Below are 260,686 nucleotides of genomic sequence, written 5' to 3'. Positions count from 1 at the left end.
CGTTAATGATATTAAACCGTTGCAAGTATAGTCTTATATGTTCTGTCAGTACTTGCGTCAGTTTGTAGTTAATTTTAAAATATTCAATTTTTACCTGTCTTGTTCTGTGGGTATGAACTTGTGTTTCTCCCAACCCTTTGCCGTCTTCGCCCAGTCTTCCTCCCATTTCTACACACAGTTAGTTAGTTTTTAATTTGTTTTTTTAGAAGGTTTTGCGTGTGCGTGTTTGTATATTTACTATTCTGGTGTGCAGCTGTCTCTTTTTACATTCTAATTGTAACTGCCAAATTCGAAATAAGCAAAAAACGTTTTAGTTGTACACCACTAGATCTCATTACAAGTCCTACATGTGTTGTTAAAAAATAAATGAAATTTGTAAGGAAAGTTTAACACCGCAGTTCTCTAAAAGATTCTAAAAATAATTTTTACCAAAATATTAGCCATGATAACAAAAAAAAAATTAAACTCATATTGCAGAAAAATTGAAATCAAACTTATTTATTAATAAAGTGCTTGTTCAGTTGCTCTCGCCTCTCCAGAGGTAGCACTGTCGGCAGCCTCATCTTAACCCTAGTGTCTGAATGGGATACTAACTGTTTAATTAAGACCCCTTAAAAGATTTAATGTTTTTGAGGCCCTGTCTCATTTTTAGTGCTCAGCAAGACTCAGTTACAGTTAAGAACTTTTAAACTGGATACTCTAGGTTATCTTATATTGATGTTTGCACCTGCTAAATACACCTGGACATAGGACATGCCCCATACATCGCCTTGTCATTTATTACCATTTATTACGCCATTATTTAGCGCCATTTATTACCTCTATTACCTATCGCTGTTTAAAAAATAGGGATGTAATGTCGAAAAAGTAATATATTAATTGATATATAATAATTAATATATTAATTGAGGGTCGTTTGAAAAGTCTGTGCAAAAATAAAAACTACTTAATTTTTTGGGGTAAACCTTTTTTATTTTTCAACATAGTCTCCTTTTAGGCTTATACACTTCGTCCAACGCTGCTCTAGTTTGTTGATCCCTTCCGAATAATAGGATTTGTCCAAGTCTGAAAAATAGCCATTCGTTTCTGCAATCACCTCCTCGTTTGAATAAAATCTTTTTCCCGCCAGCCATTTCTTCATATTGGGGAACAAATAGTAGTCCGAGGGAGCCAAGTGTGGAGAATAGGGGGGATGTGAACCGAGTTGGAACCCTATTTCCATTAATTTTGCGACCACAACTGCTGAGGTGTGAGCTGGTGCGTTGTCGTGATGGAAAAGGACTTTTTTGTGGGCCAATCGTGGGCGTTTTTCTTGCAGCTCGGTTTTCAAACGGTCCAATAACGATGAATAATATGCACCTGTAATAGTTTTACCCTTTTCCAGATAGTCGATGAGGATTATTCCTTGCGAATCCCAAAAGACAGTCGCCATAATCTTTCCGGCCGAAGGAACGGTCTTCGCCTTTTTTGGCGCAGATTCCCCCTTGGTAACCCATTGTTTAGATTGTTCTTTGGTCTCAGGAGTGTAGTGATGTATCCATGTTTCATCCATAGTGACGAAACGACGCTTAAAGTCCTGCGGATTCTTCTAGAACAGCTGCAAACCGTCCTTGCAACACTTCACACGATTTCGTTTTTGGTCAAGCGTGAGCAATCGCGGCACCCATCTTGCGGATAGCTTTGTCATGTCCAAATGTTGATGCAAAATATTATGTACCCGTTCATTCGAGTTGCCCACAGCACTAGCAATATCACGCACCTTCACTCTTCTGTCATCCATCACCATATCATGGATTTTATCAAAGATTTCTGGAGTAGTAACTTCAACAGAGCGTCCAGAACGTTCAGCGTCACTTGTGCCCATATGGCCACTCTGAAAATTTTGAAACCACTTATAAACTGTTCTAATCGAAGGTGCAGAGTCACCATAATGTTTATCAAGCTTCTCTTTAGTCTCCTGAGGCGTTTTGCCTTTCATAAAGTAGTGTTTAATCAACACACGAAATTCTTTTTCGTCCATTTTTTGAAAATCACTCGACTTCCTCGATTCAAACGAATGCCAAACACAAAGAAATAGACCGATCTGGCTGTAACTTGGTGTGTGTTCTTTCAAGAGATGCTACTAACTAAACATAACCTCGATACGCGCCAGTAATGCTATCTCTCTGACTTTCAAAAGAACCCTCGTATAATTAATTAATAGAAAATGAACAAATATATGAGTTCAAAAACTTACTTGTGTCACTGATGTGTACTTAATCTATTCACATGTGTGCATGTTAATCTCTGTGATCACTTTAACTTAATGTACTACACTATGCAGTTCTAAATAAATAAAATGAAGAGAAGGTAAACTGCATGCAATAAAGGAAAAAGTAGGTGATGTTCCCTCATAGGAGGGTATAGGAGCTTACTAAAATATCTCAAACCGAAATAAGCCTTGATCTTGCCAAGGGTAAGCTACCCATCTTGAAAATTATTTGAAATAAAAACTATTAAAAAAATGACTTGAATTTGGACTAAATTATTTATTAAGGATTGGGTAATAAAATAATTAGACCTGCGAAGCTAATATGTATTGTGGTACTGGGTTCGATTCCCGGTCTTAGGCCTTGGATTTTATTTAATGGTTAATAAAAGAAATTTACAGTAAAGTATGTTTGCTAGTCGCCTCCGTCCACGACACCTAATTGGTAGTTGGACGTAAAGCCCGCCTGCAAAAATAGGCATTACTAGGGTAATAAAATATTAATTAAGATGATGATAATAGAAAAAAGATAAAATTAATTATGCCGTTTATTTCAAAGGAGACTCTGTTAATTCACAGGCTTCCAAATGGAGATCCCGAATTCAAATCGAGCTTATTATCCTGATTTTCTCACTTCTTAAAAGCTTCGGTAAATCTTTACAATAGCTCCCCAGAGGCGTGGCCTAATTCGAAGTGATTCTGATTCGCTGTTACTATAGAACCCGCCATATTCAAATATAAATATAAAACTATTTATTTATTTTATATTCACACTTAAATCTAGCGGGTTATATGGTAGCACCGAATCAGAATAACTTCGAATTCTTTATTTATTTCTTAATGGGGGCTTCGCCCCCACACCCCCTGATTTTTTCATCCCCCCATACCCCCTCCTAACCTACCTAATCACCCTCAATTTTTTAATTTTTGTCACAACATTCATTACAATAATTACACAGAACAACACAAAAGAAACTACCTTATTCTGTGGAGTCCTTTTCCTGAGGAGGGTATACTTGTCGAACTCCATTCTTACTCACACTACAATCATGCTTTAATTTAAAAAAACCCGCAAATTTAAAACGCTCATACTCATAAAGTTACAAAAAAACGGCACCTCCGGTCACATACAGAACACTCGCGGGAACTATTAATACATTAATCAGGAAGCAGTTGCTATGCAGTATGTGTACTGCGCATGCGCGCTAAACATAAGCGCTACGAAATTCGCACCATCCGCACATTGACGGGAAGTAGTTTTTATTTTCCCCGGTAGGTGCTCTGCACTACCCACACCCTAAAAAAACAGGCCACGCCTCTTGGGAGCTATTGTAAAGATTAGCCAAAAGCTTCTTATAGCTTACTTGGTATCTTGACCCAAGAAGAGCCCTAAATTTAAGCTAAAAGAACAGGCAATTATTACCATTTTTTAAAATTAGTAACTATTAAACCAAACTGTGCTATAACAGCTGTAAATTTGCTGTGGAAACGATTTAAAAAAAATAATAAAAAATTGTCATCCGTATTATGCAGCGAATATTATTAATTTCTAGTTATACTTTCATTCAGTTATGAAAAAATTGGATATCACGAATGACATAACTTTAGTAATTGAAATTAAATTGGGCATTTATTTTTATCTCTAACTAAAGTAGTTACTGAAATTACATTAACTGAAACGATTTTTTTTTACAACTTATAAAATATTAAGGTAATCCTCTTAAGAATCAAATGATTTCTGATACAAAACACAAAATGGCATGTAAAATTTAGAATATTTATTGACATCAAATTGAAGATTTCAACTCACTATTTTTTTGGATTTCAGAAATTAAACTACTGGCACGATGCTGCTGGTTGTAATTGGTTGGCTTATCAGCATCGCTGCTCCACTTTGCTGCCAGTATCCGTAAGTATCGTTTATTGTCATTGTCTTTCTAATTTTTTTTTTTTTTTTACTTTTATAAAGTAGTTTTTGTGAGGGAACAAATATTAGATAAAAATTCGGTTTTTAAAACTTCCATCATATGCTGATATGCCATCATAACAAAATAAAATGTATTTTTAATTTATGGTGCTAATGGTGCGCACTGTTGGCTTCCAGATGGTTGATTTTCAGATCTTTTTGCTTCTTCCATGGCAAAAAAAAAGGTCCTATAATTTGCAATTTTGCAATTAAAGCAGGCCACGTGTCATTCAGGGTTAAACACGGTTTGGGCACCTTTCACTATTTGGGCATCGTTATGTTACAAAAAAAAATGTAACAAACAAAAAATAATAATACTCAGGGATTAGTTAGCTAATCCACTTTAGAGTGGTTCGCGTAAACTGGATTCGTTCACTTTAAAGTCCAACTACCATAATTAGGTGCTTTATTATAAACAATTTTTTCTAACATGTAAAAAGTAGTCATACGCAGGATTTGAACCGGGTACCTCCCAATTACAAAGCCACTCTCTTGTCCACTAGACCAACACCAGCTCCAATTCGTTAGAATACATTATTATTACATTATTAATTAAATGTTTTAAGCAGTTATTTTATTGATTTTTTTTCCTCTGTTTTTCTTTAATTTAATTTTTCCCTTTCATAGAGTGAAGTTGCAAAGAGTAAACGTAGGAATACGTAATTTTAGTGACTACATTCAAGAAGTAAGCATTTATAAAGATTGCTTAATGAACTACATTTCAAAAATGAAATCTGGACGACTGTATTTAAGCAATAATCTGAATGTAAGTGCAACATTATCACCATATTTTGTTTTTTTTGTTTACGTCGCCAAAAATTAATTAATATTAGTAAACACGAGTTTTTTTTAGCTGACTCTAGTCCTTCATTCTTTTACAATCAGTTGAAGAAGTTCATCAAATGCTAAAGATTGCTACTCACTCATAAATAAATCGCTAAACCTTCCCTAATTACTTTGTAGCTGCGACTTAAAGATGTGTATTCTACTAAAGTTACCAATTAGAAGCTGCCGTCAAGATGACGAATGCAGTGAAAATAACTAGGCAACTATGATGAGTTCACCAATGGATGTACTCGCATAGGAGATAAAAAAGCTCTTTAAATGATCCCTAATCGTTGCTATTATACTGGTGAGCTGCTGCAGGTTGTGTTAACACTAGGTTGGGCTGAAAAATAGTTTTATTAAGTATTTCTCTAATATGGTGTTTGCTACAAAGTTGTTTTTATGGCGGGCGCCGCATTCCTTTGGGTCGGCGGCGACGATTACGTGCGGGGGAAGGAGCACGTAATTTCTCTTTTTAATCAACATTTTAATTTATTTAATTACATCTGTTTCAACCGTAAAGGTATACAGAACCAAACGTAAATAAGTTTCCAAAAAAATGAAATTAATTATAAAAAATAAATAAATAATAATAATAATAATGGCTTCACATAGAAAACAAATTAAAAAATAATTATAATAAACATTTAAAAAATAAAATAAATAAAATAGAACAATTCTTTTTCAACTACATATTTTCAGGAAGACAATAAAAATATCTATTTTAGTCATACTTTTGGATCACTAACAGTGAGCAACTGAATATAGATTTCATTACTGCTATATTACATAGCCTATAAATTGCAATAACATAGCAGTCGTAGGGCTGAGGCCTTTCTACAGGAACTTAATGTTTGTTAAAACCAGACATATTCCAAAACAAACACTTCATTTTAGGAACAGTAACACACTTAGAAGAGACATGAGAAGTATTTATTTGGTCTTTCTGACTAAAAAACTAGCTATAGCCGGCTGAATAGGTTTGTTTTCCTTCCTTTTCCTTTTAGACCCCATAGACACAAAAGAGGTATCAGTATCATAAAGTTCCTGGTCATCATCATCTGTCGTATGTGCTGCGGTGTCTGGATTTTGGCTGTTATAGTTTGAAAGTAAGGCGCCACGGTAGCCGAGCGGTTAAGAGGCGAGACCTGCAAAGCTAATATGCATTGTGGTATTGGGTTCGATTCCCGGTCTAGAGGCCTTGGATTTTATTTAAAGGTTAAATGAGAAATAGTAAAGTACGTTTGCTAGTCGCCTCCGTCCACGACACCTAGTAAATAGTAGTTGGACGTTAAGCCCTGCCTGAAAAAATAGGTGATTACTTTACTGATAGTTTGAAAGTATAGAGAAATTACTGGCGTTCTAGGTGAGCAAATTGTTCTCTTTTCCGCTTGCACTCCAAACTATACCAAATGTTTAGAAACTCATAGCATCCATTTTATCTCAGGTTATGTTGTAAATAGATATTTGACGGTGTTAAAACAATCCCTTATCTCGGAAAGTGATCAAAAGGAAGGCCACTTTCTTCTGTTTGCGTGTGGCTGCATTCAGTTCAGAAATATGCGCTCTAATGTCCAGCATGTAAATGATTCAGCACCGGCCATTAAATCCATTCTAGAATTAAGATATGTGTAATTTATGTTGTGTCACCTTGCTTGCTCAGCGCGACAACTGATAGAAATCTGATGAGAGGATACCAACCAGCGCTGGCACTCTCTAGGTTAAAGGAAGTGTTCGGGAAACAAGAAGATCGTGGGGCCAACATCGTTTTAAACCACGTAAATGATTATCAGGATGGGAGTGTGTGGATCCCTTACTAAGTATTCTGATAATTAACATATCCTAATTCAGGGGAGGAACTAAGCTCTCCTCTGAACTGTGCTCTGTATATATTAAAGACATTTTCGAATTGCCAGTAGTTTTCTAGGCAGTTTAGAAAGGGGTTTCTTTTGAAATAAAACGTAATGAGTTAGAACTATCTGTCACCTGGATTTAAAATCTTTTATCAGTGCAAAGCTGTTTTATTGTGGTACTGAGTAGCTGTGTTGTAATGCTTTATTCTACATTATCCTTTAATTATTAGTGAACATTTATAATGTTAAAGTCAGTTAAAGTTTAGTTAAAATCTAAGTATATATTGTTGTGAATATTGCAGTAAGATAGAGGACTTCTACAATGTGTTCTTATTTTACTTATAATGTCAATAAAATATTCAAATTTCTACATTAACCAATGAATTCTGTTTGCTAGAGGCTAGAGGTAATCTTTACCTAAGTTATCAATTTATGAGTTTGGCCGTTCTACTGTTTCAGTAATCCTCCTACTATGGAGTGCCTAAGTACTTAATTTGCCGAACCAGAGAATCGAAATACTCGTAGAGCTTTAAATCCCGCAAACCGGTGCGCTAGTGGTCAGAATTGTACATTAACGTGTAAAGCATTTGTTTTTGTTAAATTAAATTTATCTAATTCTTGTCACTAAGAGAATTAATTGGAGAAAAAAATCGATTGTAGAAAATTAATTTTACAAACAAAAATGTTTTTGTAGGCAGGATAAGGTCTGCAAAATAGTTACCTTTGTTGATACTTAATTTTGAAAATTCTATGCGATCTCTATTTCTTTTTTCCCTATAAAATCAACTGGCTTATAATTATAATAATAATAATTTATTATTATTTATTTATTAATAACTGTTTAGATAGAAATGTATACAACAGTGAAATTTGACCCAGTAAACCAAAAAATATAAAATAAAACTGTATGGATTATTTATTACTAATAAAGAATAAGCACATAACTTTGTAAAAACCAAATAGAAAATTCCATATAAGAATAATAGTAATAATAAGAATAATAATAATACTGTATGTCTAATATGAATAGTGAAAATACTTGTGAATTTAAAATTGTTAGTATCGAATTTATTTATTCTTCTTATTTGGGAAATTATGTGTCGTTTTTAAATTGCTTGCCCTAAAGGTAAAGCTTATTTACTCCATTAAACTGCTAATTCACAGTCTCCTTTGTAGTTTACCTTTCATATTTATTAAGTTTTCGCCCATCTTGCCTTTTTCCTATAAATTAACTTCATTCCTTCATTAAATACCTGTTTAGTGCAGCTTGATCTTGTAAAATTACAACGAAAATATTTGGTAGAAAAGTGTATTATGTTGTTGGAATCCGGTAACACGGTGATTTATCAGTAAATTCTTCAAATTGTTTCATTAACTTAAATGATAACCATGCTTTAATAAATTCTCTAAAACAAAGCGTTTTTAAAGTAAATAAAAATGGCTTCCAGGCTGAATATTTTGGAACCATTGGTCTTGGTACACCTGTCCAAGAATTTGCTGTAATTTTTGACACAGGTTCTTCAGTTTTATGGGTCCCATCGAAAGAATGTCAATCACAAAGTTGCAGTAAGTCAATTAAACATTATTTATGTAAATTCCTGTAATTTTTAATATTTAAATTAAATGTATCTTTTAACATTTTGTAGAAAAACATAATAGATATGAGAGTACAAAATCATCTACATATACATCTCTGGCAAAAAATATATTCATTGAATATGGAACAGGACGCATTACAGGGAAAATAGTCAAGGATACTCTTACGGTAAGTACGAGGGTCGTTTAAAAAGTCAGTGCAAAGTCAGAGAGATAGCACCACTGGCGCGTATCGAGGTTATGTTTAGTTAGTAGCATCTCTTGGAAGAACACACACCAAGTTTCAGCCAGATCGGTCTATTTCTTTGTGTTTGGCATTCGTTTGAATCGAGGAAGTCAAATGATTTTCAAAAAATGGACGAAAAAGAATTTCGTGTGTTGATTAAACACTACTTTATGAAAGGTAAAACGCCTCAGGAGACTAAAGAGAAGCTTGATAAACATTATGGTGACTCTGCACCTTCGATTAGAACAGTTTATAAGTGGTTTCAAAATTTTCGGAGTGGCCATATGGGCACAAGTGACGCTGAACATTTTGGACGCCCTGTTGAGGTTACTACTCCAGAAATCATTGATAAAATCCATGATATGGTGATGGATGACAGAAGTGTGAAGGTACGTGAGATTGCTAGTGCTGTGAGCATCTCGAATGAACGGGTACATAATATTTTGCATCAACATTTGGACATGACAAAGCTATCCGCAAGATGGGTGCCGCGATTGCTCACGCTTGACCAAAAACGAAATCGTGTGAAGTGTTGCAAGGACGGTTTGCAGCTGTTCCAGAAGAATCCGCAAGACTTTAAGCGTCGTTTCGTCACTGTGGATGAAACATGGATAAATCACTACACTCCTGAGACCAAAGAACAATCTAAACAATGGGTTACCAAGGGGGAATCTGCGCCAAAAAAGGCGAAGACCGTTCCTTCGGCCGGAAAGATTATGGCGACTGTCTTTTGGGATTCGCTAGGAATAATCCTCATCGACTATCTGGAAAAGGGTAAAACTATTACAGGTGCATATTATTCATCGTTATTGGACCGTTTGAAAACCGAGCTGCAAGAAAAACGCCCACGATTGGCCCACAAAAAAGTCCTTTTCCATCACGACAACGCACCAGCTCACACCTCAGCAGTTGTGGTCGCAAAATTAATGGAAATAGGGTTCCAACTCGTTTCACATCCCCCCCTATTCTCCAGACTTGGCTCCCTCGGGCTACTAGTTGTTCCCCAATATGAAGAAATGGCTGGCGGGAAAAAGATTTTATTCAAACGAGGAGGTGATTGCAGAAACAAATGGCTATTTTTCAGACTTGTACAAATCCTATTATTCGGAAGGGATCAACAAACTAGAGCAGCGTTGGACAAAGTGTATAAGCCTAAAAGGAGACTATGTTGAAAAATAAAAAAGGTTTACCCCAAAAAATTAAGTAGTTTTTATTTTTGCACGGACTTTTCAAACGACCCTCGTATTCGCGTTCTCAGATTTTGTTCTGTTTTGTTTACATTATTGTTTTAATATTTCTTATTTATGCTCAGTTCACCCACCTCTGTACTTTCACAGTTTACCTAATCGTGAACTTAATTTTTTTTTTTCTATTGTAACTCAGAGGATCGAAATGTGTTAAAACTATTTAAAACTTAATTTCGAAAATTTGGAACGAACGTCTTGCTTAGAGTAAAAATGTAAGAGATCATATCTAGCAATGTCTTGCAAGAAAACAATTCTCCTAACATAAGATGGACAATAGAGGCCATGTTTTCTTGATATTCCTGAAGAACCAATTCGGTTTCGCGTATCCCACTTCTTATAAAACAGACAAGAAGTATATTTGCCATTATTACAGAGCTCTGCTTGCGAAGCTCTTTGTGAAGGAACCATAGTTGTTATTGAATCGTACGTTCTTATTTTCCAAAATTATTCAGGCGCATGGGTGGCGCAAAACCTTGAATGAATCGTCGGGAATCCAAAACATATGAAAGCGGCCAAAATGGCGAGAATACGTACTTTTAATTTCTTTAAAAATGGGAAAAAATTATATGTACATCATTTCATTGTCAAAATTGTGGCAACTCAATATGAAAAGAGCAAAACATAGGATTTCTTCGGACAAGTCTAATCTCAAAGCATTGTAGAGTGTAAGTGCATTTATTTGTGTAAAATTGCTTTAAAAAATTGTATCATGCTAAAGAAAAGTTCAATCAAATACCTTCAAGCATGATGAGTATTGCACCAACTTCCAAAATTTATACTCTCACATCAAAATTGATGAATTGTGCCCGCTACTGAGTCCAAATGAGATCTTCAAATTCCAATGTATATATCATTTTTTTTTTGTAAGAAAATAGAAAAATATTACTTTCAAGACTTTTCGCACACAGTGAATTGCTTCATGGATGAATTTTCTCTCAATTTTGTCCTTGAAGTTTTAATATTTATCATTGAAGAAAAACCATCCAAGTGCTTCGTTCTATTAATCGTTTTATCGCATTCCGATGAAGTAATTACTGCGACCTCTCCTTGTAAGTTCCTAAAAAGCCAGGGACCCAGTGTTGACAAACATCCAAGTATGAAGCCAGCAATCAGCAGGCAGCAGGGTTTACAGCTCTTGTTTTTATTTTTGGCAATAAACTTCTTTAGTGAAGATCGAAATGAAGTTCATAGTACATTATTGCGTGAAGGGCGTCGTTCTTTTTCTAAGTTTTCGGGATAATATAAATTTATTTATTAAACCGCTGATTCATCGATTCTGCCATACCTTATCTCTTTAGATATTATTATTTTTATCGTTTCAGATCGGAGAACTGGTAGTAAAGAATCAAGAATTTGCAGAAGCAGTTTCACAATCAAGTTATCCATTTATGATTTCTAAATTGGATGGAATATTAGGACTTTCATTTCCAGAAAATTCTGTGTATAAGAATACAGTACTGAACAATTTATTAAGTCAGCAATTATTGACAGAACCAATATTCTCCATTTATATTAACGGGTAACGTAGGTAAATTTTATTTCATTGTTAATAATTTATTGCAATAAATTGTTAATATGAAATTATTTTATGGAATTAGGTATATGATATTATTATTTTTAATTAATAATATGAATTTAGTAACAATATATTGTTAATTTTATCTATGATTCTTCATTTATTATAAATGCTATAATAATGGTTATTGATTAAACTTTCAGAAACCCAAATGATGATTTTGGTGGCGAGATCATATTTGGTGGTAGTAATGCAAAACTTTTTCAAATTGAAACTTTGCAGACAAACTCTATTGAACCTGGAATGTTTTGGGTTATCAAAGTAGAAAGGTAAACTACCTCAAAAATATTGAGTTATTTCATTTACCTTTTTTTTTTTTTTTTTTTGTATAAGTTGAATAAGTAGCACTTAAATTACATTTAACAGTATAGTCTTAATGGTTTATAAAAACTCACTTATAACAACTTTCCAAGATCCAGATTGTGGTATAATAATAAAAATAAAATATTTAATTATTATTTAAATTTCATTTTATGTTTTTGTTTTTTATTTTTTGCGCGTGAACATTTGAAGCCATTGGCCCAGAGTGTTGTTCATTCACTGGGCAGTGAGTTGTTAAATGCTTCTAGGGAGGAAAAATTATTAGGTAGGCTGCTTTAGAACGTTAATCTCCTCTCTAGAATACAAAACATTAATCACTGAACCAAGATCTTCCTTATCCAAGTATTTGGCTTTTAATATTCCTCGCATGTATGTATTTGAGTTATATGTTCTAACAGACAGTCGGCTATAACTTGACGGTTTAGTGACAAGCAAGTTCCTAATAAAACAAACTGTATCTAGACAATGGCATCGTTTGATGGTGTAAACTCGAAGTTACAAGAAAACCTATGTGTTGTAGCTTTGAAAGAGACAATCTTGTCAAAATCAGCATGAATGAAAACCAGGACTTCCGCGCATAAGTCCAGTAAGTTAAACACTCAATTCCACCCAACGTTATCGCAAAATTATTGCCTTTGACTCTAAACCGTTAAACAAGCAGACCTCAATAGAATCATTGGGTTTGCGGTGACTATGGATCAATTTATCTGGAAGGCGGGTATGGTATAATGGTAATGTAAACGTGGTTAGTACATATGAGATTCCCAGATAGAATATGGTGTAACTACCTTTAATTTGTTGGAACAATGTTAATAGTTAATAATGACCCCTCGCCTAGCCGCTAAGCTCCTCCTGAAAAGATATGAGATTACTTATTTAATTTTACACAGACAATTCTTTATCAGCATTGTTTTTATTTTTATCCTTATTTTTTTATATAAATATCATATTGTGCTTTAGATTAATTTTAATAATGACTGTAATAATAAATTTTTTTAAAAATATATATTCCAGTATTTCTACTTCACAACAATCCACCAACTGGTGTCAGAATGGATGTAAAGCCCTCGTAGATACCGGCACTTCTTTGATTGTTGGTCCACGTTATGTAGTAAATAATATCCTAAAATCTATAGGAGCAAAATTGCTATATGGACTAGGATTTGTAAGTATCTACATAAAAATAAAATATTTTTTCTTTATTATTTATTAAATTTTATTCTTTGGAAATTTAAAAACAATTAGTCATTATTTATTTTTATCCATTAACTATTTTGTAATTCCAAACGATATTTTTTCCCCCCTAAAGCTAATTGTTCACACTAATTTATCTTAAATCTTTTGTGGAAGTAAACTTCTCCTGTCTTCAAATTTTTCTCTAAATTTACAAGGTTTTTAATACCTTTTGTTTAATTTTCTAAAGACAGAAAAATAGTTTTCTTTCTCTCTTTTAGACAAATGTTATAATTCCAAAGTGTATTTGCCATTACATATGTAGTTGTACAAAATAACTAGAGAATAATACTGCAAGAGCAGAATAAGAGTCATTGAATTCACTTATAAAATATACAAATATTTTAATATTAATAATATTTTTAGTAATATTTTTTTTAACAAATATTTTAAAAGCAATAACGAAATAATATTTTTTAATTATTATTTAGGTTGACTGTAATTATATTAATAGCTTACCTTCTGTTACTTTCGCTATTAATGGTAAGGATTACATTCTTAAAGGAGAGAATTATGTTAACAAGGTATGATATTACTTTATTTTACTTTAGGTCTAGATGGGTTTTAGAAAGGAATTAGATTTGTTTGGTAGAATTAAATAAATAAATAAGCTATTTATTGAGCTATGCAACAAACTCATAAATCAATATTAAGTTTGACAGGATTAACCATTCTGATCATAAAAGCTATTTACTTTAGTCACTGAGGACGATAGAATTTATAGTTTTAGTGAAAATTTTTTTAAATTAATATAGTCCTTATTTGAATAGATTTTTTGTACATTCTAATAGAAACTAAATTCACAGGTTACAGAAAACGGACAAGAATTTTGTATTGTTGGGTTCACGTATGTAAACAATATACCTGACGGATTTTGGATTTTTGGAGATATATTTCTTAGAAATGTGTATACAATTTTCAATGTTCAGGAAAAAACTGTTACTTTTGCTGAATTAAGAAAATAAAATATCTACAAATTTCACAGAAACGCTAAAATTTTATATACCTAAATATTTATTTATTTTTTTAATTTACAACTTCTAGAACGCATTCTGTAACTCATTCGGGATTGCTAGATTTCTAGTCTTTCTACGACTGCGTTGGTGCAGTACTTAAGTGACAAGTCCTGGTTGATTGCATATAAAGCTGCTCCTCTTCTCTATGCTTTGAATAATATCAGATTTTTTATTTGGACCACTTTCGTCGTGTGCATCAGTTGTTTTATCAGTATGGAAACGATTCTTCGGAGAGTTCTTTGTTTTGGAACAACTAATAAGAAAGTGCTCACCTGATGTATCTCGTACCAGCTGAAAATTCTGCTCTTGCCTAGTCTGTTTCTTGAAGTTAATCATTATTACAGCTTGTCTTCGTCTGTATATGAGATCGCTAACAACGAATTAGCCTTCTACGATCAGCTACTTAACTTTCTGAAAAGAACAATTCTAATCCTCTACATTGGAACATTTTATTTTATTTATTTATTTATTTTTGTGGAAAAATTATTATTTTTTATGACTAGGCAATTTCCTTGGACGCCTTGTGCTCGTGTCCATCAATCTATCATGTCGTTTTTTTGCAAGGAAGCATTCTCATTATTAAATTATTTATGGCTAAGAAGCTGAAGACAGCGAGAAAATCGGTTCGTTCACATTAACTACTGACTATCTATTGGTTATCTATTAGATATTCCAGAACATATCGAGTTATTTATTTTTACTGGCTATGATTGTCTCTTTTTTGAAAAGCCAAGCATTGGATAACGACTCGTATATAGCCAATATATTCCTCCATCCCACAATACAAGTGAAGGCTTCCAAAATTGCGTGCAGCCTGATTGTTGGAGCAATGTTGATAAATTAGGATTTGGTTGTGATGCATGCAAGATTAACATAAGGTAAAATTGTAAGAAATGAGGATACAGTTTTCTGTGTTCCACTAATGATCTTCAACTCTTTGAAGATATGATTATAATCATATCGTAGATTATGTTTTGTTTATTTCCAAAACATATTTTTTAATTTTTTACTCGGAAGCCCATTACCATAGTTATTTAAACAATCTAATAGCATTTAGTAGTAATATTCAAACTTTTTGTTTAATTACAACTGAAGAATTCGCTTTTATATGGCTGGTCGAGATCAAGCTAACACTGGCCGAAAGTTGACTGGTTATCCTGTTGGTGGTTTCCAAGAGAAGGTAACGAAACGTTGGCCATTCGCCGAAGCAATAGAGAGAAAGAAATCTCTGTTCAGAGGTAAAGGAAAACCACCGCAAACTGGGCCGGCAGCCACACCGAGTTTAGCTGCGTTTGCTGAACCCAAGCCGGAATCTAAACCCGTGCCAGAAGTTAAATTAGAGTCACATCATAAACAAGAGCCGGAACACGGACTACAGAAGGAAGATTCGCGACCACCTGTACAGAATCCAAAGTTTTTAACTGTACCATCAAGAGAGGCTTTAAAAAGAGCAACGCTTCCATCAAATCCGGAAGCAAGTTTAGAAAATCAAAGGCATCCCGAAGAAAGTAAGACTTCTATTACTTTATTTACTAAATAATTGTTGGATAAGATGCTGAGTAGCAGCCTTAACCCTCTTTTGCATGTTCCTCTTTCTTGGAACGGTGAAATGTTGGAATAATCTTATAACTAGTGACTAAGTGCTACAAAGATATTGCTATTGTTCTCATCGGCTGTCAAGAATTGTCAATTGATGTGTTAAATGAACGAAATAATAGATATTACAACGTATAAGATCAAAATTAAAATAAAGTTTGACTTTTTCACAGAATTATACAATATTTAAATTGATTATTCTGCGAAAAACAATTAAGTTAGTGCGTGAAACTATTTGCTATTCCACTTTAAATACATTTCTATTCTTTGGCAGTTACAGCCGTTTATATCTGGTACTTCTTCAACTTCTAATCTTTCTTTTCTCCGTTCTTTATGCAATAACTTTTCAACATCAAGCACACTTCCGAATTCACTCTTCACGTCATGATACAAAATGAATACTGTTTACTTTTTACAATGGAGATATCACAACGGCATTTTGTAAACATTGCAATAATGGCCACTTATTTCTGATCCTTAATAAATCTCTTTCACCAACTTCTCTCAAGTTATCTTTGTCAATTTATAAAATCAATTTATATCCTATTTCGGTGATTTATTACAAAATCCTTCAAATCCACATTGTATTTAACAAAACTTAGGACGTCTACTACAGTTCATTGGATTGTTTACATTAAATTAATTTAAATGCACCATTGACTACTTATTTCTAAAAATATGTTTAATAACATGGCAACGATGAGCGTTATTGTGTACCTTAATCGCAATCTTGAAGCCTAGAATCAAAATCATTTAGAATTCTTTCTATTGGCTTCAGTAAATTTGTAGAAAAATTAAAAATAGTTCTAAGTGATTTGTCAGTGCACTAAACTTGGGTATTTGGGAATCAACAATATTTTACAAATATTTTTTCCAAAGGGCCAGAATTTTTTTCCACCTGATGTAGTTAATAATATTAATAATAATAATAATAATAATAATAATAATAAACTCTAATCAGGGAAGGGGTTAGCTATGAGGTTAGCATACTGGACTCCCACGCGGAGGTCCCGGGTTCGAATCCAGCAGCTGACCCTTAGATTTTCTCTTCCTAGGAGCTTCTTACAGCTCACTATCCGGTGATGGACAGTGTTGTCTGTAACGAGAGAACACTGTCCGGAGGCCGGCAGTGCACTGGAAAAAGCTCCGGGCGCTAATAACCTCAGCTGTTGATGCGCAAAAAAAAAAATAAACTCTAATTGAACCTAATCACATAAAATTCTTAATAATTAAACTCTGAAACTAAAAAATGTTTGAATATACATTAACATGTTGCGTTAACATATTTACATAATAAAGCCTTGTTTATTATTCCTGTCTTATCATTACAGAATTGTAAATTTCTTAATTTTATTTTATACATTGTTTAAGTAATCGAAATAAACTTTGTTTTGTGATTGTTTGTTATTCTAGATGATCCAAGAATTGTTGGCCAACCTCACAATAGATTATCACTCCCGGCGCACCAAACCGCTCGTCATCCAAGTATATCGCCGCATATTCATTCTGTTACTGGCGGATTTATGAAATCTGGCGACAGCAGTATTATTGTGAGTAATTTATAATAAATATATTTTATATAAAAATAATAATAGTAGATTTAATCCGTGGTAGTGTGCGTGTTTTTTGACTTGTATCTAACTGGTTATTTATTTTCATTTATCATCAGTGGTTGATTAAGTTTGCTGTGGAGAATTTTATTTCTTTTATTCTTCTGTTTCACACTAATTGGCTAAATATGTGGATGAAAGACCAGTCAGGTATTCAAAAAAACTCTCTGGTTACGACGGAAAATACCAACGTTATTTATCCACCACTGCGTACCTAAACCAGATCGTCAAAGTGAATTATTTTTGTACATTCCTGAGTCTAACCAGTATGTTACTTTTATGATTATTTAAGACCATATTAAGATCATTATTGACCGAAATAAGAATCTTGCTTTTCCGATGCCGATAATTTTAAATGAATATTTGTAAGATGAGTGTACCAATACTTCAGCGAATTCTTGACAATTAGGACAACGAAAAAAGAACAGGAACAAATTTAAAAAAGAGTAAAATATAATCTCATAATCAGATCTGCATCAAAAATGAAGATGGAAACCTTAATTAAAAACAAACCAGCTCTAACAAGTATCATATTCCATTCAGTCGCTCACCTCTGTACCATATTAATCACTGACGTGAACACACTTTCGTACCGAAACGTTTTGCTTGTAGAGAAAGGATGTATTTTTCAAGGCCTACCTCAAAAAAACTAACTCTATTTTTAAAACATAAAGGAAGGACGAAAAAATGTTCAACAAATAAGCAATAAACATCAAATGAAACTTTAATTTCTATAAAGATTTGGTTTTTACAGCTTTTGATATAATTTGTATTTAGTGGATAGACTACAGATGTTTGTTGTGATGAAAAAACAAGTACCTAATGTCCGTTATCAGTGGATATCTACATATATTCGTATTAAAGCATATGATGATAAATATCTCTTAGAAATTCAAGGATAAATTTAAGCCAATATCTAGGACGTTGCTTAAGGTCAATTTATCCGAGAATTTTTTTCACATAGATCTGAAAGCGGTCCACATCGTCTAGGCGATAAATGAATTTAAGATAATGATATTTATGATCATTATTATACTTCAAAAGAAGTATTGTCTCAAATGAAAAGTGAATTTAAATATATCAATTTTAATCAAATAAATGTAAATAAACCACTTTAGTTTTTAACACAGTGTATCTAGTGGAGTTCCAATCTTAAGATTTAAGGCGGAGTTTAAGGGTTTAGAAAAAGAGGAAGATGTAAATTCAAGTAAGCGCTCTGGTAATTACGATGGTCAAATTAATGGATTAATGAACTTTGTTATCACTTTATTAACATAATGTGTAATTTTTTATTTATTGATTTATTTTTTTAAAGAGTATGAAAAGGCCGTCTGTTGTGTTACCTTCTCTAATGGAAGATGAAAAATATTTTCATGATTTAGTTAAATTTGGGGACCTTCAAGAAGTTAAAGAATTTTTAAAACAAAGACCAGAATTCAATATAAACTGCACAAATTTTCAGGTATGTTTCATATTGCAAGTAAATACTTGGGAAAATTTTAATAGAATTTATCTAATTAAGGGCCTTTTTTTTTAACTACAGAAGTTGAATTCAAGAACATAAACCCATCGTCATGTGTTAATGTTAGCAAAGAGAATGTTATAACAATCTTTAGATATTTATTGAATGCTTTTATGCATCTTTGTCCTTCACATAATCAGCGGTTACTTATTTTAATTACAGATTATTTTGACATACTGATCATTTAACGTTATATTGGGTAAAACACAGTAATAACTGTAGACTTCATCCTTATGGCATTTATTTAAAAAGCCTTTTCTTATAGATCATCGTGAAAACGTTTGCCACCTTTTAAAACAAGATCTATTCTAAATGCACTACTAGAAAGACCCAAGCATTTACTCGCGAAATCCTAACACGGATGTAGTGGTGTTCAATGGTTGGATTGTAGTCAAACGTCATCAATTGAGAAGAGCTCAATTTGACAATAAAGTTTATTTGGGCGATTTTGGAAACTTTGAAAGCGAAATTTATCAAAAAAGAAAGTATCTTGATGGTCATTGTGTGTAGATTTCCATCTTTGTTGGCAACAACTTAAAGGTTTAAATGTCCCAATGCCATCTTTTGGGGGGGGGGGGAAGTTGCTTTCCCATTTAAAATTATAAGACTGATTAGAATGACCTTAAGTCACACAGTTGCTAAGGTGATGGTGCAAGGGGAGCTGTCATGTTCCTTCCCTATAAGCCAGGGCCTAAGGCAGGGTGACCCAATGTCGCCTGTGCTGTTTAATTTAGTACTGGAAATGGCCGTACGTAACAACAGCACCACGAGTACAAGTGGATCTATCTATAATAGAACGGTCCAATATCTGGCATATGCGGATGACGTGGCTATCATCGCAAGGTCTGCTGGAGCTCTAAAGGATGCATTCGCCGAATTGGAAAGTGGTGCTGCACCGTTTGGTCTAAAGGTAAATGAGCTCAAGACGAAGTACTTAGTAACCACAAGAAGGGCAAGAAGGTATGGCAACCTGCAGGCTTCACAGCACAGTTTTGAGGGGGTGAAAAGTTTTAAGTATTTAGGAGCTACGCTAACGTCCAAAAATGAAATAAGAGAAGACATTATAAATAGAATTGCTGCAGCAAACAGATGTCTGTGGGCGTTGAGCGCAACCCTCCGAAATAGAAATGTGTCCCGAAAGGCCAAGATAGTGATATACAAGACCATCATAAAACCTGTGCTCCTTTATGGCTCAGAAACATGGACTCTTACGGCAGCTGATGAACGTGCTCTCCGATGCTGGGAAAGGAAAGTATTAAGAATAATTTATGGCCCAGTAGTGGAGAATGGCACGTACAGAAGTAGAAAAAATGCAGAGTTGATGGCATTGTACGAGGAGGCAGAAGTGGTCAAAGGTATAAAGATCGGAAGACTACGTTGGCTGGGACACCTACACCGGATGGAGGAAGGAAGAGCTCCGCGAAAGGCCTATGAGGGTCATCCCGGTGGGCGTAGACCTAGAGGGAGGCCGAGATTGAAATGGCTGGAGAAAGTGGAGGAGGACTTGGATAAGCTACGCGTCAGACAGTGGCGAAGGAAAGCAATGGATAGATCCGACTGGGATAAAGTGTTGAGTGAGGCCAAGGCCCTACAAGGGCTGTAGCGCCGAAGAGTGAGTGAGTGAGAAGTTGCTTTCTTTCTTTGCTGGAGAAATAGAAATCAAAGTTGAAGAAGAAGTTAAGAATCTCTGATTCCAATTCCAGTTGGTATCCTCGAAGGATATAACAGCTGATAAAAAAATGATTTACAAAAGTCAACAACAATGGAAACAACTTATGTTTTCGTAGAATGCTTTTAAGCTCATACTTATTTATTAATTTTTTCAACTTAAAGGAAAAAAAATTGGTTCTCACAAGTAAAACATTCATTTTTGCTTATAGAATTCTAGCCTCATTATATGATAATTTTATTTAATTATTTTTTATCATGTCCTAGGGTGTAACTGCTCTACATATAGCAGTCAAATCAGGAAACGAAGAATTAGTACATTACCTATTGGAACATCCTCTTATAGACATTGGTGATGCAGCACTGCATGCTGTTAAAGATAATAATATTGATATATTAAAAATGATTTTGGAAAAACAGAGATCAATATCTCCATCTGCAGAATTTCTAGCCTGTCCAGATTCAGCAGAATTCCCAGACAGCTTAACACCTCTCATTTTAGCGGCAATTTGTGGTCATTATGAGATGATTACAATACTACTGGATAGAGGACATAGTATACCTAGGCCACATAAACCTCGTTGTTTTTGCAAAGAAGAATGCCTGTAAGATCAATCTTTTTATTGATATATTTCTATAAAACTTAATAATTCTAAATGTGAGCTACCAAGCATTCCAGTTTTGTTTTTAAACTCTTTGATTAAATACAAACATAGACTGTACCGATTTCTAAATGTCGTGAGAATCGATAGTTAATTTTCTTTGTTATCTAGAGGAAAAAATAGTAACAAATGTTTTCTCATTGCAACTGTTTAAGGTATTATCGACATAAAAATTGCTGCTTATCCAACTTGATCCCGGCTAATCTTTAGAATAGCGCCCCAGAGGCGTGGCCTGTTTATTTTTAGGGGGTGGGAAGTACAGCGCACCTACCGGGGAAAATTAAAACTACCTCCCGCCAATGTGCGGATGGTGCGAATTTCGTAGCGCTTATGTTTAGCGCGCATGCGCAGTACACATACTGCATAGCAACTGCTTCCTGTTTAATGTATTAATAGTTCCCGCGAGTGTTCTGTATGTGACCGGAGGTGCCGTTTTTTTGTAACTTTATGAGTATGAGCGTTTAAAATTTGCGGGTTGTTTTAAATTAAAGCATGATTGTAGTGTGAGTAAGAATGGAGTTCGACAAGTATACCCTCCTCAGGAAAAGGACTCCACAGAATAAGGTAGTTTCTTTTTTGTTGTTCTGTGTAATTATTGTAATGAATGGTGTGACACAAATTAAAAAATTGAGGGTGATTAGGTAGGTTAGGAGGGGGGTATGGGAGGCGAAGCCCCCCAAAAAGAAAAAATCAGGGGGTGTGGGGGGCGAAGCCCCCCATTAAGAAATAAATAAAGAAGTCGAAGTTATTCTGATTCGCTGTTACCATATAACCCGCTAGATTTAAGTGTAAATATAAAATAAAGAAATAGTTTTATATTTATATTTGAATATGGCGGGTTCTATAGTAACAGCGAATCAGAATCACTTCGAATTAGGCCACGCCTCTGGGGAGCTATTCTAAAGATTTACCTTGATCCCTTTAATATTTAATAGTCTTTTAACTAAGTTCTCAAACAATACCTCAAAAAGAAACCCCTTACTTAGCGAGCCATGAACTGTTTTTTACAACATATGTAGGTTTACCAAGTCTTGTTTCTTATTTCTCATAAAGCGAAGTTAGAATTAATCCTTATTTAGTAAATGTTGCCAATGATCTATTATTTAGCAACTGAAAGAAATAATTCAGGTAATCAATGTTTTCTGTTACCAGAATGTGCCTGAAAAATAAGCGAATACTTATCGAACGGAATTGATTATTAGTTGATAACTTCAAAACTTTATTTTGGTGGCTACATTTTTCTGTAATTCTTATTCTCTTTCTCTATAAAATTGACCACTTGTCGTTTCCCCTATTTACTTATTTTACTACTTATTTTTTTAAATTAATATTTGGAAAGAACATTCGATGAAGCAGAACCTAGTTCAGTCTTCAATATTATAAATATTATAGAAAAATAAGCAAATTATATAAAGCTGTAAGTTTGGGGTTGGAAAGAATCTGATAAGGTTTATAAATTTGAACGTTTTTTTCAAAAAAAAGTATTTAGTTTGCCTCAGAATACCCCAACCTACATATTGGGCTTAGAAATAGATTCCGAATCTCCATTTTTACACAGAGACTGCATTTTAAATATATTAGGAAAATAGCAACAATGGAAAATGGTAGATATCCCAAAATACTGTCGAATGAGTTGATTAAAAGAAACTTGTCTTGGGTTAAAAATTTGAAAATACTTTTCCAGAAATATGATCCCAATTTTAATTTTGATAATTTTGATTTAGAATGTTTAATTAATTTGAATTGTAGATTTCAAAAAATTTGTGACAAATTGCAGTATAACTTTAAGCAGAATTTTGTAATTAATGCTAGAAACTCCTCTTCTGGTAGACTGTACAAGGAACTGAGCTATGATCTAGGAGAAAATAAGTTTATAAACAATGAGTACTCTCTAGATCAGATCTCCTGGATTATAAAAGCGAGAGGCGAACTTATGTACCTTAATTATAGATTTTTTTAGAGATGATGAAGGTTCCCTCTGTTCTTTGTGCGATATGTCCTTGCCAGAGAATACTTTTCATTTTCTTGCTGAATGTCCGGCACTTAAACAGTTCGCATTCGCTTTTTTGAAAAGGAGAGTCTCACAAAAGAGCAGCTAATAACATATCTAAATGGTTATCGCAAATGGCATCCAATTATAAATTTTTGTAAGCAAGCCTGGAATTTCCGTCATAATTACCTTAATTCAATCAGAAAATAAATAATGGTATAACGCAATGTATTCTGTAATACTTTATTCTGTTAATGTTTATTAATTTTTATTCTGTATTATTATAATGAAAGTTTAAAGCAATTTTTGAAATGTTTAACTATATTACTGTAGGCAACAATTCCACGGATGGTCCTTTGGACCCAGTGCATGTCTTTTATTTATTATGTTTAGAATGAAATTACTTTTGTATTTATTGCTTTTTTTTCTAAAAATTTATTATTATTAAAGCTGTAAGTGTCTGAAGAATGTTGAAACTTCTATAATCCATTAAATAAAAGAATTATTGTGAAATTAAAGAAATGTTTGGGCTGTAATCTCAAAAATCATAAATTTATCCAGATAGAAGTGAATTACATTTATTATATTTGTTATATGTGTTAAAGTTATGTCATATACATAAAACATGCACTGCCCAAGTAGTTAATAAAATAGATTGCTTTAATGTATTCCAGACGTATACTTCAAACACATGATTCACTATCAGTTTCTTCTGGTAAGCTTCAAATTTATAAAGCACTGTGTAATCCAGCATATATCTGCAATACAACTGATGATCCAATTTTGGCCGCATTTAAATTATCAAAGGAGCTTAAAATTGCTGGAGCGGTGGATTCACTTTTCAGAAAGGAGTATTATGAATTATCTGAACAGACAAGAATATTTACAGCTGACCTAATGAGTAAGTATTTTTGTTATGTTTTCTATTTAGAAAATTTTATTATAACCTTCATAGGAGAATATTTCGAAAAAATTGGGTTTAATGCAAGTGAGTCGATAATATCGTTCGTTTTTTTTTTGTTCCTTCACACCACGCTTTTGTTCTTTCATTTTAACCAGTTTCATTTTTCATTCATTATCACAGATTCCTTTATCAGTTTGTTGTTCATAATATGACTTTTATAAACAAACTCTGTCAGGTTCTATTACTTGTTGAGTTTGACGTGGCAACAGAATCTTCAATAGTGGAAGTAAAATAATTGAATTCTCTACATCAAACTGATCAACGGATGAAAAACCGAAACCCTATCAACAATAAAGAATATCATGTGCTGCGACGGTTGAAATCATTATGCAAAGTACTAGGCCTTCTGCAAAGGTATTCCTCCTTATTTACACTACATTTGCGATCATGAAACGGATTGACTATCCCCTGATTGATGGGATACCATTTACGAGTTCTTGGTGGTATGGGCACAGGAACAAATTACACATCAGCCATCTTGCTTCTTCTTTTTTGGGCATAGGTAACAGATTTATTTTTGTTTTTAGTGGGTATAATTTCTTTATTGAAGAAGTTTTAAAATCAGTTCGCATCGTGTTTGAACATACTATGTGCTAGATACAGGTTTCGAGTACAGGTACGAGTTTAATCTGTTACAAATTTTCGGCTGAAGTTTCTTAAACAATGATACTTAATTAGAATAATGATAGTTTTCTTCTTGAATAAGAAGCCTACTATTTATTTTTTATCAGCATAACATCGCTGATGTTTCCAGCCTAACCTATCCCAATGTTGGGACAAACTTTTACAGTTAACACCTGCAGATGTTATTTGATGTTAATACATACATATGTATCTGTTATTTGATGTGTGAAAATACTGGGTTGATTTTAGCGTACACAATCTCTTGGTTCTATTTAGCTCAGTCGTGTTTATTTACTTAAATATTCAACGCGAATTAACTGATGTTATTATATACTTTTAATAAGTGCTGAGGAAAGTTTAATAACAAATTTAACTCTTTAAAAAATAGTTTAAAAGTAGAACAATATAAAAATGTAGGGTTTTAGAACTAGATAGAAAAGCTTTAATCTTACGAAGGTAAATAAAATTCATAGGGCAAGGTCGCAAAGCGGACACACAAAGAATGCAATAAAAGTAGATAGATAATTGAGTGGTAGATAGGCTGTGGAGCTCGATAAGAGCCTGCCTTTGTATCAAAGGAATGAAGGAATTGGGTTAGAAAAGAAAGGAATTTAATGGATGAATTTACTATCACGTCTTTATACATGTATATTTGCCTTTACACCATCTTTAAATAATATTTTATTTATAAAATCAAAAGCTTTTAATAAGAATTGCACCATTTCGCTACGAAGACATAATATTCTTCACCAACATATAGTATGTGCTTAAGTCTGTAGCAGAGCTAGCAATGTGAATGTATTTAAAAGTTATAGAATGAATGCAAGAAAACGATTACAGAAGGATTACGTGATTTTAATTTAGGTTAAGCTATAAGGATGGCAGGAATATAGAGTACTGATCCATCCATTAGTTGTAAGTTTGTATGTAAATAGTTGTATATAGTGGAGGGATGAATGTGTGAAGCGAATGTATTTATAAGTAAGAATGGAAAGTGAGTAGATATTCTAGTGATATGCACCTAGACGATGCTGGCTGTATGGCGAAAGCCAATGCCAAAAAAAGAAGAATTGATGATTAGGCCATGGTCCTTTTAATTTATTTTTTTGACATACACAACTGTTTCATTTTACAAAAATATGTCAAATATATTCATTGTTTATGTGCTTTGGTTTATACCGATATTTTTTTAAACTATATTTTCAATCAACTTTTTAATAGAAGTCCGAAATGTTTATGCATTCCTCTTAAGAACATACATGTATTATATTGTTCTGTCTGATTCTCTATCTATTCTAAATAGCCGAAATCATGTTAATTTTAATTTCGAACGATTTTAAAGTTCAACCCTACATGAAGATTTATTCATTCTTTCACGTTTTCAGTTTTGAGTTTCTTCAGAGAATATTTGTTTTGAGAAGCCTTATTTTTGAAAAAGTGGTGTTTACAAATGGAATGCTGATCAGCTAATTAACATAACAGAGAGAGAGATGTTCAATCTCTCTCACACACGCACCCAAATGCATTATCATAAATGTATGTACGCACTTATCTTACATACAGCACGCGTTCTAAACTGGCATGCAAAAAGAGCACACGTATGTGTTATACAAAGAACTCAGGCGTTACAAAAGAATAGTAATCCTGAGGCAACAATGCAACAGAAAAAGGCTCTGGTGCACAGAATTTAAGACATGCTTATAAACTTTAAATAACCAGTTAGTTAGTTAGATTTGCAATGTCTTTTGGTTACTTCAAAGTGGTTGTACTCTGGTAGATAAAGAAATTCTCCTTCTTTGTTTTATTAAGGTAAAATTACCAATTCTCGTTCCAATCCTCTTCGCAAATTGCTTACTAATTTATTGACTTAGATATTTTTTAAGGTGACCGCAGGCTCTCTTCGATTAGATCGTCAGGCTCTTCTAAAACAACAGACAGAATTAGGTATTTTTTTTAAGATGTCCCAGGTGGTAAGAAATCTGTATACGGATACTATTGCTACAGTTTGGAGTCAAAAAAGGTTGTCTAGTAGCATTGAAACTGAAATGGGCGTAAAATAGTGATAAAATTAAATAAAACTGTATTCAAATTCTGGCATTTACGGATGATTTGCTTCAGATAAAAAAATAAATAAATAAATTAATCTTTCTCTACCTCCCTCTAAAATATATTACTCCTCGGCACATTAATTACATTTCAATTCATCAACGTTGCTCTATTATTAAGTAAGTTTGTGAATGTTTATATTTCAGTTTTAAAGTTAAAGTCGCTATTAAAGTTCCGATCTCTGTCATCCTTTCACCCCTCAAGAAATCCGATCAGCACTAAATCGGTTCAAAGTATAGACATAAAGCCAAAAGCTTGCTTGAGGTTGCCATAGCACCTTGGAAAATATAGACTAACATTCAAAATCAACAAAACGTAGTTTATAATTTAAATTTTTGAACCCACAGAAATGCCAGCATGAAATATTTACTCTCCGGCGGGGCTCCTGTCTAGCTGTCCTCTTCAACAGCAATCCTCTTCCTTGTACAGATCTGGTGCGCTACCTTGGGCTCTTTATAGACAAAAGACTCACGTGGAACCCACATACTAGACCTTAAAAGACTAGCAATGACTAAACGTGCAAAACTGCTTTACAGACTTCTTGAACGACGCTCCAAATTACCCATTGAACTCAAACGATTAATGTACAGTACTATTCTCAAACCTATTGTGGACTTATGGACTAGAGCTGTGGGGTTCTGCCAAACCTATAAACGTACGGACTTTACAGAAATTTCAATCAAAACTACTTCGACAGATAGCTGACGCTCCTTTCTACGGTGACTAACCTCACTCTTCATAACGACCTCAACATCTCATTCGTACACCAACTCGCCAAGACTAAATATCAAAAATTCCATACTACTCTCTCTACTTGCTCAAATCCTCTTGTACAGTCTCTCGCCTCCTCTGACATCCCTAATACTCCTCGCCGACTAAATCGCCAGTGGCCCCGCGACTTCCTTACAGTGTGAAGAACTAAACGCAAATACTCTCCTTATCTCTCCTCTCTCCTCCTCACATTCCCCTCTCTCCTATAGAGAGTGCTACCGCTGGGTAGCTTCTCTCCTCCTGCTCTTCCCGTACCAGTTTATCTCATTCACCTCCTATTTACTTATTGTATATACTTAAACAGATTGTAAATTACAAAATAAATTAAAAAAAAAAAAAGAAGAAAAAAAAGGTATTTATTATTATTATTATTTAGTACGTTCTGTTCTATACATTTGGTATGTATTTAAAGACATGACATACACCCTTTCCGATAGTAAAAGTGAGAATTGTAGGTCTCTGAAAAAACAGGTATCATTTTGTGTAACTATTTATCTTTCAATTTTGCAGATGAATGTCGCAGCTCCGAAGAAGTTGACCTTATTCTCTCTGAGGTGCCATCTAGTAAAATTTCTGCATCTTATACATTTCCCAGATTGATTCTAGCTATGGATTATAAACAAAAAGAATTTGTTTCAAGTTCAAATGTGCAACAGGTATAAAAATTATTTAAATTTTATTAAAACGTTCCTGTAAATTCAAAACAAAAAACCTGGAAATTAAACCCATGATTAATATTTTGTTTTTGTTTTTTGTTTTTTTAATTGAAGGTGCTAGAAATGACCTGGGTTGGGAACTGGTATGCTTGGAAAGGTTTCAGGAAATGTATAAAAGCACTTTATGTAATACCTAGACTTTTAATGCTACCATTCATTTTGGTTGTACTTATAGTAATTCCTCAATCCAATTTGGCCAAATTCTATGCCTTGCCAATTAACAAACTTCTGAGCTCAGTGGCATCGTACGGAGTATTTTTACTACTGATTTACATACAGTCCAATGTAGATAAAGCTCATCAGACAAAAGAAAGCCAACCGACGGGTAAGTTTCATCATTATTTTAACTCTTAAAAACTGGAAAAATTACTTATATTGTCCATCTAATTGACAATATTCATTGTTTATACACAATTAAGTATGTTTAAACGCAGTGAAGGCGTACCATTTTCCGTTCCCGTAACGGTCATTTTCAAATTATACGTTCAAAAATGTTGGCATTTCAGAGAAAGTAAAAGTGAAAGAAATCGTTTAAACAATTTTCAAGTAATAAAATTTTCATTTAATCAAGTCAGAATATAGAATATAATCAGATTGATCTAGTTCGAAACATATTAAATTTTTAAACGTCTTCTGCAGAATAAAAAAGATGCCCTTACTTATTTGGAATATATTTATTATTTCATACATCGGATTAAAAAGACAAAGCAAAAATAAAAAAACCCTACTTATTTTTGGATGGTATTCTGTTGAATGACTCCAAAACATGGACAATCTCAAAAAATTTATTATGTATTTAAATCCATTATAATTATTGTAATATTTAATTTAAATGAATTATTGGAATTATTGGATGATTGGAAAGGGGAACGTGTACAAAAAAGTATACTGAAAGAAATGGCGTAAACTTAAAATATTAACTAGGCAATCGTGGCAATGAAGCTGAGATTGTTTGTATGTGGGAAGAACTTTTGTCTTGAGGTTATAGTAGCAGAAGTTTCAGAAGATATAGATCCCAAATAGCATTATTTAATTGATGTTATTGTAGTCTAACAAACGAAGAAAAGTGCAAAGACATGATTGTAGAATTGATAGGAAACGTGCATCTAAATTGAGAAATTAAGGTAATGTGTACTAAGCATCTGGACATTTTGCGGATACATTTTTAACTAAACAAATGAAATAAACATGGGAAAGTAATCAAAAATACCATCATATACTTTAATTTTAAGCAATAATTCTCTTTAAAAATTAATTTAATTGACAAATTTTGTAGGTGTTGAGATATTTATAGTTATATATGTTGTATCATATACTTGGAACAGCATAAGAAGTATTTACTTTCAAGGACTTAGAAGATTTTTTAAATTTGGATGGAATATGTAAGTGTTGGTTTCTGAATGTAAATTAGAACTAAGGGTAACGAAGGACACTGTTAGGAGTGCGATGAACTAGAATGATTTTCTTATCTTAGTCGTCACTAGTGTTCACTTCGTGTTGACGGATATGTGTATGACTCTAATCTTTTAACATCTTTGCTGAAGCGTCAGAGGGCCCCGACATTTCCTATGAACTTGATTGAAATTAGAATAGAATAGAAAAGAAATTTATTATTCTGGGACAATTGTCCCCTAAGAATAAATACAGGTACAAATAGAGGCCTTAATAGTTTGGCCTGTGATTAAACAGAAAATATATGTAAGTACTTACAAAAAGTGAAAATAAAAATAACAATAGAAATTAAGGAAATAAATTAAAACAATTAAAGTTTCGGAGGAAGCTGGATAGAAAGGAGATAACTGAATAGAAGGGATTTAAAGATTGATAGGGTAGGAGCATGGCGGACAGATGATGGCAAGGAGTTCCAGAGAGAGGTAGCACGTACAAGGAAGGATTTGTCAAAGGATAAGGTACGGTGGAACGAGCTCTAGTATTACGGGAATGGATCGAGGATTTAAACTTAAAGAGTTGAAAAATATAGGAAGGCCTTTTTAGACTGGATGACTTGAAAAAGGAAAGAAGCCAAAAAAATATTGGCGGCGATAGACAGGAAAAAGCCACTTCAACTCATCGTAGCAGTGCGAAATGCGAGAGTCTCTGGGGAATGCTGAAAATAAATCTTATGAAGCAGTTCATGAGAGGCGCTTGAGCTTAGCTTCAATATCACCAGAAAGACCGCCAAATAATAAGCAACCATAGTCGAAATTAGTGAAATCTAGAGCTAGATTTAGGTAGCATCTCATCTTTTGCAACTCATAACATCAGATATACTTATTAATTTGAAATGCCTAAATAAACAAAAAAAGAATAAGATACAAATAAGATGTTAGCTTTGGTCTCTCTATCGGATCTAACAATAAGTTTTTAGATAAAATTAGACCATTGGTAGTACCACTTTACTCATTAGATTTTTAGGTGGATCCCAGTATTAACACAGCACAGGAAGCAGTCATTACAACTATCCCTTCATTCATACTACCTATTCTTAATTTTTAATATTATTCTAAAGTTGAACGTGGACAAAAAATGAGTTAAGCCTGTAAAGTATTTTGGACTGAAACTATTTCTCAGAGAATATATGAGAAAACTTTGACATGTCATTCCCATCCACAGAAATGTTTTATTTCATTGAAAATTATAATATTGAAGTCAAATATTATTTATTGTAAATATTTTTAGTTTTAAGTTCAAGCTTAAATTTATAAGAACTAATTTACACCAGATTTTTCTTTCTGTTTTGGTTTTGATTTGTTTTTTGTTTTCTTCCTAAAAAAATTAGTCGTTTTTAACCAGTTGTTTTCTCTTATACCTACCAATCAGTTTTTCTTAAAATGGTTAAATCTTAAATATATTATTTTTATTCTTCAAATTTAAATAACATATTTATTTTTTTTTAATCTTTCATGGATGGGGTATTTTCCTTTCTCAAGCAGCGCTGTATTTTGTCACTTTTTTTTTGGTATTTTTTAAAAATGTATTAATATAATTTTGAAGTTACCAGGTTACAATGGAATTATTATTTTTTGCAACATTTATAAGCTGGTTGACTGCTACAATGCAAGCTATAGATGCTGGCACAACTACCCTGGAAAGAAAATTCTGGAAGTCTTGGGATCCTGAACTAATAGCTGAAGGATTGTTCGTTGCCGCAAGTATCATGGCTTATCTAAGAGTAATGATGATTCTGCAAATTAATTACGAATTGGGACCATTACAGGTAAAAATTAATTCAAAAAAAAAAAATTAAATAAATACGAGGTGTGTTCAATAAATAAGGTGAATTTTCAAATTTCGCGGGCTACGTACATTCGAATTACGAATGTTTTTTTTTTTTATGTTGGTACACTTGTCTCGAACATATTTTCAAAGTTGTAGCTATATAGCATGTTTAGTTTGTATGTTAGAGGCATAAATAAGACAAGTGTTTTGCGAGTTCGGCGATTTTCTTCTGTCGAAAAAAATGGATCAACGAATTTGCATCAAATTTTGTGTAAAAAATGGAATTAAGTGCTCAAAAACACTTGAAATGTTGACAGTGGCGTACGGTGAGAGTACTCTGGGTCAAAAAAAGGTTTACAAGTGTTACAAGCTTTTCACAGAAGGTCGAGAAGATGCGAATGACGACGCTCGCCCTGGACGCCCCAGTACATCAACAACCGATGAAAATGTTAAGAAAGTAAAGAAAATTGTTATGAAGACTCGTCGAATCACAATTAGAGAAGTTGCTGAGGATGTCGGCATATCGGTTGGCACATGTCCTGCAATTTTTTTCTGAAATTTTGGGCATGAAGCGTGTGGCAGCGAAGTTCGTTCCAAAATTGCTGAATTTTGATAAAAAAAAAAAAAACCGTCGCACGAGCATCACTCAGGAATTGTTGAATGACATTATCATGCCTCAGCCACCGTATTCACCAGATTTGGCGCCCTGTGACTTTTTCCTGTTCCCATGATTGAAGAGACCCATGAAAGGACGGCGTTTTGCGACGACTGAGGAGATAAAAACCGAATCGCTGAGAGAGCTCAAGGACATACCAAAAAGTGCATATCAGAACTGTTTCGAGGATTGGAAAAAACGCTGGCACAAATGTATTATATCTGAGGGGGACTACTTTGAAGGAGACCAAATAAAAATCGATGAATAAATAAATATTTTTTGAGAAAAATGAAAATTCACCTTATTTTTTGAACACACCTCGTAAACATTATCCAGTACTACTTATTTGTTCAGTGCTGTATTGTGGTTTAGGTTGCAATTGGAAAAATGACTACAGATTTTGCAAAGTACTCGGTTTTGATGACAGTAATATTGATATCATTTACAGCTGGTAATTAGCATTAAATTAATACTTTAATTATATGTTAGCGCTTAATTAGTATGTTTATTAAACCGAAAATTAAATTTCAGGTAAACATAACCCGGATTCCGGGGTTTTAATTAGAGATTGTTTAATAAATCAGGACCATTCCTAGAGTTTTTTAGACAAAAGTAATTGTCAGTTACTCAATTTTGCTCAAGGACAGAATTTTAGTGGTTCTTTTAAGGCTCGATAAAGTGTAAATTCTACTAAATGACACTTTTAAAATAATCCTAATCACTCCCTTCCCTAAAAGCGCTCTTCAAGGAATTTTTTCTGAAAAGTTTTTGTTTTAAAATTAAAAATTGTAGTACTATGAGTATGTAATATCATTGAATCCATTTTCAAGAAACAGGGATTTCCATCGCTACTCAGTAACTCAGATTCCAAGGAGGTACGCAAACGAAATAGAAAGTTGAAATACTAGCGTTTTTTTGTTTTGAGTTCAACAAACTTCTTTTTATTTTTACTCAGAAAACCACGCAACGTGTATTTTCTAGGAAAAATCTAGATATCTGAAACTAGACACGATCTCATATTTTCCACCACATTGATAAAGAAACAAAAAATACAAAAAGGAAAACTGATACACCGACCAGCCACAACAGTTTGATCCTGGTAAACAGGTATTTTCAGTTGAACAACTTTAAATTCGATTTTAGCAGCACATTTAACCGCCCCTTAAAAAGTAGAACTGTGCGTGCTTATCATTAAAAAAAAAAAGAGGGAGTGAAAAAGATACAAAAAATAATAACAATGGTATATAAAATGCTCATATCGAAGAAACTATTAAAATTGTTCTGTAATTTATGGTAAAATATTACCTTACTTACTTACTATAGGGCGCTACGGTCCTGTAAGGACCTTGGCCTCCTTCAGCACAGCATTCCACTCGTCCCTATCCAAAGCACGGAGTCTCCATCTTCTGACTCCTAGCCTTCTGATGTCGGTTTCGACATCGTCCAGCCATCTTAAGCGAGGACGTGCTCTTTTTCTTCTGCCCCCTGGATTACCATATAACAATTTTTTGGGCATTCTTGTTTCGGGCATCCCTTCTACGTGCCCTAACCATCTTAATCTGGCGGCTGTAATGTAACAAACCAGATCTGGTTCGCCATATATGTCACGAAGCTCATTGTTAGACCTGATCTTCCAAATATTATTTACTTTTACGGGACCAAATATTCTTCTTAAAATCTTCCTTTCCCAAATATTTAGAAGACGCTCATTATCCTTGGTCAATACCCATGCTTCACAGCCATAGGTAACTACCGGTCGGATAATGGTCTTGTAAACTAGCAATTTAGCTCTTCGTGACATCATTTTGGACAAGATGGTTTTCCGTAGGGAGAAATAACACCTATTTCCTGCAGCAATTCTAGCCTTTATATCTTGTTCTATTTCATTTTTCTCAGTCAAAATGGTTCACAAATATTTGAACTGAGTTGCTGCTCTAAAGGAATAATCTCCCAGTTGGATATTCTCCCTATTGAATGGGGATCTAGACGACTTCATATACAAAGTTTATTCGAAATTAATTCGAAGTCCCAGTTTTTTGACTGCTCTTTCAAATTCCTGAAAGGATCCTGCTAGCGCCGCTTTATTCCTTGCTGAGGACACAACATCATCCGCGTAGGCTAAATGTTGTGTCAATCTATTTAGAATCGTACCATTCGGATTGGTACGAATGGCTCTTACCGCAGTCTCCAATACAAGATTGAAAAGTATAGGTGACAGTGGATCTCCTTGTCTTAGGCCACTATCAACAGCGAACTTCTCAGACAGCCTCCCTTGTATCTTAACTTTGCACTGACTATTATTTAGCGTCACCCTTATAAGTCGTACTAACTTTTTAGGAATACCCAGATTAACCAGAACTTTCATTAGTTCATTCCTATCGACCGAGTCGTATGCCTGCTTAATATCTATGAAGAGATGATGTAGGTCTATATCATATTCATACGTTTTTTCTAGGGTTTGCCTCAAGGAGAAAATGTGATCAATAGTTGACCGATTACTCCGGAAACCACATTGATATTCGCCCAATATCTCCTCAGACCACAATGATAGTCTACGACTCAGCAGTACTGTTAGTACCTTATACACAGATCCCAATAGGGCAATACCTCTATAATTGTTACATTCCAGCTTATCTCCTTTCTTATAAATTGGGCAAATGGCTGCTGTGGCCCAGTCTTCTGGCATTTCTTCTTTCAACCAAATGTGCCATATGAGTTTATAGATTTCTTCTGCCAGCTCATCCCCTGCGTTTTTAAGCATTTCAGCATTTAACCGCCCCTTAATTAAGAAGTAGAACTGTGCGTGCTTATCATTAAAAAAAAAAAGAGGCAGTGAAAAAGATACCAAAAATAATAACAATGGTATATAAAATGCTCATATCGAAGAAACTATTAAAATTGTTCTGTAATTTATGGTAAAATATTACAAAGTAAAAAGTAAACAAGAGAATGATTGACAAATAATGATATTTAATAAAATCTTCATCATAATCATAAACGTCTATCATTGATGAAATAATAACTTTAATCCGGTCTCTAATATAAAAGAGTAATTTGCTTGTTAAAATTATCATAATATTAAATATTATTAAGCCATAAGTTCTATAGATTGATATTACAAAATATTTAAAATCTTTGGTGTAAAAATGTTTTACTTCTTAAGTTTCAATCACTAAAAGACCTTTCATTTATTTTTATTCAGGCTTGTGGCTGAGTTAGTTAACAGAATATCCGAGAGAATGCGTACGCTTGTCTAACTTAGCTTCTCTCTGTATACTTTTGTTCAGAACACTACGAATTTTAATAGCTTTAGACTTCTTCTGAAGTACTTAGCAAGAGCACAGTTATTCTAGCTTGAGTTATGTGTTTTGGGTTAAAGGCTAAAAAACAAACTGCCATTTTTTGTTTTATCAACACCACCTACATAATCTTAAATACTACTTAATCTTCGTGTAGGGAAGTACAGAATTTTTAAATAATTTTAATCAGGCTTTTAAAGAGTTAGTGTAAAATTAAAAATACTCGCTATAATATGCAAATTTTCTCTTTCTACTCTATATAATCCATTTCGATTCATTAATTTTTTATTCTAAGATATTATAACATAGACTTATATTTAATTTAAAAATTAATTAGTTTTGGATGATAAACTAACTTGTTTGGAATAATAGTGTATTTTTGTTAAATCTACTCTAGAAGGAACTAATTCGCTTCCTAACATAATTCAAGCTTTTATTTTAAAACATTAAAAGTTTAGCAATTTATTTTTGTTCTATTCTTTGTAGCATTGTGTAAATTTTACTCATACTATACTGGAATGGTTCAAAAAGATCCTGAAACTGGGACAGAATCGAAACAAGAAGATTCTTTTACAAGTACTCTAGAAACATTTAAGGTAATATGTTTCTCTTCTTTTATTGTTTTTGTTAATCTGAATTTAATTAGAATGTTTCTGAAAATGTGATTATTTTTCAAGTTCTTAAATATCTTTCGTTGTATATTTATGTTATAATTTGGATTTCACTAATAATATTCTATTGTTAATGCTTGACTTAACAGGAAAGAATATCATTTACCTTTAAATTAGCCAGTTTCTTTTAAAATATAACATAAAATAATCTGTACTGACCAAACCGTGACCTTGATTTACTCTCTTCATGTAGACACAAAAAAGATACTTTGCCACTCCTCTTCGAAAGTAAGTAGTAGAGATTTTGGCTTGTAAATCATATTCAGGATTCTAATTGTGGCTGCGGTGCGTGGGGTATAGATCCCGTCCCACTTTTCTTATGTGGACAAATAAAAAAAAACAATTTTTAAAGACTTTCTCAAGTCCGAGTTCAAAATATATACGTATAAATCTACTGATAGACTTTTTTTTTTTTTTTATGTACAAATATTTTTAATAAATAATTTTAGAATATTGCAGACACTATTTTGGGGTGCATTCCAAATGTACGGACCTGAAGTTGCCGATGTTGTAATAGAAAATCTACCAGACGAAAGTGGCAAACTAACTGTAATTAATGAACATCATTTTACAGAAGCCGTCGGATATATCACATTTTCTGGTAAAGTCTTAGAAAATATAAAAGTTTTTAGAAGATAATTATGATTTATTTTCAGTATCTTCAAGATTTAAATGATGGTCAGATATTATATTGCTAGGGTAAAATAAAATGGATACCTTCGATAAACTACAACATTTGGAATCAAGTTGATAATTTTTTTTGTGGCTTCTACCATTAATTACTTTGTGCCAGTGCCACGATGGTCGTTGGCTTTAATTGATTTTGAAAAGAGCATTTCCTACGTCTTCCACCTTGTGAAATCGAAATTACACTTAATACTCCGGAGAGATATGAATTTGATCCTAAGATATATTCAAGTTTTTACAGCAAATCCACCATTTTTTATTTTTTTCAAACGAAAAATGAGAAGTCAGTTTGCTTTAAGGTAGTAAAAAAAAAAAGAAAAGTTGGTTATTTTTTTGTAGATAAATATTATATTTAATTGCACTTATTTTTTTTTGTTTCAGTGTATACTGTACTGATGGTTATAGTGGTATTAAATATGCTTATCGCTACATTGTCAAACACTTTTCAAAGAATTGTGGACAATGTTGACTCTGAATGGGTGTTTGGAAAAACAGAGGTATCGATTGTGCTTTAATTTAGCCTGAATTCTAATTTATTATTTTTAAATTTGTTTTTTGTTGTTATTTGCAAGCATTAATTTTTGTTGCACTTTACACTCAAAGGTATTTCTATTTTTTGCTTGGTCCTTGTATGATTTTTGAAATAGTTTAATCGTCTTTAGGAACCTTTTTTTTAAAAAAATTATTATTTACGTTTTACGGAGTTTTCCCTTCTCTGTCCAATATATATTGACGCAATATCCCAGGAAGCTCAAAAAAACTATATTACTGACAAGACAACACCATTATGATAGTTAGGAGAAAAATTACCTTAAATTAATATTATAATCGAAATATTACAATAATAGTATACATACTGTATTACTATACAGTTCACAATAGTTAGGTGATCACCCATATGATTACTCTTACGCTTCAGTAATTTCTCGCATTTTTAATTAGATAGTTTGCTTCTCTTGAAGGGACTAGAAGGTTGATTTCCCCCTGTCTACATGGGAAACCATTGCCACAGTCATCATACAAAGTCACTCAGCAGAAAGTGGTCCCACATCTGTATTCTAGGTTCGTCTCCAAATGCATCAGTTACGCGGCCGCGTAAAGTGTTCTGTTAAGCATTTTTCATGTACACTTTGAAAGGTTGGCCTTCACAACTTCTACGAGAAGTGGAGAAGTGATAATTGCGATTAGGTTCGGTCTAGCGGTAGACCCTACAGAAAACATATTGCAAAATAGTATTATTTTTATTTTTTAATTTATGATTATTATTATTTTTTAAATGATTTAAGGCGCGTCAATATCTAAGGTTATTGGTGCCCGGAGCTTTTTTCAGTGCACTGCCGGCCTCCGGACAGTGTCTCTCGTTACCAGACAACACTGTCCATCACCGGACAGTGAGCTGTAAGAAGCTCTTAGGAAGAGAAAATCTAAGGGTCAACAGCTGGATTCGAACCCGGGACCTCCGCGTGGGAGTCCAGTATGCTAACCTCATTGCTAATCCCTTCCCTTATATTATTACTATTATTATTATTATTATTATTATTATTATTATTATTCTTGGTAGGATATGCAGATGACATCGCTGCTGTTATCTTCGCACGCGATACTGAAGATGCTCAGATTAGGCTGAACCAAGTGATGAGGCGTGCGACCTCTTGGCTGGAGGACCACGGTCTTAGTCTGGCAACTGAGAAGACAGAAATAGTTCTACTTACAAGGCGACATATTCCCACGAGAGTGCATGTTTGCGTAGCTGACGAAACGATCGTCACCAGCAGCGCAGTCAAGTATCTGGGGGTTCGCCTGGATACTAAACTCTCGTCTTGGGAACAGATTAGGCACTCTTCGGAGAAAGCTGCGAAGGTGACATCGGCTCTGAGTGGGCTTATGTCCAATGTTGGGGGACCGACGTCGAGTAAACGGCGACTTTTGCTGTTGATAACAAACGCCATACTTCTGTACGGGTGTGAAGTTTGGGCCGACGCGCTTAAAAAGGAAAAGTACCGAAAGCAGATGGCTTCGGTACAAAGAAGAGGAGCGTTCAGGATCGCCTCATCCTACAGAACGGTCTTGGAGCCTGCGGCACTGGTGGTGGCTAGAGTCATCCCCATCGATTTGTTGGCCCAGGAACGATGGCTTACGATTTAAAGGAAGTCCTCGGAAGATCGGAGGCGAAGGTGGTGGCCAGGGATCACTCTATTCAGTCCTGGCATGAGAGATGGAAGGACGGACACCCGAGGCAGATGGACTGCACGGCTCATTGGCAACCCTTCTGTGTGGGCCGGAAGAGAGCATGGCGAGGTCGACTACTACCTCACCCAGTTTCTTACGGGGCACGGGTACTTCACCTCGTACCTGTATAGGATAGGTAAAGTTGGAGACCTGTCATGCATCTTCGGAGACTCTGACCTCGATGACGCCCATCACACATTCTTTATGTGTGATAGATGGGTGCCGGAGAGGGAGAGCTTGGAGCAAGAGATCGGGAGAATCGCGCCCGAGAACATAGTAGCGATTATGCTCTCCCATAGAGATTGTTGGGACCGGGTGGTTACCTTTGTCAAGGTAATATTAAAAAGAAAGAAACAGGAGCTGGACTTCCGTCTGCTCCTGTCATAATACTGAATCGAATGAAGGCCGGTAGGAGCTCGTATGAGCTATTGTGAGGCACCACCCTGAAGTAATGCGTAAGTAGTTCCAGGGTGGGTTTCTCTGCCTGTTGGGGAGGTGGTTTTTTAGTGGGTGAGGTTCCCACATACCGTGGGCATTTCTCCCGCGACGATGCATTATGCATTTTCCCCCTCCATAAAAAAAAATATATATATATTATTTGTATTTATGCTGCAAGTATCTAGCCGCCTGTCTCGCCTAACTGGGTAGGAACTTGAGAGTTGGAATTTCAGACAACCAGTCGGCTGAATAAGACTAAAATAAAGAATGTGAACAACAAGGGGCCTAATCCATAGATTTCTTCCCACAGCTGAAAGAAAAAAAAAATCCAATAAGTTCAAGGCTAGGAATCCATAGCCTTTAAACTTTATAATTTCTCTTAATGACTCCTACTTTTAAATTTAGAATACTAGCTGCAATAAAAATGCATATATATTCGAAACTTTTTCTCTTTCGAATGGATTTTAAGGGCAACTGGATACTTACGACCTTAGATAATTCTTATAAGAAACAAAGCGTTTCACTCTTTGAAATTGTAATCAGTTTTAAGTATTTTAATATTTTATTTAATCTCGCTGATACTAAATTACATCTACGTATTTCTTGATCGATATCTATGTATATGCATAGTGTACCGAAAAATTGAAATGCTTTCCAACAGTAAAGCAACTAACTTACTGTATTTTCGCAGGTTTATTTACAATACATAAACTATCCAGTTTTACCTCCACCTTTCAATCTCATTCCGACGACCTATGGCATCAAAAATTGTTTCTCTAAATCTAAAAAAACGTATGAAGAGTTACAGGTATATTTCATTTATGAGTGGTTAACTGGCATATTTTAATTTGGAAAACAAATTCTTTGCACGTTGTTGTTAAAATTATTTGTAGGACCTTGAGAAAGGTGCAATAAAAGAGGAAAAAACTACGGAAGATTTTCATGTGTTAATGGCGCAATTAGTTCAAAGATATTTTAATAGAAGAAAGGACGAAGAAGGTTCGTAAAAAATTGAGAAACTAACTCATAGTGGAAAGTGTCCTTTTACACCATATTTTCATTGTAATCAACAAAAATTACTGTACTACGAATCAATTTGCATTTCTTAATAAACAATACAAAAGTGAAATTTTCATTTTTGAAATCGTTAAGTAGATAATTTAATACTTTTCCCATAAATTGTTGGATAAATTGTCAGAGTTTTCTAGCTAGTCTTATATTCAAGGTACCGCAAATTATTGAACATTGGAGGGTAATGAGGTCGTTTCTTTTGCCTCTTGTTCAACTTTGGACAAGGTTCTAAGTTAACTAGTCCCACTTTGTTTAAATGTTTTCTGTACTTACCGTAACAGTAAAACGGTACAGTACTTTGGATAAGGTTCTTCGTACTGCAGTGCTAATAGGATAGACTTGTACGCCACACGCTAACGCTAAGTAAATACCTCTCCGCTTCAAAAGCTTCAAGAGTTTAGATGGCAGAGGTGATAGCAGAAAAAAAACACCTCTCCTCGTTCTCTGCTATTGCGAGAGTGTGGCAACAGCGATAATCCTCCCTCTGGGTCTTGAAACGCCTGCGAGGATGAGTTATACCGGTTTGCTACACAAGCAGCACAGAACTTGGGCTCTGAATCATCAGGTTTCGCAAGAGTTCTTTGAAAGTTGCTTAGCCTACTCCCAATTTCATTTATTCTGATCTATTTCTGTTCCCAGGATTTTACCTCGGAAGATCGGTTTCACTTCGGGATTAGAAGTTTGAAGGAAAGTTTTTATTTTAAAGATGTTTCCGCGTTTAAAAACTTTGGATCGTCTGCTGACCAGAGGAAGGTGGTTTCAGAAGCATAGTGATGACATTTTTTTGCAGGCGGACTGTATATCCTACTATCACATCAGTTACCGTGGACGGAAGCGAATAGCAAACGTAATTTTGTATTAATTTCTCATATTAATCGTTGAATAAAATCCAGTGCTCGACCCCAGTACCACCTTTCACTGTAGCTTTGCGTGGAACAGCATCTAACCGCTAAGCAATCGTAGCACCATAGAATTAAGGCAGTGGAAGTGAATGACAAGCGACAGAAATACCTGGAAAGAAATCATGAAGAAGGCGCCGTAGAGTGTTAGTATTTAATTTTCTAAGATTTTTTAGTTCGTAACACCGTTTGATTCATTGAAGTGTCAGATGGGAGCCAAAACGTACCCATCCTCTGTAAACAAACAGCCGCCCTAAAAACTAAATCCAAATAATAGCGGGCTGCACGCGGCGATTGGCTGTATTGATCTGCTTAATGGGCAGCACTCAGAAACTTTCGGACGATACGGACCGTATCTAGAAGGACTGCCTTCTGCGCCTCTACAACCAGATCAGTGGATAGGCCCAACTCATTGACAGCAGTCACCGTTGTTCTGGGCACGAGGCCACTCGTGGAAAGTATTATAGGCGCAATCGTCGTTTCGTCCCTGCTTTTCTGTATGTTATCATCATTGGGTATGGCGATATCGACGATATGTGCCACTCTACCCTTCCTATCCATAACTAGTATGTCCGCCTTGTTGTTAGCAACACTCCTATCCGTTACTATCTGAGTGTCCCAATATACTTACTTTTATGTGCGCATTCTGCAGCAGCGTTGGCGGGTTATATTTATAATATGGCACTTCTGTCTTCAGCAGCCCAAACTTTGAGCAAAGTGCTTTATGGATAACTTTAGCCACATTATTGTGCCTGAAAAGGTACTCCTTCGGCGCAAGTACTGAACATCCTGAAACTATGTGCTGTATGCTTTCCGAAGTGGAGTTGCACATTCTGCAATTATCGTGCACTAGACTTTCCCCTAGAACCCATCTTCGGTACGCCTTTGTAGCTATCACCTGGTCATGCATCGCCATTACGAACCCTTCCGTCTCAGGGAATAGACGGCCTTTTGTGAGCCATTGGCACGAGGCTAAGCTATCAGTTCCTTCCATTATTATTATTATTATTTTATCAATAATGTCAAAGGAAATAGATTCCACTGGTTTAAATGACAGTCTGCGTATAAGTTTTTTTCGTAAGCATCATACCCCAGATTTTCTTTTGTAAATTAAAAATCGTCATTTAAATCTTTGGGGGCCAGCAATCTTATCGTAGCATTATATTGCCAGCCAGCTATTTGACAGTTTTTTTTTTTTTCCCAGACAATACTGTTGACCGACTATGAGCAGGTACTCCTAGTTATTTAGAAGGGAATATATAATCGTAATTGAAGCTTCGTCCTTTGTCTGAACTTGTACCCTGGACCTATTGCGTATTGAAAGTATGGAGGAAAAGCTTTCCGTCCTTGAAAAACGGTTTCTCCGTGTTTTATATTGACGTCAATAGTTCAAATATTGTACATAAACTATCAATATTATCTACTAAAGTAAACAATGCTGTTTGCTAAAAGTTATTAGTTTCCGTCTGCATAATTATTTTGAAAATATTTTATTTTTGTATAGAACAGGGTCAAAGAGAAAGAGCGAGACGTTTAAATAGACGGGCCGTTAAATTGTAGGGTAAGTATTCCAAACACGAAAAGCTTATTAAAAATGTAACGTTTATTTACAAAAAAAAAAAAAATATATATGTGTAACGAATACTGGCACCAATAAATCTATGTGTCAGTTGTTTAATGGCACATAAAATCGGCGGATGAATAACTGTACTTACTTTTATTAGATTCTACAATTTCTACAATGTTAAATTTATGGGCAAGACTAGATCGTTATTTGGAAAGTTTTGATAGTGTACATGGAGAGCAATTGGAGCGTCTATTTATGGATTTATATTGGCATCTATATAAACTGACCGGTTTTGTGGCTGACTTAAGACCCATTCACAAATTGATTCTCACTTTGTTCAGACATGCAGTATTAGTTGGCACCTTTGTATGGCACATAATATTATTTATGTTCACCATACCTCTTATTGCAGAAGAATCTTTATTGATTAGAAATGTACACTTTCTTATGTTCATTGCATTTTCTTTGACTTTATTCGTTTGGTTTACCTCTAAAAGGAAAAGAATTATAAACACTCATAGATTGATTGCCGAAGGATTCCATTTGTATGGCGCTGAAGGCGAGATTATCACTGCTCGCTTGGTCAAGAACTTTCGTAGAACTTATATTGTCTCATTATCAATACCAACAGTTGCAATCTGTTCTTCTGCTTTCTTCATGTTCTTCGCTTCAACAATAGACGAATTAACTGGTTCACCGCCTCGAACTGATCCAGAAAATGGTGTTGATATTTCTCTACCAGTGAAATTTTGGTACCCATGGGATATAAAAAAATGGTATTATTTTCAATTGATACATGAACTTATGCTAGCTGCCTATGTTGGTATTATTATTTCTACGTCGGATTTAATATACGTCAACATCACATATAACATTTGCCTTCAATTACAACTACTTCTAGAAACTTTGGGAAATTTGGAAAAGAGAGCTTATAAAGAGTTTCATGAACTATATCCAGATCAGTGTCCTGTCAAAAAATACAAGGATCCAAAATTTCTGAATTGTTACGAGAGCTGTTTAAAACAAAATGTATTACACCATCAATTTATACACAGGTAACCAAAATATATTGTGTTGTTAAAATAATGCTCTGTTTAATCACTCTGGGAAATTGCCGGCAGATGATGAGTTGATTTCTTAATCAACTTTTTCACGTCTTTGGCATGTTTTTTTCAAATCAATTTTTCTATTCGTTATTTTTTTCTACATCATTTCTCAATCCTCAGCTCTGGTGGCATTATTTTAATCTATAATATAAAGTGTTGAATGTTGAGCGAAGAAAATCTAAGTAAAACAAGATTTTGTTTCAAATGAATAATAATTAATCAATATAGTTTTTGTTTTTAATAAAAAAATTGATCAAAAAGTCTGTGAGTCTCTAGAATACTTATTTAATGATCCATTGGAAGTTTGTAAAAAGCACATCCTTGTTTCAGATTATTTATTGAAGCGATACCACTGGCTACTATACCAATATTTTTCGCTTTTGTGATGGAGGCTATAGCGTTGGGTATATCTGGTCTGGATTTAGTAACTGGTGGAGAAAGAATCGGTGACATGATATTAACCCTTTTGCTTTGTTTAGCCGAACTATCCAATATGGCAATACTTTGTTGGTACGGGCAACAAATTATCAATCTGGTTAGTTAATTTTCCTTTTTCCTTTGCTAGGTTAATAATGCATTTTGTTAGTTTAATTAATAAACTTTGGCCTTACAACTACATTCAACTTATTGAAATGGCTTTGGATTCACGAAATCTGCTAGAATTCTAAGAAGCGGAGTTCTGTCTAGCTTATTCAACCAGAGTACCCGTAGACGAACTTATTATGGTGGAGATGACAAACGCTAACTTTAAGGCTGGATACCACAGAAGCGGATCATTCTAGTTTCATTTCAACAAAGAACAAACATTCTAGCTAATCAAGCACAATAGTTTGAGGCAGCATTCAATTTTACCTAACAGATTTATGCTATTTTAAAAATTCTACAGAAGTTTAAAAAATTTAGAAATCATCATAAATTGTTCCTTAATTTAATCTTAATTTTTAATATACCCTTAATATCTAATAGGTATCTAGGGAAAGCGATTTAGCACAGCGGTTAGAACACTGGTTATATCCACGCCAGTTCGATCTAGCTGCTTACACACAGATTATTTGTTCCTAAGAGTCTTTTACAGATCATCGCCTGGTAATGGGAAGTTGTGGCCTGTCACGAAAGAACATTATCCGAAAAGTTTACTGAAAAAGGCCAAGGGATCATGACTTTTACACGTTACAATTTGAAATTAATTTACTATCAATCAATCAATTACAAATTATAACAATAAATGCAAAATATTCCCTAATTTAGACGTTTCAGTAACCAAAATTATTTGTTTTTTTCAGTTCTGTACGAAACACATAAAAAATGAAGTGATTTTAACGTTAATTAATCGAAATTTTTCAAAAAAGTATATTTTGCTTAATATATATTTTTTTTTTTAATACAGCTTCTTTAAATATTCATAACTTTGAAAATAAAAAGGCCATCAAAATGATTCCAACTGCATTGTCTTTATAGCAAATTATATTTAAATAAACTTTGTTCAATTACATGTTTTGCTAATAATTTTAAAAGATACAAAACATTTAATAAGGATTTTTTATAAAAAAAAGAAAGCAAAACAAAAATTTTTTGATCGATGGTAGCGACCTCTAAATATTAATCGATTTTGCTCTATTTCGAACGAAACTTTTTGTTTTTAAATGAACTTTGATTTTCCGCCCGGCGCTCTTTAAAATTTAAAAGTTATCATTTTTTGAAACACCCTAATATATATTATATCGGTGGAACCCAAAAATTTGAAGCAATCATAGTGCTTCTTTTGCTAACCAAAAATAAGTAAAAATTATAATGGAAATAGTATTAATTTTACAAAAAACGTTTTAGAGTGAACAAGTGCATGATGCTATGTACAATACAAAATGGTATTTGTGCAATCGCCAAGTGACCAGTATGTTAAAGGTAGTGCAGTGTAGAACTAAAAAACCAATGACTGTGATGGCACTAATCTGGCCATGTGATCTGGCAACATTCCAATCGGTGAGTATGGCAGAAAAAGTACCATTGTATTTCAGATCCTAAAATTGGCATTTACTTTATTGGCCAAATTTTACTTTATTACTTAATTAATTAATTTTACTTTATTAAAATAATTCTTACATCTTATTATTCTCATGTCAGAGAAAGTAGGGATAATTAGTATCAAACATGGAGGGTAATTTGGTCTTAGTTTCTTCATTTATTTATGTATTTTTATATATTTATATTCTCAAATTGCTCGATGGAAAAATATTTTTTTCTTGCTGAAACCAATTTATTCTGTTTTCAGGTGATGAATTCTGCATATTCTTATTTTAATCTATTAGTGGCATTCAGAGAAAAATGAATTTAATTTTAGTCAAATTGCATTAAAAGTTAATCATAGTATGACCGTAAGCAATAATATGACCGAGAATTGATGTGAGGCAGTTCTCCCTCTCTTTAAGACAGCTTTATAAACTATGTAAATTGTAATTTTCAGAATATTTGATAGTTGTGTAAACAATATTAAATACACATTTGCACGTATTGCTCTGTTATCTGTAAAACAAAAATCTTCAAAATTTTAACCTTTATATGTAGTAAATTTTAAGATATTTTTTGGACATCTTCTAAATGAATGATTTGAAGTACGAATTAAGAAATAGGCGATGTTTTGCTCATCTTGACACGAAAGAAAGCTTTGCATTTCATTGCTAACAGTGCACAAGTACATCGAATTTCAAACAAGAATCCTCTAGAAAGATAAAGGAAGACTGGACTATTGTTTTCAAAATGGTTTCTCAGTCATTGCGACAACTCTATTAATTAAAGGACGACCATCTTGCCTAAAAAAGGCAGCCAATTACCCCATTCTTACTGAAGCTATATTGGCTATATTTATAAAGTCCTGTTACAAAATGTGAAATAAGAAAACGTAGCCGGGAAGCCTCACAAGAAAGCTATCGAATGCTAACTTCAGGCTCTCTGATGGGGGTATGATTTTCTCCATGTTCGCATTCTTAATAATAAGAGTAATTAAGTTGATCTAAATAGGTATAATAATTGATGTACATATATTTTTATGTTGCTTTTACGTTGCTCAGATTTAACCAAAATTTGGCGTAGATATTCTTGAGGAAAGGAATGTAAGATTAGCAATTACTGCCTCTAAAGATGTAAAATGGGGAAAACAATTTATTTGGCGTTATGATGTACTAATTAAATGCACCTCACTTATGTTATGCAATTAAACTCTTCATTATCATTAATAATTTTGCCTAAGAGATTTTATTTTACGTTGAATTTGATCAAATTTAGAAATATGTTCTTGCTGGCTATTGCCTTTCTTCAGCTTTCTTTCATTTAAGGGAAATACACGAATAGTGGGCTATATTTGGCTTGTACTTAGTCAGAACAGAAGACACACCAACCTTAGATGTAAAATTTAAAAAATACAACTGTCAATTGCGTAAGCTGTGAAGATGACCTAGTCTATAGTTCGAAAGCTTGGCTACAAGTAAAAAACTTAAGACTGAAATTGGCAATATTCCTTTTAAATTTAAGTAGATAAATTGTCTGAAAAATTATAAAAAATAAAATAAATCCAGGCAGCGTTCACTTTGGTTAATTTCATTGATCAACAAAACCTAAAATAGTAACAATAATAAATACTAAGAACAATCAACTATTCTTATCAATTGCTGAGAGTAAGAAAATTAACTGAAAATTAAAGATGTGTAAAGCTAATTGAGAAATCATAAAAGTGAGGGTGACTGAAATGTAATAAATATGGGGTTCCTCTAATTTAATACACAGAAAAGCCCTTCCATAATAAGATACCAAAATAAATATAAAAACATTCATTTCCCATATATAAAATTTGCTTTACTTTTCGCTTTGAGGTAAATAAAATATTAATTATTTTATTTTCTCAGATTGAACTATAAAAATACTAAACTTTTCGTTCTATGTAGTAATAAATAATTGAGATATTAAATTACAGGTTAGATAAAGAATAATACTGCTGGAATATTAAAGTTGAAAAACTAACATGTTCGTGTCGTCATAAGTGATGATAGGGTATTTTTACATTTATATATAAATACTGAACATTATCAGATATTATCAAAAATATCTTGGGCCTATTAATATTTCTCGACACTACTTAATACTTGTGTTCGAAGACTTCTGTTCATTAGAAAGCCATTCTCATGAAAAAAAGTTACAAATAGGCTGTATAAAACAAACACAAAACAAAAAAAAAAACGCTTTTGGTATTTCGCAAAATTTAAAATGTTAATGCAATTTTTTTTAATATAGCAATACTGAAGAGATGTAGAGGTTTGGAATTTAAACGAATCTATATTTCATTAACTCATATTACTAAAACACTACAATTTATACCAGTTATAGAGCTAACTTTTCTCTACAATTTCGTAAAGAAATAATTAAAATCTGAACAATAGTAAGAGAGATACGTACAACGGTTTGGAATTTAAGGAATTTAAAAACCTCCAAAATTTAACCTTTATCTAATTACCTATTATAACTAGAATATTGCAATTTATACGTTATAGAGCTAATTTTTCTCTATAGTTTTTCTATTTAGCAATAATGTTCTTTCAATATTTCTGCAGTTGAAGAAGTTGTCGGTATATTCAATACAATGTAGGATTGTAGTCTTTTAAACAACGGTGAGGTGCTATTCAATAGAAGTCTATCTACATATTTCGGGGGAAATTGGAGTAATGACGTTCACTATTGTCGAAGTGAGGAGTCTTATCGCTATCAAACAAGTAAATGGACTAATAAATAATAAAGCATTGAAACATAAAATTTAAAAAAAAAACAGTAAAAAAAAATCCAAAGTTACTAAAAGCAATTTTCGAGGTGAACCAAAAAAAATTGCATGGCGTAATAGATAAAAACTAAAAGCTATTAACTACAAATTTAAATAGATTATTTTATGTACTGTATTGACAATATAGTTGCTTAACAACGTAAGTAAGTGCAGTAACCAGAAGATTAACAGTGTAGGGACAGGGGGCACATTTGAACAGAATTTACATTCTCTGTTACAGAGTGCACAGAATCGAATTATTGAACCTTTTTATTTTGTTGCCTACAACTTTCAAGTCTTCTTAACAGATCTACATCAATAAACAGTCGGTACTTTACATACATATCTATATTTTCTTAATTTAAACGTTTTGTGTCAAATGCTATTATCTGCCCCACTGGTGGGGTAGCTTTGAACACAATATAAAATAGAAAGAAATGATATTACTTTACTCTGAATCTACCTTCTATTCAGTTATCTCTCTCACTACTACATTACTTTCTCTTTTAAACCACTGAAATCTAGTTCAAAAATCAAGAATTACTCAGTTCGGGATGTTGTACCCGAAGTGATGGGTTTAGGAAGTTTGTACAAATGATTTAAGGCGCGTCAACATCTAAGGTTATTGACGCCCGGAGCTTTTTTCAGTGCACTGCCGGCCTCCGGACAGTGTTCTCTCACAGACAACACTGTCCATCACCGGACAGTGAGCTGTAAGAAGCTCCTAGGAAAAGAAAATCTAAGGGTCAGCAGCTGGATTCGAACCCGGGACCTCCGCGTGGGAGTCCAGTATGCTAACCTCATAGCTAATCCGTTCCCTTCATATTCGGTTTGTTGCGCTTCTTAATGTAGGTTCGGACCCACTTTCCCCTTCTCTGCGAATAAACAAAAAAAAAGTCACAAACTTGCAGGTCGGTAGGGCACATTTTAACTGTGATGTTGAAATGTGCCCTCTCTCCTTCCATAAAAGAAAATATAATCTCCAACACTTTTTGCAAGCAAATAGTCTTTTGTAAATACAAGGTTTAAAAATACGAATTCCAAATGTTAATATGGGCTAACAATACTTACACCTTATCCACTACAATCTTCACAATACACTTCCAAAGCTACAACAAAAATTTTACTTCCATCTTAAAAAATATAACATTCCTCAATTCTGACTTTACCTGCAATGAAAACGAATAGAATCTCTGTAAATTATAAAACAGATCTACCTCAATATATGGAGAAAATTACCAATCATCATAGATGTTTTAAACATTTGACGAGGAATTAAAACTGTTCAAATGTGCCCCCTCACCACTACTCTTCTATAAAATTAGTAAAGCACTTTTTAGCTAGAGTTACTCCTAGACTTTACTGGAAAAAGTTAATGAAAGTCGATTTCTAAATTTGTCTTGTCTTTATCTATTCACATATTAATTGCTAGAAGTCTTTAGGAAACTACCAAGTATAAACTGGAAATCTAATCAGTTTACAAGGAGTTTACAAACTTAGTAAATGATAAATGATGTCTTTGAATAACAAGACAGTGTCTATATTATTAAAGTTTCTTAATAACTTCTCCTACTTAGCAAAGCACTAGAGGAATGCTATCTAAGTTGCAATGTTTAAAATCACACTAACTATATGTGTGATCTAAATACTCTTTTTTTAAAAGAAATTTCATAGAATGATGATTTTATTCTGGTTAAAATGTAGCCTGCAAAGAAGTGTACACTCAGTATACATTATAATTTCTCAGATGTTTGAGAACATTATTTTACTGGTGAAAATCAATGAAAGAAAATGACACAATTTGTTCAGTTGGTGATAAATGTGATGCCAGATTCCACTTTATTGAAGGAAGGCTGTAATCTCTAATAATTAAAATTCCACTAAAATGTTCTGTACAGCCAATCATTTTTTAAAACATTGTAGTGAGACAGATAATGAGGCAAGAAATAGGTGGATAATTATTACTAAGGTTACCTGTCTAGATCACTAATATTGTTTAATATTATAAAATATCTATATTAATTAGTTAAATCTTAATTAAGTGAACGAAGTTGGTACTGTTTACAGTAACTTTATGACAAAAACGAATTACATACTTTGCAAACATAACAAAGTTAATAAATTGGTATTTAATATATAAAACCATTCTTAACCAAAATTCACAACTTTTGTGCTTAATCATTGTTCGCTGGAGGATCTCTAAACAAGTAGCAAATTATAGACATAAAGGTTTTTAATCCTTGTAAAAATACTGCCTTAATTTTGAGATTTTACAAACGTTTGCACATGGTACTACAATCCAACTGTTAGAGATCCATGTATGCGAGCAACGTTGTTTCTTCTATTTATCTATTATATAAACCTACAAACAATATTTCTAGGTTATTCTAGAATAATTATGTGAAGCGATTTGACCTTTATTTAAGTAAAATCATTACTTAACCTTTTTCTTTCCTTTAGTGTAAAATTCACAATTTTGACTAGCCTTATTTAGAAATTCTACATTCTTAAGCATCTATTTTACTACATAGATAAAGCTATACGTTAAACAGGGCATTAAAATATTAAGAAATTTGTTTCTAAATCTGTTGACATCAGAAACAGTGCACATTCCATTATTAAAAAGGAAATCATTTAGTCACATCAGCCAGTTGTAACTAACAAGCTGCTCATATTTAATGATGCTGGGAACATGGTTTACAACTACTTTAATGTCCACGACGGCTTCATGTAAATCACAATTCGTTTATCTTAACACACAATCCAAATAGTTTTTCTTCCTTAAATATGTATTTATTTAGTTAGGTTAATTGATTTTTGTCTTTGTTTTCATTTATATACAACCATTAGCGATTAAAAATTATTTTTTGGAATTAAATTTCAACAAAATGTAAATTATTTTCCAGTAATGAGTTGCTTACTTCTTTTTTTATGCTTTGAAATGTGTTATATTGGGTGTAAGCCTGAAAACTTGATTTTTTTTTCTCATTCCCTGTATGCCAAACGTTTAAGAAGGGTTGTATGTCCTCAACAGTGGCTGTTACGATGCGGAGGATACAGAGTGAAAAGTTCATAATAAGAATAAAGGCCATATTCCTCAATCGTAACAACTCCATATCATAATCAGCATCTGATAAGGGTGCACATTGCTGCAGTAAATAACTTTTGGCAGGCAGAGAACAATTTATTGATTTGGTTTTATTTATTTATAATTTGTGAAGCCTTATAAATGGGTTACAAAGTGATAAAGAAAAGTATAATAAGATAATAAGTAAGTTTTAAGTAAGTAAGATAATAAGTTAAAAAGTTTTCAATAAACAAAATAATAAACGTTTTAACAGACTAATAAATGGTAATAAACTTCTTAAAGAATTAAATAAAATCAAACACAAGAACACAAGTTTAAACTAAACTAAACTCAAAACAGGCAACAATTCTAAAGATAACTTTACTACCTAAATTTTTTGAAAACCATACCATCAATTTGGAATTCTGCAGTTCTACCACAATTTACCATTGCCACTGAAAATTAGATCTGATTGTTTCTCTAGAGGAAAAACAGTTTTATTAAGTTTGGCATTCAGATTGGCTGTGGAATCACATCAAATAATATTTCATCTACTTAAGTTCTAACTATTTTTCAACTTACCCTACAACTAGGTATTTCTGTGTGAATCAAGAGGCCACACATTTTTTTCCATTTATTCTGCTGAGGCCGGTATTCCCAAGGGCGTCATTCTTGCTCTGATATTCTTCTCTCTCATATACGAGGTGTGTTCAAAAAGTAACGGGAATTTTTAAATTTCGCGGGTTTGGAGAGTCTGATTGTAAAATTTTTTTTTTTTATTATGTTGGTACACATGCCCCTGAAGTACGATAAAATTTTCAGTAATATTCATTGTTTACTTCTTAAGTGGCAGCCGTTAAGGTTAGACGTGTTTTTCGAGCTTGGCGATTTTTGTTTGTTAAAAAAAATGGATCAAAGAATTTGTATTAAATTTTGCGTAAAAAATGAAATAAAGTGTGTGAAATGTTAATAAAGGCATATGGTGAGTCTGCTATGAGTAAAACAAGGATTTACGAGTGGTATAAGCGTTTCCAAGATGGCCGCGAAAACGTTGAAGATGACGAACGACCTGGACGTCCAAGCACATCAACAACCGATGAAAACGTGAAAAAAGTGAAAGAAATGGTTATGAACGATCGCCGAATCACAATCAGAGAAGTCGCTGATGATGTTGCCATATCAATTGGCTCATGCCATGAAATTTTTTCGGATGTTTTGGGTATGAAACGTGTGGCAGCAAAATTTGTTCCAAAATTGTTGAATTTCGAACAAAAACAGCGGAGAATGGAAGTTGCTCAAGAGTCACTCAATGAAGTCGACAACGATGCGGATCTACTGAAACGTGTTATAACAGGTGACGAAACATGGGTTTACGGATATGATGTCGAAACTAAGGCTCAATCGTCCCAGTGGAGGCATTCTGGATCGCCAAGACCGAAAAAGGCTCGACAAGTGCGGTCGAATGTGAAGGTTATGCTCACTGTGTTCTTCGATTTTAATGGCATAGTGCATCATGAATTCTTGCCACAAGGTCAAACAATCAATAAGGAGTACTACCTACAAGTTCAACGCCGTTTGCGTGAAGCAATCCGAAAAAAACGCCCGGATTTGTGGCAAAACAATTCATGGATTTTGCACCACGATAATGCACCTGCTCACACTTCATTGCTTGTTCGTGAATTTTTGGCCAAAAACAAAACTTTAACGATGCCCCAGCCTCCATATTCGCCAGACATGGCTCCATGTGACTTTTTTCTATTTCCAAACATAAAGAGAACATTAAAAGGCCGTCGTTTTACAAGCATAGATGACATTAAAAGCGAATCGCTGAAAGAGCTGAAAGCTATCACAAAGATCGAGTTTCAGAAGTGTTTCGAGGATTGGAAAAAGCGCTGGCACAAGTGTATTGTATGCGAAGGGGACTACTTTGAAGGCGACAATATTAATGTAGATGAATAAATAAATATTTTTTTCAAAAAACGAAAATTCCCGTTACTTTTTGAACACACCTCGTATGCTGTCCACGAGGGAAGCTTATTTACACTGCGATGTATGAATGTGGGTGACCAGACCAGAGGTCTACATCACTAAAAGGTTTCCTTTTTTTTAATTAGTTTCTGGGTTACTGGCTTTACACTTTAGTGACGAATCATTCGTTCTAAGAGTATTATTGATTGAAATTATAATATCAGCATTACAGAGCTAACCACATTTTTAACATATTCTGTTTGAAGTGATTACTCGAAATACAGGTGGCTTGAACGGAATACCAAGTAAGATAAGTTTCTGTCCCCACATTTAATTAATTTCTAACTCTGATGATGAAGGTAAAAGAAATGGAATTAACTGTATCGATAGAGAACTTTTCCCTTTACTTTGACCAGATTTAAGAATATGATCATTCAAGAATATTCCGACTTTATAAAGCTTAATTTTTGGACAACATATTCGAAGTTGGTGAATCCAACTATTCCTCTTCAAATGGCTGAAATCCATAGAAAACTCTTTGAAAGCCTGGTAACATTGAGTGAGGATCACAGCTTGAACCACAACAATTATACGTTATGACTATTTTTTTTTCAGCCGAACTTTACGTCCAACCACACGATTAGGTATCGTGGGCGGAGGAGACAACAGCAAAACATATTTTACCATAAATATATCATATAAACCTTTAAATAAAACCCAAGACCTAAACTAGTACCACAACACATGGTAGCTTTAACCTTTAACCACTAGGGCTACTTCGGCGCCTCATAGCAGTTATTTAATCTTAATTAACTTGATTTTGTTTTTCCATTTCTTTTTCAGGAGAAAATTTCCAGTCGTTCAATGACAAAAAAACACAATTACTGCGCCATTCTCCATAATTTGAATACTTTTTGTTTTTTTGTTCAAAATTTGTTTTTCAATTTTTTATCTCTTTCTCTTTTTCACAGAAGTAACACCGTCAATGAGCTGAATTAATCAGAGTAAATTACTAGTAACACGATTTGTGCTCGCACACAAGGCAAATGTTAGATCATTGTGTCTAACTCTTTCCGGTCACCACAGTGGGGATAACAAGGATCTTGTTTGTATCACAGTGCAGTGGACGATCGTCATCTACATATATGTCTCTTATCACTTGTTTCTGTCAAAATACCATTTTTTTAAGGTACCTTTCTCTTTATTTAATTGTTGAATATAAAAATTGATTTTTGTTTAATTTAATACCAAATTTTGCAAAGAAAATTTTAACTAAATTTACACGATGAAATTTGTTAAAAAAAGAAGAATTACAAAATAAGGTTTAGATTCGATTGTGGAGTACGTAGCGATTTAAGAAATCAATTATTTATTTACAAAAATTAGAGGGTAAAATATTTGGAATTGATTGATACCTCTTTTAAAAAGATTTAACACCAAGTAGTACTACGCATCTGTTTCTCCCCCAGTCAAAACAAACTAAATTGTCAAATTAAACTCAAATAGTCAAAGTTGAGTTTTCTTCCCAATAACATGTTTTGAGCCCTATAATATCTAAAAAAAAAAATTTCTTGTTAAAAAATACTCTTAAAACGAGAAGAGAAAGTTTTAAGTAATTAAGATTTATTGTTGTTCGTTTTCTTCCCATATCCTTGAACACATTAGGGAAGCTCTGAGTTGGATTGTTGTTGAAGTGCACGCAACTTACATTCAGATTGAAATGGGCAACTGGCCTGTACCGAATAAAATCTCATAATTTAAGATCTGACAATTCATTCAGTTGTTTGTTGTGAATTACTGTATTTGTTTTATTTATTTATGTAAATGGGCGTGTGTATGTGCCATTTGTTTGTTCAGTTTGTTGTTAATCATGATTATACCTTAACCCTAATATTTTTCCAAAATGTTTAGACGTACAACTCCTTTTTCCACATATTTTCTTAAAAAATTCTTTCTTTCTGGCAGAATTATTAAGAAAATAGCTCTAAAAATTATCAATAAAAAACACCTGGTTCGGTTACAAGCAATTATTTAATTGTTGAATATAAAAAGAAAGCGTTGGCTTTCTTTGGTGAGGTCTTCCTCCTGCTAGTCCATCTTCCAAATTGGCGTATTCACGCACTTTTCACATGTTTCCACGATTAGTGAATCTCTCTCTCGAACAGTCAGGCCAGCTGAACCTTTTCTATTACAAAATCTCTAATTGAGAGAACATAAACATTGCTTTACCCTCTATCGTTATGAATAAAATGGAACTTCTCCGAATTATGCTGTTCTTTTTAAGCTCTTAGAGGAACTTATTTGCTTAAACCTTGTACTCTGGTTAGATAGAAGAAGAAAAATAATAAAAACATAGTAATGATATATCATTTTGGGGGGGGTATGTCCTCTTCAGCGGAGTCTAGGCTGATTTCATTCCGCCTTTCCAACATTTCTCTCCGCCAGGAAGGAGATATTGGGTTTTGCGTGGTCAGGTCTGCCCTCGGCCACTTTTACGCAGTGTAAGTCATGACTGGAAGGTCAAGTATTACTTCCGAAATTTAATTCTAACTATAAATGGTTAGATAATTCTAGTTTATTTATTTACTTTTAATTTATTTAGAAATGATATATTATTCTATTTTCTCTTTCATTTTCTGTTCTCTCTCACTACTATTACGTATGTTCTGTTATGTTATGTTATGTGTTATGTGTGGTAGTTATGTTTTTGTTTACTTTATAGCTTGAATTTTAATTAAATTTAATAGAATTTAAATTTGTAATTATTTTCGTCCGTTATTTTCGTCGCCTAATTTTTTTTCTAGGCTTCTTACATTTCATAATTTAACCAATAAAGTATACCACTGATACGATTGACTGCTGGAACAATTTGGCCGTCATATACATCTCATTATCTTATTGAAACTCTCTTACCATATTCTCTAATAGCAATTTATTTGTTTGTCATTGACCGAAGGTCCAATTACAATTATAAATTACTGGCAACTATTCTAAAATTACAAAAAAATTTAAACTTAAGTAAACCATATGTGCAGGGCGATAGTACGTATTAACGTTTCTGATGAAGAATAAATATTTATTATAAAAAATATATACAATACATAAAATAAATAAAGAAGTATAACTGTATAAAAAAACATTTCAACCTTCTTAGCTAAGTAAATAAGAGAAAAGTTAGGTGAGGAGGATTGGAATGCAGGAAAAAAGGAGAGGAAAAACCTGCAGCTATTGTAGAAAGTTAGAGTAGGATATGTTTTAGACTTCTGTGTCTGTATGTTGTAGAAGGTTCTGTAGGAGGCTATATCGCGGCAGAGTGGATTAGGATGGCAGTCTGATTAACGTTTCTGGTTTGTATAGGAATTTAAATAAAGTAAAAGCCTAATTAGGCAGGCTTCAAGCTACCAAATTAGGTTTAGCGCATTAAAATCAATTAAACGTGTCCTAAACATTATTCCTTTTAACATTTTAATAAAATCTGAGACCAATAACGGAAACCGAACTCAGTATAGCAATAATTCTTACGTTTACGGTCTTCATCTGTTTTAAAAGTTTGCTGGCTAGCTAGCTTTTCCAAACAGGAGAACCGTCCCTAGGGAATCGCAATCGGGGTAGCAGATTTTATCAGAAATATATTTTTTGAGTGCAAATATGCACAAAATTATAAATATTTAGGTCGGTACCCTTATTAGGCCTTGAAATTTAGCAAGGAACGTTAATAGATAATCGACGCAGTAAGTACTTTCAGGGAAATTCGTTTGCGTGAAATAACTAATTCACTGCAATAAATAAATACTTTTTTTTCCTGTTAAAAGTTAAAAAAATAAAAAAATATATATCAATAGTTTTGTAATCTCTATTAAAATAACTTTTTTCCTCCATAGTAGTGACGCTTCTTGGTAGGGACAATGAGAGTTGGATCAAGAAGGCCTTAAATGCTTTGCCAAAACAGTTTCTTCTCATTTCCTCAGGGAAACTTTTCTTTCGTGATTACAATTCTTTGAGGATTAGTGATAGAGATGATTCAGGTTGTAATTGCGTAGCTCTATTATACACCAAACCATCTTAATTTTCGTTACACTATATTTTTTTTTTTACTCGGCTCTACAGCCCATCAATGGGCCTTGGCCTTCTCGATCCACTTCTGCCAGTCCTCTTTATTCAGCTTTCCAATTGCGGGTGTTCAGCAAGTTCTTGGCGTCCTCGCTGACACCATCAACCCATCGTAACCTAGGGCGTCCAACTCTTCTTGTGAGCTGCCATTTTCTTCCATTATTTTTCTGGACATTTCATTATCTGCCATTCTAATTATATATGGCCTGCCCATCGCAACCTACTTAATTTAACCACCTTAACAATGTCCGTGGGCCTGGAATAGGTGTATCAGCTCCGCGTTAGAGCGCCTTCTCCAGGTTTTCCCCCTCTCTAATAAGTCTATATATTCGCCGAAGAATCTTTCTTTCAAACCTTAATAACAGTTTTTCATCGGCTTTTATTATTACCCAGGCTTCTGATCCGCATGTGAGAACAGAGCCGGATGAGCGTCTTGTAGAGGGTTACTTTCGTATTCCAAGATACAAGTTTGCTCTTTACGTGTCGGCCGATTCTGAAGGAACATTTCTTCGCCTAGGCCACACTCTTCTTGACCTCTACGAATACATCGTTATCTATTGTAACGATGGTGCCTAAGTAGGAAAAGGAGTTCACTTTTTCAATACTAAAGCCTCCTATATCCAAACGATCAGTAAGCTCTTATGGTCCTCCTGCATGCATATATTTAGTTTTGGCCTCATTACCTTTCAATTCCACCTTCTCAGCAACTCTGACCAGATTAAGGAATTCGGTTTCCATTTCTCTGAAGGACCTGCCTATGATATAGACATCATCTGCATAGGCCAAAATCTTCGTCGACTTGTGAAATATTGTGCCTGATCGCATGAATTCCGGCTTTGCGTATCAGATGCTCCAGAATTAGGTGGAAAAGTTGGCAAGATAGTGCATCTCCTTGCCTCAAACACTTGTTGGCACTAAATTCCGTGGCCAACGGCCGTACCATGTTTAATACAACGGTTCTCGTCCGTTACTCTATATCCCTCTGCAAAGCTACCTCCTTTACATTAGTGATATTAGTGATCTCATCTGGCAGAACTTACTGCGACCGTCTAGGCAATTACCATTAGTTTCTTTGTGTCGGTTATTATTCTGTTGAAAGTAGGTGACAATAGTATTTATAAAATTAAAATAGTGGAAAAAAGCTGGAGGATGCGTTAAATAATTATGAAAGAGAAGAGTAGAGACGTAAGAAAGTTTGGAAAAGGCAATTTCTTTTATTTAAAGGTGTTGCATCCACTCTTTAATGGAATACAGTTGTTGTTACGGGTGGACCTTCGACCTCTCTCAATTAAAACTGTGTAATTTATAGATTTTCGCAATAATTTTATTCGTTCAGTAATTTAATCATTAATTTTATTTCTTATTTAAGTAAGGCAAATAGCACAAACACAAAATCCATATTACTGATAATAAACATCGCTAATTGTAAGAGTACCACTTATTTTTAAATAAATAAAATGTTCCTCTCCATTTAATGGATTGAGTAAAGTCGGTATTTTATAAACATTTCAAACGTTAATCCTAACATTAAGGATTCAATTAGCGAGGAATCGGTCCAGAACAAAAAGCACACCGTCTTTTACCAACGGCCAAACGTTTTTTCGGTTAATTTATCGCCTTCTTCAGGGCGTGGCTATGCGGGTTGGTTGAGTTATAGAAAACTGTAAATATTAACTTAATATCATTCACCGCTTAAACGAATTCATGGGTCAATAATGTAATGGAAGGAACAATTTCGTATTTTATTTACTCATTACTCTAGTTACACCAATTTTTAATCTACTTCAAATGAAATATAAATATGAGAAAAAGTACTTTTGCTTTGCTCTGATCACGAAGTTGTTGCCTACTTCATAACTTTAAGAAGTTTGAGTATATTAATTTTTCATCTAAATTATTGAAAAAGACCTAAAAAATTTGAAATTGTATAATCTTTAATTATAAGTTTAGGCGCCACGGTAGCCGATTGGATTTAGAGGCGATACATGTAAAGTATGTATTGTGTGGAACTGGGTTCGATTCCCCGTTCTAGAGGCCTTAGATTTTATTTAATGGTTAATAAAAGAAATTTACAGTAAAGTCTGTTTGCTAGTCGCCTCCGCACACGTCACCAAATTTGTGGACGTAAAGCTCGTCTGAAAAAAAAAAAAATGGCGTTACTTTACTAATTACAAGTTTACCGTACGTCCCGTTTTTAAGATAAGAAGGTCCCGGCGTCGAAAATAAACAAAAGTCCAAACATATGTGCTGAAGGTTATAAGCAAAATTTGATCAACAAAAATTATAGAATACATTTTCACCTTCTATGCAGGATAAATCTGAACCCTTTGAAAGAATATTCTCAATAATCGTAAGATATTTTATTGTCTGAAGAAACTAGAATGGCTGAATCACAGTCTTGGTAGCACTGTAAAGCAAATTAAGTTAATTAAGCAATTAAGTTTTACTCAATTTTTTAAGATAATTAAAAAATATGTTTATAAAAGTTATCAACAACGTTCTAAAATAATAAACATTTTTTTAATGTCCAGTTAAGTGTAACTTATTTTTTTTAAGAAGAAAAATATCAATTTTTTTCTGACTTGAAAAAATGTACCAAAATGCAAACTTAATATTATCTTAGATGTTTGTGAAATTAGAAAGTGTCTCCTATTGTTTATTGCACTTATTGTTTCCATGTACTGTAAGTTCGTAGATTCTCTAGCTATGTGTGTACTATCCTGACTCTGAAGTCTTTCTTCGTGGAATCTTCCAGCTTCCTGAGGCTTTTATATATTCTATTTGAATAATGGGACTTCCAAAACAATATGTAGCAAATATTGTTTGGACATAACGTTGCAGCTTTTACAATCTACTTGTACCGACTAGGCTCATCCATACGGCGCAAGCTTAAATCAGTCATGGCCTTATGTATTAGAAGTATGTATAAGAAAAGCCTAGAGCACTGATGTTTTAGAGACCGTTGGAGGGCCGGACTATAAAACAAAACTATTTTAAAGTAAAAAAAAAACAAAACGGGAACTAATAGAATGTTTAAAATAATGAACAAGTAAATTTAAATCACCAAACTGCCCAATATTTCTGTGGGAATTATGGACCTGCTTTTGGCTAATGAGATGGTCAATGTCTGGTTTAGTTACAGTGCTTTGCTTTTTCTTCCTACTTCTGCTGTTATTTTTCGGAGCCATGATACGTGCATCCCGCATCATCGGAAGTACGAGGGTCGTTTGAAAAGTCCGTGCAAAAATAAAAACTACTTAATTTTTTGGGGTAAACCTTTTTTATTTTTCAACATAGTCTCCTTTTAGGCTTATACACTTCGTCCAACGCTGCTCTAGTTTGTTGATCCCTTCCGAATAATAGGATTTGTCCAAGTCTGAAAAATAGCCATTCGTTTCTGCAATCACCTCCTCGTTTAAATAAAATCTTTTTCCCGCCAGCCATTTCTTCATATTGGGGAACAAATAGTAGTCCGAGGGAGCCAAGTCTGGAGAATAGGGGGGATGTGAAACGAGTTGGAAGCCTATTTCCATTAATTTTGCGACCACAACTGCTGAGGTGTGAGCTGGTGCGTTGTCGTGATGGAAAAGGACTTTTTTGTGGGCCAATCGTGGGCGTTTTTCTTGCAGCTCGGTTTTCAAACGGTCCAATAACGATGAATAATATGCATCTGTAATAGTTTTACCCTTTTCCAGATAGTCGATGAGGATTATTCCTTGCGAATCCCAAAAGACAGTCGCCATAATCTTTCCGGCCGAAGGAACGGTCTTCGCCTTTTTTTGGCGCAGATTCCCCCTTGGTAACCCATTGTTTAGATTGTTCTTTGGTCTCAGGAGTGTAGTGATGTATCCATGTTTCATCCACAGTGACGAAACGACGCTTAAAGTCCTGCGGATTCTTCTGGAACAGCTGCAAACCGTCCTTGCAACACTTCACACGATTTCGTTTTTGGTCAAGCGTGAGAAAATCACTCGACTTCCTCGATTCAAACGAATGCCAAACACAAAGAAATAGACCGATCTGGCTGAAACTTGGTGTGTGTTCTTCCAAGTAATGCTACTAACTAAACATAACCTCGATATGCGCCAGTAGTGCTATCTCTCTGACTTTGCACGGACTTTTCAAACGACCCTCGTAGTACTGTACATGAGCGTCGCAGCGCTTTACGGCACTGCCACATATAGTGCTTCTCTCACTGACCACCAATGAAAGTGATGCCCCTTCCAGAAGTTCGGCGGAGGCCGGATAAATGTCCACAGGAGGCTGCATGTGGCCCGCGGGCCTTTGGAACCCCTTTTTTTTTAGAGGAACATAGAGGAAAGAGCTATTTTGGGAATTTGGTAGGCCTGTTTTAGTTTCTGTGTAGTGCATGAATCTCCAGATTAGTGTTGTGTCGCGTTTAAGAGTTACTAAAAATTATTACTATTAAATATTGTAGGAAATTAAAAGAAAAAATATTATGCTGTCTACTTAATATAAAGCAATATTATTATTTATCAGTTATTTCAAATCTTTTATTTACGAAGTTAAAAAAAAAACGGATAGAGAAAATGTTTTAGTATTTAGTTTGTTAAACAAAGTTAGAGGCCATAAGTCCGGAGGGATGATTACACTTTTAATAAGTTAATACGTGAAGCAATTAAAGCTATTAAATAACTACCAGCACCAGTTAATAATACTTTATTTGTTAATTAAATACTAATACAAATAATAATTAACTATTATTTTTAATTTTCAATTGAGTTTCCTTCTGATTTTATTATATAAGTTACACCTCAAACTAGGGTCCATGGCCTTGCGCTGGCAGGGGCCCGCGCTATTAACCCCTGTTTTATATTATGTATATATACTTATATATATATATATATATATATATATATATATATATATATATATATATATGCGCGAATGTGAGTGCCAATTAGTTCATTACTGTGTTCATATCGGCTCTTTAAAAAGTTTTCATTTTAAATTCTTATTTTTTAATTTTTTTTTGCACCATTGAACTATTCTAATGTTTGTGAAGTTATTGTGAAATTAGTAAGAATTACATGCTGTGTGATTGCCGTAGAAAATAATAGCAATTTTTTTGTCTAATTGTTGAATAGTTGACAGTGTTTAATTTTGGAATTAAAATAATTGAAAGGTAAACATTATATGCATTTTGGTTTACAGTAGATTAGTTAATTAGTGATTCATTTAAACTATTGGGTTAGATGTAACTAAAGCCCATTTCTATACTCATTTATGTCTGCTGCCCCAAAATAAGAGCAGGTAGTTTTTTTAACCTTTTATTAACCGGCTTTTTCACTTCTTAATTGAATGTTTTCTGTCTAGAAACAAGCAACTCTATTGATTTTATTATTTTACGAAATAATTTTCTTAAATAATGTTTGGACACCAAAGTATTTTTTGCCACAGCATTAATTTTATTCAAATTCCAAGTAGAAGCGAATGCCTAGATAGATTACCTCTTGATCTCTCTCTCTGAACCAATTGAAATGTTTTGTTTTGTAATAAAAACATCTAAGGATATGGGCATCAGGAGCTTTTTTGGGTCAAACAGAAGTAGCAAAGAGTCTGTAGATAAACGAAATTACCATTTTCTCACTCATTGTTTCAAGTAAACTGACTAGAAACTGGTGTCTAATAATAAAGATAAGAAGTATGAGAAAAAGACACGCATTAATTACTTGAAAGATGTTTAACCAGATGTAGTCAGAGAATTGTGATATCTGTAAAGTTTTGAATCTTCAGAGATCAGAATATTGCTTTGCAAGAATTATGAACTGACCAGGCAGTGCTATTTACTAAACATTCACGACCTTCAGATATAATTACTACAAAAAAAACAAAACTTGAAAATACATATCTCTAGCTTATTGTAAATTGATAATTTAAAATCCACTTAAAAGGTTAATTAAATAAGATTATAAAGTATCTCTAAATAAACATTTAATCAAGTAGGCAATTGTGAAAATGGAATATCTATTACATTAAGACGGTACCCCTGAAAAAATGGGCTGTTAAAATTACAAAGATAATAATAATATTCTAGGACAGAATTAGCTCAGTGTTTTAGAGTACTTGATTCCCAGGCGGATATCGTCGGTTCAAATCCAGCTGCTGACCCTTATAACCTTTCTAGGACAGTTAGTAACGAGAGAACACTGTCTGGAGGTCGGCAGAGTATAGAAAAACCTCCAGGTGCCAATGACCTTACAAATGGAATGACCTTAAATTTAAAAAAATGAATAGATGAACAAGAATAATAATTCTCACTATTAATGTTACATTGATAATGCCACAATATCCATTAGAATGAAACATTAGAGGGAAACCCACTGCGACCAAAAGATTTGTAGTGACACCCTCAAGATAGGTCACCTCTTTGGTATTCTGTTTGGATAGACACACGTAAGAGTTGGGTAAGAAACTTCCTGGATACGGCTTAAAGGAATAGTTTGTAGTACCCAACTCTCAGCCATCTTTGCCCTTTACACTGACTGGTAAAATCAGGTACTAAAAATCTTTTCTTTGTCAAATCTTCGAACGCTATCTGCTTATAGGCCCATGCATGAGTTTATTCAGTTAGCCACGAGTATGACCCTTCAAGAAGCCTTGATCTTTCCGAATGGCCTTTCGGCTTTGTTGGAGCAACGCCGCAGGCAACTTTGGCTAATATTTAATTTTTTTTTTGGTTCTGGCTGTCTTTAATAGTTGCTTAATAAAACATTTTCTTAGACATAAAATGGCGACGTTCCTTTGATGGTACCATGAAGAGGCTTCTCCATGACCAGACAAGCTACCAACTTGTTACGCTTTTCTTCTTCTAACTTGGTCACCCTGACAATAATTATCAGAAAGACCAGCCAGGCAGTCTGGGTGTCATTGACGCTCGGACCTTTTTTTTTTCAGAGCACTGCCAGCCTCCGGACAGTGTTTTCTCCTGACTATTAAAGTAAAGTAATCGCCTATTTTTTCAGGCGGGTTTAACCTCCAACTACCAATTAGGTGACGTGGACGGAGGCGACTAGCAAACTTACTTTACTGTAAATTTCTTTTATTAACCATTAAATCAAACCCAAGGCCTAAGACCGGGAATCGAACCCAGTACCACAATACATTTTAGCTTTACAGGTCTCGCCACTATCCGTTCGGCTACCGTGGCGCCTTTCTCCTGTCTACTATTGGACAGTAAACTCTAAGAAACTCCTAAGAAGAGAAAAATTTCAGCTGCTAGTTTCGAACCAGTACTTTAAACTCTGAGCTAATCCCTTTTCATTGAATTAAAGTCTCTTGTAATGTCAGCAGCCCAAATTATTATTATTATTTATTTTTTTTTTTTTTGGCGCATCAACAGCTGAGGTCATTAGCGCCCGGAGCTTTTTCCAGTGCACTGCCGGCCTCCGGACAGTGTTCTCTCGTTACAGACAACACTGTCCATCACCGGACAGTGAGCTGTAAGAAGCTCCTAGGAAGAGAAAATCTAAGGGTCAGCTGCTGGATTCGAACCCGGGACCTCCGCGTGGGAGTCCAGTATGCTAACCTCATAGCTAATCCCTTCCCTCCCAAATTATTATTATTATTTTTTTTTTTTTTTTTTTGTTGGCGCATCAACATCTGAGGTTATTAGCGCCCGGAGCTTTTTCCAGTGCACTGCCGGCCTCCGAACAGTGTTCTCTCGTTACAGACAACACTGTCCATCACCGGACAGTGAGCTGTAAGAAGCTCCTAGGAAGAGAAAATCTAAGGGTCAGCTGCTGGATTCGAACCCGGGACCTCCGCGTGGGAGTCCAGTATGCTAACCTCATAGCTAATCCCTTCCCTCCCAAATTATTATTATTATTATTATTTTTATTTGAGGCGCATCAACATCTAAGGTTATTGGCGCCCGGAGCTTTTTTCAGTGCACTACCGGCCTCCGGACAGTGTCCTCTCGTTACAGACAATACTTTCCATCACCGGACAGTGAGCTGTAAAAAGCTCTTAGGAAGAGAAAATCTAAGGGTCAGCAGCTGGGTTTCGAACCCGGGACCTCCGCGTGGGGGGATTCCAGTACGCTAACCGCATAGCTAATCCCTTCCCTAGCCCACATTATTGTTACTGATTCTTTTTAAAATCTAGTTTTCCTTGATTTACTGATATTATCACATAGGATTAGCGTTGGACATCCCTGCTATGTCTTAGAACTGTTCAAGAACCGCAAAAGTTTTAAGTAATTACAAACTATGACTCAGTTATTGATGACTGTAAATTATTAATGTTATTGTTTATTGCTTAAAGAGATCATGTTGCCTAAATTATTTTTTAACATATTCTCAGTAATAACCTCATTAAGAGAGTGATTATGTTGTAACTAAGTTATAAAATGGATTTATTTCACAAATCATCCCTCCTCATGTAAAAACATATTTTGGGTGAGCCCCTCTTTGGTACTTCAGAAAAAAGAAGCGTAACCATCTCTTTTCTAGAAGTGTCCTTAATGGGATTTGTTTCCAGAAAAAAAAAGTTGGTCTACAAAGGAGCTATTTTAGTAAAAGAAAAATGTTTACCCATTTGTAGCTATTTGTTTGATAAAATCTAAACAGAAAGTAAAATCCTTTCATTTAAGTGGTATACCCGCTTGATCTACATTATATTTTGTCTTAAAACTATTGCCGTGTCTCGTTAACTAGCACCTAATCTACAAAAAATTGAACTTGCTGCAATTTCTTTATTTTTGAGTAATAGTGGTCATACTTACTAACACAATTCAGTATATAAAATCCACTTTTACGTTCACAAATGACTTCAAAAGAGAATTTCTGGCTGACACTAGATTAATCAACTATCCGCACAATTGCAGTACATTTTCTTAAGAGAAGTTAGTTTATTTACTGATAAAATAAAAAATAAAATGAAGCATGAGGGCGTGGTGGTAATTTCTTAATAGAGATAAATACTAATTTAATAAAATTTCTAAATTTGATTGCAATTTATTGGAAGTTAAAACATCCATTATTAAGCTTTTGTTTTTAAATACTGTCAGCAAATTTTTTAAAAAAAATTCCACACCTTTAACATGAGAACTCACTTCAAAATCATAGCCACTCCTTAACAGTTGCTCTCAACTTTTTTTGTTACTTAAATGGGAATTTTTTGTTTAGTTTTTATATCACATTCAGGTTACAAACAATTTTTTTCCATTTTTTTTATTTTTTTTTTGAAGGGCAATGGATATATTGTTTATTGGTATTTAATTGCGCAGTTTTGCAACTTTGTTTGGAACTTCTTGAATCGATTATTAAATGAAACATAAATATACACGAATTTTTAAACAATATCCTTTTTATTCCAAAATAATGCGGCACCGAAGGTACAGCAAATTTGAGAAAGATAAGGAGAGCTATTTTGAATGTTATTGAGAAGAGAGATTCACCGTAAGCCCAATTTAGAAAGCTACTTATCTCTCAACAAATTGTCCTAGAATCCTGATAAACAGTCACAGTTTATCAGGATTCTAGGAAGGCCGTGAAATTATCTAGCTTAATGTTGAATAAGGAAAACTAACTCCTATTAAGGTGTTTTTTTTCGTTTTGTTCTCTTTTTTGTAAAACTGGTTATTTGCTGATGGACGAGCTCAATTACGTTATAATGTTTTCCTCTTCTCCTTCTAATCTACTTATTTCGTCGCTGCTTTATCCAGTTTAGGAATATTTAATAAGAAATTGAAAGTTTCTGCAGCAGGGAATCTAAAATTATGAGCAGACATGCCATTTAAGTGTGTACACTGAACAATTTATTAATTATGTAGAGAATTAAAATTGTATGAAGTTATGAAGTCAGTATATGTAATTAAACTTCTAAATTTACTTCGTACTTGAAATAACATTCAAGAAGTTCATACAATATTGAATTTGCGACTTTCTAACAGCAGAATTTACTCATTGCTCAAAAAAAAAAAAATCGATCAGAGAATAAAATTTAAAATAATACAGTACAATATGGCAACCTTAAAGTTTAGCATTTTAATATTCTTATTTTTAAACTGGAAATGATTCTGCTTTCACATAATTATCCCCCCCCAAAAAAAATTGTTTTGAGAATATATTTTGAGAAATTTGTAAAAACAAGACAAGGAACTTGATTTTGTCACGTTTCTGGCTGTCCTATTTTCACCATAACCTTCGTATCAGAAGCAACGGAATATCAGAGTTGAGATACTCTGTGATATGCCGCTTATAAGATATTGAATATTATCCACAAGGAAAGAGCCAGAAAGTCCGATTTCGGCTTCGAAACTTTGAAAAAAGGGCAGCTTAAGGGTTTGGGCACATACGCTGAATGGCTGAAATCAGAGCATTCCGTAGGGCAGCAATGAAGACAAAAATTGGACAGATGACTGAGTGGAAGAAGAAAGAATAACCTGAGAGGCACACCTGAAAAAGATTAAAAATTATTACGAAGTAAGCTGAAAGAAGGACTAATGGCAGAACAAAGGTCTAGCTTAGTGAAGAGTGGTAGTCTTTCTGGAAATCCCCTACAATTCCGAATAGAAGTAAAAAAAGAAGACAATGGTTATATATATATATACGAGGGTCGTTTGAAAAGTCCGTGCAAAAATAAAAACTACTTAATTTTTTGGGGTAAACCTTTTTTATTTTTCAACATAGTCTCCTTTTAGGCTTATACACTTCGTCCAACGCTGCTCTAGTTTGTTGATCCCTTCCGAATAATAGGATTTGTCCAAGTCTGAAAAATAGCCATTCGTTTCTGCAATCACCTCCTCGTTTGAATAAAATCTCTTTCCCGCCAGCCATTTCTTCATATTGGGGAACAAATAGTAGTCCGAGGGAGCCAAGTCTGGAGAATAGGGGGGATGTGAAACGAGTTGGAACCCTATTTTCATTAATTTTGCGACCACAACTGCTGAGGTGTGAGCTGGTGCGTTGTCGTGATGGAAAAGGACTTTTTTGTGGGCCAGTCGTGGGCGTTTTTCTTGCAGCTCGGTTTTCAAACGGTCCAATAACGATTAATAATATGCACCTGTAATACGATAGTTTTACCCTTTTCCAGATAGTCGATGAGGATTATTCCTTGCGAATCCCAAAAGACAGTCGCCATAATCTTTCCGGCCGAAGGAACGGTCTTCGCCTTTTTTGGCGCAGATTCCCCCTTGGTAACCCATTGTTTAGATTGTTCTTTGGTCTCAGAAGTGTAGTGATGTATCCATGTTTCATCCACAGTGACGAAACGACGCTTCAAGTCCTGCGGATTCTTCTGGAACAGCTGCAAACCGTCCTTGCAACACTTCACACGATTTCGTTTTTGGTCAAGCGTGAGCAATCGCGGCACCCATCTTGCGGATAGCTTTGTCATGTCCAAATGTTGATGCAAAATATTATGTACCCGTTCATTCGAGATGCCCACAGCACTAGCAATCTCACGCACCTTCACTCTTCTGTCATCCATCACCATATCATGGATTTAACAATGATTTCTGGAGTAGTAACCTCAACAGGGCGTCCAGAACGTTCAGCGTCACTTGTGCCCATATGGCCACTCCGAAAATTTTGAAACCACTTATGAACTGTTCTAATCGAAGGTGCAGAGTCACCATAATGTTTATCAAGCTTCTCTTTAGTCTCCTGAGGCGTTTTGCCTTTCATAAAGTAGTGTTTAATCAATACACGAAATTCTTTTTCGTCCATTTTTTGAAAATCACTCGACTTCCTCGATTCAAACGAATGCCAAACACAAAGAAATAGACCGATCTGGCTGAAACTTGGTGTGTGTTCTTCCAAGAGATGCTACTAACTAAACATAACCTCGATACGCGCCAGTAGTGCTACCTCTTTGACTTTGCACGGACTTTTCAAACGACCCTCATTTAGGTTTGTGTGTATATAGAACTAAAAACTCTGCGTAATATGTATCGACTTCGTTAATTTTATGTTTGAAAAATCTAACTCTTTTCCGGGTAGGTAAAAGATATTTTCATTCTGAAATATAGAAATATTTCAAATTCCTTTGTTGAGGTGGAAAAAGTGATTTCGGTTTTTCTCTGGTTTTGAGAAAAACCGATCCCAAACCTGTTCTCAACAGTTTATCATAGCATCGTGCTTGTTTACTTCTACAATTTTTGTTTTATTTAATTAATAGAAATTTATTTTTAATTTACCTTGTACATTAGGCTTTTACTAGCTAATTAATGCGATAAAAATCAAAATGGCGGTCAGTGGCTTACTTATTTAATTTCGTTATCAAATAATTATTCAAAAAAAAAAAAAAAAGAACTCTAAAACAATTACCCCACTAACTTAAATTAGTTTGTTAAATGTCTGTGCTCTCGTTTTTATATTTATTTCAAAAATGGTTTTTGCAATATTTTATTTTGTATTTTCCTCTATTTTTAATATTTCTAGCAGTTTTTATTAATTTGAATATGAACGGTAATAATTACGCTGAATCTGTCAAATTGGCTTTCTGCAATGGCTCAGTTACTAGGTATGTCTAAAGTGAATTATTCAATTTCTGTGAATCCATTCCTTCTTCCCAAGACTGGACAATATTTGTTTCATATTTCTTAAGTTTCAAGTAATGTGTAAGAGGGTAATTCTTTAGATGTTTGTCTTCAGTTTGTCCTGGGCTTACAGTAAACATTTAATTCTGAAATCATTGAACTATTACTTTCTGAAATATGACTGGAAATTACACAATGGACCTATGGCAACTTTGGTCAATATATTCAAAATGAAAACTCTCTCTCCAAATTTACATTATCATCCAATTTCCATTTGTTTTAAGGTAATATCTGTTCATAAGTTCATAGTTTAATAAATATATTAGGTGTTTGAAATACCAGAAACTAGCCAGCCTAGATTGAATTATAATAGCAGGAACGGGCTTATTTACTCATTAAAATCATTATTTTCAATCTAGTATCCCCCAGCTGTGAATCGTATCCGTGCATAATTTAGGCTTCCAAAAATAATTAATTTCTTGCTGACTTTTACAAATAAAACCTAGTCTTTTTTACCTTTTTACATCTACTTATTTCAAACTCTTTTCAACCACATAGCCGCAGAAAGAGGCACCTATCAGTGGAGCGGACGAAAGGAAATCTTCGTCTTAATCAATTTTGATTAGCGGCTGGAATAAAAAGAATGAATTAATTCTAAGCAAAGAGAACACCTTAACAAAGACTTCGATCTCATTTCAAAACAATTTCAATGTCACAAAACAACTTAAAAAATTTCCTAAAATATGTTGGAGAGATATTTACTGCTTGACAGTGAATAAACGCCACATTATCAAACTGAATGAAATGTAGTTAAAATAGTTAATTCTCAGGTAATGAACCTTTTAAGAAAATTAAAGAAATTAGTTCTATAACAAATGAGCGTGCTGCCTATTTCGCTGTATTTCACTCTAAGATAGTGTTTAGAGATATAATGTTAGAAGCATCTTCAGTTTCAGTATGTAAAAAACAATTCATTCGGATTATGCGTGGCAAAGGAAATCGTGAACGTTGTTTTTTATCAGCGAGGATATGACTGTTACGTTTCTATTTATTTACAGATCGAATGAAAACCAATTAGAAATTTGAGGAAAGCAGAATAACTACCGTATTAGGAGTAAGGAAATATTAGCTTACCTAATAAAGAATCCAATTTTTTACTTCAAGATATAATGGCTAGTAAAACTTCGGCATTAATCAGGATCTTAAAAGTTACTCTTTACCTGGTTACGAAATAGTGAAAAACTTCGTTAATTCCAGAACGTAGATAATTTTTTAGATAATTTTGAAATGTTGCTGCTCTCACTGATTTTACATTGTGATCTTATCCACAAATTCCAGTGTTGAATCGATAACCTTATATTTGCATTTATTTATTTATTTTGTAAGGGTGCTATTGAATCAAGGATTCAGTTAAGAGCTGTTCTTCAGAGGCACGATTTGTCCAGAAAGAATAAATGATATAATCATACACGCGCCACATATCTTATGTAAGCCAAAGTATGTCACGAAAAACAAACAAATTATGTAGTGACATAAAAACATGACGTTTATTCTCAATAAAACTATTATTCAGAATTCATTAAATTGTATTTGATAGTTACGTCTGCACATATCAGTTTTGTTATAAAAAAAAACAAAAACAAAAAATTAAAATAAAAAACTTACCGAATGACAAGAACGACTATCAGAATTTTTTTACTTTATCACTTTTACGTTTACTTAAATTATTAGGTTTCATCGGGAAACCAAAACAAAAAGTGCTTGAGCGTGTCTCTAAACTAACATTTAAACATATTGTATATTGAAGTTGACATTATGGTATGAAACATAAAGCACATCTTTCCTCGTGATTGCGACTTTTCTTAACTATTGTTGTTAACTATAAATTAAAAAGTATTATTCTTTTAGGTACAGCTGAAACGTGGTGGAGAAAGTGAAATGGTACTCAAGATAACTGTGGAAGATCCACAAACTGTGACCAATGAGAAAACACTATTAGGTGAGCCAAACAGGTAATATCACAGCAACTGACTGCACTGCTTATATTTATTTGTCATCCTAAATATATTGAACAAAGAAAGTTTTAAAGAGGATTAATAATAAATTATATTTAATTTATAAATCAGAAGATTGAAATGGTTCATATTTAAGTAAGAATATATTTTATATTTAAACCCAAGTAAGAATAGTGGTGAACATGCTGATCCTACAACAAATTTACAATATCTCAGTTCATTTGTTCAACATATTTACATTTTAGAATCTCTTATTGGAGTCATTTTTGTCACAACTAACAAATTAGTACGTATGCTTTCTGAGTTAAGATTTAACATGAACAGGGCTGACCCTAAGTTTGGGCCAACGAAGCTATCTTTGGCCTCAAGCCTCTCGCTTAAAAGAGATTTCATAATTTAATTGAAAAAATGGAATTTAATCTGTTTCGTTTCTAATGTAACAGCGTTAGAATTAAAAGGGAAACAATATATTTTGATAGCTTAATGCGGATTTGAATCTGACACTGATATCTGGGGAAAATCAGACTTTAAAATAATTTATTTGTATGATGAAATACAAAATATTTTGTGATTTATGTTGTCCAGAACATTGTTAAAACTATATGATTAGAATTCTTTTATTTGAGCCATAGAATTTCTTAATACACTTGCAAACTATATTATTCGTTGCTGCGATAAATAATAAATACGTAGAAGGATAAATTGATTCAACTTATCTGTAGACATTAATTTCCCAAGTTAGACGATCTAATTTAACAAAGTTGTCAAAAATCAGAAACTGTGCGAAAATTGGCTTTCATCACTTCGCTGGAAAAAAAGAAAAGAAAAATAAATAAAATTTTAATAAATAAATTAATAAATGTTTAATTAGTGTTAATTGAGGATCATGATTTATGTAATTCTTGTTTTCTTTTTTCCTTTATCATTTCATTCTTTGTTTCAAACAAGAATTTGAATTACTAATTTAATAACTGTAAGACATAAAAAGCGTTCGTTATGTGTTTTTCTTGGCAACCAAATAACCATTGTAGGCTTAAGACTATACGTAGATTCTATACTCCCTCAATTTCGTTATTGCAACGCGAAATCATTTCTTCACCCTTACAAAATCGACTGTTGCTAATTTATTTTTTATTGAAGGAGTGTGAAGTTTTCAGGTCATTCTTACCTGGTACCTTTCGGCTCCCGGACAGTAGTTTCTCGTTTCAGGCAATACAGACAGTAGGCTGAAAGAGACTGCTACGTACAGGAAATGTAAAGGGAGGCAATCGTACCCAGGTTTTTCTTCGTGAGAGTCCAGTAAAATAACTACTGAGCTAGTCTTTTTTCTGGTACATTCTATCGTATTGCATTGAAGGCAGGCACTTTGTTTTGTTAGCAATATATTTTTAATAAGATGAACCCTTTTTAATGGAATACGATGGCACATATCAATCACATATTTCCTTCAGTTGTTCCTTTTCTAGCCAAGACTGCTGGAAACTGGAACTTAGACTCACAGCAATACGCACACTATTCACGTTCAGCTTACCTTTTCGGTTTTACATTTAAATAGTTTCTTGCACTGTGATTATTAAAAGTCCTATTTTGTAGGAAACTTATTTCTCATTCATCAAATTGCCATATTTCACCCTCACGGTCTGTACGATTCGTGCTAAGTATTGTTTAATAAAATCAAATCGGTGCGGCAGTTCAAACAGCCAGTAGTACAAAATATTTAAAAAAAATTTCATTTATTTAATAGCCAGCTAACGAAATATTCTCAAATTATGGTGCCATCTTCAGGGACTTTTTTTAAGCCTCCTTAACATCTGATGTCTTACTTGCCTAGAGCATTTTTCAGATCATATTTTTCAGAAAAAAAAAATCATTGTAAAGTTGTCATACTTAATTGCTTATTTTTTCTTAAATATTCTTCATGAGCACAAACGTTTGTACGTGCTCTTATTTTTAACAACTCTGAAGGTATAGTTCTCTTAAAGCGCGGCCAATTAATAAATGTAAATACAATAAATTGGACTTTTAGTTTAAAAAAACCATCATAACTCGAAAAATAACTGTTTAAATAGTTAATTATTACAATTATCTGTCTCAGTATTACTGAATGAAATGTTTGCAATAATTATAGATTAATTTCATTAAAAGTTGCATTTGATATTTATTTCTTTAATCTTTTATTTACAGAACTAAATTGTTTAAATGGAAAGAAACCGGCTAATGAAGTTGATGGTAAGTTATTTTTTATTCATAAAAATATAATATATATTTTAATTTATAATATATGTACATAATAATTTAAAGGAAAAAAAATTAAAGGCTTTTATTATCCTGGAAAAGAAATTTAATTTTTTGCGTTTGGAATTTGCATTGCATATTCTGCAGCTGTAAAAGAACTATAGTTTTTAATAAAACTTTTCAGAAACTCTATTTCTTTTTCATATAATAGAATAATAATATAGAAAAATTAAACTTATTGCACCAAAATTATTTCTTGACTTATTACATAACTTTTCTGAATGACAACTGAATAGTTTTCCTAATTAAAAATAAGAACCCTAATGTAAAAGTTTAAAACGTTCTTTTGCTGCACATTGAATGTAAATTATAGGTTTCCCTAATTATCTAGAAACAATTTTAACGATAATAATAGTCCTTCTAATCAACTGATAACGATGAAAACATTGAGTGCACATTAAGTTGAAACTATGTGGTACACTATAAAAAATGAAATTGTTTTTTATGCTGATATTCCTTCAATATTGCATCTGATGTTTAATTTGCAGCTGTGTCCAGCAGTCCAGAACTGGAGTACAATGCAGCTGATTTTGAGCAAGCAATCGAACTTACAGGTATGTTGTAAATAAAATTGAATTTTCCGAATTTTCAATTTAATTACAAAGTGTGACATAAAAAAAAATGCATAGTAATTTACTTCATTGGTTTAACTATCTCATGAAGCTTATAAAATTAGAGATAAAGAACCATTCCCCAATTCAAACTTTATGAATCAATTAGCTATCTTTTTAGTTTTGTAAAATTGTGTTGTCCCCATCTGACAGTTGGACGGTAAGTACCCCTGAAAAAAATAAGGTGATTGTTTTACTTTTTTTACTAATTATGTTGTCTATTATGTAATTTTTATTCTGGCAATTTTTTCCGGATTGCATCTTCTAAGATAAAGATTATCAGAAACGTTTTAGAGAATTTTATTTTCACTTATGAAGTTACTAATGTACCGAGTACTTAAGTTACTGAAGCTATTTGAAGAAAAATTATGTTTCAGGTTACGGCAAGTTTCATTATTTTCTTTTATTTGTCTGTGGTTTTGTGAGTACGTCCGAAGAAATGGATGTAATATCGATGTCTTTCATACTTCCTTCAGCACAGTGTGATCTAGAACTAAGTACACATGCCAAGGGCTGGTTAAACAGTATTATCTTTATAGGCAAGTATTATTAATTTTGTTAACAATCTTAAACGGCTTTTAATTTGAGGCATGTTTCAGTAATTCGATGATAGGTTCAGGCACTTCATTGTGATATATTTATTTCTTGATTAAAAATATTTTATGTATACAAATTTAATTTACATTTTTATTTTAGGAATGATGGTTGGCGCTTATGTTTGGGGTTCAATAGCTGACTCTCTAGGACGTAGACGAGTTCTAATTGTCATATCATTTATGAATGCTCTGTGCATTGTCGCGTCCAGTTTCAGCCAGTCATACTGGCTGTTCATGCTGCTGCGGTTCATGAATGGTGCTGCGTGGGTATCAACTTTTAACCTGTTAAATTAAAAAGAAAGGCTTAAACTTTTCAAAATCAAAGAAATTAACAATCATTCTTTGCTTTACAGACTGGGTGGCAGTGGACCTGTAGTTTGGTCCTACTTCGCCGAATTTCAACCAAAAAAGAAAAGAGGTTCTATGCTAAGTTTAATGGCTGCCTTTTGGACTCTTGGAAATCTTTTTGTAGCAAGTAAGATATATAAATCATCTATCTATATAAAAGCATAATACGTGCAAATCAAAATATGCCTATGTTGAGTTTATGATTAAGTCAGTCCTTATTAAATCCCTCATTAAGCGAACATAAACAGCTTTTCCGAAAAAAATAAATCTGTTAAAAAGAAAACTACATAGTTACAGAACAATCTGCAGCTAATTTGTTGAGAACAAAATTGGTTCCCTCAAAGTATTCATTCCTCAGTATTCAATTGTGAACTTAGCACTTAGATCTGAATAGTTTAAAATGAATAAAATTAGTTTATCAATATTATTGGAATTAAGAACAATTTTATGGTGTACAACTAAACGTCTACTGTTTCAGGCTTGGCTTGGTGGATTATACCCAGTATGTTAACATTAAGTTTGCCAGGGTTTTTATTTAATTCTTGGCGGATATTTCTGATGGTCTGTTCTCTACCTAGTTTCATTGTGGCTGGTCTTCTCTTCTTCTTACCAGAAAGTCCGAAATTCTTATTATCAAATGGACGTCACGATGAAGCAATGCATGTATTCAGACATATTTATTCTAGCAATACTGGGAAAGAGAAGAAAACATATATGGTAAGTTCTAATTTTTTAAAAGTATTATTTTTTAGAATGTGTTTGATGTACAAATTACAAAATGATAATGAATATGCTACTACAATGTGATAAAATAAAACGAATTGATCAATTTGTTAATAAATATCAAGAGCCTCGTGTGATCTAAATTTAATTTAAAGATTTAAATGAATTAAACTTGTGTAGACAGTCACTACATTACACTAAAAAAAGTCTATTTACAAGAATTTATTGCTTCTTTCATACAAATTATTTTTGTTCCCTAGCATAAAGAATTAATTTTATTTTTCTATTGATATTTCGCATATAATATATAATATTATATTGTTGGTTAAGGTAACCGAAGTGAAGCAGAGTCAAATGGTAAAAAATGTTAAAGGCGAGAAAACAATCTGTCAGAAATTAATTCAAGATGTAATGACAAACAATAAAAATCTTTTCTTGCCTCCGATACTAAGATTTACGTTGATCTCTATTACCATAAACTTCACTTTCCATATTGGGTAAGTTAGTAATATTATTGGGGCATAATTAATATGATATTTCACTAAAAATGATGGACAATTTCATTACTTAGAACTTTTTGCCCTAGCGGCTGGATCAAAGTTTAAGAATCTGCATAAATTTAAAAAAAAAAAATATTAATTTAAGAAAAAATTTAAATTTGCAATTAGGAAAACCTTTATTTTTTATAGAAGTTAATATATTAGATAAAATGAACTACATAATTACTGACCTAAAAGTAAAATACTACTTCTTTTACAGATTCAACACTTTTTAAAATCATAGTTCAGTTCAACAATCATTAAAACTACTTTAATGTGAGCCTTTCTATTTTTCTCAGGTACTATGGTCTGATGATGTGGTTTCCAGAAATGTTCAATCGTTTTGATGAATTCTCTCGAGCACATCCAAACGGAACTGTTAGCGCTACATTCTGCCAAGTGACAGATTTCGTAGTAAATACCGGATCACATTCAACGGCTGATCTTTGCTCAGACAAAATGGATAGCGGTGTTTTCTTGGAAAGTTTTATAACAGTGGCAGCAGCAATTCCAAGCAATATTCTGGCAGTATTATGTATGGACAAGTTAGGGCGTAAATTTTTTCTAGGTAATGTTTGCATTTTTGTGATGCTTATAGATGATTATTATCAAAGATTAGTTTACAATTAGTAAATAAAACCGTGTAACTCAATAGTCTAAACTAAAGGATGTTTCCCACAGTATTCAGCACCCTGACCTCAGGTATCTGTGCTGTGTGCATGTTTTTCGTCCATACCAAATCTCAAAACTTAATAGTGTCAGCGGTGTTCAGTGGAGTTATTAGCTGTGGAAATGCAGCACTTGACTGTCTCATCACTGAAATATTTCCAACCAATCTAAGGTGAGCTTTACTGAGATATCTAGATAACTTGAATAATATTAATAAAATGATTTTATAAAAGTATTTACCCTTTAAGTTAAACCATGACTCAGAAATTACACTTCTGTTTTATGTGTAAAATACATTGTTTCTGCTTCAGTCAATTTTAGAGTAAAATATGATAAAAAATAGGCATAAACTCAATGAAGAGGCAAACAATTTCTTTGCTCTCTAGGCTCTAGGATACACTAGTATGAATTAGTTTTTGCTTCTGTATGTGTGATACGCTGAGTTAGCCTGTGGATTTGCTAAACCCAAAACGTTGCACTTAACTGTATGGATCTTCAAGTCAAATGTTGGGGTATCAGTTAAAGAAGTTGGGTAAGGTTGGGGGTTCGCGGGGACACCAAAATCCCTGAAAAAATAGCTAATCAATTCTAAAAAAAAAAAAAATATATACTTCATATATTTTTCAGAGCTACCGGAGTAGCAATATCTATGGCTGCTGCAAGATTTGGAGGAATAGTTGGAAATGTAGTGATTGCCTCCCTGATAGATATGTACTGCCCTGCTCCAACATTTATAGTTGCCTCTTTATTAATTGGTAATTGAATTCTCATATAAACATTTAGAGTAGAGCTTAAATTAACTTTCTTAATTAAATTATCTCCAAATTTTGTTATTAATCAGGTGGAGGACTTCTATGCCTTCTTCTTCCGAATACAACCAGAGTACCTCTGCTGTGAGTGAGAATTCTCGCAAAATTAAAAATGAAAGCACTTTATTTATCCTATTTCGCAGTTTATTAAGACAAAATAGAAAATAAGTAAGTACTTAGCATTTATCAATGAACAAAAAAATAACTTCTCTAAAAATACCGAAGTTACGCTTTTGTGGAAAATGTTTAAAATGCCACGAAGTTATTTCTCATATTAGCAGTTTGTATTTATTTTTCCACTCTTCCTAACAATGTTGTAATATTAAAAGTTTTATTTTTATGATACGTTTTGTAGAATAATTAAGTAATGTATTTTTTTAAAACAATAAGTATTTCTCATCGAATTTATTTTTACAAATAAATGATTATTTAAATAGTTTTGATAATTTTGTTCAAATGTTCACTTGTATATAGTTTGCAAAAATTTTAATCGTATGGCATACTGCAAAAATTTTAAGCTTTAGATTGTTTGATCAACAAACATCATGACAATTTATTTTTATAAAAATATAGTATGAACTATGAAGTTTCCAAAGCATTTTTCTCTTGACTTCCATTGGATGTTCAAGTGAGCAAAAAATAAAATAAAATAAAAATGGAGTTCCTTTGTGTAGTAGCTTATTTCTTCTTAGAATAACAATTTTTAAAATAATTTTTTTTTTCTAATTTTTATAAATTAAGAGATATTTGCATTTTAAAATTACAATTTACGCATAAACTTGATATATAGCAATTTTAACAAGATAAAATCCTATTTGGTTACTTTTCAGAGAATTGTCAATACTTAAATGAGGTATCTAGGACTTCTAGGACTAGAACTTCCGGGGTATTTCCTTTTTCCTTTCCGAGGGAGGGTACGTAACAATTCCCAACAGTAACCAATGAGAAAAAAAAGAAGAAAAAAATGACTCTTGCACATACTCGCGAAATTCTCCTGATTTGGATTCTATAATTTTTGCAGAACCTCTTCCAAGATTGAATACTAAATATTAGTTTTCTTATATGGCAAAAAATATTTTACAAAGACTAGAAAAGAGTTTGAAGTGGTTACGAAATGCATAGCGTCCACTCAGTGATATGACTAGGAGGAACTTTGAAAAATTTTCATATTTATCCACCCTCTAAACACCAGAGATTTAAAGAATGATCAGCAGGTACACAAGAAATGGGAAGCGATTACAGTTGTTGTTGGCGCAATTTAGAAAATTCTTGAAGAGGATTTTTGAAAAGTTGGCTATGATTGTTTGTCGAATGGTCCCGAGTGGGCATCAACCATTGTGATAATCCTGGCTGAAGCAGTGTTTTCGACTTTTTGGGATTAATTCACCATTACATTTATAGACTAACCTGTAATAGTAAAAGTACAGTCTTCGATGAGTTTAGGAGAATGACAAAATTGTCCTTTTAAGACAATTAGTTTTCTTACTGGGAGGTGAAGTTGATCGTCTGCTCGTGGTGTCCCCTGCGAAATCTAAACGGTCAACAGTGCACCACCCTGAATGGGTCTGACCATCAGACCGTCACAGGTAGTAGCACTTAAACCGCGTACAAAAATCTGAAGGTGCTCCAGGGCAAGTGTAGAGGCCTAAATGAAGGTTATCCATCCATCACAGTGTAGGGGACTGTGGGCCAATCACCCCCACATCTCCGAAATCAAACAGATAAGAAACAGGGGGGGGGAAACCGTACTCTCTTTTGTGGCAGCGACTTGGCTAGGAAATGAGAAAAAATGATTACCTCTACACCGTACGGTAGATGAAGTGGGGGCTAAGTATAATACTTAATGTTGCTTGGCACCTACGTATCAAGACTAATTAGGAAACCGGATCTAAAAGAACCTTGAATGCGGTTTTGAAATTTCGTTCAAGCGGTTCAAGCTTGTTTTAGTTTTAGGACAACAGGCATAAACTCTTATTTAAAATTTGATAAATTGGAAAACAAGCTATACTTATCCAGCTCTCGATAAAGTTTTTTTTCTTATAATTATTAATTAAATAATTATCCAGTGTATCAAAGAATAATTACTAAATGACACCAATACCAAATGACATGAGTTAGGTCTCTTCAGCAGATTGAAAAAATTAGATGAAGACTAAAAATAAAATATCAAAAACAGAAACGACTAAATAGCTTCTCCCTATGAGTACCATTTGACTTCCAAGCAAAGTCGCAGAGCATTTTCATGCTACACAAATGGTTCCATAGTACACATTTTAAGAAATAGTTATATCTCATGCTTGAGATTTTTTGTGGCATATTGTTTTTTTAAATATTCAAACTTGTTTTAGTTTTAGGACAACAGGCAAAAACTCTTAACGCTTTCATATTAAAATATTGCGAGAAAAAATATAAGAAATCTTATTACTTCTTCAATTCCCAGCTGATAAACTTCTTTCAAACCTACAATTACTGATTTTTATATTGTAAAAGTGCAAAATATGCTGTTTTTATTATTAAAGAAAAATCTAAAGGTTTCCACATTAAAATCATTAAAAAAATGTACAAGAAACCTGACAGAACACTTCAGTCTTTTTCCATTAAAATATGAAAAAAGGCCTTTCAATTTATGCAGAAGATGAACTGCATATAAAGCTCTTTAACCTTTCATGTTACAAATTACATCTTGATCTTCTATGCTAATTAAATAGCGTCAATTATAGGGAAGAAATCAGAAAAATCAACGGAGAATGGTTAAAAATGAACAATCAAATAAAAATGTAAATACATTTATTGATTGATTTACAAACGTATATTAATCTATTCTCTCATCATCTTCTCTTTCTGTCTGGCCAACTTCTTCTTAGATACCTTCTTCTTCAGAGGTTCCTCATCAGTTGGTTTAGCCACAACTTGTTCTTTTTCAGTTAGTACCACTTCAATGTGGCAAGGAGAACTCATGTAAGCTGTAAAACAATTAATGTAAGTGTTTAAGACATTAGAATTAACATCATGGCAACCCAGGGAAGGTTGCTGCGGCCTCTTTAGATAAAAACTGATAGTGTGTTACTTTGGGCTTATTTTATACTATTGGAAACCTTTATTACATTCATGTTGTCATATCCAAACTACAAGGGTCGATTGGCTACACCATGCATCTGGCTAAAAACCGTTGAAGTAAAAAGCGATTATTTTAAAAATAAAATAAGTTAATGAAGATTTTAAAAGTTACTAATTTAAAGTTGGTAGGCGACAGAGAATGTATAGCACTTTTATTTACAAGGTATGCTTATATTTCTGGTAAGGTATCTGGTGCATTGTAATTATCAATTGATAGGGTGACTTCTACATACTCGTATTTGCTTGGCACAACACAATTCAGCAGACAAATTCTGCTCTAAGGTTTACTAAAGACGTTGCTATAAATTTCTTCTTAGACATTAGTCCGAGAATTTTTCACAAAAATTTGATAGGGTGAATGATAAAAACACTCAAGAAATTCCAAAATAACGAAAATCAGTCATATTAGATTCATGTTATTTATCAGCCCAAATAAATATGTATTCAAAAAAACATTTAAACTAAAAGGTGTATTTTTCACTTGTGCAACATCGACTTTTATATGTGATTAGTTTAGGAAGTTTAATAAAATCAGCTTGAGTTTTAGTAGAGAAAAAAGCTTAAAAATGAACATCCTTACAAAACAATATTTTCGCTGAAAAACTAAAAATTGAAAAACTACGTGAATGCAATACGTACACCAAACTTTCACGAGGTAAGAGAATGTAGCAACGACTTAGGGAGTAGTCAGACAATTTGAATATTAGTTTGAAGAATTTTGAAGCTTAGAGAAGAAGGAAATCGTTAGAGCAAATTTTTTATTCGTAACAGATCTTAGAGCTACATGAAACGTTGCACTTAAAATAACTTTTTCTTTCTTTTTTCATATATTTTCAAAATAAAAATTCTTTCATCTCAAATAACACAGATGAATATTCATAAAACACTTTTATTATTTCGCAATTAGTTCAAAAATTTGCGCGACCATCCTAACATGCAGTAATGAGAAGTAACGATCTAACAACAGAACGTAACAATCAAGTCTTGCATGCACACAATCATCAAATTCTTTTTTATAAAATTTACTCTATAGGGGCGGCCCACATGATAATTATTTAACTAAAAACTAACAATGTACAACTAATACGGGACACGAAACCATAAGCACGAAAAACAGTAACGGATTTTTACAATTAAAAAATAAATTTATCGTCATCTATTAATTTTATATAAAATATAATCCACTTAAATACATTTACCAGTAAATGTGATATATGTAGTACAAATTAACGTTCTAAATTTAGAGCAATATTTTCCATAAGGGATATATAGTTCTTTATAGCCTGACCTAGCTGTTGCAACATGAATTAACCTTTAATAAAGGCAGGTACTTCAATAGTGCAGATTTACAATTTTGACTATTCATCGAGAAAATACGTTACGAGGCCGCTTATCGAAAAAGAACTTTAAGAAATTAAACAAACTCAAAACCCTACAATGAGACAAAGCATTAACATCAAAAAACACCAAATTCAAAAAACTGAAATTAAAATATGAAGCTTATAACTTACGATTAATGCGACCATGAGCACGGTACGTTCGCCTCCTTAGGCAAGGAGCTCTATTTACTTGAATATGCTCAATCGCAAGCCTGTCTACATCCAAATTCTTGTAATCAGCATTTGATTCGGCATTTTTCAAAAGTTGCAACAAGAATTCAGCAGACTTCTTTGGCCATCTACCTTGTGTTACACCCCATTGCTTAGCCTAGAAACATTTTGATAATGAATAATCAATTTCAAACAAAAATATACAATCTAAAAGTTAAAATTAAAATAAAATTGATTATTTGACACGAAAATACCAGTGGTTTGAAGATTTTAGAGAAGAAAATACCAAAGTGTTTACTAACCAAAAAGACTTATTTTTAAAAAAGAAAAATGTACTTACTTGAGCACATCTACCAACTCCACCGTTAAATCTACGGAATGGTACACATTCTTTCTTTTCAATTACATTTTTAAGGTAGCGAACAGCTCTCCTCAAAGGCATTCCTCTTATTGTTTTGGCTGTTTCCCTAGTATTCTATAAGCAACAAGTAAACAATGCATTCGAGAATTTCCAGTAAACAAAGAATATAAAATATACGGACAATTAAGTACCTTAAAATGAACACGTAGATTTGAGCCTCTTGCTTTACACGACTTGGTCGCGTTGTCCGGTTCATGAGAATACTTTGCCATTGCTTAAAAAAAAAATAAATAAATGAAAAAATACACTACCAAAATAAAAGAAACATCAAATATTTAACTTTATCCTTTTCACGAGCTTAAGTTGAAAACACAATACACTACCGTATATATATATAATGCTTAAAAGTGAGAAGTTATAACCTAAAAATGGACAATACTTAAATCTTACAAATTTACAACTTTAATTATCTTTTGGCATAAACAAGAAATATTTAAAAATATTCTTGAACATTTCAAGCTCGAAAATTAATCACAAACTCAGATGAATTTAGATACAACAGTAAGAAATTCCAACCTTATGTATCCTCTGTACGCACCATAAAGGATCCAACCAGTGCTTCCCCAGTGAAACTAACCTCGTGGCTTTACATCGAATAAAATTGAATGATGTTATAGCATAATTAAAATCAAAATCATTAATAGATTTTTAAACTAATTAATTTTAATATTAATGTTATGTTTGATTAATTTAGGAGATTATAAAAGCTTAATTCTAAAAACGAAATAGCAAATATACATAGGTTAAAAATGTTTTTAAGTGAGGGGGCATTCCAAAATCATAGTTCTATTGAGACAAGGCAATAAGGTTCTCCGCTTCATATTTAAGAGCTGGCTGCATGTTTATATTATTTGAATAGTGAAAAGAATTTACATGTAATTCATTATATTGTACAAGATCTTACTTAGAAAATAATGCTAACACTATAAATAAAGGAAACATGACTTTTTAAAAATAAATTACATACATACTACTTGGTGCAACAGTCCTTAAAGTAGGACCTGGACCTCCTCAACAAGTTTACCCCATCCGTTACGGGGTCTGCGGCCTTAAGACACCATCTTCTCACTTCAACCCGAAGGAGGATTTCCTACATCATCCAGCCATCTAATTCGAGGGCGCCCTCGAATTTTTTTGCTTCCTGGGTATTCGGAGTAATAGTTTTAGGGGCACCTTTCCTTAGGCAACTGCTCCACGTGTCCCAACCATCTCAATCTCCCCTTTTTAATTTGGGCGACTGTCTTCTTATTATTCTTTCATCTTTTTATCATTATTCTTTCTTATTTTCCAGTCGCTATTCACGCATTTTGGGCTAAATATCTTTCTGAATATTTTTCTTTCGCAAACCCCAAGGATCTTTTCGTTTTCTATGCTAAGCACCCACGTTTCGCTGGCGTATGTGACGATGGGTTTAATGTGGTTTTTAGGCTATTAGCGTTATAAATTGCATATAGAAAGAAATTTATACAGGAAGATTTGTATTTATTTATTTAAAGAGCTGAATTTCCTCGTAGTGTTTATTACGTCTTCCAAATTTATTCTATTGTTATTTTAAAAAGTTTGTTAGAAGCAGTCACTGGTCAATTCAAAGGACCACACCATTTGATTTCGGGTTTCAGTCACTTTGGAAGTCCCATTTACAGCTAAGAGCATTCTCTTTCCAAAAAGTTGCGTGGTGCATGAATGGATAGGAAAGATGTGCTAAAAGCATTACATTTAAGCCCATCTATTCAAGATATCTGGCAAGATTATGGAAAATATGCCTCTAAGTCGCTTCTAAGAGCCGTTCGAATACCTGTCAGGTGTCAAGATTATAACTTTATTTGAATGAAGTAGAAAATAAAAGATTGTGGTAGTGGTTTTAAGATTTGAAAACATTTTGTTTAGTGTTCATTTAGATACCAAATAATAAAAACCGGAATATACCTACAAACTATAATAATTCAACCTACTATAATTTTCTTACTATCATATATAAATGGAAAAGAAATGAAGTACAATCAAATTATTAGCGTGTTTAAATTATAATGTTTAATGTCCTTTATCTTTTTCGCCAAACAGAAGCATATGGGCATGACCTAAATATAAAAGTGGTATATAAGCATGCAATTTTGCCTCTCGCTGACTTGTGCTGATTCTCTGTTTATTCGAATCTCTTCCATAGTGAACTGTAAGTAAATTAGTTCAAGAGAAGAAATTATTGATTACTTTTTGTAATATTTACATGTATATTATGTATACACTAAAATCTGAAGTCTTTTGTACTCGGAGTCATATAATCGGTTGCTCAGTTATCTTATACTTCTCTTTAATACCTGAGATACTAAAATGAATTAGTACTCCAGACTTTAAACTTCTATTTATAGACATATAACTTGTCAAATCCACAAATTGCTTTCTTAGTCTTTGTTTAACTACCTGTGCATTGATCCGTTTTTTTTCAATGTGGTTCGTCAATTTTAAAATAGGTCCGGAGAGAAATAATTTATTTTCTTTTTTTTAGAGGAATAAACTGCCAAAATTTAAATGCCTCAATTTACAATTCTCAAGAAAACTTTCATTTATTCTAAGTAACTTAACATAATAATAATAATATAATTTTTGTTTTTTATATTTAAGAAGCAACTATGTATGCAAAGAAAGGAGCATTCTTCTACTTACTATGGTTTGCCTTCGTTACTGCAAGTCCTCACCATTGGCGTAAGGGATATTATGCTGATAGACTTACTGTATTGTGAAAAAGTTTATTATTATTCTTTCATAGTCACATTTATATATTTATTTATTTTTTGAGGTAAATCGTAAGCTAAAGTTTTTTTTTTAATTTTTATGAAAATGTCCTCCTTTATAAAAATAACTTTAAATTTATGTATTTATTTATTTGATTAATCTTAAAATCTAAACTTACATTTACTGATCTGAGGAAAATACAACAGCTTCTAACTGTACATAAAAAAACAATTAAAAAAAAAATCAACTTAAAAACAGAATCCCTAGAATGACTTTTACAGGCAGTAGTTCATTTAAAAAAGAAAAAATTATGCTTCTGAATTGTAATTTTTCTCTTTGAAGTAAATATTGACAAAATGTATAAATTTTATATTTTTATTCTCAGCCATCAGGTTTTGCAACAAAAATGATCCCAAAATAAACGATTGTTTATTAAAGACTGCTAAAGAGAGTTTGCCAGTTGTTTCTAAAGGTAAGAAATATTCTATTAAACAGCAACGTTTGATTAGTGATTTTTGTTAGAATGGAAGTTTGTAAAATAATAGTAATAATAATTTTTTTTATATATATATATAATAAAAAGGAATTCGTAAAATGGGACTTGCACGTTTGGATCCATGGAAGCTGGGCTTGCGTTCACTTTCAGCTTCTGGAGGTCCCGTTACTCTTGGAGTTTCAGTTGATGAAGGTGTTATTCGTGGGCTAGGGAACGCAACTTTAACTAGTGCTAGGTATGCTGAAACTGAAATTAATTTTTTAACTATATGCTGGGTAATGTTAATGATTTTTTTTCCAAGATTAGCTTTGTTAACAAAAGTGGGTAACAATCCTTACAATGGAACACAAATTCATTTACAATTTTATTTCCTGGAATAGTTTTATGAATTCAGTTATTAATAAAAATTGATGCTGCAGTTGATGCACACAAAATCTTAAAATTGACAAAACAAAACAAAAATCATTGCTGAATTGTGAAGAAATTAAGTCCTAACTTAGAAAAACAACATCAAATGTATTTCTGTTGCAGATTAAACAAAAAAGGTAACAAATTAATTATAGAAAGTCTTCATAAAAAATTAATATTCAGTGGCAAACAAGATTTAACGGGAACTTTTCTCTTATATCCATTGAATAGTAATGGTGTATTCCATGGACAAGTCGGTTAGTATTTAACAGTTTCTTTAACATTATGCATAATTTCATAAGATTTAATCTCTAAAATAATGTCTTACTCTCAATTATAATGAACAGATTCTAAAATACAATTTTTTTGTTTACCTCTTTAACCATGCATCTTGGACTAATTACAAAATTTATTTTGTCAGATAATATGAGGGTAACTTACACTGTGCATTTAAATTCTACTCCAGCAGTGATTGATATGCACATGAAATCAGTGGAGTTCATTCAAATCGAGCTTACAGACAATACTTTGGGATATTGGGGCAGTAAGTAGTTTTAAGACATTGTTTTAATCCATAGAAAGTACTTTATAATTAAGCAGAAAGTGGGAGATGTAGAACAGACTTCAGTTTAACAGAAACTTCAAGATTTACCAGGTTCAAGGCTCTGTTTTGAAGTATTTTAGGGACTTTCCTCTACTGGTCTTTTCCTAATCTTGCTTGCCTCTCACCTGGGACAGTGCTCTATTGATCTCTTTTTCGGTCAAAGTTCTTATAGGATTAATATCATTTTTCGCTGGAAATGGGTCCGATCCAATAAAAGGAATTTATTGTTTTGCCTAAGTCAATATGACTGCAGAGGACTTACTATTACTTATTATTATCTAGCAATGCTCTATTCTTCAAAAAGCTACTTAGAACAGTGGTTTTCTTTCCGAAAGGCATCTTCAGATAGCGTTTTGATTCTAAAAGTGAAATCAAAGAAAGGTTCTTGTCAAAATTTTGTTAAAATCAAGTATTTAGCTATTGCTCTTATACAGCAAGCTAATTATGTGTTAGAATTTTAGATTGCTAAATGAACAGAAGGTATTTTATAATTTATTTTCATCTTAATTTTCAAAAATAAAAAAAAATTAAAGCGCGCCAGCACCTGCGGTCGTTGTTATTCAGTTTTCTCAATGGTCTGCCGGCTTTCAGAATGTGTTCTCTCGTTAAGAACTGAAAACATCTCAGTTAACTTCGAAAAAGGATATCTAAGGTCAATAAGTTGGGTCCTATCCACTTCTGAGTGGTATTTGCTTTTCGTTCTTGTATAAATAGTTTCATTTTCACTTTTATTCATTTTTAAGTAGGTGCTGTGTACCCTTCCACATCTCATTTTGGGTCGCATTTATATTACAGGGTGTATCAAAGGTATTAAACATATTTTCTTAGTTCTTGGTTAGGAAGCCAAATTCAAATTCTGGCTATTATTTTTTTTTTCTTGATTCTTAAATGCAGCTATCTTTTCCTTTTTTTTATTTTATTTTTTATTTTTGTGAATTAGAAGTTTTCCTATTAGGAATCGACTCTTCATTTTGTTTTTGTTTTCATATCAAAATTTTCTCAGTGTTTTCTGTGGATTTTACGAATTACACTTTCACTTAATAGAATTTCTATGCTTTTAATCTTGATACGTGTAATATATGAAATTAATGTTTTTTTTTATTTAAACAAAAACAAAATCCTATTTCTAAACAAACTTAATTCATTTTAAAAACAGTGAAAGTGTTCGAACTAGCGCCCACCATTTGAGAGGCGTAGACCTGCTCTTATTTGCCAAATATCCCTAACCTCTAAAGAAACAGGTTCGGTTTCAACTGAATTATAACGCATCTTTATTCTGTGCCTTAGATCAGCTGGATATGTAATTTCTGCAGGATTCTCATAAACATATGTTTACTAATGGTATAAGTTGAAGGCGAGAAGTTATGAAGAACCATTTTACCATGTTTTTTTTTATCCAGGAATCGATGTGGTCATTGAATCGTATCATGAGTCGCTATAAAATGCCTTCCAAACTTGCTATTACAGTATTTCTTGACTTCACTACCATTATGAATGGAGTAGCCATTAGGCAGGCCCATTATTCTTTGTCTCCGTCCCAGCAGTGCATCCTTTAACTATAAATGAAAAATGAAGTGAAGAAATAAAGATGAAAATCATTTTTTACTTGCTTCGTATAATATGTTGCAATAAGTTTTTTTTCCAAAATCACATTACGTTTATTAGACCAGACTGACTAATTTCGGATTAGTAATGTAACCGACGATTTTCTTCGCTCTATATTCTAAAATTCCAGCGGATTTGCTGCCATTGTTGGGAGATTAACTTTCGTTCTTTCATAGAATATTCATTAAAAAAAAGTCTGGATTTTGTTGATAAATTGCATTATTACTCCCAAGTAGTAGCATTCAGCATCCAAATACAGCTCTCTATCTCTCTCACTAAATAATATATCACTCTTCCGATATCTCGGCCACTCCTTCGCATAACTTATCCATATCAAAGTAAACACTTATTGTTAGTTTTAATGTCTTAGAGTTCAATAATTTGTTCTTTTTTATTTATTTTTTTTTTACTAGGGTCATTAATTGAAACAAATAAAGCTTTCTCATATACGAAAACTCGATATGACAAATGAAAGATCCTTTGTTCTCAATTTTCTGATAGTATACTGCTTTAATTAATTTTTGAATGGTTCTGTGAATACTAACATTACTTTATTAATTTACAGATGCAGGCTTGAATAAAATTGTAAATGACCATTGGGAAACATTTTATGATGTAATCAGGCCACATGCTGAAGTAATTCTAGGTGAAGAATTAACGCAAACTTTTAAACCGTTATTGTCGCAATATTCTTTGGATGAACTGCTTCCTTCGCAATAAAATTACATATTAATTAATTATTATATAAAAATAAACTGATTTAAAAGATGTAATTAATTTTATTAAATAAAGTGGCAATATTAATAAGCTAAGCATGATGTTTTGCTTCAAGTGTGGGCCATTGTATGAAACTAAAGTAAATAACTCCTGCATAAATATGGAATAAGTATACTTAAATGAAATCTGGTTAAATTTTTTTTCCCTCCCGGCGCATCGACATCTTGGTCATTTTAAAAAAATATATATTAAAAACAGTTTTTATCAGAACTGTATACATTTATTGAAGTACCCCGATCAGAGCAAAAACATTTTTTGATTTTGCAATAAACTTTGCCAACTAACTGAACCATAAAGAATAATCACATTTTTTCAAAAGAAAATGATTATTTTGAAAGTTTTCTAGTGGAAATACAACATTAAGCTAGCTTCTAATGTGTCATTTAAGTAAAAAATTATAGTTTCTACCACCTCTTGATTAATAAAGATCATTAAAACAAGAATGCCAAATTTGTGGAATTCTGTGCAGGAAGGTTTTTCTCAAAAGACAAAAGGTTTCCTCGGATTCAACCTTTTTTTGGTTTGCGCAGAGTTACTTTTAACTATGCTTTAAATATATATTTATATATTTGATTTAAATGTATACTTATATGATTTTTTTTTTTTTTGTAAAACATATTTTATTTCCAAGGAGAACAGTGAGTTAGATCAAGCTCCAAATTATACCACATTCTTCCTAAAAACTGTCCATAGTATCAATATTTTAAATAATGTTTTAAAAACCTGAATGATGTTATTAACATCAATTGAATTATTTCCCGAAATTCTTATCTAATTATACCACTCTTGATTTTCATGATGAAAATATTCTTTGGAAACCATTTGGAAGGCAAACTAGAATCAATAATTCTCGTTCTGATCAGTCTTATATATTAATGAAAGTAAGTAACCCGTTTCGAATAACTTTTTAAAAGTGGCCCACTAAAAATTTTGTTTAAAAAAAAGGCCCGGATTCTAAAAATAAACTATCCAAATTTGTTGTTTTAATAAATAGAGAAAAGTTCTATCATTAGAATGAAAGGTTATTAGAATAAAAAAAAAAAATCCAAAAAACTGAACTAAAAAAAGTGAAATTTGAACAACTATAAATAGTTTCAGATAGTTCTAGTCCCTATCATTTTTGTGCCTAGTTTATTAAGAATCCGGCAGAACGGTTTTTAGTCTGTGGACAGTTATACAATTATTGTCGAATTTATTAAAATTTAAGCTAAATATAACTCGATACTTTTATGTAGTTCTTCACTTAAATTTACTAAACTAATAATTTATAACTTACGCGCATTGTTATTACAACACATTCTCTTTATTTATTTTCAATAATGTTTAAAATATTTTTTATTATGACTTTAGGTGCAGTTTCGGCCATGGAGTGGCGTAAGTAATAAATTAACTGCAGTTAATTCAACTCGCAACTGACAATTCAAAATGGAATTTATTAATATGTAGCGATTGAATGTTTGTTTTCATTAGATATTCAATAACATCTAATAATCAATATCTGTAAAGAAATTAATAAATATTGATATATTTTTTATTTTATTTGTAGCAAAGCAAATTCAAAGATGTATGAGATCGGAACCTCAAATAAATGACTGTCTTCTAGATGCAGCAAAATTAGCTATTCCACTTATTAGTAAAGGTGCATATAATTAGTCTATTCAAAGGCTTTTTTAATTGGTGATTTTAATTACTTAAATATAATCCTTTTCTAAGGCGCCACGGTAGCCGAGCGGCAGAGGCTAGACCTGCAAAGCTAATATGCAAGATACTAAGTAACATATTTTTACTGGACACATTTTGTCCTTTAAAAATAAATTTTTCAGAATATTTAATTAAGAAACTTTTTTATGATTGTCAGAGAAAGTAAATAAAATGAAGCAACTAGGTGGTTTAGGCACATGAAAATAAATGAAACGAAAGCAATCCACTGAGCCAAGAGTTGCTGTTGCTCTTAGATTTCCTCTCTATAGTAAATCTAATTTCTGTCCGGTGATGGTTAGTGTTGTGCATAACGAGAAAACCTGTCTGGAGTCCGGAGTAGCTCTGGAGAAGGCTTCGCGCACCGTTGGCATTTAGATGTTGATGCTCCTTGATTTAAAATAAATAAATAAACTAAAATAAACAAACAAATATATAATCTCTGTTTCAGGTATGCCGCAGATAGGTCTACAACCTCTGGATCCTCTTACAGGAGCGAACTTCACTCTGGGAAATGAAGGAGGCCCAGTTGTACTTAGAGTTAGAACCGACGATGTTACGATTAGCGGACCCTCTAAGATGCAATTGCAAAAAGTCATGTAAATCTTTTTTTTTCTTAGCTTAATTATTTTGCAAATATTTGTTATCTTTCTCTTTTATCAAAACAGATAGACTATAATGGTAACTTATTTCTATTAAAATTTAGAAGATTTATTTTTATTAGTTAATAAATAGTACATATAAACGAAAGTTTCCTATTAGATACAATGAGAAGCAATCACGCTTTGAAATAACTGCCTATCACAAGTTGTTAAAAATGACTGGAAATTTCTACGCAAATGGCCACATACTGGTTGTGCCAGTAAGAAGCAGAGGATTTTTCACATTTGAATTTAGTGAGTAACCTTTGTTATTTTTATTACAAAGCACTAGAAAAATATTCTAAAAATTTCATAACTTTTATTAAAAATTAAACCTCGAAACTACAGGCTTTGGAAAATTCATTTTTAGGGAAGATGTGACATTGCACTCTGCACTTTGTTGCATAATTAATAGAATATTTTTACTCCTTAAATATTGACTGTTATAAATTCTTATTACGGCTACATAAAGATTACATTGAAGGTTAACAAAGATTACATAAGATTAACATTAATAAAATGTTTATAAAATTTCTCCTAACAAAAAAGTATTGGACACAAATTAATAAAGCCACTTTTACTTCTTATAAGTAATATGGTTTTTCGTAGATGTTTTTAGGTCCAGGTTATTGAAGGACCATATTAAATACGCATAGCAAGATCTTGTGTTGCTAGGATTGTTTAATTTGTGATAAAAGGGAATCAAATGAGTGCTTGAAAACACACTATGTTTTTATTTTGCTATTGCTGTTCTTGCTGTTGGAAAATAATTGATATTGTACTTCCTTACGATTGATAAATTTTCCTCAATCCTGGCATTCTGCTATGCTTATTTTATGTGGTCCTTCAATAACCTGTACCTAAAAACATTTACAAAAAAACATTTTTATTTATAAGAAGTAAAAGTAGCTTTATTAATTTGTGTCTACATTATGTAGCTAACTGAAGGCACTCGAAAATCTTTTTTTAAAAAATAGGTAATTCTTTCTTATATAAATTCTGAGGCTATATGGAAAACAAAACTTGATAATTAAAAATGATTTCTAAAAGGAAAGCATTTCATTCAAGATTGATTATCTAGCTGGAAGAAACATGAATGCCAAAACTTTTGTCAAATAACGAATTATATAATACTCCGATTCAGTAATAAAGGGCAGTCCACAGCTATCATAAGTGCAAAATGGAACAGACTCAGGATCGTGGAACTTATTGATAAAATTCTGATTTTATAGAAATGACATACTACAAACTTTTAACCCATTTACCGTCTTGTAACAAATTAATCTGAGTAACGTTTATTAAATGGATTATAACTTACTTAGTTTATAATTTTGTTCCATACTTAAAATTATTTTCTAAGGTAACTATAACATAATTGGCTTCTAATACTTAATTAGAGATTTATGATTATTGCAGAAGACGTACAGGCACTTCACACATTGAAAATGAGGAAGAACATTCAAGAAAAACTGCAAGATAAAACTGCGACGTTTAAAGTGAATAATCTTTCCAGAGTTATTGTCAATTTAAAAGATCAGAACAACGCCCCTAGTAAGTACAGTGAACTTAGTACTACAAACCATGTAATATGTACTACTAAGTCTGATAATAACAATGCTATTCACAAGCTAGAAAGTTTATAAGAAAAATTTATATTTTTCTCCTGTTTATTTTGTTTTTTTTTTTAATTAAACATTTCTTTAGATTAACAAAAAATCCATTCTAATTCTGCAGGTTACGGCTTAAACAGATTGGTAAACGATAACTGGAAATTGGTATCACAAGCCATGATACCATCTATGGAAAGATCTATACAAAAAATTTATTCAGCAGCCTTGTCTCCAATATTCAATTCATTTACTGTAAATGAAATCCTTCCTCAAACATTAAGAAATACTCTTGACACATAACAATTAGCATAATATGGTTAATTCCGTTTAAAGTAATAATTAACAGTTATTGTGTATAAATCGGTAGAGCAAGTTATTAATTTTGAAGTCATTGTAAATTTTTAATTTATTTCTAACATAAGAGAAAATATTGAGAAGTTTTCGATAAGAATTATCTTTATCAAAAACAAACCTTTATTTTAGTTTGATCATAAAAGTATAAACTTATTTCTAAAAGTTGACTGCTTATATAGTTTTACTTGTTACTTTCTGTTGATCATAAAAATTATTTTGATGCTTCTATTTATTGGTATAGAGATGTATATATTCTTTTAGCGAGTCACTTATTCAATGAACTGTACATTTTAAGCTTTATTTTATTTATTTTTTAAATTATTTTTATATAATGTACATTCAATTCGCGAGAGTTGAATAATTATATTTGTCTTTATGGCTATATCAAGCATTAACATATTTATAAAATATTATGTATATAAAAAGAAAAAGAAAAATTACAAAATGGGAATAAAAGTTAAAAAAAAAAAAAATAATAATAACACTATGATAATTATAAAATCAAATCTAGAGCGATTCTCAAGATTTTTTCTATCGCAATTTAGGTAATTTTTTGAATCAGTTTTACCCCAAAAAGTCACTCAGTAAAATGCACTTCCTCTAAACTAAATCAAATTTGGAATTACCAGCATATTTGGAATAAGGCCGCACATTATACTTAAATGATATTTTAGAATGATGCCTATCACTCTAGTATAACAGCCTTAAAAAGCATTTTACTGGCATTGAGGAGTGTAAAACGAGCCATCAGATTTTTTCTTGCTAGGACCTTCTCTAAGGCTCAGAGTTTGGAGGTATGTAGTTTCATCTGCAATAAAGAATCAGTACTTGGAGGCAATGCTCCGGGTGCAATGACATTTTAAATTAATTTATGTACTAAAAAAAAACAGCGAAACATTTCTTGCAATGAATTTATTGCCAAATTTAGTTCATTTGTCATATAGTCAATTATTATCAGGATTGATCTTCTACCTTAATTGATATTTAGTTATTTCAGCCAAAATGAGAATTATTTATGTGATTAAGGCTTCAAAGAATATTGGAAATTTGAAAAAGCTTAAATATATATGTATGTAGCCTTAACCCATAGCATCTAAAGATGGTCCGGGAGGTGATCTAGGGAATGACATCTTCATACCTCCTGAATCCTTTTCAGCTACGACAGCTTCAGCTGTAGTCAGTAAACTAGCAACCCCAGCTGCATCACTTATAGCTGTTCTAACAACCTTTATAGAAAAAAAATTAAAAGTATCTTTAAATTATATATTTTTAAAACATTTTTCACCAAAAAAATTAAGCATAAAAGTGATACTCACTTTAGTTGGGTCTATAATTCCCTGATCTATCATATTAACGAATTCTTCACTCATTACATCGTAGCCAATATCACCTTTGGATTGCATTACCTATAAAGAAAGATATGCTTTACTTTAAGATCTTCCTAAATTTTCATATTATTAAAATATCCTAAACTGAATTATTTCAACTTAAAAAATGTCAATTTACGATCAAGAATAAAGAAATATTTTTGTAAAATAAAGGAAAATATAAAAAAATCTTCTTTAAAGAGATTAGGTACCTAAAGCCAATAACTTAAAAAACAGCGACAGTTGCCTGCTTTTTGACGGTAGACTGAGAAGGAAGAATCCGAAGTTCCGAATATTTGACTAGTAATAATAATAGCAAATATAATGGGAAGGAATCCATTGGTGATAAAATTCGTTGAGTTTGGAATCATTTTTTAGGATTGACTAAAACAGGTCTCATTATTAACTTGATTTTTGACCTCAAAATACCTCTCAAAACAAACATCTGGGACAAATTCTTGTCTAATGACACCTTATACCAACCAGAAAAATGCCTTTTCTCGCTCCTATCATTGACATCTCATCTCTTCACTTCTACTTTTCAATTCACTTTTCTGAGTGGAAGGGCAGTCTTTGGAACTTTTAAGAGAACACCATACTATTAAGAAATTTCTAAAACTGTCTTCTAGTCGCCGCATTACCACTATTAAAAGTTTTGACTTCCAGTATCAAGCAGTAATTTGATAAAGAGCATCTTCCTCTTCTACAAACAAGCAGCTTAGCATCAGCAGCTGGATTTGTTCAGTGGTGACATAAAATTACCCACTAAACCAGTTTTTTAAAATAGTTCACAATTCAACTGCTATTCAAGATTAATAAGATTCAATTTGCCAATTAAAAGAAAAAAAAAAAAAAACTAATAAAATGGTATTACTTTGTTAACGATCAATGCAGCTTCAACACCAGCATTTCTTGCAATGGTAAGGCAAGGTTCTTTCAAAGCATTACTTACTATTTGAATTCCTGCAAATGATAAGCATAAATTCACAATATTTTATCAAAATTAGTGATTTTAAAAATTGTATGTTTAAAATGAATTACTTTTTTTCCTGCTTTAAGGTAAAGGTTTTTTGCTAGCACATTTGCACCGTACTTTAACATTATTTCTAACGTTTACAGAATAATCAGATGACTAGATCTGGTATCTCTCATGCATCATTTCTTGGATTTGGAGACCACCTATCCTCACCATTCACTATTACATTCTTTGGGAACCCCACATATTTAAAGTAACCCTTAAAAAGTCACACGGTCTTCTTTCAGGTCGCTTTGAAGTTGTTTTACTACACTTCAATTTCTTTACAACTTAACATGCTAAGAACAATCACATTAGAGGAAATGTTAACCACCCATCTACCAGGAAAACAAACTGAGGAAGTAAATCAGTTCATCAATTACTCGAAAAAAAATATTACAAGATCCTAAATGTCGATTAGAACTGAATCTTGAAGGAAAAAGTTGATGTGAAGGAATTCGCAAAAAAAAAAAAAAATGACTTGAATATAGTAAATCTTTACAAAAAATATTTTATCCCGGAGCTTTTTTAATGGGTTTTGGCAAAAAAAATATAACTACAAAAACTCTTCTCAATTCGGATTGAGTGTGAGTAAACCATGTGGAATTCTTATACGGAAGGATTCCTAGGAAAGTGATAGCAAGCAAGATGTGCCTGAAAAGAAAAAAAAAAAAAACATCCTAGCGTGACCTATATCTCCAAACCAAAAAAAGGTGACGATGGTGACAGCTAGATGTAGAGAAGGTAACGTTGAGTATGTAGATCGCTTTATACAGTTAATTTTCAGAAATCTGTTGAAATGCATGCTGAAAGAGAAGCAAATCAATCTACGTTATCCTACATTGATCCTTGGATCAAATAATGAGGTGAAATTATCAACAATATGGTAGGTTATCTTTTTATAACCTTTTGACTGGGAGAGTTAATTTCTCAGATTCTTAGTACAATCAGCTTATGCTAACAGAAGTAGAAAATCTTTCTTTTAATGATATCCCTTAAATGCAGTAAATGTACCTGTTTTCTGATCATTGTTATCTGGTACTAGAAAAGAAAGATTTCGAGTACATCTCAGCAAAGCTGTACCTCCACCTGCGACAATTCCTTCTTCAATTGCGGCTTTAGTAGCATTTAAAGCATCATTTACACGATCTTTCTTCTCGTTTACTTCTATCTAAAATTTAATAAAAACAGATTTACATCAAATATAGGAATACATTCAATGGTTTTAACATTTTTATTCAGTTCAGAACAGTTACTTAATTTCATACTTGAATATAAAGTGCTTTGATATAAGAATACCTAAGTGCTTTGATGGCTACGTTAGCTTGTATATTAAAATTTTCATTAAAGCATAATCTTTATGGTAAAAAAATTAATTATTTTCATAAAATATATCAAGCCACTTTAAAATGATAAATTAATTGAAGGTCATTTAAAACTTTTTTTTTGTAAAGTATGTTTTATATAAATTTGAAATGATTTAAACATTTTTGTATAGTTGAATACTTGAATAATTGAATGAATTGGTACTGCTTTTGGATGACTTGCAGAGAGTGATCAAGTTGAGGAATGATGTTTTGTAGAAAAAACAAAAATTTAATTCTTATTGTTATACATAACGAAGACATAAGAAGGCAGACCTCACTAGAACCGCCCACACGTAACTGGGCCACTCCAGATATCAGGCGACCTAATCGTTCTTTTAACTTCTCTTTTTCAAAGTCGGTTGAAGCAGAAATTAAAAGTGATCTTATTTCTTCCACTCTTCTTTCAATTTCTTCCTTTTTACCTTTGCTCTGAAAAATAAATTACTTTTTACGTTAAATAATTAAAACAAAGATTTCTAAAATAAATTGGTATCTTACCTTGAGAAACAATGTACTATCTTTGTTGATAATTACTTCGCCAACCGTACCTAAATGTTCTTCTTTTACATCTTCCATGCGACACGGAGAATCTTCTCCAAATACTAAGGCTCCTAAACAAAAATATATGTCAAATTAAATTTTTAAAAAACTCCATTATTTAAATCGTAAAATTTCTTTTTACCACAAGAAACTCCAATATCTCGTAACAATTCCTTTTTACTTTCTCCAAATCCAGGTGCTTTGACTGCGCATATTTGTAGACCAATCTTCAATCTAGAAAATTTTAGTTTATTTAGCCCTTTACATAAAGTATTTAATCATTTTAAGGCATAAATTAATTTTTCTAGCAAATATTTGTTCATGCTGTAAAAAACAAATGCGTGAAATATGTTTCTTATTAGTATTCTACAAGTGGACATATGAAAAACATTTGACTCAACCATCATAGGTAAATTGCGAACAAAGAAAGAAAAACCTAGTTTACCTATTAACAACAATAGCTGTTAAAGCTTCACCTTCCACATCTTCTGCAATGATCAGTAAAGGCCTTCTTTTCGCATTAGCTAATTCTAGGGCAGGTATTATGGATCTTATTGAAATTATTTTCTGTTCACTTAAGAGAATCATACAGTCTTGGAATTCAACTTTCGCTCCTTAAATAAATGATTATTTTCAGTTATGCACATATGGTACAGTTGAAAGATAAACTTTAAATATTTATTGGGAAACTAAATATAGATTTCTGTAACTACTTTTACCTTTACTAGTATTAATAAAATAGGGTGAAATGTACCCTTTATCAAATTTCATCCCTTCGATCACTTCCAGTTGATCTTCTAAAGTTTTCCCTTCTTTAACTGTGATTACACCATCTTTTCCAACCTATAATAATTTGAAAGTGACATTAAAAACTCACCCACGTGAAAACATGGCAACAAAAAAATGATTTAAACTAGAATTAGAACCGTTTCGCTCCGGGAACTCATCTTATGTCAATGCTGAATCATTAAGAAACTTCAGAAGCTATTGAAAGAGATATTGCCAATTCCATGTATTGAAATGGCTGTGAGTGTAGCTCTCACCAAGGAAATTAATCAGTATCAAATTGTATGGACAATATCGTGTAAATGGATCCATCATTTACTGCAATTTAGATGATCCATTCTAAGTCAATACCTGAATCCAAAGTGGGAATGCTTTTTACCCCAATTTAGTCTAACAATGAAAAATATTCTTAGAAACTGTCATGGGCTCTACGAGTAAACTAACAATTGCTACTGCCCGGAAAGCTGGCGTAAAAGTTAAGAATCATTTCTGAATGGATTACGATCCAATCTGGAATTAAAATCCTCTGACAAGTGAGGCATTTCTTCTAAAATAAAATATTTTACATACTAATATTCTCTTATAAGGATCTAATATAAGTTTAAAATACTCCTTTAATATTCAATGTGATTATTATAAGGGTAGTGCACAGAAGCACTCAAGATTAGTAATAAATTCACTTAATTAAGAAAAGAAAAAACTATAAGCGATAGTTGAAGAATGCAAGAGGTATTATGCAAAGATGAAACCTTTTCGAAAGCCAAAGATATAAGCTTTCCTATAGATTTGTCACCATTTGCTGATATAGTTGCGACTTGCGCAATTTCTTCAGGTGTTGTTACAGGTTTAGATTGCTCCTTCAATGCTTTTTTTACTGCTTCAACTGCCAGCATTACTCCTAAAAAGAAGGAAAAAGATATTTGATTTCATCTACGGCAACAGACAGTTGAACTTTAATCAAACCTTATAGTTCTGTATAAAAGTTAACTTGTAGAAAAACATTTGAAACTGGATTTTTACACCATTTTATTTTAGTTTATTTATTTTAACCCACCTTTTCTTATTTCAACTGGATTTGCACCACTACAGATTTTTTCAAATCCTTCCCTAGCAATTGCCCTTGCTAGAACCTTAAAGATTTTATCATTATATTAAGAGAATTTTAAAATGCAATGAAATGTGTGAACTTATATATATTTTGTTACTTACTGTAGCCGTTGTAGTACCGTCACCTGCTTGTTGATTTGTATTATTCGCTACATCTTGCACGATTTTGGCGCCAATGTTTTGAAATTTTTCTTTTAAATCAATAAATTTGGCTACTGTAACGCCATCTTTTGTGATCTTGGGTGAACCATATCCTTGCTCTAATATAACATTTCTTCCCTGATTATAGTAAATAATAATAATTAAATTTCCATTTATCAAGCATTTTGCGCAGCGAAAAAATCGATAAAGGAGTAAAATCATTGTTTGCCTTACTTTAGGACCCATTGTAACTGCTACTGCATTAGCCAAAATATCCACACCTTTCAGCATTAGACCTCTTACTTCTGGCCCAAAACGAACATCTTTGGCGTAACATCTTGACATATTTATAAAAATCCATCCTTGTCTTATCTAGAAGCATTTTGAAATAAATACATCAAGAGATAGATAAATTACAGAACAAAGTATAAAAGACCTTTGATGAGGAGTTTTTAAAAAGTTAATGGATAGATCTTTATAGAGATTACAACATTTGGTCGTGAAAAGTGCTAGTCTAAATGGGAAGAGGAAAAAGAGATCGCAGTCAATGTTGCGAGAGTGCAATACAACGGTGTTTCAGTAGTTCCAACCTACATCTGTACTACCATTGAAGGCCTGGAGGAGAGAAGACCTAGAAGAAGAATTACAGAAATTAGCACATTCGATTTCAGATAAACAAAGAAAACTGAAAGGTGATTATTAAGAAAAACGTTGTTAAAGAATGAAATTTTACCCAACAAAACTACTATAATTATTGACTTTTTTTTTAATAAAGAAGAAATGATTTAAATCTAATTTAAGGAACCCTTTTACTGATTTTTAGAAAGTCTAAGTACAGAGAAGTATGGAGATTGCCTGCTGGAGGAATGTGGAATATTGATAAGATAGAACCCTGAAATATAGTTAATTGTCCACAAAAAAATTAATCCCGCTGCAGACAACACTGTCCATCCCCAGACAATAAGTTTTAATAGACAACTAGGAAGAGAAAATCTAAGGGAAGGCAGTACTCGAATCCTGGTTCTCCACTTGGGAGCCTAGTGCACTAACCACTCAGACAATATCTACCGTATCAAATTTATAAACTAGATTTTAAATTTTACTAATCTAGGTAATGTGTGAATTCTCTTGTGAATAGGATATGTGGGAAAAACTGATGAATGAGCACTGTTTTCACTATTCAAGTATGCATTCCTAAAAGTAGTTTTAGTAAGCATTAGGACATTTAAACTGTTAATGAATATATTTACCAAGCATGTATAAATACTGATAACTTTTAAAAGATTTTGGCAATTTCTGGGTTGTTAAACTAATAGTTAAATTTACAGTAGTTCTTATTTAAAAAATAAAAATAAAAAGAAATTATGAAAACATACCGTAATGCCTTTTCTTAAATTACTACAAAATGAAGTCATAATATTTTTTTTCCTTAGTTAATTTAAATTAGGAAACATTTAAAAACATATGTGATTAAAAATATCAAATAGTTTACGAATTCATTTGTTAAACAATTCTATTTGCAATGAATTAATCAATTTATCTACTTTAATTTTGAAACTTATCTAAAGTAATAAGATTGAGTAGAATATTTATTTATTTGATTTGATTTTTTTGAAATTATCTTTGACTATACAGCCACCAACATAGAAACAAGAAGAATAAGTTTCACTTCACCAATAAATTATTTAAGTTTTTCTTAACATTAGTACATCAATTGGACTTCATGATATAAATAATAATATACATATGTATATAATAGAAAAAAATTTTACTGGGATGAAGCTGTTCACACATAATCTGAACCAGTTGCCAACCTGATCAGACTAAAATTTGATAATTTAGATGTTTCCTTCATCATTATTTTGCTGAGCAAGAAGGCAATACGATTCTTCATTTGACACAATACAAGTAACGAAAGTAAATAGAAGTACTTTGTTTTGTGTCGGCAATCAGTCCATTTCCTTTTCATAGTGCAATGCCAGCCCAGAAAACTGTCGTAATTGCTTTGTATGGAGCTTATTTTAAAGCTACACATCAATCGTAGAGACCTACTGGAGGCACAGACTGGAACGGCTCTCTATTTTCCAATGGCATCAGAATACCAAACGCATTCTATCGTAAGACGGAAAGTTAATTGGCTAGCGGAAAATAACGGAGTACAGTTCCTAGTTCGAGCGTTAAGTTATTTCATAAGTTATCTGTGACATAGCAAAATCAGAATCGTTGTTCTGGGAAGATCGGATAATTTCAGTTAGGACTGAGTAGTTGTAGAAGGAATTTTTCAAATGTGGGTTGGCAACAAAAGAAAAAAAAAAGTGAAAGCTATCTTTTTTCAGTGAGATTTAATAATTTCAGATCAGTTCTTATTTTAATTGTGCAGTAAGATGAGTGAATTTAGTTTGTCTGAAAGATAGCGATGATTTTTCCATTGCCTGCACTATTTGTGGTTTTTAGAGTGTGTATGAATAACTGGTCAGTTGTAATATTGGTTTATTTAGGATGAATGATTGATAAAAAAATTTTCAATAGTGTGTCTATTTATTTCATTGTAAATGTCTCAAAAATTCTTAAAGAATTTTTTATTTATTTAACTTTATTTAATTTTTAATTTATTTCACTTTGTTGCTATGGAAACTAACTCTAATCTCGGGATTTGAATTATTGATCTACATCGTTCTAGATAATTAACAATGTTCTTATCTAACATGAAGAAGAAACATCTAAGTGCACGAAAAAAAACTGTTTATGCTAAGAGACAAATCATTCAAGATAAAGTTCTCAAGTCATCGTATTTTAAATTAAGTATAGATTCATTACACTACTGGACTTGTTAATTAGCTTTGAACATATCTAGTCAGCCAACTGGAAGTTTTTACTTTACTGATTTTGTTTATTATTATTTTGACTATCTTGAAGAAAACTGCTAAGCTTGGGATATAATTTCACATAATAAATAACTAGATTTCAAAACTGCTGGCCCTTAGATTTTCTCTTCCTAGGAGCTTCTTACAGTTCACTCACTGTCAGTTGATGGACAGTGTTGTTTGTAACGAGAGAACACTGTCGAAAGGCCAGCAGTACGCTGAAAAAAGCTCCGGGCGCAAATAACCTCAGATGTTGACGCCACGCGTTATTCTACAATATCACTTCATTTTAGTAGACATGTAAATTACAATTTTGTACAAACAAAAGTCTAGTGAGTATTAGCAAAACTTTTTTTTTCTTAATTTTGATAATTAATTATTTATTATTATAAAAAAAATTGTTTGTAAATGTTGAATTATTTACAATATAAATCAATAAATAAATCAGTTGTCAAGGTAGCAAACAACAATGTTTTAGTGTTGGTTTTGTTCTGTGTAAGTTTAAGTTCTTCATGCTTAATGTTGCTCGATAAATACAGAAATAAAAAATGCCATTTAAAAAAGTGAATTTAACAAAAGAATATGAGTCCCCGAAAAAAAAATTTGATAATTTTCCCAAACGGCCTAAGACAAATAACCAATTTTCTCAATTCGTTTTCTCCAAGAAGAAACCTAAATCCAGAACATTTGATGAGTGTGCTGTATTGAATGTTAGTTTTCATTGAGAATGTTTTTGGCCCTTCACTGGGCTATTCACGTGACTACTTCTATTTTTAACTTGTTTTTGAAATTAATTACAATTCTTTTTTTTCAGAATCTATACAGATGGAAAAAGAAGATAGAAAATGTAATACCAGAAAATAAGTACCATATTTTTCAAACGATTTTCAAACTTCCACCTCCTGATCACGAGGAAGGGCCGGAAAGGGACTATTCACTTTATGATTGTCAGTAAAATTTTCCTTCTCAACAAGTAATTTTTTACCTAATACATGCTTGATTGAATAAGGAAATAGCAAAATACATTACTTTTTTTTAAAAAGATATGTAATAATAAGTATTTAATAAATGTTCCACTAAATCTGGATTAATAATAATCTAGACTTTTTAAATCAACTGGCTTTACTTGGGAGTTGAAAATATCGTTTTAAGGCGTCGAGGGAATTCGTAAATGGATTTTTTTCTTGTCAAATACAATTTTTTAGACTATTTTAATTTTTTGGTTAGTTCACAACTAACATATAGTGTTACTAAGGAAATGCATTGAACAAAACCTAACTTACCACAATTAGAGAAAGACTGGTTAGCCGTTAGCGTTAGTTTTGTCAGTTATTTAAAATACTAAAAAAAAAAAAATGCATATCAGTACTCAAGCAATTTTATTTAATTAATTTAAAATATCTATATAATAAATCCAGACTCAAATATTATCTTGTAAATGTCTAAAACTAGTCTTGTACCGTAGTACAAGATTATCACCATCTCCTACAAAATCAGTGTTCTTATATTATGATCTACAGTCTGCTAAGGAAATAAGCGGTTTCTAAACAAGTTGGGTACAAAAGATTGTCTCTATTTCATTGGGTTCACTTGGCAGGTGTAAATGAGATTATTGATGATGTGTAATTAGATTATTATTTTGTTTTGATATTATTTGCTATTTTTATTATTATAATTGTAAGAATTTTTATCTGCAATTTAATACTTGTACTATGTAAGTATGAAACTTGTAGATAAATCTCTTGGTAGGGTTATTGCCAAGAAAAGATTTGACATAAATTTAATTCCTATAAATATTTATGCCTGAAGATGTACCAAGGAAGAGTCGAATGCGCCTGAGTTCAACAAGAACTTCTAGTACAGATGAAAGCAGCCTTACCTTTTTAGGAATAACAAGATTAGAACCTCGTACAATATCTATGAGGAGCAAACAAGAAGATGAAGGGGTAATTCAATAGTTATAATTTATTTCTTTTAATTTGTAATATTTGTATTGCTCTAGAAAAACAGTACAATACTATTTGGTTTTTTATACATCAAGTATAGCGAAATTCTAGTAAACGTTATAAACAGGACTAGCTTCTGTGGCCTCAGTTTTGAAAAACATAATTAGCAGGATTAAGGCTGAGTTTTTGTTTGTTCGTAAGATTATTTTTTATTGGGGTTTGTCTTGAGTTTGAAGGATTATTGGTAAATTAAATAAAAAAAATTAAAAGAGAAACCAGCCATTACTTTTTTGTAGGATATACATAGATATTTATTGCATGTACTTTGTCCGAGTACTGTACAAACAGAATCTACTATAAAAAACTTTAGCCGTTTGTGCAAGAAATGTTTGACAACCAGAATGTTCTGTTCGACTGATCTAATTTCTCTTATTCATTTTGCACGTAGTTTAAAGATGAATTACGTTGATTGAGGTAATGCAAAAATAAAAATAAATAAATAAGTGATTTATTTTTATAAACTGCAAAATTTTTAAAAGCTAGTTTGACTTAGTTTTTCTAATTCCTCACTTTTTTTTTTTATAGCTAAAGGAAGTGAAATCTATAGAATTTGCGAGAGAAGAATTAAATCTAAAAGTTCCAGAACAATTTCGAAAAGAGTGTAGACTTATGAAATGGAAAGTGGCAGGATTGAAAGTACTTCAGGCATTACAGGCCTTTCAAGGAAATGTTGATTGTGACAACGATGATTTATTTGTGAATCCGCCTACCGAGCCACCAACGTGAGTACGAATCTGTTTACTTCTTGGTTAGTCTTATTGGTGAACTGAATTGTTTACATAGAGATCATTGATACAACAACCCATTCGAATACATTTTGCAAACACAACTTCATTTAGATCTCAACTTTAGTCCCACAAATAAAATTTATTTCCCACTCATTCACTAAAATGAGATCCTCACCAGTTAAAGTATTAAGTAATCTTCAAATGACTCAATAAGATCAAAAAATAAAAAATAAAATGCTAAAACTAAAGAATACTAGAAAAATAAAGATGGAGAGCTGAGTTTGATACGAGTACATCAGAGTGTAAAGCTCTGTAACCAGGTGTGCTGTATCCAATGGTAGAAGTGGTGTCGCCATTCACAACCTTTCCAGATTCAAAAAAGCTTTGCTACAGGTTTATCATCTTTTATGATCATCTAAAAACCTAGCATTTTTAGCATTCATATAATAGAATAAAATCCGACCGTATGACGATTTATTTTCAAAAAGTTATTTCAAGAAAAATTGCAATTTTTATATATGTATATTTGTTAGGTGAGATCTCTTTACACATATTCATATAAGTTTCCAGCTTTCTGATCATAACTGTTGTTCTGAACTCACGAAATTATTCAATCATTGAAAGTATTTTAAAAAAAGTCAACAAATTAATTGTTTACAAATTATTTACACAATGTATTCAGAATTATTTCTCTCTAAAAATATTTTTCATTGATGAAATAAAATTCTTGTGTGAAATTAATAAAATTATTACTCTACTAAAGATGTTGTGAAATTATAAATCTTTTATTAGGCCACCAAAGGATGTCTTGCAAGATATTAGATCACCTTATCAAAAATTTCTATCAAAGTCAAATGATGAAGTTGCAAGCACTTGGAGAACTCAAAAAAAATCAACACCAATTGAACAGTTGGACCTGGAAGAACAGGCGAAAGTTGCTGCGGATATGGTATGGTACTTTCTTAAAAAAAAAAAAAAAAAATATGATTTTAAAAAGGCTCAGTAACAACTAATTATTTTATGATTTAGATAGCCAAAGAATTTATTCAGTGGATGAGGGAGAAAGCTGGCTTTACTGATTCATTACTTACTGAATCAATGCTTAAGGAAATGTTCCAAGTGGATCTAAAAGATCAAACATTAAGAACTATGAAAGTTGAAATAAGAGAGTTATCGTCCGTTCCTGATTCAATAGCGAAATTTTATGATGTTCCATGGGTAGTATTGCCAATATATTTATTATTAATTGTTCTAGTTTTTTTCCCCAAATTTTAAACGAATACCCCTTACTAAATAAATAATAATTACTGAATAAATAATCATTATTTAGATGAACGAACGAGCTGCCCTACACAGACAAATTATATGGGATTCGATGTACGAGAAAATACCTGAACGTACTATTGGTTTTGGTAAAAAACATCCAAAATCAAACAACAAACCTAAAACAAATACAAAAGAGAAATGGTTTAATGCAGAAATAATCCCACCAGAGCTACAATCTGGAGCTCTACTCTGGCATAAACTAATTGGGACACCGTTAGTCTTTATCTTCTATTCTTTACTATTTTTTGTGATCTTTATTATTTTTTTTTTTTTTTTTTTTTGGCGCATCAACAGCTGAGGTTATTAGCGCCCGGAGCTTTTTCCAGTGCACTGCCGGCCTCCGGACAGTGTTCTCTCGTTACAGACAACACTGTCCATCACCGGACAGTGAGCTGTAAGAAGCTCCTAGGAAGAGAAAATCTAAGGGTCAGCTGCTGGATTCGAACCCGGGACCTCCGCGTGGGAGTCCAGTATGCTAACCTCATAGCTAATCCCTTCCCTGATCTTTATTATTATTATTATTATTATTATAGATTTATCTAATTGAGGTTCGTATTGTCTTGCTCAAATTTTACAAAAGTAATGATGGTAGATGATATAATTTAATCAGTACCATGACAACATTTTATTCTTTAAAGCATAATCTATTCAACAACCTGCCCTTCTTTGTGCCAGTAATTTAATTCTAATTTAGTACGGTGAAAAAGGCAAATAATTTGTCTTTATTTGGGATCTTATGCAAAAATGAAGAACTTCCTTTTTAATTATGGCGCTCCTTATTTTTTTTTTTTGTAATTTTTCCAGAATTCTAATGCTCAGTACTTTTGTTGAATTCTACCTAGTTCAATTAGCCACCACGATGGTTCTCTTGAAAGAAAAGTATTTAATACAATCTTTCACTTCTCTTTCTGTTCTAAATTCCTGCAAACAGTGAACCAAGGGATTGGATAAGTAGTAAGTTCGAAGCAATAGGGCCTGGACATCAAGCTGGATGTGGATGAACAACTACTAGAAAAATTTCAAAGACTTTTGTTGTAACATAATATAACAAATATATTATAAAGGGAAAAGAATGAATGTTTTTCACAATGGAAAATAAGTTGGATATTGACAATAGTCAATTGACAATAGTAAATGATATACTATTATATCATTTACATGAGCCCTTAGCATTAAACCGCTGTACAGTTTCAATGTACATTAACTTTCAAAACCCCTCTGAAATCACTTCAAAGAACGAACTTCATGAAGCAGATTGCTAGTTAATATCTCTCCTAACAAAAAAAAAGTGAAATTGAAAGTTTTTTTTGTTTTAATTCAGCAATAATTGGAAAAATGATGAACAAATCATAATAACACTAATGATAACTTGATTTTATTTTAGATAAATATTATTGTTTCAGAGTCCTGGAGAAATTTTGTCAGTGGTTATTAGAAAATCCCCAATATGCCAAACCAAGTTATTTGGTTTCTTCTGGATATTTGGATGAAGTTGCTAAAAAACTAAAGGCTAAAAGTAATTCATTACGTATTTTTAATATTATTTGTAATTTTCCGAAATGAATTTATATTGAAATATTTCGATGAGTAATTCACCATAATATAAATTGCTATTTACAAATTTGAATCCAATGATGAAATTGGGAACGGAAGGATTCAAAATATAAAGGTTTCTAATCATTTTTACTCCGAGTTCTATCCCTTCTATTCTATGATTCATCCAATCTTATAGCTTCTCAAACTGAGAACACTTACATTTTAAAGGGAATTAAATTAGCAAGTGAAAATTAAGCACTGTAATCAAATTATAGTAATTATTTATATCTAGTTAAAAAAAACTTTGCAATTTATTCTAATCAAATCCCACAGAAATTTTTGCCAGTTTTAAGTAATAGTTTTATTTTATACATTTATTTGAAAATAAAGACTTCAATTTATGAATTATTTATATAATATACTTCAAATTTCAGGCCGTGATCGCACTTTTGCTGAAATGGCTGCTAAAAGAAAGAAAGATTATATGTTTAATGGAAATGCTTATCGGAACAGAAACAAAAAAATAAGTTTAGTTGTAAAGAAAATAACGGAAACTGATAAAACTAAACTACCCCTCTGAATTTGAATTGTGGTTTTTAATTTTTCATTTAATAATATGATTTGGTTTTTGTTGCTTTCAACTTAGAAATGGTTTACTTTGATAAACATTAATTATGAAAATCACCAGATTTCTAAAAGAAATTATGGTAGCCTGGAAATAAGATTTCTGTGACTAATTTTTAGAAAAATAATTTTATTAAGTTTTATTTTATTTTTTTCAAGTTTATCAAAAAATAAATATATGGCTTTGAGTGATGTGAAACGACGACGTCTTAACTTTTGCCTAAAGCTACGTGGTCTAGTTTCGTCTCACAGTTCTGTTAAATAGTCTCGTTGAACAGATTAGCTGTTGTTCATTTTTACCTCTAAATCTTTACCAATTGCATTTTTCTCTTCCTGATCTTCCTGCAGATATTCTTTAGCCGTCCATTTCAGTTGATAAGATTCCAAGTTTCTGTTCCGTCCGACAATACTAATGTTTTGTACAACATTAACTAATATTTGTTTTTATTTTACTAGTATTTATCTACTATTTGCTTTAATGGGGCATCAATTGCGTCTCCAGCCTTCTTCATATAAAAGTAATGGTAAAGAAAGAATAAATAAGCTTCTTTTTCTTCTATTAACAGAGTTTTTGGATATTGTTCATTTGAATTCAATTGTATTCTACAGTCCTTTAATTTCTTTAAATGTCTACTTTTTTTCTGGCGGATTGGCTACAAATTCAGCAATGAGTAATTTAAGTTAATGGAACATTGTTTCTTACTTCCCACTGTATTTACTTCTCTTTGGATTTGCGGTCCACTAGGCAAACTCTATCTTACTATTCATTTAACATACAAATTCATTCATTCAACTGCCATGCAACGAGGGTTAAATTCATCCAAGGTTGCATGGACTAACCCACAGATGGATAACAATATAATTTAATTAGAGAATAATCTTAAAAAATCAAAACTATTGTTGCTATATCAGGAAATAAAATATTTTTTGGTTAAAAAAGTACAATGATAAGAGTTATAGTAACGTTAGATAAAGGTTGAAATAAAATAAGTTTTAACAATTTGGTATCACAAATTAAGATCAAATTTTATTGAAGTCCTTTATACGAGGTGGTTAATTGTGAAAGTCAATTTGATTATTGTAATCCTTACGTTAATGTCTAAAACAAAAATTAAATAAATTAGTTTCTTTTGAATTTAGGAGAACATACGAATATTTCGAGTGAAAAAAGAAAATTTTGGGTGGAAGAGAAAAATTAGTCAAGCTGGTGGAGAAATAACCTTTGCAGCAAACATCCGAGCTTACAGCCGTCAACAATTGATTCCTAACAAGAAGGGTGTGACTATTGGAGCAGTAAATGCAGAAATAAAATCAACAAAAGCCAAAATACATTTAAACCTAAAACAAACAGCACTTTTAAAATCACTTTCTTGTACAGTAACCTCAAAAATCAGTGTTTTTGAACTTTATATGTTTCAGAATTCATGATCATTTTCATTTTAAGTTTCTTATAAGAGGGTTAAGAATTTAGAAGATGGTGCTGAAATTCATGAAACTACTTTTCTGTTAATAAAATAAAATTAGAGCCCAATTTTAGCAAAAATCATTATCACATTGCTAATAATTGAATTTTTAAGCAATCAAAACCAATTAAGAACTCATGTTACAGCTTGCAACAAAGTTATGACTGTTTGTAGAAAAGACTTTTGTCTTTTTTAGGAAGTCGGCCCACAGAATTATTAAAAAAATTAAAGAATCATACTTAGATAAAATGAATGACGTTAAATGCTCAAAGTTAAATAATTGGATGCGATGAAGTTAGAACAGCAGGACAAATATTGAAATATTATTGCAAGACAACGTAAAACAATACCCAATCTTCTTCTCAAGAATTTTGAACGGTTGGCCAAGGGCATCGACAAGTTTTTTTGAAAACGACTTAAGATGTAAGTCAACTTCTTTATCCAGATGACGTAGGTTCGAGAGGTCAGATAAAACAATCTTTGTCTAGCTAATAATTTTTAAAATAAAACACTTCGTAACTCCATTGATAAGTGTTGGAAAACTGACGAATTTAAATTAAATTGAAAGGAAAATTACCCAGTGTTTTGTGTTCCCCTTATTTCTTAAGAATGTAAATAAATAAATAAATAAGAAATTTTCATAATGCTGTTAAGGATTTTTTTTTTTGCACTGCAAAAATTTTGCAAAAGAATGGGTTTCCAAAATTAAATGGTATTATAAAAAGATTTTTTAAAGATAGGCTTTATTATTAATGCCAACTTCCATCATAAAATATTATGTGGCCAATACAAAAAACAAGCAAATTTTCATTTAGATAACAACACGAAGCGCTCTTCACAGTACATTTTTCAATTTTTATTTAAATATATATACCGAAAAATTGTTTTATTTAAATAAATTATAACTTTTTCATTTGTTTTTGTTTTATAATTATAAACAATATAATAAAAAATAATAAATTAACTATAAAATCTATATTTCTTCTTAGTTTCTCCTATAAAAAAGGTATTGCACATTGGGTTTTTGTCTTTTACGAAAAGATCTTTCTGAAGAATAAAGATTTATACGTAATAGTTTATTTACATAAAAAGAAATAAAGGAATTTTCCTAATTAAAAGGTAACTTAAAAAAATTAATGTAAAAACCTATGCAATTCAACAAAAACTATTTACCAATACAAATTATTTCAATGTAATTGTCATATAGACATGCATTTTTTTTACAATTTGAATTTTATTAATTCATTTCTGAGATTACACAATAATTTTAATAGCTGTACTTTTAAAAAATAACTGAATAAATAATCTGTACGTTTATAAATTCTACTTATTGCACAAATAAGACGGCATTTTTTCTTAAGTTTCTCCATTTTCCACAAAAAAAGTTCAAGATCACTTCAATGAATGACTTATTGTTTGAATGAATTGTTTATTTGAAAAAGGTGAAAAATGAATCTTAATAATTTACTAGCTAGGTGCTTGGAGCCAGATTGAAGTTATAGTTTCCTTTGTATGTCAAAATAACTAATTAACCATTTTAAAACAAATCCATTATTTTCAAAAATTTAGTACAGTTTTTAATCCTTTTAAGACGTTATAAAGAAAGAAATTTTGTTCCATTATTTGGGTACAAGTAAAGAGTAGGTTGAGATACCTTACATTTTAAATTTTGATGGTATCGATTAATGATCAGCAGCGTAAATTTAAAATTTTGACCTTCCATACACTCACGGTTTCACTTGTACAGTTAAAAAAATATAATAAATTAGACAGCATCGTAAATTACTAGAGATACTAATAAAGAAACTTCATTTCTCCAAGTAACAACTTTTCAGCATATTCTTAGGTACAATACAGAAATTAAAAGTTATTAATATTGAATTCCAAACTGGATTCACCACATTCCATTTTTGTTTTCCACAAACAATGGATTGAAAATATTCTTAAATGATTGTAGCAATGTTTTTTATTTTTACATTCTCCAGAACGCCAGATCCTGATTTAAATTTATTTTTTAATTAAAATATAACTAAACAAAAAAAACCAAAAAAATTATTGTTATGATAGAAAGTATACATAGTATGTCGGGTAATGCCTGTTTTTAAGAGGTTCTATGAACCGATCAGGTTTTAGGTATCTTTACACAGCTGATTGCTCACTTAACATAGCTTGCACTTTTTTACACAAATAATAATAAAAAAAAGTCTTGCTGTCGAAAGAAATTTCATGAACTTCAAATCTAAACTAATACTACTTGTGTTCATCTAAACTGTGATTGTCAGCTCAAATGTAAGGTCTCGTAAGAAAACCTTGTCTAACAAAAGTAAAATAATATTTATTCACTAAAAATATTTAAAAAAAAAAAAAAAAAAATAGAGAGAAATCGAAGGATAGAATTTATCTTTCGTCAGCATATTGATTTCAAAACTTTAACGGTGAAGATGTGGCCTCTGATAAAGCCTCACGACGTTAGCAACTGTCAATGATGAAGGCTTGAGGAAAACTGTGAACAAAATCCTTGTACTTTTACATTTGTTACAAGAACTTATAGTTCTATAGAAACTGTTAGCTGCCATGACTACCACTTATTTTGGTCTAAAAAAACTGTTTCTTTGCGAGAGAAATTTTAATAAATCAGCAGGCATTCACAATGGGCTTATATTATTTAAATTAGAATAAGTCGTAAAAAGTAACATTTTTTTGTTGTTGAAAAAATGGTAATTTTGAGTTATTTATAACTCCTAATGAAATAGATTCATCAGACCTAAAAGTTGGACTGATTTATTTTAAGTTGGACTCAAACTTACTTGAAATCAAATTCTTTTTAATAAACCAGTGTATCAACTTCTGATGAAGATCAGAAAATCGGCCAAAAAAAAAAAAGTTTGATACGAAGACATAATCCAGCAATGCGGGCTTAACACAATTTAAAAATCGGTACGTTATTAGTTTTCTGGTAAACTTTATTTGAACTTTATAATTACTACATTCTGAAATGACAGTGCATCATCAGAAGTAACACATAAGAGAGATGCATTTGCATTTAACTCCTAAGATTCTCTTTACTAAGTTTTCAAGCTTAAGGTGCTTTACTACCTAAATGCATTATAGGATTTTATAAAAATAATTATTGAATATTTAATTTTTAATTGAAATGTGATGAATCGATTCCAAAGAGCCGAGACAAATTTTTTTTTTGTACCCATCGTTTTTCAAACCAGTGCAAGTTTTTCTATTTCCACTTTATAATTCTCGTTTTGTTGAATAATTCAGGCTGGAAGGTGATCAGATTTAATATTATTACCGACTAAAAAGTCAAAAAATTAATGTAAAATGTATGAAGAAAAAGGGATAATCTCATTCAGCTCTTTTTTGTATATTATAAAAAAAAAACTGGTTTGATTTTTATTATTGCTGACATATTAAACAACTGTTTGTATCTACCGGTCACTTCTTCTTTTTATGTCATTAGCATTGCTAAAATTTTAGATTAACTCTTCTTTTTATTATTTAAAAACAAAACAAACAATTCTCATCTAGCTGTAGATTACATTTATGGCATTGCAATACAACTAATTAATTAAGACGCAATTAATTTCTTTGTTTTTATACATTAATATTTACAAGAGAATCACATTAAATGTTTATTAATAAAATCAGATTTTTATTTTCAATTTTATCTTTTTCTTTTGTTTAACGTTTAGAGTATAATAAGTTAAAAACTTTCATTTTCAGCGAAATTTATTTTTGTCCCATACTTTTCCTTCAACACATTATTTTGTTTTTCTTTTTAAGTTTCTAAATATTATCACACAGATTTAGCATTTTCCTTTTTAAAACAATATCGATATGCGTAACATTTTTATTATTTATTTAAAATTCTCCCCAATTTGTTTTTGGTGTATCATTAACAAAGATATAAAGAAAAAAAGAAAAACAACCTTATGGAAATGTAGCAAAAAATTAGTACAAGGCTTATTTTGATTATATATACAATTATCACCATTTTTTATTCATGCATATAATAAATTGGAAATATATAATATTTTACATGTTTATTATATGATAGATTAACACGAAAAATATATATTTTAAGTGTTAAAGTACCATTACTTATTGTTTTAAGTAAATTGTTTATCAAAAGAATCAAAAACGAATAAAATAAAATTCAACACAATATTATAAATTCTTATAATATTGTGTTTTTTCAAAAATTTTTACATATTTGTTGTATACAGTAATTATGTGTTTGTTTAGTAATGTAATCTTCAAGTGATCACTTAAAATTTTCTTGTCTTAAACAAGAAAATACATTGCAATAGTTTGGACGATAATTCCTAATTAAGAATATTAGGACAATATAGATTAACCTATTGTAAAACATACATAAGTATATATCATTTTTTTTTTTCTTAAAGAAAAGCATCAAAAACTAAAGAAAAAAATTATCAAATCAAAGGAATGCACTTTTTCAATTATTATGATTATTTTTTGTTACTTATCCAATCAAATATTACTAGAAATTATAATATTACTAAAATTTAATACATTTTGTCGAGTTTTTAACAGATAATTCACAAATTTTGGACTGAGTGAAAAAATCTGCGATTTTCAATTTTTTCATTTTATTGATTTCATTTTTTTTTTCTAAAAAGAACTACCTCTTAAAATATCATAACTATTTATATATATATTCGCTTAATTTACAACTACTTTTTACAAAATTTATTTATTTGTAATCTTTCTTTGTGGTTTACTTTCTTACATATTTGCTTTAAAAATTTATTTGACTACATTAAGGACCATGAGCATAACGAAATATACTTTTAGAATGACTAAGAAATTCGACAAAAACTAGTTATATGGCACCGTAATTAATTATTATTATCATCTTTTATTATTATTATTATAAATGGAATGTAACACAAAAACTCACATTTCATTATAAAATAATATCAGGTAAATATCAAGAGAATTTGTGGCCTCTCGGAAGTTTACTATTATGGCCTTCCTCCATTAAGTTTTCGGAAGATATATCTCTTACACCTTCCTAACTGTAGAACTCCTTTTGATAATCCTAGCACTACCATCTGTAATTGAAACCAATAAACAAAAAAATATTTATGTATTAGTTTTAATCAAATACAGCAAAAACATAGTGTAAGATTTACTATCTCTTATAACTTTATTAACTTCCAATCCACTAAGTTATGTGAAGAGGCATCTATTTATACAGCAGAATTAGTCGCTATACTGATGTCACTGAAATATATGGGCTCCTTGTCAGAGAAAAAGTTTCTAATTCTAAGTGATAGCTTGAGTGCACTGCATAGATTAACTAACTCGCACGGACTTTGTAAGATGAATCATATTATTGCGGAAATAGTAGAGTGTATAGCACTTCTTAAAGAGGAGAGCGTTTACGTTCATTTTCTTTGGGTAAGAGGACATAGCGGTGTTAAAGGGAATGAAGTAGTGGATACACTCGCTAAAGATGCCACTGAAAATGGAGGATTTGAAGATTACAAAGTTCCAATGTCGGATTTAAGAGGGAGAATAACCAAAACCGCATTACAAATGTGGCAAACAGACTACAGTAATAGTACGAAGGGTCAATTTGGATTTTCAACCATTAAAAGTTTAGTAGAGAAATTTAACTTTTACTCTTAAGAGATTTGACATTGTTATCATGAATATTGCCATTTTTATTTAATAATCTTTATATAAATAACAATAGAAAAGTGAACCAACTGCCTAAAAGACCTTGGTTTAAAGGTCTTGGCATGAACAAAAGATTGGTTACTACAATTAGCAGATTGAGAGCGAACCATGCAGTCTGCGGGTCGTACCTACATCGAATCGGTAAACGAGCTACTCCGTTGTGCTAAAAATGTAAGGAGGAGGAAGATTTTAAACATGTCGTCATTGAGTGCCCACTTTATAAGAAAGAAAGAGATGAGCTGTTCATCTGCTGTACAAAAATTTGAGTGCGCCATTTAGATACGAGGACATCATCTTTTCTAATAATGTCTATGCCCTGAAACCTGTTGAAGATTTGATTAACAAATATACTTGTGGATAGGAAGTTACATAGTTAAGATCAAATATCCTAGGAAGGAATAAGCTTTGAAGTTGGCTGTATGGTGAAAAGCCAATGCCAGAAAAAAAAAAACTTCCAATCAGCTAAATTAAATTTATTGACTACTACAAACTGAAACAGTGAAAATATCAATGATTTCATCTGTTTTCTCGCTTTCATCAATGCTTTCTTGCTTGCTTTCTGACTCCATTTGGATTTTCAACCATTAAAAGTTTAGTAGAGAAATTTAACTTTTACTCTTAAGAGATTTGACATTGTTATCATGAATATTGCCATTTTTATTTAATAATATTTATATAAATAACAATAGAAAAGTGAAAAAGTTTAAGTTGTCTTTGATAAATAAATTTAAAAAAATATTTTAGAATTATTTTACGAGTCTCAATTTCTGCGTTAGTTGTATTAGTTGCATGAAAATTTATAAGATGATTTGTAACTCAGTTTTTTAAATTATACCCTCTGTTATATTAACTTTAGGATATTCAGTAATATCCCATCGTCTGAAATGCATTCCAAAATTCAGTGAGCATTGCAAATTCAAGTCAGTGAATTGTGAAAGATGTAATCAGCCTAGAGAAGAACATAACAGTTTTTTTAGTAAATTTTGTGCTTTAACTTGATGATTGTGAAACATAGCAATTTTCTAACAAGACAATATACAAACCATTTAAATAATATATGTATAATTGATTATAATTTGCTTAGATAAAATATAATATGAAAATTTGACTTCATTAGTAAAATACGTTCCTATTTTTTAGGAGGAGCTTTAGATGTAGCTCTGCAGAATGGAATAACCAATTAAAGTTACAATCAAACAATAAAATATACATATCCAACAAGAAATTTAAGTTCAAAACTCAACCTATTGATTTAACATTAAAAATTGCTTTCCTTTGTAGAATTACGTACTTTAAAAAAATATATTATCAACCACTTAAGAAAATAAAGAACTGTTCCATTTTGTTTGTTTCAGAGTTTAAATATGAATAATTTAATGAAGAAATTAAGATGGCAACGTCAATCAATTAGATAAGTAAAACAGAATTAATCAAATATATTTTTGTATAATAAACTAAACTCACCGAATCTCAAGGTAACTGGTTCTGCGTTACAGATGACCTCTCGCTGGTCGATCGAATAGGCAATGGTGGTACAGGTTCCACACCACTTTTTTCTTCAGCGCCATTATTATTGTTATTATTATTTGTCACAACTGAGCTGCTTCTACGTCGTCCATTTCCATTTTCTCGGGCAACACTCTTCATATCAAACAGGCACGTTTCTGATTCTACATCTGACTCGGCCTGGAGTGTGGATGAACACTACTGTGAGTGATTCATGAAGGAAGTGGTAGGAAATATTTTTGAAAATGGATTTTGGTCAGGTCAATGGGAGGGTGGTAAGAAGTGAGAAAGATATGATTTGAGTGAACAAGCGGAGTAGGTTTAATGTTTTAATTACTAATAAATGATTTTTTTTTTGTCTACTAAAGCATTCTCTAATTAGTTTTCACACTGAAAAAATAAAAATTACTTAGGCACTTTCTTTATAAGTATCAATAAAACTACAAGAAGAACAAGGATAAGAATTTATGGAAGCAACAACTTATTTCTTGCAGTAGGAAACTTCAAAGTGAACACTTTACAATGCATTCATTTTAAGTCGCATCTAACCAATTTAGAAATTTAATTTTTTTCTCTGAATTAATTCTATGAAATAATAATAATAATATATTGAACATTATATAATAAATCGTAAAGTGTTCATTTGTTTCATTCATTAAAAGTTTAAAGTTTCAATAGGTACACAATTTTTTTCAAAAACAAACTAGGCATGCACTAAAACATTTATTGTAATTGCGAAAACACATAATGTTGAAGAAATACATATATAAGAAAAAATTCCTATAGGTAATTTGAGCAATTTACAGATTATATAAGAGAGTACAATGGATGAGCTGTTTTCAACACGATATAATAATAGAACACAAATCTATTTTCTTCGCGCATCTTATAAATTATTTATTTGTATATATATTTTTTTTCTTTCCTATATATTATATATTTTTTAGGATATTAAAACCTTCTTTACAGGTTCTCAGTTTGGACGATTAAAACATAGAATTCAGCACATCATTCACTAGCCATAGAATTGTACTAGTTTGAAACAACTTATAACATAAATAAGTCAAAGTTTTTAAGAAACATGAAATCTTGGAGGATCTACATACCATTTAAAAAAAATATGGTTTAATTAAAAATTAATAGCTTTAACGAGGATACTTTTTATAAGAAATGACAAAACCAATAATATTGAACGAAATACTATTTATTATTTTAAATGAACATACTAAAATATTTAAGCTCAAAGGATGATTATGGAATCAACATGTTGGCGAAAGAATTTAAACACGGAAAAATAAAAAACCTGAGACCATTAAAAGAGTTAATATTCTAAAAATTAATATATACTAGCTAATAATAAGCTAATTTATTTATTAATACTAAGGCATCATAGCTAATGTCAAGGGGGAAAAGAGATTAATCAATTATTTAAAAAGAGGCTCTTAAAATTAAAGACACGCCTAACAAGAGTTACAGGACTTCTGCTTGTTTTAACTTTAAGTGATATAAGGGACGAATAATGACATAGTCTTATTAAGAACATTATTATATTATGCGCAGTTTTAGTTTGCTTAAGCTTTTATTTTTAGTTGAATTTTGCCTTATTATATTTGGGCATTGCATTTAGAGACTCCAAAAAGAAGTTACTGGAAAGAAAATTTTAAGTTCCATTGTTTACTTTTACCATGTAGCTAACATATGAGGATCAGAAGAAAGAAGAGAAGACTAAAATTTCAAAAATAGGCTACTTTCTCTGCAAAAGTTCTGAGGCTGGACTCTGTTAGCAATAGAAACTTTTCGACTGAGTTGGGTATTGGCACCCAGTATAAAGTTAGCTAGTAAATCTTATCTCCAAGTCCCACAAAGAGGATTTTAGTTTTACTATCGAAACACTGTTTCATAAAAAATGGGTTTCATTTCATAAATTAGATACAATACGACTTAGCCAATAATGTTTTTTTCTATGGCTAAACCTAATAAAATAATCTCTGTGGATACTTAAATCTCAAATAACTTCGTTAAATAGAACAGAAATTCATTCCTAGACAACATCTATTGAAGACTTGAGAATTGAAAAAACCGCTAATAATCTAAGAAAAACTGGCGTCGGCTAGATGAAAATTTTTCTTCTAGAATAAAAATGTATCAGAGCCAAGAACTTCAATGTGTAAAGAATTGGATCGCAACATTCTGTAAGAGTTCTGATATTTGAAAAAGAAACAATTCTAATACTCTAAACCACACTTTTGACTCATAACAATACACTTTATTCATCATAAAGATGGGCATTAAGAAGTTGCCTGTCAAAGCAGGGGGCCAGGGAAATACAAAAGAATGTTAGGCTAATTAATGAGAATAAAAAGGCAGAAGTGGCGACATCCTCTTGATTAAGGGAAACGGATATGAGAGTCACAATTAATCTATCTGGTGTACATTCTAGAAAGATTTCTTTAAAACTAAATCTTAGAATCCCTCTTGGGAAATCGAATGTGTACTCTAAGCATTCTTCAACCAGTTTCTAAATGAAAATCAGCATTGAAACCTAATCACAATGGAAACAAAATTGAAATAAAGCAATGATCCATATTTATAGAAATAATTATGTAACTAAGTAAAATAATCTTTTTATCATAAAGAGAGAAAACAACAGTCTTTTGAGAGTATTAGTTTTGTTTTAAATTTGTACGAATAATAGGTATAGTATAACAACTCATCCGAAATGATTAATGCATTTTATTGTGTCCAGATAGTTATTAAGAAAGTGCAGAGAAGGTATTTACATGAAATTTTTAGGATTATTTACCCGTTCGTTACACAACATCCAAAATAGTAACTGTTTCACTTTTTGTTCTTAAAATACATTATTACAGATGAAACCTAGTGGTGTTGTCTTAAGAGTTTTTAATTTTAAACCTACTCATAATTTAAACCATACCTCTTATGTAAACTTGATTAAAATCATATAGTATATTGAAGAAAAAAATCTTTTTCAATAATAAGAGAAAATGTGAAACAGAATATTTATCTACATACTCCTAAATATGTATTCACCCTTGTTCCTGGATAAGGGGACAATCTGTCTGAAGTATCACTACCACAGCTGCTACTCTCCGATAGTTCAGTAGTAAATTTACGACTAGCTCTTGGTGATGAAGGTGGTCGTCGTGAACATATTTGTGATTGAATGTGTTCACAGACGCGCCTGAATCTTCGAATGTTACCTGAAAATAATTTTCACAATTTATCCTTCTGAAGAAACTATATTATTGGTTTTATTTCGTTCAGAAACTTGTAATAGTTCAAATGAAATTGGTATAAATATATCTTAACCGCCATTTACGTTAAGAAAACTTTAGAAATTTAAATAAATAAAAATAATAATAATAATTAATTTTACCAGTAAGTAAGGTAAATGTAACGGCATAAAGATATTCTTTAGGAGATGAAGGTTTAGATACAGATGAGATGTCCACTTGAAATCTAACTTGTCTTTGAAACATAGCAGCACCAGTAGCACCTCGCCTATATTCGACCCTGAATGACATTGGACTGGAAACGGAATGGCTCAATTCCGCTATCTGCGTAAAACAATATTCTTAGTTCTTTGTTATTATATCATATTCTTTCAAATAGCATTTTTAAATAATTGTTTATAGCAGATGATTTAGATTGAAATAGTTAATTCAACATTAGGACAGGATAGTAGAACCAAATTTCTAAATTAGTAAGAAAGTATTAAACTTACTGAAAGAAATGCATGTATGAGATCAGCTTTGACGGAAGCCAGAGGTTTTCCTTTCACTAGTACTGTTAACGTCTCATCCTTTTCTGATGTCATAAGGCTGCCAAACCATGATTTCTTTGTCAATTCAGGTGATGACTCAGGTGTCAGTCCAACTTCTTCAGAAGATGCTGCAAATTAAATAGATCTTGAAAAAAGAAGAAAAAAAATGTGAAGAAAATAAGAAGTATAACGTCTAGTTTTGTATTTTCCAATATTTTCACTTAATGAGTACAGTATAGTAGTAGCGCTATTTGTTCTCCGTTTGAAAATTGATTTCCACAAATTTGCTCACTAAATATTCCAAAACGAGGTAGAATTGCTCTTACGGGTTTCCGTTGCGTTGGACCCTCAAGAAAAAGAATAGTAGAAAATTGGGCAAATCAACTTATTTTTCTTACTATGGAAAAGATTCAACTCTTTAGGCAGTCACCATATCCTTAAAGAACGGGCATTCTACATACTTGTGCCTAAGAAGCCCGTGGACCTTCTTGCCATACCCAATTTTATGGGATTTCTTATGCTACTAGCTTGATAATAAAAGTCTATCTCTAACTCTAACTTAAACAAACTAAAAATACTTTATAAATCTAATGTTGAGGTAGCTACCATTACTAGAAAATAAATACCTTGAAGTTTTCTTCTATGAAATCTAGGTGATCCCAAGAAGCTATTTTTTATAGTCGTAAGCCTAGTTCTCCAGTGATTGGAAGTATGTGGAGACCCAGGTGGTACCATTACATGAGCTCCACCTAGAATTAAGAAGTCATCAGTAACTAGGTTAGGTTTGATAGAAGGATGGCAATACTGATATCAAATTTGTTAGTTGAAAATCAAATATAATTGTTATTTTTTTAAAGGAACATTAACATTCGATTCATATATTTTCAAAATTAAAAGTATTGTTAGAAATAAGGTTAAAGTCCACAAGTTAAACAAAATGCTTTCACAACAATCAATTAGTTTAACAAAATGTTAGTTTTTAATAAAATTCATACCATCTACATCTTTACTTTTATTTTTTTTTAACGAGCCGCTAATCTATCTTTATATTCTAGTTCGCACCACCTGCAATTTTTCGTTTTTCTTTATACTTACAAAGTTCAACTATTCTCATTATTTTATTTTTTAAATTTGAATATTTACACCAAACATCCATAATTTCCAAATATCTCAAAATGATTGTCATTGGCAATTCTGCTAAGTTCATAACAGTCCCTCCTGTATCCAATAATTAGTTCTTTATTTTCATATTTAGAAAATTATTTATGATACAACCTAAATTGTTTTAGTTTATCTTATTTCTTTTCTAATATTTTTTCTTAAAAGAGAAATTATGAATTGCGTTGGGATTGGTGCAAAAATATTTATTTTTTAAAAACTTTAATAAGTTTTCTATATCTAGAAGAAGCTTTTTTTTCTCAATCTTGTAAAATGTAGCCTAAAAAACAAATTCTTTGATGAGTAGTAAGAACTAAAAACTATAAATGCCGATAAGAATGGAAGGGGTTATCATCCCTTCATTTCTACTCTACGAACAAAATAAATTTAGGAAAAGATTAATATTAATATTTTATTTTAAATGCAGAATTTCTTAATTGTTACGTTGTAAAGTCAAATCCTTTTTTGAATTTAATCTATAAAAACATTGAGCTTCAGAGCACATAAATTAGAATTTTATTTCATAGAGATGTAATGCAGAAAGTACTCAGTGCTGGCACACAATACTAATGGAAATTAACTGATATTTACTATAGTTTTACTTTAATTCGATGTGGGATTTGTATTTTTTACTGCAATTTTTATTTTAGAAGCAGAGAATTCTAGGAGTAAGAAATTGAAACAATGTTCGCCAGCCTTTTTAGCGGTTACTTTGCTTGCGAAGATTTTCTCTCGCAAGACCTGAATGAATTAAACTTATTAATCATATCAGCGTATTTTTAGCTGCGATTGTATTATATTTAATTAACTGCAAATCTCATTTATATATTATTTTTTGTTTTATTTTTTTATTGTGAAAAAGAAATGCAGTTAAATATTCTACTTGGAATATCTGTGTATCGCCGTTAGTGCTGGCTATCGCTAATCTGGTTATCTGAATACAGGGTGACATTAATTTTAGTTCAGTAGTCTAAACATTTTTGCACCATTCAATGTATCTAACAATAAAAATAATTATATCGAAATAAACCTTAGTATTTTACGTACTTGCAATTGTAATTGATGGTGGTTCTGTAGTTTCATTTGGTGCACTAGTCCTGTGATGTACAGGTGATGGTGGTGCAATAACAGAGTTGTTTATAACCTGTATGACTGGTGGTGCTGCCACACTCACTGGCCTAACTGGAGAATGAACCGGTGAATTCTGGTGGTTACTGGGTGAGTGCTGGTGATGACTACTACTGGGGCTAGCTCTAAAAATAACAAAATGTTTACGGCATCTTAAAACAATTGTATTTCATGGGTGTCACCGTATTTTTTCTTATCAACGTACAGTTCATCTACATATAATTAATTTAATTACAAATATCCACTGTACCTTTGAGGTATTTGAATAGTTGTAGGTGAAGGTGGTTGCAAGGAAGTGTTAGAATTATTTGAAGTATTGCTACCTCTTCTATTTTGATGTCTGTTCCTACGGACAAAACTATTATTATATGATAATACAGTAAATATTTTGTGTAAAGCACAGTTTATAATAATAATGAAAACTATTTTTGAAAAGAAATAAGAAAAAAATAAGCATTACAAAAAATTTAAAAAACCAAAGTGAAATAGGGTTTAATCAAAACCAGGAAAATAAATGCTTATAACGACATAAATTATGTGAGCCTTAGAACAGTTATTCGAAATTTTTCAACTCTATCATGGGAATGTTAACTCCTTGAACTTAAAACGAAATAGAGATAGCTAAACAAAACCAGCCAACTACATAGAAAGAGATTTTCATACCTCTCTTAAGTTAATTTAAAAACTGTCAGATTTCGTTAATTTTCAATCCCCCTTCATATGAACTCAATATAAACAAATGATAAAAACCTTCGCAAAACTCTTTAAATAAATGTTTATTTAAAACCAAATAAAATAATTATGCCTTTTGCAATAAATAACAAAAAATAAATAAATGCAATCTACAATAAAAGAAGCAGTTTTTAAGACAAACATTGCAAAAAATTGATATTTCAGGAGAAGGGTACCTGCCATGTACAATGCAAATAAAATAGAAAAGCTACTTTATCATACTGTAATGGTTGCCTTCTAGGCGTGATCGGCGATCCTTCTGAGATCTGTGCATACTGCAAACTTTTCGCACCATTGACACAGGTGTCTACTCTTTTCCTTGGCGGGTCGCTAGATTCTGCTCTTACCCTTGCGACTACCTGTTCTGCTTCATCTTCTAAAGCTGGACGCCGTCGCTTTCGTTCCAGCAAAAGGAAGTATATTACTTTCTCAGTGTTATGGCTGTAATGAAGTTAAGTGTTAAATGAATTTCACTATAATAATCAAGATTACAAATATATTTTCAGTTTCACTGTTATTTAAAACAAAGTCACAATTGAAATTAATGAGGTACTAGAAATGGTTTCTGCCAAACTGTGATTTTGTTTTTCTTTGCATTTTAAATAGGCCATCAATAAATATGTTTCTCTTTTGAAAATAAAGCTATTTACATAAACTTTTATCGTTTTCTATAAAAAATAAAAATACTAACTTTGGATTTAGAAGCTCTTGTATTAGTTTATCTCTTTCTTTAAAACAACCTAGACTGGTGATCGCTTGTAACACATCGGTGTCCATATCGGCGACAGAAGGTATTATATGAGTCTGGACCACCTCCATCATGGGCAGTTCAAGCTCTAGTTCACCCTTACCACCAGCCGTCACCCAAGGATGCCTGTTTATGTCTGATAGCTAAAATAAAGCACATCATTTACTTTTTATTTGGTTGGGTACAAAATAAAAAAGTTTATTTTAATAATAGACTAATTAAGAATTCTGCTATTTTTTCAGGTGGAGTCGATAAATGGACCTCCAACTCATTACCACGCGCTCATACCTAAAGAGCTAGCTAGGTATCATACCTAGGTAGCTACTGTGGAAAACCGGCCAGATTCTGAAAAATAACTTCAATAATAATAATTATTATTAAAAAAAAAAAGAAGAAGATTATTTGTAATAAAGAGTATTTTCTGTTCAAATATTTTGATAAAAAGTTTATTTTAGTTAGTTTATGCTGTTTATAATTTATATTTACACTTTGGAATTTAACAACAACCCCGCTGATGGTCTTTGACCAAGTGTACGTCTTTTATTTTAATTTTATTTCTTTACTCTTCTTTCTTTTGTATTTTGTTAAATAAAAGACTATAATAAATAACAAAATAAATAATAATTATTATTATTTATTCATTTTAAACTAGATTGAAAATAGTAAAGCTATCTGTACTACATTCAACTGCATTTAAATTTGGTTACTCTTAAATCATATTGAAAATGTTGTTAAAACAATTTAATTTAATTTTTTTAGTTTAGGAGAGATAATTTGAAGACCAAAGAAGCAAAAATTGAATCCGTTGCTTACAAATACTAAATGGAATGTATCAATTGAACTAACATGCTTCAAGCCTCTTTCACATTAAATAAATTAAGACTAATGATGCTAAGTTGATTTTTGTTTTGTTTTTGCTTTAGTTTGACTGAAACATAGTTTTGAGACAAACATACCATTGGAGCTCTCCCATATCCCCTGTAAAAACAACTTCGACGGTGGAAAAAAATTGTCTCGCCAAAGTAATGGTGGGTTACACGAGGTCACGAACCCACTTCGTCTAGAGCCTTCAGTAGTTTTTTATAAGCTCTGCTCAATACATATTTGATTAAAATAAATAAATATTTCTACATATTTAATCAAAATATGTACATATTTTTTCATATTTTTCATTTTGGGCATATTTTCATAATTGGGAGGTGGTTGACAGGAACTGTGAACCACAGACTGTAGGGCTGTGAATCACAGTGGGTACAATGGTTATTGTAATTTACACAGAATGCTGCTAAACAGTGACGGGCACTTGTTAGTTCTTTGAAGTTGTCTGTTCTTTCAGCTCGTTCGTTGAAGTGTCCAATTTATTTCGTTCGGTCACTTAGTGTATTCTTTTTTGGGTGAAATGCGACGAACATCGGCCTCAAACAAACAACTGGTTGCTAAATATCTTCGCGAGTTTCCAGCAGAACTTTTTCGAAGTGATGGAGACATTTTGTACTGCACAGCTTGTGACAAGCGCGTTTCTTGCTCTCAACGTTCCCAAGTCACCCAACATATTGCCACCAGATCGCACATAGAGAATAAAAACAGAAAGAAAGAGAGGACGTCCTTTCAAGCCTTCCTTACATCTCCATCATCAAGTAAGTCTACTCTGAGTACAGATCTGTGTCGGGCTTTGGTTAGAGCAGATATCCCTTTCCACAAACTTAAAAATCCTCATTTCAAAGGATTCTTAGAGACCTATATTGGGAAAAAAATGCCTGACGAGAGCACTCTGCGGAAAAACTGCCTGGAAGATATCTATAAAGATACACTAACCAAAATTCGAGAACATATCAAAGATGGACCGATTTGGGTGTCAATTGATGAAACCACTACGTTGAGGGCAGGTATATTGCCAATGCAGTTATTGGAAAACTTGACAGTGATGCTGATGTGGATTCAAAGCCATTCCTTTTGAACTGTGAGGTTCTCGAAAAATGCAATCATTCCACCATTTCACGATTCTTCGATGGCTCAATGCATATCCTACGGCCCAGTGGAGTTTTGAACGAAAAAGTTCTTTTGTTTCTCTCTGATGCTGCCCCCAACATGGTCAAGGCTGGGCAATCTATTCAGGTATTTTATCCTAAGATAATTCATGTGACGTGTATTGCTCATGCCTTGCATCGAGTAGCAGAAACTGTCCGATCTTTGGTCAGAGACGTAGATTCCTTAAAAATGTTCTTTTCTTGTATAAATAATTATAATTTGCCCCCCCCCCAAAATTCCATTTTCATAAAAAAAAATGTCCATATAACTTAAATATTCCAGAAAATATTTTAAGAAAATCACATATTTTCCACATAATTGACGAAAATAAATGCATATTTTAATTAAATATTTGGCATTTTTAAATACATAAAAATCCGTTCCTTAATAATAACGTTGTTCCAAATAAAATACAGCTTCATAACGAGCGTATGCAAAATCTGAGCGTTTACGATTTGTGGTTTGCTAAACAACTTGGGTTGGCTGAAGAGTAAGCTCCTGTACAAATGCAAATTAGGAAATGATTTTAAATGTAGAGTGAGGGAATAAAAAAATTACTGATTCGAATCAAAGAGCTATGGAAAAGTTGAAAATTAATTTTAAAACAAAATATAAAGTGCCTTAACTCAAATAGATTGCGGTGTCTTATTTGCGTTATCTTACACAAATTTCTAAGAATACAAAAAAATTACTTACGTTCAATCTTTTCTCTGGGTTCACTTCAATCATGCCCCTGAGAAGATTCTGACAATCAGGCGGCACGAAATGTGGTATATGGAATACACCTCGTTTCACTTTTTCCAATAATTGTCTTAAGTTATCATCATCAAAAGGTAAGGCTCCTACTAGTAATGCATAGAGTATCACACCGCAAGACCATACATCTGCCCGGCGTCCGTCATATTTCTCTCCCTGTTTGGAAATTTATTTAAAACAATTTTAAAAATATTAAGTATATAAATATATGTAAATGTTGTAGGTTAAATATATTTTCAACCATGCGAAGCTGGAGATTATTTAAATTTTTATGTAAATCTCTAAAAATTTTAATGAAGAGCAAATACTGATGAATGACATCTAGTGGAGTAGGAAAGCCAAAATATGTGTAACAGCATTTTCTGATGGTTCAGAAGATAATATTTCAAAGCAGTGTCAAATATTTCATGGGATTCCCTAAGTCACAAATTTGGATAGCACTTCACTTGATACTAAGGCCATTCAGTAGGCGATCCGTGAGTCGCCGTTGATTTTATTTTTGCAAATGATTCACAATCACAATCACGCTGTTAAGCTCTGTACTAAGAATTTGTTTTTCACGATTATTAAATGCTACTGTTGATAAATACAGGATCCCCTGGACTGCACATTGACAAACGGTTAACTTGGAACAAATGACAGCCAATGGTAAAAACTTCTCTCAAGACTACCCGATAAACGATCAAAACTCAAAAACTTCTACCTACTAAACAGTCACATCACAATACCAAACGGTCATACGGCATCGAAGTATGGGAATCGACTAAACGTTCCAACTCTCCGTGCATCCAATTTGCAGTCAAAAATACTTCGGGAAATTTTAAATGCTCCGTTTTTTTGTATCTAACCTCACAAGCCAAAAAGATCTCATAATCTCTTCGTCAAAGATCTAACGCAAACTAGTTTTCTCAAATTTCTTTCTTCTAGAGCAACTAATCCTAATACTTTCATCAATCTCCAACCTTACTCCTTTTTACCCATTAATACTAAGAGGTGATCGACGAGAAGATTGCTTTCTCGATCTACTCTTTTTGTGTCAGCAGTATAATAAGTGTTATTATATAGTTTATGCAGAATCAACGTCGCTTAGATCCAACTGAAATGATGCTATAAAATTTCAAAGATGGATAGAGTATTGCAATATTTTCATGTTTAATGTTTCTTGAACTTTCACCCATGGTTTCCATTACGAAAACCATACATTTCCATTTTTTCTAAGAGACACGAATACCCTTTAGTAATAGACAATAAATATAATCACCCTAATAACTTCAGGACATGCGTAATGCGGAGATCCACAACTAGTTTCCAGCATACTACCACCAGGTTGCAATGAGGCCATGCCAAAATCTGCTATTTTAATATTATTTTTTTCATCCAAAAGGAGGTTTTCAGGTTTAAGATCCCTATGACTAAAAAGAAAAACATAAATAAATTATTTATGTAAAAGTAATACATTAAACAAAATAATTTATTAAAAATATACATAATATTTACCAAATAGAATGACTATGACAAAAATCTAAAGCAGAAATTATTTGTCTAAAAAATCTTCTCGCTTCTTTAGGAGTTAATCGCCCTTTTTTAACTAAATAATCAAACAGTTCGCCCCCGGAAACGTGTTCCAATACTAAATATCTGTAAACAAAAATAAGTATTAATTTTAATGAAGAGATTAGAGCTAACATTAAATACATCAGCTCTTAACTTTTCTACAAGGTATTTTCGGGTGTGTTAATGAAACTTATATGATCAACTAGCATATGTGACTTGAATAGATTCCATTTCAGCAGTAATGAAAACAATTCAAAACTGAGTAATAAAAGAAGCATCAACATTATATCCTATTTGTTAAAACTGACTTAACGAAATATGAAGTAATGAACAACCTCGCCAGTTAATACATTTGGACCTTTCAAACTGCGAAGTAGTATTGCGAATTTGAAAGAAGTATGAAAAGAAATTGAGATGAGTTTAATTTGGCAATATAAGATTTGAGTGAGAACGTGCACTGGCTTGATAACAAAGAGACTTTGTGCCTCTGAGAATTGCTGAGGGTAAAGAGACCGTGGCACTAATCTGAGTGCAGAATAAATGAATGATGGGCAAAAATATTCTACTAAAAAGTAATTGCTATCTAAAATTAGTAATTTTTTTCAGTGCACTGTCGGCCTCTAGACAGTGTCCTCTCGTTTCACTGTCCATCACCCGGGAAATGAGCTGTAAGAAGCTCCTACGAAGAAAAAATCTAAGGGACAGCAGATGGATTTGAACCCTTGATCCCCGCGTTGGAATCCAACCACACAGCTAATCCCTTCACTGGAATAATATTATTATTATTACCTGGTGGGCGTTTTGATGTTAATTAAAGCTTACTTTAATATAAATAAAGGTTGAGAATGAATTAAATTAATTAAACAGTCACGCATCATTCCCAATTATTAAATAGATGGTTTTGTCAACAAAATGGAAAAATAAAAAATTCAATATTCTCACTTGCTTCATTTTTTTTAACTGTCATAAGAGTCATTAATTTTGTATTTCACAAATGGTTTTCAATTCGATCAAAAATTCAATTAAGGAAAAAAAAAACATAATTTAATGGAACAAAAGAGAAAACAGGAGGGATGGATGTTGAAAGGGGAAGTCAGCTCTAGGCGTTTTTGTTTCCTCTTTATCATGATTAAAGAGAGTTGTAATAAAGTGAGTCATCAAACAGGAATTGATTTGTTCAAAGAACTACAAATAAATAAAGATCAGGTTTTAAACAAAATCAAACGAGTCTGACAGAAACCATTCAAAGTAGATCTCTCTGTTATAAATTCCTTCACTTCTAAGTTTTTTTTTTTTTATTTCTTTAAAAAAATACATATATGAATATACATACATTTCTTTTAACTGTATAAGTTGGGTTTGGGTGATTGCGATGTAATGAAATGACAAGATATGGCGTGTGTAAACAAAGGTATTTTCTCCTCCAGAATATTTCTACTTATTTGGCGGCCACGGATTCTTTTCCAAATTTGTATGGCATAAAGAATTACTGGCTAATGGTGGCATTTTATAAAAACGGAGGATGAAGGTAAAGAAAGTCGTGCCCAAAATACTGAAGAAAAACTAAAGAATTGTAAGAAGATTCACACGTCCAGACCACTTATTGTCTCCAAACACAGAATTTCAGTAAATATTTAATTCACGTAAAATTAAGTAGATCGCAATGAGGAGGAAGATTTCAAACATATAATAATGGATATGTCCACGTTATTTGATAGAAAGGAAACGAATGTTTGACCACATATACAGGTATTTAGATGCACCATTTCGCTACGAAGACATAATATTCTCCACCAACATATATGTGCTTAAATCTGTAGCAGAGCTAGCAAAGAAATATGAATGTATTTAAAAGTTATAGCCGATTAGATGAATGGAAGAAAATGATTACAGAAGGAGTACGTGATTTTAATTTCGGTTAAGCTATAAGGATGGCAGGAATATAGAGTACTGATCCATACATTAGCTGTAGTATATGTAAATAGTTGTATATACTAGAGAGATGAATGTGTGAAGCGAATATATTTATAAGTAAGAATGGAGAGTGAGTGATATTCTAGTGATAAGCACCTAGACGATGCTGGCTGTATGGCGAAAGCCAATGCCAAAAAAAGAAAAAAGTGTTAGGAGTAAAATACAACGAATGTTGACATGCCAATTTAGCCAAAGATCCAAAGACAAAAGAAGAGTTTTCTAAAATCAATTTATCAGAAAAATGTTCTAAACAAAAATTTGATGCACCTATAAGAGTTATAAAAACGCAAATTTAGTTTTAAGAATGGAAAATTTAGGAGTAGGTAATAAATTTTGAGAAAAATAAATTGGATCACTAACACACAAAACTATTCCTAAGAATTACTTTGGTATTTTCAGAGAATATCAAAACGTAAATTTTTAGTGAAAATACAAATTCAAAAATCAGCACGATTGAAATAGTTCTTTAAAAGGTTAATTGAAAGTAAAGTTGGTGCATAATTCAAATTGTACAATGTTATTTCACTGCAGCATACAATGGCGAACAATTAACTGATGTATGGAGAAATTAAATATTAAAATTGAATGTTTTAAACAAACATTCTTTAATAAATACTGTTTGAAATTCAGACTTCTGGTTAATTTTAATTTGATAATGAAAGTTTGCTTAATTTTCATGGTTTGTATATACATTTGTTTCAATATTGATCAAAACTTTCAGAATGAGAGGGGCTCACTTTCTTCGAAGCATTCTATAGGAATCTACAACAATGAGTTGTAGTCTACAAAAACCAACTACCAAATCGTAATTACTAGCAGAACTTTTCATAAATCTTTTAGAATTTATTTTTCTCATTTTATTTTATTCGCTAAAATATTACATCTGAGGAAAATAATTGTAGGGAGATGATACAGTAAGCTGGATGTTGAATTAATAGTAAAACTGTTAATAACTTACAAATATTTTTTGTTTTCATAGACATCCGAGAGTCCTAGTACATGTGGATGGTCTATTAATTTCATTATAGCTATTTCTCTTTCAACCTAGAAAATATACATGTTTTTTTTCATTAATTCAAAATTAAAAACGTAAATAAGTTGCCAAGTTAACTGTGAATATAAATCTTACCTTCATTAATACAGATTCGCTAAGTTTTTCCCTGTTAATTATTTTGATTGCTACTTTTTTACTAGTGACGCAATGGACCCCCAGCTTCACCAATCCTGCAAAAGAAACCATTCACCATCAATCAAATTAAATCATTTAATAATGACGTTCTTTATTTAGAATTTATATAAGAACAGGATAAGTATTAATTTAGAGTAAATTTTTCCCTGCCCAAACGAAGAATTGACGACATTGACAAAAAGGAAGGCAATAACTGCAAAGAATATGACATTCAAAAACTTTAATTAAAAGTGCATCTAAATCTGAGATCATTGTAGCCCTTAGTCTTTTTCAGTGCACTTGCCGGCGAGCGGACATTGTTCCTCGTTACAGAATCGTTTTCATCATTGGACAGTAAGCTATTGGTAGCTCTTAGAAAAAAAACATTTTAAGTACTGGCAGCTGGCTTTGGACCCAGGATTCCTGCGTGGAAATATAGGGCTAACCACTGATGAACTAATCCTCTCCGTACAATAGACAAGTTCATTTGTTTGTGAAATTAACATTTTCCCATTTATCGAGCAACATTTAGACAAAATATATCTGTTAATTCAACTAGAAAGATATAAGTACGAATAAGACCCTTTGGAATCGCGATGGCATAGGTTTTTTTTTTGGCCAACTTTCGTGGAATCTAATCTAATTCAATTTACAAGTTAGGAAGAACAAGTTTCTAGGTACGTCCCCATTGAAGAAGTAAGGAAGTTCTATTTGAAGTTGATCTTCGAAGAACCAGATTGCCTTGTAGTATCGCCATTCTACTTATTTCATCTTTCAATCAGCCAACGTTTACACAGAAATCTCTAGATACCTCGGCTACCAAGTGTACTTTGCGTTTGCAGTTAATAAGTTAATATTTTATGGAAAATAGTGTGATGAAGTTGACGAATGTTATCAAAATCAAACAAAGTAAACCACGCCTCTAACGTTAGAAGCTTGGCCAAATAAGTTTACAGTATTAAAATAAGTTAAGTTTAAATAGGATTTTCAAGAAAGCGTTTTCTAATCAAATATCTACATATGAACAGTAATTTGATCAAATGGAATGCTGGAAGAAAGCGTCACTAATTTAATAAATTATTATGTAAATTAGTATATTATTACCTTGAAATTTAGTTAATTTTTTATTAAACATATTTATGCGAATGAAATGACTGTGTTGACATTTAATTTCGAAAATTAATATAAAACTTTTTTACCCACATTTTATCTCTCGCCTCGCCAGTTCACTTCCTTTACTGGAATTCAATTTTACCTTCCACCAACCAATCAGTTATATACTTAGTTCACCAGTCACTTCCAGAAAGAGAGAAGGATGTAACGATTCAATGAGAAAGAGAAAACGGTGTAGAAGTTCAAAAGTAGTTTCTACGTTCGGAAACCAGTTGGAATTTATTTGCACGTTTGCCAAGGCTACAACTCGGCGCTGAATTAAATTAAGTGCAGAAAAAACAAATTATATTTAATTTTTTTTATCTCTTAGAATTACATAAATTTGAAGTATTAAATTTTAACAACTAACAATTATCGCATTTAGTTAAAAGATTTTATCTTAAAACATGTGGGGAATATAATAGATGGCTACCAGTCCTGCAAAAAGTGCACGAGTACTTATGCTTGTATCGAAATAAATCTGTTAATTCAACAGTCTTTTGACCAACAGTCAGTTGATCTTCTCAAAGTGCATGATGATTTCCCGAAAGCTAAATTTCTTTCTAAACATCAGAAGTTATGGATGGATTTAAAAGAGCATGGAAATTCTTAATTATATAAACGAAATTTCTTTTGCACCAAAACACTCATGAACAAAAAGAGATGTGAGATATAATAAAAGAGGGATAGACTGATTGAGAGGACTAATCGTGTTAAACTGTTTTCATGTTCGTTGGCTCTTTAATCATTGATTTCAAAAGTAAATTTTTGTTTCTGCTAGTATAAGAAAATGCAGTAAATATGTAAAAGAAGCTAGAGAACATCAACAGTTAAAAGGAAATAAATTAAGATATAAAACAGTTTGTTTCAACTGTAGGTGATGTTCCCAAACAATACAAATGGGTCTGTGTTTAATGGCCTGTAAACTGTGATGACCTACTGTGATTTAAAACGGAATAACAATGAGGTTCCATAGCTAATAATATCGTTATTAGCATTTAGAAATAGCCATTATTATTGTTTATGTTGAATCAGAATCACTAAACAAGAATAAACAGATAAATAACTGTATTAATAATTTTTCTGTTCACAGACACAACACGATGGCCATTACACAATTTAAAATTAGATTTTATTATTTTTCTCACATTGACAAGAGACTCACGTGGAACCCACATACTCAACTGAAACGACAAGACGTGAACAGACGCTACAAGCTATTTACTAAACTATCTGACCGCAGATCAAAACTTGACTTGAATCACAAACTGGCCAACTACAAGACGATGTTGAGACCGATATGGACATAAGGAGCAAATGTGTGGGGCTCAACCAAACCCTCTAACTCCAAACGTCTGCAGACACTACAGTCTAAAATCCGTCGGAAAATCCTGAATGCTCCATACTACATTTCTAACCTTACCATACACACTGACCTTCACATCCTTTTTGTAACCGATCTAATAAAGTCTCGCTACAGCATCTTTCACAGCCTCCTAGCTCTCTCCATCCTAATCTATCCTCTTGTCCAACAACTCTCCTTTCCACACCTTCCAGACAATCCTCCTCGTCGCTTGAAGAGAATGATGTGAGTGTTAACCACTGAGAAAGAGTTCTTGTTGCTCTTACAAGACCTTCACGTGAATTTAACTTGTATGATCAAATTTACTTGATACAACATTAGTTGTAGTTGTAAATATGGCTAATAAAGTGAAAAAAAAAAAATATATATATATATATTTTTCTCCCTTGGCATTACGTAAATGGTAGTAACAGGACTAAACTAAAATGATGTTACATAATCAATTGCTTGAGTTTTTTTTCTCAATAACATAGAAATTGATGCCAATACTATTTTGTTTTCCCTTGCTTAAATAAATATTTTTAACGAACTTAACCACATTTTTTTTCAGTTTGAGACGTTTTTGTTCGAAAATCACGAAAAAGTGCTTTCAGAAATTGTTTAATGTTGCTAAAAAGTCTATAGATGATCAAAGTTTATAAGCAGAGTGAACATATTTTATAATCCAATAAGAAATTACCTTGCAACACTGCTAAATAAGAAGTATTGTTTTTTTGCAGTATTATTTTTACCTTTACTTCCCTCTCAAGGACTTTTTGGACACCCTAGCACTGCTTCTACCTCCTTCACAATGTGAACTCAAAAGAATAAATATATTAAGAATCTTCTGCTTTAAGTTGTAATTTTTGTTTGAATCTACCTTACGAGGAGTTTGTTTCTTTAGGGCTTTTGAAGATGCTGGTTTGCCAATGAACTCTCCTAAGCAATTGCTATCACCCTTCTTGAGTTCACGACCCCTCTGAAGAGATTTATGCAGGGAGTGACTTTTTTCCCTAAGAGAAGCTTCCTACGTATCACAGTTCATTTCAACAAGCCCTCATTCTCACAAATCTTTGCCCTTTGCGTCGACTTCTATGAAGCTGTAACTGGGTGGCTTCTCTTTTTCTTTAATTTCTTTATTTTATACGGCTCTAAATATTCTCCTTTTTAAATATCTGGATAAATTTGAACTACTTCATTTTGACAGCTCATATTGACCTCTAATAATCCATTTTAAGTGTCCAACTGCCTCTTTCACTACTTTAGTGAAAGATCATGCCTCTGCATCGTAATAAAACATTGTGCTTTCAACAATTTTACTGTACTTGATATGGTAAATGTTTTTGGTGTTTTTGAAACCCAGATTTTAAAAAAGACATCTGCAATCATCATCTTGCAGCTTGAATGAAACAGCTGTAAAAACATAACTGCTTTCCTAAAAAAAAAATCCACTTTGTTTTCCTCATAGGTTGAAAAAGAAGAAATGGCAGATGTTGAGACGACCAATGAATGCAGAAAATGAATAAAATTAATAATAAAATGATTTGTTCTCTTCATGGTGCCCACCTGATACTACCCAATAACTTGTCTTAGTAAGAGAAATAACAATATGATTAGAAACAGCTGCTCCAAAATATTTAAGACCTTTCCCTAAAATCATTTGCTTAAATTCTAATTTTTAATTTTGATAACGTTTATTTCGATGACGTGTTTGTAATACTATATTTTAATGCAGTAAGAGAGCGTAAATAATAAAAAGTGCAAGTTCTTAATGGAATTTTTATTTAACAAATCAGAGATGCTTTTGAAGCTTTTGAATTAAAAAATTATTGAACGCGGAGAACACTTTTTTTTGTCTACTTTATGTGGTATGTAAATCAATATGGAATTCACAAAATTTTTAGGATTCTTTACTACTGTAGAGATAATGTGAGCTCCATTGCAAGGCCAAGTGTAGGATTCGTTTACATTATTGAATTGTACGAGAAGAGTCTAGATACTGGTGGTGAGAGACGGATATACTGGTTGCAGATATAGCAGGATATAGTTAGTGAGGCTGGCGTTGATCAGGGTGCGCCTGAATTTAATTAAAATTCAATCAACATTCAGAGTTAAAACAGAACAGCTGGTGGTGGCATCATCAGCCTTGGGTACCTACGAAGGGGCTTCTGCACACAGTCCTGTTTGTTTATTAGGGTAGTACAATATATTTACTCAACACTCTCCCTTTCACGATTAAACACTTCTCTGGAACATCTATTAACTTGTGTAATTGTAGGATAATTATAATTGACAAATATTAGCACCAGGATCTCATATATGTTGAAAATATTATTTGTCTAAGACAATTATGTTTAACTAAGAAGCAGTTATAATGAAAAACATAATTTCTGTCACCAAGACTTCTGGGCACGAAATTATTAAGGGTTTTCTTCTAAAATTTAACTGGAAAATGTTTTGAAAAAATGGTAAAGAAAACTATGATAGTGATATGTGGACGAAAAACTGTTGTAAAGTATTATAGGTTGGATAATTAGCTGTCCTAAAAATATGCATATCTTATTTATTTTATATTACATACATACAACATTGTGGGAAGAACACCTAGATGGAGAATGTAATTGGAGAAAACTATATTATTAGCGATAAAGCCAGGATTAATTATTAACTATTATTATAAACGTTTGACTACTTCATAAAATAACAATTACTTTATCGAAGAATGAACTTAAACCGACGATTTTTATTTAAAAATAAAAATGAATAAAATAAAATCATTGATGTATGTTGGTGTAAGCAATTTTTAAAAAGGTTTTGAATTTTTTAGCCTCATAATTTTTTTATATTTTTTATAACGTTTTCTTTTTAACCTGTGATTAATAGTTTGATTATTATAGGTAAATAGATATTACATTCAATTAATTTAGTTAAATGGTGTGCTACTTGAACAAATACTTTGTAGATGAAAATGGCCAGCATAAGGGTCAGTGACATCTAATAAACTCTAAAAAATATTAATGAAAATTAATGCAGTAAAATTATTTAAAAAATATCAATGAAGTAATAATGAAATGTTGGGTACTTCGTGATTTGTGTACCGTTTGACGTTTAATCAACCCTTATACTTAACATTTTAAACTGTAAGTTTTTGTTAAGGAGATTATAGGTTGGATTTATATGTTTTATATGTCATGGCAGCGAATTGACAAAGAAAGAAATTATAACGATTTCGTGGTTGAAGGAAATGAAGTAAGAAGTATTCTGGAATCAGTTCAATATCCTTAGTAGAAAGAACATATCCAGCATTACCTGTTAAATAAGTGAAACAAAGAATCGCTGGGACATGGATAATGATTGCTTTGCAGGTTCTTTTGCTGAAACAAAGAAGCTACTCATTTGTAAGTCTGTTATCCATTCCGCTCTTCAAAAGCTCAGTCCACACTCTGTTTCACCACTCACTTCGCGGCTGCTCTCCCAGTACTAACATTGAAAAAGACCTAGCCATCATTGTCTAATAGCCCATCGCCTGCAGCTTTGGTCTCACCGAATTTTGCAGTTTTAAAAAACTGTTGGGTAGATATCTACTTAACAATCTGGCCCATCAAAATCACTACAGTTTTATAAAGTTGTCAAAGTGATGAATTTGCTCTAAGCAACGCATACAACTCCTGCCTTAACTGGAAACCTCGTAAATTTGTCAGAGAATTTTTTCTTCCAAAAAAAAAACTTTTAGTAGATTTTCCTAAGTAGATTTTAGTAGATCCTTCATCGTCACATTGATAAAAAAACTAAATAAATAAACTCGACTACTTTTATAGGAAGTCCATTCATCTGATTTAAGGTTGGCTGAGATCATATTCTTAATTTTGGCCATTATTGACGTTGTGTATGAGTAAAAGTGACTAAACTACTGCTCTGAGTGACTTTCTTTCGAAAAATGATGTAAAACAAATGAAAAATCAGCGAAAAGTTCAGACGTTTATTGTAGACTTAAGTTAACCTTACTTGATAAAAACGACAAAAATGGAGAGAGAACAAACAGAGAAAACTGAATTCATAATGATCATTTATGTCCTTTAGACGACTGTTGCTACAAAGAAGCTGTTTTTATTATAAAACAAATCTTGCGGGAAATGCAAGATTATCTTTAACAGCAACACTGTTGAGAGCAGTCGGCTTTATTTTTATACAAGTGGACACTTTACTAATTGTTCTCACCTTATATTTTCATTTAAAATTCAAATCATGTTGGACTGTTGAATTATATTAACAACCTTTTGTTAACAACCGGGGTTCTCGCAGGAGAAGAGAATAACATAAATAACAATTACTTTTAACAAGTTTTAAGCCTACTTCTTCTTACTTTATTTCCTATTTATTTTACTTTCGCTCCTATTGATTTGTAAGGTGTCTGGTAGTTCTCATAAAAAACAAAGTAAAAATTTTAAATGAGAGTTACTCAGTACAAAGTTTTAAACTAGGTACTTGTTTTTAAGCCACCACTACCTTTATTGACGCTGAAATCTAGACTCTTTCATTCGACTCTATCTTCTACAAATCAGAGAGAGTGTTGGTAGCACTTAAAAGAGAAGTGTTCCATCCATTGATGTGATGAAAAACTCTCTCTCGTCTACGAAAGAGCAAGAAGGTAAGTTATAACTTGTTAATGTAAAAGAAGAACAGTGTTTGGTTGGTAAAGGTAAAGCTGAGTTTAAAAGCTCATCTAAAAGAAAACAAAGATCATAATGTTTACTTCACTTGAATGCCCACCACACAATCTGGTCTTTCATTACCATCCTAGAACTTCACAGGATAAAAGCCATTTTGAAATACTTTATCCAGCCTTTTGTTAAAAGCTTACACAAACATTAATAACCGAGATGCTGAACAGAACATTAGTTTAGGTGTGTCGTTTGTCTTTAGTTACCAGTACAACAGATGCATTATCTTATTACACACACTTGAACACAGACACTTTGATACTTACTGAAGGATATATTAATCCTCTTTAACGAATTGGCAGATGCCATTATTCCCACAAAATTAATCGTCTGTCCACATTACGGCCATAGATGCGTGGTAGTGGCGCACTTAAAGACTCAAGAAACTCTTTGAAATCATTTTTCTAATACAACATAAATAATTATTTTTCAGCAATGTCAGATCAAAGATGATGAATTTTTACCAAAATGGAACGTTTTGTTTGAAACTGTTGTCATTTTTCCATTTTGCTATGTTTTGTGTACACATATAAATCAGAGAATGCTAATATTATCACTGAGAATAAGAGTGGATTGTTACAGAAAAATGAAAAATAATCTCCTGAGTCTTGATATTGATAGAGCCCTGAACTCTGGTTATTCCTCAATATACAGAAATATTTGTAACTTTGCTTATTTAGAACCTCAATATTACTTCACGTTAATTGTTAATATTAATAAATTAAGGATTATTAGCCAATTAAGAATAGCAAATAATAAGGTAGTTAGGCTATTGATAAATGGTGAAGTATATTAAAACTGTCCGGTAGTTTTAACTCTAGACTCCCACGCTCAGTTCGGCCCATACTTCTAGAGAGAGAACTTAACTGGTGCAAGATATCTCACTTTTTTAAAGAGACATTTTGCCAGTTCTGCTTGAAGATGTTCCTCTACAGCGTCGTCTAGATATGTATTTTCAACTAGATGCTTGCCCAGCACATAATGCGAGAGTTGTTCGAGGTTACCTGGACAGAAATTTCCATGAAAAGTACTTAAGGATTCATTGTCCCATCCAATGGCCACCTCGATCTCTGGACTCCATTGGACTATTTTTTGTGGGGATAGAAAACACGATATTTAGGGTTAAAGTTTGCTTTCGTTTTACAGATTGAAAACATTGAATTCAAATATCTAGTAAACTGCACGATAGATTTTCTTTATATTTTACTTGTATATGGAGACAACTTAAATATATAATTGTCTAAAATTTCGTAAAAATCTATCGAGTAGAAAACGAGATATTTAGGGTTAATGTTTGCTTTCGTTTTACAGACTGAAAACTTTAAATTCAAATATCTAGTAAACTACTCGATAGATTTTGTTTATATTTTACCTGTATATGGAGACAGCTATAGTATACAATTGTCTAAAATTTCATAAAAATCTATCGAGTAGAAAAGGATATATTTAGGGTTATAGTTTGCATTCGTTTTACAGACTGAAAACTTTAAATTCAAATATCTAGTAAACTACTCGATTGATTTTGTTTATATTTTTCCTGTATATGGAGACAACTTAAGTATATAATTGATTAAATTATCGTAAAAATCTATCGTGCAGAAAACGAGATATTTAGGGTTAAAGTATGCTTTCGTTTTACAGACTGAAAACTTTGAATTCAAATATCTAGTAAACTACTCGATAGATTTTGTTTATATTTTACCTGTATATGGAGACAACTTTATTATATAATTACTTGCTTTAGAACTGAAATAACGAAAACGGTAAATAACTAAATATCTACAGATTACGGTCTTTACGAAATTGAATCTAACTTCATTCTGAAAAGCCATTTATGAACTTACTCAGAAGCGCACAATGAAAATTATCAGTCAAAGTAACATGAAAGAATTTTAGTTTAGTAACCATCTAACAGTAGACTGATAAAAGGTTATGCAAACTTTAGAATTGGTAAGTTTATGTTAAAAAGTAACATACAGGCATCGAGGGGAAAGAAGGTAGATAAAAATCTTAACATTATTACACTAGAAGCAATAATAATAATCTGGATGTTTTATGGGCCAACATTTTTATATGCATAGCTGGCCATTTAGACTTGTCTTGATAATACTGATATACTTTCTAACCAAACTTTGTAAAATCCATAGGGAGAGGAGGAATGTAAAGGAGACGTACCGAGGAGCGTGATAAGAAATTTTCTGAAATTCCCAACACCTAGGGTCGACACCATTCTATTCCATCAGTTTGTTAGGAAAGCTATCCCAGCTGGAGTTTAACTAACAAGTATTTACACGGCACTTTTTTTGAGGAAGCTATTGAATAAGGGATAAAGTCAAAATGAGTCTCTAAACCGTAATTGCCAAGACCCCAGAACTTCTACTGTTTCTTTTCAACAAAAAGAATCGGGAAAATCTTCTTTCTTCTGACAGATTCCAGACTTCATTCATCTTCAGCAATAGTTCTATCAGATTGATGTAAAGAATTTCAGACTATTTATAAAATTTCTGTCACAAGCTACAATTGCAAGTGAAATTTATGATATTAGCTGCAACAAATTGATGAACAAAATCTTTAATGATGGTGGCAAACCTAAATTCGTTCAGAAGTTAACAAGAGTACACTAACGGATACAGTTTTCTTTCTGTGTACTGGAAAAGTCGGATAAATAAGTTTCAAAAAAAGGGATACATTTGGACCTTTAACAAAACGATGCTAAGGACGAATACAAATTGTGGTGCTGGGTCCGATTCCCGGTCTAAGCCTTGGATTGTATTTAATGATTAATGAAAGAAATTTAGAGTAAAGTATGTTTTCTAGTCGCCTCCGTCCACGACACCTAATTAGTATTAGGAAAAATTAGGCATTTCTTTACTTTACTATACAGTTTATCCTTTTCTTCGTTAATCAAAGTTTTGAACACTTGTCAAGGATTCTTTATAAAAATTTGGTTTCTCAGTTTAAGTCCCGTGTGGGGATTCTATGCTAGTCGTTCGTCTAAGTAAAGTACGTCGGAATCGTGCTTGTTTAGTTACAGGAACGAATTAAATTCGTGTCTATTGATTCTCCATATTTTTTGTAGCCAGGGCTCAAGAATATTTAAATGAGATGCACGGCTAGCCGTCAAGAGTTCTCGATGAGGTGATAAAAAGAAATATCGGTGAACACGAAAGTAATTGTAGTAAGATGAGTTGATAACGTTGACTGTGTAGAGAGTTTATAAAGAGGCCAGTATGCTCCCTTGGGGGCGAACTCCAGCGAATATTAGATTAATACAAGAAGAATCTGAACCTTGTTTTACTTGAAGGAACCATTGGATAGATTAGATTTAAAGATGAGAGAAAAGGTAAAAGATAGTAAGCACTTGAACATATAAAAGCAGTTCTGTATTCCCAGAGAGGTCAAATGCTTGGTTTATGTCTAGCAAGACCGTTGGCGCTTTAATTCCAACGAAGAACTGATTACATCCACTACTCGATCTGCTTTGAGAACTGCACGAGCAAACTCCGAAACTGAAGTTCAGGAAAGTTATTAAATTTAAATTCAATTTACTTGTACAACAAACAATAACTTCAAACAATGTACCAACTAATTTAACTTTATATTTGTTTAGGGTTATTTACTCGAAGTTATAACATAATAATTTCATTTGTTTACATATAATGTTTTGCGATTAATTATTAGGTTGGAAGGAACGTTTTACGGAATTTGACATAATATGTAATTTGTATTCTAAATGGTATATACTTAATACTGTGTGGTCAGTAGAATAGCAAATTTCAGTTTGATGCTGAACTGTATAAATTATTATACAAGAGATGAATAGGTACTCCACATTACTTTAAGTTTCTTATATTATTACATTAAATGAAATCCAATGCAAAGACTAGGAATCAAACACTGTGCCACATCATCTCATTCAGCACTCATCCGCTAGAAATCAACAAAGAAGTAATTACCTACTTTTTTATTTTCTGAATAATCTTTAAACATTCTTCTTCTTTGGAGTGTGCACAATTGAGTCTTAGCGCTTTATCTGCCATATACCAAATCATCGTGGCATCCAAAATATAATAGCCCTTTCTCCGCACCATTGTCCTTTTATTTCATTTCATTCATTTTCCTTTTTTAATATCTCCTCAATAAGAAAATTATTTAATTTCTCACAAGATATACGAAGTATTATCATTTCTTTTCTTGACTAAACATCGCCTAAAAATTCCTCGCCAATTATTTCAATACCACAGAAAAGACTTACATGAGACCGTCCAAGAATCCATTCCAGAAGACTCAAACGAATCTCAACGACGAATTAGGACTACATTGTTGTTCGGGCTTCTTCAAATGAGATTAACATTCCATTGTATTGTTACCATTCACCGATTCTATCTAATCTTTATCTGTGGGAATCGCTGCAAATCTTTAATGGTCTACAGAACAATATCCTCTGTTTTTTAAAATGAATCCATAACAGCAGCGAGAAAAATCATGTCGTGAGCTAGACATTTTGTCCGACTAGAGAATTAATTTTTTTAATTGGTACTTACTTACACCTATTTAATAAAATCGTCTTTAATAATTTCCAAAATAATTCTTAATTAGCGAATAATAGTAATTTTTATTATTATTATTATATTAAAATCATTATAATATGATTCATTTTGGAAATTGTTAATGAGGATTTGATGATGGCCTTTTTGAATGTACAACTTTCTTGTACTATTCTTCGTGTATTTTTAAATACAAAAATCCTTTATTCTAATTTTAACCACATGCATTAAGAATTCATTAAGGAACCTTCTAGTACAATAATTAACTCCTTTAACAGTGGAGATAAATTACTCGAATGAGATAAGTGTTGTACATTTAATTTCAGAGAATAATTGACGATATTAAGGTAAAATGTGATAGGAATCATTTATGGTATATAACCTCGTCTAGATTATGACTTACGTGTTAATGACTAACAACCTTAAGTTGTTTAAAGGAGAATAGTTTAGCATTGCTGGAAACAATCTGTTCTCATAGCAAGAGTTTTCAAATGGGAAAACCTAAATAACTTTATTTAATGTTATACCTTTCATCGGAATATGGACAATGGAGATTACAATTTCTGGTTTAAGCCAATAGAATGGATGTGGTCATTGGTATAAATTGAATAAAAATCGAAGCTCTCATCCATACTGTGTTAACGGAAATTGGAAAAGTGACAAGAGACGAAGAGGAAAAACTAATTTGTTTGTTACTCAGTGGAGAGCTAATGGGTTTTTACAGCTGTCATTTCAAGCGACGATCTGTCAGTTCATCTTCTTTTTGCCGCATCATTTCATTATGAAATTATTAACTTTTCTAAATTTATTTACTTTTAACTTTAAAGAAAGGTGTTTTCTTTTTTTTAGAATTTTCTTCTCCCAAAGAAGTTTAGTTAATTATGATAAAATGTTTTTTAAGATGTGCTTAAATTTTCATTTATAGATCTTAAGTCTTCAGATATACCTACACCAAACACTCGTCTCGATTGAAACAATTGACATTAATGAGATCTCAAACTTCATTGCCTCCAGCACATCGTCCAACAAATTCTTTAAAGGACGTTCCCTTTCCCTACTTCCCTCCGGGTTCGTATTCACGGCAGATGACAATAATCATCCATTTCTTTTTATGTGGTAATACCACTTAACATTTCTACAACCAACAGAAATAGAATGTTCTTCCAAACCAGAACTCTTTTGAAAAACCCCAAATTTTAACTCTGGTGCCGTGTTATATATGTAAAAATTCATATTTTTTTAATATTTGCAACCATAGTAATAAATAATGATTCATTAAATGACCCATATCTGAGGAAAGTTTGTCAGATCCTTAATCTCAATAAATACCGTAATTTCATCAAAGTATCCCATAAAATCGCTTTATTATTTAAAATTATATCATCATTTTTTGCCTCTATCGATACGTTTCACCCAAAATTAGTTCGTGTGTCACCTCAAGACACATGTGTCATAAGTTAGCCATCACAGCTATCCACAATACTCGTAGGACTTATTATTTTCTTTTTAAAGTAGCACATAAAGAAAGAGTCTACTTTTGAATGGAAAAGTAGTTTTAATTTAATTTTTATTCCTGCCTTATAGCCACATTTATTTAGTTCATGAAGTAAGATATTATCCCTATGATTGCAACTACTAAACTTTACTGTAAAATCTCATAAATCAATTATAAAAATGGAAGACAGTAATCTGTCATGGAACTTGTCGCCAAGATTGTTGACCTAACAACAATATTGATTAACTTAATGTATTCTGGATTCAATTTTAATCTTGTGATGATTACCAATATTTAATTTTCAAAAAAAAGTTTTATTGATTTATTCATTTTATGTTAATGACTTTTTTTTTTTTTTAATATTGTTCCGACATTCTTCTAATTCCTGCGGTCGTGTACCCGAATGTGTGGAGAATTCATTCATTCAAGGTTGAGTTCTTTTGCTTCTAAGGGTGCTCTGATAGGAAGGCTGATCAAGATGGGAGATAAGATCCTCCGAGTTTGGGAGTAACTACAAAAGAAGACATATTGTCTTAAATCTGTTAAAAGGGTGTCGAAATCTAAGAGAATGATGAAATTAAAAAAAAAAAAAAAAAATTGAAAGTCAGATATAAACATATCATATAAAGGGCAGGAATGTCAAGATAGCTGGGGTACGTCCAACAGTTGTCACGAGGTTGTCTACAAATGAAGACCAGCTATGAATGGAAGGCAAGAAGATGTAGTAGTCTCTTCGCCAAACTATGATGGTTGGATGATGTGGATATCTTAGACAAGCCTGTGTAAGAAGATGGCTTCAGAAAGATCGAGTAATTTGAAGTGAACTCATTTAGAAAGTTAAGGTTCTGCATGCTTAGGACCTGCAACATTATATACTGTGAGGATTAATAAACGTATAATCGGATTTTTAGAAATGTGGAAACATTCATTAGGGGATTAGTACGTCAACTTTGTTTAAAGTGTCGCTTTCCTACAGCGTAGATTTCAGATCATAGTACAAGGCAATAAATGATTATTACATTCATTTATTTCGCACTCGGAGAAATCCAGAATTTTGCAATAAAAGTCTAGCCCATTTTGAGCATAAGTGGGATTAGTATGGATTGATATTTTTAAACTTTTAGAGATAATGTGGACAGGGAATCAAATAGAATTGAAAATTGCTGGAAGAGAAACAAAACGTGACAAATAATTGTCCTTTGTAATTGGAATAACAGTTATAATTTATTTATATTCTATTTCCTATATATACCTACATGGTTTTTATTAAGAACAACAATGAACACTGTCACGACCCTTTGGATATAGAGCGCACATATGTGTGCGTGTTAACGTGGGATATATGTACGTCACTTCAGACTTGTTTGGACAAGTGTTTTTCTTGTTTCGCCCACTTGTTAATAATTCATCCCTCCCTTTGGACAAAATCCTGCCTTTTATTTCATAACCTGGTGGAAACAGAACTGTTTGCTTTTTTACTAATTATAACTGAAGTTTGTAAAGACCTTTACCATAGAAATCCGTCAGAATAGCAGTCTAGACTTCTTCATTCTCTCTCGTTATTATTATTATTATTTTTTTAATTGAAGAATAATTTTAATAACAACAAGATTGTGAGGAATTTCCCCTGTAGGAATATTGCTTCCATTTAAATTCCTATACTTGATTTTACCTAAATTCTGGCCAGTCGATAATTTAGATATTTTAATTTTCAATTTAGATTTACTGCAGGAGAAATAAGTTAAATTCCATCCCAAAAAGAAAAAATCTGTTCTTTGAATAATTAGGACTGAAGGCAAAATGGAGAAAATGATTATTCAAATATTTGGAGCTCTCCTAAACGAACTTCCTTCACTGATTAAGAAATAAATAATGGATTGGTGTTGCCATATGTACAATACAAGTGACCGAGAAAATAAAGAAGATATATTCTTGTTTTGACATGTTCTTTCACTCAGTTCGCTCGAGTCGCCTTCAAAAGAGCGTAAAATTAAGAACTAAGTAACTGAGATAAGATTAGTGTTGAAGGTAGACGGAGATACTCCTAAAGTTAAGAAACCCCGCAAGGAGATTATTAGATCTTTAAAACTTATTATTGATATTTAAAGTTATTATTGAAGAGAGATACAAAATGGTTTGATGATTTGATGCTGAGGCTAGAAAGTTAAAGTAACCACACGTCCCGATTTTGGTGGACTGTCCCGCGTCCCGCCGATTTTTAAAAATGTCCCGCTTTTTAGAAAATATTTGCATTTCTTATTTTAAATGTGCTGTAAAAATATAATACCTACTATTTATTAAGTATTATGGTGAATATAAAGAAATAAAAAATACATAAAAAAAAAGCACATAAAATGCATGCAGAGTAAACTAAATTAGGCAATGTACCGAGTTAGGTTTACTCGGTGGTGTTCGATCATTGTCTTTACGTCTCGGCTTAATTCAGATAAGTGCAGACAGTGCGGTTTGTTGTTTTCAATTTGACGTTCGGTTTGACTCATTATTTGATTGACGAAGATAGAGCAATAAGATAAGGTGTCATTGGTAAAAAGATATGTTACAGATGAAAAAATTAACTGTTGGTTGTCTGCAAATGTGGAAACAGACAAAAAATGGACGGAGTTATTCCTTCGTTTTAAACAGAATAATACGAGGGTCGTTTGAAAAGTCCGTGCAAAAATAAAAACTACTTAATTTTTTGGGGTAAACCTTTTTTATTTTTCAACATAGTCTCCTTTTAGGCTTATACACTTCGTCCAACGCTGCTCTAGTTTGTTGATCTCTTCCGAATAATAGGATTGGTCCAAGTCTGAAATATAGCCATTCGTTTCTGCAATCACCTCCTCGTTTGAATAAAATCTTTTTCCCGCCAGACATTTCTTCATATTGGGGAACAAATAGTAGTCCGAGGGAGCCAAGTCTGGAGAATAGGGGGGATGTGAAACGAGTTGGAACCCTATTTCCATTAATTTTGCGACCACAACTGCTGAGGTGTGAGCTGGTGCGTTGTCGTGATGGAAAAGGACCTTTTTGTGGGCCAATCGTGGGTGTTTTTCTTGCAGCTCGGTATTCAAACGGTCCAATAACGATGAATAATATGCACCGGTAATAGTTTTACCCTTTTCCAGATAATCGATGAGGATTATTCCTTGCGAATCCCAAAAGACAGTCCCCATAATCTTTCCGGTCGAAGGAACGGTCTTCGCCTTTTTTGGCGCAGATTCCCCCTTGGTAACCCATTGTTTAGATTGTTCTTTGGTCTCAGGAGTGTAGTGATGTATCCATGTTTCATCCACAGTGACGAAACGACGCTTAAAGTCCTGCGGATTCTTCTGGAACAGCTGCAAACCGTCCTTGCAACACTTCACACGATTTCGTTTTTGGTCAAGCGTGAGCAATCGCGGCACCCATCTTGCGGATAGCTTTGTCATGTCCAAATGTTGATGCAGAATATTATGTACCCGTTCATTCGAGATGCCCACAGCACTAGCAATCTCACGCACCTTCACTCTTCTGTCATCCATCACCATATCATGGATTTTATCAATGATTTCTGGAGTAGTAACCTCAACAGGGCGTCCAGAACGTTCAGCGTCACTTGTGCCCATATGGCCACTCCGAAAATTTTGAAACCACTTATAAACTGTTCTAATCGAAGGTGCAGAGTCACCATAATGTTTATCAAGCTTCTCTTTAGTCTCCTGAGACGTTTTGCCTTTCATAAGGTAGTGTTTAATCAACACACGAAATTCTTTTTCGTCCATTTTTTGAAAATCACTCGACTTCCTCGATTCAAACGAATGCCAAACACAAAGAAATAGACCGATCTGGCTGACACTTGGTGTGTGTTCTTCCAAGAGATGCTACTAACTAAACATAACCTCGATACGCGCCAGTGGTGCTATCTCTCTGACTTTGCACGGACTTTTCAAACGACCCTCGTATTCCTTATTAAAATATTTTGAAAATTGTAGAATTCGCGCTCTCCTTTCCAGGAACAAATGCAGCAACAGAACGTGTTCTTTCTAATATCACTAAAATATGGACAACTGAAAAAACGCAGTTGAACATTAAAACTTTAAAATCTATATTAATTGTAAAATATAATTTGACCAATTCATGTGAAATATTTCACGACATTTTAATAAATGATCCGAATCTATTGCGAAGTATTCACTCGGATCAAAAATGCGACCTTGAAAGAAAATCATAATTTTTATTAAATAAAAAATTTAATTTGATTAAAAATCATGTTGTTCAAATTATTATTTTTTACAAATATTTTTATAGTTACCAATAATTAATAATAAATACATTTTAGTACAAGTATATGAATGTATACAATAAAATATATATAACTAAATTGTGATTCTCATTTCATCCCATTTGTCCCGCTTTGTCTCAATGAAAATGTGGTCACTTTATAGAAAGTACAACTAGGCTCGTCTAACGAACCTCAAGAAAAAAAAGAGTATACCTAGATTGAAATGCAAGAAGTGTCTATAACAGATGCCTCCTGTAAAAGAAAAGTAGATAGCAAGATAAGAATTTGGCTTCGACCAAGGATAAATGAAGTTTTATTGAGGCGATCTCAAACTTATGGCGAAGGGTGGTTATATCAAAGAAGAAAAATTGCTGTCATTTCTATGTACATTTTCTATTTCATGAAACATGCTTTCAAACTCAACAATCATGTACAAAATGAATAACTATTTGATTAAAATTAATTTGATAGTCAATATATAGTGTCTAAAAAAAAAATATTTACAAATTAATCCATAAAAAGATTAGAGAAAACTTGTGCTCAACAGCAAATATCTATAAAAATCACTGGAATTTTACTTAGCCATTAGTAATGGTAGAGTTTTCTCTTGAGGTGTTAAGTTGTGAATCAGTCAACGACTACCATTTTACTCTAACGGTAATGTTTATCCATTCTATCAATATTTACGATAACTTCCTCCTCAGGCTTTCCAAGGTTTTATTTTTTTTATATACGAGGGTCATTCAATAAGTAACGAGACAAATTATTATTGCTCAAAAACGGTTTATTGAATCAGTACAAAACTTTGGTTACTTTTTAACATAGTCCCCAGCAACACTTATACACTTGTCCCATCTTTCTGCTAATTTGTAAATGCCCTTGGCATAAAATTCTTTGGGTTGATCTCGAAGCCACTTTTGCACCTGATTTTTTACCTCTTCATTGGATCGAAAATGTATCCCTCGTAGACCATCTTTAAGGGGTCCAAACAGATGGAAGTCTGATGGGGCGGGGTCGGGGCTGTAGGGGGGATGTGGAAGGATCTCCCATCCCAGTTTTTCTTTCGTCAGCTGCGCCGTATGTGGACGGGCGTTTTCATGAAGCAAAATCACACCTTCAGTCAAGAGCCCACGGCGTTTCGTTCGAATTGCAGGTCTTATCTTGTTTTCCAGCATGTCACTGTAGTACAGGCTGTTGATTGTTCTTTGGCCTTCAAGAAAATCACAATAAATTGGCCCCTGAAAATCCCAGAATACTGTAAGCATGACTTTACCGGCAGATGGCTGGGTTCTGATTTTTTTCCGAATGGGAGAAGTCGTATGCTTCCACTCAAGGCTCTGTCGTTTTGACTCTGGCTCGTAGTGGTGGATCCATGTTTCATCACACGTTACAATTCTTTTGAAAAAACCTTATCCTTCAGTCGAATATCGATTTTTCAACTGTTGGCTGATTTGAAGCCGGGTTTCTTTGTGAGCGTCCGTGAGTTGTCTGGGCACCCATCTCGCACAGGTTTTCTTGTACTGCAGCTTGTTGTGAATAATGTTATGGACAGTTCCAACACTCGCGTTTACTTTTTCACTTATCAGTTCAACGGTGATACGCCTATTGTCCCGAATTAACGCGTCAATCCGAGATTCGAGAGAGGAAGTCCCAACTTCGATCGGTCGTCCACTGCGTTGCTCGTCAGAAACTTTTGTACGGCCACTTTGAAACTGTTCTACCCATTTGTAAACGTTCGAACGATTCAAACAATTGTCTCCGTACACTTTTAACATTCTTTTGTGGATTTTACTACCTTTCTCACCTTCCGCGACTAAAAATCTGATCACGGCACGTTGTTCTTCCACGGTGCAAATCTCGAGCGGACTCGCCATCGTTAACTGAGTAAATTTGAGGTTATGTTTACAAAATATAATTGAACAGCTGATCAGATGTCATCGCAAGGTTGCCAACTTTATGTCCTGAAAGTTTCATACGTATCAATTTAGCTGTTTTTGAGCAGTAGTAATTTGTCTCGTTACTTATTGAATGACCCTCGTATATAAAATCACTCTAATAAAAATTCAAAAGTGAATCTTTTTCATTTTTTCGTCATACTCTCAGATGTTGTCTCATTAATCATGAAGTAGAAATAAATATTTAAATAAATCGAGGGTTGATAATTGTGATTTTCCCTTTTTCTGAATACTTGAATGTGTTTTTTTTAAAATTGCTTGAAACTACACAAGACTTGGCGATCCAACTGTTTATAAAAAAAAAGTTGGTTGTTTAAATCCATTTAAAGAGAGTTTTGGAGTTTAGTGCGTGGCTATGAAAGGACACTCAACAGGCTCATTTAATATTGTCCTTCAGGAAACTATGAATTTGAAAGAAATAAAATAATTCTGGTAATATCCTGTGCCCATGCAGGCAACAAAGAAAGCTGAAGTCCATGTTCTTGGAACTGAGTACTGCACCTAACGGTGAATACTTTTTTTTTAAAAAAAAACATATGTGACTCTGCGCTAGACAAAAACAAACAATCATTGAAACCCAGTGACCCAAAATAGTTAGTGAAGAAAATTAAGCAAAGTTTAAATAGGTAAGTTGTGTCCCTGGAAAATGACTTTCAACGTAGCTGCAGGAAAGAAATGTGTTTGGGCACTCCAGTTGAAAAAGAAAAGGAAAAATATTCGGTCAGCTTAGGCTCACTCTTAATTTTTTTTCTCTTCTGTCTTTACTCAATCTGAAGTTCCTTTGACCATATTTTATTTGCCAATTCTCCCGATTAAGGAGCTCCCGCTATCTGTTGAGAACAGTTGGTACTAATTCCTCCAACGCCACATTATAGTGTATAAGGCTGGAAACATAATGGAGCGGCGAGCAAAACGGGGATGATAGCTGCTTCAGATCAAAGAGAGCGACGAGCAGCGAGCAAAGAGTCGCATGCACATAGTGAGGAGTTTAGTCGCGTTCTTCGAGACATGATGAGGAGGAGTTTATTTCTCTACGAAAATTCTTTGTTGAAAATTTGGTATTTAGAGCTGCTGCAGCAGGAGCTGCAGTGTTCATGATATAAACAGGACTAGACATGAACTTGGTGAATTCCATCACTTGTTCCAACAATTTCGGGAGCATCCTGGCAAGTTTCATGCGAATTTTCGAATGTCAGTTTCAACATTTGATTACATACTAACCAGTGATGAAAGTATATTAATCAAGAAAAGGACGAATTTCAACGTTAACCCAATTAATGCTGTCCCATTTCTTATCCAACACAAATCGGTTGTGATGTAGAAGATCCTTTTGGTCCCACAGAGGTTTCTTTTTTAAAAAAAAAACTGCACCAATAAATGCAGCAGTATTCATTTTAACCTAGAAAATTGAGTGCGAAGAAATCAAACATGTCATAACGCGTTGCTCTACTCTCTATAGATAGTGTTGCTCTATCTTCGCTTTGCTCCCCACTATGCGCGGTCCCATATGTTTACTTGTGTTTGATTTCGCCGCTTTGCTCTTCGCTGTCATCGCCGCTTTGCTCGCCGCTCCACTATGTTTCCAGCCTAAGTGAAAGTTCCTTACATATTTTGAAGTAACAACAAATTGGAATCATTGTATCACATCTCATATTTAAAGCAATAATTCTTTGAGTTAAGCACTTTCTTTTTTTGATTTAGCAGTATCGCAACAGCGCGGATTTTCAACTTGTTCCATCAACACACAATACATGTATCCCGTAAAATAAGTAAATATTTTAAAAAGTAAGAAATTGCCTAAACAAAAGTTTTTTATTTTCATTTAAAAAATATTAATATTTTAGAAATATTTCTTCAAGAAATTAAACCCGATTCATTACACCAAAGCAATCAATTTGTGATAGAATACTTTTTAATCAATATTTTATTTCAGCCAATATGATTACATTTTTGCAGCAAAAGATGCTAATAATCTGTGCTGGCTAAAGTTTACGAGCGGTAAACAAGCAGACAAGAGAGAAGAGATAACGCCACAGGGTGGCAAAACTCCAGTAGTTCCAGAGACTAAAGTCACAAGTGACCTGTTGAGTTTCGTCCTATTTGCTTTTTCCAACTTGTAATGGAAGTTGGCAGTTTTGTTAGGATCTGTCCAAATATTTATCTTTCTCCTAAAATATTCATCCCAAATAAAATAAGCTACTTGCCCTATTACATTTTATTTTATTTTATTTAAAAAAAAAAAAACTCTAAAAATAAACGATAGCCAGGTGGAATAATTCAAGTTAGTTTTGTATTCAATACTTTTCAGTGTAATAAATCGTGCCTTCTCCATGAATATTGGGAATGTCTCCAATCTTTTATAAGATGGTCTGCTTACATTTGTCATCTTCTAATTCATATTTGTGCTTTCAAATTTTCATGATATTGGTATTTCGTTTAGGAATATAGTATGAATAATGTATAAGATATGAATCTACTGCAGTAAATATGACAGGGAATATAGAATAGAAGTAAGTATTAAACTCCACTTTATCTCTTGAATGAGCGGTTCTGCCTAGAGAAAAAGAGACAATTCCTTTTATGATTCGATTTAACTCAGTTCTTTTTATCGGATTGTAGAGACAATATTTAAGCATTTTTTTTTTTTCTGCCCATGATTTTAAAGGGCAAAGTGTACAACTATCTGTGGAATATGTTATTATTGATGTTTATAAGTGAACAGCTCTGGCCTCAAACACAGGGCGTACCGCAGTAATAAATAACTAGACATAGTCACGAAATGGAAACCACACACAACTTCACTATGATTAAAGAATGGCTGGAATTTAAATGGAGTGAGCTGTTTTCAAATATCCATCATATGACTCAATTATTGCATGCAATCTGCTCTTGCAACTTTCAAAACTTAATTCACTATAATCCAACGGTATAGATTATTAAATTATTTTTAAAATAATCTTTTTTTTTTTGGATCCTATAAACTAAGAACAAGTTTTCTCCTAAAATGAGATTTCAAATTATTTACAGGTTTTCTGCCATAGAAAAGAAGAAATACACCAAGTGAAAAAAAGGGACGTAATTTTGTTACAAAAGAAACTTTGTGTTTGACCCTATTTGCACATATTCGAATTTACAGTTTAAATAGCAACTCTTGAACAGTTTTATGTACAGTTCTTACCAAGTCAATCATAACCCTACTGAAAAACATATTTTAGTTTTTAAGCAAGAAATATATAAAAGCCAAGAATCTACGTAGTGCAAAACGGCATCTAAAGTCCCTTTAAGATATATGTATATAGTCGAAAAAGAAAGAGATAATTGTATCCAATGATGATTTAATGAAATAAGGACAAGCGCTAATCATTTGCAATAGATGAAGGTTTGACTTAAGGAATGGATTTGAAGATTTTGATGTACAGGTATCGTTTACTTGTACTTATAAACAATATCTATCCATCAAAAGCTACAAATCCATTGAGGCTACCTTTCTAGTTGGAACCTTGCTTCCTTTAATAAGACGCTATTGACTTTTTATCCTCTACACAGATCCAGATCCAGTAATATGCAGAAGTATCAGTTGGTTTCGTGGGTGGATAATGAAAATATTTAGAAGTGTTAACTTATTACTTTCACACTTGGAAAAATAACATCGCATTCTACAAACTATACACAAGCTCCTTACTCTATTCCATTTGTCGTCGGCTACCTTTGGCTTTTCATCGATAAAAGATTAAATGAATCCCTCAAACATGACAGAAATTATACAAACCAGAGTTCAAAGGATTTTAAAGATCAAGAATATCACTTGAGTACAAACCAATCTTATACAAATTTAACTTTAAACCAATGTGGATTTTTGGAATTGATTTATAAGATTCTGGCAAATGTTCCATCCTCCTAAGAATTCAAATTTTATAGTCAAAAAATTCTTCACATAATCCTCAATGTCAATGTTCTCTTCTAGGTTGTGCAATAGAACTATTCAAAATCACCTCAATATTCCATTCCTATTCGGCATTACCACAATCTCCTTCAAGAAATTCCGAAGAACTTTTACTAATAATCCGTTAGCCAGTCGCTTCTCTTTTGAAAACAATTCCTGACAATCCTTGCAGACTTCTTAAGCGTTAATGGTCTCATTATTTGCACGAGTGAATCCAGGTGCATTAAAGTTGTGCTTTTAAGACGATTTCTTCTACCATAATTGCAATTAAAATTTATTTTAATTTAAAAATGTAATTGCCATTAAAATGCTGATATGCCTCAAAGGGTGGCTATTCCTCATAAGGAGAAACAACACAAATTCCCTACAGCAATAATTGGTTGTTCTCAGGCTCTTATCTGAATAAACTGTGTTGTAAAAAAAGTCACAAAAATAACAATTGTCATAGAATGTTGACAATAACTGCGCTATTATATCCAGTTGGAAGTTATTGGATCCAGAAGTTCTAAAGACTTCATCCAGACGAAGTGTAGCGTGCGTTAACCCTCAGGGCAATAGACAGACGAGATGTTCGGGCTACTTTCTTCCCCATGGTAACCGTCAAGTTCAAGGAAATTGCCCTCTAGGGAGTTATTATTGTTTCTTTTCATATTATACACTTCCCCAAGATCGTTTACTTCCAGTGAATATATATATATAAACTGCATAGGAAGTGAATTTCATCTCATTTCTTCCTCACTAAAGTTTCTATGAGGAACCATTTTGAGATATAAACACGGTTAATGCAAGTACTAATTTTCCATTAGGTCTCGTTCTTGCCCAATCTTTGCAATGATTCTAAGCGCTAAAGAACGCGTAACAGGTTGCCACTACTATTTAATCGAATATTTCTAAAGGCTTACTAGTAATTAGTCTTCCAAAAATGTTGGAATTCTGGCAACGAAAATTGGTGAATTTGTATTACTTTGCATTGCTCAAACAATAAAATTTAAAAATAATAATAATAATAATAATAAAATATCGGATATTATAATTTTATCAAACAGGCAGACATTCTTCATGAAATTAGAAAAGACACTTTCAACAATTTAGTATCAGATTTCGAGTTGCTGCTTTTATAGAATTATTCATTATTAAACTAAAAAGAGAATCCAGATTGATTCAATTATGCCCTCGCTTAACAGTGACATTAGGTTATTTGGAAAGGTGGCGATTCGATAGTTATTTAAAACATTAGTTACATCAATATTAATTGTTCTACCAGAAGAATACAAAGCAATTCTTAAGGTTTGCAGATAAATAAAAGGAGCTATATCACTTTCAATACCGATTTTGTAATTATAGAATTTAAAACTTCCAAAAATTCCTTCAAAAAAATCCTCGATTTAAATTTCAATAATAAGTGAAAGTTTACAGAAGGCATTCTAAATTTAGTAAAAATTTAAAAATTCTATAAATTCTAATAAAAGTAGAGCAAAGGAAAGTAGTGTAAAGTAAATTCTAATAAAGACTTCATCCAGACGAAGTGTAGCGTGCGTTAACCCTCAGGGCAGTAGACAGACGAGATGTTTTTGACTTTAATACTGTAATTCACACCATAATAATAATAATATTAGGACCATTAGAACGCAACTATTTCTACACATACATACATTCATAGGACTTCAAACGAGTCTTCCAGAAATCGTAAGAAGTTTATTAGTTCCAGTTAAGAAGAAGGCAAATTTTTGGAACCATTAGCGTATGTCACTTTCGAAAAAATCGGGGAAGAAACGACAATAATTCCCAAAATGAAACGTTGAGTCTTATCAAATTTGTTGAGGTATTTTGTTGGCATAAAATACTAAAGTTCAAAACATTGATGTGATCACGTTAATGTAAGTTCAGTTTTCCAAATCCTGGATTTAGATTTACGTTTCCTGTATTTCTGTTCAGTAAACTGTCCACTAAGGAAACGAGAGACGTTTAGTCCAGGAGCCAGCAAGGAAATGAGAAGGGAATTGAAAGGTATTTAAGGGATCTGAAAATGCAAATCATTTTTATTTTTCTTATTCAACAATATAGAAACCTCCAAACACATATTTCAAGAAAGCTGATTTCATTAAAAAAAGTTGAAGAGTAAAATTATGATCTAAATCCACTATTACAGCAAAAAGAGAAAGTAAATTATGAAAGAAAATAGTAAAATGCTCAAAGCAAAGAAAAAGCAACAATCTGTACAAATGAAGAATAGAAAAGTTATTTATTCTGCAGTGAATAAAACATATCTGCAACCTATTGATCTGCTAGACTCCTTTACATTTGATGCGGACTGCAATATAGCATTTCATTAACTCAACAAGATAACTGTAAATAAGTTGGATATATTTTATTACTTTTACAAAATGGTTTTATCGCGTCAAATTCATCAAGACATGTTAATGCTAACAATTAATTTTAACACAATGTTAAAAATCTTGACAAGCATCAGTATTTTTTTTTTTAAATTATTATTTGAGGCCTGTCAAAATCTGTGCTCATTGAAGATCGAAGCCTTTCTAGTACACCGCCGGTCTCCGGACAGTGTTCATTCATTACAAACAACGTTATTATTAAAAAGCTCCAAGATAGAGCAAAGTAAAATGAGGTGCAGCTGGATTCGAACCCGTAATTTCCGCATTGGAATCCAGTGAAATAACTACAGTTATTATTTTCAATTATTAAATCAATATTACTAGATTTTTTTACATGATAGTTTTTAGAAAACACCAAAATAATAGGGAAGCTAAATGAAGATAACCCTATAAAGGATATTTAAATAGAAAATGCGAAGTGAATTGTAGACACCTTTATTGCTGAAATCGCGGCCTAAAGTTGCCCATAAAACAAGTGACAAGCTAGAAACTAGCTAATTAAAAAAAAAACAATGTAAAGGATGCATAATTGTTCAGAGATTTTGGCATCGTTGTGAAAGTTGTTGCCTAATAAACGAATGAATCTTATCCTGGCCTCTTTCAATCAAATTCAGTTAGGTCTGCAGATCTATGAACGAACGTGGATTTAGATAATTATCTATGTGGCTACTGACACCATACAGAACACTATCTGCTTAGAGGGCTTCAATAGATATGTATTTTAGATTGCACTGTTTTTGACTGTGTAGTCGCTCCTCAATACATCTACGTCTATTTTATTGTAAGAAATTAAGATTAATTGTTGTTCTGGACTATTTTTAATTGTGCCTAATGAGTTTTTATTTTTAATTTCAAAAAACAATTTTAAACGCCTGTTTTTATTATTATTATTCATTAAACATTTTTGTATTCCGTCCAATTTGAATAAAACTTTTATTTATTTAACAAAATCATGCTTGCTATATAGGTTATATAAACTATTGTTTAATTATTCAATTACACTCATATCTTTGGTTTACGATGGTTAATCCGAACATAAAGTATTCCTAACTCCCAGAGGACATCTCTTCTGTAAAAAGTCCCTTTGAAATTTGTTACCATCTTGTAGTTACATTCATTCTTTCTTTTGTTAGATTGTTGTATATTTTTACTTTGCTCTCGAGTACAATGTACATTTTAAATCTTCTAAATCATATTTATGTAAAAATGTTATCAAATATCTCTACTTTGATGAAAATTTAAAATTCTGGAAGGAAAATATAAGCTTGGAATGTGTACTTAACAATTTGTTGGAATTTATTCTATTCTATAACTTCAATCTATATTTAGGTGAATCTTATAAACTAATCACACTTTCAAATTTAATTTCAAATTGCAAATGGCCACTGCTCTAGATCCGAGACTTTTAAGAGAATACGAATAAGAATAAGAAGGCAAATTTAGTTGGCTCACTGACTGTATGCCTTGTCCGGGACATAAGATAAACCGTATTATTGATTTGAAAGTGGTGAATCTCTGTGCGTGCGTACGTCTGTGAAAAAGGACGTGGGTATGATTAAGGACACCGGTGTACACGGAATGCTGTTTGTTTTCTTTCTTTTTTTTCTATTCCATTTTCCCATTTCTTTCTTCCAACTCTTTACCCATGAAAGCTTACACTTGCCACTAAGTGAACAGAACATTCTACTGTAAGTCCTCCAAAAATAAGTATTATCAAATAATGGAAGTGTCCAAGATTTTATTTATTTTGGCAGCAGCTCTGAGGACCATTGTTAAAAGAGGAAAAATAGCTACATCCAACTTGCATTCATCTTAATTTAATTATCTTTAACATTAACACTGTATGTTATATTCAGACTTTACTAATCACGTGCATATCGTTGACTTTAACGCTGGCTCTAGGCTTTCAGTAACCTCAGAGCTCATCACTGAAATTTTATGTAATTCTTCCCTAAAATAACTTTTAAAAGTATCCTCATAGAAAACCTTGTTTTATGGTATTGGTGAATTATTTAAATCAATTAACAGAACTTCTTGTCTCTTTTCTTCTAAGATTAATATGCTTTATAATCTAAAATTGGCAATGTATCCCTCTGAAGTGAAAATTAGCCACTATTGATAGTCCTTCTACAATATTAAGTGTGGCTGATAATTAATCAGGCGTCTACTGCTGCTATCTAGCGACAACTTTCGAAATCTTTTCTGCAATCTCCATTAAAATTAAGAATTAGGAGTGTATCTACTAGTAGAATTTAGACATGAGGTTCGACCATATAAGGTGTAAGTGTAGTCTATCTAGGTGTAACAAATACTTTTATCTGAAGAAGCTATTTAACTGGCTTTCAGAATCCTACTAAGCGAATAAAATTTCAATCGGGTAATTCAAGCATTCAAAACTGTAACTTTCGAAATCGAGTTGCAAAGTTTAGAGAGCAAACATTGTTGAATAACAGTAAGCAGGATAAATACTGAAAAGAAGCTTTTTGTCTTGTTATTTAGCAGAGAAAAGCACGGCTAAAGTATATTTTTAATAAAAATCATTTTATTTGAAGCATCACAATAACTTTTAATAATATCTTTATTTTGTATGAATTTCTCAGCATTACTGGAGATTTATAAAACAAAGCTTTTTATGTATAATAAAATGCTGACAAAAAGCAGCTTTTATTTCATTTTATTCATATAGTTTATATTCAATTTGTGTTTTAAAGATTGGTTCCCTATTACAACGTTTTATAAAATAATGCACGTAAATAAATTATAATTTCGTTTAATAATTATTAATACATATGGGATGACGATTGCCTCGAGATGTCCTTCGGGATTAATGAACGCTGCTGACATCTCGCAGAGATTTCTGTCAATGCACTACTGTCTTTCACAATCCAGGCATATTTGATCACATTTACTAAGAGTGAATAACTTAAAGAAATGATAAAGTTCTAAGAAATATTTAAAAATTGAATTAACATTTTTGTTGTACTATTTGACAAAATTATCAAATTAAATTTTAGTAACATTTTATTAATTAAAACAATGAAATTTTAGGCACATCATCTCTTCTTTTGGTCTCTAACGCTATCATGAAATGCTTAAGGTATAGAACATTCAAACATTTGTCCATTTCAAAGTAGGAATTAACATTTTTTTGAAGGATTCGAATATGAATATATTTTTAGCAAATTCTTCACTGCTATAAAGTGGCGTGGAACAAAACATTTATTCTATGTGTCTGCGAAATTGAGATTTATCATAGATAAATTTTGTGATATCGCTAGAATAAGAAAACAATTTTTAAGGTACAGTATTCTGCTATTTTACAACTGAATAAAATCGTTCCAAAATAATTTTCAACTCGCTAAAAAAAGTTCCAAATTCTACTTTTTTTCCAAATTATACTGGACTAGGTAGCGTCTTTTTTTCCTTCTTGTTTTTTGAAGAAAAGTGACACAACTTTCTTCTGATACGCTAAACATTTTGCCAACAAAAATGGATGGATGAAAAACAGCAGGGTAAAAAATAAACGAGTGTTTTTTAATAAAATACTTGCTCCGAAACTGCTTCTTTAAAACACAACCTCCGGGAATTGTATTAAATATTAATTTACAACAGGGATTTATATAATGAACTGGGTTTAATAAGGAATCAGGTTACTTCCATTTGAGACTGAGGTTATTCCAGAGATAATATGCTTTATCGTAATTAATAAACGGCATCATTTAATCTTATAGCTCAATAAACTTTAGTATATTCATTCAAAAACAACAATTTAGTATTTATTCAGCTTATTTGATTTTAAGTATTAGATTTTAAGCATTAGATTTTAAGTATTAGATTTTAAGTATTAGATTAAGCTTATTAATTTTAAAGCAAATTTTTGGTAACATTAAATGAATGTTGCTTAAGTCTGTCTATATGAATAAAATACCCTTATGCGATTTACCTAATCGTACATTGAGCTAGCAAAACCTGGCCGCAGCAATCCGTTTGAGGTTGGCAGAATCTAATTTCACAAAGATTTTCGTCAGTTAATTCTTAATTGTACCATTCACTGTTCAGATGTATAAAAATAATAATGTACATTATTATCGTAATATTTGACAAAATTTAGAACAAAAAAAGACTTACGTCAAATAAATTATATTTGCACGCCTTGTCACAAAAAAATTGGTGATTACTGTTGCTTTTTGGAATGATTGGCATAAGAATCATATCTGATTTTAATCATTTCTGTTGTTTACTTTAACAACTGACTTCATTAAGGAGCCCAGAGCTCAGAATAATATTTACATTATTTGATTACTTTTAAAGGATTTACCCATATGTTGGAAAGCTTTTTCGGGGTATCGAATTGTCTCATAAGAGAGCCCAATTTAATTGGGCTCTCATTTGAGGCACGACAATTAATGCAGAAAAAGAAAGGTAGATAGAAAGAAGAACGTTAGGTAACCATAGTCTCAATGGTTGAACAAGGGCGGTCAATATTTGCGGAAACTGTTGTTTGTCAAACGATAACAGAAGCACGAAATGAAGCGAGTTATACTCCTAATTGGATTCTCTAACGATTACTAGCACTTGTCACAACTTCCATTATACACTAGCCAGTACTGAGGTGCCAAATTTATCTCGCTGAAGCTCTGATTGGATGTGAGTGGATACTTTGAATCGGCGTCTTCTTGAAATTAGTGTAAAAGCATCTACTTAACAAATAATCACGTAATTCTAAAGTTTAGTAATTAATTACATTCGTAATTATTAAGGACACTGATAATATTCTAACTTGCCTTTGAACCAAGCTTAATTTGTAAGGCGATTTGTAGGTACCGTTTATTTATTGAAATCTCATATTTTGGTAATGATATTTGATTACTTCTGTTAGTAATTTTGGATAGACAACTTTTGTCGTCAAGATTTCTACCTTAATCCAGTTTTGTGAGCTAAGTTGAATGAAGGTGTTACACTGAAAAGTGAAAACCCTATGTAAAGTACGGAATTATTTTACGGTTTGTAACTTAAAAGCTAGAATGATTTTCAAGCGAATGACGTTACAAGTCAGAAGAATCGTTTTAAAAAAGATGATATGCACAATTGATTAAGAAGATTTTTATTTGGGCAGAAATATAAGAAGATGGCAGTGGTTCAGTTAAGATGGCCACATGAAATAATAATCCGCAGCAAAAAATTACCAACATTTAGACCTGATTGTATGTTAAAGAAAGCGCATCATATTTAATGATTAATTCAAGTTAAACAGCAATTAAAAACACAGTAAGAGTGCTGAGAAAGAGAGATTTTATCAGCTAACAGTCAGGGAGTACATTTCTCTCCCTCTAGATGTACGCTATATAACCTATCTAAATTTACTGTAAAAGAACATTTCCTTTAATGCTTTCATATCAACACTTGAATAGACGATAGCTTTTTCTATGATGGAAAGAGCTATAAATCTATTTTATAGCTCAATCCACCCTTCTTCAATAGTATCACTTCCACATTGTCATTTTACCACCATCAGACCCTAACGTAACTATGGAACAACTTCCTTTTCATAATATAAAATCATTGTTTAATTTCCAGGAGAGAAATTTAAAAATTAAATGCCTGATTTTCATTAAACTTCACTTCTTCATTATAAAGTACATGGTTATTCATTATTTTTGGTGATTGAAAGATTCATCCGAGAAGGGTCATTTTTAGATTTTGATGAGCTGAAGGGAGTAGATCATCTTCAGGGCTTATGAACTCTTAAATACTCTTGAGAATAGGCCTGCGAAGCTAATATGTATTGTGGTACTGGGTTCGATTCCCGGTCTTAGGCCTTGCATTTTATTTAATGGTTAATGAAAGAAATTTACAATAAAGTATGTTTGCTAGTCACCTCCGTCCACGGACACCCAATTGGTAGTTGGACGTAAAGCTCGCCTGAAAAAATAGGCAATTACTTTACTTTACTTAACTCTTGAGAATAGCTTAAATCAAACTTCTTTCATTTGTAAACTATACAATTTATTTAATAATAAGAATGGTACAAAGTTCTTTCATTTGTAAACTATACAATTTATTTAATAATAAGAATGGTACAAAGTTCTTTCATTTGTAAACTATACAATTTATTTAATAATAAGAATGGTACAAAGTTCTTTCATTTGTAAACTATACAATTTATTTAATAATAAGAATGGTACAAAGTTCTTTCATTTGTAAACTATACAATTTATTTAATAAGAAGAATGTTTGGAAAACAAATATCCTTTGATCAGAATAAATTATTTTTAAAGAATAAGAAATATGATTTTTATAGATATAAATTTATGGAGCGTGAAAAATTATTGGAAGGTTTTTCTCATAAAAGTAGAAGAAAACAATTCTTCTGTTTTATGAGGAAAAACCTTGAGGGTTATGAAAATAAATTAAAAATAATCAAATATAACCCTAATCACTTAAAAGAATTATTAATAACTCTTTTTTTATTAGCTTTTAATGGAACTTTGATCTATCAGGTGTAATTTAAATTTTAATAACTATATCTAACATTTAGAAGGGAACATAGCAATAATTTTTGTATTAATCACTTATCTTGTATATATTACATCAGTAAGGAAAGTGTTAAGCTTAGTGGTTAGTGTTCTAGACTCTTATGCGGATGTTCTGGTCGAGTGAAGCAATCAGACTGAGATTTCTCCTTATTAAAGACCTTTATGGTGGTGATCATAGAGAACAGCTTTGGGGAAACACTGCTACAAATGAAACGAAGGAAGGCCATCTTGGATGATGGTTCACCAATTTTACATTTAGAATACATTGGGAACAAACACTGTTTGTTTATCATTTTCATTGAAAAAATGGTTTACTTACTCTATACCTCGAAATAAGGGTAGGCGAAATAAGGCATTTAGTACAGAATAAATCCTTCTGTAAGTAATGCTTCGCATTTGTAAGTATTTTACCACGTGAAAGCACATGCCGAAAAACAGGAGAGATGGTAATCAGAGAGTGTCATAGATCTACGCCGTAAGCTGGGTGAATGAAGTGTATTTTTGAATCTAAATATTCAAAGAAAATTGTGAGCTCGAGTGGATACAATGCCCTCTACAAGCAAAGCATCACCTTTTTCTCATCTGGGGACAGACCTTCTAATTGACTGCGATGCCGTTGTTCAAAGAAGATGCCTGGGAACTTACCAAGTGCTGGAGGAGGACTTTCTCTTTATACATCCACCCAGAATCTAAGATTTCTCTGATCTTTTTGGATTGGAAGAAGTTATATCCTGGCAAAAAAGTGAGGCTTCACTCAAAAGAATCTTATCATTTAGAATGATTTATATGTAGAATTAGTATTAATATTTTACACATTACTAAATATTTTTCTTTAACTCCATTACTAAAGTTTAACAAATAATAGAGTTTATCATGTTTTAAACCAGTTTATAGATGCCTAAAGAAAGATATTCCACAAAACTCAATAGCAAATAAAAAATGGGGATACAATGGGTTAAGTTAGACTTCATATTGCTTGTGGTTAAATGTTCACTAGTCTAGCCAAATACGAGCAGAATTCCTCTGTGTAGACAGCTACATGGGTTACACATAAACGTACTTATATTCTGCATAACTAGGGTCCATTATAACAGTATCTGAGGCAGCTTATTTATATTGTGTACAAAGCGTGGCACAATGGCGTTACAGCTGTCTTCCTTTTAGTGAAAGTATATCTCGCTCTTCCACTGTGTCTGCACGCCAAGTACTCGGTAAATGTATTGTGTACATCTTCAGTGAGGCCACTACTAAGATGGAACCTACTTGTAAATAGTTCTTAGTTTACAAATAAAACCTACTCTTTTTCAGTAAAATCTTTGTGGAATAAAGAAAGAGCTAATGTTCACTAAAAGGAAAGCTAAAATAGTTCCCTACATTATCTATCTAGAGTTACGTACATTACTCAACCTTGTATGTGTTCACCTTTTCCTAGCAAAGCACCTTCTTCATCAAGCAAATATCTTAGTAAGCAAAACTGGAAAAAAAAGAGAACAAATAAAAGAAGGAAGACTAAGATGGAAAATGGATAAATGAGGTCAAGGAGAGTAAGGCAGGATAAGAGTCACAGAAGAAGAGGCCTTCAATAGAGAGAAGTGGATAAAGGCGATACTCGTCATGCGTGAAGAACCACTTCGTTCAAGTTAGTAGGGTCGATTAATCAACCATATTTTAGTCGATATTATCTAATCATTCGCTTCGAATTTTGCCTCAGTAATACATTACTATCTGTTTATGAATTTTAGGCTTATAGTTTGAAGATGAACCCGATGAAAGCCCGAAGAGTTTGAAGCTCTATTTAGAAATAAATAAACGTGAATGAATACCAGCAGTCAGTTCACCTAACAATATAAACTAGGTTTGAGGTTGTTATTAATTTAATGGGGTTTAATAAGAAAATATTAACACAGAACACGTGTATTAGAGATGAGCAGAAGAACACACAGAGCAAACGCATACAAGAACAATAAGACCGCCAACAACAGCCAACATAACAACAATATTTTTCTTAACACCCTCTCTCAATGAGATGTAGTTACTTAATGACTACAATAAGAAACATCGAATTGAATACTAATAATACAACATCCACATAAACTAAAATAATTAACAAGATATTAAATGTTAAAAAAAAATCAATTAGTGAGCAGAGAGTTTCTAAGAGTTTCAAATTTTTCGGCTCCTAGAGCTTTGGTAAATAGATCAGCTATATTTTCTTTTGAACAAACATAGTCAATTTTAATAACATTATTTAGGCACAGATGTTTGATGAAATGAAATTTTATTTCTATGTGTTTGCCACGTTTGGTATTTGAAAATGTATTTGCTAAAGATATCGCACTAGCGTTATCTATTTTAAGAACTGCTTTCATTTCATCAGGCTCTTGTCCTTTCTCATTAAACACATCTTTAACAGATTTTAACACTTTTTCACATATCACCTCACTGCTTGCTCTTTTCACTTGACTCAAATCACTTAACACACCACGAAGATTCACTAACTCTTGAGCAGCGAACCCTGCCGCGATGTATTCAGCCTCCATTGTTGATTGAGCAACACATCTCTGCTTCTTTGAGTACCATGCGATAGGGTTTCCAGCATGAAAGCATATGAATCCACTGACACTTCTTCTAGAGTCATTTTGATCAGCTCCCCAATCAGCATCACTCATACCTTCTAAGCCTCCTGTATTTTTAGAAATAGGGAGCCTTAGATCTTTTGTACAACTTAAGTAACGTAGAATTCTTAGGCCAGCTTTCCATGTCTGACTGGTTGGCTTGTCGAGATATCTACTCAAATATGATACAGAGAAAGTAATATCTGGTCTTGTTGTTATAGAGATGTACATTAGACTACATATCAGTCTCCTATATGGCACATCATTTATAATATCCAAGCTTTCATCTGCCTTGAACTTAGCCTCCATAGGTGTTGAGATTGTCCTACACACCTCCATGCCAAACTCTTTTGTCAAACGATCTATCATTTTAGTTTGAGACAAGTGTAAACCATTTCTAACATGATTAATTTCCATTCCTAAAAACGATTTAGGACAACCTAAGTTTTTTGTATTAAAATTCTTCTGTAGATCTTTCAATAATGAATTCACATTCTCCTCCGTCCCAGCCAGTATCGCATCATCAACGAAAAGAACTAAGTATATATTATCTTTATAGTAAAGACAATAATCATAATCAGATCGTGTAAATCCAAGATTTTTCATTACGGATGAAAATTTATTGTTCCAACATTTTGGAGCGGAGCGGAGACCATATAGAGATCTATTAAGAATGAGAGTATTTTCTTGACATTTTAAACCTTTAGGTGTTTTAATATAGACCTCTGTATCTAAATCTCCATTCAGGAAGGCGGTGGGTACATCAATTTGAGTCAAAATCCAGCTATACTGGACTGCTACTGATAACAAGAGTCGAACAGTTGGGATCCTACATACTGGTGCGTAGGAGAATTCCCATTCTTCTTGAGGAACTTGAAATCCACGAGCCACAAGTCTCGCCTTCTTGGTTCCATCTTCTTTGATTTTAAACACCCAACGTGTTTCAATAGCTTTCATTCCTTCAGGTAATTTTCCGGGGGTCCAAGTTCCAAGTTTCTCGTGAGACTCTAATTCTGAATGTATTGCACTTTTCCATTCTTCTGATTCCATGGCCTCTTCAAACGTTTTTGGTTCTTCATTAGTTGACAATAGAAAACAGTAAGCTGTGTACAGCTCATAGTCATCCAGATATCCAGGTTTTTTCTTTTTTCTGTTTGTAGTAACTATTTCATCTTCTGCATTTTTATCCATAGAACCCATTTGTAAGTCATTCTGCACTACTTGTTCACCCTCTTCATTAATCTTTATTACTGGATTATTTTCTACCCCTTGAATTGGAACGATAGTGTCTTGTCCATTTTCCTTGACCATATTATTATCTTTGTATACCATGATTGACTCATCGAATTTGACATCTCTTGACTTTATTATTTTCCTTTCCTTTGGTAACCACAATCTGTAGCCACCTCCACAGTAACCGACCATTACCGCACGAACTGCTCGGGGTTCCAATTTCCCAGGCTTAGGTGTCACAGTATGCCATGCTCTACATCCGAATATTTTCAATTTGGACAGATCATTTCGCCCATTCCACAGATCCGAGGGAGTTTTACCTCTAGGCAAAACTGAAGTTGGTGACCTATTTGTTTCATAAACAGTACATTTTAGTGCCTCTCCCCACAAATATTTGGGAACCCCAGAATCAATTAATTTAGTTCTTAATTTTGAGAGTAGAACTCCATTCATTCTCTCACATCTGCCATTCATTTGAGGAGAATGACTTATAGTATATTCCATTCGAATGCCATTTCTTTCCACAAAGTTTAAAAAATACTTCGATTTCGCTTCCCCACCATTGTCTAATCTTATGCGCCGGACGCTTAAACCGAACTGAGTTTTTATTTCTTTAATGTATGATATCAAGTTTCTAGCTGCTTCGCTCTTATTTTTCAGCAATTTAACAACTACAAAGTGGGAATAATCATCTAATATTACCTGGAAATATTTTTCGCCATTGAGTGTACTCGGTGTGATGGGACCAACTAAATCGCTTGAAATAAGACTTCCTATTTCTGTTGCACGCTTTTTGTTCTCATAAAAGGGTTGCCTCTTTGCCTTGCCTTCTATACAAGATTCGCATAATTTGTGCGGAGTAGGTAAATTCAATTGTGTTAGCCCATCAATTGAGATGTGCCCCATTCTTTTATGCCAAAGATCTCCTTCATTGGCAGCAACAAAGCACTCTTCATTAAATTTATCCGCTTCAAAAAGGAAAAGACCATTTTTGGGCTTGAAGAAAAGTACAGGTTTATTTTTAATGAAAACAGTTGTACCTGATTTATCAGTGACTATTTTCGCCCCACGGCTAGCAATTCTTGAAGAAGACAAAAGATTGTGCTTCATACCAGGAACGATTAATGCTTCGATAACGAATTTTTGTCCCTGGCAATAAAGGCTCAACTTCCCCCTTTCATTTGCTGTCAATAGCCGGCCATCCGCTTGAACTATTTTTACTGTATTTTCTAATTCTGTAATGTTTTTCATGAAACGTTTTAACTCTCCTCTGACAAAATGATTTGAAGCGCCGCTGTCATAGATAAAAGATTTTTCTTCGAAGATCATGCCTGAATTACAACTTTCAGTTGTAAATAAATCAACTTCACTCTCACTTTGAGCATGATTTGCATGGCTATCCCTTTCTGTAAATTTTCTTCCTTGACTCTGCCGTGAAGGAAAATTGCTACCTCGGGTCCTTCTGGCTCTGTGGTATGATTGGTACCCTCTACTGTTTGATCCACGTCCTCTTGTTTGGTTGCTTCCCTGGACCATTTTTGGACAGTTCGCCTGGAAGTGTGAACTATCCCCACATCTAAAACAGCCATTATTTTGAGCTTTAAGGCCTGTCTCAGAAATATCTTGAGACTTAATTTTTAGTTCATGATCCAACAGACGTGCCTTCACAAAATCCATTTTTATTTTTTCAACAGTTTCCAAAGCAGTGACCACAGTATCATAATCTTCTGGAAGTGAAAGAAGCAAATGACATATTTTATCACTTTCGTTCAGCGTGGAACCTAAATCACTCAGTTCTCTGATAATTTTATCAAAATTAAGAAAATGGTCTTCCAAATTTTCAAACCTCTCACTTTTTAAGTTTACTAGCTTCCTCCATAAGGTTAGTTTAGAAAAAGAACTAGACCTCGCAAATTCATCTTTTAAAGCTTGAAGCATTTCTTTTGATGTTTTAGAATCTTGAATAATGTCAAGATGTTTATCGGAAATACCTTGAATTATGATGGCTTTTGCTTTTGCATCGTTAATGAGAAAAATTTTCTTTGCTACTGCATCAGTTGGAGGGTCACTTTCTAAAACGTCAACTAACTGTTCTTTTTCAAGAATTGCATTCATTCTAAATTTCCAGTTCGTGAAATTATTCGCTGAGAGTATAGGCACAGGCAAAGTAAGCACTGACATTTTTATAACCTGCACTATTTGAAATTATTAAATTAATCACGTAAACCGTAACACTAATATACATTTTAATTTAGAATAACTGGGCCCATAACCTGTTATTAATTTAATGGGGTTTAATAAGAAAATATTAACACAGAACACGTGTATTAGAGATGAGCAGAAGAACACACAGAGCAAACGCATACAAGAACAATAAGACCGCCAACAACAGCCAACATAACAACAATATTTTTCTTAACAGAGGTCATAAAAAAGAATAATTTGCAACCCAATATAAGTTATGTAACTAATAAATATCTACAAACGTTTTTTGTGGAGAAATGTAAACAAACGGACTGCAAACACTTGGCAGTGATAAAATTAAAATGAAATTGGTAAACCAATTTCATTCTCAAAAATTGCAACAATAGATAAATGCAGTGAGATACTTTAATATTTTTTGGTTTCTTAAGTTTAATATCTTTTATCTATTTCTTCTCAATGGGAAGGCAAACGTTCAGTTTGTTGTGATGGGACAAAATCTCTTGTTAAAAAAGATTTTTTTTCTTATATTTGAAAGAATTTTATTAGACAAACTATAATGTAAACAACGGAAAGAAAATAAAGTAAATTTACAAAATAATCTTGAACCGTCAAGTGAACAGCAAACTTTATTTACTTGTCACAGTTTTACAAATGGAAACTGTCATCAGTAAGCATCCACTCTTCGTTCGGCTCCCTGCCTTCGGCTGCAGCAGTGGAGTGTACACAAGCAAGTCTTCGCTGGCTTTCAATCACAGCTGCTCCTTCCAAACCCCATCTCAGCTGCACATATTTTATTCTTTCTTTACCATTTCTGTTTTCCTATTTACATTTAGGGTAAAAAAAAAAAAAATACATTCGTAACAACTGTACCTGTTATTTCATGCCTATATTATCTCTGAACCATTCTGTTAGACACAGCGGTCACCTAAGTGATAAGCACCAGAGATAATACGAGGTGTGGCCACTAAATAACGAGACTATTGCTGTAAAACATTTTATTTTATACATATTTAGTTATTATCACCTTCAATATACACCCCACCCCTATCCCTACAACGCTCCATGCGAATTTACCATTGTTCGAAACAGTGCTGGAGGTCTTTTTCTGTGAGCTCCTGCATGACGCGTGCCGCTTTTTCTTTCACAGCTTCAACGGACTGAAATCGTGTTCCTTTTATTGCAGATTTGACTTTGGGGTACAGATAAAAAAGACACATGGGGCCAGGTCAGGCGAATAAGGTGGATGGCCTAAAACTGGGATGGTGTATTGATCAGCTGTCGTGGATGGAGGCGAAGATACTTTACAACAACTTTTATACAAAACTTTAAATAATATCCAAGGCCAAGAACGGGAATCGAACCAAGCCTTCTAATGCTACATCACAATTTTAATACCTATACTCACCTGGGAATTTATCCTTCAATCCAATAAATAGGTACTAGGTAAAAAATAATAAAGGGTTAAAATTTTTTGGGTCATGAAATTCTGTAAAACTGTGGCCGTTCTATATCTCCCACTGTGAACCACGTATTAGTACGGAATTTTTTTCTCTTATACACTTTGTTTTTCTCAATTGAAAACTATATTTATTTTGTGCACAGATCTAAAAAGGTAGGAGATATAAAGGGTTAAAAATTGATTGGGTCATGAAACTCTGTAAAAATATGGCCGTTCTATATCACCCACTGTGAACCACGTATTCGTATGAAATTTTGTTCTCTTGTACACTTTGTTTTTCTCAATTAAAAAGTATAGTTATTTTGTGCACAGATCTATAAATGTAGAAGATATAAAGGGTTGAAAATTTTTTGGGTCATGAAATTCTGTAAAATTATGGCCGTTCTATATCTCCCACAGTGAACCACGAATTCGTATGAAATTTTGTTTTCTTATACACATTGTTTTTCTCAATTATAAACTATATTTATTTTGAGCACAGATCTATATAAGTAGAAGATATAAAGGGTTGAAAATTTTTTGGGTCATGAAATTCTGTAAAATTATAGCCGTTCTATATCTCCCACTGTGAAGCACGTATTGATATGGAATTTTGTTCTCTTATACACATTGTTTTTCTAAATTAAAAACTATAGTTATTTTGTGCACAGATCTATAAATGTAGAAGATATAAAGGGTTGAAAATTTTTTGGGTCATGAAATTCTGTAAAATTCTGGCCGTTTTATATCTCCCATCGTGAACCACGTATTCGTATGAAATTTGGTTCTCTTGTACACTTTGCTTTTCTCAATTAAAAAGTATAGTTATTTTGTGCACAGATCTATAAATGTAGAAGATATAAAGGGTTGAAAATTTTTTGGGTCATGAAATTCTGTAAAATTATGGCCGTTCTATATCTCCCACCGTGAACCACGTATTCGTATGAAATTTTGTTCTCTTGTACACATTATTTTTTCTCAATTATAAACTATAGTTATTTTGTGCACAGATCTATAAATGTAGAAGATATAAAGGGTTGAAAATTTTTTGGGTCATGAAATTCTGTAAAATTATGGCCGTTTTATATCTCCCATCGTGAACCACGTATTCGTATGAAATTTTGTTCTCTTGTACACTTTGTTTTCTCAATTAAAAAGTATAGTTATTTTGTGCACAGATCTACAAAAGTAGAAGATATAAAGGGTTGAAAATTTTTTGGGTCATGAAATTCTGTAAAATTATGGCCGTTCTATATCTCCCACCGTGAACCACGAATTCGTATGAAATTTTGTTTTCTTATACACATTGTTTTTCTCAATTATAAACTATATTTATTTTGAGCACAGATCTATATAAGTAGAAGATATAAAGGGTTAAAATTTTTTGGGTCATGAAATTCTGTAAAACTGTGGCCGTTCTATATCTCCCACTGTGAACCACGTATTAGTACGGAATTTTTTTCTCTTATACACTTTGTTTTTCTCAATTGAAAACTATATTTATTTTGTGCACAGATCTAAAAAGGTAGGAGATATAAAGGGTTAAAAATTGATTGGGTCATGAAACTATGTAAAAATATGGCCGTTCTATATCACCCACTGTGAACCACGTATTCGTATGAAATTTTGTTCTCTTGTACACTTTGTTTTTCTCAATTAAAAAGTATAGTTATTTTGTGCACAGATCTATAAATGTAGAAGATATAAAGGGTTGAAAATTTTTTGGGTCATGAAATTCTGTAAAATTATGGCCGTTCTATATCTCCCACCGTGAACCACGAATTCGTATGAAATTTTGTTTTCTTATACACATTGTTTTTCTCAATTATAAACTATATTTATTTTGAGCACAGATCTATATAAGTAGAAGATATAAAGGGTTGAAAATTTTTTGGGTCATGAAATTCTGTAAAATTATAGCCGTTCTATATCTCCCACTGTGAAGCACGTATTGATATGGAATTTTGTTCTCTTATACACATTGTTTTTCTAAATTAAAAACTATAGTTATTTTGTGCACAGATCTATAAATGTAGAAGATATAAAGGGTTGAAAATTTTTTGGGTCATGAAATTCTGTAAAATTCTGGCCGTTTTATATCTCCCATCGTGAACCACGTATTCGTATGAAATTTGGTTCTCTTGTACACTTTGCTTTTCTCAATTAAAAAGTATAGTTATTTTGTGCACAGATCTATAAATGTAGAAGATATAAAGGGTTGAAAATTTTTTGGGTCATGAAATTCTGTAAAATTATGGCCGTTCTATATCTCCCACCGTGAACCACGTATTCGTATGAAATTTTGTTCTCTTGTACACATTATTTTTTCTCAATTATAAACTATAGTTATTTTGTGCACAGATCTATAAATGTAGAAGATATAAAGGGTTGAAAATTTTTTGGGTCATGAAATTCTGTAAAATTATGGCCGTTTTATATCTCCCATCGTGAACCACGTATTCGTATGAAATTTTGTTCTCTTGTACACTTTGTTTTTCTCAATTAAAAAGTATAGTTATTTTGTGCACAGATCTATAAATGTAGAAGATATAAAGGGTTGAAAATTTTTTGGGTCATGAAATTCTGTAAAATTATGGCCGTTCTATATCTCCCACCGTGAACCACGAATTCGTATGAAATTTTGTTTTCTTATACACATTGTTTTTCTCAATTATAAACTATATTTATTTTGAGCACAGATCTATATAAGTAGAAGATATAAAGGGTTGAAAATTTTTTGGGTCATGAAATTCTGTAAAATTATAGCCGTTCTATATCTCCCACTGTGAAGCACGTATTGATATGGAATTTTGTTCTCTTATACACATTGTTTTTCTAAATTAAAAACTATAGTTATTTTGTGCACAGATCTATAAATGTAGAAGATATAAAGGGTTGAAAATTTTTTGGGTCATGAAATTCTGTAAAATTCTGGCCGTTTTATATCTCCCATCGTGAACCACGTATTCGTATGAAATTTGGTTCTCTTGTACACTTTGCTTTTCTCAATTAAAAAGTATAGTTATTTTGTGCACAGATCTATAAATGTAGAAGATATAAAGGGTTGAAAATTTTTTGGGTCATGAAATTCTGTAAAATTATGGCCGTTCTATATCTCCCACCGTGAACCACGTATTCGTATGAAATTTTGTTCTCTTGTACACATTATTTTTTCTCAATTATAAACTATAGTTATTTTGTGCACAGATCTATAAATGTAGAAGATATAAAGGGTTGAAAATTTTTTGGGTCATGAAATTCTGTAAAATTATGGCCGTTTTATATCTCCCATCGTGAACCACGTATTCGTATGAAATTTTGTTCTCTTGTACACTTTGTTTTCTCAATTAAAAAGTATAGTTATTTTGTGCACAGATCTACAAAAGTAGAAGATATAAAGGGTTGAAAATTTTTTGGGTCATGAAATTCTGTAAAATTATGGCCGTTCTATATCTCCCACCGTGAACCACGAATTCGTATGAAATTTTGTTTTCTTATACACATTGTTTTTCTCAATTATAAACTATATTTATTTTGAGCACAGATCTATATAAGTAGAAGATATAAAGGGTTAAAATTTTTTGGGTCATGAAATTCTGTAAAACTGTGGCCGTTCTATATCTCCCACTGTGAACCACGTATTAGTACGGAATTTTTTTCTCTTATACACTTTGTTTTTCTCAATTGAAAACTATATTTATTTTGTGCACAGATCTAAAAAGGTAGGAGATATAAAGGGTTAAAAATTGATTGGGTCATGAAACTATGTAAAAATATGGCCGTTCTATATCACCCACTGTGAACCACGTATTCGTATGAAATTTTGTTCTCTTGTACACTTTGTTTTTCTCAATTAAAAAGTATAGTTATTTTGTGCACAGATCTATAAATGTAGAAGATATAAAGGGTTGAAAATTTTTTGGGTCATGAAATTCTGTAAAATTATGGCCGTTCTATATCTCCCACCGTGAACCACGAATTCGTATGAAATTTTGTTTTCTTATACACATTGTTTTTCTCAATTATAAACTATATTTATTTTGAGCACAGATCTATATAAGTAGAAGATATAAAGGGTTGAAAATTTTTTGGGTCATGAAATTCTGTAAAATTATAGCCGTTCTATATCTCCCACTGTGAAGCACGTATTGATATGGAATTTTGTTCTCTTATACACATTGTTTTTCTAAATTAAAAACTATAGTTATTTTGTGCACAGATCTATAAATGTAGAAGATATAAAGGGTTGAAAATTTTTTGGGTCATGAAATTCTGTAAAATTCTGGCCGTTTTATATCTCCCATCGTGAACCACGTATTCGTATGAAATTTGGTTCTCTTGTACACTTTGCTTTTCTCAATTAAAAAGTATAGTTATTTTGTGCACAGATCTATAAATGTAGAAGATATAAAGGGTTGAAAATTTTTTGGGTCATGAAATTCTGTAAAATTATGGCCGTTCTATATCTCCCACCGTGAACCACGTATTCGTATGAAATTTTGTTCTCTTGTACACATTATTTTTTCTCAATTATAAACTATAGTTATTTTGTGCACAGATCTATAAATGTAGAAGATATAAAGGGTTGAAAATTTTTTGGGTCATGAAATTCTGTAAAATTATGGCCGTTTTATATCTCCCATCGTGAACCACGTATTCGTATGAAATTTTGTTCTCTTGTACACTTTGTTTTTCTCAATTAAAAAGTATAGTTATTTTGTGCACAGATCTATAAATGTAGAAGATATAAAGGGTTGAAAATTCTTTGGGTCATGAAATTCTGTAAAATTATAGCCGTTCTATATCTCCCACCGTGAACCACGTATTCGTATGAAATTTTGTCCTCTTGTACACATTGTTTTTCTCAATTATAAACTATAGTTATTTTGAGCACAGATCTATATAAGTAGAAGATATAAAGGGTTGAAAATTTTTTGGGTCATGAAATTCTGTTAAATTATAGCCGTTCTATATCTCCCACTGTGAAGCACGTATTGATATGGAATTTTGTTCTCTTATACACTTTGTTTTTCTAAATTAAAAACTATAGTTATTTTGTGCACAGATCTATAAATGTAGAAGATATAAAGGGTTGAAAATTTTTTGGGTCATGAAATTCTGTAAAATTATGGCCGTTTTATATCTCCCATCGTGAACAACGTATTCGTATGAAATTTTGTTCTCTTGTACACTTTGTTTTTCTCAATTATAAACTATAGTTATTTTGTGCACAGATGAATAACTGTAGAAGATATAAAGGGTTGAAAATTTTTTGGGTCATGATATTCAATAAAATTCTGGCCGTTTTATATCTCCCATCGTGAACCACGTATTCGTATGAAATTTGGTTCTCTTGTACACTTTGCTTTTCTCAATTAAAAAGTATAGTTATTTTGTGCACAGATCTATAAATGTAGAAGATATAAAGGGTTGAAAATTTTTTGGGTCATGAAATTCTGTAAAATTATGGCCGTTCTATATCTCCCACCGTGAACCACGTATTCGTATGAAATTTTGTTCTCTTGTACACTTTGTTTTTCTCAATTAAAAAGTATAGTTATTTTGTGCACAGATCTATAAATGTAGAAGATATAAAGGGTTGAAAATTCTTTGGGTCATGAAATTCTGTAAAATTATAGCCGTTCTATATCTCCCACCGTGAACCACGTATTCGTATGAAATTTTGTCCTCTTGTACACATTGTTTTTCTCAATTATAAACTATAGTTATTTTGAGCACAGATCTATATAAGTAGAAGATATAAAGGGTTGAAAATTTTTTGGGTCATGAAATTCTGTAAAATTATAGCCGTTCTATATCTCCCACTGTGAAGCACGTATTGATATGGAATTTTGTTCTCTTATACACTTTGTTTTTCTAAATTAAAAACTATAGTTATTTTGTGCACAGATCTATAAATGTAGAAGATATAAAGGGTTGAAAATTTTTTGGGTCATGAAATTCTGTAAAATTATGGCCGTTTTATATCTCCCATCGTGAACAACGTATTCGTATGAAATTTTGTTCTTTTGTACACTTTGTTTTTCTCAATTATAAACTATAGTTATTTTGTGCACAGATGAATAACTGTAGAAGATATAAAGGGTTGAAAATTTTTTGGGTCATGATATTCAATAAAATTATGGCCGTTCTATATCTCCCACTGTGAACCACGTATTGGTATGGAATTTTGTTCTCTTATACACTTTGTTTTTCTAAATTAAAAACTATAGTTATTTTGTGCACAGATCTATAAATGTAGAAGATATAAAGGGTTGAAAATTTTTTGGGTCATGAAATTCTGTAAAATTCTGGCCGTTTTATATCTCCCATCGTGAACCACGTATTCGTATGAAATTTGGTTCTCTTGTACACTTTGCTTTTCTCAATTAAAAAGTATAGTTATTTTGTGCACAGATCTATAAATGTAGAAGATATAAAGGGTTTAAAATTTTTTGGGTCATGAAATTCTGTAAAATTATGGCCGTTCTATATCTCCCACCGTGAACCACGTATTCGTATGAAATTTTGTTCTCTTGTACACATTATTTTTTCTCAATTATAAACTATAGTTATTTTGTGCACAGATCTATAAATGTAGAAGATATAAAGGGTTGAAAATTTTTTGGGTCATGAAATTCTGTAAAACTATGGCTGTTTTATATCTCCCATCGTGAACCACGTATTCGTATGAAATTTTGTTCTCTTGTACACTTTGTTTTTCTCAATTAAAAAGTATAGTTATTTTGTTCACAGATCTATAAATGTAGAAGATATAAAGGGTTGAAAATTTTTTGGGTCATGAAATTCTGTAAAACTATGGCCGTTTTATATCTCCCATCGTGAACAACGTATTCGTATGAAATTTTGTTCTCTTGTACACTTTGTTTTTCTCAATTATAAACTATAGTTATTTTGTGCACAGATGAATAACTGTAGAAGATATAAAGGGTTGAAAATTTTTTGGGTCATGATATTCAATAAAATTATGGCCGTTCTATATCTCCCACTGTGAACCACGTATTGGTATGGAATTTTGTTCTCTTATACACTTTGTTTTTCTAAATTAAAAACTATAGTTATTTTGTGCACAGATCTATAAATGTAGAAGATATAAAGGGTTGAAAATTTTTTGGGTCATGAAATTCTGTAAAATTAAGGCCGTTTTATATCTACCATCGTGAACCACGTATTCGTATGAAATTTTGTTCTCTTGTACACTTTGTTTTTCTCAATTAAAAAGTGTAGTTATTTTGTGCACAGATCTATAAATGTAGTAGATATAAAGGGTTGAAAATTTTTTGGGTCATGAAATTCTGTAAAATTGCGGCCGTTCTATATCTCCCACTGTGAACCACGTATTGATATAGAATTTTGTTCTCTTATATACTTTGTTTTTCTCAATTAAAAACTATAGTTATTTTGTGCCCAGATCTATAAATGTAGAAGATAAAAAGGGTTGAAAATTTTTTGGGTCATGAAATTCTGTAAAATTATGGCCGTTCTATATCTCCCACCGTAAAACACGTATTCGTATGAAATTTTGTTCTCTTGTACACTTTGTTTTTCTCAATTATAAACTATAGTTATTTTGTGCACAGATCTAAAAAGGTAGGAGATATAAAGGGTTGAAAATTTTTTGGGTCATGAAATTCTGTAAAATTATGGCCGTTCTATATCTCCCACTGTGAACCACGTATCGGTATGGAATTTTTTTCTCTTATACACTTTGTTTTTTTCAATTATAAACAATAGTTATTTTGTGCACAGATCCAAAAAGGTAGGAGATATAAAGGGTTGAAAATTTTTTGGGTCATGAAATTCTGTAAAATTATGGCCGTTCTATATCTCCCACTGTGAACCACGTATTGATATAGAATTTTGTTCTCTTGTACACATTGTTTTTCTCAATTATAACCTATAGTTATTTTGTGCACAGATCTAAAAAGGTAAAAGATATAAAGGGTTGAAAATTTTTTGGGTCATGAAATTCTGTAAAATTATGGCCGTTCTATATCTCCCACTGTAAACCACGTATTGATATGGAATTTTGTTCCCTTATACACTTTGTTTTTCTCAATTATAAACTATAGTTATTTTGTGCACAGATCTATAAAAGTAGAAGATATAAAGGGTTGAAAATTTTTTGGGTCATGAAATTCTGTAAAATTATGGCCGTTCTATATCTCCCACCGTGAACCACGAATTCGTATGAAATTTTGTTTTCTTATACACATTGTTTTTCTCAATTATAAACTATATTTATTTTGAGCACAGATCTATATAAGTAGAAGATATAAAGGGTTGATAATTTTTTGGGTCATGAAATTCTGTAAAATTATGGCCGTTCTATATCTCCCATCGTGAACAACGTATTCGTATGAAATTTTGTTCTCTTGTACACTTTGCTTTTCTCAATTATAAACTATAGTTATTTTGTGCACAGATGAATAAATGTAGAAGATATAAAGGGTTGAAAATTTTTTGGGTCATGATATTCAATAAAATTATGGCCGTTCTATATCTCCCACTGTGAACCACGTATTGGTATGGAATTTTTTTGTCATATACACTTTGTTTTGCTCAATTAAAAAGTATAGTTATTTTGTGCACAGATCTAAAAATGTAGAAGATATAAAGGGTTGAAAATTTTTTGGTCATGAAATTCTGTAAAATTATGGCCGTTCTATATCTCCCACCGTGAACCACGTATTCGTATGAAATTTTGTTCTCTTGTACACATTGTTTTTCTCAATTATAAACTATAGTTATTTTGTGCACAGATCTATAAATGTAGAAGATATAAAGGGTTGAAAATTTTTTGGGTCATGAAATTCTGTAAAATTATAGCCGTTCTATATCTCCCATCGTGAACAACGTATTCGTATGAAATTTTGTTCTCTTGTACACTTTGTTTTTCTCAATTATAAACTATAGTTATTTTGTGCACAGATGAATAACTGTAGAAGATATAAAGGGTTGAAAATTTTTTGGGTCATGATATTCAATAAAATTATGGCCGTTCTATATCTCCCACTGTGAACCACGTATTGGTATGGAATTTTGTTCTCTTGTACACTTTGTTTTTCACAATTAAAAAGTGTAGTTATTTAGTGCACAGATCTATAAATGTAGTAGATATAAAGGGTTGAAAATTTTTTGGGTCATGAAATTCTGTAAAATTGTGGCCGTTCTATATCTCCCACTGTGAACCACGTATTGATATGGAATTTTGTTCTCTTATATACTTTGTTTTTCTCAATTAAAATCTATAGTTATTTTGTGCACAGATCTATAAATGTAGAAGATAAAAAGGGTTGAATATTTTTTGGGTCATGAAATTCTGTAAAATTATGGCCGTTCTATATCTCCCACCGTGAAACACGTATTCGTATGAAATTTTGTTCTCTTATATACTTTGTTTTTCTCAATTATAAACTATAGTTATTTTGTGCGCAGATCTATAAATGTAGAAGATAAAAAGGGTTGAAAATTTTTTGGGTCATGAAATTCTGTAAAATTATGGCCGTTCTATATCTCCCACCGTGAAACACGTATTCGTATGAAATTTTGTTCTCTTATATACTTTGTTTTTCTCAATTATAAACTATAGTTATTTTGTGCACAGATCTATAAAAGTAGAAGATATAAAGGGTTGAAAATTTTTTGGGTCATGAAATTCTGTAAAATTATGGCCGTTATATATCACCCACTGCGAACCACGTATTGATATGGAATTTTGTTCTCTTGTACACTTTGTTTTTCTCAATTATAAACTATAGTTATTTTGTGCACAGATCTAAAAAGGTAGGAGATATAAAGGGTTGAAAATTTTTTGGGTCATGAAATTCTGTAAAATTATGGCCGTTCTATATCTCTCACTGAACCACGTATTCGTATGAAATTTTGTTCTCTTGTACACATTGATTTTCTCAATTATAAACTATAGTTATTTTGTGCGCAGATCTATAAATGTAGAAGATATAAAGGGTTGTAAATTTTTTGGGTCATGAAATTCTGTAAAATTATGGCCGTTCTATATCTCCCACCGTGAACCACGTATTCGTATGAAATTTTGTTCTCTTGTACACTTTGTTTTTCTCAATTATGAACTATAGTTATTTTGTGCACAGATCTAAAAAGGTAGAAAATATAATGGGTTGAAAATTTTTTGGGTCATGAAATTCTGTAAAATTATGGCCGTTCTATATCTCTCACTGTGAAGCACGTATTGATATGGAATTTTGTTCTCTTATACACTTTGTTTTTCTCAATTACAAACTACAGTTATTTTGTGCCCAGATCTATAAATGTAGATGATATAAAGGTTGAAAATTTTTTGGGTCATGAAATGCTGTAAAATTATGGCCGTTCTATATCTCCCACCGTGAACCACGTATTCGTATGAAATTTTGTTCTCTTGTACACTTTGTTTTTCTCAATTATGAACTATAGTTATTTTGCGCACAGATCTAAAAAGGTAGAAAATATAATGGGTTGAAAATTTTTCTCAAATTTTGATTAAATTAAAAAATTTAATCGTCCAAACTGTTTAATACTAAATTTGGAATTTAATTCAATTAATTAAAATTCTAATTATTTAATTTTAATTTTAATCTTAATTTTTAGTTATGATTAAAAATTTTAATTGATTAAACTCCGATTAAATTTAAAGTGAATTTAATTTTAATCAACTAATTTTGGCCGATTAAATTTTTTAATTTTAATCATGATTAAAATTAAATTTCGGTTTAATTCATTTGTTTTTTAATTGATTAAGTTTTTGCCCAACTCTGCCCTTGTCCACATGATTGTTCTGGGATGTATCCCTTAAACCGGTGAAAGACGAACTTTGGGCTTTTAAAGTGGTTAATGTTGAGGGTATTACAACGTCTTTCTGTAACCTGGTAATGTCAAGAAGTTTGCTTTAATATTTAATTTCAGTAATATCCTTGTTTTGAATAATTTAGTAAAGTATAACCATTCCGCAAAAATGTCTTAAATGCATGTTTTATTAGTTTGTAATGAATGAAAACGCATATCGTAAAGTATTAAGAAGTTATAAGGCCTAAATTTAATCGTTTAAAGGGTAACATTATCAATTTTGGTTTCATCCAAATTTTCAATGCAAATGGTGAAGTTAATATTAAAGGCATCAAACCTTTTGGTAAATTTGCTAATACGAAGAAAAGTTTTAAATAAAAAATTAAGGAAGGAGATAAAAGAAGCAAGTCTTGAGTGTAATTCACAAATAATGTTTTTCATTTAATAAGAAAATCTGAATTAATAGACATGCGTTATATATGACCAATTTAAAGTACCTTTAACATGTACATATAAATTAAGAAAACAAATAATCGTCTGCAGTGATGATGACCGCAAAAAAAAAAAAACATTTTCAAAAGATATCAAACATTCATTTTACTTTGCCACTGATAAGACTTGCAACAAACTGGGGCAAGTGGTTTGATACCCAGTAAATGGTGGCTCCATTACCACAGAACAAGCTCGTACTTTGCATGGCACTTGCAATTCTAAGGACAATTTAACGTAAATAGTGCAAGTTCTAAACGAAATAATTCATACAAGAAAATGTACGCTTAGATAATGGTAGTTAAATATAGTTTTTGGAAAAATAACGTCAATATTAATGAATATTCATTATATTTAATGAGAAAGGCAACTTTTAAATTTACATCAAAATTTTTAATTTATACCAATGATCACGAAAAGAAATATGCTAATCTAAAACAGGTAATTTGAGACCAATTGATTCAGGAGTTTTTACACTGATGTTAGAGTGTTTCATTGATTTAAAGGTGGCCAGGCTCACTTTACAGTAGTAAAATCTTCCAATATAATTATTCGTTTTGGTATTTCCAGGTAATAATAAAATTTTGGCCTAAGCTTTAAGCTTGAAATACCAACTGAAGTGATTCAATTTTTGGGACTGTGATTCAATTTTTGCGACTGTGATTCAATTTTGTTTTTGTTTTTTTGGTTTATTGGAATTTCATTGCAATTTATTTTTATAATTTGTTTGTATTTTACAGATTTAAATCAGACTCTGGCGGAGTTCGCTACTATGCCAAGATGAACTTTCATATCTCGAGAGTTAGTTGAAAGGCAATATGAAAGGCGAGAGGCAATATGAAATATGAAAGGCGAGAGTTGGAAGGCAATATACATGTACATCTACAAGTTACTGTTGGTCAAGGCAATTGGTATCCCTTTAAACTGTATTCCAACGTTTTGACAAATGTGTTATCTTTAAAAATTTAAGCCCTATAATACAGTACAGAAAGAAAATTGTTGTGATATACTCAGGGTGTCACCCAGCAAAAAGTAGACTTGTGAGGCACCGAACCTAATGTATATATTATATATCCTAAAAGGATACGACAAACTCAGAACTCACTATCTTTTTTTTTGCAATCCCTGTGCATTTAGGAATTTAGGAGGAATTCGGACACAACACTTTCTGATTGCACTGCAACCACTAGTTTACGATATCTTGGGCTCATCGAAGTGTAGAAGAGGCCATACCCAGCAGTTACCTCTGGATATTATAAAAAGGAATATTTTCTCATTGGGCGTACCAGAGGTGGGAGAAATAAGTCTCTTTTGGCTGCTGTGCCAAAAAAGAACAGGACCTGCCTATTGTTCTAATTCAATGACGCCAGGCAAAACCCTTGATACCTGAGCAAACGGAAAACCTTTTAAAAACTAGACTGGCAAAAAAAAAAAGAAAACAGTTATAATAGGTAATAATCTGTTTTAAAGTGTATTTGAATAAAATGGTAATGGTATTTACAAATTTAATGTTGTACGTGTATTCCGGCTCAGCGATTTGCTATAAGAAATCCGTGCTAGCAAGAAAGGGAATTTACCCAGTTTAGCATCTGAGAATATCCCATTTAAGTTGGACACTCTGCTAGGAGACAAATGAAATAAACGTATAAACCTTGTTTTATTGTATGGGATCCATTAGTGTCACATCCATCGACCCAAAGGCAGTGGAAGAGAGAGTGGTAAAACGTCTAACAAAGAGCAACTTATAAAGGGGTGATAAAGGATATAATTTAACCATCTCAAACCTTTATCGCTCGACACGATCCTCAAGAAGTGTGATATTTGTAAGAACCTTTTTGTTAAATAAATATTTATTTTTAGTTCGACCAAAATATATCTTGCTTTTGCCAAGTATTTTCAATATTTCTGAGTGGATTTATTTTAACCATATAATTTTACACAACACAATGAACAATCCTTTCTATTATAATCCGCACAATTGATCGAATAATTTGGAAAGAAAATAAACAAATTCTTCTTTTATTGAAAATATGAATGATTAGTTGGCTATGTTGGGATAAAAAGATAATGCAACATGAAATGTATACACATAACAGTTCATTAATTATGCAGCAACGTTGCATAAACTAATTATGTAGTAATCCAATTAATCAGATAAATTTGCCCCCAATTTGAGATAACGAAAGAATTCGTAAATATTAAATTTAGGACAAATGGTACTTTTCTATAAACAAAATGAAGATCCTCTAAGCATGAGCTTAATATTAAGTACTCAAAGGATAGAATAAATTTAAAGAAATAAAAAAATCCAAATAGATTAAAAGATCAGAAGAGATTTAAATTGAATTTTACTTACAAAAATTCTGAAACTGGATAAACCGTGGCATCGTGCGAATGACGGAAGACTGACCCTTCGGGAAGGGTATGTCCTCCTTTTCATATACTTTGATGGGGCAGAAGGGCGCCAAGTGTCATAAAATTTGTCCCTTTTTACGTCACCTCTTTCAGAGATACATTATACATATCTGCCTTAAAGTGCCTCTTTCTTCAGTACTTGTATAACACATTTCTTGCATTTACCATATTATCTAGTAGCATAGTTATGGCAAACAAAAATTATTATATTTGTGAAAGTAAATAAGTGTGAATAGAATGAACTCTTGACCGATCGGAGCCATTTGGAAAAATCCTTATCATTTTCCAATTGCATGCAGGTTCAGTTTGGGTAGGATATTTGGAAAGAGGAGTTTATTATCCTAAGATACAGCTATGATTTTTGTCCCTTCTGACTGGGAAATATGCCAGGATGAGATAGATATTAAGGATAGTGAAGGTACAGAAGCTTTTCTTCCTATGATAAGTTCTGACGTTGCAATAGTTGTAAATAAAAGTTTTTCGCCTAGAAATTATGAACAGTTCCGTACATCTGAAGCTTTCCAGCTTCTGGTATGCTGCTCTCAACCTTACATTTTCTTTACCCAACCCTCTGTGCAGTAAGTGTATGGAGTAATTTTCCGATAGCTACTTTTCTAGAATCTAGGTCCTCTAAACAATCGTATGTAACTGTGCAATATAAATTGTTATTATTAATTATAAATTTAGTATTGAATGAATTTGCCATTATCACACTTGTTCCACAACACTCAAGTATTCAAAAACTACCAATCAGATTCCTTTTTCTTGTAGATTTATGAGAAAGTACATCCAGTAGTGTTTAGATATTTCCTAGTGCTGATAGCACACAAGATGTATGGTTTGCCAAAGGGTGAGTAAATCCCAGAATATTTATTACCACCAAGCGTGTGATAAGACTGCCATTACAACTCCATTTTTGCATAGAATTGCTGCTAAGTAGTTTAAAAATGAAATAAATGTTAAAAGGAGTGCTTCAAGATTTTTGTGAATATTCTTTGTTCAGTCTAGGTAAATAATGTGATACTAGATAGGTACTAAAATAAGGATCGGGTCCGTAACATTCTGTGTTCATTTTTTAGAATAAAAGCCAAACAATAAATCGTGAATTGTAACATTTTAAAGTCTTCATAATTTAAGTAATTGTCAAATGGATGAATCTGAAGGATAGAAAAGTTTTTTATATTTGCAGAAAACTCCATCTTTGTCAATAACAATTCGTTAATAGATCATAGACCTAAAAACAGTTAAAATAGAAAACAATTGATTTAGTTACAAAATAAGTCACAAGTTTTATTATTTATGAACCTAAACAAAACTAGGATTTATCCGAATTAAAACATTTCAGAATTGAAAGTAAACACAGAATACGAGTAATAGGTAATAAAATTTTGACTGTTTTTGTAGGTAATATTAGTTTGAACAAAAAAAGAATTGAAATTTAAATACTATTTTTAAGAAAAACGTTATGTAATTATGTAGATCATAATTTGGTTAAGGCAGCAAAATTGTAGCGATGCTTGTGTTCAAACGTGTTCAAACAGGATCAATATCACGATCAGAGGTCTGACCACGTGTTCACGGGGCCACACTCTAAAAGGGGTCATAACGTATCCCTTCGTATACCATCTGAACTCCTTGATTTGCAAATTTATATTTAGCCAATGTTAAGTGATTTAATTATCATTTCTTTCATTATACTTATAAATTTTTGGTGAATGTATTAAAGAGTATTAAAAACATGAAAAGTAAGATTTATATCTGTAAATATAAATGAGCATTTAACTGATAAAATTAAAAACTGTTTCTAAAGAGATTAAACCTTTTCAAACAAGTTAATGGTTTTTTAAAAACATTTTCTCAATTGCATCCTCTAAAAAGAATCATTATCAATAAAGTGTTTTGGCTTTATCTGTGAAGTTATTTAAAAGTATTGCCTGAAATGCAGTCTGGTTAAGAACTAGACACAAGGAAAATGTCTGCAACGTTCCACGTTCATTCACATAATAAATTCCAAACAAATTACTGAATTGTGTTAACTGTATCATTTTGAATTCTTCATTTATTTTGAGGATACCCCTTCGACCATCCTCAAGGGTTATCCTCAACTTGGGTACCCTCTAAGTTTACTTTTCAAGTGATCTCCCCTTTGTTTGTACTATTTATTTTGTGACCTTCTAGCTAATTTTTTCGCAAGATATGATGTTTACATCAATGAGCAATAAAAAAATAATAATGATAATAAATATTTTTTTAGAAATTCCAAAAACTTGTGTGAAGTTATGCTAATACCCTTTTTTTTTGTACAATCAACGCTCCTTCGCCAAATGATGGAACAATCACTTTTTTGTCTATCACAAGTTTTTTTTCCATAAAATTTAAATATTAATTTATTAAGCATATACATGAAATCAGAGCCTGGGTGCAATGTCATACAGTTTTATAGCTATCATGTAATCGTATTGCTGGATTGATTGACATCATTTAAATTTAATTCTACTTTAGAATGTATTAAAGCTAAGTGTGAGTTAATTTCTTTTCTAGGAATTAAGTATTAAATTTACCACGCTTATTTTAATATCCACAAACCCAAGAAAAAAAACAAGCAATGAAAATACTAATTGAATATACACAAATAGTTAAGACAAACACCATTTAAGAATACCAAAAAATATAAGAAAGGTTCATCCTGCAGTAGATCAATCAGAAAATTAACTATAAATGGAAAAATGGAATTGAAAAAAAGTGAATTAGTTGCCAATAAGTTTTAATTTGTTTTTATTAATGATGTTCAATTAAATCCGAAAATAAATAAAGTAATAAAGCTTGACATGGAAGATAAGATGAAAGTTTGGGTGAAGAGCATAATATTATTATGCCAGAATAGGTGTGCAATAGAGGAAGCTTAGATGTAACAACTTCATGTGTAACACTAATTTGCCGCAAGTACTGTAAAGGTAATTATGAGAGTGAATTCTCCAATTTCTGTTAATAATGTAATGACTAAATTCGTTAATAATCCAATCATCTTGCAAGGGAAATCCAATATATTATTGTTTCATTCGGTAGCGTTTTCTATTTAGTAAACCTTAATAATAATGTTAACATTTATTTAATTTAAGGTTACAATGTATATCTTAAAAACTTATAAAAATGAAGACTATAAAAGAAGACTAATTTTTCCATTCTTCGATTTTTTACTATGTTATCATATTCATAGAATTTATTTTTCTTCAAGCTTTCCACTTCACATCTGACCTTTTTTGAAATGTCTAACAATATCTTAAAGCAGTAATTTGATCCATTGCAAGGAATTGTGATAAAGCATTGATGCTCTAAATCAAAACAGAAGGTGATCTTGATTAGGTACAGCCCCACTTTGGTTCCTAAATCTGAACATTGGCTGACACGGTCTTAGAAAGACAAGGTTAGGGTGGCCAATTGATAGGGTATTTTTAGAAGCTGATGATTGAAATAATAAAGAAGCAGTATTGGTGTGCATACTACAGTACTGGCAGCATGTATCCATCTACATCATACTGGAAAGATAAAAAAGTAAATTAGTGCCCTAAGAACGTCCTGGAAAAATACTCGTATGTTCTACGTTTAACTATGAAATAGAGATTCATCACGAATTCGTTTCCCTTAGATTTTTCATACATTAGATGGAATATCATTCAGAAGTCATTTTGTTCGTACCAAGATTTTTTTTAAGGGACCCTAAAGCTAAAAGTGGAACTTAAAAGTTATGGAAACCATAAAAGGTTTTGGGAAGTAACGAGAAACCCAATAGTCTGCAGAAAAATGTCTTGCAACATTTGCTCGCTCTGGGCCATGTTTTATTTTATTTTAAAAAAAAACTGATTCTTTGTTGTGGTCAAATAACTGCCATTCATTTTATACACAACAAAAAGTATAAAACAGTTTTTCAAAGTGTTATTAAAATTTATTTTCTTAATAAAGGTAATAATATTAATAATGAAAGGGTGAACATTGATTGTACAATAGAGATAGTAGCCTTGGTCAGCAGCTGCTGTAATTCATTTCAACAGAGAGCCGTTTATTGCTTTCGCACTTATTTATTGATGTAATATTAGTTTTTATTTTTGTCTGTTTACAAAGGTGATCTTTAAATGATTCTATAAATTAACTCCAGTCGATCCAACCATGAAGATTTCTCACGTCTGATTCACTGATTACATTCTTTTTCTTTTCTGTAGATTGTGAATAGCAAAATAAATAATAATATATTACTTTTAATTTTATTTTGAATCAAAATCTGTGGAAAAAAAAGAAGTTGTAAATCTGAAGAAGTTTTATTGGATGCATAGATGGAGAAGACAAGCTGGGCACTTGTAACACTGCATTAAATAATAATAACATAATTTTTAATAAAAATAGATTATTAGGGAGAATCTAAGAGTTATTATAAAAACTAGAAAGAAATAGCAAAGAGCAGAAGGCTTTGCTGAGAAGAAATGTTGCTAGGAGGCTGTTTCTTAGGTACTGGTCAAGAGATCATGTGACTCACTAAGAATCAGAAAGTATAAGAAGAAAAATGTCTAAAGAATAACAAAAATTATGAGAATACTAAATGGGTATGAGAATGACTCCCTTTTGGTGCTGGTTGCTTTGTAATTATTAAACCGAGATTTTATAGGTATAGTTTAATTTACAGCCGATAGATCGCAGGCAAATTCACTTGTGACAACTGACTATGCAGAGTTAGTCACATCATCATTATCCCTGTTTTAATTTGTGTCTTATCCTAAAATGAAAACTCCCTTCTCAAAATCTCCAGCTCTCTGCTAGAGCAAACCCTGCCGAGACTTCTTAGCTATTCAGGAAATTCTGCGGCTTTAATACACACTCCAAAGTGAAAGTATGAACAAATACACCCTCACCAAATCACCTTGTCGCTGAACTCCCAGAAAACGGGAGTTTATCAGTTCCCAATAGTCGGTAAACTGACTTTTCATCACTTTTTTTTCTCTTTAGTTCACTTTTTAGTAAATTATTCTCAGCTAAATTTACGTATTATGCCTCCGAATTATTTTCACAATTTTTTATAACTCCTTTTTTCCATTAGCGCGAAAGTATAATGTTTCCCCAACAAAATGGGCGTTGCAATTTTTGCTTCTACTAATTTGCCATTTTCTCGAAACTAATTTAAATAAGTTGTTCTTAATTTGCTTCCTTTACCATTGGATAGTTGTCTTCCAATAAATGTTTTGGTCCAAAATCTTCAATTTGCAAGATAGATGAAACGTTTTTCACCAGTTATTTGTAAATTTCTCCACTATAGTGTTAGTAGTCCCAGAAGACGAGAAAATAGAAAGGCTTTGTGTTTAACAAGAACTCATATTCAATTGATGAAAAATTCCCTGCCATCTTTCCAGCCAAAAAGTTCGTTTCGGCAGTTCTAAAATGAAAACCATTTTTACACTATTGTGTTCAACAGTTGACTTATGTTAAAGAGGTCAAATGGATTAAGGGAAAATGTGCCTGTTATAGCTGTGGAATAATTGCAGTAACCTAGAACGAATGTTATATGCCAGATCCCATTGAACCGATATTTGGAACAGTTATTACTTTTTAGGGCTTTTCTGTATTGTGTATAGTTGACTGAATAGGCGGAAGTAACTGGTCGTGGATCGTGAACTACAATGTCAAATGACACAGAATTATTTCCTGCTGTCACAATACAAATGCTCAAAGCATCCTATATTCATACATTGATTTGCACATAAACTGTTCGTAAATCTTATTTTCATGGCAATACCCTCTTCTTTTTCACTGGACCTATCCTTAGAAACATTTACAACATTTTAAAACATAACTTTTTTTTAGAGAGAGAATGATTAAGTGTAAACACTTGTTTCTAATAATAATTATTTATTTTATTAATCTAATAATAATTAGGTAAATTTTTCAACATCTCACTTTCTAATAATAATTAGATAATTTTATAATTATCTTTTTATAAATAGATATTCAACTTAGAAAATCTGCAAGTAAGTTTTAAGACCACAAAACAAGCTAATCTACTTTGCAAACTAACAATGTGAATTAAATAACTAAAATGACATTTAATTTCATCGATCACTAAGCCAACTTCCAAAATTGATCTCAACATCGATTAAAAAAAAATGCAATTTTGTTTTCGAAGATTGTTTCTTTAAAAACTCGATCAATTTGCTTCAATTCACTCATCAGAAGACTGCCTACTATTTCAAAACTATGTGTAATATTAAGTGAAGTGTGGATATCAACGAATCACCTAGTGCCTGTTTTCGATAGGTATCTGGATGCAATTCTAAGATGCATAATCTGCAATAAGCTGCTTGAAATCAATTTTTAGAATATAAAATGAAAGGTTTACTGTATTACTATTCACCTTTTATGTCCTATCTTGAAAAGAGAACAGATATTTATTAAAAATGTACTCCTACCTTTAGCCATTGTACTATTTTATTATTAAAATAAGAAGCAAGATGAATGGAAGCTGGGGAAAATAAGTAGGAAAAGATTACCTTGAGCTTGTTTGCATAAAAAATTAGGACACCGGCAAGCAAGTAAAGAAGTTATGGTAAAGTTGAAAATGATGAAAGATCGGCTGCGGTAAATATAGGATAAATATGCTGGTAATAACAAAAAATATTTGAAAAGACATTCTCTTGTAAATTATGTTTTTGAACCCCCTCAAAAAATAATAATAATAATTATCTAGTTACCTAGCAACGATTCTAATTTGATAAAAGCGAATTTGGATCTGTTAGAAACATTAAAGAAAATGTAGCTTGTTCTTTAAATTAGAATAAGCGAGTAAAAGAGTGAATGATCCTAAAATCATTGTAAGAATTCAGAGATCCAAAATTATCGAAATAATTTTTTTGATCAATTGACATTAAAAACAATAATTCTTATTTTCTAATTATTATGCAGAGCAGACACAAAGATTTCCGACTAAATTCACCAATCGAAATCTTGATCTACTTTAGATTGGATTAGAGTTTCATGTAACTTCAAAATGTTTACCACCACATACTACAATTTTGGAAAGCCAATATTAGCATGGCATTCAACTCATAAAGTTAGTTGAAAGTTATGATATTGTATTAAAGTTTAGGAATATAATATTACATTGAAACTTTATTTATTTCAAGGAAGTCAGAATGCGGCTGATATGTGCTAAATCTTCTTTAATATTTAGGAAATTTAGATGAATTAAAAACCACAATTTTACAACTTTAAATTATATCAACGATTATTCCTAAATTCTAACTTAAATTCAGCCCAAATATATATGGGAAAGTTGAATGTTTTCCGCGCCCACCTGTGGAAGTCTGTTATTTTTGTTGAAAAAAATCATTTATTTGTCTCTTTTTAATCCTACCTTTTTTCCCCCAATGAACAGATTCCATCCCTTCTACGACTGCTTTCACCTCTTCATTTGATTAAAAATAATTAAGTCATCAATTTCTTTTCGATTGGGAATGGATTGAAGTTAGGGGGTCCCAAATTTGATGAATAGATCGGATATTTCTAAAAATTGGTCCTTCAAATAGGGCAACACCATTGTTCTGTTGAACATGGTATTTTTTACATTCTCTCTCTCCAGTTTTCTTTGGCCTTCTTTAGATGAATTTCATCATCTTGTTGTTGGTCCAGAATGCTTGAGAAGGACTAGCTAGTTGTTGTTTTTTCCTCAAACAAGGTAACCAATAAAAAGAATCTTCCTTTTGTACCCAAGAATAAAATGGCCATGACCTTTCGGTATGTGAAATCTAATTCGCTGAATTAAAAAAAAAAACAATCGAATACAAAAAAAAAAATGTATCAAATTGTAACAACTTGTGTTAAACATTAGAAAAATTGGAAAAGTTTCCAGAATCTCTGTGCATTTCTGTACAAAGTCTGAAATCTTCTGGGAAAAGAAGAAACAATACCACTAGTTAATTTGAATACGAACAAGGTAAGAAATACTTATAAAATATGACATATTTTTTCCGCAATATTATTTATAATAATGCAAGAAATAGAGAAAGTTCATTTCAAAGGAAATCTAATTTAAAAATGTAAATCTAATTCCACTATAAAAGAGAAGTACTTACAATTTTAGAACTTCTTGCAAAAGGATCTGCTTAAATTGCCAATAAAGTTGGCTGGGAAAACTGTATCTGGTAATAAAGCGCTAAAAATTTCCAACTATTTTTAAAATTTGATTATCTAAAAGGAAAAGCATTTTTCTCAGAAAATAGAAATAAAAAAGTGTTCTTTTACTGTAGTGTTACAATTGACTAACTAATGAAACTTTTTAAAAGCATTCTTGTTCGTTAGATTACCAGTTTTTTTTTACCGGGACAATTCTTAATTCTTCCAAACTGTTATTCAATTCAACCAGAGATCTTGAATTTGAGTTTACATCCTAACTTTCCTATGAAGACGAAGAGTAGGGATGGCCTCTTCTTTTACACAAACTCTATATCTCGGCGCATGTTTTATAAACCACAAACTAAACTACAAGGAATCTTAGCTAGATTCTGAGAGACGCCCGTGTAAGACATAGTACCGAAATATCCCCAAATTCTTCTTCATAGATACATTTTTTTATCACAACCATAGTAGGAATCAATGTTGAAGCACCGTCTTCATTGTTGAGCATAATCTGATTTCAGGGAAAGATATTGGAAAAGCTCAACATTTTTAAACATTTGGAAACTTTTAAGCATGGACATTGAATTGTTTATAAATTTGACTTTTAATTGTAAAAAATATGATTTTAGCGTTCCATTTCATAACATTTATTTCAATTTAAAAATTGATCCAAAAGATTCTGACAGAAAACTATTAAATTGAATGCCTTTTATTTTGTATGAGGCGAAGTATTAAGGGTCTACATGCTTGGATAAAGGGTGGGAAAAAAATCACCCTTCATCATAACTTAATCTATTTGTTATTCCCTTAATGGTACCAATAGCCTAGGGTAGATTTATTCTCCTAGAGAATAGAAGCCTCTAGCTTTCCCCTCCATCAGCTAAATGTAAACATAAGCGAATATTGATGGTTGTACTGAAAAGCGAAACATCTCTTGCATTATTTAGTTCCTTATAGGATGTTTTTACAAGTTGTGCCCCAGAGTTTATTACTATGTATTCAAGAAGGGATGTACAAACACTTTTGATGAGGTTGCACATAATAAACTTGTTTGTGTAAATAAAAGCGAAACATTCACCTAGAAAATAATAACTTTTTAATATTTGTTTACAATTTTATTTTACAAAAAAGATTGGTGTGAACGTTGACACGAATTCGTCTCCCAACCTTCTCGGTGTATCTCTTCAGATTTACAGTTTTGACGTAGATACGTCTTAAATTTGCTATCATATGGAGGCAATCCAAAAAACTTATTGATAACAAAAACGGGGGATACAGTTTGGCATTATAGTTTCGAATCTATCGTCTACTTCCAAAATTAAATTAGACCACTGGATAGCTAAAGGATCAAAGAATTCATTACGATAAGCAAGGACTGTGACACGTATCGAGATTTGCAATTAGTATAACTTTTGACTCGGAGAAGCTACGATGTTCGTTTAAGTGTTAATCGTTAGCTGCCGTCACAATCTATCGATTGTATATAAAACATTAGTGTAAAATAGTGGCAGTGAATATAATAAGGTGTTACAATAAAAAAATATTATCAAAAATATATAATGTCGGCCTATAATCGTCGAAAAGCCAAAACCAAATACAGAAATCGTATACAGTTGGAAAGGGCTTCTCAAGAACAATCGAATGGTAATAATAAAACACCATATGACCAAGTTAAGCTGTGCCGGGAACGTAAAAGAATGAATGCGGCCGAGCGGATCAACGACGGTGTCAGTACATCTGCAGCTGGGGCGGTTGAAATTATGCAAGTGGATGATGAAATCGCTTCTACATCGACAACGGACTGTATAGGCATAGATTGTGTTCGATCGTCGATTTGTTTCCTTGATTTCATCCTAAATACATAAATAAAAATATTTTATATAAAAAATATAACACGTTAGTAAACGTATTCACGTACAACACACGGCCGCGTCCATGACACAGCCACAGTTTTTTTCTTACTAAATGTTACTTCAAAACACATGTTAACACAAATAAAATTACTTTTGAGTGAAGTACAACGACTCAGAACTCCTCTTTAAAATAAATTTTTCATTGAAAAAAATGCTCAAAACTAAGTAATAAGAATGCTTTAGATAGTGTACTGGATTTCCAAGCGGAGGCTACTGGCTGGTATATTTTCTCTTTCTAGGAGCTTCTTACAGACAACTCTGTCCGGTGATGGGTAGTGTTGTCTATAATGAGAGAATGTCTGGAGGCCGGCAGTGCTCTGAAAAGAAAAACCTCCGGGCTCCAATTACCTCATATGTGGACGCGCCTTAAATTTAAAAACAAAAAATGTAACTAACTAGGAGGTTGACGATGGGCGAGGAGAAAGATAGGACTTACTACTCATAAATCTTGCAGAAGGAACGCCAAATAGAGTCAGCTTTATTCCCCAAGCTTAGGGTTAACCGCCTTTAGGCTTAACAGTTAATAAGGGCTAAGCACATTGTTAACAAGCTCACTAAGAGGAAGTAAATGAGAGAGCTACTGAGACTCGGCTGGGATACACCAAAGTACAAAGCCTCTTCTTCTCTTGACCAATACTTTCCTGTGCAAACAGACGAAGAAGACATGAACTAAGCAGCCTCCGGGGGTAAACTACGGATAATTGAATCTGTAGTAAGTAATGCTTGTCCTTCCAGTAACTAGAGACTTGTTTGCTGTTGAAAGTTGTCATGGCAACCAGGACTTAGTCATTGCCTACCAGGCTTAGGGGCTGTTTGTCCACAATCTCTCCACAAATTGATGGCCACCAAACAAACTATAGAAATGTGGAAAAGAGGGGCGAACACTGCTGATAGGCAGGAATTGGTTGTATAGTTACATATATCAATGGACCCACTCAGAGTGAAAGGGCTTTACAACTGTACGATTTATGGTGACATTTAGGCGATGCTAATTAACAACGTAAAGCAGACGTTGGGAGAACACAATTACTTCAGCGAGTTGCACAAATAATGCATTGTTATTTATTTTATGGTAAAGATCAATTTATTTGTGCTCTTTTATCATTTACTTAGATCTTATTTATTTATAAAACAATGTTCATACCTCCCCATTACGTACGTAAACAGAATAGTGTGAATCATTCAATTAATAACCATTTTTTATCCTTGAATTTTTTTATTAATGCATTACAAAGTTGTCAAAAAATTGCCATACATTGCCAATTATTTCTTGGGTCACTAATAAAGTACCACAGACTAAGCATCTAACATGCTTTTACTGTTAAATGTCGAGAAGGCATTCTTAAAGTGTACTTCGCCTCTAGTAATGCCTCTTTTTCAGGCGGGGCTTTACGTCCAACTACCAATTAGGTGTCGTGGACGGAGACGACTATCAAACATACTTTACTGTAAATTTCTTTTATTAACCATTAAATAAAATGGAAGGTCTAGACAGGGAATCGAACCCAGCACCAAAATACATATTAGCTTCACGGGTCTAGCTTGTTACCGTTCGGCTACCGTGGTGCCCCCTTATTTACAGTATTTTGAGGTAAGGGAATCACATACTTTATTCAGCATCTGCTAGGATCCACAATTTAAGAGTGTACTTTATTCTTGCCATAACTATCCTGGCAGAAAATCTAACTGCAAGTTTTTCTGTTGTCAGCCGAACAAGCTGATATTTGGAAGTCTGTTTTTGTTTCATAATAGGGCCTTGTGGAACATTTGAATTACATTGTTTCTGCTAATAATAGCATCAATTCCATTTACCCGCAACTTCTAAATATCCTTTATTTAGAATAATCAACTCCTGTAGATAATAGTGAGTGTTTTATTTACATAATAATTAAAAAATATTATCTAAATATGTACAAACACTGTACGAAAATAGACATTGTCAATCTGCCAAGTTAACTTTATACCATACAAAATGGGTTCGATTCCAGCAGCTGACCCTTAGATTTTCTCTTCCTAGGAGCTTCTTACAGCTCACTGTCCGGTGATGGACAGTGTTGTCTGTAACGAGAGAACACTGTCCGGAGGCCAGCAGTGCACTGGAAAAAGCTCCGGGCGCAAATAACCATAGATGTTGACGCGCCTTAAATCATTAAAAAAAAAAACTAATGCTAATAATAACTCCAGTAACGTTTTAAAAAAGTATTATGATTTTTTTAAGTAATAAGAATGACTGCATACGCGGGATTCGAACTGGGGATCTCCCATTTACAAAGCCACGCTCTTGACCACTAGACCAACACCCGCCCATCCATGGCAAGATATTTTTTTACCGTAATCATAGGTCAAGAAGTCTTGCATACTGGGTGCATTAACATGATATGATGGTTGCTTTTATTTGATGATAAAAACAAATTTATCCTTATTCACTCACAACCATTACATTCTTTAAAACCTTCAATTATTATTATTATTTTTTTACTTTGCGTCACCAATAACATTTTTTTGTAGTCAGAGGACCTCCCGAAACTTGTATTTCTGGTGGAAAATTAATATTGAAATCCGTTCACGAATAGATAAAATTGTAACTTTGATCTTAAATATCTCGACTAATATTAGGGATATCGAAACGGGGTGAACGTCATTTTTATGCGCTTTTTCATAATCATTGCCAAAACCAGTGGTCCTTATGAAACCTTAATCAGGTTTTTGGACGTAAAAAAAAAACATATAGTTTACTTCGTGGGTTTTTTTCGGAATTCCGCTTTTCTAAAAAGTTATTAGCGATTTTAAATGGATCGCCCTGTATAAAACGCTTTACATTTGAGATAAATGTTGCAAAAGATTGTTGATGAAGACGTTTAAAAAGTAAAAGTAAAATTTTTTCTTCTTTTAAAACATTTCCAAAACCAAGAGATAAAAACAAAGAAACAAGAAATGTAAGAAATGAAATAAATTACTATTTACAGAAACCCTAATAAAAGCTTTACTGGCTTGAACTCTGGCAACATCAACTGTCCAATTTATTCCCTACAACATTCTGACATATATTAGACCAGGAATATTTTCTGGAGTCTAGAGTTGCGGCCGGGACGCTGTGTCACTTGCTCATCAAGAATGTGTTACTCTGGCGAATGCTAGAACTCTTCCCCTTACTTTCTTTCCTCAGTTTCCTTCAAGAAATATTCCTAAAATAGCTTTTTTTATACTAGCTCTGTGTTTTACAATCCATTAAGAAAGAATTTCTATTAAATTAAAGTAAATTCTCAGCGTATGGTAAAAAAAAACAAACAAAATAATAAAGGAATGTAAACCGTATTTCTGTTGTTTTTTTAAAAGAATATTTCAAGAAAAACTTAGAAATACCTTCCACATCCCTTTAATTTTATGTACGTACGAGTACATCTAGTACAGAAGAGAGTTTATAACAGAGTTAATTTCAGTTATAACCTGTTTTGGGGAGCTCTTACATATTTCCCATATGTAAGAGAACCTCTTATTACTTTCGAAATCCCATTTTCCTCAAATTGAACTGCCTAACATGAATACACACGCCTTGATATCTAATTGCATTCGACTTAGAACCTTCTACGTCGGCCATTTCAGTAAAAGATATTAGAGAATTAACCTTTCATTACTTTTAAATTACAGTTCAGCTCTTTAAAAAAAAAAGAAAAGTCTTTGGTTTCTAAAGTACATTTTCTTTAAAATGATTTCAAAGATTTACATTAAATTAAACACAATCAAGAGACAGAAACAGAGAAACTCTGTCAGTTTCTGTAACTCAACCAACCCGCAAAGCTACGCCCTGAAGAAGGCAATATATTTGTCAAAACGTTGGCAAAAAGATGAGTTTTTGTTTTTATTTGGACCGATTCCTTGCCAATTTTGAATCCTTAATTGAATAATTTACGGTCACCAAACCTATATATTCAAATTAAACACAATGTTTATCCAACCATGAACAACTTGGCTTGACTTTAGATCATTTTCATTTTTATCAAATTAATTAATTTTACAAGGTATGCCCAAAATCTTGTAAACAATGAAACATTGTTGATTTCTATCAACTCTGACGAAGGCTTGCTTGAAAAAGAATAAAGAGCAGATGATTGTCTGTATTAAGTTTGGTCTTTTTTGAGGACATGACATAAATTTGAACTGTTGGAAAGTTTAACTAAAAATTGTCAATCATTCCGGCAGTAAGTCGTTTAATTCAATCGAAAATGTGACGTCGCTTCAATGTTTTGTCCAAGGCTTCATACTTTTTTTCAGATTTCTCTCAGCCCCTCCAGTCATTTAAAAAAAAAAAAAAAACATCAAAAATACTTCAAATAACTTCAAAAGCATGTCAGGCTACTTTACGAGGGTCGTTTGAAAAGTCCGTGCAAAGTCAGAGAGATAGCACCACTGGCGCGTATCGAGGTTATGTTTAGTTAGTAGCATCTCTTGGAAGAACACACACGAAGTTTCAGCCAGATCGGTCTATTTATTTGTGTTTGGCATTCGTTTGAATCGAGGAAGTCGAGTGATTTTCAAAAAATGGACGAAAAAGAATTTCGTGTGTTGATTAAACACTACTTTATGAAAGGCAAAACGCCTGAGGAGACTAAAGAGAAGCTTGATAAACATTATGGTGACTCTGCACCTTCGATTAGAACAGTTTATAAGTGGTTTCAAAATTTTCGGAGTGGCCATAAGGGCACAAGTGACGCTGAACGTTCTGGACGCCCAGGTTGAGGTTACTACTCCAGAAATCATTGATAAAATCCATGATATGGTGATGGATGACAGAAGAGTGAAGGTGCGTGAGATTGCTAGTGCTGTGGGCATCTCGAATGAACGGGTACATAATATTTTGCATCAACATTTGGACATGACAAAGCTATCCGCAAGATGGGTGCCGCGATTCCTCACGCTTGACCAAAAACGAAATCGTGTGAAGTGTTGCAAGGACGGTTTGCAGCTGTTCCAGAAGAATCCGCAGGACTATAAGCGTCGTTTCGTCACTGTGGATGAAACATCGATACATCACTACACTCCTGAGACCAAAGAACAATCTAAACAATGGGTTACCAAGGGGGAATCTGCGCCAAAAAAGGCGAAGACCGTTCCTTCGGCCGGAAAGATTATGGCGACTGTCTTTTGGGATTCGCAAGGAATACTCCTCATCGACTATCTGGAAAAGGGTAAAACTATTACAGGTGCATATTATTCATCGTTATTGGACCGTTTGAAAACCGAGCTGCAAGAAAAACGCCCACGATTGGCCCACAAAAAAGTCCTTTTCCATCACGACAACGCACCAGCTCACACCTCAGCAGTTGTGGTCGCAAAATTAATGGGAATAGGGTTCCAACTTGTTTCACATCCCCCCTATTCTCCAGACTTGGCTCCCTCGGACTACTATTTGTTCCCCAATATGAAGAAATGGCTGGCGGGAAAAAGATTTTATTCAAACGAGGAGGTGATTGCAGAAACGAATGGCTATTTTTCAGACTTGGACAAATCCTATTATTCGGAAGGGATCAACAAACTATAGCAGCATTGGACGAAGTGTATAAGCCTAAAAGAAGACTATGTTGAAAAATAAAAAAGGTTTACCCCAAAAAATTAAGTAGTTTTTATTTTTGCACGGACTTTTCAAACGACCCTCGTATACGAACAGCCCATCTGTGTTTAGGATTTTTTGTTATTTTTTGACTCAAGGATTCAAAGGTGAAATATTTGCATGAAATGATTTATAGATATTGGTTTTTCAGCTTCTCTGATTCCGCTTTGAGGAACAAAGTTTGTACTTCACCTAATTATTACTATTTCTTTTTTTAATCTATACCATTGGGATTTCTATTTATTTTGGCATAGAGATGAAAATCTGCCAAACAAGGTGATGTAAATTTGTAATTTATAAAGGTGTAGTGAAATACAATAGTTATTCTTATTTTTTGTGTAAAAGGAAGTGTTACAGTGCTATATATATTTAAAAAGTATTTGAAGCAACATTTTAACAACTTACCAAATATTTAATTTAATCTAAAAAAAACATTGATCCGGTAACTTCACACAGAAACCTTCAAACTCATCTCTTTTCTCTTGAGGAATGGTTTAAAAAATGGAAAATCAAGTTAAATGAAACAAAATCTCAAAATATTACTTTCACTCTCCGCCGCATCACTCTTCCTCCGATCTTCTATGACTCAATTCCAATTCCTCCTGCCAATGTTGTCCGTTATCTTGGGCTTTATTTAGACAAAAGACTGACTTGGAACCCAGCACACACGACTTAAACGAACTGAAGTTAACAGGCGTTATCGACTACTTAAAAGACTACTATACCAACGTTCAAAACTTTCACTTAATAACAAACGACTGATTTACAATTCCATACTAAAACCCGCCTGGACGTACGGTATTGAACTGTGGGGTTCAACGAAACGCTCCAATCATCCAACGAATTCAATCTCTTCAGTCTAAAATTCTCCGCACTATCGTTAACGTTCCATTTTATGTTTCAAATCTAATTAACCACCGCAGACTTGGAAATTCTGTATGTTAGATCAGGTTGCACGAACTCGCTATAAAAGTTTTCATCAGAACTTGCACACTCATTCCAATCCTCTTGTCCGCCATTTATCATCTCATCACCTTCCAGATCATCCTCTCAGGCGATTAAAACGCCAGTGGCCTCACGATTTTCTCTCTTCTGAAGAGAGTAGCTAATCCTGGAGACGACTAGGGAGTGCTATCACTGGGTAACTTCTCCCCATCAATTAGTGAGTTTGTAGTGGTGTCAGTTATTGTCATTGTTACTAATAGTGTATCTAGCGCTGGTGTAACTTAACTAATAAATTAAAAAATAAAAATAAAATCTAGAAAAAGGATTACAACATTTTATTTAGAGATTATTTTTTCCATAAGTTGGTATCAGATGATGATAAAAAAAGCTTTGGGAAAGAATTCCCAAAAACGCAGAAGCGTTAAAAAAAAAAGCAAAAGAAAATGCAAAACATTACTCTCTACGTAACATTCAATTGTTGAAATACTCGAAGTGGCATTTCCGCCCATACTTTCATACTTCTTTAAATAGATTAATCCAAACGGAAATGAAATTTTAATCTGTGGAATGTTATAATGGATTTTATTTAAAAAGTTATGGAAAGTTTAGAATGAACGGAAACTTTAAAAAACTCACTTCAAAACTTTGAGTTGTTATAAAAGAAAAAGAAAAGCGCATGCAAGGAAAACTTTATGCAAGTAATTAGGATTTCCAAGTACTAGAACTAGAGGTACATTAGCATTCCTAGGAATGAAGTAGTGGCAACAAAGTAATAGCAAAATCATCATATCTTTCGTTAGCGTTCTAGAATTTAGATAGTTTTACGACCCCTTTAATGTTTTAAAAAAAGTAATTATTGCCTCCTTTTTCCAGGCTGGCTTAACGTCCAACTACTAATTTAGGTGCCTTGGACGGGAGTAGAAATGAGTAAGCTATTATTCTAGCACAGATAAGGTTTAATAGTTAAATGTTGGTCTCCAAATGGTGACCTCCAGTTCGCCACGTTGTAATCTCTGACGTGTCGCTTCTGCTGTAAGAAGAAAAGTTTGGATGGAAGTAACAGTCTAGAGATAGTAAATTTAAAGTAATGTGAGGATTAACGCCAGTAACGAATGAAAACACTTTATATTCATAGCTTTAATACATCAGCAAAGCTAACTTTAATTATTACCTATGAAATGATACGACGAGATAATAACGATAAGGAATGATGTTGTATGTTAGAGCAACGTTAGTACTCGTATATGGGAGCTAGGAAGGGGTAGCATTTGATGGGTGGTTGTCAAAGTTGATGATGTAAAATTATTGAGACTTGTACTCCCAGTGCGTACGTGTTGTTCCATATCTTCTTTCACTATCCTCCCTTAGAACCCTCAGAATAGGGAAGACACTTCAACTAGTTTGCAGCAAGGAGGAAAATAGAGTGTTTTCTTCTTCTACTTGCTTTTCTTTCAGCTGTAACCTTCACTTAGGTCATTTTCAAAATCTTTAGATCAGAATTTACTTTAGGAATGGCCGACGTGCTTCCAACAAAAATCCTTTAATTAGCAAATTAGTATTACTAAAATAAAAAATGTCAAGTAAGAAGATTGGGTAAAGTAAAGTAAAAAAATAATTGCCTCTTTTTTCAAGAGGGGCTTAACGTCCAACTACCAATTAGGTGTCGTGGACGGAGGCGACTTGCAAACATACTTTACTGTAAATTTCTTTTATTAACCATTAAATAAAATCCAAGGTCTAAAGACCAGGGAATCGAACCCAGTACCACAATACATTTTAGCTTTACTGGTCTCGCCTCTAACCGCTCGGCTACCATCAGAAAATTGTATAAGTTTTTTTTTTTTTTTCATCTTTTATTGGAATTTACCACTGCAACAAGCAAATGTGGTGAAAGAAAAAAGAAATAGAAGAAAATCATGAGTGGAGAAGGCATCCAGTGGTGCCTCTCCAGTAACGTGCTTTGCTCTCACGATAAGAGAAGATCACGAGGCCATCTTCTCTACAATGTCCTTCGAGGATTACCTGGTAATGTGGAGGAAGATAGGTGTTCTATGAGAGGGTTAGGATGAGCTACTGTAGAGGAATGAAATTTGAAGAAACGAATGTTAGCAAGATCTGTAATGAAAGGGATAGTGAGCTTAGATACATAGAATGGAGCGTTAAGAAGTTTTCGAAGTATTTTTGACTGTAATGCCTGGAGGCGTAGTGAGTTGGAACGCTTAGTCGATCCCCATACTTCAATGCCGTATGACCAAACAGTAACAATAGATATAAGAGTCTTTTGATATGTAGGTTAAGTTTCGAACGTTTGTCAAGTAGACTGGCGAGAAATTCTGTAGCGTTGGTTAGTTTCTTGTCTTTTCAGTCTAGTATAGGGATTCCATGTCAACCGTTTGTCTAGGTGCAGTCCAAGGTAGCGTACTTTGTCCTTAGTTGGTATAGGAGTTTGGTTCAAGATGATGGGAGGTAGAATTTTCCGTCTGAGAGTAAATACTATAAACTTAGACTTCGTAACGTTGGTTTTGATTCTCCATTTGAAAAGCCAGTCCTGTAAGTGGTTGATGTGTGTTTGTAGAGTTCATGTAGCGATAAGAGGATAGGAATGAGGAGATAAGGTTAAGTCGTGTAAATATTTCACACCAAATTTGGAAAAAAAAAATGTATATTTATTTCAAAAAGCTCCTCTAATCTAGAAATATTATAGATAAATAAATGAGCGTTAATAATATAACAAAAAAAAATCAGAGACATACAAACTTAAATTTAGAAACACAAACACCTAGACTGGAAGGAATTCGTCTGACATGTCAATGTAAATAATGAAGTAAACAAACATCTAAAAGAGAATCTAAATAAACAAACAAGTAAACAAACTCCTTTGTATTAAACAAAAAGTAAAACCATTTCTTTCTCCAACGTGACTCGGCAATTTAAATATTTTCTGAAAGTCAGAAACATTTTCGTGTTAAAATAGTGCAGATCTTATTGAATTGAATCCAAATCTCTTTGTTGTCAAGTCGGAACATTACTCTGTATTATATTCGCAAGTCTGGAGTGTTCCACATGATCAGTCAAATGCGAGGTAACTGAGTTAGCCAGTGTAGTACATGACGGTAACATGAATGGAAGCCCAAATTCTCTGTATTAAATTGATGAACCTTTGACGATAGATGAACATCTTAAATCAATCAGAGTTATAAAGGAATAGTTTTGGTGACTGTCACGATTTTATACGGCAAAAGTTGAAAGCCACAAAAACGATTCTCTCTTATCAAAATTTAGGAAATGAATATTAATGTTCCTTCTAACTTACAAGTTTACACGAAAAAATCAAACCACAAAAATTTATGCAAGTAAGTGTCCCTTCTGTTCAAGCGATTATCTTCATTTTTGGAAGTTAACTTAAATATTTAATCCTTCAATTAATATGAGAAAGTGGTAGCACATTATACTTAAGAAACACATTAAGAGAGCTAACCTCTCCTTTACTGGCGTTTTTTCTTTAAAGATTATGCGGCAAGCTTTTTTCTGATTTTGGTTCCATTATGAATTTAAGAAAATCTTTAATCTTTCCACAACAAACCTCTTAAAAATGTAGAGCAAAATCTGTGAAGACGAATAAATAGGATCCTGAGTTTCATATACATACTTTAACGGATACAAACACCCATATTGACCGGATGCTGTTTTATTTAGTAGACCTCACCTATTTCTGGTGAAAACAAAACTTCGAAAATTTGTCTCAATACTTCGTCTTCAAGAGGAAGTTAAAAGTCAACCTAAAAAAAAAGGAAGCTGAGTTAATAAAACGGTTGAAGTGGAGTTTTCCGCATCGTGTTTTAGCAAAAGGAATGTTAAGGAGTGTGTATAGTCAGGTTGGAGACATGGAGCGTTTACAATAGTTCGAAGTATTTTAGATTGTAGCGATTGAATGCTTTGGAGATTGGAGCGTTTGGTTGAACCCTACAGCTCAGATGGGTTTCAAAATAGAAGTATAAATCAGTCAGTCTTTTGTTGTCCAGAGAGAGTTTTGATCTACCGTCTAAGAGCCTTTTAAGTAGTCGATATCGTCTGTTTAAAAACCAAAAAGAAAAAAAAAAAAGTAGAATATTGTTTGTGACTATCAGATTATATTACCAACATCCTGATATGGCATTTTCTAATTATTCAACAGAAACATAAGAAAATATATCAGCAAAAGATTAAACAAATGTTCAACCGACCATTAAATAACATAATACAATTTCCTGAACATTAATTATGGCTAACAGCATGGAAACAACGCTTAAAGCAAAATGAAATCCATTAATATAGAAGTTGCTTTGGTGTAGAGGCATTTCATTACTATTACTTCCTGTTACAATCAACTTTCATAACAATGTTAGAAACAGGTTCCGGTCTGTGATCCGCTTTAAAATTTTAGACTAATATCGTCTGATATTATATTTAAAATGTTTAAAGGCTTATCTTACACTAAACAATCTCATCTAATCGGCGCAGAATAATCTTTGATTTTCCTTACTTACATCTCATGAAGAAGAGAAACAATCCTCTAAAATTGCGCAAGTTCTTGCGACGTTGTGCGATTTCAAAAGTCTCTAATTTATACAAGCGCATTCGTGTTCTCAATTAAACTGCAGCTAAGGATTCAATGATTAAATGTTAAGAAATTGATACTGCTGCTAATTGTAAGATGACAGCAATAATTGAAATGAAACTAGGCAAAATCGTTTACTATTTATCTATTCTGAAATATAAATTACAGTCCTGAACTCCGCAAATTAGTATCAACTAATAACAAAAAAGGTATAAAAGGGATGCGTACTATATGTAATAAATGGGGCAGTTTCGCATAAAGGGTGGCTACGCAACGGTCAGTCCAGTTTTTTTAAGTACGAGGTGAGGCTATTAAATAACGAGACTGATGCTGCTACAGAAGAACTATGCATACGCCAAATCCTAACGACCGACATCTGTTCAGCGTAAAGCCTTCTCTTTCGATTGCAGCGTCTCACGTGTTTGTAGAGAAATCTGTCTGTTCGGGTCGTTTGTGTAAGAGGTGTTAGTTTCGTTTTGCTGAAAACATGATACAACACATTTAGTAGAGCAACGAATTGTCGTGAAATTTCACATGAAACTGGGTAAAACTGCTACTGAAACTTATATTTTATTAAAAGAAGTTTAATAAAAACTTATCTTAACCAAAATGGCCGAGAAGACGTCGGAGATGATGACCGCCCGGGTCGCCCTTTCACGTCTAAAACGGATGAAAATATCGATTATAATTAATCAACAACACTAACGTGAGGTGCTTGCTCAACTCAGTGAAAGAATAAGGAAAAAAACCACCCGATTTGTGGAAGAACAAGTCACGGGTTGTCTCCATCAAGACAACGCGCCGGCTCACCACTGCATTGTCTGTCAAGACGTTTCTAGCCAAGTACAACATCCAAGTTTTAGACCATCCGCCTTATTCGCCTCACCTGGCCCCATGTGACTTTTATCTGCTTCCCTAAAGTCAAATCTGCATTAAAAGGAACACGATTTAAGTCCGTTGAAGCTGTGAAAGAAAAAGCGGCACGCGTCACGCAGGAGCTCACAGAAAAAGACTTCCAGCACAGTTTCGAACAATGGTAAATTCGCATGGAGCGTTGTAGGGATAGGGAAGGGGTGTATATTGAAGGTGATAATAACTAAATATGTTTAAATTTAAAATAAAATGTTTTATAGCAATAGTCCCGTTATTTAATAGCCCACACCTCGTATTGCAATAATCAGGTAGAAGACGAGTTACTTAGAGAGCGGACGTTGGGCTGATTTGGGCGTGTGATAAAGATGGCCGTGGTAGCGAAACTTTATTATGATGAGAAAATGCAGAGGAAAAGAAGAAGAAGACTACGAAAGACCTGTAGTGAGGGTTAAGAATTATGGGTTGTAAGAGGTGATCCAGACTGTCCTAAGACAGAAGATGTTGGAAAGCTTCTGTGAAGGCACCTAGACAGCAACAATGGTGGATAAAATTAAGCAAGTAAATATGAGAATTATTGAGAGCTAAGCCCTTCGAGTGTTCCGCACCACATTTTTAATGAAAATCCAATGAAAAATATAATTTTTCCTTTTTTTGTACCATGAATAATTTTAAAATAAATATGTTATGAAGCAAGAATCTTTCTTTTGGAAGTTTTCGAAATAAGAATGCAGAATTTCAATTCATATAAAAATATTTAGGGTATTTTATTGTCCTCATAATGTGATATTTAGGCCACTGAGAATTTTCATAATAACAATGCTTAATTCACTTAATTGAATGTTATTAGTGCGCCAGCAATGTGCTCTAAATAAAATAGCAAATAATCGCATCAAACAACCGTAATCAGTTACCAGATTTATCACTGAATTATTACTGTAGATTTAAGATAAATTGACGTAAATTCTGTATTCAATGAGGTTGAAAGGTGTAATTTGGTTGTAAGAAATTTATTTAGACAGGAGGTGATGTCAGAAAGAAAATCGAGTAGCTGATCGAGGAGCATACAAAGGAAATAAGAATGTGTTCAAGTATGTGCGTGTAAAATACTGTGAAAGAAAATGAGACAAGGCAAGAGAAGGTGACGTCACTCTGAAAGCAATCAATTGTGTCCGGAAAACAGTCTAGATGTTCCTGTTTCAGCTTTGTTCCTCAGATAACCGCCTTTTCCTTTTTCTTTTTTTTTTTTTTGTTCCATTCATAAATCTTTCCCAAAGTTCAAGTTGTTTATAACTTCCTAATATCTTTCACATCAACTAGGTAATGCAGATGTACGTTTTATAATTTAAATTTTAAACATAGGATTCAAGATTGGCGTGGAATCGGTCAAATAAAACAACTCGTCTTTTTTGCCAACGTTTCGACAAATGTCTTCTTCAGGGCCTGGATATTACAAATACAAAACAATTTACAGGGTCACATCATTGTAATTGTAATATCCAGGCCCTGAAGAAGACAATATATTTGTCGAAACATTGGCAAAAAGACGAGTTGTTTTATTTGACCGATTCCTCGCCAATCTTGAATCCTAAGTTTAACAATTTACGGTCACGAAACCTATATATTCATGATTAAATTTTACGTAATGTATATTAAAAACCATGAGTCAAACTATCCTTTTTAGCTGAAGGAAGATTGCTGCGATTTCGCCTAACCTCAGTACTCCCAATTATCGAGTGTTTTCGAGATTATCCAAAACTAAATCAATCCTACATCTTCAGCAATTCTAAAAAAAAAAAAAAAAAAAAAATGGTTAGATGGTCTACTTTTGCCTAAAATAAGGAAGTCAAAGATTACAAATTGCACTAAAAAAAAATAAAAATTAAAAAAATCTAAACTCTCTGAAATATTTGAGAAAATGTTATTTTTTTATATAAAAATTGTACTTGTTTAACTCATTTCCTAACATTTTCTCAAATATTTCAGAGAGTTTAGATTTTTTTTAATTTTTATTTTTTTTTAGTGCAATTTGTAATCTTTGACTTCCTTATTTTAAGACAGCCTACATTAAAATTGACTATTGGTCCATCCAAAAGAGTTTTCAATGACTTAAACTACTTGATAAACTAACACTGTTGAGTGCTTGTGAACACGTTTTCTTGTAAAACAAACGTAATTTCTCATACAAAGATAAAAGGAATCCTGGAAAATGATATACCGTTTGAAAGCACATTAAACAAGGAAAATTTTATAAAAAGTGCCAGCACCTAAGTCGGATAATGATCACATAAGGGCCTAAAGAGTTTTCTAAAAAATTTCGATTACTTTTATTTTTCCAGCATCCGAAGGAAGATTGAGGCTGTTTGGAGAATAACTTATGCTTCGAAATGGTATTAATTTTTAGAAAATTTATCTGTGTCTCTAACCGTGTCATCAGAATCGAATTCGGACTAAAACTTTCTGAGTAATTAAACATTTTTATTGGAAAAAAGTAATGATTTTTAAAAAAAAAATTAAAGTGACGTCACTCAAGAACAGTGGAGAATATGAAGTTGGCCAATACGTCATTGAACTCCACTTTAGATGTACTACACACAGTAGGCCTATGGACAATACTTACTGGTTCACCCTGTATAGATGCGTGCATTTGTATTTGCGCCATCTCTTATCACTCATCTCTTTTGCTTATTGTACTGCATACATTTGCAAAATAAATAAACAAATAATAATTTGGAAAACACGGAATTGTAACAAGCATTCAACTTGTGTATGCAGATATTATAATTGTTGTAACTTATTAAATTGCAATGTAATTCTAACGGCGCATACAGGAAATATTATATAAATAAATAGTTACAAGAATTTTATTACAATAAAATAAATTTGGCTTGTTTAAAGATAAATGAATAAAGAGACAATACATGGAGTAGTAGAAAAGCGAAACTGGAACAATGGCCAAATTTTCCATTCTGATGCAATAACATAAAGGAACAAGAAAGAGGAACAAAGGATTTCCCTGGAGAGTTAGAGATCTCCTTATTCAACTATTTTTTTTAAATGTATACATAATTTAAAGTAAATGATTACTGGAGATTATTTATTATTAAAAACTGTACAAGACAAGTTGTTTTGCGCTGTGCTTTTATACAATAAGAAATCAAAACTTAGAAAGAAAAGGATGTGAACCCTCGCACGACTCTTATTTCTTACCTCAATTTACGTAACTAACTCACAAAAGTTACATCCATGAATAATGCCTAGAAATGAACCGGAAACTGGAAAAATAACCATCTGTACAGTCGCAATTTTGGTAATTCTGATATTTTTTCTACTCTAGAAATTACATTAATTACTCATAAACACTACACAGGTTGTTATAACCGTACAATACACTGAAGAGGCACCTTAGAAGAGCGATTAAAAATTCACTTCACACTAAGAAGCAGTTTAAAACTACTAGGGCCTATTTGTGCCTTTTGTTTGAGATACCATCTAAGACAGGGGTGTCAGACTCGATTAAACCACGAGCCACTTGGTGTAACAGGCAAAATTCACGAAGGCCACAACAAATTTTACAAATTTTTCAGTAGTTTTCCAAATATCTGGAATCAGAGACTTGAGAACAGAAAATCTTCATTAAGGTAGATAGATGTTTATCTCAGTCAATTTTGATCTGTATACCATTTTGTTTAATTTCATAGACAGGAAATAGTTGCTCACTCAAGGATATTTCTCATCTAAATAATTCCTAATCTGTCTTTTAAAACCGATTCATTCTGGAATTCCACTGGAGGCTGGCAGACATATGGCTTTCAAACGTCGCTGGAACTAAGTCAGCGCGTTTATACAAGCCCGCAGGCCCCCAGGAGAATCATTCTGGAATTCCACTGGAGAGTGGCAGAACATATGGCTTTCAAACGTCGCTGGAACTAAGTCAGCGCGTTTATACAAGCCCGCAGGCCCTCAGGAGAATCATTCTGGAATTCCACTGGAGAGTGGCAGAACATATGGCTTTCAAACGTCGCTGGAACTAAGTCAGCGCGTTTATACAAGCCCGCAGGCCCCTAGGAGAATCATTCTGGAATTCTACTGGAGAGTGGCAGGACATATGGCTTTCAAACGTCGCTGGAACTAAGTCAGCTCGTTTATACAAGCCCGCAGGCCCCCAGGAGAATCATTCTGGAATTCCACTGGAGAGTGGCAGAACATATGGCTTTCAAACGTCGCTGGAACTAAGTCAGCGCGTTTATACAAGCCCGCAGGCCCCTAGGAGAATCATTCTGGAATTCTACTGGAGAGTGGCAGGACATATGGCTTTCAAACGTCGCTGGAACTAATTCAGCGCGTATATACAAGCCCGCAGGCCCCCAGGAAAGACCCTATACACTCGTCTTCAGGAGTTAACGGTAACTAGGAATTGTGTGTACCGGATATTGCCTCAAATCTCTCCCCTAGGCGCTATTTCCTTCATAAAAAAACTTTTTCTATTTTCATTCTATTTCAGTACATCGTGGGGCCACAAGAAATAACTACAGGGGCACCAGTTTGAAACCCCTGATCTAAGAAGACTGAGAATGACTAGTAAGACTAGCCTAAAATTATGGTTACGTTATTACAGTGGTATCAAACTCAAAGTAAACACGGGCCAATTGGTGCTACAGGCAAGATTCACGCAGGCCACTGCAAATTCACAAATTTGGTTAAATCTATATTCTGAAGTGAGGAGTCAAGAATATGGATAGGGAATTTAAAACACTGTATAATTGTATTTATAAAACGAAAATTATTCCTTTTTACCCGAAACTTGGCCAGCGATTTCCTCGTACAAGTTTTGCTATATCTGGATTCAAAGACTGAGAACGTAAGAATATATTTTGGGAATTCCTACCTCTTTTTTTGTCTTTTAAAACCCAAATCATTCTGGAATTTCATTTAGAGTGGCAGACATATCGCTTCCAAACGTCAGCTCGAACTGAGTCAGCGTGTTTATACACACCCGCAGGCTTCGAGGTAAGGCACTGGGCCAAGTGTATACTCCTCTTCAGTAGCTAAAGGGTTAACAAGGGAAGGAATTGTTGGGTACGATAGTGCCCCGGCTCCCCTAAGCGCTATTTTCTTCATAACAATTTTTTCTATTTACACTTTATTTCAGAACAAAGTGGGCCACCAAAAATTATCTCGAGAGCCGCCAGTTTGACACCCCCTGCGTTCTATGATAGCATCCAGTTGAAATCTAAAATTTGAGCTTTGTCCATTTGGACAAACACGTACCAAACAATTAGCAGATTACCCTTTTTCCAAAATCAGCAGACTTTAAAATAGTATTTCCAATGTAAACTCAATGGGAAATCAGCTCGATTTACTCGTAGAAAGGGTTAAGAGTAATGAAGAACGTTTCTAATTATAATATTTCGTAAATGTCTGTTAATTATTTTTGAGACTCACTACTACAAAATGCGTATTCTACAGCAACTCAATCAGGAAATGACTTGGTGAAGTCAATCATCTTAAAATGATTAAATTATTACATCCTCATGGCAGGATGTAACTCTTTAAATGAAATGATGGTTAAGCAAATACTAAATTAAACTGGGAATAGCTATAATTAGATTATTATTATTTTTTGACCTAGTTTATATTATTTAATAGAATAATAATTCTCAGTGCCACCTATATACAACTGTTCGTCTAGGTGGTATACTGGCGGAAGTTCAGGCAAACCTAATTCCAAGGAAAAGAGGAAAAAGGAAATTGATAGGGAATTAACTGGTGGAAAATTGGTTTTCTGGTCGGATGAGTGAGCGTTGTGACGTCACCATTCAATAAAAACAACATTGCGAACCAAGAACTTTAGTAGGATGCCGCTCCTTAAGCTTAGATCCGCCGCCGGGTGTTTTTACCTCCTTTTACAGAATAAGAAGAAGAAGAAGAAGAAGCTGCACTTAAACTTTAAATAGGTTTAACTTTACTGGCGGTTGTTCGTCCGCCACATGATGCCCACATAATTCATCTCCTGGAGATTCCCCTTCCTCTTGGCTGTCACTTCCGTTTTAACATTGTACACGTCTTCTACTTTTCTATTAATGAATTAATTGTATTAAAATTAATATTATGTTATTCTCATTTCGGTTGGGTCCTTATAATTGTTAATAAGTAAACCCCGTCATTAAAGAGAAACATTGCTCGGAGAAGGACATCCTCTCCTTCTTCTTTTACTCCTTAAAATCTATTACATATGCAGGAAAAGTCACGATATAGATAATAAAAATCCTCTTCAGCGTCAAATGGCTTATCTTCAGATAATTTCTAGATATGAATTTTTTTTTATTTAACCTTAATTTACACCTGTACCTACAGGGTACAAGAGGTAAATGGGATAAGTGTATATCAATAGCATGGCAGATGTGAATGACGGTCACCCAGTGACGGCCGCCATTAGTCACCCAGTTGGTCACGGGGCCAACGGTGCCTCAGCCGTCTTCGAGGATTGGAGGGTAGCGTAGCTGAAGATAAGTTTGCATCTAAAGGGTTAGGATGAAATGAGAGTTTTTGATGAAACTTTTTGGCAAGTTCGGAGATGAGTGGAATTTGGAGATCTGTATGTATTGTGTGGTTGCTAACATAGAATGAAGCGTCTACTATGCGGCGGAGTATTTTAGATTGAAGAGTTCGCAGTCTGTTGATGTTTGATTTTTTAGCTGTTCCGTAAAGTTCGAGTCCGTAAGTCCATATTGGTGTGAGAAGAGCTGTATAGAGTCGTCATTTGTTCTGTAGTGAGAGTTTAGAGCGTTTGTCGAGTAGTCTGGCTAGAAGTTTGTATCGTTTGTTTAGTTCGGTGCGTTTAAGTCTCGTATGGGGGTTCTAGGTAAGTCTCTTGTCTAGGTACATTCCAAGGTACCGCACATGGTCGGGTGGTGGGATAGGTGTGTGATGTAAGAAGACAGGTGGTGGAGTTTGAAGACTATGTATTTAGACTTAGTTGGGTTAATTTTTATACGCTAGTTTTCTAACCAAGGTTTTATTGAGAGAAGGTGGGACTGTAGTGAGCGTACTGCGATGATAGGTTCAGAGTGTGTGGAGAGAATGGCAGTGTCGTCAGCGAAGGTGTAAATAGAGGTATTAAGGTTAGAAGGTAAGTCGACAGTGTAGATTGTGTAAAGTAGAGGAACTAAGACACTTCCCTGTGGCACACAAGCAAGGACAGGATAGATGGAAGAGTGGAGTAGTGCCTTGAAGAACTTGGAAGGATCTGTCAGACAGATAAGAGCTGAGTATGAGGTAATAAGTGCTAGGAAGGATGCGTTTGAGTTTCCACAGTAGACCTTCATGCCAGTCTCGGTCAAAGGCTTGCGATACATCGAGGAATACTCCAGATATGAAATTTAATTTCAAAATATACGCATCAAATAAAAGTTATTTATTAAAAATTTTGAAGTAAAGAAGTATAAACTATTATTCTGTTATAATCAAGAATTGAACCACTTAAAAAAAGGTTTGATTTGAGGTCCAATAAATAAAATTGCGAACTGATTTTGTTCGCAGAGAAAAGCGGAAGTGAAAAATACTTAATTAGTTTACAACATAAAAAGTATTATCATGGAGGCCAAGATAAAAAGAAAATCTAAACTTTTATAATTATAAGAATCTAGATAGCACTTTGTTTATTAGAAAATGAAAAAGGTGGAGGAGCCACCAGTTCTGTTTCTGAGAGGGCAGTGGCCGAAACAGCGCTAGTGAGTGGGTAAAGTGAACCACGATCAGGGGGTTGTCTGATTAATACAAATTGCTTGTGGAGTAACGGTGTGGCTGCTGCCTTTGGGCACAGCCTCTACTCACTTCTCCCTTTGGTACCCTTATTAATACCAAACCAGCGCTTTTAGGGTTTAAAATTTACAAAATATCCCTAGTTACGCTTTTATATAGATAATTACCTTATTGTGCTTTAAAGCATAGCTTATTTTAAGATCATTATAGGAAACAATTCAAGTTTAATCGTTGTTTATCATAAATATTTTGAACTCAGCATTTAAAAGCGTATGCTGTTCTCTTCCCGCTGAAAACAATTCACAGTTATTCCATATTCAAGAACCAGGCAACCAAAAAATTCCGTTCAATATCTAGGTCTGAACTTGAAGAAGCCACTAAAGTGGAAAGATTAAACGAACTGTCTACAACAAAAGTTACAAACTATTTGTTAGACATCTAGACAAGCGCAAACGGAAGTTACCTTACAGAACCAAGTGTCTTTACACTTCACTGGATATACGAACCAGAATTTAACAGATCGCAAACCCTAAAATCAATAATCTTCTCCACCCTCGGTTCGCACATTCGACATCTCCAGTCTTAACTTAAGGATTCTCTTTTCCTTAATGAACTAGCAAACAACCGATATAACTGACTGCCGAACGGAAAGCATCTTCAGTTTGTCATATAACCTCTTGCGCAAACCCACTCTTCCAAAAAAAGGCAACAGGAAATCTTACTAGGTGACTAAACATTGTTAACTCCGCAAAAGTTTTTGGTTTACAAATGGTCGCTGTATATTTACTGTTCATGATTGGCCAAGACTTGGTTTGTGTTATTTGTTATATATGTTTATGCAGTTGTAAATGTCATTTATTAAAAATAAATAAACTAAAAGTGTAAACAAATAAAATTATTGCCTTTTTTTCAGGCCGGACCTTAACATCAACTACCCCGAATTAGATTTGAACAAGGAGGTACTGTTAGCATTTTACCAAGTAGCTAAACGTTGGACTTACGAGGTATGGCTATTAAATAACGAGACTATTGCTGTAAAACATTTTATTTTAAATTTATACATATTTAGTTATTATCACCTTCAATATACACCCCTCCCCTATTTCTACAACGCTCCATGCGAATTTACCATTGTTCGAAACAGTGTTGGAAGTCTTTTTCTGTGAGCTCCTGCATGACGCGTGCCGCTTCATCTTTCTCAGCTTCAACGGACTGAAATCGTGTTCCTTTTAATGCAGATTTGACTTTGGGGAATAGATAAAAGTCACATGGGTCAGTCGAATAAGGCGGATGGCTTAAAACTGGGATGTTGTACTTGGCTAGAAACGTCTTGACACAGACAATGCAGTGTGAGCTGGCGCGTTGTCTTAATGGAGAACCCATGACTTGTTCTTCCACAAATAGGGTTGTTTTTTCCTTACTCTGTCACGGAGTTGAGCAAGCACCTCACGGTAGTAATGTTGATTAATTATAATTGATATTTTCATCCGTTTTGGGCGTGGAAGGGCGACCCGGGCGGTCATCATTTCCGACGTCTTCTCGGCCATCTTGGAAACGCTTGAACCACTCAAAAACTCGCGCACATGATTAATATTCATCACCGTAAACTTCTTTTAATAAAAGATAAGTTTCAGTAGTGGTTTTACCCAGTTTCATGTGAAATTTCACGCCAATTCGTTGCTCTACTACATGTGTAGTATCATGTTTTCGGCAAGACGAAACTAACACCTCTTACACAAACGACGGTTCCGGTCAGACAGATTTCTCTACAAGTACGTGAGACGCTGCAATCGAAAGAGAAGGCTTTACGCTGCACAGCTGTCGTTCGTTAGGATTTGGCGCATGCATAGTTTTTCTGTAGCAGCACCAGTCTCGTTATTTAGTAGCCACACATCATATACTGAAGATCTTTCGCTAACTAGATCCAACTTTTAGCCATTACTGAAATTTGGTTAGGCCTACTACTTTTATAATAATAGTGTTATAACCACTGCATCAAACCGATCAAAAAATAAACTACATATTAAAAATAAATAAATTCCGTTATTATATTCAGCGTGCATTAAATTTTGTGTTTATTAAAGCAAATAATAGCTTGCATTGCCTCTATTTGAATATTTGTATTTTAGCCAGAACTCCGATTATAGAATTCTCTGAAAATCAGGTTCAACTCTAATTAAAATACCTAGTTATTGTGGGTGAGTTATTATGGCTAACTAGAACTAGTGGTTAGCAAACAAGCCACTGTTGGTGACAAGCTACATACAACAGACAGATGACCTTAATATCGATCTACTACGAAAGGTTTCTATGCTTTCAAATTGCTGCAGCAAGACAGCCGTCTGACCTGGTCAAATACTACGGAAAAGATCACGTAAGAGGTGTGTCTCAGTACACTCTGCTGCAGGATGGTGTTTTCTTAGTGTTACATACTAAGCAAAGAGGAGAGATAAAGCTAAAAGAGTTAGTTCTGTTGTGCGTATCCATCAAACTGCTTGTAGTCGCTCCCTGGAGGATTTCCTTACTTCTGGAACTCTAATAGGTGTAGTAGACAAGTTTGCCGCGCCCTTAAGTCTAGTGGAGAGTTTATATAGATACCTCCTTTCCCTTCCGAGTACAATTCCTAAGAGGTCACCTCTCTTCGATTACTGAACCTCCATACATCTTCTAGGGCAACTATTTCATTCCATGCAGACAATTTCCTGGCGCACAATGCAGTGTTATTTTAATGAAGGTCTTTCTAGGAGTGAATCAATTTGATTGATTCATTTCAAGCGTTTTGATCTTGCCTTAAGCTTAACTTGCTAATATTTTTAATGTTCGGAAAGTTGGTCAAATTGATTTTTCCCTTTAAAAATTTAGTATACAACTTTGCGGTACAAATTCGACTTCCCTTAGTCAAAAGATCTATCAAATACCGTCACTACTCCTTAACAAAAACTTACAGTTTAAAAAGTTAAGTATGAGGGTTGATTAAACGCCAAAAGGTACACAAATCAGCGAGTACCCAACATTTCATTAACACTTCATTGATATTATTTAAGTAATTTTACCGCATTAATTTTCATTAATATTTTTTAAGAATTTATTAGATGTCACATACCCTTATGCTGGCCATTTTCATCTACAAAATATTTGTTCAAGTAACACACCATTTAACTTAGATTGACTGTAATATCTATTTATCTATAATAATCAAACTATTGATTACAGGTGAAAAAGAAAACGTTATAAAAAATAAAAAAATATGAGGCTAAAAAATTCATAAACGTTTTTTAAAAATTGCTTACACCAACTTACATCAATGATTTTATTTATTTATTTTTATTTTTAAATAAAAATCGTCGGTTTAAGTTCATTCTTCGATTAAAGCAATTGTTATTTTATGTAGTAGTCAATCTGGCTTTATCGTAAATAATATAGTTTTCTTCAATTACATTCTCCATCTAGGTATTCATCCCACAATGTTGTGTATATGTAATATAAAGTAAATAAGATATGCATATTTTTAGGACAGTTAATTATTCCAGTATTTTACCATAAGTAAAATTAGGGGAACTAAATTAAATTACAATTGAGAAATGAATAAATAATGTTGAATAATCTACTTGTTATTAACTGTGTGTTATTTGTCCTCACGAATATTTCGGTAAGACGAATTCAAGACTGAAATATTGTTTTAAATCCTCCGTGATTCAAATTTAAACGGTAGCCGACTCTAAATTTGTCTTTTTCTAATTTAACATGCATGTATATGTGACATTAAAACTGTCCGGTAGGACAGTTGTATAAGGGTTGACCATCAAAAACTGCACGAAAAAGTGTAACGTTGAAAAACACCTAACTTTGACAATTTTTTTCTATTTTTCTATAAAAGATAAAATTCCCAAATTTTCTTTAAATCTTACTCCAAACCATCCTTTATAACTGCAATTTGTTTGCAACCACCCAGATCTAATAGGTTTCGAGAAAAAAGTTGCCGAAAATGAGCAAAAACGGCTTTTTCAAAAAATGTTCTTGTTCTTGTTCTTCTTGTTGTTGTTGTTGTTGTTCTTGTTACCTTTTTTGTAAACAACGTAGCGCCTAAACGCTTGAACCGATTTTCATGAATGAGGTGTCATTCGATTCGGAATTTTATGTAGATGTGCCTTTTGGGGGTCTCGGCCCTGTACATCGAATGGGAGAGGAGTTAGCCCCCTTTATGTAAGGCCCCCTCCAAAATTATTATTAATAATTACTCTGTAAATCTTGGCCCGATTTTGATAAAATTTGGTAGGATGATAGGGTTAGGGCTCCCCTACCTAACAATAAAGCGACGATCTGCTCTTACACTTGTTAAGGGGAAGTATAGCAATCGTTTCAAATTATCGACACGTGAACCGATTTTCATGAATGAAGTGTCATTCGAATCGAAATTTTGTACAGATTTGCCCTTTAAAAGTCTCGACGCTATGCCTCATAAGGAGGGAAGTTTGCCCCACCCAAATAAGGCCCTTTCTAAAACTATTATTACCAATATTTCTACAAAGCTTAGTCCGATTTTGATAAAATTTAGCACGAAGAAGTGATTAAAGCTCCTCTACGTGGCTGTGAAGTGTCATCATGCTCTTACACCTACTAAGAGGAAGTACTGCAATCGTTAAAATTATCAATGAGTGAACCGATTTACATCAATGAATTGTCGTTCGATTCAAAATCTTTGCCTTTTAGGGAGAAGTACTGTAATCGCAGTTTATTTTTCTTGCTCCTCTTAAAAGGAAGTACTGAAATCGCAGTTTAATTTTGCTATTTACGTACAAATACCTTCCTATTTTATTCAAAACGCTTTCTCAAAAAAATGGTTATTGAGGATGGTTTGGGGACCGCAACTATAATCATTCTTTAAAAAGATCTCTCCAGTGGTAGTTACGGTTCCGATTTAACACCTTATCAGGTTATAATGATAGAATAGCTTATTCCAAATTTTAAAAAATCTGTAAAGCAGACGTAACTTTGCAAATAGACAAAAAGGAAAATCTATCCAAAAGGTACAAAAATCTCCTTAACAAAAACTTACAGTTTTAAAAGTTAAGTATAAGGGTTGATTAACATTTCATTAATACTTCATTGATATAATTTAAGTAATTTTACTGCATTAACTTTTCCTTCACATTTTTTAGAATTTATTAGATGTCACAGACCCTTATGCTGGCCAGTTCATTCATAATATTTTTTTATTATAATTATGATAAAATGAGTGATGAATTATTCTGAGTAGTCACATATACATGCATGTTAAAGTAGAAAAAAACAAAGTTAGAGTCGGCCACTTTTTAAATTTCAATCACGGAGGATTCAAAACAATATTTCAGTCTTAAATTCGTCTTACCGAAATATTCGTGAGCACAAATAACATACATTTAATAACAAGTAGATTATTCAACAATATATACTCATTTCTCAATTGTAATTTAATTTAGTCCCCCTAATTTTACTTATGGTAAAATACTGGAATAATTAGCTGTCCTAAAAATATGCATATCTTTATTTTCTTTATTTTATATTACATATATATAACATTGTGGGAAGAACACCTAGATTGAGAATGTAATTGAAGAAAACTATATTATTTGCGATAAAGCCAGATTATTTATTACTTATTATTACAAACGTTTGACTACAACATAAAATAACAATTACTTTAATCGAAGAATGAACTTAAACCAATGATTTTTATTTAAAAATAAAAATAAATGCATAAAATCATTGATGTAAAAAAAGTTTATGAATTTTTTAGCCTCTTATTTTTTTTATATTTTTTATAACGTTTTCTTTTTCACCTGTGATTAATAGTTTGATTATTATAGATAAATAGATATTACAGTCAATCTAAGTTAAATGGTGTGCTACTTGAGTAAATATTTTGTAGACGAAAATGGCCAGCATAAGGGTCTGTGACATCTAATAAATTCTAAAAAATGTGAAGGAAAAGTTAATGCAGTAAAATTACTTAAATTATATCAATGAAGTATTAATGAAATGTTAGGAACTGCTGATTTGTGTACCTTTTGGCGTTTAATCAACCCTTATACTTAACTTTTAAAACTGTAAGTTTTTGTTAAGGAGATCTTCAGAATAAAGGGCACATTAAAGAGAAATCAGAAGAATAATTTGGAATAGAGTTAAAATAAAGTACCTATTTATATGAAGATATAATATACATTTTATCACAATTATAACTATTATGAATGAACTGGCCAGCATAAGGGTATGTGACATCTAATAAATTCTTAAAAAATATTAATGAAAATTAATGCGGTAAAATTACTTAAATAATATCAATGAAGTGTTAATGAAATGTTGGGTACTCGCTGATTTGTGTACCTTTTGGCGTTTAATCAACCCTTATACTTAACTTTTTAAACTGTAAGTTTTTGTTAAGGAGATTTTTGTACCTTTTGGATAGATTTTCCTTTTTGTCTATTAGCAAAGTTACGTCTGCTTTACAGATTTTTTTAAAATTTGGAATAAGCTATTCTATCATTATAACCTGATAAGGTGTTAAATCGGAACCGTAACTACCACTGGAGAGATCTTTTTAAAGAATGTTATAGTTGCGGTCCCCAAACCATCTTCAATAACCATTTTTTCGAGAAAGCGTTTTGAATAAAATAGGAAGGTATTTGTACGTAAATAGCAAAATTAAACTGCGATTTCAGTACTTCCTTTTAAGAGGAGCAAGAAAAATAAACTGCGATTACAGTACTTCTCCCTAAAAGGCAAAGATTTTGAATCGAACGACAATTCATTGATGTAAATCGGTTCACTCATTGATAATTTTAACGATTGCAGTACTTCCTCTTAGTAGGTGTAAGAGCATGATGGCACTTCACAGCCACGTAGAGGAGCTTTAATCACTTCTTCGTGCTAAATTTTATCAAAATCGGACTAAGCTTTGTAGAAATATTGGTAATAATAGTTTTAGAAAGGGCCTTATTTGGGTGGGGCAAACTTCCCTCCTTATGAGGCATAGCGTCGAGACTTTTAAAGGGCAAATCTGTACAAAATTTCGATTCGAATGACACTTCATTCATGAAAATCGGTTCACGTGTCGATAATTTGAAACGATTGCTATACTTCCCCTTAACAAGTGTAAGAGCAGATCGTCGCTTTATTGTTAGGTAGGGGAGCCCTAACCCTATCATCCTACCAAATTTTATCAAAATCGGGCCAAGATTTACAGAGTAATTAGTAATAATAATTTTGGAGGGGGCCTTACATAAAGGGGGCTAACTCCTCTCCCATTCGATGTACAGGGCCGAGACCCCCAAAAGGCACATCTACATAAAATTCCGAATCGAATGACACCTCATTCATGAAAATCGGTTCAAGCGTTTAGGCGCTACGTTGTTTACAAAAAAGGTAACAAGAACAACAACAACAACAAGAAGAACAAGAACAAGAACATTTTTTGAAAAAGCCGTTTTTGCTCATTTTCGGCAACTTTTTTCTCGAAACCTATTAGATCTGGGTGGTTGCAAACAAATTGCAGTTATAAAGGATGGTTTGGAGTAAGATTTAAAGAAAATTTGGGAATTTTATCTTTTATAGAAAAATAGAAAAAAATTGTCAAAGTTAGGTGTTTTTCAACGTTACACTTTTTCGTGCAGTTTTTGATGGTCAACCCTTATACAACTGTCCTACCGGACAGTTTTAATGAGATCAAATAATAGATAACCTTTTATTTTCCGATCCTATTGAATTACGGCCTGGGCATCCACATATTTAAGAACGCAACCATCCAGCAATACTGATCTCGTATACTTACTTCTACCTCTTGATTTCACTCTCTCTTAGGAAGAAAAATCTGAAAGGTTATTGAATAGAGGTCTCTGCCTGGTTTAGTGTGGGCACGTGGGCGAGCAGGTGACTTATGTGGGTAGTTTATTTTACAGGAAAATAGTTGGAACTATTTAAAAAACACTAATACGGCTTACACTGGCTACAACTATCTGACTAAATAGAATGATGGCCCATTAGAGGTAGTCTATCCCTTTCCCAGAAGTACCCACCACGGAATTCTCCGAGGAGAGTGTTCAAATAAATCTGATAGATCTGCATATGTGTTATACTGTTAATTGACCAGTTCACTACGGAAACTCAATTAACTCTATAAAACAAAAAGTAGAGAAATGCGATGAAATAACACACATTTTTTGGTACTTTTAAATTCCTTTTATAATATAAATTCAAATAAATTTACCATTAACATTCAGTACCTGCTACTGAATCTGCCCTACATTTTAAAAATAATTTGGGAATTTCATCTTTTATAATAAAAGAGAAAAAAAATTGTCAAATTTGGGTGTTTTTCAACGTTACGGCTTTTTCATGCAGTTTTTGACGATCAACCCTTATACAACTGTCCTACCGGACACAGTTTTAATTTGAACAGAATCATTGTAACGATTTACATTACGGCCCGGAGTTAATCAAAATAGCTTCTGAAATAAATTATTTATTATTCAATGGCCAAAAAAGTGGTTAATCTTTATTATTTCGGAAATTCACTATTAATATAAAAAGTTATAACTGAACCAAGTGCTTTGAACTCTTAAATTTAAGATATTTAAAAGAAAGTGGAGTTAATCGATTTGTCCAGTGAACGGCTCAATTAATTCACTAAGTTTAAAGTCTCCAAATAGTAAAAATCCATTTAAATAATTGGCTCTTGCCGTCCGTTTATTTTCATTGAAATTCGCAAATTCTGGACGAAAAAATTGCCCTTTAAGTTGTATTTCTCAATCTGAAATATTCAATCGAATACTTCAGTTAGGATATCATTTTGGATTTAGTCTTTATTTTCATCATATTTCATTGATTTTCATTTATAATTTACGTTGAAACAAAGGAATTTTCAACTTACATAATGTCTCATTTAATATATATACAGGGTGAACCAGTAAGTATTATCCATAGGCCTACTGTGTGTAGTACATCTAAAGTGGAGTTCAATGACGTATTGGCCAACTTCATATTTCACACTGCTCTTGAGTGACGTCACTTTAAAGTTTTTTTTTCTAAAATCATTACTTTTTTCCAATAAAAATGTTATTACTCAGAAAGTTTTAGTCCGAATTCGATTCTGATGACACGATTAGAAAGACAGATAAATGTTCTAAAAATTGATACCATTTTGAAGCATAAGTAATTCTTCGAACAGCCTCAATCTTCCTCCGGATGCTGGCAATAACATTTTTATTGGAAAAAAGTAATGATTTTAGAAAAAAAACTTTAAAGTGACGTCACTCAAGAACAGAGGAAAATATGAAGTTGGCCAATACGTCATTGAACTCCACTTTATATGTACTACACACAGTAGGCCTATGGACAATACTTACTGGTTCACACTGTATAATACGGTTTTTTAGGTTCCGATTTGCTACAGGATACTTATCTTCGGTGAAGACTCAAAAAATAAGGAATTAATAATTAAGCCTTTATTTAAGGAATAATTTCATTCATTTAAAAAAAAAATAAATATATATATAAAAAAGGCAACGAAATGAAAGCGAGGGTCATAGATCTTTATAAATTAATTAATTTAAAACTGATTGAATTTAATTTTTTGTCTACACCAGTTCGCATTGACAGAAATAAATTAATTAAGTTAAAAATTAAAAAAAAAAATTGACAGAAGCCAGCTGCCATTAAGTATTTGGCAAGTTGACAGGATTTCGATTAATCTTGGGGATACGAAGAGCATTGTAACAGTGGCATGCTTTAATTGCGATTATTGAGCCAACTTTTTAAATACATTCGACTAATTTTCTATTTTGTTTTTTTTAAACTTATTCATTAATTTTGATTTAAAAAGTTGAAATAAAATTACAATGCATTGAAAATTACAACAACCCAGGAACACAGTAATATTGCAGTAGAAAAATACTTCTAAAGTATATTCAATAACAAGCGTCCTTCTAGAAGTTTCCCTGCTGCGTTCAATAAGGGCTAGTCAGTGGTAAGTAGGTACTTAGACCGCTACGTTAATGATTACAGCCTCCAGCTTCCATTGTGTTCACTAAATTTGGAGTACACTCGTCATCTCATTGTTAAAACTTCATAAAGCAAGATAAAAGGTATAGTTTGGCCATTTTGAAGCGATTTTTTTTATTATTATTTATTTTTATTAATGACACAACATTTCTAGGTTCAATTTAAAATTATACTATTTGAAGTCTAGATTATGGTTTTGTAAATAAATATAATTAATACGATTAATCACTTAAACCAATAATCGGGTTTATTTATCGGATAAACCGGAGAATTTTAAACCTAATTATGAATACAGAGTGAACCAGTAAGTAATGTTCATAGGCCTACTGTGTGTAGTACATCTAAAGTGGAGTTCAATGACGTATTGGCCAACTTCATATTTTCCATTGTTCTTGAGTGACGTCACGTAGAATTTTTTTCTTAAAACATTACTTTTTTTGCAATAAAAAATGTTATTACTCAGAAAGTTTTAGTCCAAATTCGATTCTGATGACACTATTAGAAAGTCAGATAAATTTTCTAAAAATTGTCACCATTTTGAAGCATAAGTCATTCTCCAAACAGCCTCAATCTTCCTCCGAATAATGGAAAAATAAAAGTAATCGAAATTTTTGAAGAAAACTCATTAGGCCCTTATGTGATCATTATCCGACCTAGGTGCTGGCACTTTTTATAAATGTTTCCTAGTTTAATGGGCTTTCAAACGGTATACCATTTTCCAGGATTCCTTTTATCTTCATTTGAGAAATTATGTTTGTTTTTGCAAGAAAACGTGTTCACAAGCACTCAACAGTGTTAGTTATCAAGTTGTTTAATTCATTGAAAACTCTTTTAGATGGACCAATAGTCAATTTTTAAAGTAGATTGTCTTAAAATAAGGAAATCAAAGGTTGCCTTTTAAACATTTACTTCTGATCTCACTGAAATATTTGAGAAAATGTTTGGAAATATTTTTAAAAAAAAGTGCTATTTTTATAATTGAAGGTTAATTTGCTTAATTTCAAATAGGGTTTAATAGAAAATTTTGAAAAACCAAGTCTAACAGATCAGGGAAATTTATTTATAAGATATCTAGTTGCATTGGTTAATTCCAGATTCCGATATAAGGATTATCTGTTAGTGGGTTCAAAGGGTTGTTAAGGCTTATTCACATTCTTATCTTTTTCATCAGTGCAGTTATGTGTGAAATTGTAATTTGGAGTATAAACTATATGAATTTTTGTTTAAGTACTTTTTTAAGTACTGACATTAGTTACTGGTTCACCCTGTATAGTTACTTCATTTATACAAAAAACAACGTTTTAAATGACTAATTCTGTAAACGATGATAAAATGAACAGTACATTTCAAACTGCAATAGGCAATCTTCCAGATAAAATGTTTCTTTAGGGAATCGTAAAGAGAATGTTCAGACTTTTTGTTTGGCATTCCTTTGCTAATTGCATTTAACTGTCGGAATTAACTGTCGGCTTTTCTACATTATTAGTTATAAAGTTGTTACCCGACTTTGTTTTAATTGAAACTAAAGGAATGATTAAACGTAGTTAAACTCTCTGAAACTTCAGCGCTCTTTCTCTCATAATCTTGATTGCCGAACCAAGCCAAGTTAATCATTCAACGTGGATCTATATCACTTTCTCCGACACACCAGATAAAAATGAACGAGAATATTTAACTTTTTCTACGTAATAAAAATCTCAGCGAATACGATATTCAATATCTCAAAATTGATTTTAATGTAAAAATATTTCTTACTGTTAAAAGTTACTTGGAAAAACAAAAGTCAAACTTTATTTCCATTTTCTTTTCCCCAGTTGCTTTGTTATGCTTTTGTTTTTTATTTTCTGTTAAAAGTTTTTGTTTTTCTTTTAGTTCCATTTCGTCTAAATTGAGAGTTTTCTTTTAGCTCCCCTTCGCCAACCGCTCTACTGTAACAAGACCCTATCCTTCTCATTGAGTAATACCCTCTAAAGCGCGCTTAAGGGTAGTTTGCTTGCAGCTAGCTAGGAACTACCGTCTGTCTGGCGCCCAGAAACCGGTTTCATTTCTTGAGAGCGTAGCCTTAAGGTTCCCTCTTTTTTCTTAGCAGGTCACAAAATGTACCACAAAATAGCAAAATCTACGAGGTACACAATGACACAAAATGCAAAGATACTTTACTTAAATTTCCTAGATTATTCAGTTCTTGCGTGTTCTTAAATAAAACAGCATTTTTTTTTTTTTTTAAATACCTTTATCTAGGATCTTTGATACAGATATTTCTAAGATGAAACTCAATTTTTAAAGCAACAGCTCTCTAAAAAAGATTCAATAAGCTTTAAAGTTGGTTAAAACAAACACACGAATATTGCTCGCAATCGCAGTTAACTAGAAATAAGAACTAAGATATGCATAAACTGGATATACGAGGTGTGGCTATTAAATAACGAGACTGATGCTGCTACAGAAGAACTATGCATGCGCCAAATCTTTAACGACCGACAGCTGTGCAGCGTAAAGCCTTCTCTTTCGATTGCAGCGTCTCACGTGTTTTTGTAGAGAAATCTGTCTGACCGGAACCGTCGTTTGTGTAAGAGGTGTTAGTTTCGTTTTGCCGAAAACATGATACGACACATGTAGTAGAGCAAAGAATTGTCGTGAAATTTCACATCAAAACTTGATAAAACCGCTACTGAAACTTATCTTTTATTAAAAGACGTTTATGGCGATGAATGTTAATCACGTGCGCAAGTTTTTGAGTGGTTCAAGTGTTTCCAAGATGGCCAAGAAGACGTCCGGAGGTGATGACCCGCCCAGGTCGTCCTTCCACGTCCAAAACGGATAAAAATATCGATTATAATTAATCAACATTACTACCGTGAGGTGCTTGCTCAACTCCGTGAAAGAATAAGGAAAAAACGCCCGAATTTGTGGAAGAACCAGTCATGGGATCTCCATCAAGACAACGCGCGCCAGCTCACACTGCATTGTCTGTCAAGACGTTTCTAGCCTAGTACAACATCCCAGTTTTAGGTCAACAGTTATTCGCCTGGCCTGGCCCCATGTGACTTTTATCTGTACCCCAAAGTCAAATCTGCATTAAAAGGAACACGATTTTGAGTCCGTTGAAGCTGTGAAAGAAAAAACGGCACGCGTCATGCAGGAGCTCACAGAAGAAGACTTCCAGCACTGTTTCGAACAATGGTAAATTCGCATGGAGCATTGTAGGGATAGGGGAGGGGTGTATATTGAAGGTGATAATAACTAAATATGTATAAATTTAAAATAAAATGTTTTACAGCAATAGTCTCGTTATTTAATAGCCACACCTCGTAGGACGGGAATAAGGCGAACACATTTTTCTTAGATGTTATCATGTAAAAGATAAGGGAACTTCAAACTTTGATTCAAGAATTTAACGATAGCAGAAGTCAAATAAGATGTAACTGTTGTTGGCAAAGGTAATGAAGTTTTGAGATCAAATATAAATTATTATAATTTAAAAAAAATTAAAATAAAAATATAATATATAAGAATTGGTTTTAATAATTCACTAACAGAAGCTCTAAAAGTTGGACTAAGTTTCTGAAAGCTTAGACTAACTAGGTCATTCATTACTGGAAACAATGGCTAAGGGAGACAAAACATTTCATTGATGGCCATCGTGGTTTACACTTGTAGGGTATTAGACATCTTGTACTCAACACAGTTATTGTCTGACAATATCTGCTTCAGATACGTCGTTAAACACTATTCTAAAAACATAGAATAATGAAGAATATGTTGAAAAGAGAGCGATAAAAATCAAAGAAAGAAATCAATTCTTTACTTCAAAGTACAGTAGTAAAACACCAACAATTTGTAATAAATGAGTCTAAATTATTCTTTCTACTTTTTGATTTTTATTAAATACCAAATTGAAGAGCCAAACATTAAAACAGAGCTTCGGCAATCAGTGTTGAACTAATTCATATATATTTAGTAAAAATTCTTGAGTTTCATAGTTTCAATCATCACTTCTTTAAAGATCTGTGGTTTATTTGACAGGAAATCATTTCTTAGATAAGAAATGACTAAAGATTTGCATAGCAGATTTGTGGCTGGTCGGTTCATATTTTGAAACTCAGATTAAACGGCAGTTTCTATTTTGTAATGAAGGTTTAGTAAGCCTTACAGCGGAAATTCAAAGCGAAATTTTTTGGAAGAGACCACCTCGTCAAAAGCCATGAAATGATTCAATATCTTAATTATAAGAATAAGAATACTTTGATTGTGGAATCATGAGTGAAAAATAAGATGAAAAGTGTTTTTAAATTCTTCTTTTATTTTTTAATTAGGTCAACAAAAAAGTTATTATAATTTTATTTTTCTGTTCGTTTCTTTTCGACTTTTTGCCTTTCTACGCAAAATATTATGTAGTTATTTAATAATATCTTTTGTTTCACTTGCCTTAGTCAAGAGATTCGACAAAAACTGCTTGATTTTAATATTGTTTCACTCCAAACTTTGAACACCACACCACAAAATATGTTAAGTTTTGTTTCTGTAATGTGAAACACTTTCCGCTCTCGCCCTTAAACGGAGTTCCTAAGAAAAGGCCAAAGGGAGAATTAAGTTCCCTACTTAAGTTACAGTTTATAGTACTTTTCTAACACTTGTTTAATATTTATGAGTATCAAATGTGTTGCCAAAATTCCAACTTGGAATGTGCGCGCAACTTTTCTGCATAACTTTTTCATGTTATCCGTAAATGCCGACAGTTTAAGACTTCTTATTCTTTCTGAAATAAAGTTTTTAAACCAATGCTCTCACTTTGCTTAGAAACATTTTTTTTAGAGTACAATGATTTTGTTAAGATTCCTTGGGAAGCAGTGGTGCCAAGCATCTTCAAAAGTCATTTTATTATACGTAGTGCAACATCGAAGTAAATGAATTACGTATAATATTGAATTAAACTAACGTTTTTAGTACCTAATTTGGAAGAAGGACGTAAAGCCTGTCTTTAAAAATTAGGGTTTACTTTACTTTTATTATTTTTAATACCAAATTATGAGATAAAAGAAAATGGTTCTCAGCAGCTTCTTAAGTTATATTATAGTTACGGATTCAATTTCGTAAGTTATACTCTACAGTATAAATAATTAATCATAATGACGTATGAGTTGCATAAATTGAAATGTTTAACAATAGACAAACATTCTATTTATACCAGTCTTTTTGTTCGAATGGGGTGACTGTATATATTTGGCAATGACTTTTTATATCCTTTCAAGACGTCATAATTTATTTAATGGACGCATCAAACAGATATAAATGAATTAATAGCTATTTAAATTTATTATGTGTATTTTTTATACAACTTTCAATATTAAAAAAAACAAAAAAAAAAAAAAACTAATTCTAAAAATATAAAGTGATGATAAATACGTCAATCCTAAAACTAAGCTATTCAATTAATTCACAGTGGGATTGTCAACGTTCTGTAAATTCAATTTACATTCACTAATTTCCTGTAGGACATAGCTTTCCTCACTTTATCGATTGTTACTTTAATGAATTTATCGAATTATTACTTAAGTTTAACGATTATCTTAGATTATTGATTTGTGTGCACTACACACAGAAATTTCTATAATTTTAATCATTCTTTATTTTTCCAGTAATAAAAAGTGTAAAGAGCGATCAAAAAAATTAATAAAAGCAAAGAATTTTGAACTAAAAATTAGGAAAACGAAATATTTCTTCAGCTAAAGCTGAAAAATTAAAAGAAATTTGAAGCTGTTTAAACAGATTTTTTAATTTAACCCGTTGCCGCAAATGACGGCTATAGCCGTCCGATCTTTGTTGATATGTAGGCAAACGACGTCTATAGCCGTCGTGCACATTTTAATTAATAAAAAAAAGTACAGCGTTAGTATGAAGTGTACTAACGCATACACTTGTTAATTATTGAATTAGTAAAGCAAATGCTGTATAGTCGTCACGACGGTCATAGCCGTCATTTGCTCTGGAAAGAGAAAAAATGACATGATGAGCAAATGAAAGTTATAGCCGTCGAGAGGTTTTTTTTGGAAAAACCGTGGCCAAATGTGATAATTTTTACTTCCAAACATACAACTTACACTTGATTCCATCTGGCAGTCATAAACAATTGAGAAAAAAAAAGTGTGTTTCTGAGCACGATCATCAAATTAAAAGTGTGCGGCAACGGGTTAAAAAGCATATTTTTGGGAAAATAGTGGAAAATAATTGCCTGAGAGCGGTGAGAGAACAGTTATTGTGGTTTTATAGTAAAATCAAATTAGTTTTACATCATTACATGGGCACAACAATAAAGTGAAGTAAATAAGGGGCTAAAATTCGTGGTACAAAGAAAAGTTGGTTAACAAGATATGCGTTGTTTTTGTTTTTGCTACAGGTAAATGGTGATGGTAAATGGCGATCGTGTCGAATTTTCTCGTATATCTGGTTACCTACTCGATGCACAAGTTGGATATTTCATCTAACGTTTAGTTATTTTAATAAAATTCAAAATTTCGCGTAGATGTAGAACAATATTATTCAAAATTGCATTTGAAATTATGTATAATGTCGAGTTTATTATTTAGCCAAGATATGTAACCCTAGGGTCCTTATAAAATGCAAGGAAGGGAATAGTTACCTTGGGGAACATTTCGGCAGGCAATGTTTTTTAAAAGGAAATTTTATAAAATAACCATGTACTTTGAAAAGACAAGATTTCAAAGTCAACCGAGAACATATTAGACTACTGAAGTAAAATTTTGTGCTTCGAAATAACTAAAAGGTTATACATTAACCGCCAAACAGTCGTCCATTGCACGTTTCAATTCTTTCAGGATCTTAACTAAACCTGGTGAATTCACTATTTATAGAGAATTTTGAACTTTTGTTGAAGTAAGAATATACTTTTGCAAATGTAATGCCCAGATTTTGTTCAAACATTCTTGGAAAAGATCAGCTAGAAGATTTCATTTGATCACCAGCAAAAGGGAAACGTAGCTTGTAGAGGAGGTTGTAGCCAAACAATCGATACACGAGCACGTCATAATGTGCGCTTATATTTAGTCTTCAACAGAATATGTTTGTAAATAGCGAGATAGCTACATTGTAACAATTTTATTTACTACAGTAGATAAACATATTTACGTTCATTTATTACGTCAGATCTAATTATTGTTTTAAGAGCCAGATAGCGAACACTGGAGCTAGACCAAGATAGCACTACTTCCGCGCAGTCTTTTATATCTAAATGTCAGATAAGTTGGCTAGCAAAATGCCACTTCCTGGACTACCAATTTAGTCTTAAAATCATTTTGAGCCAATTATTTTATCATTTCATCCATTTATGATTCAATTTTGTAAAAGTTCTTTCTACCAATAATTTATAAGAATTATTTTTACTCTCTATTGTAAGCAGGAAGTAATTTTGTAATCGCGGCCATTATTATTGCCAGAAATGTTTTGAGGCTCCCTCAAAAAAATAAAAAGTAAATAAATGTTTTTAGCGTATAGTTCACGCATATGTGTTTGTAAAACCTAATATCTAATCGCTAGAAGAAGGTTTTAATTATAACCTTCAATTATATCAAGTTATATACCAATGGTATTTTATACAACTGGTTTAAAACACCTGTGTCTCTGGTTTCAAGCGTTATTTTGGGCGTGGCTGAGTGCTAAAATGTAGTGTGCATGCAGCTGAGATCCTTTCATTGCCGACGGATGTAGCATCTGAACCCTTGTCATTATTAATTTGTGGAAAACTTCTCGTTAGAAGAAAATTTATTAATAATAATGTAATCATTTTAAATGAAAGTCAGGCGATTGTTTCACAATCATGTTTCCGCAATCATTTGAAAGATAAAAAGAAAAACATAAAAAGTCCTACATTAGGAATGGCAGTTTCAAATCATCTTTACAAGACAAGACTCCTCACCTTTTAAAGGTTGCAAAAACTGTTCTGTTCACAATTTTGGGCCAACCATTTTCTTCAAGTTAAAATTCAAAAAATATTCATAATGCACCTTATTATCAGTTAGTGAGTACATTTCATTGAAACGGCACTTAATAGAATTGCTTTTAGTTGCTATCTTCGATAAACCCTCCACGAAAATAAATAATAATAATAATTAAACTAAGGATTCAAGATTGGCGAGGAATCGGTCTAATAAAAACAACAAATCGTCTTTTTGCCGACGTTTCGACATATATATTGTCTTCTTCAGGGCCTGGATATTACAAATCAAATACAAAAATCACTGATTTTTTTTACTGATTTTCTATGTTATTGATTCTTTAAATTGTTTGTATTTTTGTAATTGTAATATCCAGGTCCTGAAGAAGACAATATACATGTCGAAACGTTGGAAAAAAGACGATTTGTAGTTTTTATTTTTGACCGATTCCTCGCCAATCTTGAATCCTTAGCTCAATAATTTACGGTCACTAAACCTAGGATATTCAATAATAATAATTTGACAAAAAAATAGGCTATAAATAAAAGTGTTAATTTGTAATATCTTTTCATGATTTTTAGTTTGTCCGTTAAAGTTAAAGGAAAACCTTGAATGAAATGTTTAAGGAAATTATGGAAAACTTGAAAAACATTCTTCAGAAAATGTCACACTTTCAGATAAAGTGGATTCTAATCGAAATCTTGGTTACTCGAAATACCCGAAAGCAATCACATGTTAGAGCTTTATCTTATTTGTCTTCACTCAATCTTCGATAGTAAAAAGGTTTTCCGAGCTTAGAAAAAAACGCTCTTTTTTTTCTTTTTTTTTTAGAAAAACTGCCTTGAAATTGAGTGTATCAATCAACTATAACTCGCTTCACCCATAAATATTTTTCATTTCATTGAACTATATTTATTAAAAGCTCACAAATAGTACAATTTCGAATTTTCCCGGCAGGACAGTTGTATAAGTATTTGTAGTAAAGATTATGTTAGTGATCACAACAGTTTTTTAAGTATTAATATGCTAAATAAAGCCAAAAAGATATCCACATAAATAAATCACAAGATAAATATGTAGTAACAAAAAGGGCATATAATTCGCTACGTTGTTATATCTTTAATTGGGCTACAATTGGGTTAAATAACTAATAATGGGACAATATGACTATAATACACAAACTAATAATGCCAGGGCCAAACAATTGTTATTTTTACCTAAATAATTGCCCTTGGCTTTGATGCCAGCTGGCGATCAAATACTTCTCCCCAAACTTCTAGACAAGACTGCTGATTACATTCCGTCCAGACTCGTGTAATATGGAATTCTTTAGGAAATAGTTAAAAGATTTTCTTTAACCTTCGTAGTTATACTAGTAATTAATTCTACTTTAATGCTAGAAATGTTGAAAATTTTTGGAATGCATTGAAATTTCTATCACTACAAAAATGGCAGACAGATTACAATAATGGTGATAAAGGGAGATTCTATAAAACTATGGCAGATCAGTTACCTAGACAACCATGGTTTAAGGGAACTGTCACTAATAAATGGGTTGTTACAACAATAAGCAGGCTGAGAGCGAACCACGCGGTGTGCGGATCGTATCTACACAGGATCAACAAAAGGTCCTCTCCTCTTTGCGTAGATTGCAATGAGGAGGAGGATTTCAAACATATAATAATGATATGTCCACGTTATGTGGTAGAAAGGAAACGAATGTTTGACGATATATACAGGTATTTAGATGCACCATTTCGCTACGAAGACATTATATTCTCCACCAACAGTTATGTGCTTAAGTCGATAGCAGAGCTAGCAATGAAATATGAATGTATTTAAAAGCTATAGCCGAATTAGAATGAATGGAAGAAAATGCTTGGAGAAGGATTACGTGATTTTAATTTTGGTTAAGCTATAAGGATGGCAGGAGCACAGAGTACTGATCCATCCATTAGTTGTAGATTAGGTAAATAGTTGTGTATAGTAGAGGGATGAATGTGTGAAGCGAATGTATTTATAAGTAAGAATAGAGAGTGAGTGATATTCTAGTGATAAGCACCTAGACGATGCTGGCTGTATGGCGGAAGCCGATGCCCCCCCCCCAAAAAAAAATTTCTATGCTCATAATTTCTCAGAACTTGGTTTTCATTATAGAGTAACAGAATTTTTATAAAGCATCGAATCGGATAAGCGAGAAATGATAATAATCGAGAAAATGATAGAATCCTGAAAGACCAATAAGAGAAGAGAATGAGGATTTTATTTCATTCGTGGGATTATCAGTAGCCTTCAATGAATAGTGAAGCCAAATTAATTGAAAACCAGAGGCTAGAATTAATTAAACTCTATTTGGAACTGTACAAATTACTCTTATTACCAGCAGAAGGGTATGTATCGAAAGCACAAGCAATAGCTTCTGGCAATTCATTTTAATTAATTTTAATATTTTTAATAAAAGCTGGTGATTTTTGAGAAAATTTTATTTTGCTTAAAATAATACCTTTTAAGAATTAAATATTCGCCAATTCACGTCTTTATTATCTATTCAAAATGTAAGAATATCATTATAATGGTTTTTGGTTTATTTCGACAGTTGTTGATGGATGATTTTTGAGGAAAGTCGAGGTGCGGTCAACAATAAATACAACTTTTTTGCTTTATACTAACGTTTCGGTAATTTTTACTCATTTTTTCACTAATCTTTCAATTCATCAACAATTATGATGATATAGCTAGCTCTACATTAAATTTCACAAACTTTTTTATAATACCCTGAAGAAGGTAGTAAAAATTACCGAAACGTTGGTATAAAGCAAAAAAAGTTGTATTTATTGTTGACCGCACCTCGATTTTCCCCAAAAATCATCCAATAACCATTATAATTAAATTTAATGTAACAAAGAGCCTTCGTGCTACATACACTTATTTTATTTTAGGCCAGGTTTTTCTGTTGAAGTTACGATGATGAGTTGTTCCCCGACTAAATTTTTGTTGTACCCCCGGCGCCTTCTGTTTTGACAGACGAAGAATCAGTTGAGGAGGAGTTGGAGAGGGGATATTAGCCATTTACCCGGGTGTCAGTTACTAGCTCATGCTGAATTAGTTTTTCGACATTCAGTTAGGTATGACCAAATGGTGCATTTTTTAGCGCAAACGGAAGGCAATAAGAAAAGGAGATGTGCAGCCACCGGAAGTAAATAAATTATTCGCACAAAATGCAAAAAATGTCATGTCAGACTAGGTATCGATGGTTTAGCGGAATTTCATACATTTTAATTTTCATCCTCAAATAGGTAATTAATGACATTATTCGTGTAAATAGTAATTAAATTAGGTTTTATTGTTTAATAAAATATTTATTCCTATAAAAGAAAAAAGATTTTTTGTACTCCTTTGTTCCTTTGTTGCCATTTCGCAACATTAAGAAAAACATTCTTTTTCCAAAAATAAATATTTTTCCTATGTATTATAACCATTATAAAGCGTCCCACAAAATATCATTAAAAACAAAATTGTATAAAATAGTTACAGTCCTTAATGGGTTAATGAGGTCGGATAATACACATGTATACCAAAATTCAAAAAATGCTGAAAATTATTGAGATCAATTGAAATTATACATTTTGAGTCACTTCTAATATCTCTTAAACTATTATTTTAAAAATGTCATTCAAAAGGAGATTTCAGAATAAGAGATAGAATAAGCTTTGAGACAATTTAACTTTTACCATCTTCTTCTTCTTATAGCAATAGCAAAGGGTATTGATTCTGACCCTCTGAGACGCGGGGGCGTATACTTTCTGCCCAACCCTTGTAGGGCAAGACAAATATGAGTAATTATTTCTTGCAAGATAGCTGAGGTTGCAACACCTGCAACCTTTGGATACCACGGGTTTCTTACAAGGCCAGCTGATGGTGAGAACAGGCTCACCTTTCTTAGTGACAGCTGAACTGAAAACTTCTTTTTATATCGTATAAAAACATAGACCAACTCCATCATTCACTCATTTCCGTTTTAATATTGCCTCACCACTGACTACAAAACGTCTTACACTTTTTTCACAGTCACGCAAGGAGTGCTAATCTAAGGAGGCCTCCATGTCGCAGTGGATATTGTAGTAGCCACTCCCACTTCGTGAACCAACTTAAGCTTGAATGGGACAGTTTCATCATAGTACTGATAAGAAGTAAACAGTAAAATTGCTTCGAACAACCACAGGACTTTTTCTTATAGCAGTATTGTAACTTCAATTTCCCCAAACTTAGCATCTTAACACGAATTTATTAATTGGCTCTAATATTGTAAATGTCCTCTACAATAAAACGATTTTATTACAGGAGGCATGACGTCACAGTTACAAATCACAAAAAAATAAAATTGGCACTTTCAGCGGCCTGATTTTGTCCAGTGCTTAATGTCGAGTCCCACCAAAGGCGCCTAAACGAGAATAGAATTCGGGACTTTTCCATTTTATTTGTACTGACCATAAACACTATAACAATTTTCTTTTATCACTGTTCTAGATGTTGTAACTAACAGATATTCGATTCTTACAGATATTCGATTCTTACTAACATTATACACATATTGTAAAACTGTACATTACACTAAAGATGGAACTTATAACCTCCGCATTTCTTTCTCCTTAAAAAAAAAATCCTACAAACATTATTCTGAGCTAAAAGTAATTGATTAACGTATTTGTATCGATATACAATTATCGGAAACCATTTTCGATTAACATCTTTGTGAATTCAATGGATTCAAAACGGATATTTACTGCAATACATTCTTGAATAGCGTAGGAAATTAAAAAGAATGCCAAGTTAAAATATTATTGTTCTTAGAGAGCTTACCCAGTGTTTTTATATTTATATTAACATTCTTGTGCAGAGTTAGTTACATTTATTGTATAAATTTAGTGCAAATAATAGGTACTTTTATGTATTTACGTGGATACAAAGTATACTGATAAATACATATACTTTTTCTGGTAGTACTCGTATATATGTATATAATTTCTATAAATATTAAAATTAATTCAAAGACGAGCTCTTTGTGAAAATGGAAATTATTTAACGTAATAACACTAAAATCCATTTTCCAGCTGGCAGGGGAGCCTGTGGCGCGGAGAAGATGCTGGGTAAACCACTTCTATATACGCAGCTCTCTAGATGGAACAGGAGGCAACTAATTAAATAAAGCTGCCAAGTTTCCCGTTAGAAATGAATTTACACCAGCCAAACCACGGCTTTTCCCTAAATTACCCAAAGCCAACGTTCAGATTACATACTGCTAAATAAGAGGCCGTAACAATTTAAAAAAGAGGGGCTCCTTCTGAATTCTTCTTAAATAAAGAAAGTTTTGGGGAAATTATTTTTCCTCTTAAATGAAATAAAGAAAAGGAAAATATTTCAACTTTTTCTTCCCTTCCCTTTGTATTGCTGTTGGAGGAGTAAGCATGCCAAGTTTCTTTGCAGAAGGGATTACTCACAAAAGTTGAAGGGAAATACCCATTGAGGGTCCCAAACGAATCTACATCCACAGGCGACAGTAATCGCGTAGGACTGAAGCGACATCAAGTTTATTCTTCTTCTTCACAGTGATATTTAAAACTGCTTGAACCGACAAGTGACATGAAATGAGTCATCAACCAGTGGCGCTTTGCCCAGTAGTTATTTAGTGTCCTCCATCGTACAGAGAATTGCGTGGCCAAAGGAGCTTCTGTCAAGCTCCTTTTAACTTTTGATCGGTGGAAATGAAAAAGAAAAGTGTTATTATTAAGGAACGGATTTTTATGTATTTAAAAATGCCAAATATTTAACTAAAATATGCATTTATTTTCGTCAATTATGTGGAAAATATGTGATTTTCTTAAAATATTTTCTGGAATATTTAAGTAAAATGGACATTTTTTTTTATGAAAATGGATTTTTTTTTTTTTTGGCAAGTTATAATTATTTATACAAGAAAAGAACATTTTTACAATTTATAATAATTTATTAGGAACAAAATAATTTGTTTTTACAAGTTATAATGATTTATACAACAAAGAACATTTTTACTATTTATAAAAAGATGTGTTAAATTTTCAATTTTGAAAACTTCACTCTTCGAAATTGTTTGCAATCACATGAAATTTCAAATGTTGGAACGTAAAGTGACGACGATCTGGGCGTAAGATGGACTTGTAACGACTAAAAGATCGTTGCAACATCTACAGATGTTACAGGTGCCTTGCTGAAAGAAGTTATCTCGTTGGTTGTAAAGGGTACACGATGTTCTGAGGTGACTTCTGTTCCACTGATAATATCAGAAATCTGGCAGATGGTCTCCCACCCTTTGTTCTTGCTCAGTACTTCTACCAGTTTTGTTCTGATCAGATCTCCCTTACTCCCAGGTATTCCTTCCACCATTTCGATGACTTTTTTAACGTTGGACACGTTTTCTGTCAGTCGAACATTTTGGGACTCAAGTTGGGTAATGGCTTGTGCAAGAAATACGCAATTGTCAGAAATGAATGCAAGGTCGTTCCTTAAATTAGGTTTCTCGAATAAAGACTTGGCTGTATTTATCGCTACTGCTTCGTCTTCGAGATGTGAAAGGACATTCTTGATTTTATTGTAGTTTTCATAGTAATACTGAGCTGCTTCCAGCCAAGTACCCCATCTTGTCAATATTGGTTCTGGTGGAAGGCATAAATCTGGATAGAGATCTTTTAGCATTTTAATGCGACTTGGTGCTTTTAAAAACACTTTTTTAACCACTGTGATTCACAGTCTGTGGTTCACAGTTCCTGTCAACCACCTCCCAATTATGAAAATATGCCCAAAATGAAAAATATGTACATATTTTGATTAAATATGTAGAAATATTTATTTATTTTAATCAAATATATATAAATATGCGATAACATCCAAATATGTGCAAATATGTGAAATAAAAGTAGACTCAAACGGCTTAAAAAGTGTCAGTATGAATACTTCTAGTTGAAAAACGTCTGTAAATTGCCTAGAAAAAAATATTTAAATACATACGAATCCGTTCCCTAGTTATGAATTAGAGTATTTGGGTTTTCACAGTGGGCGAGTTATACGATGTCTATGATAAATGAAATGTTTTGATGATCATGAACATCCAGGACAAAAGGGATCTAAAAACGAATATTCCCTATGAAAACATAAAATTGCAAATGTCAATTTGACCGCAATACTGAAATTAATGCACAAAAAAAAAGTATAACAAACTTTTAAATATGCAAAACGAATGAATAATGAAAATTATAAAGAATTGCAAACTAGGTAGTTTAGAATTTCAGATTGGTTCGTTAAATTTTCCCATAAATAACAGAGAAATTAGATTTACAACCCTCAAGAGATGAGATGATAGATCTGCCTTATTGCTTCATTTATTTTTTGAATATTAATTGATGTAATTTACAAAAAGATGGACAGACGCATTAAAAATAAAAATAAAAAGATTTTTGGATAAATTATTTTTTCCCTCGATCAACCTTTTTGCCTTCATGGGATGATCAATTTAAAATTACAATTGCTGGAAGTGGTATTCAATAATTTAAAATATCTTCGTCGACTTTTGTGAAAGAACCGCTGGCGTAAGGGACGATAAGATATTGAAGGAGAAGTATGATTGCGGGATTTTAACTATACTTCAACTACAATGAATTTACTCCTTTTCGGTAATTCAAAAAAATAAGGTCATAGAGATTTAAAAAAAAAACAAAAAAATCTCCGACGTGTATTCTTTTTTAGTGAATGCGAAGCTCATTTTATTGCGGAAGTGACAACTAATTTATTTCAAAGGTGCAGACAAAATAATGATACACCTAAGTAATTAATGTCCGTCCGCAATGCAGGAAAATGTGAAAGTTTAATTCAATGATGTCTGCTTCATTGTCTGTTTCATTTTATTCGTTTCGTTTTGCAACAAAAATTTTAGATCATCAAAGAAGGTCGCAAACAAGTTATGCACCGCTCAAGACAAAAAATCTGGTTATACTCTAATGATATACTTGAATGTATGCACTGATTGCCTAACCTGCAAGTTTGTGATAAATGAATACAGTATGAAGACACACTCAGGGCTGAAAATTATCTCAGCTCGAACTCTGGATACTATCATTTTATCAGTTTTAAAGTTAAGTATAGTTTTTTAATGACCAAAAACAAAGTAGGGTCAGTTTCTTTTTTAAATAAAGTGTTAACCTCAAAATTCTTTGGTGCAAACAAAAGCTCTAAAGGAGAGTAATTTCTGTATATTTAATAAAAAGGATGGAAAAAGCGTTAATGTGTTCATTAAAAATATTTAAAGGAGAATGTTCAGGGCTATTTAAGGGGATCTTCGCGGCCAATAGAACATAGAGAGATACAGAGTGAACAAGTGTAACCGCCTACTGTAAGCTGGCTAAGTTATATGGCGGAAGATTGGCGGACGAAGGAAGATAAATCACAATTGAAACTCAATCTTTGATATTATAAATTTTTGGTCCTCTTGGCAAGAGCAGAGTTACGAACTGCTTTCGTTGATGACTGTGGACTTAGAAATCTGGTCTTAACAGAGGGTGCTTAAGGTCTAAATGAAAGTGGAGAGTGATCAATGCTGGAATACTCTTGGAAATGGAGAAAGCATGTAAGACAGGGCTCTTTTATCCAAATTTTGTAGCTCTTCAGCCTGTCCAAAATATATTGTTTATTTCAATTTTATTGAAACAAATGAAAATTTCATTTATTATTTTTTCAAAATTAATTGTAAGTGTGATAGGTTCGAAATTGAATGGAATTATACAATATCAAAATAAAGTACTTGATTTATATTGATAAGACAGCCGCCCTTTTATTCGTTTATTATTTATTTGTGTATTTACTTTGCAATATATGTAAAAATAATATATAAAACACTTAAAAGTTATTAAATATCATAAAATAATAATTTGTGAATACAAATGATCTACAGAGTTGTTTACATTATCATCCTTGCGGCTCTTGGTAAGATTTATTAAAATTATTTAAGGAGAAATGGCTCTCTACTTGAAATAGGTTGCCGACCTCTGATGTAAGATGAAGTTTACATTAAAAAAAAAAAATGGAAACGCCAATATATGGTCAATTCTTGAGAAAATGATAAGCAGAACTATTGCAAGCGACAATCAACGGGATTGTCCGGTTTCTGAGACATTACAAACTACAATGGACGTCAATGCTTTACGGGATCATAAGTGCAATTAGTAGAAGAAAGCTAAAAAAAAAAGACATGATACAGGAGGCCTTTGTAGCTTGACTATGAGAATAGGAAGTATTAGAGATTATGGAGTTAAGATTAGCGGACAAAAGCGGTACAGAGACCACTAGAGAAGATTATATTAGTGAAGAGCCTTGATTTGAGATATAAGGCCTGATATTAAAAAAAAAAAAAAAATCCAAGATATAAAATAAAGATAAAAATATAACGCCTTTGGTTTTCAAGAAAAGGGCATCTTGTTTTTACTTTACAAGAAAAAAAAAAGTCCTTGTTATTGAATTTAAAAGCATTTCAGCATCTAGACTCTCAAAAATTATACTAGTTGTTAAAAAAAATCCAAAAAAATTGGTTAACCTGCAGATGTATTTGAAATATTATTATTTTTTTTTTTTTTTTTACGGCGCATCGGCTACAGAGTTCATTAGCGCCTTGAAATATTATTAAATTGAATAAAAAAAATTAATAAATATTATTGAAAATTAAATAAAAATTACTGTACCAAGTAAGAAAAGACAAAGTTACATGGTGAAGGTATTACTGTACAAGTAAGGTTTCCCAAAAGGGGACTCGCACGGTGTTTGATGTTCGGGTAAGTATATTTCTGGCCTAGCGAACGGCCGTGGTGTTAGAAGAGCTAGAACGTACCGATCGATGGACCCCACCACCACCTGCTCCGTCCATCCTGGCACTTCCAGCTCTTTCGGCCACGTTTTCTCTCCCACTGAACGAACGAACTTCTCTCTCTCCACTGCTGTAGCTTTGGCCTTAGACATTGGCGTCCACCACACTCTACAGCCACCTTTCTCAGATCTAGGAGCAAGGGCGTCACACTTACACGTCACAACGTGTGTTAATCGTGGGCCACTCTGACGTCACCAAAAGGGCCAGGAGTAACACCGAAGAATTGGGGGGGGGGGCGGGAGGCGCGCAGGAGTAATGCGTGGGTGTGACAGAAAGGAGATCACAGGCTCTATCACGTTTTCTCTACTTTAATTCTAAACTTCCATTACTAACACGATAGTCTCTTTATGCCTTCATTAAAACAGTCATTCCCTCTTTTCTTCAGTTCTATGTTCACACCCTGAGAAAATTCTATCCACGTTTTATTAGCCTTACTTAAATTATAATTTTAATGAAGCTACATTTTTTAATCGGGTTTGGACTAGTTTTAAAAACTGTTACAATAAAATACTCATCTTGTCATGCCTTTAGATTACATATTTATCGATTTTATTTATCGAGTCCACTATTTAAACGAATAAAAGTTTCAATAAAAATAATTATTATAAAATGGACAATTTTAAATTCCTTCAGTATAGATTATTTCAATTAAAATGAGTTTCAAATTCTCCCATTTCCTTCAAACAATTTTCAAGTTTGCCTAAACTACTTTTTTTATCGAATTGCTGAGTAATTCGTTAAAAATAACTTATATACTATAATCTGATTTAATAATTGTGTACGATCTCCATTTTCTACAAATTTTTATTATCTTGTTTATATTAACTTTTGAAGCGCGTCGACTTATAAAAATTATTAGGCGTCCAGAACTTTCTAATGGCACAAACGATATAGTGTTTTCTCGTTACAATCAACAGTTTCTATTATCGAACTTTTTCTTTTTTTTACAAGACAGATGTATTTTCTACAACTCACTTTCCGGATGTACGCTGATGTCTACAACGAGAGGATACAGTGCAGATGCCGACTCTATGAAGACTGTTGGCAACAGACTGCCCCATCACTGGTCAGTGAGCTGTAGAAGCTCCAAAGAAAAAAGATTGAAGGGCAAGCAGACTCGAAACCAGGAACTCCACGTGGGAATCCGGTACTCTAACCGCTCAGCTAATCATAAATAATTTCAAAAACTGAGATTGTCAATCATAAAGTAGACATTTCTATTACTTTTTCTTTAAAAACATTCGTGAAACATAAAAAATCATTAACTAAGAAATGTCTTTTTAATTTGTTTTATATCTACCAATCGAAAACTATGTAGTACATTCTGTAAAATCTTTTAAGCTCTTGTGAACCTAATTTATCATTTCTACAACAATAAAAGATCGCTAAAAAGAAAAATTGTGACGTAGAAAGGATCGTCGCAAAAGGATACTTAAAAGGAAAACTAAAAACTAAAAACTAGAAAAATAGTTTGTCCTAAACAAATTAAAAACCAAAACTGAGAACAAAGAATTAAGTTCTCTAATATTTTTGTAACTAATAAATAAAAGAAAGAACTACGTGATCTCATAATATGGTTCGGTAAATTGAGTTTTATCAAATGATAAAACATTGTTGCGATAAAATGCGTTTATTTATACTAGTAAATAAAATAGAACATGTTTCTAGGGCTAGAAAACAAACTATCCCCATTTTACTTCGATATTGATTGACACTTTGCATTTATAATTAATGATTTTAAATGATAAGTTCATAAAGTTAAAATTGGTAACGTAAATAGGATATATATTGCCTTATTCTAAACTACATAGTAATTAAATGAATAAAGGAAACTTAGCCAGCTGTTATTTCTGATAAGAATTTTTAACATCAGCTGAGAGTGGATTCATCATCTCAATATTTTGTTTGCAATCTTGCTATTTCAAGGCCAAACTCATCTATTTTCTAGAATATCTCTAATAAATACTTTTCTTTACCTGTTTGTCCCTTGCCCAGGGTCTTTTCCAGCCGATATGGACCGACATATTGATGTTGTTCAGTCGGCAGGCTGCAGTTCTCCTTCTGCATGTCCGTGGTGAGTGGGGGTTAGCGGGTCAAAGAAATAAGAAGAATTTAACGTATACACCACAAATATGTGCGGGGGTTCTATTCTGGAGGTGAGTTACGCCCCTGTCACCTAGCTTGAAGTTGTCGCCTCATCCGTCCCGTTGATTAAACAATATGATATAAAAAAGAAGATATGTTAGTTTTACTACTATGTACTAAGCACTTAATTTTATTTTTACACTTGTGCAGCACAGTGTCTTCTACCGCGTGGTTCTCACACCAAAAAAGGTCTTAAAAAATCGCACAATTACACACCTGTCAAGTGTTTTGATTGCTACGTTTGCCACAAATAACAAAACAAAAAAATATAAAAGAAAAAAAAAATAAGAAATTTTAACACAAAATAAAACTTAAATCACTTTATTAAAATGGTGGACAGAGTGGACTAGCTAAAAGTTTATTAGTTATAAAGCTAATAACTTTGGAATTACTCGAACCAATATAAAAGAACAGGTTACATTTCACGTCTGTTAAGCGGACAGGCTATGTAAAAATACTAGTACAGGAGTGCCGTCTAACGTACCGGCAGACCGAGGGCTGAAAAGTCAATATCGTCCTGCTGCCTCCATATTGGTTTGCCGCCCCCTCTACCGCGCCCGATTGCAGGTTGGCCAACCTAACTGTAACAGCAGCTCAGCCACGCGTATTTTTGGGAGGCGGGATTCTCTCTCTCACTCTCTCTCTGTTTGATATCTCATTTATAACCATATTGAGAAGGTTTTACTACACATGAGTAAAATAATATAAAAAATTATTTATTATTCTGTTAAGTTTAGTATGTTTCCATAACTATTTTCACTTAGTAAAGGGAAGAAACATTGCAATCAAACAGGTTTTCTATTTTGGTGCCGGAAGTAATGTTTCAGATTCCTGGTGTTTTAAGCAATAATTGAGACACTGTGTATGTCTGTGATCGCTGTAAGTCCAAAGCAAAAATCGAACAGATGTCTCATTATATAAACGTGCTATAAGAGCTGGTTCAAAATCAGTAAATAGAACGTGCAGTAAAGATTGGATCAAAACCATCAAACTGAACGTGACCATTTTGGAGTAGTTTATTGTTATTATTGTTTATTATTTATTGTTATTGTTAAGTATTTTATTGTTCTGAAAACCACTTCAACATCTTTCTTTAAACTAAAGTATTGAAGTTCCATATAAAATAATTATAAATAATATTGAAAAGACTTCGAAAACAGTGAGTTAGTTCTAAAGTGAAGTTTAAATTAAAATGTATTAAGATTTAAATTTTATTGCGTTATTACACTTCAACGCATTCCCTTTTTAGGGGCCTTTCTAGACTGAGTATTATTTATACAGTCTTTATTTATTAAAATAAAAATAAAAATAAAATACATTCCTGGGTGTACAAAATAATTATAAAGACATCTGCCATGGTCAATGACCGTCGGCGGAGTGGTTAATACAATTTTCTTTTCTTTTTTTTTCTTTTTATTATTAATTCTTATTATTATTATTATTATTATTAAAGAAACCAGAAAGTTAAAAAAATTTAGGTAAATAAAAGTTTTCAAAAAATCATTTGCGAATAATTAATAATAACCTTTTTCAGAAAGTAATGGATTACCCTATAAATCTAACATTTATTTCTATTATGCAATTTAACCAATACTAGAACCGTATATACTTATTGCTTTACAATATTGTGCTAACCGAGGCCAATCAGAACCATTTAATATTTCTAATATTTCCACATTTGTTATAGAAATATTCCTAAAATATTTTAGTCTGACCTCACTCAGTCTAGAACAAACTACCAATATATGGTACATTCGATCAAGCATTAGGTCATTACATAAGAGACAAACTTCTTCGGTATTATCATGGTGGTATGGCGGAGAACTACCTAAATACAATAAACCAGCTCGAGCCTTAATTATCCACCTGACTTGCTCCAATGATAAACTACAATTGAAGTAATGTTTGTTACCTAAGCTAAAATTAAGCTCTTTATAAATGTTATAGGAATCGAGTTCCAAAGCTTTCTGCATAAATTCCTCTTTAAATTGTAGTTGGACACATTTGACTAATTTATTAAAAATATTGTTCCATGAGGTTATATTGTTAGTATTACATTCAAAGTTTATATGACATTTTTTTAAAAGGTTGATGATTTCTAGAAACCAAAAAAGCTTCTTAGAAACAATTTGGGTCGCAACTACTTTTGGTAACCTGTTGTCACTCATAGCAAAAACTTTAACAATGTATTTTAATTGTAATTTGAGGGTGTGAGTATAAATTGGAAGGTAACCAGTTTCACAATAAATAAAGGCAGATGGGACAAATAATGGCAGTTTAAACACTTTTTTAATAAAGAAACGGTATAGCTTTTCTAGATCTTCATATTGGTCTCCTCCCCAAACCTGGGCCCCATAACAAGCCATAGAGCGACTTACACTGTTAAATAATTTTAGTTTCGAATAATACTTTATACTATTATTTTCTATAAGTCGACTCCATAACGTGTTCAGCCCTTGTTTAGCTTTAGACACATTACTTTTAATATGCTTTACAAATGACAATCTAGAAGTCAATGTCACGCCCAAGTACTTGTACTCATTTACCGTTTCTACAACTTCATTATGGCAGAACCATTTCTCTCGTTTTGCAGGCCTTCCTCCATTCCTAAAAACAATAATCTTAGATTTCTTCATGTTTATTTTCAAGTTCCATAACTGCGTGTAGTTACAAAGAGAGTTAATCATTCTTTGCAGTGTTTGGGGCTCGGAGGCAAGAAGCACTATATCGTCAGCAAATGCTAACAACTTTACTCTTTTGGAGCCAACAAGCACACCACCCCCGTCCAGACACTCCTCAATATCATTGATGAATAAAGAGAAAAGGAGGGGGCTAAGCACACAACCCTGTTTAACTCCCATTTCCATATTGAACTCAGAGCCTCTTCCCTCCGGACCCCAAACGCAGCCTACCGTATCTGAGAGAAGTGCCTCAACACTTCGGATAACCTTTGTGGACAGACCCAAACTATTAAGTTTAAAAAATAAAGCATATCGGTCAACAGAATCAAAGGCAGCAGCGAAATCAACAAAAAAGGCGTAGACTTTCTGCCTCTTAGCACTTAGCTTCAGCTTTACTAGGTTAACCAATGTGAAAATATTGTCAATAGTGGAGTAATTTTTCCGGAATCCTGCTTGAAACTCATTTAGAATACCGTTGTTAGCCCACTCTGTTAGCCTTTCTAGAATTAGACCAGCATATACTTTGCCAACAACATTATTAAAAGAAATTCCTCTGTAATTTGAAACCTCATTACAGTTTCCTTTTTTTAAAAGAGGAAAAACAACTGATTTTCTAAAGCTAGATGGAACTTTACCAAAATCAAATATTTCATTAAATACATCTAGTAATAATTTTAGAAAAGTGTGAGGTGCGTTTTTAAAATGTTCATATGGAACACCATCAAGGCCAGGCGTTTTTCCACATCGAGCCCTAGATAGTACCACTTCCAACTCTGACATAGTAAATGGCGCATCATATTTTGTATTTTGTATAAAAGGCGCAGCATACTGCATTCTACTCATACTCAAAGAGGGGTTATATAGATCTTGAAAATACTTAGTCCATTCATCCAATGATATACTATGAGATTTGTAATTCGTACCCTTAAGAGATCTCACCGCCTGCCAAAACTCTTTACTATTATAGCTATTATTTATCTGATTTAATATCTTATAATTAAACTGACTTTTCTTTAACTCACACAATTTTTTAAAGTCATAATTATACTTCAGATAGACCAGTTTATCGCTTAACTGATTAGACTTCCGATACTTTCTTAGACTCTGAAACGATAACTTCCGAGAGTTAAAACATTCTCTGTCAAACCATTTTTCACAATAATCATATTTCTGCTTTGGCTTAGGGTTAAAATTGGCAGCTAACATAATAAGATTTATAAGAAAGTTTATTTTAGAATCAGTGTTGTCCGTAATTAATATCATGGAATTTAGCATTTTATCTAATTTGTATTGGTATACATCCTTTAAGTTTTTCCCATGACGCCATATTAGTTTAGGTATAGGAATAGGAACACTTTTGGGCTCTTTTACGCTAATGTCACAAGTTATCTCTAAAGGCAGGTGATCTGAAAAAATTTGAGTTTTGATTTGAAAATTAGAAATATAATGAATAACATCTGCACTAATGCAGCAGTAATCAATGACTGACGAACCGTGGTTGCTAATGTAAGTAAGATCCCCCTCCAAATCACCTTTCACACGTCCATTCAAAATAATTAGACTAAAATCTTCTAATAACTCCAGTAAGGCTTTACCATTTTTATGAACAACGTTATCTTTAGATCTCCTATAAAAATTCTCCACTAATGACCTTGAGTTTAAACAATGTTTTGAAATTCGTTGCAGGCACCCAGTCCTGCTGTTAAAGTCTCCAACCAAACAAAATTTTAAATTACTATTACCATAAAGGATATCAGATAATTTTTTAAAATCTAATTCCCATGCAGTAGGGTTTAAATACACTGGAACAATATAAAAACAATCGCTACATATGTTTACACAAATCACATCTCTGCCCGACAATTTAACAAAGCTAGCACACTGAGAAATTGCACTGTTAACTTTTATACCATACAATGAACCACCAGAAGCTCTCCCCATTGCAGCTTTTCTAGATGCTGTTACCCACTTCAATACGAATCCCGGAAACAAGTTGGTGAATTTATTTATATCCTTCTCTTCAATATGAGTTTCGAAAATCATAAAAATATCAAATTTGACAACGTACGAAATGAAGTTCCTATTAGATAAAACCCTTTTCAATCCAGCTATATTGTAACTTAAAATATCCAGTCGACCAATCCGCTGCCGTAGTTGCTAAGAGTCTGACACTGAAGTTTTCCGATCTATACACTGCACACTTCTGGGGGTATGAGTATAATCAGACAGTTCAGAATTACTGTTCGGAATAATATTCTGGTCTGGTTCCAGTTTGTTCCGTTTAGTAGTATCTAGCTTGTTATCCTTATTCAGCAATAATTGATCTTTACTAGGAGGAGAGGCCGACATCATTCTTTTCCTATTTAAAAGAGGATCATAGCTATCTTTTACCACCAGTTTATTATATTTTATAACAGCAAATTTTCCCTCTCTTCGGGCCTGGACAAGCTTCGGTCGTAAGCTCTTGCGAGTTTCGATTACATCTTTTGGAAAATCATGCGAAATCGAAAAATTAGAGCCTTTCAACTTAAAAACATTTTGCATAATCATTAATTTAGAACGGAAAGCAGCCAGTCCTACGAGAATCGGACGATTCATACTACCATCTCGTTTACCTAAACGTCTAACAAAGTCAATATCCGTTCTGCCAATATTTAACTCCAATTTATTAGCAAAAAAGTTGCAGACAAAACTTTCCAATTCCCAATAGTCCACCATTTCATCGACAGCTCCAAATATAACTACGTTCCTTTTTCTCAGTTCGCGATCGAGAGTATCCATTTTCGTTTCGACTATCTTAACTCTATTTTCCAAGACTTCAAAGTACTGCTTTAATTCATTTAAAGTTTTCGATCTACTCTCTTCCATGTCGGCTTTTAAATCCAAGCGTAGTTTTTTGAGTTGTTCAGCAATCTCACTTCCCATGTTGAGAAATTATAGCCTCAAAGCGAAAATAAAATTATTATTACTAATAACTATTCCCCGATAAAATAGAATAGCTCAGCTGTTTATAAGATTGAATAACCAGATATATAGTTTTGTTGAGATAAATTACTATTAATGTAGTATAGAGTCCAAGTAAACTATTACTCCAACAAACACAGTGACGTGGTGGTCGAGCCTCCGTTTGTTGACAGATCAGTTCTACTTGAAATGACGTTTATCTCCCGCTAATTAGTACGTCATAAAACCTACCTGGACAAGAATATTCCAAACTGGGCAGATTTTAATCAGTCAATTCTTTTTATTCGCTTATATTACCGATTCGGCTCGATAGATTTTTTCCAAATTTCACACAAATAACAAAAGCACATTAAATTTAAAGTCTGCAAATTTTCAGCACACAGAAACTCCTAAAACTTAGTAAACTGTTGAATTTAAACGGATACGAAGTGAACACGTTAAAAGAGCACTCCCCACTCTAGACTGAGTAAATACATGTATAATCATACAGATTCCTTCAGGAAGATAATAAAAAGGCAATGCATGTTGTTTCAATATGAAGGACTGGATTGGTTAAACCTAAATCTTATCCCAAACCTAGTTAAACAGAACAAGACTGGAGGGTGCTTGTGTCTACAGGTTACCATAATAGATCTTCTGTGTCGCGGTTTTCTGACCAATCTTAGGTACTAAACTCCTATTTAATATTATTGACCACATTTTGTTACAAAATAATATGGTATAATAATAATTTATTGGGCGAGCAAACACTATGATCAAATTGCATTAGACATTGCGTTCTTCTCTGATAAATCTATTATTTAAACTAATTAATTGCAAAAAGCAAGTTTTTCTTTTTCTCATTTCAATCAATGTTTCTTCATTGTGCTAACTCGAAGGTTTAAAGTATTCATCAAATCAAATTTCATTCTAATGAACATCAATAAATCATCAATTGAGGTAGCAAGCTTGTTGAATACATTCACAGTTTAATACAGATTTGCATAGATGAATGTTGAACACAAACTGTCACTAGATATAATTAGTAGCAACAATCCTAGCGACAATCTAGGTTACTAGGCAGGTGACTCGATATAAATCGTTTGCATACATCACTTTTTGATCCTATGATTGTATTATGCAATAATATTTTTCCACAAAAAATTCCTCTAAATCAGTTAACAGTTCCATTTAAAACACTTTAAAATATATTGAAGGTTAGATCAAATGAAAAATGTGAAAATATGATGAGGAAAACTACATTTTTTGAACAGAACTAGCTTACGCTATCATCACAAATATCAGCTGAAAAACACAAATAAATTCCCCCACAGTAAACAGGTTTTTAAGTAACATAACACGGCTTAAAAAATAGATAACCAAATTTATTAAGGTAGATGAGTAGAAAACGTATTAAATCTTTTAATGCTGAATCAGAGTTACTTTCCCAAATTTAAAATCAAATCGTTTGAGAAATTTTTTAATAATATTTTGATGTATAATCCGCATGATTTTCTCTTTCCTCCCATTAATTACCATTTTATTCATGCATTTTCTTCTGTTAATGTATTTACTGAATATTTGGAAGAGTCTAAATATGTACGCGGTACTCGTTCACCATAAATCACACGTTATTTATGTAATAAAGCTATTTCCCAACACAGGCGGCAAACGGTAACTATAATTTCTGTTCTAAAATTACATTTTCCCAAGGATGCTATAAAATCTTTTATTTTTGATATGAGTTTATTTTGTAATTAAAACAAATAATCGCCAATTTGAACGAAGTCAGGGATAACCACTTCTGGTTTCAAATACCTCTTTCCTGGCAATCCTTTCCACCTATTTATCCTTTAATTCCACTCATTCCCTTAATCAGAAGGAGAGGAGAAGTGAAATTTAGGATTACTTCAATCCTGGGAGTGCTCGAACGTCTACGTCTTCTCTCAGTCTGGCTTTTACAGATGTTTATGAACTATTTTAACAGTTTTCAAAAAAAAAGTTACTAATGCATTCAAACTTCACCAAGCACGTGAGTGATAAAATGGTGGCAATTCACAATCAGAATTATTTCAAGCAATGCACTCCCTTAGCTTAACAAAAATAAATAAAGATACTCCTTAGTAGATTAACAGACCATAATTATAGGAAAGATGTTTACTTTTATCTGCAACTAATCTTTGTAATTTATTTACTGTAAGTTGATATCACCAAATTTTGACTCAGCAAATAAATATACAAAAAAAAAATATCTATTGTCAACCTATTTTAACATCAAGGAGACAATAAATAGTTTAAAGTTCCCTGGATGAGGGTGACAGAGATCTTTTTAGCGATAGGCAGTTCCATTTTAGTCTCATCGACCGGTTTCGGTCCAGGAAGTCTGATACAACATTGAGATAACAAAGATTGTACCAAACAAATTCACTTTCCGCCTTTTGCTTGAAAACAGTTTAAAGAACAATGTTTTATATCTTTGAAAAGACTAGGTGTGGTTCGTGTTTGCCTTCAGAGCAGATTTCTGAAATAGAATTTTAGAAAATGTGTAAAATTTGTTGAACAATTTTCTTGAAATTTGAGCTAAGAATTTAATAGTTTTTAAGATAGAATGGATAGTTTGATTGTTAAAGCCAAATTTACAGCGATCTAAAAACCTATTGTGGCTGTCTTTCATTTTTCTATGTTGGTACTACGTGCGATACATCCGCCTTTAAACATTTGCATCTATAAATACATATAGACGTACATAAATCCGATTTCCTTCATCGACATTCAACGGCAAAAATTTAAAATTAAATTTGATACCAATATTAATGCTTGAGCAAAAAAATATTGGCCCTGTGATTTCCTTATTTGAAAAGGATATACATAGTTTTGTTTTTCTCAAATTGGGTGATTTATTAGTGAAAAAGAATGAGAATCAAATTCTACTGCTAATTACTGTTCGCTCAATTAAACAGAGGTAGGTTTTTAAAGCGTGTTTTTAAGACAATATGAATTAAAACTATTTCAGATTTAATAATTGTTATATCAACTCTCACTACAGAACAAACGACGACTCTATACAGCTCTTCTCACACCAATAGGGACTTACGGATTCGAACTTTACGGAACAGCTAAAAAATCCAACATCAATAGACTGCAAACACTCCAATCCAAAATATTTCGCCCGCATAGTAGACGCTCCATTCTATATGTTAGCAACCACACAATACATACAGATCTCCAAATTCCACTCATCTCCGAACTTGCCAAAATACGATATAAAAATTTTCACCGAAAACTCTCACTTCATTCCAACCCTTTAGCTGCAAACTTGTCTTCAACTACACTACCCCCCAATCCTCGAAGACGGCTGAGGCGCCGTTGGCCCCGTGACCAACTGGGTGACTAATGGCGGCCATCACTGGATGACCGTCATTCACGTCTGCCACGATATTTATATACGTCCATCACATTTACTTATTGTACCCTGTAGGTGCAGGTGTAAATTTCGTTAAAAGGATATTCAAAAAGTAATAATAATAATAATAATTATATCATTTAATTCAACCTTAAATTGTTTAGCCAATAATTTTTTATTGTTTAAAAATTAGCCGACTGATTCAACTTTTTCTGTTATAAACTAATCAGATGCAGTCATAAATTCTATTGAATGTTATCTCTTCAGGCTGCAGATTTTGTTGGTTTAGGGCAATAACACCTTTAATATTACTCATGAGTAGAATGAGCGAAGCCTACTCCATCCAAGGCCTATCTGAGCCTATTCAGTTGACCGAATAACTCAAGATAAATATCCGGACTTGAGTCAATTAAGTTTCATAACCGTCTGAACAAATCGGACCACGACCACCTGAGACTTTGCCATTTAAATGTCAACATACGCCGAAGAAAGAACCTGTCACTAACTTCCTCACAGCCCCAAAAAAAATCGTTTTATTTTTTCTGCGTATCTAAAAGAACTGTTTCACCTAAAGTCAGTCTTCGTGTTCAACATGTTTGTGAAAATGGAACGTGATGACCTGTGAGTAAATATTTAGTCGCAGTTTGTCTGCAGGTGCACTAAATCTAATCAGAAATACATATATCAGCATCCTCCATTGGTTTCTGTGCGTGTTTTTTTTTTTTGTTTTTTTTTTTGGAAGTATCAGTGATAAATATTGATAAGCTGTAACACCCGTGGGGAGGTTTTAGCTATCATAACCCTAAGTGGAGGTTAAGTTTAATATAAGAAAGTTATCTTAAGAACCTGATCTCAATCGACGAGCAAAGAAAGTCGCAGACAAAACGAAGGGGTAGGAAACAAGCTTTTTAAGAACCACCTCCCTCCAAACGAGGTTAGCTTACCGGCAGTATTGTACAGCCCAACTTACCAGTAACATTGTCTCACTTACCAACTTTCTTCGTTAATCGCTAGCTGTCTAGAGTTTCCAGAACCAATCGTCTTAGAATCATCGTTGCCTCATCGATTGGCTGTTCCCACCTATTTTAGTTACTCATTAATTATTAATCCATTCACCGTTTGTTAGTTTAGCACTTCGATATTTATCTAAATGCCTTCTTAGTAGTTAACTCTCAGACAGTCTAATTGCATTAAATATACAATTGTTCCACGCTAACCACGATGAAGGTTGTCCATTTAATCTAAGCAAACTCTATCCACAACAAGATCTACAAACTTCAACCAACCCAGCTCACCCTTTTTTTGGCTCGATTAGTACATTTTAATTTAAGAAAATAAATATATAGAAAACTTTTTATTGAATTAATTTCTGAATAAGTAAATAATATTTAAATAGAAATAAGAGATAATTGTTGTAATAATCCATTGAATTTTAATGAGGCATATTACCGGTAGCCAGCGCTAGTAGTTGAGTGGTTAGCTTAACGAGAACGCCATTTGTTCCTTATTAAATTCAACACTTTACACAGATAATTTTCACAGAAATTCTGCCAGATGCTTGTAGAAAATTCTTCAGAGAATAATAATAAAAGGAAAAGCAACGTTAATGAAGTTTAAATGCTCAATTACTTTCATAATATTTATCTAATCGCAATGTAACAACAACTCAGATGGTAGTAATATTACTATTGTATTCCGTTGTAATCTGTTAATAAATAATAACTAAGATTGTAATTAATTAAGAATTATAATTTAATCAAACTCAAGCAAAGCAACGGCCATCTACTTTTTATTCAGAATGTAAAGTAAAAATGCTTCTTTACTTACTAAAGAAGAACCCAGTTTATCTGTTTGTGTGACCCAAAATAACTGAAAAGGAAATCCTAGAGGAAAACCAAAGTATTCTTTTCTTTACTCCGGAATAGAGGAGAATGGCTGGTCGTTGAAAGAAACGTAAAACAGTTCTAAACCTTAGACAATAAACCGATTGAATTTCCACATTTCAAGTCTTACTTGAGTAAGTTTTACTCTTTCATTCTGTATTTTCTTTGTTTATTAAAACTCGCTCTTTCTAAAGAATAAATATCAGGTGCTCTCCAGGCAGTAATTTACAAAATTTAAATGATTAAATTTATTTAAATTTAAGAATAGTAATAAAAATTTGTGGTTTTAATATTGTAACGCACATAATAATAATAATAATAATATAAGGGAAGGGATTAGCTATGAGGTTAGCATACTGGACTCCCACGCGGAGGTCCCGGGTTCGAATCCAGCAGCTGACCCTTAGATTTTCTCTTCCTAGGAGCTTCTTACAGCGCACTGTCCGGTGATGGACAGTGTTGTCTGTAACGAGAGAACACTGTCCGGAGGCCGGCAGTGCACTGAAAAAAGCTCCGGGCGCCAATGACTTTAGATGTTGACGCGCCTTAAATCATAAAAAAAAATAATAATAATAATAATAATAGTAATAATAATAATGATAATAGTTTGCAGAAGCACTTTCAGCCGGTTGCTGAAAAATATTCAGAGGTTCCCGCGTTAAAATTAGTTCTAAGTCGAGGTATGCAAACCACTTCCGGCAAATTACTACAGCGTGGTAAAGTAACGTAAAGTAAAGTAAAGTAAAGCCTACTTTTTCAGACAGGCTTTACCTTCACGGAACGACTAGTAAAGGTACGTACTTTAATATAAAGTTTTCATATAAAATCCAAGCCCTAAGACCGGGAATCGAACCCAGTACCACATCTTTGTTTTGCCGGCGTCGCTTCTAATTGCTCGGCTATCGTGGCGCCTAACTGAGTGGTTTCAAAGGATAGGATAAGTACCTTATGTGCATGAAGGCCAACTAGGGGTTTCAGTGTATTCAGTCGGTATGTGAAACGTTTGACTGGTTCGGATTATTTCAACCGTTCCAGCAACTAGCCAAAATATAACCTGAGGATGAAACGAAGATTGATGTACGACAATGAGTTCTTTCCCCCATTTTCGCTATCACAGATTTATCCAAAAAGAGTTACACACTATGAGGCAATAATAGAGCAAGATTCTCATCAAAAGATCGGGTAGTAGACATTGCAGTACCAAATGACAGTTCGCGCAGATAAAATATCAATAATTGGTTGCGGAACTGAAGACGCTGTTTAGTCTGAAGGCAATGACCATCCCCCAGCTGTACTGAATTTCCACCATTGGACTAGTGCCATGCCTTTAGTAGAAAGAACCAATCGTTTGGGGAGTGATTCAAGAAACCTGAGGCGAGGCTGTAAGTTTTTCTATTGAATTGTCAGCATTTTAAGTACAATTTAATCCTTGAAGCCAGTTTGGATTGCCCAATAATAAGAAATGATGACGTTTGTCTAGAATTTCTCATAAAAATAATTGTAATAATAATAATAAAATTTTATCATCCTAGAAGCCTCCTACACCATTATGTCCGGTGAAGGACAGTCCCGACAGAACTCCGGAGTTCAAGAAAAAAGGACCTCTAATGTTGACGCACTTTAGATTAAAAACTAATATTATGGACGCTAATGTCAGTGATGAAGCTAATTTCAGGCTGTCGGAGTTTTTACTGACAAAAATTAATATCGTACAATAACGGGCCTTAAATAAAAAATCATGATACTTAAATGGTTCAAGTAAATTTATTTTAAAGTTGGTAATAAATAGTTATTTATTTAACAAGTGTGGAAAGTAGTACTTTTCCTCACGCGAGGCAGGGTTTGCACGCATGAGCGAGCGAAGCGATGCGAGTGCAAGTGCAAATTGCCGAGTGTGAGGAAAATACTTGAC

The 260,686-nt window shown here is 32.6% G+C and overlaps 10 protein-coding genes across 31 annotated transcripts; 6 read left to right on the top strand and 4 right to left on the bottom strand.

The window, feature by feature from the left end:
- Nucleotides 1-3,722: 3,722 nt before the first annotated feature.
- LOC141457104 (cathepsin D-like) lies at nucleotides 3,723-14,077 on the top strand. The gene is made up of 10 exons (XM_074133634.1): nucleotides 3,723-3,959; nucleotides 4,077-4,157; nucleotides 4,842-4,980; nucleotides 8,341-8,458; nucleotides 8,539-8,657; nucleotides 11,284-11,480; nucleotides 11,681-11,806; nucleotides 12,873-13,023; nucleotides 13,523-13,615; nucleotides 13,898-14,077. The coding sequence occupies exons 2-10, from the start codon at nucleotides 4,096-4,098 to the stop codon at nucleotides 14,054-14,056; spliced, it is 1,164 nt and encodes a 387-aa protein (XP_073989735.1). The 5' UTR covers nucleotides 3,723-3,959; nucleotides 4,077-4,095; the 3' UTR covers nucleotides 14,057-14,077.
- Nucleotides 14,078-15,129: 1,052 nt separating this feature from the next.
- On the top strand, nucleotides 15,130-46,685 carry LOC141456633 (short transient receptor potential channel 4-like). 7 transcript variants are annotated; one of them, XR_012459899.1, is made up of 19 exons: nucleotides 15,130-15,615; nucleotides 17,117-17,253; nucleotides 18,629-18,775; nucleotides 20,771-21,108; nucleotides 23,830-24,056; nucleotides 28,131-28,276; nucleotides 28,391-28,661; nucleotides 29,613-29,718; nucleotides 31,331-31,553; nucleotides 32,583-32,661; nucleotides 35,996-36,105; nucleotides 36,640-36,781; nucleotides 37,249-37,364; nucleotides 40,226-40,342; nucleotides 40,428-40,533; nucleotides 43,009-43,065; nucleotides 44,508-44,712; nucleotides 46,005-46,157; nucleotides 46,447-46,685. XR_012459899.1 is itself a non-coding variant. In XM_074132747.1 (19 exons), the coding sequence occupies exons 1-19, from the start codon at nucleotides 15,216-15,218 to the stop codon at nucleotides 46,501-46,503; spliced, it is 3,234 nt and encodes a 1,077-aa protein (XP_073988848.1). In that variant the 5' UTR covers nucleotides 15,132-15,215; the 3' UTR covers nucleotides 46,504-46,685. The 7 variants fall into 7 exon arrangements, 4 of the variants coding, with proteins under 4 accessions (XP_073988850.1, XP_073988851.1, XP_073988852.1 ...); XM_074132747.1 differs by lacking the exon at nucleotides 43,009-43,065 and adding an exon at nucleotides 43,973-44,126 and having other exon boundaries at nucleotides 15,132-15,615; XR_012459897.1 differs by lacking the exons at nucleotides 44,508-44,712; nucleotides 46,005-46,157; nucleotides 46,447-46,685 and adding exons at nucleotides 41,396-41,650; nucleotides 43,973-44,034.
- An 8,407-nt stretch (nucleotides 46,686-55,092) lies between these two features.
- LOC141457094 (synaptic vesicle glycoprotein 2B) lies at nucleotides 55,093-79,897 on the top strand. 5 transcript variants are annotated; one of them, XM_074133614.1, is made up of 13 exons: nucleotides 55,093-55,206; nucleotides 72,541-72,627; nucleotides 74,828-74,872; nucleotides 75,427-75,492; nucleotides 75,927-76,088; nucleotides 76,246-76,408; nucleotides 76,499-76,620; nucleotides 76,972-77,210; nucleotides 77,547-77,713; nucleotides 78,055-78,323; nucleotides 78,437-78,596; nucleotides 79,052-79,179; nucleotides 79,266-79,897. In XM_074133614.1, the coding sequence occupies exons 2-13, from the start codon at nucleotides 72,567-72,569 to the stop codon at nucleotides 79,319-79,321; spliced, it is 1,638 nt and encodes a 545-aa protein (XP_073989715.1). In that variant the 5' UTR covers nucleotides 55,093-55,206; nucleotides 72,541-72,566; the 3' UTR covers nucleotides 79,322-79,897. The 5 variants fall into 5 exon arrangements, with proteins under 5 accessions (XP_073989715.1, XP_073989716.1, XP_073989717.1 ...); XM_074133615.1 differs by lacking the exon at nucleotides 55,093-55,206 and adding an exon at nucleotides 63,055-63,269 and having other exon boundaries at nucleotides 72,537-72,627; XM_074133616.1 differs by lacking the exon at nucleotides 55,093-55,206 and adding an exon at nucleotides 70,491-70,612 and having other exon boundaries at nucleotides 72,537-72,627.
- A 2,106-nt stretch (nucleotides 79,898-82,003) lies between these two features.
- RpL17 (ribosomal protein L17) lies at nucleotides 82,004-84,980 on the bottom strand. 4 transcript variants are annotated; one of them, XM_074133619.1, is made up of 5 exons: nucleotides 84,838-84,980; nucleotides 84,453-84,535; nucleotides 84,241-84,375; nucleotides 83,862-84,057; nucleotides 82,004-82,196 (listed from the first exon to the last, which is right to left on the bottom strand). In XM_074133619.1, exons 2-5 carry the CDS (start codon nucleotides 84,531-84,533, stop codon nucleotides 82,051-82,053), a joined length of 558 nt encoding a protein of 185 aa, XP_073989720.1. In that variant the 5' UTR covers nucleotides 84,534-84,535; nucleotides 84,838-84,980; the 3' UTR covers nucleotides 82,004-82,050. The 4 variants fall into 4 exon arrangements, with proteins under 4 accessions (XP_073989720.1, XP_073989724.1, XP_073989722.1 ...); XM_074133623.1 differs by having other exon boundaries at nucleotides 84,860-84,889; XM_074133621.1 differs by having other exon boundaries at nucleotides 84,645-84,858.
- Nucleotides 84,981-86,443: 1,463 nt separating this feature from the next.
- On the top strand, nucleotides 86,444-91,139 carry LOC141457095 (uncharacterized). The gene is made up of 7 exons (XM_074133618.1): nucleotides 86,444-86,491; nucleotides 86,941-87,021; nucleotides 87,437-87,523; nucleotides 87,635-87,782; nucleotides 88,079-88,212; nucleotides 88,377-88,499; nucleotides 90,730-91,139. The coding sequence occupies exons 2-7, from the start codon at nucleotides 86,949-86,951 to the stop codon at nucleotides 90,882-90,884; spliced, it is 720 nt and encodes a 239-aa protein (XP_073989719.1). The 5' UTR covers nucleotides 86,444-86,491; nucleotides 86,941-86,948; the 3' UTR covers nucleotides 90,885-91,139.
- Nucleotides 91,140-93,085: 1,946 nt separating this feature from the next.
- Nucleotides 93,086-95,271, top strand: LOC141457221 (uncharacterized). Its single transcript, XM_074133887.1, has 4 exons — nucleotides 93,086-93,238; nucleotides 93,402-93,535; nucleotides 94,697-94,831; nucleotides 95,015-95,271. Exons 1-4 carry the CDS (start codon nucleotides 93,093-93,095, stop codon nucleotides 95,188-95,190), a joined length of 591 nt encoding a protein of 196 aa, XP_073989988.1. The 5' UTR covers nucleotides 93,086-93,092; the 3' UTR covers nucleotides 95,191-95,271.
- An 869-nt stretch (nucleotides 95,272-96,140) lies between these two features.
- Nucleotides 96,141-103,101, bottom strand: LOC141456974 (heat shock protein 60A-like). Its single transcript, XM_074133414.1, has 14 exons — nucleotides 102,944-103,101; nucleotides 101,802-101,939; nucleotides 101,529-101,705; nucleotides 101,374-101,449; nucleotides 101,069-101,217; nucleotides 100,253-100,376; nucleotides 99,979-100,147; nucleotides 99,676-99,767; nucleotides 99,492-99,604; nucleotides 99,267-99,422; nucleotides 98,641-98,797; nucleotides 97,486-97,574; nucleotides 96,561-96,650; nucleotides 96,141-96,470 (listed from the first exon to the last, which is right to left on the bottom strand). The coding sequence occupies exons 1-14, from the start codon at nucleotides 102,980-102,982 to the stop codon at nucleotides 96,324-96,326; spliced, it is 1,716 nt and encodes a 571-aa protein (XP_073989515.1). The 5' UTR covers nucleotides 102,983-103,101; the 3' UTR covers nucleotides 96,141-96,323.
- Nucleotides 103,102-104,261: 1,160 nt separating this feature from the next.
- Nucleotides 104,262-112,758, top strand: LOC141457342 (uncharacterized). Of its 4 annotated transcripts, XM_074134201.1 has the most exons (10): nucleotides 104,872-105,141; nucleotides 105,246-105,378; nucleotides 106,241-106,377; nucleotides 106,963-107,159; nucleotides 107,958-108,114; nucleotides 108,195-108,383; nucleotides 108,496-108,704; nucleotides 109,895-110,007; nucleotides 110,462-110,619; nucleotides 111,792-112,758. In XM_074134201.1, exons 1-9 carry the CDS (start codon nucleotides 104,980-104,982, stop codon nucleotides 110,605-110,607), a joined length of 1,443 nt encoding a protein of 480 aa, XP_073990302.1. In that variant the 5' UTR covers nucleotides 104,872-104,979; the 3' UTR covers nucleotides 110,608-110,619; nucleotides 111,792-112,758. The 4 variants fall into 4 exon arrangements, with proteins under 4 accessions (XP_073990304.1, XP_073990303.1, XP_073990302.1 ...); XM_074134203.1 differs by lacking the exon at nucleotides 104,872-105,141 and adding an exon at nucleotides 104,262-104,763 and having other exon boundaries at nucleotides 105,246-105,404; nucleotides 110,462-112,758; XM_074134202.1 differs by lacking the exon at nucleotides 104,872-105,141 and adding an exon at nucleotides 104,264-104,763 and having other exon boundaries at nucleotides 110,462-112,758.
- Nucleotides 112,759-112,838: 80 nt separating this feature from the next.
- sff (BRSK family serine/threonine-protein kinase sugar-free frosting) lies at nucleotides 112,839-248,396 on the bottom strand. 6 transcript variants are annotated; one of them, XM_074134193.1, is made up of 16 exons: nucleotides 247,696-248,396; nucleotides 134,333-134,427; nucleotides 134,162-134,247; nucleotides 131,173-131,313; nucleotides 130,937-131,087; nucleotides 129,616-129,831; nucleotides 126,835-127,034; nucleotides 126,366-126,584; nucleotides 125,662-125,757; nucleotides 125,331-125,536; nucleotides 123,752-123,874; nucleotides 123,087-123,253; nucleotides 122,739-122,919; nucleotides 122,375-122,562; nucleotides 119,300-119,521; nucleotides 112,839-117,204 (listed from the first exon to the last, which is right to left on the bottom strand). In XM_074134193.1, exons 1-15 carry the CDS (start codon nucleotides 247,784-247,786, stop codon nucleotides 119,306-119,308), a joined length of 2,376 nt encoding a protein of 791 aa, XP_073990294.1. In that variant the 5' UTR covers nucleotides 247,787-248,396; the 3' UTR covers nucleotides 112,839-117,204; nucleotides 119,300-119,305. The 6 variants fall into 6 exon arrangements, with proteins under 6 accessions (XP_073990294.1, XP_073990296.1, XP_073990295.1 ...); XM_074134195.1 differs by having other exon boundaries at nucleotides 122,393-122,562; XM_074134194.1 differs by having other exon boundaries at nucleotides 126,378-126,584.
- Nucleotides 248,397-252,702: 4,306 nt separating this feature from the next.
- LOC141457112 (uncharacterized) lies at nucleotides 252,703-253,470 on the bottom strand. The gene has a single exon (XM_074133643.1). The coding sequence runs from the start codon at nucleotides 253,468-253,470 to the stop codon at nucleotides 252,703-252,705; it is 768 nt and encodes a 255-aa protein (XP_073989744.1).
- Nucleotides 253,471-260,686: the final 7,216 nt, after the last annotated feature.

The sequence above is a fragment of the Rhodnius prolixus genome, unplaced genomic scaffold (genome assembly GCF_049639745.1).
Source record: "Rhodnius prolixus isolate KJV_2025 unplaced genomic scaffold, Rpr scaffold_10, whole genome shotgun sequence".
Lineage (NCBI taxonomy): Eukaryota > Metazoa > Arthropoda > Insecta > Hemiptera > Reduviidae > Rhodnius > Rhodnius prolixus.
This window is presented reverse-complemented; position numbering and strand designations above follow the sequence as displayed.

Bases quoted from the DNA above. Each gene is read 5' to 3' on its own strand.
- LOC141457104 (XM_074133634.1), top strand. From the start codon at position 4,096: ATGCTGCTGGTTGTAATTGGTTGGCTTATCAGCATCGCTGCTCCACTT. The intron at 8,658-11,283 runs GTAAGTACGAGG...TTATCGTTTCAG, and splicing joins TAGTCAAGGATACTCTTACG to ATCGGAGAACTGGTAGTAAA. The intron at 13,616-13,897 runs GTATGATATTAC...CTAAATTCACAG, and splicing joins GAGAGAATTATGTTAACAAG to GTTACAGAAAACGGACAAGA.
- LOC141456633 (XM_074132747.1), top strand. From the start codon at position 15,216: ATGGCTGGTCGAGATCAAGCTAACACTGGCCGAAAGTTGACTGGTTAT. The intron at 18,776-20,770 runs GTATGTTTCATA...ATCATGTCCTAG, and splicing joins TAAACTGCACAAATTTTCAG to GGTGTAACTGCTCTACATAT. The intron at 40,343-40,427 runs GTATATTTCATT...AATTATTTGTAG, and splicing joins AAACGTATGAAGAGTTACAG to GACCTTGAGAAAGGTGCAAT.
- LOC141457094 (XM_074133613.1), top strand. The intron at 74,873-75,426 runs GTAAGTTATTTT...TTTAATTTGCAG, and splicing joins ACCGGCTAATGAAGTTGATG to CTGTGTCCAGCAGTCCAGAA. The intron at 77,211-77,546 runs GTAAGTTCTAAT...TTGTTGGTTAAG, and splicing joins AAGAGAAGAAAACATATATG to GTAACCGAAGTGAAGCAGAG.
- RpL17 (XM_074133619.1), bottom strand. From the start codon at position 84,533: ATGGCAAAGTATTCTCATGAACCGGACAACGCGACCAAGTCGTGTAAA. The intron at 84,376-84,452 runs GTACTTAATTGT...TGTTGCTTATAG, and splicing joins ATCTACGTGTTCATTTTAAG to AATACTAGGGAAACAGCCAA. The intron at 82,197-83,861 runs GTAAGTTATAAG...ATTGTTTTACAG, and splicing joins TGCTCATGGTCGCATTAATC to CTTACATGAGTTCTCCTTGC.
- LOC141457095 (XM_074133618.1), top strand. From the start codon at position 86,949: ATGTATGCAAAGAAAGGAGCATTCTTCTACTTACTATGGTTTGCCTTC. The intron at 87,524-87,634 runs GTAAGAAATATT...TATAATAAAAAG, and splicing joins TTTGCCAGTTGTTTCTAAAG to GAATTCGTAAAATGGGACTT. The intron at 88,500-90,729 runs GTAAGTAGTTTT...ATTAATTTACAG, and splicing joins TACTTTGGGATATTGGGGCA to ATGCAGGCTTGAATAAAATT.
- LOC141457221 (XM_074133887.1), top strand. From the start codon at position 93,093: ATGCCGCAGATAGGTCTACAACCTCTGGATCCTCTTACAGGAGCGAAC. The intron at 93,239-93,401 runs GTAAATCTTTTT...GTTTCCTATTAG, and splicing joins ATGCAATTGCAAAAAGTCAT to ATACAATGAGAAGCAATCAC. The intron at 93,536-94,696 runs GTGAGTAACCTT...TGATTATTGCAG, and splicing joins ATTTTTCACATTTGAATTTA to AAGACGTACAGGCACTTCAC.
- LOC141456974 (XM_074133414.1), bottom strand. From the start codon at position 102,982: ATGACTTCATTTTGTAGTAATTTAAGAAAAGGCATTACG. The intron at 101,940-102,943 runs GTATGTTTTCAT...AAATGCTTCTAG, and splicing joins ATTTAAGAAAAGGCATTACG to ATAAGACAAGGATGGATTTT. The intron at 101,218-101,373 runs GTGGGTTAAAAT...CCTTCTTTTTAG, and splicing joins TCCAGTTGAAATAAGAAAAG to GAGTAATGCTGGCAGTTGAA.
- LOC141457342 (XM_074134201.1), top strand. From the start codon at position 104,980: ATGCCATTTAAAAAAGTGAATTTAACAAAAGAATATGAGTCCCCGAAA. The intron at 106,378-106,962 runs GTAATTCAATAG...TTTTTTTTATAG, and splicing joins GCAAACAAGAAGATGAAGGG to CTAAAGGAAGTGAAATCTAT. The intron at 107,160-107,957 runs GTGAGTACGAAT...ATCTTTTATTAG, and splicing joins CCGCCTACCGAGCCACCAAC to GCCACCAAAGGATGTCTTGC.
- sff (XM_074134193.1), bottom strand. From the start codon at position 247,786: ATGCAGAAGGAGAACTGCAGCCTGCCGACTGAACAACATCAATATGTC. The intron at 125,758-126,365 runs GTATGATAAAGT...TTTTGTCCGTAG, and splicing joins CCTAGAAGGCAACCATTACA to GAACAGACATCAAAATAGAA. The intron at 123,875-125,330 runs GTACGTAAAATA...TCTTAATTCTAG, and splicing joins ACCATCAATTACAATTGCAA to GTGGAGCTCATGTAATGGTA.
- LOC141457112 (XM_074133643.1), bottom strand. From the start codon at position 253,470: ATGGGAAGTGAGATTGCTGAACAACTCAAAAAACTACGCTTGGATTTA.